This window comes from Trachurus japonicus, chromosome 8, assembly GCF_045865225.1.
Source record: "Trachurus japonicus isolate A0001 chromosome 8, Traja_1.0".
Taxonomy (NCBI): Eukaryota; Metazoa; Chordata; class Actinopteri; order Carangiformes; family Carangidae; genus Trachurus; species Trachurus japonicus.
In genome coordinates this window covers 23,089,398-23,342,673 of record NC_140914.1, presented here as the reverse complement: position 1 = coordinate 23,342,673, position 253,276 = coordinate 23,089,398, and the positions used below count along the sequence as shown (strand labels likewise).

Sequence of the window (253,276 nt, the reverse complement as noted above, 5' to 3'; positions counted from 1 at the left end):
TCACTCACTCTCACACAAACACACACGCACACACACACACACCACCAGGACCACCTGACAGGACATGTAAACACTGAAAACAACACACACACACACACAGTACTGAGGGTGTCTCTCACACTCTTCACATCGGCGCACATTGCCCACCCCTCAGCCCTCATTCCACACAACACAGGAAGTGAGAGGGTGACCCATTTCTACCAGAGCTTTTATTTTGTGTTTGGTCTCTGCACAGATGTCACAACGGAAATATACTGCATATGTAGAGTAGCTAAATTAGCAACGTTTATCACTGACCTCATTGATTCACATGAATGCAGAATGAACAGTCATTTAATAAACATCTTTCTGCGTCTGTTATACAATGTCAAGTGCAGATGTTATGGTGGAGTACGTATGATTCTGAAACAACGATTTGATATCTTGCATGAAGCTCAAACAAATGACAATGACTCACAAAAATATCAGCGGCAAACCAGCTGCCTTTCTTTTAACAGTAACTCAGTATAGATACAATCAATGAATTTTACAGTAATGCTTCATCATAGAGTTGGTCAGTCTCACACCCTTAAACATCAGCTGATGGCGTGAGCGATAACAAACAACATATACATAGGCTACTATACTGTCTTCTCTAGGGCTGACTCTCAAACACTGTTGCAAGTTCTCCAGAGTCTCTAGATCTACCTGCAGAAATGAAGACTTTTAGTAGTATGAAGAACTCTAACATACTTCTTTTTTAAGATAGAAGTTAATAAAATAAAATGAAATAAAAAGCAAACCAAAACTAGATTTTTGTGTGTTTTTAAAGACGGTATCATTAATAACTGACAGTAGCAAGGGTTAGGTTAAGTGATATCCACTTTCATGCTTTGCTTTGCAATGTTATTATGTATTTGAACACTGATGCCAAACAGCTCACTGAAACTAAAGAATGAGTATTGAGTAACTAAAAATGCTTGTAAGGAGTCCCACACTACTACACTGATGCAATAATGAGACACTACATTGTACACCACTCTACACAGAGTGTCTATAAACAGCAAACTGAACTGGTTGATTCTCACTCGCCTCTACTGATTTAGCTTGACACTTTTTCAATGTTTTTATTATACAGTAGGTTGTTCGTTGAGTGTAATGTGTCAGACTGTTCATTGATGTTCTTCATGTATAGCTAGTCTAATCTCTTTGTGACACATCCCACATTGTTCTTACCAAACAAAATGAAAGTAATTCTGACTTTCAGCAATAACTTCAAAATGTAACAGGAACTTAAATGGTTGGGTCTATTGTTAGTGATGGTGCTGAACTCTAAAGTAACGATAATGAGGTTTGTCAGATTGTTTTTTGTTTTGTTTTAAATGAATGCTGTCTAAGCAGCACTTTCTATCAAGCTACATTATCTGATTAGGATGATATGAAATTATAAACATAATATAAAAAATCAGCATTTGTATAGAAATAATCAAAGGATTACATTTAACGTGAAATGTTTTGTGCATTGAAAAACATTATCTGACTCTTTGCTTTCCCCCTTTTTAGCCTCTTTCAGCTCATTGTTTTGGTTTTCTAGCTTTACTTTACTGTTTTGGTTCACGCTCACTGCTCTCATCAATGTTGTTTCCTGCTGCAGTTATTCAGTGAAAATAAAAAAAACTCTGCTAAACCCACTGTATAATATGTGGTCAACACCACACACAGTAAAGAAAAAGGTTAGCAATTAGCTTGTGAACATAGTGGAGACTTTAGCAGCTAAATTGCCAGACACTTCCCTGGGGGGTTAGTGAGACCAAAACAGAGCTAAAAAGGGGTAGTGAATCTTAGACTTACGCTCAACAGGTGAGTAGAAACACAGCTCCACCTGTTATAGCTCACAAGTTATAGCAACTTTATAAAGGTATCAACTTGTTCTGCTGCCCCCAAGTGACTAAAATGAATAAATGCAGGCTTAAAGTAGAAACACGATATATAGAATTTGTAAAAATGCAATGACTCCTCTGAGTCAAACCTGCACACATACACACCAAATGATGAAAACGCAGATTAATTTCCCTCATATATGCTGCATGGTTTCAGATGGATTTATTGCTGAATGTGGTCTGTAGCTCTTTGAGGGTGAGATAGCCTGTTTTACAGGTCTCGACGGGCATTGACGAAGACCTGCACATGGAACCAGCCACAGGCCATGCTGCATAGCTTTCACCAGCAGCTTCCTCAGGTTCATCATCCACCTCTTGGATATCGGAGCATATCTGAATTAGACTGGGAGGGGCTGGAGCAGAGGTAGGAGGGCACACCCAGGAGGAAAGATGCAGAGGGAGGATAAGAAAAGGTGAGCTCTGGTGATCATCTGAAGTCTCTTCCACACCCGTGTCCATTTCATCTCTCTTCTCCTCTGCATCTTCCTGCCCGATACCGAAGCCAGAGTCTGGGCTCCGAGGCTCCCTCTTCAAGCTCTCGTAGGCTCGAGAGGCGATGAGGGAAGGACAGAGGGAGAGGCTGAGGTTGTGGTTGTTATGCAGATTGTGGAAATCATCCTGATAGGAGAAGTAGGCGGGACCGGGGTCAGGTCCAGCTAAGCTGCTGGAGGCGTCAGACATGAAATAGCCCATGTTGGAGAAGCAGGATGAGGAGGAGGAATTATCAACAACCCCACTAGTGTCTGAGCCAGCAGAGGGGAAGCTCCTAAAATTAAGGAGAGCACTGGTGGAGCTGGTGGAGGGAGAAGTGGAAGGGACAACATCCCAGCTTTCACACACCTCCACCGGGGAGATGTGGTCATGCGGCTGAGCTGTGAAGAATGATTCAGAAGCCGACAAAGGATTCAGCCATTTCTAGGAGAAAAAGAAAATGACAGTTAGTTAGTACTGGGTCTTGATGATGTGAGAGTTTTTGTGCTAGTTTGTTCTCTCAGCAATGCATCAAAAACAAGCAACAGACGAACCAAGAAACACGTTCTTTTGTGGTATGAAAATTCAATTGTCAAATCTGGGACAAATTGTGGCTGCAGTTCTTCTTTTTCCTGGTAATCGGTGGTAAACAGAAAGTGAGGTTATTTCTGCCAGAGCTGCAAACTGAAAATAGTTAAGAGTGTCATTCAGTGGCTGATGGGCCCCTAAGAGCCTCCTTTTATATTCAGCCTTGGAGAGAGTGAAGTGAGCAGGATCCTGCTTGGTAATTGACGGAGACATGCAGGTGAACTATGCTTATTGGAAAATTAAAGCAGTAGTCTTTTTTTAAGCGTTCTCAAAATTGAAGCAGCAGAAAATGAAATATCCTAACATTTACAGTCTAGAATGAGCCAAGCTCCAAAGCTCCGTCCCTTGTACATTAAATGACACTCATTCCTTTTGTAACACAACATTTTTAATAGAAGTTTGTACTCTAACAACATCATCAGGTTAATAGTTTCACTCAAACTTTGACCAGAGCCACAGAAGAGTTTTCATAACATCAAGCACATGTTCATGATTGTAATAATGACCACGGCTATTTTAACCTAAAGAGTGATGATGTTTCCCTGACCTTAACAAAGTACAGAATTTAAACTTAACCCAACCAACCAAACCCAACCCAACCCAACCCAACCATGACCACACCCTTCTCACATCATAAAACACATCTATTTTTCAGTATAATTGAAAGGCACAGACAATGATAGGAGGGGTCACATCAGAAAAATGCTTGCATGATGCACTAATGTGTTGTCTTTTACTTTGAGACTGGAGATCCTCATCTGTCTGGCTGTACAACTTCAGAACAGCTTCTGCTCTCCAAGGACATTGATTGGTTACATTCACTGCGGCTGCTACTCACTGATTTCCAGTCATGTACAGAGCAACAGAACCCATAAAAACTGTATTTGAAGTTAACATTTCACCACACCTGAATGTTGAAAACCACGTGAATACTGCATACTTGTGATACCTGTGTGTATAAATAGTTCACAAAATTTTGTGGTAACAGCTGCAGTTTCTAAACCATGTGTCAAAATGTTCTATGTGGTAAGATAAACTGTAGAGGCAAAAAGCCTAATGTTTTTCTGCTTACCTTTAGGTTTCCTCCATGGACAGAGTGGAGGGTGGGGAAGTATTTGGAAGGGTTTGGTAATGGCTTCACCGCGGGTCGCCTGGAACAGCAGGAGAGAGCCATTATGTTGGGGACATTGCATGCAAATACAAAAGACACGCACAAACCCCACAGTTTGCTCACCACTTGCACAGGCAACTCATGTAAAGGACCAGAATCATGACAAAGAGAACCACGCTCAGCATCACCGCCCGCATCACCGGCGATGTGTGATCTGGAGACCACTCTGAAACAGAAATGACATCTCAATGTGTAAAATTCAGGTATTTCCCCTCACCAGAATCTTTATAGAAGCAACCCCACGTGTTACTTTTCCTGCCTGTGTTTGGCAACGATGTTAAAACCAAACTGCGCGACTAAATTTTCTACCAAGTCCAGGATCATTTTGGAAACAAGAACAGAGCAAGCGTCTAATTTCAGAATAGGTTAAATGGGTTTGTTTTCTCCTGGTTACCTTCATCCTGGGAGGCTGCTTCCTGCCAAGATGCCGTCGGACTCCAGTCGCTCCAGACGCCCAAGCAGAGCTTGCTTGGCCTGACTCTCACCCTGACCTGGTTGTGCCCCTTCCGCCTCTTATCAGTTATTCTATGGTGCTGTTCTTGTTCAAACAAAGTTGTGACTTCCTGTGCATAGATTAAAATTTGATTTAAAATTAGTATTGATCTTCACAGCTGTTGTATTGTTGTAGCACAATGTTAAACTTATGAAGAGATGCTGTTAGCAAAACATTACTGTATTAATATTTGTTACTTTTAAAATGAATTAAAGAAGAAAAATGTGAAACTGCAAAATGAATTAGTAAAAGTATAATATAATGTATATTGTGAGGACATGATGAAGTGAAGAGAAAAAAAGCCTGAGTGGCTGTATGGATGGCAGTGTCAGCTGATTGGTCCGGACTAAGATACAACTACTGAAGGTGATGAATATTACTGGCTATGTTGATCCCCTGGGGCTTCATCTAGCAGTATAGTCAACATTTTTTATTTGTTTTTATAAAGTAGCTGCATAGCCACTAACCTCCCATGTCTGTTCCTTTAGTTTGATCTGTAATTCGAAATCAAAGTTCTCGATATACTTAGAGAGAGGCCGGCCTGGACTCCAGGATATCCAGGTCTCATTCGCAGTGCTGCTGGCATTGGGACGGTCTGGAGGATTCATTTTTACTGTACACACACATGCACACGCAAACATATCCACATGGACACATACATGTGGAGACAAAAAGTGCAAAATTATTTTCAAAAAAACCCTTTTCTTACCAGATTTCTGACTGACTATTCAGTCAAATAACAAGTAACAGCTTCTCACCGTGATTACATGGTTTATATTCTGTCAAGACCTCCAACACGCTGTCGTTACACATCACACTGACGGGCAATTCTTCAAAAAAGTCAAATTCCTGGGGGGGTAGGACAGATTACACATATATAGATGCACATAAATACACTGATGTATTGAGTTTTTCATTTATATAAAATATGTATACAGCACTAATAATTTAACTTATATGCGTAAAACACATGCATGAAATTGTAAGTGAAATTGTAAGTGAAATTGTGTAAGAAACTGGATCATTTTGGCATAGATGTTTAACACATACAAATATGAATATTATGTTGTTATGTAAGTAAAGTAAATCAAATTTCTTTTTTCATATGTGTGTGGTTTTAATAAGCCTGTATAAATATACATTATGCTCACAACATGATTTGGATATTTGGATATTAATGTATTTAATATTAAGGTATGTTATAAAAATTCTTCATTTATCCAGGGGATGTATACAGTATATGTGATAATAATATATGTCTTTGGTCAGATATTCACCCACATTACTCTTGATATAGGGACACAGTATGTCATATAAAACATTTATGTACGGCACATCAAAGAGTGATTTGAAAGGATTAAAGAAGATGACATGCTCACATGCCCTTTTGAGTGAAATCAGGTATATCGGTGGTGACTTACAGTATTTTCGAAGACCAAGCTGCAGCCTGGAGGAGAAGCCCCCTGTTGTTTCAGCTTGCAGCTTCGGCTGGTTAAAAAAAGACCAGAACAAGCATGTTTATTATCTTCTTCATGGAAAATTAAGCAAATGTGTGTTAGACCAGCAAGAACAAATAGAACATCTGTGAGAACTTACTGGATTGGTTTGAAATCCCCTCCTACGAAGATCTCCTTGATACCCTGGACCCAACAGTCCACACCAGGAGCCACTGTGGTGCTGTTCCACGTGCAGCTGACGGTGCTGATGAAGTCATTCACACAGGACAGTCCTGAAGGTCCAGAGACACAACAACACACAGACAGACAGAATGATAAGGACAGACTCATTAACAAGGTCATTGGACATTCAGTCGAACTCATGATCTCTGTACACAGTTGAGTAGCTTTCACCTGGTTGAAGTATTTATTAGACAAAAAACAAACATACCCTGTGACCCCATCTGAGGGCGGGCTGCGTGGGCCAAAAATAAAACCAGTATGAATGAGGTCCACTGCTTCTTCATGGCCATGGGCACAATATGACTGTGGACAGAGAGGATCATTACACATGTATCAGATATGAGGTACATTTACATAAAAAAAATGTTCACACACGCAACTGAATTAAATTAAAGAAAATTGCTGTTTTTTATGATAACTTGACGGACAATCATTTATGTTTCTACCTCCATATAATGCTTTTTATTTTCAGAAAACTTCTTCAGAAAAAGTTTTTAACTGTTTTCTGAAACTGTATGATCATCAGCATAGAGCAGAACACTTCTGAGAGTGAGAAAACAATACTAGATCCACAGTGAGCAAATTAGTCATCTCGACAAGGCAGCAGTTATAAGTGAAACTCGACTGAAAACACAGGCACCTGTGCTGCTGCACGACAGAGAATAGACTGTTTTACTGTCGCAGCTTCCTGTTGGCCATAGACCATACTTATCTTATCTTATGTGGTCATACATGTCTGCCAATAAAATGGAACCGATATATGAAATATACCAGGCTATAGATTATGATTATTCCTGATTGTATGAAGCAAAGTAGAGAAAATTTCCTATTAAATCACACATTTTGTGCCCAGTTTGAGTCATCAGTCATTGTTTTTTTTCCGCCTGAACTGAGTGGGACTATCAGTGACTTCATGAAAGGCGCATATGTGTCATTCTAACTGCGTAATAATAATTCACAGTGGAAAGAAAGACACTTGTTCCTAAGAACAGCAGTTGATAAGAAAACTTACATAACACCTGACAAGTAAACAATGACGCAAGATGGACATTCATACATTCCATACAACCCAAAAATACTGCAACCATATAAAAATAATAATAAACTATAAACTATTCTTAGTTTATTTTTTAACAAGATTGAAAATAAAATAAAAATATACGGTACCTCATCAGTCTAGGTCAGTAAAGACAGCAGGAGGTCCCTGAGAGGAAACACATTGTCGTCTCCTCTTCTGGTCAGACGAGTTTAGATTTCCTTTTCTTCTGTCTCTTTCTGTCCCCCCTTCTTTCTACTCGCACATCACTATCTCACTCCCTTAAGCAATCTTCTCTCTCTCTCTCTCTCTCTCTCTCTCTCTCTCTCTCTCTCTTACTGTCACTCAACTCATCCCTCCTTCTCCTCATTCTCACCCTGCTTTCTTCTTTTAAATGCCCAGTGACATTTTCCACTTGTAACCACAGCCCATGTCTGGGGCTTGACAGGAAGCCTGTTGAAGCTGTGAGTGGCTGTATGAGAGAGAGAGAGAGAGAGACAGAGAGAGATGGACCGGGGTGGGGAGGAGGGGGGACTGAGCGGGGGCTTCTCAGCACAGCGCCTCCCTCCTGCTCACCACCACCACCGACAGCAGCAGCAGCAGCTATACCTGGACCCTGTCACGGCTTTAAACGTAATAATTGTACTGAAAACAAGAAATACAAAGCAACACCACATCCTGTTTCAATCACAACGTAAAGTGGGTTGTATAAAGGGAAACTTGTGAGTTGTTCTATGAAGTGGTTTATATCAATGAAACTCTGCTTAAACTGCAGATTCGAAGAGGATTAAAGAGGCTAAAGCGACCAGATTTAGAACCATGGGCTTATTTAAGATGCAAACAATCACACAAGAAAAAAGTTGTACAGCGTCGAAACCACCGCTGTTACAGCCGCAACCGCTGCAGAGTAGACACTACTGTATGTATACTACCCAGTGCTTTTATAGAGGAAAGACAGCTGAAAGTTTAGCAGCCGTCTGTTCCTCGCTAAAAAGGTCATTGAACATTTGATTCCTTTAGACACAGGCCTCAGAAGATTTCCTCTCATTGTCAGAGAGATTGTCCGTCCCTTAATAAGCAACTAAAAACTCATCTGTTCAGCCATTTAGGTGTCGAACAAGTGTTATTCACCAGTTTCATTCATTTGATTCTGTGGTTTTTATTTGTGAAAAGCGTTAGATACATAATCATAGTAAGCTTGTTAGACCTCAAATTTAAGACAGAGCCAGAGTAAAATTCCTAATATATAAGGGATTATTTGAATATTATTATGGAGATGTTTTTTTATACACTTTGTTTAATACATTTCTTTTCAACTTTTCCAAGCTAGTGGAAGTTTGTCCAAATTCAGTGGTTGAGATCTATTTAGTATTTATATTTTATATAAGGTATATAATATTCACAAATTAATATACTGAGCTTGCAATCTGAGCTGAGTTGAGAAAAAATAGTTGCGAATGTTGCAATATTTTCCAGGTCAGGGGGAGGGTCTGAGCCAAATATTAATACGGTTAAAAAGTAGATCACAACCCGTCCTGCCCACACCAGTAGTTTTTATACTGTCTCTATTGTGCTTTGTCCATGATGGTGGTGGTGGATTCTGTGGAGATTTTAATCAATTAAAATATTCCATGCAGAAGACATGTCAAACAAAATATGGCAAGTGCCGTTGATAAACATTGAACAGGGGTGAAACAGAACAAGTTTCTTCCTTGTTAAATTCAAACCTTTCTAGTTCAAGTGTAGTGTGTGAGTGCACTTAGTGTAGCAGAGTAACTTAAATTGATTATATCAGCACAAGTTTTACAATTTCTGTCATATCTGAGTATCGATCTCTATCTTAAAGTTCAATGAAAGGCTATTGTGTAACATGCATTCATGCTGCACATGCAGGTCTACAAACCACAAAGCATTCACGCATACAACGATTGTTGCAACACAATATGTTTGAACTCAGCAGTCGGCGTGTGCCTGCTTTAGGTGCTTGAGTGGGTTCAGGCCTGCAGTAGGCCAGAGGGTGATCTGCCCACCCCCCCTCCTCACTACCCCACCTCCAGTTCCGGCCGTGCGTGAGGTGTCAGCATCACCTAACTGGAGAGACGACGGCAGGGGAGGGCTGAAGTGTGCAGAGGAGGTGTGGGAGTAAGAAGAGCTCTCAGCACTTGTCAAAAGGTCAAAGTCCGCTGTGCCTGAGGCGGGAAGCTGCAACAAGACCATAGTGGTGCCTGTGCTCGACGGCAACAAGAAAACAGTCTCCATCAACAGACCGCAAAAACAAAGGGGGGTGTTCAGTTGGGTAGAGGTGAGAACAATAACAAGGGAGGGTACACTCATAGTGCAAAACCTGTCGCTCTATAAAAAAAACATGATGTAACATTCACATTTTTTTTACAGTAAATAAACTACAATATTTCTGCTAAACGAGCTCTACATCTGCTCTCTACTTAACACTGTTTATTGACACTGAATGTGTTAAAATATGTATAATTCCTGTAAGTATGGGCCAGAGCTGACTAAGCTCAGTATGCTGTCATGCACAAGGCTGCATAGTAATCTGCTTCACTATGATTCATGCACAGTCCCAACACAAGATCTTCCACTGTTGTGTGAAGACACAGAGGAAACAAAACTGTGTGCAGTCGGCCTTGCAGCTCCATGATGCTGCACAGCGCTGCTGGTAATAGCTTATTTTAATAACATGTTCAACATCTTCGATTTCCATGTCAGTCTGATGAACATTTGGTAACTGAAAGTGAAGAGTGTGCTATATGTAAAGATTAAAGAGTATGTCAGCTGTAAGTGTAGATCAGCTGGGATTACATGGCCCTGTCAGTTTAAATGCAACTTGAAACAGATGTTGTCTCCACGTCTTCTCCCCGTGTAGTGAAGGGCAGATCAGATCACTACTACAGATACACAGTATATGGGTCTGACTTGACAGGAGAAGATGCAGCTTGTGACAAAAGGCAAGTTTCAGTGGTTTCTGTTGAAACCACCTCCATTCTGTTGCCTTTACACATCACATAGTGACAAATAACCTCTCCGGCTGTTGCTAGCATTCAGCGGTTTAGGTCCTTTAAGTTTTAGTTTGAGGGATCTTCAGTGAGTTACATTTCAGACGGTGCTCATCATCTTCAGGTCAGAAAAGAGGCATCTCTTAAAGTTATGTGAATAAAGTATACTGATTATTTTTTGTCTTTACAAGTTTGAAAACATATTCATGAGCACATACAACAGATTGTCACGGCTGCACAGTAGCACCCATATGATTACAGCTTGGTTAAGCCTTAACCAAAGGGATATCACAGATACATTTTGTCTAACCAATGACCTTTCTAGTGGTATTTCATCATCAGCATAATCACTCTCTCATTTGTTATTGTCAAAAAGCGAGCATAACAACGTGTAGCTATGTTACGGTAGCAGATCACACTTTGTTTTTCTGTGTCTAAAGTAACCAAATGTGTGAATCACATGGGTGCTGCATGTGTTGTGGTCTCGGGGTAGGAAGCAGGACCTCATTTTGCGGTGCCCTTTTTTTCCATTTCCGTCAGTGTCTTGCTGCGCTTCTGGTACATGGCCTTTTTCTCTGTCCACTGGACTAAATGATGCAAATGGTGAAATAGAAAAGAAAAGAACAGAGCTGAGTGACGTAAGAAACTCATATGAAGATTGAGAAACAGGAAAAACGAAAGCACCTTTACCCATTTCATCTGTCTTGTGGCCAAACCAGAAATGGGGGGGTGTGGACCAGGCGGTCACAGGGTGGCTGACGTAGGAGTCCTGGGTGACAGATCTCCATGGGACAGGGCCACCTGAAGATGGAAGAGGGTTCAGGAGGCTGGATTTAAGGGAGGATAGAGATGTAAGTAGATGACCGGGGGTTGCTAGGTGTGCAGTAGTGTGTCATGGGGGTTGGGTTTGGGCAGACCTACTGCATACAGATGATGTGAATAATACTTATGAATAAAGATTCATATTTTGAATGACAAATGTTTACATCCTGTCAAACTGACTCGGGCAAGATCAACATATACCCACTATGTCACCTGCATGCCCCACAGACACATAATATGCCAATGCTGTATGATGTCACCGCAGCGCACAACAACACCTGCCTGAAATAAGGTATAAGAGTAAATACATAGTAAATAGCCTATGTATTTACTGTCATACTGTATATGGATCAAATATTGTGAATGTCTGAGCTGAAGTAAGGTATTCCAAGGTATTTATTTTCAGTTCTGATAATATACTGTAAAATACACAAGGACTTTTAAGGACCTATAGATGAAATAACAGTTTCAGGAAAGTTGCCTTTAATGTTTTTTTGGTGTTATTTTATAGATATTAAAGTACATTTTGAAATTAAAGCAATGCTGTTGGACATTATAAGCAACATATATGGATTAATATGGGCATATTTTTTAGTTCTAGTATTGGGCTGGTTTTTGGGCAGTTTTTATACCTGGCTGGGTGGGTTTTGTACCCTGTAACCCTGTAAAAGACTAAGGCAGGATCACAGCCGCACATTGACCTGAATGCAAACAGCAACATAGTGAAATAGCGAAAGCTAACGTGCTAACACACAGTAGGCCCATTTTAGTTTAGTTACCGTAAACTACTGGTTATATCAGACCATATTAGGCTGAATGAATGAATGAATATTTTTTTATTTCCTGTCGCCCATCCCATATGGGATTACAAGAAACATTTACTAAGGACATCAAAAAACTAGACAGTCCGTCCTGTTGGCACATACACAAACAACTTAAGACTGCTACCAACATTCATCATAGCTCTTCTTCTCACTGCCCATGCCTTTTCAAGATACGAAGAAAATGCAAATATATCAAACTGAAAAAGATGCTTTAGCTTCTCAACGTCATCCAACCACATCAATTCATTTTTTGGGTCTATCTTACTAAACAGTCTTTGTCTGACAGAGTCATAGAACGGACAGTATAACACAAAAGTGTAGTTACAAGCCCCCTCAGTGTATTTTACAGTGAGCGTTCCTTAGTTAGAGGAAGATTGAGTTGATTCTTTCCTCAGAGGTCTCATAGTCTCACATTAAGTGCCAGTCACATAGTGAGTGTGAGAAACACACTGAGCAGTGTGTAGTTGTGCACAACATTCACACACATCTGAATTATTCAGCAGGATGAGACAGGCTGTGTTTTCAGCTCAGGATTCCCCTGATTCACTGTACTGTCGTGTCCATGTGACCGCTGCTTATTGTCACTGTCATTTCAGTGGTTTATGGTCACTTTCTGTCCTCACCCTCAGTGGCTGCACCTGTGAGCAGTACGGTCCCAACTCTACATCATACACTTACTTAAACAAGGCTGTGGTACACTGACGACTGAAGAAAACTTTTTATTTCCTATAAAAAGACAAGGCTCAGGACTCTCCCTGCACCAACTGCCACCTGCATTGCTGTTAAACCGGCCTGCCCTCCCTTCCCATGAACCAGTCGGCCATCCAGTCCTCCCATTAAGCTGGCCTGCTCTGCCTGCCTCCCTTGCCTACCAGAAACTTCCTCATTCAGCTGTTGTTAACATTTCCATGTTTCCCACATTTTCTGTTATAAACTGTTTTCTTGTCTGTAACAACATCTATTGCACATCTGCCCGTCCTGGGTGAGGGATCCCTCCTCTGTTGCTCACCCTGAGGTTCCTCTGATTTTTCCCTGTTAAAAAAGGGTTTTCTATGGAGTTTTTCCTCAATCGACGTGAGGGTCTAAGGGCAGAGGATGTTGTTATGATGGGATATAAAGCCCTTTGAGACAAGCTGTTTGTAAAAACGGGCTATACAAATAAAATTGCCTCGCCTTGCAGTAAGTTGGGAGTGATACATTGAAAAGTGATGCACACACCTGGAAATATGTTGGTACGGAGACAATATCCCAGGCTGTGATAGCTGTGGAGACATGAGGAGGCTGATCCCAGATCAGCATAGCGAGGCAGGGACAGAGGTGGCACCAGAGGGCGTTCCACTGCCCGCACCTAAAACACAGCTCTGTTCAGAGGAAATCATAACCACGTAGAAAACAGAGAAATAGATGCATGTCTCACCAGCGTCTTTGTCAGCTCCGCGTCTGTTCGACCAACTGAGGTCATAACGAGCTATTAAACCACAGTGGAGACCAAGCAGAACAAAGGGTGTTAAAGGTGTTAAATTTCAAAAGAATTTTGCAAGAGACACCTGAGAGCACGACATCGGGTTTCACCACTGGACACACAGTCACAAAAAAAAAGAAAGAAAGAAAAGAAAGAAAGAAAAAAAAGGTGATATTTTAAAAATACTTAGGCAACATCCTGATACACAACAAAGTGTTGAGTGCACAGTATACACCCACTTGTTGTGCTGTGTTATTTAATCCTTCACTCTTATTGCTTCGACAAAAAGGAAAGTTTGAAAAGACGTTTAGAAATTGGTTTCACAGCTCTTAAGCAACCACTGATGATCTCACTTTATACCATCTGCAAATAAAACAGTGTGCATCATAAAAAGAAAGTACAACAAAGTACTCAGAGGTCACTTAATTAGGTACACCTGTTCAACTGCTGATTGATGCAAATATCTAATGGACCAATCACATGGTAGCAACTCATGTTAAAACTGAGCATCAGAGTGGGTAAGAAATGTGATTTAAATGCCTTTGAACGCAGCATGGCTGTTGGTGCCAGTCAGCTGGCAGCTGGATGCTCCGTCCTACCGTTTCAGAAACTGTTGATCTGTGGGGATTTTTTACACAAGCATCTCTTATGTTTACAGAGGATGGTTTGAAAAATAGAAAATGGGCAGCAACAGTAACTTAAACAACTACTACCTGTAGTCTGCAGTATAATCTCTGAACGCACAACACATGGAACCTGGAAGCAGGTGAAGACCACACACGATGCCAACTCCCGTCAGCTAATAACAGGAAACCGAGGCTATAATTTCCAGAGGCCCACAATCACACTTATACACACAAACACATCTTGATACGTTGTGTATATATTGTCAATAAAACCTACTTTACAGCCAAAATAGAAAAAGAAAGAAAGAAAAAAAAAGCAGAACAACAAATATTTTTCAGGTCTTTTATTCAACTTTATTTCACAATTTTATGCCATTTATTGTGTTTTCTGTTATAATACCACACACAAATGTCAACTGGCTAAAACAATATAAAACATAACTTCCACAATTTTTCATTATTTATATTATGTACATGCTCTCATTTACTTAGAGGCAAAAAAATCTCAGGCCTTCGCTTACTCTCAAGTGCACTTTCATCTGCCTTCCTTGCTGGTTGAGAGGCCATTCCAATGAGGATCATTCAGCTTCTGTTGGACTCGTAGGTTTAACTGTTTTTTCTTTTTTTTTTTCTTTTTACAGGAGTTCATATGAATTTTATATGAAATGGGGGATAAATGACTAAATGAATTGAGCCAAAACAAACACACAGCAACAGTTATTATTACTTTACCTATGCAACTTCTCCTCTATCTCTCAGTTGGGAAGCAGGTGACACCGGCTGATGTTTAATGTGACTCAAGTTCGTCACTGTGACCGACAAACTGTTTCATTCCCAGTTGGATTCATATAAAGGATCTTAATATTTGGTTTATCTTTGTGTCTCTGCAGTAAAGCATGAATGATGTCGGAACAAAGCCCTGACTCTACCTGCCCCGTTTCTTATCTGTGATGTGGACACTGGACAGCACCACTTCCTACTCTTCCTCTAATTGCTGCAGCTGAGCTTGTAAGTGCCAGGATCGTCTTTTTTTGTTCGTATTGTGTTGATATCTTTTCTTCTTTTTTGGGGGGGGAAACTCTGATGTGACGGTTATGTGATAGGAATGAAAGAGGGGATTGTGAGCACAAGGAAAGGAGTGACTTCCATTGTGCTTCTGATTTGTCCCAGTTTATGTCCGTATTAATGAAACACTATCTACAATATTTCTGGGGTCTGATAAAAACTGGAAGGTTATGACTAGGCAAACACTGTTCCTCTGCCACAACCCACCAACATTACACAGAGAGTGGTTTTGACGTGAAGTCTTATTTCTACAGCGCTGTCCTTACATTAGCATGATTTTACAGAATTAATGGAGGCATGAGTGAGCTCAGCAGCACTCATGACAAAAGTGGAGATATGGATTATACAAGAGTTACAAAGAGCAAAGGTCATGTTGACAGCAGAAATCTAGGATCATCAGCTATGCATCAAAATGCATAAATATTTCTGGTAGACAGTAGAATTATGATGTTTTGTTGTTTAAAAAAAAGAAATAAAGAAATAAAGAAAAGAAAAGTAAAGTAAAGAAAAACAGGCTCACTTGTCATCTGTGTAATAGTATAATACTTAAAACTGGATTCTTATTGGAGTGGTCCTTCAGGTGCCGCCTGCCTCCCGTTTGTAAGCTCCGTCAGTTCAGGCTGCTCTGGCAGGTTAAAGGCCAGCACTCCTCTCTATGTGGGGGCAAACTTCTTGGCCTGTGCCCTTACCCGCTTCTCATAGTCCATCCTGTTCTGACTGAAAGACAACAAGCAGAGAGAAAGGACATTTTAAACCCTCTTAACATCACTTAAAATTTTCCTTTTGGGGTTCAGTTTTACAGATTCCACCTCAATGAATTAAAGCAGAAGTAAGCGATATTTTTGTGTTAATATAAGTCTTAAATAGTTATATCTTCCAACAGCAATCACTTACATAGAGTGTTTGGACCGAAACACGGGTCTGTCAGTCACTCTGCTCTGCTCTGAGCCGAGGAGAAAACTTTTCTCGTATCCTACAATTTTTATCCAATGAGGAGAGAGAACGGCATGAAGGGCTGTGTGTGCAGCCAAGGGATGCCGTGAATGTGGTGACATAGGGACGAGGACTGTTATGGTGCGTTCAAGGCAGCCCGTAACTCGTGTTTTTCCGACCTGTGAAGTCGTACCAGTTCGATCTGGTACGAGTTCACGGGTCGGAAGTTACGAGTGGCCGTTATAGTGACTTTCACAGGTAAAACAGGTCGGAAAAACACAAGTGGGTTGCCTGGAACGCTACAAAGTCGTAAGTTGTGACTTGAAGCTGTAATTTACGGTTTCAAAAGCCTGCCTGGAACGCAGCATTAGCCAAAACGACCGAATCGCTTACTTCTGCTTTAAGTAGTGAAAGAACTGCAAACAATTCTTTTTTTTCTTGTGACTTCACTTCTGGTTTCTAAAGGCCTGAGATCTTTCAGAAGAGGAGAGCGTCTCTTTCCAAACATTTCAACTGACTCCTAAATCCCTTAAAAGTATCCGACTTTACTTTCTTCCAAAAAAATACACAGCAGGAGCACACTACAAATGAAAGATGCAAACTGAGTGGACATTTCGGATGCAGTTGTTGTGGAATGATATTTGTTAATTTAAAAAAACAAACAATTCATTCAGGCTTCAGCTGCAGGCAGGTCATTGGAGACACACTCACCAGTAAATTGTGTAAGCCTCTGCTTGTGCTGGGTCTTGGATGTTGGGCTCATTCAGCAGCTCCTGGATACCCAACAGGATCTGAAAGTCAATCATCATCCAGTCAGTGTGATAGTTTATCAGGTTGACTCATATTGGCTTTGCATCCATTCCTTGACACAACTCAATATTTGTCATCAGTTGTTGGTCTGTATAGTGAGAGGTTTGTACTCGCAAAACAAACAACCACAACCACATGTGAACTTATGATAAATGAGTAAATCAATTACATCCACTGCTGATGACAGTGACTGTGAGTGTGTTTGAACCTGTTTGATGGTGATGGCTGGCCTCCAGTCTTTGTCCTCCTCCAGGATGGACAGACACACAGTGCCTGATGGGTAGACATTTGGGTGGAATATGGGTGGCTCAAACTTGCCTGAGTGGCAACAATAGAGAAGAAAGTCAGAATTTTAAAGTGTGAAGAAAACTGAAACAGTAATATTGAAGTTTTCAGATGCAAAGTACAACATAGTCATTGTAGGAAACCACAATTACACAACTGTTGTTGTTAGGTGGAAGTGTAAGAGTTTTGCTTGCATGGACAACTTAAAAAAAAGAACCCAAACTTTTCCATAAGCACAAGCAGCAAATGCAGTAAATTAAAGAATATATGGCAATAACCACTTTTTTTTTTTTTTTTTTTTTTACCATTACACAAACATTCTGTCATTTTGTATTCAAGATTCACTGTATGTTGGTGACTCAACCTGGTTTAATGATCTTGTTACCAAAACTCATATTTCCTGCGTTTTTCCTCTTTTATTTTGAATAGACAGCTGCATGTAAATCTTTGCCCTTTGGTGTAAAATGAAACTATGTACTAACTGCACAACCATACTCACATTTGGGTGGTGAGGAAGGGTAGTCATCTTTGAACAGCATTCTGAGTTTGTAGAGTCCTCCCTCCCACAAAGTCTGATAAAAGGGTTAAAAGAAATAAAGACATAGGTGAATTCATCTTTTAGTTTGGTGCCACAGCACAACAAAAATTAGGACGTTATGTAACAGTTATCACACTGAAACTGAAATGCACCTTTTTGTTTTAGAAAGAAAAAGTTCTAACACCTCAGTAAAAAAAAGAAAAAAGAAACACACACGCACGAGTATTAACAATGTTCGTATACTATTTTTCTTCCAGACCTTGTTTCCAAAACCTGAACTTGTGTATCTGCCAATACAGAGACTGATCTCATATAAGCTTTACAAAAACGCATCTGTTTTACACAAACATCCCTAATATGATTGCTTTCATTGTTGTGCAGCATGGCTCAGGTTAAACGTTTGGAAAAATGAAGATGAAAACAAAGTCAGTCTTTTATTATCTAATCTGACTGTCAACTCAGAAAAAATAAAACTTTGAATAAATTAATTAGATATATTTCTGAACTACAGTAGTTATGCCAACACTGGTGTCACTGCTTGAAACTAAGTTGTGTTTTTAGTGATGGTGCTTGCTGATAACAACCACGTAAAAAATAACTGTTCCAGTATTTGTGACAGTATCAGAGGATTTTTGGCACTAGTCTAAAACTCTATTATTGTTAAGTCTATATTAACACATCATTACTTGCTAGTAGATGAATATTTTGTATTCATCTGAATTAACTATAGATGTCAAACATATGTAAAGGAATAAAAAAGTAAGATTTGCTTCTCTAATAGGATGTATTTGAAAATTGCACTAAATTACAGTTCTTGAGAAAATGCACTCACGTTTCCAGCACTGGGTCTGATCATTTTTATAAATGCACAAGACAGGTATTAAAGAATGAGCTGTAGTGCGTAACACGCAAAGTTACTTATAAACTGATAACACATTGTCCTGTAATAGGTGATAAGGTCAGCAACGCTTTAAGATTGAGTATTATCATTTATATGTCAAACATGAGACATGAATTTATCTACTATTGCTAACTTTTAATATGTGAGCGACTTTAGGCCAGAAGTTAACCTACTCCTTTCTTTCCTGGAATGGCACACTCCCAGTTCATCAGATTCATGGTCCCATCAGGATTTTTGGTCGGCACAGCAACAAAACCCTGCGAGGTTTAACATGAAACACAAAACATGAGTGAAAGATGTCTGTCGCACTTCACTGAGTTATTCTCCATTTTGTATCAGACTCTACAATTGGCAACAATAAATCTATGAACTCTCGTAAACGGGGGACATAATGTTGACACAGCGTGATAATCATCCCGCAGCTGCTGCTTACAAATGGGTGGTCTTTCCTCCAGGCTTTGCGCTCCTGGGACAGTCTGCTAAGAGCGATGCCAGACATTGTTGCTCATCAACGCCTCCCTGTGGAAAAACAACCAAAAACAAATTAATTATTCAATTCAGCCTGTCAACAATCTAATGACGCGGTCACGACTGATTCTACTGAAAATATACAACACATGGTAACAATTTTATTCTCTCAACACTTATATTGATTGATGTTTTTTAGTTCCCACTGGAGTCCAGGTGAAAGGATATGGTTAATTTAGCTTCTACAATACACTGCTCAGGACGCAACACAGAAACATAGCAAACCGCCCACTGGCAGAAACTCACTAACACTAGCTCCAGTGTCAAACAATAATCTTTTTAGCGGGACTTACCTCTTATTTTATTTGGCTAAAAAGCAGAATCACGTCGGTCTGAGGACTAGCTTGTTCGCTTCGCTAGCGCTAACGTTACGGCCGACAAAACACACCCTTCGACGTTCAAAGACAAAACCACAGGACCAGTTAGGGCGTAAATGACCAAACCGAGTGAAGCCTCTACTTTATCAACATTCCCCAAACACGTTTGTCGAAATATATTTGTGCTACTTTTCAAGATTTACCACAGTTGTGTAAAACAATGTGACTCGTTTCGTTTCGGCAGCTAGCCTATCACAGAAAAGGACCCCAATTTGTTTATTTCGTTAGGACCTTCAGGCAGTTGACGGGACATCCGAGTGACATACGTCAGAGGCGGGCGGCCATCTTGGTTGTGGCATTTGTGCTGCGAAGCTCAGGGCCAGTCGGGTGATGGAATCACTTTTGATTCATGTCCTCTAAAAAAAAACTGTAAATATGCAAGTGTGCTAACTAAAGTCAATTTTAAAATAGGACCAGAATTAGGCCACGTTTTAAAGTCAGATAAAGTCTGCCTAAACAGCTGTCATAAACTGAAAATAAATGGGCCTACAGCTGTTGTATCTTAAACACCTCGCTGCACATGTATGTAGGCCTATCCACAGCCTTAGTAGTCTATCTCCACCATTCACTGCTTTTGCAGTGCAATATTTACTTTGTTAATCAATATACTGGAACAAAACTACATTGGGTGATTGTTCTGATTATTAATGTTTTATATGATCACAATATGATGAGCTGGTGCTATCTGTAGGTGAGGTCAGAGGCCTAATAGACACTAATGAAATGTTGTCAATAACAGAATGGGGGGTTTGATTGAAATGTGAAGCTGTGCAGACCACTGCGCATACAGCTGACACAATCCAGCTCCAAAATAAATGTTCAAAATGAGTTGTTCGTTCTGTTCTGCCCAGTTTGCATTCCCAACATGGACCATAGATAAAACAAGTAATAACTCATTATATTTGACAGTTTTAAGATGGCAGTGTCATTACTGCTCCTGGAGAATGACGTAAGTGCACCATTTCCAATGCGATCTTCAAGCCACACTCAAAATGGGAGCCCTGTTAAGGAATTTATAAATTCCTCATCACATCAGTGGCCATATAAACACAGCACATAGAAGGTCTTCATTTTGTGTTGTATTAACATGACGTAACAAAAGCTTAAATATAGGCCTATTAACAATTTTCTTTGGAGATCGGGCATCTTGCCAGACACCTCGAATCCAGAAGGAACAGGACTGAACTGGTTTTGATTTCCTCCACGTCAGCAATCCTTTTTTTTCTTTTCTTTTTTTCTTTTCAATACAGGGTGTGTAGTCTCTGTGAAGAAACTATTATTTGCTTATTCTTTAAAATTTACTTGTACTTTTTTTTTCTTACATTTTTGTTACATGTAACTTTGCAGGATTAAAGAATTATATGAAGGGATAATACAGTCACAAATCATGTAGACTTTCAAATAATCAGCATGAGCCTGAATCTTACAGGCTGTAGGAGAAACGTAGCTGATCAATATTTTTTCCATCTATAGAATTTTGCCTTGCTATTCACAGCTATTTTAAGAAAGTTAAATATTTACTTTTCTGGTTACTTAGTACGGAGTTTTCCCCTCAATGTGTGGTCAGTTTTAAAAAAGGAAACAGTTTGAAGGTCAACCTGTTGCATAAGAAAACAAGAACCTCAAACATCCATTTATTGTAACGTTTATAAAAGAATACAGTATATCCACATGTTATTCTCCTATAAGCAAAGTGCTTTAGAATCAGACTCCTGACACATTTCTAGTGAGATAATCAAAAACTGTGCAACAAGTGTCAAATTTTCAGCAAACAAATTAAACCTGTTATTTTAAGACAGTTTCTTAAACATCTTCACTCTAATGAAAATTAGAATAATTTGCATAATGGCGGGAGGTTTACATTAAAGGTTTCTGACAGCTGGTGAAACTTGCATCTGTTATGTTAGTAACTACAAGCTCACAGTAGCTACACAGCCTTCTATAGGGTTAAGTGCCTCCTCAGTATTTGTAGATTACATTGTAACAATCTTGCTCTGCCACACTGATTGGCAGCAAACACACAGCTTTCCCATGTAAATTAAACTTCACATTCTTGTTTCCAGTAGTCCACTGTCTCCCCTCTTTTGCCTTGTTCACACCTTCTTTCCCTCTCCCTCTGAGATGATGTGCTCTGGAGATGCCCTTTTAAACCATTCTGACCAGGAGCCGTCATAAACGCACACCTCAGAGTGGCCGAGCAGGTGAGCAGCCAGGACAACATGACATGCTGTGACGCCGGACCCACATGTGGTCCACAGCGGCTGCTCCAGGTTCACTCCTGCCTCTGTGAACAGCTTGGACAGGCCCTCGAGTGGCAGCTCCTTCCCAGAGGCGTCCATGAAAGTAGTGAAAGGCATGCTGATTGCACCGGGGAAATGGCCCGGCAGTGTATCTGGGTGGAGGAGAAATATCATAAAATATCAATAAGTCTGACAGAAACTTTTCTGTTTTTAAGTCAGTGCACAAACTTTTTTCTTGCAGAGCTTACAGCCACATTGGCCCTCAGCAGGGGGATTGTGTGTATCCTATGCATCATGAAATTCAGCTGAGAGCTCAGAGGGAAATTGTTGACTGAATATATGGGCAGGCATATGAACTGGCTACTTTTACATGGTAAACCAGTAAGTTATTTATTGTGTCAGATTGTGATCATAGATAGACCATAAAATCTCAACATCATCATATTATAACTTTCTTTCATGAAGTAGCCTGTTTGTAGTAGGCCTAGGCCTAGTGAAATGAATAGGCTATTTCCTACAGTAGGCCTTCCTTCATTTGCTAAAACAATAAAATAAAATGTTGCAACAGCCAAATTTTCTAAAGTTTCACTATGTTTTGCTGAGGAAAAGTAGCCTATAGACTTTAGATGATCAAAACTGTGGCTCTGTTCAGGCTGTTCCTCATCACCTTCTCTGGGCTCCGGTTCAGTCCCCCTGAACCTGCCCGCAGACCTGGCGTCCACCACCTGGACCTGCCCGGTTCTGATGTTGTCCAGCACGTCTTCATAGCTCTTCACCCACGACTGGTTCGGAGCCACCTTGAAGTCTCTGCGCTCCGGTTTGCGGTGCTCTGCCGTCAGCTGGTGGCCGTCCGCCTGCCAGTTCTTCATGCCGCCGTCCAGCACCGACACCAGGCTGTGTCCGAACAGCCGGAACATCCACCACAGCCGCGGCGCGCTGTACGAGCCGAAGTCGCTGGTGTCGTAGACGACGACGTGCGTGTCGTTGCCGATGCCCAGGTCTCCTACATACTGGGAGAAGTGGCTGGGAGTCGGCAGCATGTGATCCAGACCTGAGCTGTGGTCAGAGCACTCGTCTATGTCAAAGAACGAGGAGCCCGGGATGTGCTTCTGCACGAACTCGGCTCTCGGGTCTCGTTTGGTTTTCGGTAGATACCATGACGTGTCGAGGACGCGCAGCTTGGGTCCGACGAGGTTGTTTCTGATGGCCTCTGCCAGCCACTGTCCGGACACCAAAGCCCGAGTCTGCGCCGCCATGACAAGGAAGGCACTGAAGTACCAGCTCCCACCGCTAGAGTGAAACTGTGTACTGCAGGACAACCTTCACCTGCTCAGCTACAGAGCACCAAACTGACACTAGAGATCATGCACTTAGCCTACTGGTTTTTATCATTATTTATTAAGAAACCATTCATAACATTTCCAAAAAAAAAAAAAAAAAAAAAACTATTACACAGAATTTAAATTTCACATCAAAAGTGTTTTATTTAGCTCCCAGGGTGTTGTATAATAGCCTACACAATCTGGATTAAACCAAACCACATCTCTAAGAAGTGTAGGCTACATCCCCAAGGCAAAATACATTTTGTTCTTGGGGTCTCAAAGGCGGGAGGAAATTACTCACATTATACAATTTCTCTCAAGAAAAAACATGATGGAAAGCTCCTCATTACAAAATATAAAAAAATCCTTATATTCTATGTAGCCTACATAAGGATCATCTAAGCATTGGTTCCCAATCAGGGGGGCACCACTATCTCAGGGCGGTCCACTGAGCTTTGTCTGTTCTGAGGATGTGAGGTTATCAATCCCATTAACACACTCACATACATAATCAAAATTATGTATACACAATAGGACCAAAAACTTTCAACTGCTGTATCACGATGCATCTGTATAGGCAGGGGTTGAGGATGGGGCTTGTCTTGGACACAAGCGAAAAAGTTGGGAACCAGTGCCACTAATCTAAAGGTTCTGATTTGTAGATCTATGCTCACTCTTGAGGTTTAAGTATCTCTCATTAAGGTTCAGATATAGAATCGATGATCTGATCAGTCAATCAGTCTCTTAAAGTAAATGTTTTACGGGTTATACCTCAGAGATAATGTGCTCTGGTGGAGCCTTGGTGAACCACTCATACCAGGACCCATCATACACCGACGCCCCAGGGGCCCCACACAGATGGGCAGCCAGAACCATGTGACAGGCCGTCACACCGGAGCCACAGGTGCCACAGATGGGCTTACTCAAGTCCACCTGTGACTTCTCAAAGAACTTCTTCAGCTCCTCTGTCGACAGCATCATGCCCTCATCATCCAGGAAGCTGCAGAACGGCATGCATTTGGAGCCAGGGATGTGGCCTGGCTGGATACCTACAGGACACAAATTGTTACAAATTGTTCAACTTCTCTGGATAGTGGATACATTTGTAGAACAGTGTAGTATGAATTAGTAGTATGTTAATATAAATGTTAAAGACTTGTAGACATTATGGGAGGCGTTTGAAGCCAACCCCTGTCTTCTCACTGATCTGACAACTTTCCATGCTCCAATGATTTAGTAACATTAGACACATAATCTGATGACAGACTCTAGTCACTGGGACTGTCAATCAAATCTGGTCAAACCACACCACCACAACATTTCAAATGATTGTTGTCATCATTAGGAGAAACAGCCTTTGTCAAGTCTGGACTTGAGTTTTTTTTTTTAAATTTATATTAGACAACATTTTGGCACAGTGCATTATCAAGTCTGGATTTGAAATTTTTTCTGTTTTTCCTAAGTTGCCTGCTCCATCCGTTACTCTCCTCATACGTCTGCTCCGACTCAAATATGAGATTCACTCATTATCAGTTGAAATGAATCTATCTTGCTTTTTAAACCAGAATTATTTGTGTGGTCTCTCCTTGTTGTCAGTTTTGAGCTGGTTCATGACACTACACAAAGTTTTAGAAAAACAAATTTTCAAGGGCTTTAAATCAAGCTGCCATCATATCTAGTTTCCTGTCTGGATATTATTAAACTATCAAATCAATTACTTTTGTCCGATCACCTGTGTAAACACATGTATGATGAAATTTAGTAGCTAAATATTATATTTGAGTCTGTTGGATAATTTGTCCGGCAGAAATGCTCTTGTCTCAATACCAGCAGACAGTCAACAGCCTGATCCAAACCTTTCCTGAAAACTTACTGGAGCTCAACATCTCATAAACCAAGGAGCTGCAGCTGTGGGGGCAGAGAGAAAACTCCATCACCTCCGTTCCACCCACTCAGCATCTAAGGTCAGCTGGTGGAGCAGGTTCAGTCTTTTAAATACCTAAAACACCTGACTGTCCTTAAAAGAACACGCTGTCGCTGTGGACAAAGAAAGCACAGCAGCGCCTCCACCTGCTGAGAAAACTCAGGACTTTCCATGTCATCAAGGACATTTTAACTCTGGTCCACAAATAACTGGTCAAATCTATTCTCACATTCAACATTTCCTCCTGGTATAACCACCTTACCACCAAGCATAAACCAAACCTCTCCCGCATAATTAATCAGGCCAGTGGACCTCTATCTGACCTGTACAGCTGCTCAGTGACCAGGAAAACCACACTGATCACTGAGGAGTCGGACCCCTACCACCAACTCTACCACTCCTTTCAGTTGCTGCCATCTGGCCCTTTGCAGTTTTTCCACAGTTGTTAAAACACGTCTTTTGAATCCTCCTGTCCTTTTCTCAGAATTGTAAACACAAAACTCTTTCTCACACTATACATTCACAAAACCTCAGATTCTTTTTGCAAACCCAAACTATCGCCTCAAAATAGTTTTACCTGTGCTCAAAACCGAACAATGTTCAGATCTTGTTCTAATCAGTCAAAATAGAAACACTGCTGAGCAGTCATTACACACTACACCAAAAAATGGAAAACACAGTGTGTTCAGGGCATGTAGCTCAGGGAGAAATGTTTGCTGATCACATTATAATATAGTACATGCATTTAGCATCCCCAAAAGTAAAGAAAAAAAAGATTTCTCAACTCTGTGGATTTAGCATTTACTCTGCATTCATCAAACATAAACTATAAAAACAGGTACTGTGGGGAACAAATGAAAGTCTACAGCCTCTAATGCACTGTAAAGGGTAGAAAAATCTAAAGACCGCACACATTCAATCGTGCAGTCATTGCTTCATCTCATCTTTGGGCTGGGTCAGGCCACAACACTTCATCAACATCATGCTACATTATGTCCTCCTATTTACTCTTCACGTAGTGTAATGGCATTGTTTTGATGGACCATCTCAACTACAATGGCCTCCTGCTGGGGTGTGAATAGGTGTCTCATTGTCATGCCATAAGAACTTGGTCTATGGCTATGACAGTAGCCTGAACATCATCAGAAATGACCACTCTTTGTCTTCTTGCACACTGAACTGGCTTATTGGTTTTTTACATCATGAGAAACAAGTGTGATCAATTTTGAGTCATTGTGTTTGACGGATGACCGATGTGTTTTATTTGTGTTTATGTTTTGCCACTTTAATGTAGTATGAGTCACAAGTCCATCACTGTGACAACTGTGTTTTATTGCATGAGAATGTGTTTTAGAGTTTTGCAAAAAGCATGAGATCTGCAAATAGTGTTTAGGTGAAGATAGTTTTTGCTTTTGTCAAAAGTTTGTTCGATTCAGTGAACATAGATGCATCATTTTTTTTTTTTCATTTGTTGCCGTTTCTGACCGTCTCCCCTTTGTATGTTTTACGTAATGTGCTCTTTGAACCTTGTCAGAGGATAATTTCTTTCACCATTTGGCACAGACAATAATATTTTTCTATCTTTCTATATACTATAAAACAACTTAGTTGATGTACTACATTTGGTGGAGGGGTGGGGGGTGGTCAAGGGAAGGATCTATTACATATAGAACAGATCTAGATCATTTGATTTTTCTCTGAGGTCTCTGTATTTTATTCGATACATGGGGCTTTGCAGAGGTCTGCACCCTCTCTCCCTAGCTTTAGTTGTCCTGTGTCTAGGGTTAGGTTGTTGTTATGACGTTTTTTTGGTGCACAGCAGAGTGCACTAATGACTCATGCACTGATCTGCTGGTCGTATTGCTGCTAGTAGTATTAAAAAATGTCATGTGCACAACCTTTGTTTGTCATTTGTGCACACTGGCACAGCTAAACTGCAGCCTTGTAATATAAAGCAAGCAAGCAGTGCGACTAAGTAAATCAATTAAAAACAAAAACACTAAAGCAATAAGTAGCGTAGGAGTATATTTGACTGGCTATGAATCAAGATGTACCCTCTCTTGGTTCTGGGTCTTTTCCACGGAACCTCTCATAGGGCCGCACATCCACCACCTGGAAACCCTGAGTTGTAATGTTACCGGTCACGTCCTCAAATGACTTGACCCAGGAGTGGTTGGCGGTGGCTGTGAAGTGGGCGGGGTCAGGCTGAGTGAAAGTCCCCGTGACTGGGTGACCCCCTCTGACCCAGTTCCTGAACCCCCCGTCCAGCACCGACACCTCGGGGTGTCCGAACAACCGGAACATCCACCAGACCCTGGTGCAGGAAAACGCCCCCAAGTCACTGGCGTCGTACACAACCACATGGCTGTCGTTCCCGACCCCCAGGCGCCCAACATAGTCTGCAAAAAACTGCTCGGACGGCAGCATGTGGTCAAACTTGGACGTCTTGTCCGAGCACTCGTCTATGTCGAAGAAAGACGCTCCTGGGATGTGGGACCGCGCGAACTCCTTCTTTCCGTCCCGCTCCATCATCGGTAGGTACCAGGACGTGTCCAGGACCCGCAGCCGCGGCCCCACGAGGTTCCGTTTGACCATGTCAGCGAGCCACCGAGCAGAGACCAGAGTTTGAACCCCCATGTTTACACCTGCGGTACACAGACTGGCACTGCCCACAATTTATGCTTCCACGCAAACTTCAGATCCGGGATTTAAGGGGAAAGTTGAGGGAAATTTAAAAATAGCTGAGCGCTGTTTATTGCACTTCTTAATGTTATGTTGGATTTTTAACATTACAAAGTAAGACTTCAAAGCTGTTAGAGTCTTTAGAACACAATTTCTGATTAAATCAGTTAAATCAGTAAATTTAATTAAATTGAAACCTTAAGAGGACCAAAGTAGCCTATTACACATCACTTATTTAACCTTGACACTAAACAAAGCTGCACTTGTTATATTGAGCAAAATCTCATTTCTGAATTTTTTTGACTAATTGATTCAAAAGACATCAACAAACAGCAACACTCTGCAGAAATGGACACCTGCTATCCTGGAAAATAAGCAAGATAATATAAGAATAACTTTATTCACCCCAGGTAAATTCATGTGTCAGGTAACTCGTCTATTAGAAGAATTAAAAGTATTTAAAAGCCTGGTGGCCGTAGGTATGAAGGATCTTCTGTATCTCTCTGTCTAACAGAGACAGGCAAAATATTATAAAATCAGTTACAGGTGATTGTTCACTCTTCACTCTTTATCCTTTGTTTGTCCTTCTCCAGCTGCCTTCAGTCAATCTCCAAACACCCTGTCACCACCAAATACACAAACAAACAGCAAGACACAGTAAGAATGCAGCCAAAGAATAAAATTATACATTGGGGCCCTGTTTGTATACATTGTATGCAGTTTACATACACTGACCACACAATTAACAATTGTAAATTGTGGCTGCTCCACCTCTCCCATTTCTCTCTTGTATTGTGTTGGATTTTGGACATTTAAGCTGGAGATTCTTGTTGGTATTACAGGAGCTCAATGCCTGTAGCTCCTTCGTTTGTCTTAGCACCACCAAGTGGTGTGATAGCACAGCTGTTCTCGTGGCTGAGAATAATAACATTTCAAATTTATCAAATCTTATGGTCATGTAGAATAGACAGATTCTGTATATGAAATATTGGGTTAAACAACAAAAAAAGACATGCAGACACACAAAACTAATAGCCTATAGTTTATAGTTCATGTTAAAACAAGCCAAATAATTAAAATGCAAGTTTTTTCTGACATCCTTCCCATAAGACACACATCTTTACTACTAGTTGTATGCTGCCGCGGTCTGGGAAGATACCTATTAAGATTCAGGTTTCCTGACATGGTAAAATGAGCTGCTGTGTGTGCTCCATGATCTGATATAATCATCCTGAAGCTAATTAGAGAATATCTGTAAAACCAACCTCAAATGTATACAGTGGATTAACCTGAACAAGACATATTGTTTTGCCTGACTTTTATATGGTTGCTGGCTGCTATTTGGTACCTCTAATATCTGTAAATTAAGGCATTGATGCTGGAATACTTTTTTATTTCTTCTGGGAATTTTAGGCCTTCATTATACAGTGACAGTGGAGACGACAGGAAATGCGAGGCGGACAGAGTAGGGGGATGACATGAGCAAATAGTCCAGCCAGCCGGGAGGCAACACGTGGACTTGCTGCTTAGGGCTCATGCGGTATTTATCAGACTAACCATTTAGACGTCACCCCCTGCATACTTAGAAATACTTTAGAACTACAGCAGACCAAGTTCATTCATTTCCGGGCATCACAAGAGGATTGGTACTTTTTGTATTGTAATAGTTATAGACACTGTCTGTCAGTGGTAGAAGAACTGTTCTGATCCTTTAACAAGAAACACCAACTGTAACAATGCTCCAGTGCAAATGACAGCCTTGGTTTCTTCTTATATCCATCATAGTAATTTATTTACCAAAGAAAACTTGTGTTTTAGTATTTCAAACAATATATCAAAACTTTTGCTGCCAGGTTGGCCATCCAGCCTTTGATTAGTTACTAGTTACACCTCAGATTTTTTCTTGTCACTCAGTTCTGCTCCATCATACAGAAGAGGATCCACATACAGTATTAGGATCAAGCTGCTGGATGAGTCAGAATCATATTGTCACAGCTGCTATTAAAGTTAACACATCCTGATCAGGATTTATTGTTGTCCTGATCATTGAGAACTTGTACATTTTTTACACATGATTCCCTGCTCAAAATGTGTTGATAACAATACATACAAAAAGTTAGGGAAAGTAATTTGAAACACATGGCATACTCTAGACTGTGGAGTGGATATGTAAGGTTTGCAAAACACGTGAGCAAACATGGAAGAAACAGTCAGAGAGAGAGAGAGAGAGAGATATACTGTGATTTGGAGAGTGACAGAGGGGAGGCAAGGAACTCAATTGCTTAATTGGAGTCACTGCTTCTGCATTATAGACAAACCCTTGGTTTTGTGGTCCAACCAGATTTTCTTTCCACTGACGACTGTCCTTCTATCCTACCAACTGGCCAGTTCTTAGAGAAATTTCCAGACTGAGGTAAGTTGATTTTTTTTTATATCTATAAAAACAAACCAGTATAAGTTGTAGAAAATTACAAAAAGGCCATCTTGTATGACCTTTATTGCTTTTATGCTGTTTTTAAGGTGATTGCTTATCTGAGGAATGTGGTTAGAAACAAGGTTTTATATTATAAAGGCACACAAAAGTGCCTTCATAGTTACTAATGATACTTTGTTTTAAACTATTTGATTGATTTTCTTTTACAAAAGATAAATTATGTGGAGAAATTACATTAAAACTAAGATAGAAGAAGAAATCACACTGAAACTTGAGCTGTGGTAAAATGCATCGTAGTCTATAGTTTCACCTGAAAAACAATCCCTTGTTATGTGAATCCATAGCGCTCGCTGTGTACAGGTTATATAATAGTCACAATGACAACTGAAGACAGCAGTTCTGAGTTTCCCAGTGTTTTCAAAAATATTTTCCAAATGTTCTCAATGGTCTGAGCAGCACAGAAATCCCAGACAACAGACATGAATCCCCTTCATGTCTCTTGTGTTAGAATAATGGCCAACATATCAGACACAAATAAAGTATACAAGTATGAGCAAATATAACCAAAAGAATCTGCATACTGAGACCACAGAGTTTAAATGGGATAATAGGCTTATACTTAAAGTTTAAAGTATAGCTATGCCAAATAGGAGAAAATGTTCCAATTTCTGACTATTTTTGAACTATGGGTGTTTTGTTTATTAGCTTGGTTTTTAACAGGTTGATACTATGGTATACCTAAGTATAGTTTGATGTTCATAGCAATTGATCATTTGATTCTTACAGAAAAAAGTCCTGTAGTGTTACATTGAAAATGATTATATTATGTGATGGCAGAATCTGTCATACTGTGTCTGTAATTGAGATATTGGTATCATAAGACCAGTATCCTCACAGAAACCAAATAGACAACATGCTCAGATGGAATCCAGACAGCCAGCGTTGTGTGGATGGCTTAAAACTGATGCAGCCAATCAGGAGAAATCTAATTTTGAAACAGTCATACAGAGAGGGATGCATTTCCATGACAACCATCAAGAAAAAATGTCAAACTGTGGAGGAGTGGCAAAACCAGACTAAGTGCTTCCACGTGTGAGCAGATGGGTTTAGTTATCAGCCATTACTCGGGTCCAGGGGGTTATTGTCTCACACAGACGTAAAATTTGGATGCATTCCGTTCATGGTCACCACATTGATAAACAAAGAGACCTGTGTTGGTCTCAGCAGTCCCTTCACCATGATTCAAATAATTAACTTACTGGCTCCACTAATGTAAGAAAGGTTGGACATCATGTGAAGGACATGTAAGCAGTATACAATATTGCATTGTATCAGTTTTTGTGTGTGTACAGTAGGCTATGTTTGTCTGGAACAAGACTCAGTCTAGACCTATTAGGCTAGCAACTCTGTCAGGTGGACACACAGGAGCTATGGGCTGAAGTAGGCTATTGAAACCTCATGGTGGGGCCTTACAATTCACCCTGAGATGAGCAGTAATACATGAACCAAAGTTCACTGAAATTCATGTAATACTGTGGTTGCAGTAGATGAGTGATGATCACGATCATTAGGCCTCACACGTTAATCCCACTCCTGGTAGACTTGCTGATAGATGATATGAAGTCAAATGGAGCCATATAGTAGCACATAAACTATAGGTCAAAAAGTGAGGGTTAAATCAATTAAGAGAATATTTTCTGTACTTACTGTATCTGTTCTGTTCAGCTATTGCTACAAAAATGTCAAATTATTGTATTCTATTTAGCAGTTGTGAGGATTTCTGGTTATTGTTGGTTTAACTGATCAGTAATGTAATATGTTTTGTTATTTCTTAAGTGTCATACGGTATATGGTGAGGCTATGTTCTTCAAATGCTTCAGTATCTATTGATCTAAATCAGTATGTAGTTCCCTGGAATCACCACTAATTTGCCTTCTTTTTCTTTTTCTCTATCAAGCCTCCTCCATACCAACATGACGCTTCGCGACTACCCTGTTCCGGAGTTGGATGTTACCTTGCAAGAAGTGAGCCGTGTCCTGCAACTCACTTTAAGTCCTGATCATTACCCTGAGTTCAAAGGTGTGCTGGAACAGCAGAGGGAGCTCCTTCAGGAAGCCCAACAGAAATTAGCAGCCAGTGCTGCAGGCCAGGAGAACTGGGTGACAGAGCAGTTCAAGAGAGGTCTGCTGTTGTGTGATGACCCTCTTCTCACTGCCACAGCGCTCCCTGTAGTTCTTCTTCCATCCAAAGCACAGACATGTACCCAGCTGGGGAGAGCAGCCGCTCTACTCTGGGCTGCAGCAAAGCTGTACAGTGAGCCCTTCTTACTAGAGGGCGATGTGCCAATGGAGCGCACGCAGCAGTCTGAGGTATTTGCTGCCAGCCGGATTCCTGGCAAGAGTCAAGATCAAATTAAGGTAAGTACTTGTAGGACACATTTTGATAATACTTTCTTTCAATGGTCTTTTTATTATTGACAAAGCATGTATAAGACACTGCACAGGAAGATCATTTTTGATTTTTTGTCCAACATCCATCCCTGTCACAACATAACCCCTGGTCCAAACAACCAAACATAGACATACTCCTACAGCCACTGAGAAAAAAAATTAATAGACAGAATAAAAATCGCAAAAATGTCCAAACAACCAAACATAGACATACTCCTACAGCCACTGAGAAAAAAAAATTAATAGACAGAATAAAAATCGCAAAAATGATTTACAACCATACTTAAGAAAGGAGAAAAGAAAGAAAAAACAAAACAAAGAGGAGTGAAATAGGGGGGAAAGGGGGAATGGAAGGGGGGGCTACTAATTATTGTCGAAGGTTTCTCATAGAATACCAAGAAGGGGCGCATATCTTGTAGAATTTTTTCTCTGATCCCCGAATAGTGTGTCTAATTGTTACAACTTCTCTAGCCAATGTGAGAATATTTTGATAATGTTTTCAGGTAGTAGATCCAAATATGCCAAGTATTTTGAGCTATTCTTAACCTTTAGCTTTGTCTTTTCCAGGTCTACCCAGACAGCCTCCATGCTATCATCACCTGTGTTGGAGGAGTGTTCCCTGTTGACATATTGTGGCATCCCAGCACTGGTGGGCCAGTTTCTGCTCGACCGTTCATTGACATCTACAACCAGCTGGCACAGGTGATGGGCCAACCGAAGGCAGGAAAACAGAATGATCCCTCTGTCATCTGTAGCCTCTCGGCTCTGCAGCGTAAAACCTGGGCTGCCATCAGGGAAGAGATCCTGGAGCAAGGCGGGGAAGCAGCAGCATCACTGGGGCTGATGGAGAACTCTGTGCTAACACTCTGTCTGGAGGACTTGAATGCACCTTCTGATCTGGCTGACATCCTCAATGCAGTGAGGCTGGGAGGAGGAGGAGACAATCCATGTCTGAGATACTATGACAAGGTACTGAAAGGTTTTTAAAATACATACACACACACATTATAATATGATTCAGTTATACTCCCAGAACAAAGCTTTCTTTACTGTAATTATACTTATACTTAGTATTACTTACTATATCTATTTTTCTACTTTAGTAATGGAATATTTTGCTTTGGATATGGACACAAATTGTAAAGAATTTATAAAGGCTCAGTTTTCACTTAGGAGTACTATTTGAGGTGGCCAGTGTTTACATCCACTGAATTTATTTTTCTATTTTTCAAAAGGTGGTGAACCTGGTGGTGTTCAAGGATGGCACAGCTGGGATGGTGTTTGAGCACAGCGCTGTGGATGGAATGGTGGCTGGGCTTGTGACCGAGCGTGTGTACAATCTATCTGAAACTGTCGACTTAAACCTAGTCTGTGCTAAACCAGAAAATGTGAATGGGTTTGTCACAGGAAACAATGTTAATTCTGTTTGTCCAACTTCCCTGCCATTCCCCTTGCAGGGAGTAAAAAACCCCAAACCAAGCTCTGACTTAAAAACAACTCATCCAGTTCTCTTTTTTGATATGTCCTCCTATCCTGATGTCTTTTCCACTCTCAGAGGGCAGAGAGGCCTGTATGATGCCTGGATCAACTTCTCTTTGCAGCTATCCCTGAGACAAACTCTTGGGGAATCTGCTGCCAGTCATATCCTTGTCACACCTACCCATATGCGCCACTACAAACATGGCCGCTGTGATCCTACATACTCACTCACCATGCATTCTCGCAAGTTAGTAAGTGCCTTGGCATCTTGTGTTGGCCCAGATAACACAATCCAATACACGACTGACCTCCTGCGCTTGTTCCACATTGCGTTTGTGGAGCATAAGAGCCTAATCAAAAACACCAAAAGTGGTCAAGGTGTTGGTCCCCATCTAGCTGCCCTGCGTCGATCTTTGCCATCTGATAATCCTCTGAGAAAGTTTCTGGACCCCTTTGGGTGTCCATCTGTGTACCTCACTGGTACAGATCTGATGGAGGGTGTAGAGTGTGGAGTAGGGAATGTTTATGCCCAAGATCAGCTGGCTGTAACCTACCTCGGAAAAAAAGACAAGGTTCGCATAGTGCTTAATGGGAAAGGGAGCTTTGCTCTGACACTGAAAAAGCTCCAAGAAAACCTGAGGATAAACTTGAAGTTAGTGATGCTACTAGCTGTTAGATATGCCATTGCAAACCAGATGGGAGCCCTTGAGTGTCTACTCCAACAGGGTCAAACTGAGAAAATGAATGGACCAACATACCATTCAAACAATGCCAAAAGCAAGGTTGACTCCACTTCAGGCAATAGTCCCGACTACACTCTGTTGATCCATGGTGGAGCTGGGGAAGAGATGATGTTGAACCCCTATGTGATTGGGGTTATTGAGTTCTCCCTACAGACTGCACTAACCCTTGGATGCCAGGTGCTTCAACAAGGTGGCAGAAGTCTGGATGCAGTTCAGAGGTCAGTCGAAGCTCTGGAGGACTGCTTCCTTTTCAATGCCGGTAAAGGCTCAGTGCTAAACAAAGATGGCAAAAATGAATTGGAAGCAACCATTGTAGATGGCAGTACATCAAAGTCAGGATCTGTGGCTTGTGTACAAAGTGTTAAGAACCCAATAAAAGCAGCCAGATGTGTCATGGAGAAAAGCTCACATTCACTCATTGTGGGAGATGGAGCTGAGGAGTTTCTACAAGGGCTGGAGGAGAAGGAGAAGCCTGTTGGGTCGGAGTATTTCTACACTGATACACGCCACAGAGAGTTAACTGCAAAGCTCAGTAGTGGAAATACCTCAAAAAACAATCACCCTCAAACAGTTGGAGCTGTGGCCTTGGATCACTGGCATGAGTTGGCTGCTGCATCCTCCACAGGTGGGGTAGTAGGAAAGCTGAAAGGGCGAGTTGGGGATACAGCAGTAGTGGGGGCAGGAATATATGCTGATGACAAAGTAGCTATTACCTGCTCTGGAGATGGAGATGTATTTCTGAGGCACACAGTTGCCCAGAAAATAGCCAGTCTTCACCATCACAAAGGCTATAGTCTTAGGCAGGCATGTAGAGAAGTAATGACTGAAAATCTCAATGGGATCTGCGCAGGTATCATCGCTGTGGACACTAAAGGGGATGCCATCATCGAAACAAATGCCGGTGTTATGTTTGTGGCATCAATGATAAGTGGGATTTCACGAGTGGAAGTCCTGAGGCCTCTGAAAAGCTTCACTAATGTTATCTGGGAAACAGATGAGCTAGTTGCTTACCTGAATCCCAACCCTTGGACCCCTGGGTCAACCATTCTGACAAGAAAAACTCTGAGTGGGGCAAGAAGTATCTTCCACTTGGCCACACCTGATTTTGTGGCGATGCTACAAGGAGCAAGAGATGTGTCCAGCTTACTATGTGAGAGACTGGGAGTGCAGCGCTGTGCCATGGTTTTCAATCCAACCTCTAATCATCCTGCACAAATCAGACTGCTCCCACTTCATGGTGTTGAGCCAAAATGGCAACCCCATCTTGCTGGTGAAGAGGAGTTTCAGGCCTATGATCCTGGCTACTGCACCTCAAAAAGTGGCCCACGCTGGGATGATGAAGGACTCACCCAGGTTCAAGCCAAGATTAGAAGTGGACTGCCAACACCAAATGCACCCTCTTGCTTTGACTTTTTTGGGGACCCATCTAATGATAACCTGTTCAGCCGTATTGTACGTGGAGAGCAGCAACAGTGGAGAGTGTGGGAAGACAGTGAGCACGTGGCCTTCCTCACACCATACCCAAACACTCCTGGACTGACAGTTGTGGTGCCACGCAAACCCCTGTCCAGTGACATCTTCAAACTGGATGATGCTGACTACAAAGCACTGATCTTAGCCACTCAAAAGGTTGCCCGACTACTAGAACAGGGGATGAGAGCTCGAGGTGTTGCACTGATCTTTGAAGGATTTGAGATCGACTATGCTCATGCCAAGCTGATCCCCTTGTTACCTTCACCAGATGGTGCCAAGCCTGCTGAGCAGCAACCAGAATGCTTTGAGAGCTACCCTGGATATGTGTCATCACTTGATGGCCCAGTGGCTGACGCTGAGACCCTCAAAGCAGTCCACTCAAAAATTTCCAACTGCGGACCTCCTCATTCATGGGAAGACCCCAAATCCCACTCAACACTTGCCATCAAGAGCCAGTGGTATCGCAACATGTTCCAGATTCAAAACACTCTTTTCCACAGCACAGTGGAGTATTTTCACAATACCTGCCAGTACTCCTACGCACTGACCCCTCTCACCACAGACACCATCTCCTCACCAATGGGCTTGGGATCTGACTCAGAACCAGTGTCTGTTAATCTGCTGGGTCAGGACATCTACTTGGCCGACTCAATGCAGTTTGTTCTCGAATACTTCCTTCGCTTCCAGGAGAACCTGCCAGGGACCTACTACATATCTCCCAGTTTTAGAGGGGAAGATCCTGATGCCACACACTTGAACCAGTTCTACCATGTGGAGTGTGAACTGCTAGGTGACATGGACAAAGCCATTTCCACAGCAGAGGGATACGTGGCTCATCTGACCAAGTCCATGTTGAAGAAACACTCAGATATAATTCTCAACACTGCTGGGACCCTCTCACATGTCACAGCCATGCTGAGCAAGCTGGATGGAAAAACTCCACTACCAAGAGTCCCTCTAGACCAGGCCATCCCCATGATGCCCTCTCCTGACTGTGTAGAGTGGGTCCAAGATGGTCAGCCCCAGTTTGGCAGAAAGCTAACACGCAAGGGAGAGCGGGTCTTGATAGAGAAATATGGTGGTGCTGTGTGGCTGACTGAGATGGACCATCTGGGAGTTCCCTTCTACCAGGCATATGTTGAGGGCACAGGGCAGTGCAAAGCCAAAGCTGCTGATCTTCTGCTGGGGCTGGGTGAGACTGTGGGTCTTGGTGAACGTCATTCCACTACTCAGATGGTACAGGAGGCCCTGAGACACCATGCAGTGCCTGAGCAGTCCTATAAATGGTACATTAGCATGCGCCAAGTGAAACCACTCCTCACCAGTGGATGGGGCATGGGGACGGAGCGCTACTTGTGTTGGCTACTTCAGCACGATGACATTAGAGACATACATATCATACCTAGGATGAAAGGAATGAAATACATGCCCTGATCATAAGTTTGTCTTGGATTTTCAGGCCATTTGATGCAATATACTTGTAATAACGGGGCCAAAGAGAAGAATAAAATACGGAGTTTTCCCATAAAAATCCCTCAATAATCCAGATCCTTGGTTACTTCAAAATGTTCCTGCTGTGCCCATGGACAGAGGAAATTTCCTATAGCCACCAGTCCCAGCAGTCCCACCTGACCTACGTTCTCCAGAAAGTAAAATTAGGTTTGCAAGAAATGTAATGTAAATGGGGGTGCATTATTGCAGAAAAAATGAGAGAAGCATATCAATGTAGAAATGGTTAAAACTAAGCTAACACAAAGTATATAATTAGTTATTATTAAAATGTCACACTACAAGTTGGTTTCCTTTGTTGAATGTTGCAAGTAAAAACACAGTTGATGTATAAATTGCATTGTATATTCAGTCAGTATTCATTTGTTGGTGTAAGTCTAGAAAAAATGACACAGCGTAAATTGTCTGAAATACGGACGGGATACAAATAAAAGGAAAAACCAACACAAAGTGCCTTAGTGAGGTGTGGGGCAACCATGATCTGTGGGATTGAACGTCACTCTTCCAAAAATATATTCCCTTATGTGATGATTTGATGATGATGATGAGGATGATGGTGGAGAGCGCACTCTTACACATCAGTCCGCAATCTCAAACAGGTGTTCAGTTGGGTTGTGATGTGCTTGACTGTGAAGGCCACAATATATGATTCACATCATTTTCATTCTCCATTCAGATTTCTCATGAATGAGGGTATTGTCATCTGGTTTTACTAATTTGTCTTTAATTTAATTTTCCTTTTAAGTTGTCAGCTGTCTTTAAGTTTTTCAGTCCCTATAAGAACAACATAAATGCACACATTTGTCAAAGTCTTAATTCCTTGCCATAAATGTTTGTGTGCCTTAAATCAATTATACAAGCAAATTCATTATATTGCTCTTTAATGTGATGGTTTTTTTGGTCTTATTTCTATCACAGTGTCTTTTTATGTAAAAGTGTTTTTTGTTGCTTGACATATGGATCATGTACCCATGTTGTTTTTCATTGAGTGAAAATGTTTTTTAAGTCTTTTAAAAAATATATAACAAACCAAATAAATGTAAGACATGTAAGAGTCTCTGATTGTGTCATTGGTAGGCTACAAGGCTATCAGAGGACTCTGGGCACTGGTACAAATGTCACAAGGGTGTGAGTAAATATGCTAACTTTAGATAATTTCAGTGTGAGATGTATCAGCTTTGTAATATGACAGCAAAGTGATTGGCTCAATGTCAATAACTCAGTTTGTCATACTGTTACACCTAAAAGCAATGAGCTGAACTCTGTATTCATCTTATAGAATAACTACATTTTTGAGAGCAAATTGATATGATAAATATTCCGTGGTGCAATAGAATATATGATATATTTTTAAGACTGTACATAATTTGCATATGAATATATTGTACTCGGCAAAATTTTAACAGTGATTAGAGCACATACTCATAAACACATGGAAATGCACAGAACAGCTTTCTGGTGAACTGATCCAATAATCAATGTGTCAATGTAGCTAAGTGATAGGAAGGTTATGAAGAAACATTGAACATTATTTATATGTCACCAAACTGGTCAGTGAACTACAGAAATTGGCTCACGAACACACAACACACAAACACACATGCACAAAATAAGAAGCTCTGAGGATGTCACTTGTTTACAATTAAGGTAACTCACAAACTCCTCTTCTCCATTCAGCTCTTTCATCAGGTTGGATCCTTTTTAAAAAAAAAAAAAGAAGTACAGTATATCAAACACTGTTGAGAAATTAAAACATTTATCAAATTAATTGCTTTGTGATTTATTTATCCAAATTAACCTCATATATTGGCCATAAGAGGTGAACTATGCTGTTGTTGTGCCTCACAAGTCTTTCATGTAGGCTAAGTTTGACTCACTATGTTTCCCTCCGAAAAAGCAGGGCTGTCCATCTTCTTCTTCTCTGTAACATCCTTCGAGATTGTCCATATTCATTTTTGAGGCCTTATTATTATAATTATAGCTACTCTGTTGGCACTACAGCTGACCAACTGATGAAATGACAACCACAACACTCCAAATTAGGCCTACTTTATTCACTAACATGAATCACTATTCATACTTTGATTGGTAATTTGTTAACACCACGCACAGTTGAATTGATTTAACAGTTATTATGGCATTACTTACATTACTACCACAGAGGACATTTTTGTTCTGAGGTAACTTTAAGCATAAACCACATGACACTGTAATGATAACACAATCTAGAAAGAGATTGAACTGAGTTTACATTCCAGTTCAATTAAGCGAGCAGTTGGACCTTTTATATAGCCTACAGTCTATGAGTTGGACACATGGTAGAAAAAAAATTATAGGCCTAATGCATAAAATTGCACCTTTAGATTTTTTTTTTTTTTTTTTTACATGATTGTATCTTGATTTATTCATAGCAATGACAAGGATCAACCCAAACATGAAAATAAACGTAATTTCTGAGTGCAACATTAATATAAAACAGGAATTATTATTACATGTATCACTTTTTTTTTCTCTTTTCCCCCAAATGTAACAACATAAACGACAACCCGGATGTAGTATTTGAGTAGTACACTGATTCCGGTGTTACAGTCGAGTCTGACCCCGGCTTGTGCACACCCCTGCCTCTGTCTGAAGACTAAACTCCTTGGTTTAATTTCTGAAACGTAGGTTTCTTCGTGTTTCTCTGTTGTGTGTACTTGTGTTTTTGCTTACACCTTTATATTCCACTGTTTTATGAGTGCGTTTAGTCAGTGAGGTTGGCTGAAGGTAAGGTCAGCGCTGCCGAGCCTAACAGCTAGATGGTTAGCATGTTAAGCTAACAAGCTAGTCATGAGATGTGTGACTTTGCGTTGAGCCAGCCATTTTCTATAGACAGGGGGACCTCGGCAGCTCACTGTGTTGTTATCTTCTCCTCTGTGGCAGCAGTGGCCACGAAGCAGTCGTTGGGAGTTAGACAAACATTGACCTAATGTGCATAAGTGGTCAAATTTGCATGGATGCTAACGTTAGCTAACGGTACAGTTACTGCGAGCTGAGACTGTTTGTAAATGTCAGTACCAGCCTTATCTGGCAAAGGGTTGTTTTCAGTGTTTTCCACAAAACAGAGGGGAAGTAGTTATGGAACATAAAACTTGTGATATTGCTCATCATAAATGAAATGGGGGGGGGTAGAGTGAACTTATTGCATGATGAAATGGTCCTGGCTGAATGAATGAATGAATCCAGGCTTCTTACCAAAAGTGACAGGCAGGTAGCTTTCCTGTCTCTTGTTAATAGCTCCTCAAAGTACTGCTCACTCTTTCAACTGTTACTGTAAAGGGATAGTTCAACATTTTGGCAAATTCGCCTATTGCCATAATCCCAATAGTCATAGGGATAGGTTCAGTACCTCAATTATCGATGCATGTTGTTTTGAGATCTGCGGGGCAGAGACGCGAGCTGCTCAGCGAACACAATGGAGGTGAACGGTACAGGTCCTCTGTCCTTCAAAACTCATCAAATACACAATCCAACAACTCCAAAACACTCTTGAAGATGTGACTTGCGCATTCACCACACTATGAAATAATCATGTATAATTATGTAACAATATGACACATGAAGCAAACAGGAACTGCTTGTGCTTTTTTTTTTTTTTTTTTAAAGTATATTTTTCGGCTTTTTGCCTTTATTTGATAGCGATGACAGTAGAGATAGACAGGAAATGGGGAGGCAGAGAGAGGGGGAATGACACGCAGGAAAGGTCTGCCCGATGCGGGATTCGAACCGGGGACGCCTGCGGCGAGGACTGTAGCCTCTACATGGGGCGGCCGCTCTACCCACTGCGCCACGCACCGCCCCTGCTTGTGCTTTTGAAATCACTCCGCCCAGCAGCCGTGTCTGGAATGTAGTTCGGCTGCATTTGCCTCAAAAAACAACTCTGTCTCTTAATGTTACATTATTATTTCATAGCTTGGTGAATGTGCATGTCACATCTTCTCGACGAGAGCGCTTTGGAGTTGTTGGATTGTGTATTTGATGAGTTTTGAGGGACAGGGGACCTGTACCATTCACCTCCATTGTGTTCACTGAGCAGCTCGCCTCTCTGCCCCGTGGATCTCAAAACAACATACACTGATAATTAAAGGTAATGGCAATAGGTGAATTTGCCACAATGTTGAACTATCCCTTTAACCATTCAAGTCTGACCTGTTACATTTATGGAAGACCAGATAAGATTTTTGTCCACACCATTACACTAGTATTCAACACACAGCTTCTGCTCTCCTTTGTCCAGGTGCCAGGGTGTCCCCCCTCTCCATGTGTGGTCCCTAATGGGCGGCTGGTCTCGCAGTGCTGTGCTGGAGCTGTACCGGGCGCTGCTCCGTGCAGGCCGTCACCTTCAGTACACTGACCGCAATTACTATCGTCGTGCCGTGGCTCGTGAGTTTCGCCGCTGCCAAGCCCTGACTGTACCAGCAGACAAGGAGGACGCGCTGAAGAGGGGCCAGTTCTTCCTCAACAGTCGGCTGGGTGGGCTTATGTAGGGGGAAGGGGCTCACAGGTTATCTGGAGGAGGGTTAAAGGTTGTTTGGAGGTGAATCTCCCAGGTGAGTTTACAGGAGGAATGTGCTCTGTATGTCAGTAGTAGCACTTTTTAGATCTGAGACATTCTTTGTGTGTCATGGGGGATGATCCCACCTATTTAACATCTTTAGGTTCTTAGTAATCAGTCAATGCTGATTGAAAGATGCTGTCCAAACTATCTGTGTTGCTATACAGTTACTTAAGTGTCTGGTTACCCAATGTTTGAGGGTAGCCTTTTAGTAAAAAATGGAACAAAAACAATACCTATTTTGTGTCTATCATCTTTCTACCTGTCTCCTTCTCTCTGATTATCTCTCCTTACCTCCGTTTCAGTGGCAGGATGGCGGGGGTGAATGGAGACCGCAAAGGGAAGAAAGATGACAATGGGCTTGGCACAGCCATCGACTTCATGCTTTCCAATGCCAAGCTGGTGTTAGGCGTGGGAGGAGCAGCCATGCTTGGCATCGCCACACTAGCTGTCAAAAGAGTAAGTCAGCAGTCATTAATCTCTTGATTGTTTTCCTAATGCTCTTAGAAAAGCATCCGTACCAAATGGCACACAACTTGTTTGTTATGCAGATGTATGACCGTGCCATAAGTGCGCCTACCAGCCCCACCAAGATGGAGCAGACAGGAAAGAGGAGCTGGGAGGAGCCGGCCTGGATGGGTTCGTCTCCACGGGTACTGAACCATGACATGAAGTCCACAGTCAGCAGGTCGCTCCAGTCTCTGCCCACCTCCGCTCATGCTTTTGAACCAGGTGAGGGGGGGGAAACTTTCAAAGTCATCTTTGAAAGTTTTTTTTCTGTGATTGATTAAAACATTGAGTTACCGGTTTTGTGCCTGAGACTCTCCAACCAGCTAAGTTTTTTTTTTTTTTTAAATCAGCCTACAGCCTACTTGGAGGATTCTTGCTGTTCCTTTACAGTGGGTCTTGTCTCTCTGTAGCACTGTAGTTAGTCACCCAGCCTTTCTCTGAGTTTGACAGTGATGTAGTTGATACTTGATGTTTCCATATCTCTCATTAACTTAATTTATTCTTTGTAGACATAGTTTTTTTGTTTGGTTGTTTGTTTTTAGCTTTTATTCAACTTTATTAAGCTTTATATTTAGAGTGCACACCCATGCTTCCCCAGCGCACCCTCTGCACCTTTACCCACTGCCTCACCTTTAAATTCATTATTTGAAATGGTGGATGGTCACAAAATTCTGCATTAATACATCTTTTAACGCTCTTTTACCTCCAATCTTTTCAGACTGTCTGCGGAGGGCCATGGGTCGAGCTGCTGTGGGAGGGAGCGGCACCACTCAATCTGACCTGATGAGGGCCCGGATGCGTTTGTCCCTGCAGGAACATCTGTGGGAGTTCTACCAGAATAATGTGAACATCCCCACTGAGGAGCAGGCGGTGGCCAGGAGGGCAGCGCTGGACATCTGTGCGGAGCTCAGAGTGTTTCTTCATGCCAAACTGCCTGACATGCCGCTGAGGGAGATGTACCTGAGTGGCAGTTTGTACGATGACCTGCAGGTAAGTTCACATGTTCAGTCCTGCTTGAAGTACTATAATTTTAGTTTTTTTTTTAAAGGGATAGTTCAACATTTTGGCAAATTGGCCCATTGCCATAATCGCTATAGTCATAGCAGTAGGTTCGTTACCTTTATTTGTCGGTGTAAGCTATTTTTAGAATGGCGGAGCTGCTCAGAGCTACGCTATGGAGGCTAAAGGAATTTCTTGGTTTCCCTCATCAAACTCATCAAATACAAAATCCCAAAACTCCAAAACGCTTTCGTGGACAAGTTGTGACCTGCACAATCACCACGCTATCAGATAATAATGGAACGTTACGAAACGGAGCCGTTTTTGAGGTAAATACAGGGTAAATACAGAGTCTGCTTGCTGAAAAACTGTCCCTGAACGCAACGCGCATCAGCGGTTTTGCATGAATTTACCTCTAAAACAGCTCCGTCTCGTAACGTTCCATTATTATCTCATAGCGTGGTGATTGTGCAGCTCACAACTTGTCCACGATAGCGTTTTTGAGTTGTTGGGTTGTATATTTGATGAGTTTGATGAGGGAAACCAAGAAATTCCCTTAGCCTCCATAGCATAGCCCTGAGCAGCCTGCCGCTCTGCTCCACCGTTCTAAAAATAGCTTACACCGACAATTAAAGGTAACGAACCTACTGCTATGACTAGAGCGATTATGGCAATGGGCCAATTTGCCAAAATGTTGAGCATGTTTGATATTTTTTTCCCCCTCTCGTAGGTGGTTACAGCAGACCATGCCCAGCTCATGGTGCCTCTCATCTTGGAGAAGAACCTGTGGTCATCCATCCCAGGGGAGGACACCATCATGAATGTCCCAGGTTTCTGGCTCGTCCGCAGGGAGAACTTGGAATATTTCCCAAGGAACAGCAGCTATTGGGACCGCTGCATGGTCGGAGGTTACCTCTCCCCTAAAACAGTCCTTGAGGTCTTTGACAAGCTCGTGGCTGGCTCCATCAACTGGCCGGCCATAGGGAGCGTCCTCGACTATGTCATCCGTCCTGTCGTTCCCTCAGAAACGCTGACCCTGGAGGTGCAATACGAGACAGACAGGAAACTGTATGTGGACTTCCTACCATTACTTGTGATGGAGGACGGGACCTCGCTCATCGCTAAACCACATCGACTTGCCGCAGAGCGCCACGAAAACCTGTGGCGGCAGAGCTTCCGTGTGGCCGAGACGGCGCGACTCAGGGCTCTGGATCAGGAGGACGGAGGCTGCCGATGCGCCTGCCTAAAGGTGGCGAAAGCAGTCTGCAAGCTCAACCCTGCCCTTAACCGGCTCAACGCCAGCCAGCTCACCAACGCCATCTTATTGCTGAGTGAAAAGGAAGGCGACTGGACCCAGGAAGCGCTGGCCGACCGCTTCCTCCAGCTGCTACGAGCACTAGTGGGACACCTAGAGGCCGGGAGGCTGCCGTGTGCCCTCAGCCCGAAAGTCAACTTATTCTGTGAGCTGACGGAACAGGAAGTGGACGAGCTCGGCTACACCCTCTACTGTGCCCTCTCAGATCCTGAGGGGCTGCTGAGAACTGCAATGGCACCGCCTCCCCATCCCTGAGAACCACGCTGCCACAAAGCAGCGTGGCAGCGACATGTCAACCACAGTTTTTGTGGGCAACGGTGCCCTCTCACCAAAATGAGGCCCCTGGGGGAAAAAAAACCCATCTGCATGGATTCATCCTCTCCTAAAAAAAAAAAAAAAGATCTCTTGATTTTTCATTGCCTCTTCATGAATATCTGTGAGAAAGTGTGATGCACACAGTAGCAGTTATTTAGTGTCAGACCAGTTTCATAAAAACTGGATGTGGTATTATCATCAATATCTCAATGTCAGATGAAAGTGAAGGTTCATTGGCGTTCATGGTTCTCATAGACATGGTGTTAATGAAGCTAAGAGCAGACATGCTGAAGGGACCGAGCTGTGGATTGATTGATCCGTATGAAAATGGAGAATGCCATATTTGAGCTTTTTTTTTTTTAACTGGTTGGAGAGTTTTAGGAACAAATGTCTGATGCAGTGAACGTTACCATGGTTGCATCTTCGACTGTTTAAAGATGGGTCCATGCCACTGTGTCGAGGGATAGAATGTATTGTTGATTGTGTGTATGACAACCCGAAAGCTAATAAATTATTGATCAGTCATGACTCAGCATTCTTGAGACAAGCTAACTTCATGTCCTCTTTGCTGATATATAAGAAAAAAAACTTCATTAACACAGTGGCCACATTCAAGATGTCTGCTTTACATGTTTCCATTGGTATGAGAAAGCAAACATTAGGCTGTGTGTGGAATGTCTGCAGCTTGCATGTGTTTGCTACCTAAACAACATATCAAATGGGTGAATATAGACTGACCTGTGCTTTGATGACTATTCCTAATCTTTCACACAATTCAACAATGTAACTGATAGAAAATCTAATGTGCATCCTAGGATGGAATATACTAACATTAATGGAAATATGCCTGATTTGTTGGTGATTTTATGAAATCTGAACCAAAATACAACACCATAATTTTCTATCATACAGTGATTTCTGATGTGAAGAGATACTTCCATGTGACTGTCTAACAGAGCCACTTGTTTGTTGCTTTTGACTGTTGGCTTCTTCTCCAGTCTCACATTTGTTTTGTGGGTGCACAGGTCTTATACGCTTTATCAACTCATCATTATTTTGTCTGACCTCCATCACAGGTTATTTTGCACTGTCAAACAGCTCTGAAGCGAATGCGCAACAATGTTGTGCGCAGGTGTTCAAGTTTGACACTCTAAGCGCTGTAGTCTACTGGTTTTTTGCTTTAATTCAAATTGCAGTTCAGATCCTCTTTGGTCTTGCCTTGGTTGGGTCCAGATCTTTGTAGCAAGGGGGGGTAAAATTGGTTGGACATTTTTAGATTTCAGTAATTTCAGAGACGACAACATACTGCTGTGAACGTTGTTGGAACAAACCTGCAGGAGATTCTGTGCATTTTTATCATTTGGGGAATTAGTCTCAGTATTAACTTCAGCTCCTGTCTTGGTTTCAGTTAAAGCACGGAGCCTGTTACCTCTGTAGTACTGTGTTTGTGTTTATGTGCATACCTGTGCACGTTTTAGGTCCACATTAAACCCTGATTAACTTGTAGGTAACCGATCTGGCCCGGTCTGTTTTGAGTAGGTAGCCATACGTGGATTAGTGATACATGGAGGCTGCGTCACTCAGCACTACGAAACACAGCACAGATCAGCTGTGGTTATGTGACCTGTGGTGATAATCACTACCACCGGGGCTGTATATTCATAGATTACAGGTGCTAATCTCAGTAGAATATGATCTGATCAGGGGGATCTGCTCCCCGATCCTCAGTTATATAACAGCAGCTTCGATAGCCAAGGTTTCTGATAGGGTAGCTTGGTACTCAGTGGAGCTTCATCAATTTAAGCTGCCGTTCTACTCATGTCAGCTCATGGGTGGAGCAACTATAATAGCTGCCAGACTGTCAAGTGGAGTTTATAGCATATTCTCTCTAAATTAGTACTTTAAATACATTGTCCAAAATAATCACATGGCTGCTTTTTGTTCTCACTTTTAGCCTTAGAATGAAAAAAAAAGTGCAGTGATACGGAGCGAGTGTCCTCGACCCCCCTCCTAGTTTGTATACTGTACAAAGTGGATGGGGTTAGGGTTGTTTATACTTCTGTTGTGCATTCAGTTAAAATAATCATCCAGATAATAATGGAGAATATTACAGGTGAATATTTTTGTATTTATTGTACATTTGTAACCAAAAAGAGCCGAATATTTATTTGCATTGACTCAGTATCACTTGTGCTTCATGAAGTGCTTTGTTCTGGATGTACAGACATAAAGTGAATCCACAGTAGTAGTATCTTCTTTGTGTGCATATTAAGCGTCTTCCTTTCGCAGGCCTAGTTGATGCTACAAATTACTACTGTGCTAATGTGAGGGGAGTCACTGTGCCACATTTGTAATGTTATTGTAAAACAAGACCCAAAGTAGATCACTACCTCTACCTTGTGGAGTGCATACTAGCCATATGCTGTGTTGCATGCTGTGTATTTTTTTCCCCCCAGCTTTTCTTGTTTTTGTTTTTTTCAGTTCAGCTCTGGAGTTGAACAGTGCAGCACTTTGTATACTTCATTAAATGTTATAAATTACATTTTGTATGTATGGTCATCTCCTTTTTCGTAACCTCAAAGAAGAGTGCATTTTATATACTGGCTGCTTAAAATAAAAAATAAATAAAATAAAAGCCACAAGTATAATTAAACATTTAGTCATTAAGTTTTATTCAATGAGATTTGGTAATAAAATTCACATGTGCATTAAAACAAACATCCTGAGACATGTTCAGTGAACAAAAGCAGCTCCAGAGGTCTAGTATTACAACTGGAAACTGGAAATGTGGAGTATTTGCTATGAGTAAAAAAACAAAAAACAAACAAAAACATTGTTTCATCAAAGCAAAAACTAAACATCAAAATGCATAAATCTGATTGAATCCTACATTTGGTTAAAGCTCAAATCAAAAGCAGCTTCATAGACGAGTGCAAGGAATAGAAGCGGCCCCTTCGTTCAGTGGCAGAACACGTCCGCTAAATGGAGAAAGTGCTAATTTCTGTATGATTCATACTTCGTTAGAAACCAGTTTCTCATGTAAACCTCATTATTCCAAGCAGATGTGAGATGTGTGGTAAGCCAGGCCTTTCAGTGGTGTACAACAACCATTACAAAATTAAGACTGTGTGACCTTTAAGGTCAGATTACAACCAGAAACAGGGAGTGAAACTGGTCTCATACAGTGTTCTGTCACTACTTGGCCGGGGCAAACCCCACACGATCAGCATTCCTGTCAAACACAGTGTAGTACTTCCCAATGAATACATCTCCCAGGATCCACAGGGGCCCTGCTGGAGGTGGGATATCCATGGCCATGAAGCCTGACAGGCAGATCGATACCCCCATCTGAGACTCCTGCAATTAATAACAAAGATTCTCATTCACTACAAAAGCATAATCCCACGTTTACAGAGGTTTCATATTATTTAACAATTCACAATTTAATACATGGTTGTCAGTACCTACACACAAAAATTAAACCCATCAATATAACAGAAGAAAATGCCACTGTCACTGGGGGCTGATGCCATTGTCCTTTGGGTTTCTAATTACAAGCATCATCATCCGAGCTATATGAAATAAGACAGAGACTGACACAATTATAGCCAAAAGAAAGTGAAATTCAATTTGGTGAAATGTAAACAAAAAAAAAACCTTTAATTAAGAGAGATTGGAATGAATTTTTTATATGCACATCTTCATTAGAGTGCGAGTATGTTTAGGTTTTGGTCTGATGATAGAATTATTATGAGCAAGAATCACCGTGTACGGGGTTGACTGAAAGTAGACTATAGATCCCTTGTTCATCATAATGAAGGGACATGTCTCATGACTGATTCATTTCACCATGACTCTGTGTTTTTTTTTGTGTTTTTGGTCGACAGTGGAGGGTTTGGGTACACGACTGATGCACCTTGTGCATTTAATAACCTTTGAAGGTCTACTCTGCTTTATTTTGCTGGTCTAAATAACTGGCAGTGACACGCTTGAAGTGAATTTCCTCTGGCATTAGTGACTCTACCTTCATGATATAATCCTCTCCAGTCAGGTTGAACATCTTCCCTCCGATGTTGAAGGAGATGACAGGCAGAGATGGAATCTTCTTACAGTCAATGAAGTACTATGAAGGAGACAAGAGTGTTCAAATAATCCCTCAAAACTAAAAAGAAAAAAAAAAAAAAAAAAAAGAGTGTTGTATCTTTCAACTATACCTCTCCCATCAGCAGGGGCAGAGCTCCAATGGCTTTCTGCAGCGCTCTGACTTCCTCTCGAGGACCTACAATTAAAGACGTTCCCGTGTCAACAATGGCTTGGCAACCGGCTTTGCAAAGAGTCAGCTGGTTGCCAACTGCAACTCTGCAGGGAAGCGAGAGAGAAGTGACATCAGTTCAGTTTCCATGAGGCCTGTTGACACATCACAACTGCACCTGCTATAATTACAGCCTTTAAGGCGAGAAACACGACACATTCACGGTAAATATCCAACAGCTTTTTTATATGAACTCCCTATACATGGGCAACTGCACACCTACCAGATACCAAGAGACATGTGTCCATGAACAGAAACTACACACATAACACTTAGCCTACGCATTTCCTAGTTCTCTGTTACTGTAAAGCCACACAACATCGTTTCTTACCCATCCATCTTAATCTGCCAGTAAGCCTTGCGTGTGACGTTAACATAGTGCAGGTCTCCAGTGTAATACTGTGGGTCTGTGCCACCCAGCATCAGCTCCCCCCCGACAGCAGCTGCTGGGTCTCTGAGGGACAGAGTGGAAAGAAGCGTCACTAATTGTGTTTACATAAAACACCAAAATGTGTAAACTCCAAAGTTGCTGGATGAACAAGTGGCAGTTGGTGGCAAGTGTTGTAGTGACAGACAAAGCCACAAAGTCAACAGTTACACCAATATGGAGGACGGTCAACGCAGAGCTAGCTGAGCAGAATTAAATTAGTCTTGTTTCTCCATCCTTCTGTCAGAAACCAACCTGCTTATGTAGAAAGAGAAGATATTCTCGGGCAGCAGCTTGGCAGCCATGGCTGTGTCAAACACCGGGAGCACATGAGCTACAGATATGGAGGGGTAGCCCATGCCCAAGACCCCATCGAATCGTGCAACTGCAAATGTGATACCAGGCTGCTTCACCGCTTCACCAAACTGCTGACCAGGAACGGACAGACCTGCAATCTACAAGGAGGGGGAGAAAAAAAGACACAAAAAAAAGACGTCAACGCCACTGAAATAAAGAGTCTTCTAATGACATGATAGGAATGGTGTGACCACCAACACGGAGGAATTCAGCTAAGCCAAGAGCTTTGTGTGGGAGTGTTTCTCAAACTCACAGAGACAGTGTCCCCACTGATGAAGCCAGACAGGCTTCCTCTGCCATACTGGATGGAGAATTTGGTGCCATTCTGAACGTATGTGCTCGACTTCTTTGAGTTGTAACGATGATGAAGCCCTAATGAGAGATATGACAATCAATCAACATGAACATAATACGTTTGGAAAGACCTGTTCGGGGGGTGCTGGTGCAGGTGTGGGTGGGTGGGCCTGTCCCCATGCCTGGGCAGTTGGCTAGTTAGCCTTTGAAATGTCTGTGTCGAACAATTTTCATCTACCTTGAGACAACAAGAACCTGACTTCTGTCTTTGACAATGTTTGACCTTAAAATGCAATTACAGTCAAAATCTGGGCAACAGCAGGACACAAAGACATAAAATTGTCCCTCTGTCCTGTGAGCTTCGGCCCTACTTACAATGTACTGTTGTTACACTGATGCAGGAGTGATGACATTTATAGTTGAGTTACTTAGTAGAGTGCAGTCAGTGAGATTTACTGAAGTTCATGTCAGTGAGAACAGACATTAAATCTGTACTAAAAGAAAGTGCTGATAAATGTTGTGCGTATGGTGTGAGGTGCAAAATCTGAGCTATTTAGTCACAAGACAGTGATTTTCCAGCAGTGTGCAGAGTTGTATTTGTGCTAAACGAGCCATTCAATCAAAAAGCAAACTCACAGCAGGCCACGTCGAGGAAGGAGCAGTGAATGGAGGGGACCCACAGGTTGGAGGAGCCGGTGTCAAACAGCACAGTGAAGTCCTGCGGAGGTGTGCCGATGCTGATCACGCCATAGTACTGAGCCTGAGCAGACAAATGTGAAACAGAAGAAAAAAAAACGACAACACAAAGAATGAGTGATAAAGTTTGGGACTGTTTTCACAGCAGACTGAAACTTCAGCAGGAATGCACAGGTGATACTAAAAAAAAAATTGTCAGGTACAGTTAGGTGTTCAGCTGTGTAAACAGCAAGCTGTGCAGAGCTGTGGCAATATAAACAATCTGATACAGTAGCATCCAAAATGCATCTGCTATAGATGATGATTTCACACACAAGTTTGAGAGGGAACATTTCCCGTGTGAAACTCTTACTGAAACTTAAAAACAACAATGTTCCTCTGAACTCCACAACAAAACTTGACCTTTAGGATTAAAATGTGGTGAAATCAAGTCTGTCCGTTTCTGTGTTGACCATTTTAACCAAAAAAAGAACTGAAACTTATGATAGCATGAATCACTAAGTTTAATATTTACTCAACTTCTCCTTTGTCAGGCTGGGAATTCTGCTCAAATATTGAACTTTTGATAATTAACCCCTCTAGTGACTCCATTTAGTCAATATCAACTTCAGTGAGTTTCTACTGGCATGATGGGAAGAGAGGAGAACCACTATAATGTTCATGTTCATGTGTTTAGCTGTGCCTACATCCATGAAGTTGGTCAGCCTCTCCACAGGCAGTGACGGAGCGGGGGAGCTGTCCGGTGCCCCGGAGCTCTTGGCGAAAGCCCGCAGCTCCTCCAGGGACATCCCATTGTCGCTCATGAGGCGGCGCAGGCTCCTGGTTTTATGGAGGGGAACTCTGCAGAGAGACACGGTGATTTAATTAACTGTCACATGCACAATGCACGCGGAAATGCTGCTTCTTATTACACAACACTCACTCGCTCCTTCTCTCTACATGTTTATGTGGAAACAGTGCAAATTTGCGCCAGGTGTAAACGTGCACCTGTGTCGCACATTAATTGAAATCACATGAGGTCATTATGTGACGGTAGCCTATATACTGGAGAAATGAGGAAGTTTAAACAACCCCAGAAGCGCGCGCGCTCACTTTCACATACATGAAGTGATGCTTGCACACTGACTGACATGTAACTGGTAGCTGTCCAAAACATCAGCTGACAAACTGTGTTTACCTGATTATGGCGACGCTTTGTGTTATCAGCAGCGCCCCGATGATGGAAAGTATCTTCAACTGTGTCATGTCTGTTCCGAAAAAAGAGGTGGTGGCTGTGCACCAACTTTTGAGTTGTTTCCGTTATTAAGAGGCGCTCACACGCAGACCAGAGACCACTGGCTCAACTGACGCAGAACGCAAAGCAAAATTACTTCGACTATTTCCGTGTTCACTCGTTTATCTCCGCCGAGCGGCTCGGTGGTTGGAGGACAGTGATCAGGGAGGCGTTGTCATTGGTGGAGGAGGATGTCCATCATCCCACATTACAAACCTGTGGAAAGGGTTCGTAAAGGGTCACGAGTTGTAATGTGACTGTGGAATGAATGATAGAGCACATACCAGCACTCTGTGTAAATGTTAGCAAGGTCCAGTGTGATGTAGACACTACACAGACTGATGAACAACTTCACACACAGAAAACTATAAACCACGGCGATGACTAATTCTATTGGGCCCAATTTTATGGCAAAACTTAAACCATGAATGTAGTGGGGTAGTGCATAACTATAACAGCTACTGGACAGACTTTAAGGAAGTTACAGCAAATCCTTCTTTCTCACTTTTGAGATAATAAAATGTATATTTTGGTAAACTGTAAGCCTGGTGTATAATGTAATTCATGACCCACAAGGGAAGTGTTCTCAACTCAAGTGACATTTATAGATAACTGGTCAAACTGCTGGGGAAGTTAAGCTGGCTGTGACACATGAGGGATCTACTGTCAGCAGGGACAGGCCCAGGGTGTAAAATGATGTTTTGTTTGACTAATACTAGTCAGTATCTCTTCTTCTTCCTCTTTTTAAGAGGCAATCTGAAGTCCCCCAACTTAATGACAGTGCAATACTAGTGTAGCCTAAATGGTTAGAATGACCCATCAACAGGTCTCTGACCCTAAGTCTGGCATAGATTTATATGGTGGCTCATAAATTCTGTACAAATTACAACATAACAACATAACAACAGTTTGTCTAGGGGACACTGTGAGTTATTAACCTGGTTGGGACATCCATCCATCTGTCTGTCTGTACGAATACAGTTGCTGCTGACAGAACATTTTTCTTTCTTTTTGTTCATTAAAGCTGATATAGGCTAGTTGGTAGCTATATTATAGTATAGGTAAATAAATGATGAGTCATCCAAGGTGCCATTCAAAGCCAAACCTGTGACAAAGCATGACAGTTGGGAACAATATCACAAAGACAGCACTCACATAGCCTGTTGAACAAGTTTCCTCCTCCTCTCACAGAAAATAAAACTCTTGGTGTGCACACAAAAAGTCGGCATGCACACACACAAAATAGGTGATTTTGGGTTGTTGAGAATAGGAAAAGCTGAAAACGAAATCATGAAACTTATGTGTCAAGATGTGTTCTGAATGAGGTTAGAGTTGGTTTAGCCTTGAGGTTGTTATTTGACATCAGTGGATAAGGCCGGAGTAAGTCTAGGTCCCAAGTCAAAACACTATATTCTCCTTAACTAAACAAGTTTGTTTGTGTGTGTGTGTGTGTGTGTGTGTGTGTGTGTGTGTGTGTGCACGTGTGTATGTGCCTTCTTTCCATTTTTACTTTTACGTAAGCTTGAATCCAGCTATGACACTTCTTCTAACTGTTGTGATACGTCAAGAAAACCAACACACCCCTTTCGTCTTTGTTGTGCTGGATGACAGAGAGAGACTGAGAGCAAACGACGTATGGGAGGAGACGGCATCTGTGGCATCCATAACCTGACTTAAGCTCAGGTATGTGAACGCAATGGAGAGATAATGAGATGTTCGTTTCTGGCACTGGATCCACAGCCACAGACAAGACAGACTGGAGGAACAGAGAGGACTGAGAGCGACGGCTTCTATACTGGAGTATGATGGTAAGAATCTCTTTCATATTTTACAAGCTAAGAGTTGGGGCTCAACAAGGAAAAACTTGCACCGTTTCTGCTTCTGTCTAACACTTTGTGTTTGCTCTACTCTGCTTCTGCTGTCTTCCATCAGTCATCAGTCACATTCAGAGATTCACTAACATGCTAGTGTGGCACTTCACATGTTTTGTTTTTTAAGTATTTTGGGGGGCTGTTTTCCTAATTGATAGTATAGTCCCGAGAGACAGGAAATGGGGAGGCAGAGAGAGGGGGAATGACATCCAGCAAAGGGCCAACAAAGGGCCAACAAAGTTGGGATTCGATCCAGGGCAGCAGGGACTATAGCCTCTGCATATGGGGCACCTGATTTACCCACTGAGCTAAACAGCGTCCCATGGTGCTTCACATTCCATTGGATATACAGTACAGCTTACATTTGTGAGTTACACGGTCATATTACCACTTTAGATTTTTTGCCTGAGCTGTTGAATGTTATAAAAAGCCTTACATAATTAGAGAACCAACACCCAATAACAGGACACACCTTTGATGTGGCTAACACAGCAGCACATGGCACTTGATGAACAGCATGTCAGTTTATAAACATTGTTTTGTCTGGATCAACAGAATTAATAAACTGGAACAAGGTCAAGGTCATCTCACTTTGGACAGTTTGACTTGCTGCAGTAGGAAAAGTGCAGGTGTTACCCCTACAACACCAGCAAGCCTCTTAGGTCTTCAGATCAGGGCTTACTGACTGTCCCCCGCTCTAGCTTGAAGACAAAATGGTGATCGTGCCTTTGAGGTAGTGGCTGCAACTCTGTGGAACTCTCTCCCTCTATGTCTTCGGTCTGCAGGCTCTCTAGAAGTCTTTAAACAAAATCTCTATTCAGGCTCGCATTCATCTCTGCTGCCTCTGTTCTGTAGGGTCTTTTTCTCTGTGGCTCATGACCAACTGTGTTTTTTGTATGATGAGGTTGTTGACTGTTGTTAACACTGTCATCATTGCGTGGGAACTGTTGTTGTTTATTTGTTCATCATTTTTTATTTAGTGTTGTATACATTGCTCTTTGAATTGTAATTTTGTGAAGCACTTTGTGAATTTTATTTCTGTGAAAGGTGCTATACAAATAAATGTATTATTATTGTTCAGATATTCACATGAGTCCCAGGAGTGGAAGCCATCATTCATTTTTATTATGGTGCCTCTGTGCATAACATTATATGCTAAAATAGATGCTGTGACCTTAAACTTGTCAAACATTCACAAAGTGAGAACACATGGCTTCCTGTTGAGAGGCTCTGTGCTTGTTGGTCCTTTTCTTAAACACAAGCAATCATTTGAAAAATTCTGTACCAAAATCTGTACCACTTCAGTCCGTGTTTTGAAGCCTGTGTCAAAATCTAGCGTAATGACGGCCGATCTGTGCATGATGCAGCAGCTGAACAACATCTTGAAAAGAAAATTATGGGTATGTGTGGTTGTCATTATTTTGTCTGTTGAGGGCTTTGAGCTGTATGAGAACAGAAATAGAAACAATTTCTTGGCAGATGTCCACCACTGATGTTAGACATCGTTACAGTAAGTGTTGATTTGACAGATAACAAGAGCATTTCTGATAACTTGCCCTTGTGTCGTCATGGATAAGGACAAGGGCAACACAATCAGAGTCACTTGGAGAAAATTAAACATGAAGAGTTGTCAATCAGACAGCTTTTTATCATTATAGTTGTAATATCAGGTGGTAAAATTTTCACTTTTAAACCCCATAGCTGCCCAGCTCCTCCGAGACAATCTACCTCCCACAGCCAACCTATGAAGACCCAGATACAGTGAAGGTAAAAAACAAATAACACATTCCTGTTGCTTTCTATCCATAAGGGCAACAATCTGTGTAATCAGAGTGACGCTAAAAAGAAGAAATAAACAGATAACTCAAACATCGTTTCCTTGTCAGCCTGCTGCAGATGGAAGCCAGTCACTGGTTCGAGTCAAGCCTGTACCTCATCCCAGATCCAAAAAAACACTACGAGTCCAGCCCATCATTGCCAGCACTGGTGACCCTGAAGACAAAACAAGCAATACAACCAATGCAGTAGTGAGTTCTGCAGTTTTGACACTTGCTTTACGGGGTGAATTCATGATAGCACATATTGATTTGCCTTCATTTGTGTGTCCATTTGTCATCAGAGCTCTCCACACAGTGAATTCCCTGCAGAGAGGCCTCGTCCTGTCCGCCCCCCTCCTATTCCACCAAAACACGTGACCCACAGTAAACCCACGGCATCTGTCACAGGAAACTGTCATTATATCAATTCAGACATACAGTCAACTGTGAAGGTATATCGTATTTGAAAAACAAAATAAGAGCGTAATTTACTCTTGACAAGGCTGTCACATGTTTGGTTGATAGTGCATTCAATTGCCAGGTGCTATGTCCAAAGTCTTGTAAGACTATTAATCACTTGTAAGGTCTTGATCTAAGGACAATTAATGTGTTGAAAGACTTTATTCTGAAGATCATAGGCTACAGCAGGAAAAGTACAGCTAGGGTCCTCTGCACACTCACAACACTTTATGGATTGGGACACCTGCAAAGCACCATGTTATGATCTACACAAGTTTTACTTTCTCTGGAAATCACCACAAAGATTCAGCAGAAAGTGACTGCCTCATGCCAAGAAAAAGTCACATTTTTTCTTTTCTTCCTTTTGTGTGCTAAGCTAAGATAAGCTAAGCTAAGATAAGCTAAACGTTACACATACTCATATTGATCTTCTCATGGCCAAACACTTTTTTCTTTTTTTTTCAAATTAGCAAATAAGCTAAACACTTTTGACAGCATATTTATTGAATATCATTATTAATTATTTATTTATTATTTATTGAAATTAAAGCTGTACTAATTGTTGTGGTACCTGGAGAAACTATAACTTCTTTATCTTTTTCCTTCTGCCAGACATCAGCTGCCAGTACGGTGACTGTACAAAATTCCTCTCGCCCCCGTCCTCAGCGCCCTCCTCCTCCCTCCATCTATTATGACAGACTACAGTCTGCAACTGAGACCAAACCTAAAGTATGTCAGCATTTATAAGATTTTGTTGACATACATTCTGAAAGTGACTGACATGCACTGTCTGATGACTGTTTTTCTCTGACGTGTTTTCTCTTATACAGAGCGGCTCCGAGGAGCCTCTACTATCAACAATCAGCTCTGTGAGACAGACTGCAAAATTACCACCTTCCTGTGAAGAAGAGGCAACACTTTATGAGACTTATGAAATGGTAAATTAAGTCTTATAGTTACTGATACTGTTTTCTGTAAGTTGGGAAAAATATTTGAATTATTTTATTATGTGGTTGGTAGGCTAAGACCTTTAGTTATCATTAGTCTAATGCACAGCATGAGAGCTAAGAAAACAATGTTTACAAAATGTTTGACGTACATTCAGTGTTTTGGTTGTACTTGAGTGCATATGAATGTGTTTGATTTTCAGGTGACGAACAGCACAGACAGACCTGCAGTTCCACCTCGCCTCCCACTGTCCTCCCTCCCTCGCTCTTCCTCGGGGTGTGACACCTTGTCTCCACAGGTATAGCTGACGGTTACATGTCATGAAATGTCTAGGTGTCTATCAACACTACAACAAAGAAAAACATGCATCTCCATGCTGTCATGGAGATGCAAATACTAAAGAATGCAGCTTTTGTCCTGCATTTAACACTGTTCAGTCAGCATGACTTGCAGATTTCTGGCCCAAACACTTTGGAAACCCCCTACTGCAAGTTTCTTCCTATTCAACCTTTTAACAGCTGTAACAGACAAAAAGACAGACAGTTTACAGACAAAGCAAAATATCAGTCAGAAATTCAAATTCCTTCATCAATGTCCTACTCATTTGTCACAAAGTTGTGTTCAAGGAAAGGAGGAAAATGTATTTTCTTTGTCTATGACAGTCCAGACCACCACCTCCTAAGTTCAACCCACCACCACCTCCAACACCAACATCAGGGACACCATCAGAGTCTTCGTACACTAATACAGAGCAACGTTCCTACCTGTACATTCTGCCAAACGAGGAAGACAACATGGTGAGCAAAGTGACACACACTTTAATTAAATACTCAGTAGATGGATGGATGGATGGATGGATGGATGGATGGATGGATGGATTAACGCTAGAGTATGTTTTAGTTTAGTTATGAACCATACATGTATCTCTATTAACCATACATTTATTTCTATTAAACACCACCACCAGGCACCAACGACGTCATTGCCTCGGTCGGGACAACGCTTCCAGAGTAGCTGCTTCTCTTCATGCTATCAGACCAAAAACGACCCAGATGTAAGACACCTGTCTTCTGCTTTGATTTAGTGTGGTTCAAAATTTGGAGAGGATTATTTTTTCACTCTTGCTATATCAGTTGATTTCAATTCACATTTTAATTTTAGATATATTGTGAACCTAGACACAGTGAATGAGAAACAGACACTCACATGACTATCCCTGTAAAGTGTTTTTGACAAGAAAATGACCCGTTCTTTTCAGGGCCTCTATGAAATGTTGAGATGGTTGACAAGAGTGTCAAGTAAGTTCAAATTTTGTCTTCTAGATAAACATTTTTTTACTTAACTTAACATTGATTATACCATTTTCAGTGGAAAAGAGCATCCTCAAGTGTTGAGTTTGTTTATCTTTTGTGCAATCCCCCAAACAGAACCTGATTACATGACTCCATCACCATATGGCCTCAGTATAGAAGAGGAAATCAGGTATGGAAACTATCATATGAATCATCTTTACTAATCTGTCTTATATCCTTTTAGAGGAAATAGTGCATGCTAGTTTGCTAGTTAGATGTACAGTACATACACCACCTGCCCTGAGCTGTCTCTCTGTGCTATAACTTAAACTTTGACAATGGCAGTTAATGAACTAAATTACTACAGAATTCATATTAAACATGAGTACATGAGCCGGATAAAGAAGCAGATGTTCATTAAGCCTTCCCTGTCACTGTCCCTATGCAGAACATTTAATCAGAGAGCCACTGATGTGAGCAAGGCCCTTCGCCTATTCAACGTTCTCATGATGAAGCGCCATGAAAACCTGAGCAGCGTCATCACAGAGCTCAGGTCCATCTCCAACAACCTGGACAAGATGCAGAAGCAGAAAAAAAACATGGGCATTGCTGGAGGCACCACAGGCGCAGTGGGAGGCGTGACTGCAGTGGTGGGCATTGCCTTGGCTCCTTTGACCATGGGTGCCTCACTGATCGCCACAGCTGTTGGAGCTGGCATGGTGGCATCGGCTGGGGGTCTGGGCGCTCACAGTGTAGCGAAGGCCAAGAAGAAGACTGTGAACAGGATGGCAGTTGAAAAACTCGCATACGACTATAAGACATGTGTTGCTGACCTGGAACACTGTCTGGATTTCATCCTCTCTGGGATGAATGAGCTGCGACGACATGACATTGCCAGGTTACAGAGGGCAGGTGCCCAGCTTGATGCGGTTAAGATGGCTCATCTGTCACAGTCTGTGTTTAGCAACTTGAATAGTAAAAGGATGGCCTCAGCTTCACACACAAGTATGTCATCAGAGAGACTGCTTCAGGCGTTTATCAAGGAACTGGATCTGTATTTTACAGAGGCAGATGGTCAGAAGTTGAAGAAGTCCAACAAGAGCAAGTTTTCTGGTCGAGCTCGTCTTCTGGCTACAAATCTGGAGGAGGAACTAGAACACCTGAATCACATGTGGGAAATGTTCAGTTAAACCGGAGAGCTCACCACCACCAGTCTGTATGTGTGTGTGGTGATGTGCATATTTGTATATGTGATATTTTTTTGTATATTTTCATTGGTGGAATTGATTTCCTTATTTATTTTAATAAACAATAGTCCTTGTAATTTAACCTTGTGTGGTTTATGAAACCCAGCATTTAAAAATAGTTCAAGGTTGTAGTGTTTTAATTAGTTCAAGACGACAATAATAAATAAAACCGAAATATTTAAGTAAAGTGAAAAAAATCTCGAATTTATTGTCTATATTGATTTGCTTTGCAAAGTTTAGTTCCTAAGACAGGATGTGACAGACAAACACTGGCGGAGTGATAATGTGGGCACCGCGGAAGGATACAAGTAGTCCTCGCTTTAACTCTATATGAGCACCGCGCCACACCATGCGCCATTTTCCTTCCTGAGGAACAACAAACGAAGAAGTAGCATTGTCGGAGATTGTAATATTTGCCGAAATGGCAGTGTAAAGTGTGCAGCGACCCAGCAGCAGCCAACAAAACAGTGCATCCAACCAGTGCACTGAGTTACTTCTACTTAAGCAAAAATGTCGTAAGTATTTGTTTTTATTTTCTCCGTCGGTCGATGACAGCTGTCAGGTCGAGGGTGTGCGCGCTCCTCGGCGCAAAAAAACACCATTATTTCTGTTAAGAATAGATACATTCGTCATTTGTAGTTAATTAAAGATTGTATATCGAATATAATCGTTAAATTGTATAACATGAACGTGGATGACGCAACACGCGACACTACCATGTAATGTCACATTTTTAAACTGACGTTAATTTGTGTCTTTACATTGTGTCGGTGTTAATCATCCAGGCCGATTTGGTACATGTGAGTGAAACCCGGTCAGATTAAATCGACTGGCTGTGAACGACAACGTGGCAGTCAGAAAATGGTTCTTTTCCTCTATTTGTCAAAATGGCGGAACGAGAACAAAAGTGTGTCTGTTGTTGGGGGAGGGAGAGAGAAAGGGAGGGAGGTGGACTCCCTGACCCTGTCTAGAGTCAGGCTGACGTCAGAGTCATAAGACTGGTAACGGGAAGGAAACACGTGACGTGCAGCAGGTGCACTGCAGGGATGGGGGCAGTGTTGTGCACAAATTAGAGCATTTTGTCCTGTGTGATCATGATTATTGTGTTCAGGCTCAACTGTCCTCTTGTGCACACACTGACGAGCTTGATTTGTGAATAAAAAAATGTTTTGGTTGCCCCTAACTGTAATGTCACACACAACATATCTTAACATTGTCCCCTTTTCCTCAGGTCCTTTTTGGAAACCCTCACCACTGCTGCATTCGACAGCATAAAAGAAGTCGACGCTCTCCTAGCTTCGTCACGTACTCCGTTTGTGACCAACAACAGCCACTATGACCACGATGATGACAAACTCACAGTTTGGCCTGGAAGACATGGAGGCCCTTCTCTGGGGGCCTTCCTCTCCCATGGCTGACGCCATGGACTCCCTGCTCTTTCACCCTGACCAAGAAGAACATCAGGAAGGAGGAGGAACCTCCCAGGAGGGGGACACTTCACCTGCGTCACCCCTCACCTCCTCATCACTGTCTTCTTCCTCCTCTCCTCCGCCCTTCTACTCTCCTCCTCCCTCGCCACCAGCTGTCCTCCTCCATGGGGACAAAGCTGGGACTGAGTCTGACCTGCTCTGCCTCCCCTGGGTGGGCCACCCCGATCAGCTGAGATGTAGCGAGATTGTCTCAGGTGACAGGAAAGGTAACGATTGTATTCTGCTCCCCTGCTCTTTGATAACATACCTGAAATACTCGAAGAGCTCCATCTTGTGACCAGACCTGAATAAATGATAAAGTGTTTCCTTTTTCTCCTGCAGAGGAAACGTTTGGTGACCTGGACTGGATGGCTGAGAGGATGGATCTGAGTGAGTTTGATCTGGAGTCTCTGATTGGCTCATGCAGTCCTCCTGAAGAGTCCCCCAGCTCTACAGAAGATCTCCTGGCCTCCCTAGATTGCCCCATGGAGCTCGACTCCCTCCCACTGCCCACTCTTTCAGACCCTGAAGTTCTTCCCTCTGCTCCTCTTCAGAGTTCACCTCCCTCTCCCCTTCCCACCGTCTGTGAGGAAGTTTCAGTCATCACAGTGGATGACTGCGAGTCAGACATTGATAGGCAGGAGGCCCCTTCCCCTCCCCCATGTGTCCCAGAGCCACAACAGGAGCTCGAAATCAAATCCGAGCCCTCTTCTCCCGACCCGTCCTCTCCATTGGTCGATTCTCCTTCCTCCCCAGTCTACACCCTGGACCTGGGCAGTGAGGTGGATGTCTCAGAGAGCGAGGTGAAGCCAGTGTTGGCTACCGTGGTCCCTCAGATCCCGAGGCTCGTCCTCTCCCTTTCGCCGACCCGCATTGTCCTCGTGCTGGCTCCCAAAAACGAAGTGGGGATCACTACCACCACCGTGGCCACCACATCAGAGGTGGCTCACTCCTCCACTACACAAAGACCCACTAGACACAGACCGTACCCTGAGCCCAAATACAAAGCTAGCCCCCCCTCTCCCAGTGCCGCCAATATCAAGGTCAAGTCAGGCCAGGGTGCAGGTGGTGAAGAAAGAATAGCTTTGAAGGCACCAAGGGACAAGAAACGGAAGAAGATGGAGCAGAATAAAACGGCTGCCACGCGCTACAGGCAGAAGAAGAGGGCTGAGCAGGAGTCGCTCTCTGAGGAGTACTCGCTGCTGGAGAGGAAGAATATGGAGCTGAAGGAGAAGTCCGAGTCCATGGCCAGGGAGATCGAGTACCTCAAGGAGCTGATGGAGGAGGTCCGCCAGACCAGGACAAAGAAAGGCCTCAGTGCTGACCCCTAGTGGCTGAGAGAGAGAACCAGAAAGATTAGGTGTGAGTTAGGAAGAGGGCACTGCAGATTTTTATTTTTAGTGTCAACATGTATCAGTATGAGTTCTGTCCACACAGCATGTCTTGGGTGTAAAATCCAATAAACGTGTTTTTCAGAATATCTTGAGCTATCTATCACTGGTATTAAATATAGAGTAGTTATATCAGGTTTAGAGTAGTTCTTTGGGAATAAGTATTTTCCATCCAGTATCTCAACTTGTGTGAAGTTTGTTATATTTTACTATATCATTATCTGGACCTCAACTTGTCAGTAAGTCTTTTTAAACTTTTAAACTGTGTATATTAGAGTATAACCCGACCACTTGTATTATCATTCTCTTAATAAAGAGTCTTAAACCAAGTGCATTAATGTGGTGTTGTCATTGGGGGGGCTATGGGTGGGAGGAAAAACTCTCTGGGGGAGTAATGTGTAAGTTTATTTTTTACACACAAACTTATAGTTAAATATATATTGTGAGTATCATTTGTATACCCATCTGAAGTAAAACAAAAACATAGAAAGTGGGCATTTAAATGAGCCGATATTCCAATGTGAATTCACTTACCTAATGAACTTAAATAGTGATGACAAAAAGTAAGTTTAATAAGCACGGGTTTGGGTACATTACTAGGTAACCGGTAACTTGCAAACATGATGAAGGATTTGGGTTTATGTCGCTGAAGAGACATTTTCTAACACTGCACAGTGTAGCGGTACAGCACCACTCTTGTGTAAACCTTCCTGCAGCTCTTTCACAATCATGTCTGCTTTGTTTTGATTTTGAAGCCATCATTTTGTTGACTTCCGCAGTTTCCCTCGGCTGCTGTTTGCTCATTTCAGACCTTGGGGAATTTCCAGCTGGAGATGAGATGAGATATCTTTTACATAGCTTCCCCGTGCTGATGGTTCATTCCGACGTCCACAGTCAGTCACTAGAGGAGCCTGTGCTTGTTGAACGTCATTAGAGTTTGATGAGTCAGACCATTAATTAAATCTGGAGCTGCCATCAGCTGACAGTTTGTAACTACAACTCTTGACCTTAATGAAGTAGAAAGGTACAAGACGTTTTCAATTAGTGTTAATTTTTCTATTTTGAAAAAGAAAATCTTATTTTTTGAAAGTAAAGTTTCAAGGCCAGACTTTTGAACACAGCTGTACATGTACAGTCAACTCCAGCTTTGCAAGTTGATGAGCTTTTTTCGAGACTCTTTTCAGTCTGTTCAGAATATAACCTTGTCCCGGACACAAAGAGTCTTTGTCCCTGGTCTGATAATACTTCACAATGAGCCTGTAGATGTGCATCTGAGTGGAGCCTCTTTCAAACAAATAAACAGGGAGGAGGATAATGGAGGCCGCCTGACCAGCAGCGTGCTGCAGACACATGGCTATTCAGTCAACTGACAGTCATGTGAAGTTAAAATTGCCATTTCTACATATTAGGTGCAATGTTTGGGGACAGAAACAGTATTTCTTGTTTTTGTGTGTTTTCTTCCTCTGCTGTTCACTCAGGTGTGTGTATGTGTACTTATGGGAATACATACTGCATGTATTTGTCATGTTGTGTGTGAGAATGGGAGAGATGAATGAGGAGGGAAAGAGAGAGTGCTGAGTGGTGCTGACCTCGGCACAGCTTTGATAATATCTCCAAGAAAGAAGTACATTCAGCCTGTGACTGGACCTTTTGGTATGCACACTGTAATTGGTCCAGGCTTGCATCCAGATAGCTTAAGGACAATCTATACATGGAGGGATGCTAAAGTCCAGATGGTGCAGAGAAAAAACATTTCCTCCAGAAAACAATTGGCTAACTCTCTGTGGATGCCGCCTGTGAAAATGCCTTCCTTTTTCAAAAGAAATGTTTGATTTAAAGGTGGCTAGACCTGTGTGATTTTACCATGAACACTTTAAGAAGCGTAGCAAATAAAATGTCTGTCATTGGGGAAAGACATGAACAAAGCTAAGGTTGTGTGGAGGGGTGTAACCCTCCATACACTGCCATCTAGGTGCTGTATGTGGGAACAAAGAGGCAGATCCAAGAGTCATATTCATAACAGATCTAATCTTCTTTCCCACATTTAGACAGTTTTATGTAAACAGGAAAGTTAAGTATGACTTGCCACTTGATTTATCTGCCAGGATTAGTGAAGCCCTGCAAAAGCCAACCTGCGTTTCTTGTGTTTTGAAAAGGTCAAAGATCATAAGCAGGTAGATTTAAAAGGTACAAAAATAAGACTGTGCGTTTCTTTAATTGATCTCACTCAAAGTCAAGAGACTTAAATAGCATATGAGTCATAATATGTCAAAACACTTTTTATTACTTTGTTTCAAAAGTTTTCTTTTTATGTGTGATCTGCGCTTGCAGACGATTCTGCTTGCTACACTGCCACCTAGTGACAACACTTCACAGTTACTACCTCAGGATAGTCTACACAGCACATCTTCACAGTGATGGTGTTTGTCCTTATACTGTAGGATCACACTACAGGACAAAACAAAACACATGGCTCTTTGAAAAATAATGACAGGAGAGCCAGAAGTACACAACAATATATCCACATCTTTTATTGTTGTCGAGGGATGAACAAAATACTGATGATGCGATCACCACGTACGAAGGACCACACAGGAAGTGATGTTACTTTGGCTACAGTAAAGTGGTACACAGTGCAAAATGCTTTGCTAAAAGCCTACAATGTAACATGGTGTACAGTGGAAATTTACACTGCTTATACAATATATTCACAGGTGGAGTGGGACTTACTCCGGATGAATATCTGAAACATCTTCATATCAAATTGTAAAGTCATGCTTGTCACACTAAGTGCTGCGGTAGCCTACATCACTAGATGAAGCACAGAGTCAGTAAAGCAAAGAGGAAGCAGTGTTGGGGGTTCGTTTATAGGCTACATCTTTTGTATAAAATCTGATTTTACAGCATGGCAGTGGTAACGGTCACATATTATACAGTACAGACCACAAGTGTTTGGACAGTTACACGGTTTGATGGACTTCGGGTTCTGTGCCTCGGCACGTTCAATTTCAACACTGAAGTGAAACCTACTCAGATAAAAGCAAACGATCATTGTATTCAATATTGTCATTTCAAACTGAGTGTGCAGAAGCTCAGAGCCCGAAGAAGGAAAAGCTGTACAACTGTCCAAATACTCACAGTCTGGACTGCATGCTTTCATTTGAACCTTTCAGAGTGTGAATTCTCTTTTTTCCACTTTTTTTCTTTTATTTTTTGCAGTTGTAAAGGTAGAGGGTTGTGATGTTGTACCAGAAATTCACATAGATCTGCTCAAGCAAGAGTCAGAGCAATAAGAAGTGAGGTTGCCTTCAACTCCATAGGCACTCATTTATCTGCATGCGGTGTCTTAACATGCCTCTGAGAGCTGAAGAGATATAATATATATATATATATATTCTATTTTTTTTTTCAAAATATGACTTTAAATGAGAGGAACAAACGTCTCAATGATGTAGAAAAACGTAGTAAAAGCCCTCTGTGAGCTCACATGGTTCATGAGGTTATGTTGTTTCTGTAGCATGCGAAAGCTTGATGTAGCCTATAGGATACTGCCCTGCCGCAGGGCTGTACTCCCACTCTCACGCTTTGATGCTGAGGCACGTAGCTGAATCTACCTTGTCAATAAATGCACCGGATGCACGACCACAGACAGCGAAGCAGAGCCAGCCCAAGCTGCTCCATAGGGATCTGAGACTGCACGGTTTGATCACAGCCTTCAACTGTTTTTACAGACTCTCTTGAGCATGAATGCTACAAGCAAAGGTGGGCTAAAAATATATATTTACTGCTTTAGATGGGTTCAATTCTTTTTTTTTTCTTTTCTTTTTAGCTCAAGAGAACCAAAGTAACCAAATGCAACCAAAGCGCTACGACTACTGACTCTTTTCTAGTTCCAGCAAACTAAAGCAAAAATACTGGCAGAAAAGCTTCAGTTTGAATTAATATGTGACCCACGTCAGCATTAATCAGCATTTCTGTAAATGAGCCAGATTTTGCCCTGGAGGAATCAATTCGACCCTGACTCCTTGAGCTTAAAACGATCAAATGTTAATGAAAAAAATGTTAATCTCGCTGTAATGAGAGATCAGGAAGTTACCACGTTTCATATATGAAGGTTCACTTTTATGTTACTGAAGTTCACAAACATGTCAAGACTCTCCCAGTGTTTGTGTTTGACACTGGGGCACAGATATTCCTTTATACAGTATCGTCTCTGTCCATTTGGCACGTGATGCAGAAAGGGACTACTGCACTGTAAAGTCCATTTGAAGAGATATTCTCCTTAGTCATCCAGTAACCAAGAGAGGCTGACTGCTACAGACATGAACCCTACCCAGAAATCTGCCTGCTCATGGTATATATAATCTTTTATCAGTGCAGTTTGAACATAGAGTAATTCTTTACTCTGCAGTGCTGAAACAGGGTCCTTTAGCAGCAGTTGAAGCAAAAGCAGAGTATTTCTCCTCCTCTTGTGTTTGTGGATTCTGAACTTTTCGTCCCACAGACGCGTCATTTCACTGCACTGACGGTCCAGATCAGAGCTTTGCCTGGCGAAACCGGGAGTTTCGTCTTTTCTGTATCTGACAAAGAGCCGCTCACGACGAGACTCCTGTTTTCCCTAAAACTCCTCAGAGTCGGACAGGGACATTTAGATGAGGTTTAAGTGACATGAGGTGATGTTTGGGCCTGTTGAGGACTCAGAGCGCGGATAAAAAGGTGGACCACTTTCCTCGTGGGGCGACTGTATCACTGCAGCTGGCATCCTCGACAGTCATCCTCAGGCTCCGTGTTGTCAGAGGAGTAAGAGCTCTCCTCGCTCACTGTCAAAGGTAACACAGTTATGTAAGACACGTGTATCATTAGCATATTTCAGGCTTAGACACACAAACATCAACATGCTATGTGTTCGTTCAGGTGTGTTTCAACTGTAATACAAGACAAAAAAATCATGGTAACCCTTTAATTTACAGACCGCTTATTATGTGATAATGTCAGGAAATAGCCAAGAAATAACAATTAATTGTGTCATAATGTCTAGAAATAGCCTTGTTCAATTTCAAAGTAATGTTGAGAAATATAGCCAAGAAATAACGATTGATTGTGTAGAAATAGCCCAGAAATATCAGTCAATCGCAAGGACTTGGTGGAGAAAAATTCTGGCCTTTCCCAAAAAAGCATGCTCTTTTGCCTGTATGGAAAGCATGACATTACTATGAAATTGACTGTTATTTCTAGGCTATTTCTTGTCATTATCACGTAATTAGTGGCTGGCCTGTAAATTAAAGGGTTACCAAAATCATTTATTAAAATTAAACTGTGTGACTTACACCACTCGGTCTGTATGGGGAGGAAGGCCTTATCTCCGTTCTCCCTGATCATCTCCTCTATCTTATCCAGCAGCACTGACACGCTCCTGTCCTTTCCGGGAACCTTACTGTCCATCACGTGGTAATAGTTCCCACAGTATTCCAGCAGTCTCTGCAGCTCGCGCCCGCCTCGGAGGATGTGTTCTTCGATGGGCGTGCGGCCCAGCCAGTCACCACAGCTGAAGAGAACCATGGTGTGCAGGCACGCGCCGTCGCCAAACAGAGTCTCTATGTGAGCCAGGAGCGTCCGCCTCTTCCTGGCCGTGAGGGACGAGACGACGGGGAGGACCAGGAGCAGGGTGTGGGGTCCGGGGCGCAGGAGGGCGGCTCCGCGCTGGGACTCCTGGCGGATGCGTTTCGGGGTTCTCCTCACCGAGAACCAGTCCCACCCCGGGGTGTCGACGATAGTGACCCGGCGGCCGGAAACGAGCGCCTGCCTCCTGAGGCACAGCTCCGTCTCCTGGCCTGACTCGAAGTACCGCCGGCCCAGGATGGTGTTCCCCACCGAGCTCTTCCCGACGCCCTTCCAGCCCAACAACAACAACCTCAACTCTAATCAGACACAGATGGAGAAGACAACAAAGAGGCTGTTAGCAATGATTGGAAAAACAATATTGATTGCCCAGTTATGAGTAAGCTATTTCCTGGAACACCAATTTTGCACAATCATCTCTCCTCTGCATCACATGACTCACTCATGAAACACAAACACACACACACACACACACACACACACACAGATTTCTCTCTCTCACTCACACACACCTCTGGGAGGTCCTCCAATCATCTGCTCCCTCTGTCTAGCGTGCTCCTCCATCCTCATCCTCTCTTCCTCCAGAGCTCTCCGGGCCTGCTCTTCCTCCAGCAGAATCAGCTCATTCACCTCAAAGTACCATCCTGCAAAACAGCCAGATTTATCACTCATTGAACAGTTTTCAGTCAGTTCTATGACACAGCTGGTGCATTCATTAATAATGCATATAATTGATAGTCTGCATGTGTTATCATTTAGTGCAGGGGTGTCCAACTCATTTTAGTTCAGGGGCCACATACAACGCAATTTGATCTCAAGTGGGCCGGACCAGTAAAACAACAGTATAATAACTTATTAAAAACCAACACTCTAAATGTGTTCCTTTGTTTTAGTACATTATTAAGATGTTTACATTTAATAAACTATCCTTTTACAAAACATTATGAACAACCTGAAATTTCTTGAGAAAAATACATGCAATTTTAACAATATTATGCCTCTTCTGTCTTCTATACAGTTTTCCACAGTTGGCAACTTCATGCCGCGGTGAATCACAGCACAGCAAGCAGATGTACTGCTTCATGCGAAGGACTGACCTTGGTTGTCAGTGATCATTTCCTCCACCTTTTCCATCAGCTCCGGTACTTGTGTGTTATCCTCCGTCTCCTTCCGAGTGTTATCAAAGGCGTGGTACCTGCAGGTAGAAAAAAAAAAGCCACATTTTCTTGATATAATATCATGGCGTAACGCAAACCTGCATTACGAAGTGGGAGAGTGGAGGTTGAAAGACTCTGGTAGACGGGGGCTCTAATGAAAGACACTGCCAAAGTAGGATCCAGTCTTTTTGTAGCTCGTACCAAACCCCAGGATGACTTTAACTCTGCTGCTTTGATTCTATTCTCCATAGATGTGCAATATTAAACCTCAGGAGTATTCCTTCAATGCATGTAAAAAAGAATGGTTTAGAAAAGGAAGTCTGCAGAACTTATCTTGCAAAATCGACATGTATAAAAAGTAATGATCTTTGCAGCATCTCACTTTGTTCCACTCAGTCAAAGAGAGGTTTGTGTGTGATAGTGTGACGGCTAAAGTAGCCGCAAGGCAACAGACTCAAGCAGAGGTGAGGAGCAGATTTAGAGGTCTTTTGAATTTCCAACTCCACACCCCACTCCCTTTTTTTAATGTTCATTTTCATAATAATTACATTGCTTTATCAGTCTCTGTGCAGCTCCCACTGAAGCTACTACAGGTTTTATCTCTAACTTTTATCACATTAATACCATAATACTCTCCAGCATGCTTGCACTGCACCCCCGAACGCATCTAGATGTCACCCAGAGGAGCTGAATGTGTGAAAACTACTGTCTGAATCAGCGGGGGCTGAACATTAAACACTTTACTGGGCCAGCTCATAAAGTTAAGTCCAGTTGAGCCCATGTGTGAACAGAGCAGCGCCCTGTCACACTGACCCAGTGGGTGTGTTAATGATGTTTCTATCCTGACTCCCGCACACTGCATCCCAGCACCACCACTAAAAGCAAATGGAGCGTCTCCAGTGTGAGAGAAAGCGACAGTGATTGTGTGTGCTTCCTGTGTGAAACCGGCTCGTATGAGAAAAACAGCTTTTGCTGCGGAAAACTGATGATAATCTTCCTTTCTTTCAGCTGCCTTGCTGAACTGCTGCAGCAGCACATTTACTAACTATCTGTGATCGCTGTGGTTGCTCCGTATCAATACAGGCCCGACACAGACAGCAGTGCAGGGACTTGATGTCCCCTTGCTCAGTCAGAGCAGAGCAGACTGTGAAATCAAACAAGAACAGAGAGAGGGAGAAAAACTGACATCATACCTGCTTCCACATCTCTCCACCAGCCACTGCAGGGCCTCTCCAGTGTTTGCTATGTGTTCCTCGATGAAGACTCCTTTGGGCAGCTTTTCCACCGCGGTGAAGACCACCATGGAGTACCTCCACGTCCCACCGCCCAGGGCCCCCAGCTGCTCCTCTGCAGCCCTCCTGTGGGTGTCGGTGAACGGCTGGGTGACCGACACCACCAGCAGTATGGCGTGGGGCCCCGGGGGACAGAGGATGGCTCCCATGCACGGCCCCTCGCTGTCCAGGCTCGGAGGGGGCCGCGTGGGGTTGTCCGACTCGGCTCCGGCGTTGTCGTCGTTGTCGGCCTCGGGCTCCTCCTCCTCCGGGTCAGCGGGGATGACCCACGGAGGGGTGTCCACCACCGTGACGCGCCGGCCGTAGATCTCCGTCTGGCCCACGTTGCTGTGAGTGGTCTCCGTCCCGGCATCGAAGGCCTCGTCCCCGAGGATGGTGTTGGCGGTGGAGGTCTTACCGGACTGGGGGCCTCCGAGGATCAGCAGTCTGCGCTCAGGGGGGTGGCGGCCCCGGGGGTCACCTGTTGAAACACAGACAGAAGAGACTGAAGTTCCAGTGCTGACCTGAAGCAGCTGGGCCTCAGAGGAAATGATCTTTATCCTTGACTCTGTTTTAATCCTCTGCTTCATTCTGTCTCCATCATGCTTTTTTTTTGGAAGACGAGGGCACATCTGCATTCTTTCCACAGCAATATACATCCTGCTCTTGCATTCTCCCTCCCTCCTCCTTAGATTCCCCCAATGTCCTCCTCTTATCTGAGCTCCTTGCTACCTTACACCTCTCCTCTTTTATTACCTCTTCTTTCATCCGTGTCCTCATCCTCTTCTCTCCCCCTAAACCCACCTCCCAGCACGCCTCCTCTTTGTTTTCTTCTGTCCTTAGCCTTTGGAAGAATTAGGTCAGAGAGGAGGGACCTTGGACTCCATCCAGAGAGAACAGCATGTTGGAGAGACTATGATTTTACTTTGAGGAAAAGTTACAAGAAGATTAGACGAAATGTTGACAAAGAGGCGTTGAATGAGGAAGAGAAAAAGAAAGAGAAAAAGAAAGGATGTTGTTATGGTAAACGCCACGGAGAAGCAGAAGGGGGTTTATTGATTGACTCACTGCTGCTGACACTTTTCCATGTGAGCTGCTAAACACAGGAAGTTATGTCAAGCAACAGTTTCCCACTACTCTGGGTGTACGAACATGACAAGGCTGTTAAGAGTCGACCCTGGATGCTGTGAGCGAGTGATGGTGGTGGTGATGATGAGGAAGGATGATGATGGTGGTGGTGGGGGACCAGCGGCGAGGTGTGCTGCAAAGAAATGAAAACCCCACTTACCAGTGTCAGAGGCAGAGGACACAGCAGCCATCTTGTGTGTAGAACCTCTGGCTTCCTCCTCCTCTGCCCCCCTCCTCCTTCTCCTTCTCGCCTCCACGGTGGATTCCTCTTCTTGCCTCTTCACAAAGCGACGGATCCTGAGTGGCGTGCGAAAGGGTGGCAGCTCAAATGCTTCTTGTCTCTCTCTTTCACTCTAACCCTCATTCTACTGCGGTGTAACTCACTCTATCCTCTGCTCCCTCCGTCTGCCACTGCCTCCCGTCCTCTTCTCATACCCCCTCTGCCATTCAACCTCTCCCCCTCTTTTTTTTCTTTTTTTTCTCTTCTACTCAATCTATTATCTTCCACACCCCCCCCCAACCTACTATAGCTCTTTTCCGTCCTTTTCTCTGCTGTTTCTTCTCTCCCCTTCTCTTCGTCCTCCAGCCAGCGCTCCTTCTTTTGTCTTATTTATCTGTCTCTGAGCAGAGGGGAAAGATTGTGCAATGCAGGAGACTGGAAGCCAAATCCACCCCTGCTGCAGCAGCTCCAGGAAGATGTCTCGTCATTTTTCTTTTTCTTTTTTTTTTTTTGAGGCAAAACAGAGGAAGCTGTTCCTCCCACTTGCTTGTATCACACAGCAGCAGCAGCAGCAGCAACAGCAGCAGCAACAGCAGCAGTGTGGCACTGTATGCAGACTGCAGTCAGGGCAGATAGAAAGATAGATAGGCACAGAGAGAGAGAGAGAGAGAGAGAGAGAGAGCGCACTCTGTTCTCACAGCTGGATGTATTCCCCAGATGCTGCATAAAGCACAAACACAAAACTATTTATATGAAGCCCGCAGACACATGGATATTGTGAGGCAGTGGGGGCCTGTATACCGCTTGAATAAATTAAAATATTGATATAAGACGTGCAGCCACTGCTTACATAATACATACAAGCTCCTATAAATAGCAGATGAGTGCGAGTCTTTATCTGGTTGAACTGACTTCAAAGCACTGTCACCGTAGTGTGAATTAAGTCTGAAGCATGTCATCATGTGTGGCAGAGAAATTACATAAATCCCTCTGAATGTCTGAGCTCATCCTTGGCTCCTGAACAGGTTAATTATGTTCGCTGTATGGTGAGATGCATTCACGGACCCAGGGGAAATCACGTAAAACAGAAGGTTAAAAAACAAACACACCAAAAAACATTTGCAGTGTGTATTACGAACACGTGAATACCAACAGTGATGCGTTCACTGACATGTTGTTAACGTAATTCGGTGGTATTTAGCAGTTCATACTTCATACACTTCAGCGTCGCGGGTATTTTGAATAAAAAAGACTGAAACGCTACTAAACATGTGACATTCAGACCTGGTGCCGTAAGCCGAGTGAAGGTGTCGTAAAACCGCGTCGTCCATGTGATGCGACCAAGCAGAAGTCGGCGCGGCAGCTTGACAAGCTAGCGTGTATGCGTGTGTGTGCGTGTGTGTGTGTGTCTGTGGGAGTAAGTGCAGGACAGACCTGTAAGTTTTAGCGGACACCACCACCGGCTCTTGCAAACATGGAGGCAGCAGACGAGTTCATGAAGTACCGGTCCCCGCTGGTGTCCAGATACGCCAGTAAGGAAATGGCCTACAACTTCAGTGACAGGAAGAAATTCACAACCTGGAGAAAGCTGTGGATCTACCTGGCTAAGGCTGAGAAGGTTTGACACACTTGTAGCCTCCGTAATCTTTTTGTCTGTCACTGGTCGTTTCTTTAAATTTTGCATTCACACACACACACACACACACTCTCGCTTTTCTGCCAGGGTTTTTAAGTCTTATGAAATAAAGTTTGCGACCTTCAGAGCACTATCAAGTTCCCTGCTCTAAATTTAGTTGTAAGGAGCCCAGCAGCACTTCAGAGCTCAGCTGTCTGCATGGCTGCAGGTCCTGAAGCTCACACGGTCATCTCTGCTTCTTGCACAATAAACAGTAATAAGGCTGTATGCTGTTTTAACATTTCATTACATTTAAATGAATTATTTGACACTATGAAAACTTTTTTTTATTATTATTATTATTATTATATATTTATACATACATCAAGTGAATCAGTCCTGAACCTCCTTTACAAAATAATAAGGTCTGTGATATCCATAGGTTTTCCCTAATGACATTTGCAAACTTGTGTTGTAATTTTCAAATGCATGATGTCTCTAGCAGGGTTGACCCCCCCCCCCCCCCCCCCCTTTTTTTTTGTTAACCCTTTCTGACTAATATCTTTGACTAAAATATGGTGGTAAATTGTGGAAGAAAAAAAAACATAAGTTTTGGTTTAATTCTTTGTCATCCAAAACTACAGTCTGAGCATTATGTTTATGATATCATATTAAATGGAGAATGCATCATTTTTTCGCTCTCAGGAAAGTGGAGCTGGGCATTATTTGGCATATAAGAATGAACACCCTCAAAAGGGTTATTTTCTCTTGATCAGCTAATCCATTTCATTAAAGGGTATTCTGTCTTGCATATAGACTGTTACTGCTCCTCTTCCCATTGATAACCTGTTCTACAACAAACACAGTGAGAGTGATTTACGCTATGATAACATACTAACAAAGGACACTGTGTGTTGGTCAAACTCCATCTTTAATTTCTGACTTCTGTAGCCATTTGGTGTTTGGGAAAGTCTGGGTTCAGTTTCTGGATGTGTCAGAAATACAGCAATCTGCTCGACATTTAATTTCCAAACTAAACTGCTACTTGACCCTTCATGTCCCCCAGCCCATGGTCCACCACAGAGGGTCAAGGTTTAATGAAGCAAAAGTTAAAAGTGCTAACTGTTTCTGCAGCTCTTATAATTCCCATGTGTGATTCTACATTTGTCATATTAGACGCTGGTGAGGTGAGGTGAGGTGGTGGTGTGTCTTATGACAGACCGTCTCTCACATGCATCACCTTATATGACCTGTTAAACACACATGCACACATGCTCATCGGAGCTGATCAGAGTCCATCTCTTCTACTTGTAGTGAACTTTGAGGTGGTCTTCAGGGGGGGATCAGCTTTGCTACAGTTTTCCCGTGGCTGCTGCTGCTGCTGTGTGGTTTGTGTTTGAAAATAGCATACAGAAAATGTCACAGTAACAGGAGATCGCCCCCTGAGAGGTCTTTTGGTGCTTTAGCCTCTAAACTAATCCTATTTTTCTTTCTGTTAGATTTCTAAGTCACCATTTACCTGATATTGGCTGTCAGTTGACCTTTTAGGGGTCTTCAAACTGTGTTGTAACATGCAGGATATTTTCAGGGGTCAGGGACCAATTTCTTAATCAACCCATGTTCTGTCGTCTCATCACATGATGGCTCTTTCCCATCAGAGAAAACTCAAATCTAATCAGGATACTGAGTGTCTGCTCACGCGGACAGCACATGCCCATCAATACTGTGGACAAGACAGAGGAGATTTTCTCCAACCATTAAAGTGAATTAAAAGTAACGCAGCCAAGGAACATGAATAAATATAGCTGAATCTGCTCAAATGTACTTTCTCTACACAGAAAAACAACTTTACAAGACTAGAAATGCTCATATACCCACTCTTACTTTTGATTTACCGGTTGTTTTACGAGAAATACTGTATCAGTTTTCATCAACACATGTAGTTGAATGATCTTAGTAGATGCTCAATCATGGTTTTTCATTTCAATGTGATTACATAATGGTTCCTGTATGTCCTGATTTGAAATTGTTGAACCAATAAATGAAGTTGTAACTTCATAAAATCCCATATTGACGGTCTTCGTTTATCTCTGTCTCCGTCTTCATCATTCCCCTCAGGCTTTGGGTTTGCCCATCTCAGATGCTCAGATCCAGGAGATGGAGAGCCATGCCGACAACATCGACTTCGCCATGGCGGCGGAAGAGGAGCGAAAGCTCAGGCACGATGTCATGGCTCACGTCCACACCTTCGCACACTGCTGCCCCACCGCCGCTCCCATCATCCACCTTGGAGCCACCTCCTGTTACGTCGGAGACAATACTGTAACTATGATGAATATTATACACACAGCTGTAATCTGAACTATTAATGACATGAATTGTAATTGTGATCCAGTATTTTGTCACCAACTTATCTTATATGTGAGGAAGTTGTCAGTTGTGCGACAACAACTCGGTTTCCCCCTAGAAAACAGGATACAATGTGATTGTGTGTTTTGCCTTCAAAAGTTTTCCTGTCCTTTAAGTCGTTGTGTTTTTCTGCCGCAGGATCTGATTATGTTGCGTGATGGATTTGACATCCTCTTGCCTAAGGTGAGGCTCAGCTGTTTGCCAGAAAACATGCACGGCCATCCAGTGGTGCATCTGTGAAATTAGTGGTACTAGGGGCAGAGTAACTCAGTGTCTGTATGCCTCAGCTGTTTAGTAACAAGTCAGCAGTGTAGAAATAATCACCTCATTTTTCCTTTTCCAATGTTTTGTCACTAAACAACACGAAGCGCAGACATGCGTAACGTGTGAGGGTTGTATGGGCGTGAGGAATAATGGTGTGAGGTGCATTAATTCAAGTCTTTGCTTTGATTTTTCCACAGTTGGCCAGAGTCATCGACAGACTGGCGAACTTTGCAGAGAAATACGCCGACCTCCCCACGCTCGGCTTCACGCACTACCAGTGAGTCTGAGTACAGCTACGCTTCTGGTGTTTCCTCGGGTTACTCTGGCCTCCATCTCTGAGGCCTGGTTTCTCTAACTCATCTGTGCCTGTGGCTTGTTTTTCTCTACAGACCTGCCCAGTTGACCACAGTCGGGAAGCGCGCTTGTCTGTGGCTGCAGGACTTGGCCATGGACATGCGGAACCTGCAGAGAGCCCGTGATGATGTACGTTTCAGGGGTGTCAAGGGGACCACCGGGACCCAGGCCAGCTTCCTGCAGCTCTTTCAGGGGGACCATGACAAGGTATAAATCAGCATCATTTGGATCGGAAATCAAATCATTCATTGATGTATCTCCCTCTGATCCACTTCAGTGGACTGATGATTGTGTTTCATGCACCAGGTGGAAGAGCTTGACAGGATGGTGACTGAGATGGCTGGCTTCAAAAAGTATGTGTTCCACTAAAACAAAACGCCTCCTGCTGAGTCACATCCCTTATAAATATAAAAATATAAATTCACAATACACACACAGGGGGGCTGCACAAATTATCCAAACATGGCCAAGTGCAATAACCATATCACAGGGGCTAAAAGTGAACATTGTTTACAAAGAGATGCCCTGGCCAAACAAAAATCACATCATCAATTTTGTATTTTTTAAAGTAAAAATGAACCAAAAAGGACCACTCCTGGGGCATCGTGTAGCTCAGTGGGTAGAGAAGGCGTCCCATATACAGAGGATATCGGAGTCCTTGCCGCAGCGGCCCTGGTTCGAATCCACCGGTGGCCCTTTGCTGCATGTCGTTCCAGGATAATAGAGAGACAGGAAATGGGGACACAGAGAGCTGTGTCCCCATTTCCTGTCTCTCTATTATCCTGTCAATTAAAGACCTGAAAAGCCTCCCCCCCCCCAAAAAAAAAAGACCACTCATACTGAAATCACAATTACATATTGCTACATCTGCTCATAAAATCACAATATGATGTTTTTTGCTTCACATACAGCCCCAATATACAGTATATATTGGGATAATTAACCTAAATGTGTTGTGAAGTAGCAGATTATTGAAAATTGCTTTGTTATCATCCCTCATCATTTTGTTCCCATCCTCCCCAGAGCCTACCTGGTGACTGGTCAGACGTACAGCCGTAAGGTGGACATAGACTGTGTGTCAAGTCTGGCCAGTATGGGAGCCACTATTCACAAGGTGAGAGCGCAGGAGCTGGAAACCTGTAGACAATGTCTCCATCTAGTGGTGTTTTAGTGGAGGTTGGGTCACCTGTACAGCCCTGCTGATAATGCTGCTCCTCTCAGCTGACTCATCACAGTAGCACTGAACATTTATGTTAATCTGCTGTAGATCTGTACAGACATCCGCCTGCTCGCCAACCTGAAGGAGATCGAGGAGCCTTTTGAGAAAGAGCAGATCGGTATGTTCCCTCATTAGTTAACCTCACATACAGTAACAAGAAAATTATGAATGGATGCATCATTCAGTTGCTGTTCATCCGCCGACACAAACTACGTCTTGCCGACAAACAGACATAAACAGATGTCAGGCTGAGGCTCCCTTGTCTCTCTAGGTTCTAGTGCCATGCCCTACAAGAGGAACCCCATGCGTGCAGAGCGTTGCTGCAGCTTGGCGCGACACCTGGTGGCGCTGATGGCCGACCCGCTGCAGACGGCCTCGGTGCAGTGGTTGGAGAGGACACTGGATGACAGCGCTAACAGGTTAGCAACCCCAAGCACCACGTACAGTATGAATTTGCCATCAGACCATAAATACTGGACACTGAAGTGCTGAAGTGAACACTATATTGATGTTTTTTATCCAAATGAGTGCCCAAATGGAGCTCAGCTGGTTGTATGTGTTCGCTAAAGCAGTAGTTCTCAAACTTTTTTACATCAAGGACCCCTAAATTGACACAAATTAGACCACGGACCGGCATTGGACAAAGTCAGTATAGTCAATATACATTCAAATTACTGCCAATGGTATGAATATTTGGAAAAAAATCAAGAAATTTCTGGAATAAAATGTAATATTTCTTTTAAAAGAAATTTGGCAAAATTTTGAAAAAAGTTGGGGACCCCCTCGAACCCTCTGTAGGACCCCTGGGGGTCCCCGGACCCCACTTTGAGAACCATTGCGCTAAGCTACCTCTTGTCATTGGAAGATCAACATTTCCAGGTAGTGGCTCTGACAGAGGCTTCTCTCTTCTGCTTCCTGTCCTCCTCTTCATACTGAACCCGTTGCAGGAGGATCTCCCTGCCCGAGTCCTTCCTGACAGCGGACATCATCCTCAGCACGCTGCAGAACGTCACGGAGGGGCTGGTGGTCTACCCCAAAGTCATTGAGAGACACATCCGCCATGAGCTTCCCTTCATGGCCACAGAGAACATCATCATGGCCATGGTGAAGGCTGGAGGAAACAGACAGGTAGGAGAAGGGGCTAGACTTCAGCGAGGGACACTGTGAGCAAGCCAGCACTGATATAATCACAAATCAAGATCTGGGGCCGTCTTAGAATTATTCCTAAGAACACTGCTAAGAGTTGATTTATCTCAGTGAATAGTTAAATGGTCAATGGGAATGTATATTCAACCATATTTTGACAATAATCTACAAAATAATACGAAATATATACATTGGGAATGAATCAAACATAAATGTTTCCTAATCTTTCAAATTAATTAATTCAGATTTACATTGTTGCATGTTTCCAGTAGTGAGAAAGTGAAGTATTGCAAAGCAAATTCTGCCGTGAAAGCTCTGCTGCGTGAGGTTATTGGTGAGGTGACGTCCCTTATTAAATCCGTGACAAGGATGATACCTGCTGATAAATACGGCCCCAGAGCATTATTTATTCTGCTACAAAGGTGATTTATGAATAGATATTACCGTTGGTGACCACAAACAATCCTTGACTTGATTAATGAAGAGATAATGGGCCTGATCTTACACTCAGCACAAAACAGCTCAAAGCCTAATACAAGTGTCTTTTTCCATCCAAAACCCATGTTTGCACAATTGATCCACAAAATCTGTCCTCACATCAGGGCTACAATATTTCACTGTTATTTAAGGTGTTTTTGTTAAGATGGTACTGTAATATGCGCAAACGCAGACTGGCACACAGAACGCACACACATGAATGATCAGGATTAAATACAAGAAAATAAACACCCAATGATGACACACTGTTATATATGTATACTTCATCACTGTTTCTACAGTTGCAATAAACCAGGCATTAAAGCATAAATCAGCTGCCAGTGTATTCACACCAGTTTCTGCAGAGGCCTCCATCTTTCTGCTGCGTCTCCCCTTCAGGACTGCCACGAGAAGATCCGTGTTCTGTCCCAGGAGGCAGCAGCCGTGGTCAAACAGGAGGGTGGTGATAACGACCTTCTGGCCAGAGTCCAGAAAGACCCCTACTTCGCCCCCATCCTGGGGCAGCTGGATGCTCTGCTGGAACCCAAGACCTTTATTGGCCGTGCTCCACAGCAGGTGCGATGTGAACAGTCCCTCATTTGTTGTTGTAGATAAGCCCCTCAGCCATTATAAGTTTGGTTACTTTTGGGATTGAGTATCGTACACATATAAACATACACACGTCAGTTTGTCCTCCTCTGGGTGTTAAATCTGCAGAATAATGTGTGATATCCTCTCTTCTTTCTCTTCTGTCGGCCTTTGCAGGTGGCTAGGTTCCTGTCAGAGGAGGTGCGCCCCCTGCTGGAGCCATACAAGGCTAAGATGGACGTCAAGATCGAGCTTGAGCTCTAACACAGACACTGACACACACTGGCACACAAACCAAGAGAAAGAGACTTCATCATGCCATGGTGAATGTTACAGCGTACCTCAATAAATAATGGTTACATTAATATCTCTTTGTCATACTTTTCATTTCTACAAGAATTCAAATGATGAGATGATTAATGACATTGTGCTAATTAATGCTCTTGGCATCTTTATCTACAGGAGCCAAAGCTCCTACGTGCCTCTTGAGCTTTTACAGCATGCGTTGTATAAAAATGCTAATTAAACACCTGAGTGAATTATTAATCCACCACTTTATTACTGCACATTTGTGATTAATTATGTAATCACTCACATACATTAAGTGCTGAGTTTCATTAAAGTTACTGTTATTTCAGTTAACAGAAAGGAGGTGTTAGACAGTTGAGGACAGGAAACCAACTTGTACGAGAGGTTATAAATCAACCCCCCACCCTCAGGCCCAAAGTCCAGTCCTTTGCCTTTGAGCATTGTCCTTGCAAACTTCTGACACAAAGTCAACTTATCGCCACGTGTGTGCGTGTGTACAGCGTCGGGACAAAGTGCAGGACTGTCCCAGCTCACATTATGCACTAGTGTCACTACGATAATGGTGAGGAAGGAGTGGGCTAAGTTCCTCAAGTTATAATAGCAACAAACCACTTATCAGCACAGAGTACAGGTATGTCACGCATTGGTTCCTCTGAACTTGTGATGCAGCTGTATACTAAAGATTTTACATTTACAGTGTTAAATTTGAGCTTTTATTTTATTTAACATTTCCCTCCATATGAACCAAGTAGCAGCTGTTCTGCAACATGTGGCTGTGGGCTTTACTACCCGTCTGTCTGGCTCTCTTTGGCACTGCAGGAATCTGGGCGGTGTGAGTATTCACTGAGATTTATGCTTTATAAATCATCTTGTTGCAACCGAACTTAGGAAATGTACTGAAGTCACTACTGTTTTGAAAGCTCAGCGTATTAGGACACAACAAACACAGCGATAAAATGTGTAGTAAGCTTCGGTAGCTGGCTCTGGTTCGTAAAACCACAAAAAAGAGTGCAGGAATGACACTACAAGGTATAAGAGGTTAGATTACAGCCTGGCAGATTACATGTACAAAATGTTGAAATTTTCCTATTGACTTTTAAGGACACAGAGATGACACACACTTTGAGTTATTTTAACTGTCAGCAGCATTTGTATTACATAATTTTATCATTAACCCTATGGCATGGTGTTGGCAACAAACCATGTTTTGGTGCTCACAAAAGGTGTGGTAGATGTCACTTTTTAACATATTAAAATTTGAATAAAAATAAAAAATGTTTCAAATGTACATGTGAAGAAGCATATGGGTGGTTGACGAATAACACAATTCTGACTGTCCGGGTGTCACATACTGATAAAAAATTATATTTTTTAAGAATATATATGTAAATGTTGTTCCTCTGACAAGATATAGTACAATAATACCAAAGTTGTTGGTGGTGTATTAAGATTTCTACTCAGAATTTTGATCCAAACATCAAAAATGTCATACGGTGTGACTGTCCGGCATATGTGTGACCTTAATAATAAGAGCATATTTCCAAATAAATTATAAATATTTGATAGTTGTACAATGCATATAAAATAATGAGGTGTTTTTAAAGCCCACAGAAAGATTTGATGTCTGTGCATAATGTCCAAACAAGTTTTGACCAAATACATTTTGTCCGCAAAATGGGCGTCATACGGTGTGACACTATTTTGTATATTTTGAATGGGCAATAATTTGGACATCTTAATGATAAAGAGGACCACACTCAACCAGGAAGTTACAGTAACATCTCTGGAGTGGTATGCCAGGTCAAGAGGTGAGTTCTGCCTTTTAGATTTTTATTTAAAAAGCAATATATCTGACATCATCAATAGTGGTCAATGTTTTGTGTCTTATGGTGTGACATTATTTGCATGAAAAATAATTATTTTTCACAAATATTACTTATTAATGCTTGTATTGCTGCCATGTGGTGAATAACATGATAACTATAGGCTAGCTGTTTTTAGTTGGCTAATATATCAACTTAACTGAGCAGAATGTCATGTGGTGTGACACTTTGTCATAACGGTGTGACGGTTTTTCTAAGTCACACCATATGACATATCTGTCACACCATATGACATTCACTTTATTTTGCATTAATATTAATATAAATAAATATACAAAACACACAAATTTAAGAAGTTTGATGTTAGATTTTTTTATCTATACAAATAATATTTCACATTCCAATTTTATATTTCATGTAACCATATTTTACCATTTGCCATGCTGTGCATATTAACAGATCCTATTTAAAAATAAATTTAAGGAGACTGGTGAAATGACATGTGGAAAGGATCGTCTCTGTCAGGAGTCGAAGTGGCAAACAGGGCTTCAGTCGTATGCCAACATGGGACATATTGTCTAACAACTTGACCACTGAGCACCCCCGACTGGGAAATAATGTTAAATGTTTGATGTTTTTTTCAAAACTGTGTTGATAATTTTTTGTCCTAATGTAGAAATGTTAACATTTAATCATAAAATATTCACATTAACTCATAAGTAGATTTTAAATGCTAATTCATGCTGAGTACACAATGTAATGTAATGTGTCTATATTGGACCATGGTTTTGTGGATGATGTTATTGTTCTAAGACTTTAGTTCTGCAATTGGAATTCCCGTGTAACCTGTGCCCAAAATCAGTTTTTTATTACAAGATATGTCCTCAATTGTTTTTGTTTGAATGTCAAATACATAAAATACACTTTTTTGCATTTTTGGTGCAGTTTGTCATGTGGTGTGACACTCATGTCATGTGGTGTGACGCTCACAATTGTGACAAGAAAACAGCTTTGTTAGTGATAAATTGTGAAAATATCCATAGACCACAAGGAAAATAGAACTACCAAGAGTCTCAAGCATTATGTTAGAGTTATTACAAGGTTTAACAGAATTATTCTAAAATATCTTGAAAGATTGAGGAGCGATGTCATCCTTTGTATGATAATTTTGAAAAATAATCCAAAGTATAATACATTTTCAGAAGGAAATGTTTAATATCAAATCAGTCATGATTAAAATGTATGATGCAGTCAGTTAGAAAAGAAAAAAGTACCCCATTTTCATTTTATATAACATAGCTTTCATGTCACACCGTATGACAATTTAAGGCACTGATACAGCAAATTGATGAAAAAATGCTAATTTTGATGCAAAATCTTCAAGAACACATGTATATGTGTAGAGTCAAGACGACACAAAAAAGTAATTTTCAGGGATAATATTTTAAGTTTTAAAAAAAATCTTTTTTTCGGCTTATATGTCAACCACCCATATGTAATTGAGTAAGGACACTATTTATTTTATACCACAATTGTGATTTTGTCGTTTGCTGACTCAGGGCAACATTGTGCAGTTGGACCACTTATGTTTGGACTATAACATGCAAATGGTTGAGATGTGGTGGGATGCTGGTAGCTATCAGATACCAGGTACCAGCTGCCAGCTGGTAACCAGCTATCTATGTTGTAATTCTTTCTCATTGTGAGGAGAGACAGGACTCGTGAGCTTGTTTATGTTCTACTGTGACACCAGATGGATCTTTTACTGACCCTTTTTAAAGTATACAACAGTATAAAAGTACATACAGTGGAGCATTCAAAGCTATACACTCCCACAGAGCCCAATGTTCCCCAATAATTATGTATAGCACATTGATAATAAATGTTTTTAGATTAGTATTGGGCTCTATGGACAGCTGCACTACTTCCTGAACTTAAGACTGCTCTTTTATTTCCTGTCTTACATTATTGGACAAACTGATTAATCCAGGTGTGTCCGAGTAGTCACAATGGTCAGAGCGAGAGCGAGCATGGCTTTCTTTGTTGGCCTGGGCTACTTCTGGATACAGCTGTTTCTAACCTATAGGGCTCAGCCATCTCAGGACCGATGCTGGGTGGGGCCTATACGAGCAACCTGCTGCATCCTCTGTACCATCCTGGTCATCATTAGTATCCTTCCTTCTGTATGTATCTAAATTTCAAATATTATTTTAGCAATTTCAACATATTTATTACTTTGAATAAAAGTTAACCATCTCAACTTCCTTTTTTAACCTGTTTGTAGGTTCTTCAAATAATAGAGATAAAGATGTGGCTACGGTATCGATTTTTGAAATAGCACGTATTTGCAACCACGGCCAAAACCAGATCCAGACACTAGACAGAGAGGCGCAAGAAGCTAAAAATACAGTTTTAGAACATGCCACACCTCAAGTTACTGTATATGCAAGCACAGTGAATAACTAAAGTTTTACTACATTTTAATTTTGGATTTGCTATGTGCATTACTTTAGTTTTCTGCTCCTTGACCACTCTCCCCTCCTTCAGTGGCCGTTCTGGCCAGAACAGGCTATCCCTCTGGGGCTGCTCTCTGTGAATGGGCCTTGGTCATGTTGTTCTTCTGCCTGTTTGGCCTTTTTGCAGCTGAGTTCAGACACGTCGACTGCCACCACCTCACTGTTCAGGCACAAGTTTTGAAGACTGACTGCAGCCCTGCCTCAGTTATAGAGAACAGTTATGTTGCAAATGCACTCAGCTGAACACACACATTAGGAATCTAGCTTTATAGCCTACATGCATGTATAAAGCTAGATTCCTAATATACATCACTGTATATAGTCCTACTGCTTTAGTGTCTTTCAATCAACAGGGTAGCTTCTAATATTTATTATATTTATGTATTTGCCTTTTTCATTTTATATTTAACCTGTCTATTAGCCTGCCTTTAAATGATAATCTATTGTTTTATCATAATTCATAAAAAATAATAACTGGACAGCTCTGACCTTCAAAAACTTCAAAGCTCTAGCAGTAATTTTATACTAACACATGGTGGCACCATTTAACTATTATTCATTCTGCATCGTTCATTCACCGCAGGAACTCTATTTGAATACTTCCCCTCAAATATATATTCCTGCTCCAATCTCATGTATAATGCATGTATTGTCATCTACTCTGATATTTTTTTCCCAAGTAAAATCCCCGTAACATTTTCTCATGCATGGTATTTTTATCCTCTGTATTATATAATTCTCTTTTTGTCTCCCACTGTAAAATGATCTCATGATTAGTGCCTAGACAGTGAATACCAGGAAAAGACTGGTCTCTCTCACCCTCTCTCTCCACCTGTCAGCTGGGTAATCCAACAGAGGAAGAGGAACAGAAAAGGAGGATGGAGGGGTGAGGGAAATGCTGGGTTAGCAAGGGGAAGAAAAAAAACCCTATGACGTAATGCATAAGAACTGTTGTCTCCTTTTAGATACATTTTAATAGCTTTTATTTAGAAGCTGTTAACAAAAATCAGTGTTTGAAGATTTTACCCAGAATTTATATTACTCCAGTTCATCTGAAGATTTAAACTTATGATGAGCTCTCACTATAGACCAGGGGTCTCAAACTCAAATGAGCTGGGGGCCACTGCTGGCACTGTCATCTCAGTGGAGGGCCACTAAAGTTTTCAAGACGAATATTAAAAAAAGTCACAAATATTTCTGAAAACGGGGTCTATTTTCAAATATTGTACAATAATTAGGGCTGTCAAACGATTAAAATTTGTAATCCTTTAATTTCCTGAGTTAATCACATAGTATTTTTCTTTTTTGCTTGAAATACCAGCAAGATGAATGGAAAGCAAGAAACATCCAGATCTGGACGTTTCTTATGCTTTCCATGCTTTCCAAATACCATTTTCATGGTATTTGGTATTATCAGCTGTCAGAGAGAGAGCAGCCGTTTGGTGACAAGAAGAACAAGTTCTCTAGTGTAGGAACATGAGGAGAAAAATGCAAGTTTTCTGCATCATAAGACCCCCCCCCCCCCTCCCACACGCACACACACACCACCCCCCTCCACCCCTCCCTCCCTCCCTCACCAGGCTGAATGAACGGGAGATTGGGGGGGGGGGGGGGACTCGCTAGTCGAAGTGGCAGCGCTACGTCGCGCACAACCACAACAACGGCAACAACAGCAACAGCAACATGTTGCAGTGGATTATCACTGTTTGTGTATGAGACACTGGGACCACGGAGCAGAGCGACTCCTCACAGTGCAAATGCACGACCGTCGGTGTGACGTGCAGAGCAGCAGGACGACTCCTCAGTCCACGAGTTACATATCTCAGACCGGATCATGTGAATCCAGCTGCAGAAATATCCGGGGGACGGGAGTGTCGCGCTAACTGTAGTAACTCACACACACAGACATGCACACACTGCCTACCTGTGGTCACGTCTGGAGAAGGCAGCTTCTCTGTTTCCCCCAACTACGAGCGGCCCGAGGTTAGCGCATTAATTGCGCATAAAAAAAATAGGGCCGTTAAAAGCATTTTGCATTAAGGCATTAACTTTGACAGCCTTTCCTACTTTTCACGTCAAGACGCGGGCCAGATGTAGGGGGGCCGCGGGCCGGATGTGGCCCCCGGGCCGGGAGTTTGAGACCCCTGCTATAGACCCTTCTTCTATCATAACCACTTACCTGCATGCTGCAGATGCCCTCCACAGAGTACTGACCAATGGGGGCGCTGTGGAGCAACGCCGGTCAATGATCATTTCACTGATGGGAAAATGCAGCTCTGGCACAGTGCCAGCATGTTTTTGGAAGATGCCTCTAGTTTAGACAGAGGTTCTACATTCAGCACAATTTGTCAGGGCTATTTGAGATGGACAAAACAATGGAGCTCTATAGCAATGCGGACAGTGGGAGAGGTCCTTCTCTTGGCTCCGGCACTCAAACTGTCTCCCTCATCCAAGATCTCTGTTTATTTTAACATACTGTCTTGGGGCCTGTTGGCACCGTTTCACGTCGCACTTTGTGATCAGATTTTCACTTTTGTTTGTATCTTTCACCGATGTCATTCAAAAAAAAAATTACTGGGGGCATGTTAGGGAAGCTTGAGATGGGAATACTGGGCCCCCAGTGTCCTGCAATGTCCCGACAGCATTCTTTCACATACTCCATGCTGTGTGATCACCAGAGGGGGGCTTTGACGAGCGGGCTCAGGGATCAGACGGACAGCTCGGAATTCTATGGGAATTTCTCAAGTGCTGCTACTTATCCGTGTTTCTGCTGCAGACATGCAGATTTTCTACCCACACTTGTGGTGGTTAAACAATGCTGTCTCAGGTCTCTAATAAACTTGTTTACTGCAGTTGACTGGCAATACGATCTTCAGGTCACTCTAACTTGACAAAATAACTTTTCGATTATTTAAAAACCAGAAAACTTGGTTTGTTTCATCTCGCAAACAAACCCTTCACCTCAGGTGGTGTGGATATTTTAAATCAGTTTCGTACAAGACAAACTGCACTTTGAAACTTTTGATACTTCTTTTTTTTTTTGCTGAAATGACAAAATGTTTTGAATTATTCAGCAACTCGTACAGAGGAATTCAGAGGGAGAGCTTTGGCGCCAAAATACCCTTAACCCTGCTGTTTTCATTAGTGAGTATAAAAGGCTTCTGATAAAGTAGTAAAACTCATAAAATCACCAGGAGCGACATGCGAAGACTGGGAGGCCCTTGATTTAAATGTCAGAAAAAGGTCTGGATCCTCTATTGTAGTGTAAGAGAACATGGTTTATGTGACACCCGCCTTGTTGCTTTTGACTTTGATTCAAGAAGGAGGTAATAGCAGGCATGCTTTCGCGGCCCGCGCTGTAATCTCTCCTAACACCTGCTCGTGCTCTCGTCTCTCTTATCCCCTCAACAGCTCTTGAGCAGAAACAATAGCAAAGCCTTCCTATCATGCAGCGGAGCAGTCGCCTCCAAGTCCACTATCAGACATCGAGAGTGGTCGCCTTCAGCCACTCGGCTTCTCTGTAACAGTGCGACCTGTCAGCTCTTATCATTGCAGAACCAAATCCTGCGCATTCCATGTCGAAAGGCCACTTTATCTGCAAGACAATTTGCCAAACTTGAAGGCTTAGGGAGGACGGGCAGTTAAGTGTCGGGGAGAACGGTTGGCGAGTGCCACCACTGGGGTGGTGCCAGGGGGGGAGAATGATGGACTCAGAAAGAGGGATGGGATTGTCCATAAGAGTTAGAGAGCTTGATCCTAAAGACAGTAAAGATGGACTGAGTGATATACAGACAGAACAGAGAGAAAAAGAAGAGTGGGCACCAGCAGCCGTGATCTCACCCTCCTCTCCTCTCCTCTCCTCTCCTTTGGCACTGGCCTCCAGAAAGCTGCCCTTTTGCTGAAAAATGCCAAGCACACCGCATTCCACCAGCCACACAAAGGCCCTCCCTCGTCTCAGCTGCACAGGCACAATCAGACAAGGGATAATTATATAATTAGGCTGGCTGGTGCAGACAGGGACCCTCAGATGGTGTGTTGGTGTGTCATATTTATGTTATCAGACAATGAAGAGAGTCTGCCCTTATCAGAGGAGGCAGCAGAGTGTGTGGGGGGCTCCAGCTGTGGCATTTAGGAACAGATTGTCATGATAGAGAATAACGGGTCGATAGAATGACCTTCAGCCTGTGAGCCAGCTGAGATCAGGGCATGTATTGTGGACGAACTTCGGTGTATAAGTGTACGTGTGTGTGTGATGGGCTCCTGTGATATGTGTCGCGGAGGTGGGGATTTTTGGGGGGGCTCCCACCACCAGCTGATGTATGACAGGAGGTGGAAAGCACACATTCAATCAAAGAGATTAACCATTAGCAAAGACTTCTCCACAGACAGCAAAGACATGGAGATGGATATACTTTTACTACTATTAAAGTCATCTGCTGCACCCTGGGTCACTTTGAGCAATACAAATACAAGTAACTTCACCAATGCTCGTTCATGCACTTACTGTACCACTGTCTGAGCTCAAGCAAGGCAATTTGTTCCAAATTTGCTCTTTCCAGTGTATTAATACTGGATATTTACTGTTATTAGTTAAGTATAAAAAGTGTTGCAGATTGTTTTTTCATACCACTGAACTGAAAATAAAATCCAGTTGCCTTCAAATTTAGCACAGTAATAAATACAATGACCAGGATAATTGAGAACCTGACATATATAATTTCAGCCATTTATTATTTATATCTATTTTAGATAACAGCTTTAACTAGCTTTTTCTTAATGTATGTTTTAATTTTAGTTAGTTAATAATTCATCCATCCACTAACCATCACTTTTTTTTGGGCTAAACAGCTACTTCACCAGCTAATTTTCACAGCTTTTTCAGGATTTATCTATTACTTTTAGTTCTTTCAAACATTTAACATAGCTATACTAGCTAACCTCTATCATTTATCATGGTAGCCTACTTTTTAAAGCTAACAATGTAAAATAGCACATTTCAACTGCACCATTCCATCCACCCATCCATCCATCCATCCATCCATCCATCCATCAATTATTGTTCATTTCAGCTGTTTAACCATTATATAGCTAACCTCAACCTCACCTTGGAAGCTAGGTATTTTAGTAAATGTCATCTGTAAATTTGCTTTATGTTTAGCTAATTATCTGACTTTTTTTTTTTTAGTTAATTAGTAGCTCCAGTCATTTGAATACTTACAGTATGTTTGAACAATCTATACTTTACATTGATCTACTGTACTTTGAGGTAGCTGTTTGCAAGCTTTGAACACAGGGTGGTTTGCAGGTGTTACTGGCTCAAATTCTGTAGATGTTCACATGTACAGTATATCACACAGAACAGTTTTTATTTTTATTTTTTTTAACTTAGTTGTGCTACTCTTCAATCTTTCCAAGAACCCCTCGGCTACTGAACTGGGGATTCACTCCACTAAATGACTGCTACAATCTAGTCACACAGATAAGACCACCTCTGCCCTCTTGTCAGGGCAGGATCCACGCTCCCAGACGAGAATCGAGCCAGTGTCCCTCAGCTGGCCACCACCCAACAATCTCCCCTCGCACCGTGGCCTTGGCTTTGGGTGTGTCTGCACTCGCACGGGACAGCACAGAATAGACTATTGTTGATCGCACAAGACAGAGAGCCAGAGAGCCAGGGGAAGAAGGAGGGGTGGTGGTGGGGGACTTGACTGGAGATGGTGGTGGTGGTGCTGGTGGGGGGTACATTAGCTTTTAACAAGCGAGCGAAAAAGCACATGGACAATGAAGCATGGCTCACCTCCCACATGCATGCATGTGCACTGATGCAAAATGGTTTTTATGCACACACACATGCAGACTCCTAAGTCTTCCTTCCTTTGTTTCCAGACACATATTTGCGTTGACATCAACATGCAGTACAAGATACTCAAACACCAGGCATTTGTTACATCCAGAAGTTTATATTGCCATTGAAAACTTTGTATCAAGCTTGCTTGTAGATAGCTTTTGACATAGTACGAGTCATCAAACAAACATCAGAGATGCATCTCGACATTTTGATAATAAAGCTTATTTGCTTTCTTGCCAACAAGTAGATGAGAAGATGAGCGCTGCTGTCATGTTCATATGATAAATATGAAGCTGGTGCCAGTTAACTTTGCTCAGCATAAACACTGGCAGCTTTGCAGTGACAAGACTGCTGTGCCTGGCCAAGGAATAGTCCTGGATTACTGCCAGAATGCTGAACAACCAAATAGCCTACCCTTAATGTTTCCGCCCACAACACATATTGATTAGGGAATCATCTTCCCAGCAGTTATTTTAATGGACAGCACTAGAAATATACTTGCATAGTGGTTTAGTGATGTGCTCAAAAGCTTTCTAAAATGAATTCACCAATATCTAACAAAATGTTGTGGTCTAGAATGTGCATTGTGAAGAATCCATAGATTTTTTCCATTAAATGATTGTAATCCTTATACCACACGTAACCTAATCACCAGATGAGATTCCACTGAATAACCCAACTAATGGCGTGACACCAAATGAGTTAATATCTCATTATCACTGATATAAAATGCAGCAACAGGTTGTATCTTGTCATCTTCATGTTTTTGGACACATAGTTTCTCAAATAGCTGCCATCATTTTGAATGGTTGTTAATGATTCTTATTGTGTAGCTGTGTAGCTATTGAACCCTATTGGACCTCTGGTGCACAAGGGGAAGGAGGAAATTTAGAGCTTGTTTGAGTCAAAATTTTCGCTCAACCTGCCTTATTGACTTGAGCATTATTTACTGACTTCTCCTCTACCTTTGGACAAACCCAAGAGGTTAAAGCAAAACTTCACATTTACGAGTCACTCACCCTAAACAAAACACACTTTAAGTTTTGATCAACTTTGTTTTTGTGACTTTCAAGAACACCGTTGCATATTTAAACCTCAAACTCCCTTGCATACCTTTCCCTACCACATTTGTTCCTACCATTTTCAAAGCACATAATCGATTTTTATATTGATTTTTAGCTTCTGGGCAACCTTCCATTTTCTGGAAGATAGAAACTCAATCTGAGATGGTGTGCCCGAGCAATTTGAAGTTAATGAGCTAAAACGTGCAAAACAAGTATGTGGTCCTTTATATTCTTTATTTTCTTTCTCTCTTTGCTATGCACCTGCATGAATACATAGATGCTTGCAACACAGAGATGTACTCTGAAGTGAGAGAGCAGATGAGAAACGGTAAAGAATTTCTTTGTCTCTTATAACCACAGGTGACTGTTTGCCGTTAACACCAGCAAACAGTCATTAGCACTTATGTGGCTCCAATTGTCTGTCTGGTCGAGATTACTGCTTTTGACTACATGGCAAAAAATAGATCCTCATATGGTAGAAAGTATCACCGTCATAGCAACAAAAACAACCCTCCCCAATTACAGATTCTCATCCAGCCTGGAGAAGATATTCACATGTAACCCACTGCGGCAGAACTATATTTGGGCTTTAGAAGTTTTGGAGACGTGAGAAACTACTGTCTTAGTAGAAATGGCTTCTATTACTAAGGTTCTCTGTTTTTAATCATGCTGTTTTTAGATGTTGGCAACAATTTCTTTTAGCTTTGTTTGTCCCCAGAGGTTTGCATGGCTTTGGAGCTTTAGTGAACATTTTCCAGACTTATAAAAAAAAAAGTAATTGGGCAGAGGTCAGGTTTATTGGCATTGGACCATGAATTCAAAATAAAATAAAACTTTTTCTCTCTTCGTGGTATGTCTCGTCGGTTTGACTGGTGACAATAAAATATCATTCACAGAATATATTATTTTTTGTTCAATGTTCACATTTTATACAGCATTAATGGTGACCAGTGTTGTATAAAATGACTAAACCGATACATTAGTCACTTTATATGACAGTGACATGAGCCACCCTCTGAGGTCACATGCTGATGCTCCAAATGACCAGTTGCCCACCCGCCGTATTTTAACAAAGTTGGTCTCGGACACAACTTCATTGGTCACTTTAAACTGTAACAAAATCAATAAATCAGCTCTGAGGTCAGGGAGGGGCTTGAGAAAACTCCCAATTGTCTGAATTCCCTCTCTCCTTGCTAACCTTTTGCATGATGTGAGGCGAGCTTGCCAGGTCCATTCTCTCCTCTCTAATGTCTTGACCTTTCTGTCTTGTTGGATGATCTCAGAGCGAGAACGAGAGAGAGAGAGAGAGAGAGAGAGAGGGAGAGGGGTACAGCTGGTGTGCCACGACACAAAATACATGCAGGGATTATGTAAGGCCTGTGACATTTTGTTGTGGCCTGTGACCTGCTCCGCTCCTTTACAGCTTTGAGGATCAGTCAGACGTTGGCTCAGACGGACCCTCGAGGTCGGCGCCACTCGTGGGCTGAATTGATGTCTTGATGCTGCGGCAGTAGAGTTACAGTCGAGAGGTTCGTCATGGGCTCGTTCGGTGTGATGTTACACCACAAAGATGTCATTATCAGTGCCTCACAATACTCACAATGGCAAATTAGCATCGCTCCTCATCACTCAGAACTGTGTTTCGCTCATTGTTGCTTCCCTTCATGTATGAGCTTCACTGTGCAGAGTGATGAATGTGCGGATACTTGAATTGGACCCCAATCGTGGTCCAATATGTGACTTTCTCATGACTTCAAACCCCTAATACACTCGCATCAAGAATAAACTATTCAGTGAAGAAGGAAACATCTTGTGTCCAGTGGTTAAACCTTTGCAAGGAAACATATTTGGATATGCGTATTATCAATTTAGACTTTACTAACATAGTTATTTGTAAAATGAGAACTGATCAAACATTGTATTTTGAGGACTGACAGATTTCACCCTACAACATGTAGGGGGGATGTGACTGTATGTATCCCTGTAACTTATGATCTATAATGAGAACTTCACTTTATGCTACAGAGGAATAATTTCAGGATAAGTCATTGTGTGCATTTACATGTGCATCAGTATCCTGGTTTTGACCCTCATCCTGTTTTTGATTATATTCAGGATACATGAGACATGAAAATCCTGGGATTCATATCCCTGTATACATGATCATAACAGTATCCAGGTTTCTGATTCCTCACCATCTCAGTCACTATGAGAGATGTTTCACACACCTGGATAAGGTGTACATGCAACAGTATTCTGGTTTCTATCAGACAAATTAAGGCGGAATATCCACGTTTCTCAAACCTGGGAAAAATTTGTCTACAAACACATGAAAAACATAACTAACTAACATGGCTAACATAACTATGAAAATGGGGAAAACAAAATTGGCATCACCACCAACAATTAATTGTTATTGAATCGGTCATTATTCTGTCCATATAGTGTAAGTTATTGTAAAATAATAATGCAGTTTTACTATTAAGAAATAGTGTATTCCTGTCATACTTTAACATTTCAGTAAAAAGTCTAAATAAAAACTTAAGCTGTGCTTGTATGCGGTACTCTCAATGTATTTTGTCTAAGAGTACATTCCCTATCATAGTTGGACATGAGCAGATGTCCACTGAACTGGCAGCTCACCAGAGATCTCTGATGAACCTGAAGTCCAATCCAAGGCTGGGCCAGGCCATGGGAAACTTGACGTCAAAGAAGTTCACCCTCCAAAATAAGTAACCTTTTTTCCCCTCTCCTCTCCGGTCTGCCCTGCATTTTCATATTTCACTGGTATTTCCGGATGGCTCCCACATTTGCAAAATAAAGGCCATCAGAGTAATCATTATAATGTTGAACAATAATAACTGGGGGAACTGAATGAAAGCCTGGAGAGGCTTGTTGACCTTTCAGAGCTAAACTGGTCCTGGCTTCTGTCTGTGCACTGCTGAGCCCATTGTGTTCCCAGACCTTATCATTGTGTTGCAGTTTCCTCTCCCCCGCTGCGTGTGTGCACATGTGCATGTGTTAGAGTGAGTGTATGATTTGATGCATGTGCGCGTGTCTTGCCCTTGTGTTTATACTATATTTGTGTGTGTGTCTTTTAGTGAACCGGCAAACTACAAAGGTAGAGAGACTTGAAGAGTGTTACATGTCGTTTCACACTGAACAGACCTCTCTCTCCAGGATACACACATACACAAACATATACCCAGTGTAGCTGATTTCACACAGTTGGATCAAACGTTTACCTCTTCTTCATGCTTAAGCTCTTTCGTTTATGATCACATGATAACGCCATATTGTGATGTCATTTAACAAGATGTAACCACTACTTGATGTCACACTAGGTACACCTTAAGTGTATTTTTCATGGCCTCCATATTCCTTGTCTGCATTTTCCTATCTCAGAGAAGAGAAAAGTGTAAGCAAGATGTTATTTCATTCAATCATGAATATGGTCTTTCTCAGATATGTCAACATAGTGTCACAGCAACAGTCACACAGAAAACAGATGACACAGAATGGGAGGAATTCTCTTCCCTTGGCATCACATCTCAGTCAGTGCTCTTTCTAAATCCCACAGAAAAAAAAAGACTTTTAACAGTGAGGCTCATTCATAAAAGTTAATAGCTGCTGATGGCTGCATTATCAAAGTTTTACCACAGCTCAGAGCGAGCGTCAATGAGTGACGGATTCTGCTTTCATGCGTAGCACTCGGCACATCCGTGTGTATACACTCTTCTACATACATACAGAGAAAGAGAAGGACTGAAAGAGATAAAAACAAAAAAAAATGCTTAAAAGAAAGAAGCACTGCCTCCACCTGTTGCAGACCCCCACCCTCCTCCCCCTCCCCGACCTTCTCCACTGACTGGTGTAGGAGCGAGACATCCTATGATGTCACGGTCGGCTCTGTTCTCCCAGACAATACACCCACACCTCCGGGGCTTCCCCTGCCCCGGCAACAGGGGGAGCTGTTGTGTCCTGGTGGTATGTGTGCTATGACTCATCGCCTCCTTTCTCCCACGCAGAACACACACGCAGTCGTTCACACACACACATACTTAAAAGACATACACAGCAGCTGTCAGCCTGAGCTCCATAGTGACACACACATACACACACACAGTGCATCATTGGGTATACAGTGCAGTGGCTGGGCAAAAAGGGACAGGGGCCGCATGTAGGATGTGGGGGAGGACCGATGGAGATGTTGCCAGGGGCAACTGATATCCCAACACAGCTCTGACCCCGGTAACGCCTGTGGCTTATTGAATCAATGCTAGTATTGATACACAATGGAGAGAGTGAGACAACAGAGGGGGGAAATGCGAGAAGGACAGAGAAGGACAGTGTGTATGTGTTTGTTTAGTTGCTAAGTTTGTGAGTTTGTTTAATGCTCATCATGCAGCTGCTGAGAGTTTGACATCTGGATATGTATGTGGTGACGTGTGCACACAGTATGTGTGTTTCCCATACAAATGCATTCTCTAACCTTGTCTGAATGTGTGTGTGAGTGGATTGGATTGTACTGGACATATGTGCCAGTAGCCTACTGTAAACTAAATGAAACACTCTAATCAGGATTAATGTATTTTGCCTGTGAAGATTCTCAGTCATCGAGGTCGTCAAGTTCAGTCGCCTCTGATTCAACTTTTCTTCATAACAACGCTAGATAACAACACAGTAGTTTATTTTCAAGACACATATGGAGGAAAAAAACTTGTAAAAACATCACTGATAACACATTTTATCACATTATAGTTATTATAAACATGATGGCTGACTGGCACCACATTTAGCAGACAATGAGACATCCATTTGGAGTCATGCAAAACCAAAACAACAAGCTGAAAGATGCTAAAATACTACATAGTGCTGATGAAAATTGCTTAGGCTACTACTTCTCAACCCATCTCACTTTACATATTGTTAATGTTGTTCTTTCTGAACAGTAAAAGTATTGATAATAATCCTTACAAATCACACTTTTTAAAAAAAATATAGCACTGGAAGCATAAATACAAAGCCAGGTTTTTTCTTGCATTTCTTACAGTGAAATGGTGGTAAAACTTCACTTTAAAATACTGTATGCTATAAAGCCAAGTGTAAATAACTGTGCAGTTTCTGAACAATCATAACCTCTAGTTTGGATACGTATTTCATAACTACATTAATTATCTTTGCAAACCCAAACCTCCATCCACATGAATAGTTTATAGCTATACTATGTAGTGTATTGTATGGTATAGTTCATACCTTTTTGGTAACGCTTCCTTTTACAGTACGGTAATTACCAGGCAATTACCAGGTAATAAGATGTATTTACTAGGTAATAACCAGGTAATTAAATGCAATTACATTGTAATTACCAAGTACTTACTAGGTAATTACAAGGTAATTACCCAGTATTTACAGATATTTTTCCTGACTACTACCAGGCATTTACCCAATAATTTCCTGGTAGATACACAGTAATTGTATATTGTAGATTTTAAACCCGGTAGTTAAAAAATATTTACCTGATATTTATCTGGTAAATACCAACAAGTTACCTGGTATTTACCCAATAATTACCAGGTAGATATCCTGCAATTGCATATTGTAGACTATAAACCCACTGAATGTGTCTATATGTGACTTTGTTAGGGTGATAATAACTTAGATATTTACCTGGTAATTACCAGGTATTTACCCAAATCATCACATGTTTACCTGGTAACTACCACTTATTTACGTGGTAGTTACCTGATATTTATTTACTAGAAATATACGGAAAACTACCAGGTATTTATCCAGGAATTATAGATTATGTATTACCAGTCAACCTGTGTAGTGACAGTGAGGGTATAACTTGCAACTATTTACCAAGTAATTACTTTCTAATTACCCAGTAGTTACACTTTACATTATCAGGTAAAACCTTGTGAATTACCCTGTAAGGAAGGTGGAACTGTACTGTAAAAGGAAGCGTGGTTTGTTTCAATGATATTACCATGTACTTTCCTGGTAACTGTAGATTATAATCCTCTGCCCCCCATCAGGGTGTGTAATTTTGAACATGGTACCTGGCAAAAACTCCCATATCTACCTGATAATTAACAGGTAAATATCAGAGTTTTACAGAGTCGTTACCATGTAAGAAAAGTGTAATTGTAGCCTACTGTAAAAGGAAGCGTGGTTTGTTTCAATGATATTACCATGTACTTTCCTGGTAACTGTAGATTATAATCCTGTGTAGTTTTGAACATGGTAGGTACCTGGCAAAAACTCCCATATCTCCCTGATAATTATCAGGTAAATATCAGGGTGATATCGGAGTTTTACAGAGTAGTTACCATGTAAGAAAGGTGGAACTGTACTGTAAAAGGAAGCATGGTTTGTTTCAATGATATTACCATGTACTTTCCTGGTAAATGTAGATTATAATCCTCTACCACCCATCAGGGTGTTTTGAACATGGTAGCTACCTGGTAAAAACTCCAAGGTTGGGTTAAATATTTCGACCCAACAGATTGGGGTGAGATTTGGACGACACATTAATCACTCTCCAGCTTCAGAAAACAGTGTTTGGTAAGTAAACTTATAATTATTAGCCTACAGGTTTGGTAGTTTAATGTGGTAGCCAATTAGTGTTACTTTAAAAACTTCACCTCACTCTGCGGCCAGGCATTGTTTCCTCGTGTTGCTTGCTTGCTAACTTGCTAGCTAGCTAGTTATTTTCACCTGATAAGATAGTTTCCAGCACAGCAGCAGCAGCATCAATTGTCAGGGCCGTGAAGGAAAGGAAATGACGGTAGCCTCCAGTCTTGTGTTTTAATTGACAGGAGGACCGTTGTGGTGAGTTGGGAAGTGGGTGTTAACAGCGGATGCTAACTGCTAGCGCTAGTCGAAGTTAGCATCGAGCTAGCTCACCTTTCCTTTGCGATGCTGCTGCTGCTAAGAGGAAGAGACTTGCTACCAGCACTGGCTAACATCCAGGGCATCTGGTGGTGCTAGTAGCCCTCCTACTCTGCTTCTGCTGCACATAGCTGTCTATCAAAGTCTATGAGTGTAGGGTGAGTGTAGTTTTCTGTTAGCCGTGTGTGTGTATGTGCGCTCGAACTGTTTTGCTTTTATTTGTCGTTAGTGGAGGGAGGAGGAGGGCCCACCGTCTATTTGTCGTTAGTGGAGGGGGGGGGGGGGGCGTAACGGACGTCACCATAGTGACTAGCAGCAGAGACGTTTTGCTAGCAGTGCTTGTTGGTGCTAGGTTGGAGTATTTGGGTTTGCTATTTTGAGATTATGGTGGTCTTTCTTTTCTCTGCCCACTACAGAACCCAGTATAACTGGTGAGAAGTGCTGGCAAATGACATTGTGGCCTCCTCTCATGGACACTCAAGGCATGGTGATGAGTATATGTTTGTGTGTTGCCCTGTCTAAAATGCATATTTGATTTCGACTTCTGGCTAAAAATCAAGGAATCCCTCATCCCAGAATTCATATAGGGCCCTGATTAAAAATTAATGGAATAAATAGATATTTTCGAAAACATTATTGTAAAAAATATAGTTCATGATTTGTTTCTACCACATGGGCATCAACAGGATGGGTATTTGAAGGGTTAAATGCAGAGATGCATAGTTTGTTGGCTGTGCACATACAGTATGGGCTACTGTAACTAAGTTACCCAGTGTACAGATTTTATATCTACCTGAGATGGCTGTTACATGTGCCTAAAGAAATGTGCTATGGGCTAAGACTCCAGATACAGTGTCTGGTACAGCATTACCTGTAGAGATGAACCTAACCTGTTGTACAAACTAATTTTTGAATCTTGTTTTTTCTTTTTCTTTATTCTTCAGCCTGGAACAAACATGGTGCAGTACCTGGCGACCACAAGCAGTAGCACAGAATACCTGTATGTCCTCATGCTAGGGAGAAGCATCACTGGGATAGCCTTGGAGCACCCATCTCTGTTGGGTGGGGTGGGGTGTGGATAGGTTATAGTTTTTACGGATATAATTTGCCAAAATGTGTAGACTGGACATGTGAAGGAGGCAAAAAGCTCTGCACTTTGTGTTTTTCTTTTCATTTTCTTTTTTAATATGCAAGTTATTGTATGTTTAGCACATAAAGGGATAGGCCAGCATTTTTTTTTCCGTGTCTTGCCTCACTCCCGAGTCCATGACCAGCAGATAGACACCATCCTTTTGACTTTGCGTGCAGTAACAAGGCAGAGCCCCTATCGTCGGTAATTAGCTTTGCTTAAACGCTGTAAGTGTATGGGTAGTGTTAGTCTGCCTCCTACCTGAGCCGAAATCAGCAGTCAGAAGCTGATTTCATTTTAGCTCTAAACTCTGTAAATATATCACTTTATCAACATTTCAAACATTTTTAGGTGAGAAAGTAGACGTTTAGATCAGCAGTGTGTCGTTAATTTGTCAAAATACCAGCTGTGGTTTACAATTTTGTTAGGACAAATTCGGCGCTACTCAAGCTGCGGTGTGACCAACCAAACACCGGTTGCTCTTTACATACAGAAAACCATGACGATATAATTTGTGCTTTTGTTTTGAAATAGGAAGCTAACCTACCCTCGATGTAGCTCGCTTGAACCAAAATAACCGTCTCTGCTTGAACCCTCCGTTTTGACCGATCTCGTCTTGTTAACGGCATTTGACCGCTCAAGATGTCTTACCAGAGAGTTTTGTCAGCTCTGAGACGAAGATCGGCCCGCCGGTTTCCGTTTAGAGTTGCTGAAGAGTTTCTCTGATGACTTTAGGTGGAGGCAGGCTAACACTACCCATACACTTCCAGTGTTTGAGCTAAGCTAATTAGCGACTTTAGGTGGAGGCAGGCTAACACTACCTATATACTTCCAACGTTTGAGCTAAGCTAATTAGCGGTGCGCCAGCTCTGCCCGTATCTCCCTTGTTACTGCACGCACAGTTAAAAGGATGGTGTCTATCTGCCTGTCATGGACTCGGGAGTGAGACAAGACACACAAAAAAAATGTTTGCGTATACCTTTAAGAGTATTGAAGTTACTCTCTTCAAGTTCACTGTTTTGCAGATTAAGAGGATTAAAGTTAGTCTCTTTGACAGTTCACATGTTTTTGCGTATTTGTCACAGAGTGTAACAAAATGCATTGTATCTTTATGTAAAGGAAAGTACATGGTAATATCATTGAAACAAACCATGCTTCCTTTTACAGTACAGTTCCACCTTTCTTACAGGGTAACTACTCTGTAAAACTCCGATATCACCCTGATATTTACCTGATAATTATCAGGGAGATATGGGAGTTTTTGCCAGGTACCATGTTCAAAACTCCACAAGATTATAATTTACAGTTACCAGGAAAGTACATGGTAATATCATTGAAACAAACCATGCTTCCTTTTACAGTACAATTACACTTTTCTTACATGGTAACTACTCTGTAAAACTCTGATATTTACCTGTTAATTATCAGGTAGATATGGGAGTTTTTGCCAGGTACCATGTTCAAAATTACACACCCTGATGGGGGGCAGAGGATTATAATCTACAGTTACCAGGAAAGTACATGGTAATATCATTGAAACAAACCATGCTTCCTTTTACAGTACAATTCCACCTTTTTTACAGGGTAACTACTCTGTAAAACTCCGATATCACCCTGATATTTACCTGATAATTATCAGGGAGATATGGGAGTTTTTGCCAGGTACCATGTTCAAAACTCCACAAGATTATAATTTACAGTTACCAGGAAAGTACATGGTAATATCATTGAAACAAACCATGCTTCCTTTTACAGTACAATTACACTTTTCTTACATGGTAACTACTCTGTAAAGCTCTGATATTTACCTGTTAATTATCAGGTAGATATGGGAGTTTTTGCCAGGTACCATGTTCAAAATTACACACCCTGATGGGGGGCAGAGGATTATAATCTACAGTTACCAGGAAAGTACATGGTAATATCATTGAAACAAACCATGCTTCCTTTTACAGTACAATTCCACCTTTTTTACAGGGTAACTACTCTGTAAAACTCCGATATCACCCTGATATTTACCTGATAATTAACAGGGAGATATGGGAGTTTTTGCCAGACTATGTTCAAAACTACACAGGATTATAATCTACAGTTACCAGGAAAGTACATGGTAATATCATTGAAACAAACCACGCTTCCTTTTACAGTACAATTCCACCTTTCTTACATGGTAACTACTCTGTAAAACTCTGATATCACCCTGATATTTACCTGATAATTATCAGGGAGATATGGGAGTTTTTGCCAGACTATGTTCAAAACTACACAGGATTATAATCTACAGTTACCAGGAAAGTACATGGTAATATCATTGAAACAAACCTTTACAGTACAGTTCCACCTTTCTTACAGGGTAACGACTCTGTAAAACTCTGATATTTACCTGTTAATTATCAGGTAGATATGGGAGTTTTTGCCAGGTACCATGTCCAAAACTACACTCCCTGATGGGGGGCAGAGGATTATAATCTACAGTTACCAGGAAAGTACATGGTAATATCATTGAAACAAACCACGCTTCCTTTTACAGTACAGTTCCACCTTCCTTACAGGGTAATTCACAAGGTTTTACCTGATAATGTAAAGTGTAACTACTGTGTAATTAGAAAGTAATTACTTGGTAAATAGTTGCAAGTTCACTGTCACTACACAGGTTGACTGGTAATACATAATCTATAATTCCTGGATAAATACCTGGTAGTTTTCCGTATATTTCTAGTAAATACTAGGTAACTAGTTGATATTTACCAGGTAAATATCAGGTAACTACCACGTAAATAAGTGGTAGTTACCAGGTAAACATGTGATGATTTGGGGTAAATACCTGGTAATAAGTTATTATCACCCTAACAAAGTCATATACACATTCAGTGGGTTTATAGTCTACAATATGCAATTGCAGGATATCTACCTGGTAATTATTGGGTAAATACCAGGTAACTTGTTGGTATTTACCAGATAAATATCAGGTAAATATTTTTTAACTACCGGGTTTAAAATCTACAATATACAATTACTGTGTATCTACCAGGAAATTATTGGGTAAATGCCTGGTAGTAGTCAGAAAAAATATCTGTAAATACTGGGTAATTACAAGGTAATTACCTAGTAAGTACTTGTAATTACAATGTAATTGCATTTAATTACCTGGTTATTACCTAGTAAATACATCTTATTACCTGGTAATTGCCTGGTAATTACCGTACTGTAAAAGGAAGCGTTACCCTTTTGGACCCCGCTGTACTGTTCACTCTTGTATCCACTTGTTGATAATAATAGAACAGAGGGAGCCATTTTATTGTGTCCTGTCTGTTAATACAGTTATACGTCCATATGTCCTCACATCCTGACATTGGTTGAGGATAAAGCTGCTTCATGCAGTTGGATACTGCCAAGATCTATAGCTGATCTGGTGATGTTGGGGCTGATAAGGGAGAACCTACAACAAACTACCTCTGGCCATCAAAGCTATCCTTCTATTGTTCCCCCACGCACAGGAAGCAAGGTTTGTTGTGTTATTGTTGGATGAGGGAGAAAAAGTGAAGTAGTTGTGTGTGTGTGTGTATGTGTAAGTGTGTGAGTGTGCACGCTAGTATGACGTCCTGTGTGTGTGTGTGTGATTCAAAATCTTATGTGTGTTTTTTGTGCAACTTTGTATTATTGTTTATGTTTAACATGCGAACAGTTAGTCACAGGTGTGTAGCATATTGATCCGTGCATGTGTGTTGCAGGCAGAGGAAACCATCAGTATACCGTACCTGAGTCAGAACGGAAGAGGAGCTTAAGCGGCCCTCTGCTCAGCGGAACACGGGGCCGTGCAGGAAAACACCTGGGAGCTCGGGGAGAACAAACAAACGCAGAGGAGGGAAGAGGAAGACGAGGGAGAGGAGAGGCAGGATGAGGAGGGGGAATTAAACAGAGAGAGAGAGTTAGAGTGAGAGAGGTAGAGCAGCTGCTGTTGTAGCCATGTGGAGTCCAGGAAGAGGGCAGGGGAAGACAGCTCCGGTTTATACGTACGTCAGTGCAGCATCAGTATAATGGAGCTGCCAGAGAATAAGAATAATAAAGGACTCTGTGGTTCAGATGAATACAACTTCAGAGTTTTTTCAGATGGAATTGATATCAGATTATCTGTTCCCACATGTTTTCAGTCTTTGTGCTAAGATAAGCGAACTAAACTACAAAAGATGATTGGGTTTTTTTTTTCATATCTTATCATTTTGAGATACCTATTACAGTGTACACTGTAGTCTTGAAGCAGTACCAATCTTACTCCCAGTCAGTGCTCCAAGGTCAAATCTACAACAGTGTTTCCATATGACTCTGCATACTGTATGAGGTGTTCAGGTACAGTACTGTACTGTAAGTCAGGCCTGTTTTCGAGCATTTGGAATGCCACACATTATCACAGTAGACTTGAAGTATAGGGTTAACCCTAACCCTAACCCTCAATATAAACTGTATATTGTGAGCATCCATGCAGCCTGAATAGACGACTGGACTGATTCAAATAGCACGTCAGGTCAGTCAGATGCGTGCGATAGGACGACTGAAAAACGCAGCTGAAATGTTTTCAGTGTAGGCATGCCATTGTGCCCTGTAAGTCATTCGCCTGATTGTGGGAGAGACCTTAACCAAATGTTGAAATGCAATGGGCTGACAGCTGTTATCTTCTGTTCAGACAACAACAACAACAAACAAGCAGACTGTGACAAAGTAATTCAGGCCCCTTGCAAACCGGCCCCTTCCAAAGAAACAAGGCCTGGCACACAATTGTATTCAATTGTAGTCCAGACATCACATCCTTGACACAGTTCCCTGGCTGCCATGCAGCTTAAATGGGCCACTCCAAAGTTTCTTCCCACTCTGTCTCTGCACATGGCATTGTTTCCAGACACAATTTTCATTGTATCTGGAGTAGGAGGGGTTGGAAATCACTGCTACAGCAGACGCCTAGCGGTTTTGTACTCCACGACCCTCACTGGCAGCAGAGAGTCAGTTGCAGGTCTTCTTGCCTGCATGTCCCCCTTCCTCTCCACCCCTCCCTCCGCAGTCTTCTGGGAGGTAAAGCCTGGATTTCCCCGTTTCCACTCTCCCTACCTCTTTAACAACTAACACCTCTCACCCTCTCATTTAGAACCACTCCTCTCATTTCCTCTCCTCCCCTTTTAAACCATTATGTCCTTTTATTTAACAAGCTTTCTCCTCCCCTTTATCTCCGTACCTACCTGGAACCTGATCATGGTCCTGTACCAGGGCCATCATATACTGGATGTTTTTTTTCCAGTTTTGTGCCCAGCTTTGTTTTATGGTTGCGATTTTTGTCACATTTTCATACATGTGTGTGTCTGTGCATATACAATGCATACATAAAGATCCTGACATTGTTTGCTCTTTTCTGTCTCTTCTCTCATCTTACCATCTCCAAATCCATCAGATGAGTAATTATCACTATCATGTAATAAGCAGGTATGGCAGAGATATTTAAGACATTTTCGGATGAAGTTTTGTATTTGCTCAGTGTTCCCCCTGCACCAGGTCTGTGCTGCCTGGACCTGTCTGATTGTTCACCTTGATTACAGGGTCCTCCCCTCAGCCAACATATTAAAACTTCCTAAGTGTGTGTGAGATAGGGTGCAGAGTTTATGGAACAGATTCATTGATGGCCCTAGTGTTTTATCAGCATGAGTGTGCGACTGTGCGTGTGTCTCTGTGCATGTGCAGTATGCGAGTGCGTACTTGTATACAGTATGTGCATGTTTGCATATATTGTACATGCGGTTGTGAACGCAGGTGTGCTCTGTATTAAAGCCTTCCAAGAATCAGTGAGGAGGACTTGACATCTGTGTAATTTATGGCACTCTAAGGATTTTCAACTCTTGGTGAGCAGCTGCATGGCAAAGCAACAAAGAGAAGCGCTACCAAATTACAAAGGTGTCAAGCCTGGGTGGGTCACATGAATTATCTTGACCTTATATTTTATGTCTTTTTCAGTGGATCTTTAGAGTCTCTATTTTCTGCTTAATAGGCCTAATGCATAGCCATATATTACACTGAAGTGCTTATACTGTATAAGATAGTAGGGTACTGCTGACTAAGCCTGTATGTAGACTTAAAGCAGCTGCTTAAACCCCTGCAGAGTTGTTGTTCTGTAGTGCTGTGCAATTATTTAATGCCTGCTATTGCAATGAGGGCATAAATATATATAGTTTATAAAAAATAATAATAAAAATAAATAAAAACATATCTAATGTTTGTTGTAATGTCTGTTTATTTCAGACAGTAATGCTGATGTGTTAAAAAATATATAAAAATATTAAGGCAGACCTGAGAGCTTAACACAGTACAAATAAAGAAAGCACATGCAAATGGACAAAACACACAGCTTCAGAAAACACCCTCACCCTGTATGATGCCGTTGAGGACTCATAGCACACACACACACAACTCAACAATTTCAAATTTGTCAGCTCGGTGCGTCACAGTACAGTGTCATTCTTTTGTACCAGGATGTGAACATGTGTTAACTTACTGGCAGCCAAGACAAGGAGGAAAGTGAGTAAAAATCTACATTGAGAGGCTCTGTGGAGTAAGCACAGGATCAATTGATAAAGTCACACTACACACATGCAGCACACACACACACACACACACACACACGTTTCTGAGAGGAATACCAGATGACGGACAATGACACACTTACCACAACATCATCAGGAAGCAACCTTGTAAACAGGAACGACTGGGAGGCGGCTCAGCCTTTTTGCTGCAGAAGAGAAACAGAGTTCACGGAGGCATTTTTAGATTGACCGTTACAAATACACCTGTAATCCCGTCCCCTGTCCACCCTCTCTGATTCTACTTCCCTTTCTATTTTTGATGTGATGAATCTTTCCTCCCCTACAAGTTTGACTCTTACTCTATTGTTAACACTGCCTTTGCTGTCCCGACTGTCTGCACACTAATATTGTGAAGTCCTTTCAAATGCGCCTGTTGAATGTAAACCAAATTGCCCTCCAAGGGACAAATCAATAAAGTGAAGTGAAGTGAAGCAGACATGTTAATGTATAATACCAAATTCATCCTGAATAATTTGTATTCTTTGTTGTTGAAACAAATTAGACAGCTACTACACAACCTACAAAGAGCAAACTCAAATTAGATAAGGTAGGATAATAAAGATATGGATAGGTAGGGTCCCTACTCAATTCGGACTGATCCGATTGAATTGTGCCATGAGAAAATATATGACCTCTATTCAAAACATTGTGTTTCATGCCTAACCCAAAAATCCGTAACCAGAAAGACTACAGGTTGCGTAGGTGACGTCACACACCACATGCCGCCCTTTCCCATGTCAGCTACTCCACTGCCTGTTAGTCCGTAGAGCGGTCTTCACACAAAATAAATTCTTCCGTTGCCGTTTTACAACAAACTGCTGATTTTTTGGCATGAAATGTGATGTTTTAAATAGGTAAAATAAAATAAAATTTTGACTCCCATTCACCTACATGGAGATTTTTTTCCTAATTTTCCCATGCAAGCTTCTCTTTCACTCCCGATTTCCAATATTAAAGGGACAACGAGGAGTTTGTATTTGGTTATAAAAAAAGTCTCATTTTAATGTGGATGAATCTATGTTACCCACAATTGTTAATGGGTCCATTTTCGATAAATATATCATTTTGTCTTTATCGTTATTTTGTTATTATTAGTGGTGGAAATGCTGAGCGACGCTGCCCGGTGGGTCATGATAACAACGCCGCCGAATCGCCATTTATGGTCGAAACTACGATGGTATCTGATCGTCTTCGAACCTCTGACTTTCATTCTTGATGAATGAAAACATTCTTGGCAAGACGTGCGTCTTGTGCCGGTCCAAGAATTTCACCGTGCGCGGAGGCTCATGGGAAATGTAGTGTGAAAACACTTCGCTTTCCAAAACTCCTTGTTGTCCCTTTAATAGAAATAAAACAATAAAACTAATTCAACTAATTTTAAACAAGAATAGCTTATATCATATTGTTAGGCCTATAGGCTATAGCTAGTATTAGCATTAAAACACTAATCTTACAAGGCAAGAGCAAAAATCACAAGTCCAGCCTGAAACACAACTTCTCTATACTCACAAAGAGCTCTCCAGTGGTGGAAAGCAGAATATTGAAGATAGCATGCTAACCAGTTAACCTCAACCCATCTTATCACTTCCTGATCTTCCCCACTCATTGTAGCCCCAATTTTGTTTTGCAGACATCCTCCATCCTCCTCAGACAGCATATTGTCACCTCTTAAAGGCAACTATTGGCCAAAGGTTTTGTCAAGTAGCAATCACCGCCACTTATTCCTGGTACGAAATCACAGTCAGTGGCAGAGAAAACTAAGAAATCATTTTGGAATAGGCTGTGATTACTCCTGAGTTAAAGGAGAATTCCGGTCATTTTTACCCCTAAATCGTTGTCCTGATGGTCACCCAGTGTTGGTGGGAGCAAAAAACGTGACTAAAATTGATGCAGGCAGACCGGACTTACACCATGGCTAGACGGCGGGAAAGCAACAACGCTAACCTATGGGGGCAATTCTTTCAACCACAACAAACACTCAAAAAACAATCAAATATCTATGGTACATGACTCGAATCCTTCCATTATAGTTTAGTACAGTAGAGAGCAGGGAAGTCCCTTGTGAGCCAGGATAGGGAGGGGAGGCTGGCAGAGGAATGCTGCTGTACACAGCCTCTTGGAGCTGAACAAAACCAGGCATTCCTCATGGAGGTGTTTATACTCTGCAGTGTGGTGTGGCCCATCCTCACTGCATCTGTTACTGTCTTCATAATGCCATCGTCAGCAGCGTGCTCTTCCAACAGAAATAAAACAAAAGTTACAAAAGGAATGTTGACACATGGTTTGGTTTGGCTCCCCTTTGGCACACCTTGAAGAAATAATAACGTTTCACTGTTACTTTTCATAATTAACGATCTGTTTTTTTTCTATATCCATTTTGTTAAATATAAACCTGTTAGTGGAGAACAGCGATTTGAAACAGGTTTTTTTATGTGCTGTGGTCATCCCACAATCATTATTATTATTAATCATTATTAATATGAGTAGTTTTAATCAATCAATGCAATGTTTTCTGCAATGAATCTTTTCCTTACTTTGCTCCAGCTTGAAATAGCAGAACAAGTTTGAGCTATTTTCTTTGAACAGTCCAGCCAGAAAACATGTCCTGACTAATGCTAATACTTTGGTTCATCTTTGACATCCAATAAAAGTCAGTGATGTGTCTAACAGACCAGGCTACATGTTAATACTTTATGAGGTAGACTAGGAGACAGACTGCATTAGTTTTATGGCCTACCCTAACATTTTGCACGTCTATACTATATTGGAAAGAATGAGTTAAAAAAGGAAAGAAAGAAGAGTTTTACCACTGAGGACATGATGGTCCAAAGTTATGCCGCAAAACTGCTGACATACCTGCTGATGAACTAGCAGGCACTGATGATACAGGCTGACGTTAGAGTTGAGGATGTGACCTGGAAGAGCCCATGTCAGCTGTGAGAACTATATGCCAGTAGATTAGCAGCAGCAGCAGGGCTACAAACATCAGAGTGACTGCTGTTGGCTCCGGTCCAGAGGCTCTCAGAGCCTTTGGAGAGGGAAACTGACTGACTCTGTAGTTCCTCCTTAACATAATGCCTTCTATCACACATGTATCCTAATATCTTTCTGCCCTTAGTTTGCTACTTTATTTACTTTTTTCTCTTGGAGTGCGAGTCTATTCTGCTGCTTTGCACATCTCAGTGTCTGTCTGTCTGTCTGTCTGTCTGTCTGTCTGTCTGTCTGTCTGTCTGTCTGTCTGTCTGTCTGTCTGTCTGTCTGTCTGTCGGCCTTTTCTATATCTTCCCCGCTCTCAGTCCTTGTTTCAATAGAGTGCATTCCAGCAATTCTTCGCTGTCAGTCTCTCTCTCATTCAGACTCATTCGTTAGCTGCTGTTGACGGATCCTTGCTGAGACATGAAGACTTTGAGCTGCTACAACTCCGTCAAACTGGCCACAACCACACACAGCTCATTCCTGTTGGATCGATGGTATAAAACACCTGCAAGCATGATATTATGATACATGTATAATCTGACTTATAGAGAACTTTATGCCACTCTGTGCACAGAGAACATTCAGGGTAGTGTTTGCCGTTTTTTTGTTCTCATGCTTTTGTTGAACATGAATAACAACCACTGATTTCTGCACCTGAATTTTACCCATTTTGTTTTTGTTTCATCCGATTCAGCCACATTCCTACCTCTGGGACTGGGAAACCTGAGAGCAGGGGTGAGCGGTCATACTCAAGGCTTGAGGGGCCAACTAATGGCTTCCCATTAGTCCATTTGGTCTACACGATCCTCTATTATCTCTGAGACACGCGCTGGAGAGAGTCTATCCCCACGACTAATCGAGGGTCAATTGTCTCTCCCCTTGACACTGATGCATGTGACAGCAGTCAAATGTGCACCTCTACACACACACACACACATACATAAGCAGGCTACCGTGCACACGTGGTCCTTTGTACAACACAAATACAGTAGATTCATGTTTTTTATCTAGAAAAGCTGACCGCAGCGGGAGGACCCAACTATGCGATTACTGCGTCAAATTAACCACTGACACTTTTCAGCCAACTTCGGAAAAATGCATGAAATCAAATGGCATCATTGTTCAGATCGAGGATTAGTTCACGGTGCTGTGACCTTCTCCGGATCTTCTGAAAAGCTCTTCAATATTTGAGCGAGTGCTGTCATTTCTCATTCAGTTGTTAAGCATAGAGGGCTCTCTGTGCTCCATTCATGGATGAACATGGTTGTCAGCTTGGGACACTGAGCATGTGTGTGTGCGTGTGTGTGTCTGTGCGTGTGTGAGCCAATATGTGAGGGGGTGCGATTCCGTTGAACACAAAAGTGTGCTTTAACATGTGTCAGCGCTCTTCATGTGCAGTTTCACTGAGTTCATGTTTGCATGTAAGACTTTAATTTTCCTCAGATGAAGACACTTAAATACACCTGTGAGTTTAGGTAGGTACAGATGCATATACAATAGTTTTATGAATGTTTTGTATCAAGTTGTCATCTGTGATGGATGGCCACCTCTCAGAGGGGTTGTGGTGAGACGTTACAGTCACAGGTGTGTGTGTGTGTACGTGTGTGAGAGAGAAAGTCCGCTAACGTGTGGTATGAATACAGGTCTCTGTGGGAAAATCCCTACCTCTAGTCAAGAACCTGCTCCTCCCTCCTCATCCTCCTCTTCCTTCTCCTCCTCCTCCTTTTTCCCGTTCTGCTTAGAAACCAAAGGTTTGAGAGCCACAACCTGAGCATAAAATGAAATATGTTTTGACGTGTACAGACATAAAATTATAACTGATGGGAAGAACTCACAAATGCTTGTTTGTAACTGTGTTTTACACCAAAATGATGCCACCCAAAAGTTACATTCAGCATGGTTTAGAGATTACACAATCTGTAACTAATCAGGCTGACATTTTACTGCTCATGAGAAAAAAAACTGTTGAAAACCATTAAATTAAATATGAGAAGTATTTCCGCTCAAGTACAAAAAAACATTATTTGTCATCTGTGGGACATTGTATTGAAAAAGATTTGCAACATAAGTGAAATTTTACATCCACAGTGTAGTATAGTATAAAGTACAGTGTAAGTAAGGACATAATCAGTCATTCCAGTTCGCATCACCACTGTTTCCCTTGCTTTGCATTGCACCGGTATCCTAAGTCACATGTGTTATCCCATAGTGCAAATGGCCTTGGCCAAACGTGCGAAAATGAAACGCAGTGTAAATATAGCTCCGTAGCTCATGCTGTTTCCTCCATTGACTCTTGTTAGAAAAACAATGGTATCCTATTATTCACTGGGCCATGATTGAACTGGAAGAAAAGACTTCACCAACCGAAGGGACATTCTTCACAGCTGCAGTACAGTGCTGTCTGAGAAACTACGAGGATCTCATAGATTGCCTTCAATCAGAAAAATTGTTTTCTTTAAATCAGTTTTGTTCTTCACCTTACTTCACCTTTCGAACACTTTTTTTTCCCAGGATAAAAAACTTTCTTGCTCTTTTCCCTTGTCATGTCATATTTTAAGTTCACCAGGTTGGCTGGCTGACTATTTTTGGGCCTGGTTCGGGTGAGTTTGCACATGCAGAGTCACCGTGGGGCATTGTTCAAAAATGTTCCCTAAACACAAGTGACCGTCAAAGGTCAGGAGTCTGAGAATAACCCCTGTGATATTTAGAAACACCTTTCATTTCCTGATAGTCTGGCTAGCCGTGATACTGAGGTAACAAGAGGAGTCAGTTGGCATGGCAACTATCCTTGTGACCTCTCCAGGAATGGTAGCTACATAAAGGACAGTTATGCAATTGGCAGAATTTGCTTGAAGCATCTTTTGATTTACATAAACGCAATGAACGAAAACAGTGGGTGCAAGTTTATTCAACATTTTAAACTTTTAAAACTTAAAGCAGATATCATCGGCACGGCCGTTTCGGCTAATGCTGTGTTCAAGGCAGGCTTTTGAAACCGTAAGTTACAGTTTCAAGTCACAACTACGACTTGGTAGCGTTCCAGGTAACCCGTAGCTCGTGTTTTTACCGTCCTGTTGTCTGTGAAAGTTCCCTATAACGGCCACTCGTAACTTCCGACCCGTGAACTCGTACCAGATCGAACTGGTATGACTTCACAGGAAGGAAAAACACAAAGTACGAGTTTCCTTGAACGCACCATGAGTTAGCAGCCCCCGCCCTTGTCAGGCATCAATTGGTCCTCGTGCTACGTCACCACATTCACGCGCATCCCTTGGCTGCACACACAGCCCTTCATGCCGTTCTCTCCCCTCATTGGATAACACTTGTATCCCACAAGGAAAATTTTCTCCTCCGGTTACAGCAGAGCAGAGTGACGGAGAGACTCGTGTTTAGGCTGAAATACTTCATGTAAGTGATTGCTGACGGAAAATAGGACTATTTAGGACTTATATTAACAAAAACATTCCACTGATATCTGCTTTAAGTCTTCATAACTCATTGAGTGACATTTCTTACATTTCTTAAATGTTATTGCAAATGTGAATTAGAATTTGTTCACAGACTATAACAACAACTTGTTCAAACTAAAATAAGTATAAAATGGAAGAGTTGTGCACAAACAATGGAAGATGTGTTAACATCCTTTACTGCACAAATGGAAATGTTGGTGGCTCAAGTGATGGCTCAAGTGAAATATTAATTGTGTAGAAATTGGCCCATATAATACATTTTACCACTAGGTTGTGAATACTGATGCACAATTTGTGTTTGAACTTTAAAGTTTTCCACTGCTATCTTATGCACATAACGTTGGAGTAATTTCATTCTCAAATTCCTTTTTTATTACTATTATAAAGATGAATTGTAATTTTCACAGTGATATGTTTTGAAGAGATTGATCAATAACGTTTTGAGAAGATGTCCAGTACACCTCATCTATCAAGAATCAATCATTTCATGAGAAGAAGTAAAAAAAGAAAAATCTTATCCCAACTTTATGGGCAACAGTGAATAAGTTTTTGTCTTAATTCAAAGTAAGAGCAATTTTCCCTCTGAAACACTGTAAAGTGGCATAACAAAGAGATATTATAGTACCATGAAGCCTAAAGTTAAAGTTACTAGGTACAATACCCCACTGCTCATAAACACTGTCACTAAGTTAACGTTTTACACACTTCTGTGTGTGTTGGAAAATGTCAAACCAGATCAACAAAATTAAAATCGTCAAAAAAAAAAAAAACCCTGGACTTGGCCCAGCCTCAGGAATATCTGCATAAATGATTCAGGACAGAGGAAATATTGCTCAGAGCGGCAGCTGCGAGGCGGTTGTTTGTGGACTAATGTACGCAGATTATCACCCATTCCTCAGGCAGGGGGCGGGAGAGAGATACTGCCGAGCAGACCAACAGCACACTATTGGAAATCTGCTCTTCCCCTCACCACCACCATCACCACCACCATCACCACTGCCGCTGCGTAATCAGGCAGGTCCAGGGCTGAGGCGCACCGAGCCACACAGCGCTCTGCTTATTGATAAGACTCCTTGGAAGAAGAGGACCGCAAACCACCGTCCTGATCTGCGACATTATGTCACACGCTCAGCCCGTGAACTGGACTTTGGGGACGCATCACGGTTAAAGAGACACTTAGCAGCTGGGAAAAGTCAAGTCAAGTGGAATTTAAGTTTATTATACACTAAAGAAAACGGGACACCCTTGGAATAATTCAAACTTTACTTACTTGCCGAGTCTCCTGGATAGTTTTGTGAAGTTTGGACCTTTGCTGCTTAGAAATGTCGTAAAGTCTTTTGTTCATTTAATTTGCCGTTATCATTTTTTGCGCTTTTCGCCGTACACGCACACTTTTATGCGCAAGGTGAAGTGAACAGAGAGGACTGAGCATCACGCAGAAGGAAAAGTTGCAGCTTTCGTGTTTTTAACACGGTGGGTGACGCTGAGCGCTTTCCTCCCTCTTCTCCTTCTCCCTCCTCTCCTTCGGATATCTCAGCTGGAGACCCCACAGTGCGGACACGCCGTCTACGCGCGCGCAGTCCCGCAGGACGAGCCGCTGTCCCCCCGCGCGCAGTGCTGAGGAGAGAGGGACTCTCGCGCGCCTCCATAAATGCCCGGTCCGTCGAAGAGGCTCGAGGCTGGGCAGCAAGATGAGCTCGTGGGTACAGCTGCTGCTCGTGTTGCTGGCGGCATGTCTGCGGTTTGGCGTAGCCGAGGTGAGTTAGCATCAATCACAGTATGGTCAACTTTTACACTCACTTTGGCTTCTTAAACAATTATAGCTTACATTATATCCCGCTAATAGGTCAAGCCCCAATTAAGTTTTATTGATAATTATACACGAGCACTGTAGCATAAAATAGACATAATTGTAGATAGGCCATTCACTATAAAGGGAAAGAGTTTTGATATTCAATATCCTGTCGTTTTACTCTAGCAACTATTCCCTGAGAATTCCATCAAAAATAATATATTTGGTTTCATATGTTAATTTAAAACGTCTGTTGTATTTATTTATTTTTTATAGTTTAACTGCAAATAGGCTAACATCATCCAGAGCATAGCCACTATAGCAGGGGTCTCAAACTCAAATGAGCTGGGGGCCACTGCTGGCACTGTCATCTCAGTGGAGGGCCACTAAAGTTTTCAAGACGAATATTAAAAAAAGTCACAAATATTTCTGAAAACGGGGTCTATTTTCAAATATTGTACAATAATTAGGGCTGTCAAACGATTAAAATTTGTAATCCTTTAATTTCCTGAGTTAATCACATAGTATTTTTCTTTTTTGCTTGAAATACCAGCAAGATGAATGGAAAGCAAGAAACATCCAGATCTGGACGTTTCTTATGCTTTCCATGCTTTCCAAATACCATTTTCATGGTATTTGGTATTATCAGCTGTCAGAGAGAGAGCAGCCGTTTGGTGACAAGAAGAACAAGTTCTCTAGTGTAGGAACATGAGGAGAAAAATGCAAGTTTTCTGCATCATAAGACCCCCCCCCCCCTCCCACACGCACACACACACCACCCCCCTCCACCCCTCCCTCCCTCCCACCAGGCTGAATGAACGGGAGATTGGGGGGGGGGGGGGACTCGCTAGTCGAAGTGGCAGCGCTACGTCGCGCACAACCACAACAACGGCAACAACAGCAACAGCAACATGTTGCAGTGGATTATCACTGTTTGTGTATGAGACACTGGGACCACGGAGCAGAGCGACTCCTCACAGTGCAAATGCACGACCGTCGGTGTGACGTGCAGAGCAGCAGGACGACTCCTCAGTCCACGAGTTACATATCTCAGACCGGATCATGTGAATCCAGCTGCAGAAATATCCGGGGGACGGGAGTGTCGCGCTAACTGTAGTAACTCACACACACAGACATGCACACACTGCCTACCTGTGGTCACGTCTGGAGAAGGCAGCTTCTCTGTTTCCCCCAACTACGAGCGGCCCGAGGTTAGCGCATTAATTGCGCATAAAAAAAATAGGGCCGTTAAAAGCATTTTGCATTAAGGCATTAACTTTGACAGCCTTTCCTACTTTTCACGTCAAGACGCGGGCCAGATGTAGGGGGGCCGCGGGCCGGATGTGGCCCCCGGGCCGGGAGTTTGAGACCCCTGCACTATAGACTTTGTGTTCCTAACAATCTCAACAAAAAATACAGAGGCCTACATGAGCATGATTTTTTTTTTTTTTTTTTTTACATAAATAACATTGGAATTGGTGCACCTGCTTCAATCTAGTCTCATAATAAAAGCCAGTCTTCCCCTCATTGAGTCTGAGAGGGGTGGTGAGATCCTCACAGAAAATAACTGTTATTCCTCCCATTAACTGGTGTTATGAATGGATGCCCAGAGGCAGACACATGCAGAGGTCTTCCTCTGTGGGTGATGAGGCAGGAAACAGAAGCTGCCATGAAAGGCTCCTCTGCAGCTGGATGCTCCACGTGGTTAAGCGATGCATTCATGGATGCTCTTCCAGATGTTGAGTGAGGCCATTTAAATCAGTCATTGAGCACCATCACACTGCAACATCATGCCATGGAGGCCCCGTGTTTGTTACAGTTGATGAGCAAGTGACACTGATGCCCAGGGTGAACTGGATCTGAGGGACAAAACAACATGACACATTGTGTTGTTGTGTGAAACGTTCATCATGCGTCAACACGATGTGAATCAAGTGTCTTGTTGATTTTGTGGGTGAAATTTTACTTTATTCTTTTAGCTGTATTACAGCCGTGGGGCATTGTGGGGCAGTTGTGTTTCCCTCTCTCCTATCCAGGTCCTACATTTAGGCTTTTGAGATCTGTCACGTGGATGTTATCTTGAGGACGATGTCCTTAGTCCTTGCTGCTGCACCCCCCAACTAACACCTCATGCACTACTTCCACATCACAGATCTGTCTGAATAAGCGTCTCTTAGAAATGTTTTTAGGGTGAACAGGCAGTAGTGAAATATAAATGCGGATAGATGCACAAAGTCAGACTGTCTGCTTGCCAAAAGTCTTGTCTAGGTCAAGTGATGCTTGATGATAAGTGATGTGAATTTGAAATTACTTGAGTCTTGGCCTCTTTTTTTGACAAGGTCAAAAACACAGATGAAATCTGAATGGAGGCAGAAAGAAAGATAAAATCAGATTCAATGTGTGTCTGAACCCACTTCTATAAACGTCATATCCTTTTTTCGCTGATATGAAGTCCATAGAAGTAGGTTGCAGAGTCATGCCCAGTGAAATGATTTAATCTTTCTTTCTGCCTCCATTCAGATTGAATCTCTGTTTCTGACCCTGGCAATTCATCCCCACAATGAAACAGCAGTGTCAACGGCTTGTAAAACTAAATGGAGTTTAAACACACACAGTTAACAGGGCAGTTGTGGGGAAGTGGACATTTAACAAGTCAAAAAAGAGGGCACAACCCTTTTAAGGAGATGGGGTGTGATTTGTCCTAAGGACCGAGGGCTGCACACGTTGGAAACTATTAGCCATCAATGAATCAAAACACAGAACTTATGTAGGTTGGTTATGTAGGTTATGTAGTATTAATATCATCTCCCTACATTATAAAAACCAGTGTTACTCGAGGTTTTCTCCCTCCTTTCACTCCCAAAACCAACTGAACGGTATAGAATGTAGGCTACTGTATGTAGTCTACCATCACCATGACGACTTCACTTAAAGGTAGATTTTGTAAAACATAGCTATGATGGATGACTTTAAATTCCTGTCGTCAGCCTGTCTTTTCATTTTATGGCCTCTGTAGACCACATGTAACAGAAAACTCAAATTGACAGGGCACGTGTTTCAGAGGGAGAGTTTTACACAGGCTTTGAGGTATACAAGCAGGAATTCCCCCATGTCTAATTATAAAGTTATAGTCAGGGAGTCTGTAGGTTCAATCATTTCCCTTATAAATTGAACGTTATCATGAGAGAATGGGTTTAAATCACATCTCGTCTTGAGTGTGAATGATAATTTAAAAGACTGCTCAAATCTGAAGTGCTACCTATAATGAATGTATACATTCAGTCATAGACCACCAAAGATCCCACACAAACTTCTAATTATCTTTAATTGTACCCGGCGCCTTTCTAACTCAAACCTTAATTATGACAAAGGAATTAATTAGAGTCACATTTATTCACACATTTCAGCATTACGCACGTGTAGAAATAGTTTTCAGAGACTACATGTGAAGTCTCACTCATGTGCTGTGGCTACCACCACCACCACTGCTGCTGCTGCTGCTGCGCCGACAGCAAACTCGACCCTCTAATTATCTACGATTAGATGTTCCCTCTCCTCCCCTGCCCACTGCAGCCGATGCCTGTACCTGGCATTCCTCAACATGTCCAATAGGCCTGCAGGGGATGGAGGCTTGCTTCAGGTGATAAGTCCTGGATTATGTCAAAATTTGGGGTTTTGGAACATGTAAAATGGCAAAGAGAATACCATAAGGTTGTTATCGTAGGAAGCTGTTCCGTTATGCCGTACAGTTTTTAAGAAGTGGTACAGCAGAAAGCCTCGTGTGTTGCCGTAGATAAACACATGGCCAACATCATAGTAACATCATAATAGCTAATCCAACAGCTGTTGTTGTCTCTGTTTCATCATCAGAGGCACATTAAGTCCAACTGCTCCAGATGCAGGTGAAAGATGAGACAGACTTTGCTCAGACTCGCAGCACATGGAAATGTTAGCAGTAGACGCATTCGCTTCACCTTTTATTTTTCTCATGTTGTGGTTAGTTAATCAGCTCTTTTCAAAACCACAGGGACACTCCTGTAGCCTCTTGACAGGAAGTACGGCATTACACTTTCCAGATTTGAAAAGATCCCACCTTTGATAAATTTGTGTGAAAATAATTACCTTCTCAATAGAGACATTTTATTTTATGTGGTCTTTTTCTTACTGGATATTAACTTAACATTTTTAGCTTTTGGAACGTGGTTCTAGAAAACATGCAATTTCAGGACATCTCCTTGGTCTTTTGTAAAAAGTGATAGACAGTTTTCATTATTTTCAGCCCGATTGAAACACAATGATCAACAATCATCAGTCAGTCAGTGCATAATAGTCAGTTCCAGTCTTACTTTCTAGTGTTGATCTCAGTTACAGGACATATCTTTTTATTTTATTATCCCGGCACCTTAAACGTATCAAAGTGCATGTCCCCTCATAGCTACACACTGAACATTAACCAATGTGAGTTTATGTATTCTGTCTGTGCGGTTTGAATCTGTTTACATCTGTTTTGTTTATCAAAACCAACGTGTTTATTTAATATTTCCTGCTTAGACACAAATCGTCATGACAGCAGGCACCACGGCGAACAAAGGCACACATCCTATAATTAACATCAGACACAATTAGCCACGCAGGCAGGTTTGCCCCGTCGACAGAGAGAGAGGAAATAATCATGATGACTCCTCAGGGGCATCGGCGGTCCTGCAGTGGAGATGTGAGTGTAATACAGCAGGCATTTCCCTGCTGGATACTTTGACTGTATGGAAGGCCAACCAACAATGGGGGAAAGTCAGTGGCATACAGTATGGGCAGGGTGAGAAGAATACATGTTCATGCATGGATGGCTACTTCCTTTGGCTAAAACCTGCTTCCCGCCATGATTCATTATATTCTTCAGATCCTGAATGGAGCTGTAAATGGGACTGGACTTTCAATATTAGAATAATGTGTGTTTAAAATGGCCAGGCCAGATCGCTTCCCTTTGAGGTCATCTTCATCGCTTCGTCTCACAGTGAGGCGGCAAAGCAAATGAAGCACATCCACCGCATTTTAACCAATGTGAGGAAGTGTGCCGACCCACGTCTGATCCTCGTCTATTTCAACCCGTCTTTTATTCATCTATTATTCCTCTTTTTTCTCCTCCTTTTTTTTCAGATGCACCTCTCTTTCTCTTCTCCTCTCTGTATCACTCCTTCCCCCACTTCCTGACTCCTTCCTGGCTCCTTTGACCCCTAAATGTTAGCAGATGAGAGGACACAACGCCAATAGTCATTCACCCCGCTCTTAGTGACCATTGTGTGTCTGCTTTGGTTAATACCCCCCAGCTCTCCTGCCCATTAATGACTGGGGGGGTTAAACCCACAGTCTGTCCATACAAGGACAATGTAGAGCTGCTGCTTGGTTTTTGTTGCGGTGGTATGGAAATATTTAGTTAAATGTTGATTGTTGAAGTTATAGTTGTTGTTAATATCAACAAATTCCATAATCGAAAACTGAATTGACTCTTGACTGTGGAGCCGGAGCCTGATGTTTGTCTCGACACCATAAAACCTCACTGTCCTCCAAAAACTATGAATAATTAATTCCCTGATTTTAATCGACCAGTTAGAAAGAGCAGGTTTTGATATTGATTTAATTATTTCGACATATTTTTGTGGCGCATCAGAAAAAGTTCAGGTCCAGGTCCCAAAAAATGTTTATAAGCAGCACTAGTGACACTGGTGGATTGCAAGAAATATAAAAACTGTATAAAAAAAGTAGCCTCAATATACATTTTACAGGTACATGTATGAAGCGAGCTATAAATTTGTAATGACTCTGTGTTAGAACAACCAGCAAGGAGAACATTAAGAGTACATGCACATGGGGTGGTGTGTAGCTCAGTTGGTAGAGCACACGCCCCATGTATTGAGGCTACAGTCCTCACTGCAGGCGGCCCTGGCTCGAATCCCGCGTCGAGCGGCCCTATCCTGCGTGTCATTCCCCCTCCTCTTCCTCCCATTTCCTGTCTCTCTCTCAACTGTCCTGTCCATTAAAGGTGAAAAAGCCCCAAAAATATACTTAAAAAAAAAAAAGAGTACATACACATGCTGACTAAATATTGTCAGGCTACGTTTCAAATGATAATCTATGTGTGAGGCAAATGATGCAGTGAGGTGAATGTTTGCCCCGTGAACCATGTCTGTTCGTGACCGGTCGGCTACTACTCCAATCATCCACTGAAACTCCTCTCATGGACCACCGGTAATGTCTGGTCGACTATTAGGGGTCGGCTCTTGACGAGTTCCTGTTTTGTTTACTTTTCAATCACCTATTGTGCCCCAGTCATGCAACTACACATACTGAAACTCTTGTGACATGGTTGCGGAGAAGTGCGGTAGTGTTATTCCATTTCCTCAGAGGAACTGTTTGGAAAACTCTGTAATGCCTGTTGCAGGATGCAGAAGGGTGGGAAATTCTCAAATAGCTATTCTTATAGTCTTGTCCGCGGCTGAAAAAATGTCTAAATTCTTATGTGTCATCTTCTTTTCCTCTTTTCCCATCGTCACGCTCTAAGACTGTCATGAGTAATGTGTTTATGATATCTTGTGTGTTTCAGGGGGACCCTCTGCCTGCAGCCCTGGTGGAGCTGGTTAGAAACAGCCCCATCTCCTCCATAGAGGACCTTCAGCTGCTGCTGCTCTCTGACTCCGTAGGTAAAGATCAAAGCGCTCTACTATTATTTTTATGTACACTAACTAACTGCAGTAACTATTGGGGTGTTATTATGGATTATTATGGATCCTCATGAAGTTGTACTCTTTTCATACTTAAACCTCAAAATTAAACCAGTTTTGGGTCTAAACCAAATTGAACAGGTTTTTGGTGTTTCTTCCCCTAACACTATTGTGATCTTAAATTTTCTTCATTTGTCACACATTTATTTGAAATGAATAATGTTTTGATTGCATTGTCTATTAACTGGAAACTGAAAAAGGGAATAAAAGGAAGTGATTTGCATCAATATAAAACAAATTGTTACTTCTTAAACAGCAGTGTAGTGTACACATACAGCACATATTGTTCCCAGTCAACAAGACAAATTTCATGAACATGTGTTCTCTTAAATGAAGACTTAGTCATTTGTAATTTCAGATCCTACTTAATTGGGAAAAATGTAGACAGGATTACACCGAATAATGCTTATAAAATGCATGTGGCCAATGCAAAATCAAACTGAAAATGAACGTCAATTAGTGGTTACTTTTCCACTCTAATTGCGACTTGTAAACATGATCAGATCAAAGTCGAAATTACAACAATACTTACTTTAACTAGCTCTGAGTCTCTGTTTCGCTCTCTTTGCATGTGTATACTCACATGCACACTCACATCAGTCACATGTGACATTAACTACCCCCACACCCTCTTTGTTTCTCCCTCCTTCTCTTTCTGTCCTCACACACCCACATGTAAGGACTCGGGCTCATGTTTTATCTGCACACATGCAGAGGGCGCCAGAATCCTTTAGAATAAAATATTACACCACGTGCCAAAAACGGACTGTGCATAAATCAGCTGCTGTGTTTAGTCAAATGCTGTGTTTGTTTATTGTTTTGTCTCAGATGAGGAGGACGGGACTTCTGCAGCCAATGGAGGTCACAGACTACCAAGGAGCCTTGGTGAGCCGAGCCCCCCTCCTTCCTTTTGTTCCTCTACAGTGTTGCTCAGAACACTGCTTTTTTGTTACACTCACAATGTAAATTTATTATGTAGACATCGCGTTTTTCTCCTCTCACGAGGCTTCTTTAGATCTTTAAAAAAAAGGCTGTCTCATGGCATGGCTGATAGGACATACATCAGTTTGCGAGGACATATGTGCGCCTTTAACTCCAAAATAGCTTAATATAATGTTGTAGTGCTGGCATGGAGAATTCCTGATTTTCCTCATGAATGGTATAGTACTCCATCCTCATTAGTGTAGGACAGCGGGTGAGCTCAGTCAGCCGTCTTTAGAGTTGATTTATGTGACAAGTATGGCTTTAGTGACACGGTGAAATCCTCCCCATTAACCTTTTTTGAGGATATTGTGATAAAGCAGATGTCTAAATCAGTAGACATCAATCTATAACAGTCTGGATGACTTTGTTGGATTCCCTCTGGTATGAAGAACCACTAATTGTCCCACATTAATCCTGGTGTAAAGTATGCCCACTATCTTGTATGTGTAAGTCAACCCCAGTGCGACTTACTGACCAGTGAACATTTCTGCCCTACAAAGGCAAAGTGCAGTATCTGTAAAAATGCCAAACTGAGAAAAACAGGTTTTTGTGTTTTTCATTGTCAGGTTTAAGCCTATAATTGATTAGATAAAGGTGGGCTGAATTAAATGTATTTTGTAGTTTGTCTTTCTGACCAATTCTGACCATTTTATGGGCTATTTTGTGACCAATTTTGACAGTTTTATGGCAGATACTGCACTTTTGCCTTGGTTTTGGTGCAGATACTGCACTTTGCCTTGGTTTCACAGTGGACGGACAGCAAAATAAAAAGCCCAATAATTCTGGAAATTTTAGCAGTACCAATATCAGATTCTACCAGATTGAAGAGAATATGCCACACTTTTGGTTCAATTGAAAAAATTGAAAAAAATGCAGATACTGCACTTTGCCTTTGTAGGGCAGATTTGTGAAACAGTGGAATAAAATTTCCTCATGTTTCCGACCAGACTCATTTCAGATGCAAGAGTTTTATTTTATAATCTTCCTTCCTGTTTCTCCGTCACAACAGCTAGAAACAGGCTGCACTGGACGCTCTGGCCACTCTTGTATATAACAATAAAATGAGCTTCAGTGCTGAGAACTCACACATGATCAAAGAATCTCATAAATAAACATTTAGTGTCAGTCTTGATGAATGAGCAAGCTACAACTGGGGAGGGTTTAGATTTATTAAGGAGCCCTGAGTGCATTTTAATTGTTGTCTTTTCCTCATCAGTTTACCAAACACATTCTCAAAGGCAAGGTGGCTCTTAATGGTCAAATACAGTAAAAGGCACTTTAACATCGCAGTGTGTTTTGAATACTAACATTCATGGTAACACTAACACCAGTACTGTACCAGTCATGCTCACACTCAGCCATGTCGTCCCTCAGACGCCCAGCCGGCGCAGCAGGCTCTGTGTAAAGTACGCACCGACGTGGTTGAGATCACCAGGGCGATGCTGGACCGTAGCAATGCTAACTTCATGTTATGGCCACCTTGCGTCGAGGTGCAGCGCTGCTCTGGCTGCTGCAACACCAACAGTCTGCAGTGTGCCCCCGTTGTCACGCACACCAGATACTTACAGGTAAAACAAATGCATACACAGAAATATACAGACAGAATATGAATCACGGCACACACATTTACTGTGGACGAAACAAAAAACAGAGCCTGCAATGTGTTTTTGTCACAACTTTTTCCCCCTGTGACTTCCTCCTTATCCAGGTCATGAAGATTGAATATGTAAATAAAAGACCCACTTATGCTAAAGCGGTGGTGTCGGTGGTGGATCACGTGGAGTGTCGATGTCAGCCCGCACCACGTCCCCCGGTGTCCAAGAAAAAGTCGTCTCGCAGACAACACGGCCACCTGCATCGAAACCAGACCCTCAGCCAAGAGCACGGACAGGTCAGTGACAACACTACTGTGGATGTTCTCTGTTGTTTGGGTGATGTTACAACCACATTAGATTCTCATCTTAGATGTGCAAAAATATTAGATAAGATAAAACTTTATTTTGTTTAACAAAATTTAACAGTCAAGATCATATTTAATTATAAAGCTACAGCGGAACGGTTGTTTATTTAAACCAAATATGGGTACAGATGTATACGTTTTTGCCTGACCAAATGTAATCGTTTATTATAAATTTATCTGGCAACAAAATGTCTAAATGCGCCTCACTGCTTCCCCAACATTGATGTTTCACAATAAAACAAATCAAGGACGTTTCCTGGGGGATAGTTTTTTCTGTCACACCTGCCAGAAGTTATATAGTTATATATATATAGTTATATGGTTCTCAATATTTTATTTTTCTTAAATGTGGTCATAACAGAGTGAGTTTATTTTAGTAATGGTGTGAATTTTTAAAATCAGATAGTAAATACACAGAAATATCAGGCTGTAAACTATGCCTGTCACACATAACCTGTGGAAATGTTCACTCATCAGCAATGACTGTGTGGACAAAACTGAAGAAAAGCATGCTCAGCTAAACTGAATTCAGTTATGTTGAATTTTATTATCACCAAAGGTCAAGATGCACTCCAAGGACGAGCTCCATCAGTGGGATGAGCTGAAACAGAACCAGAGAGCCCGCCTGGAGGATCTCCTGGAGCAGCACTGGGGCCCCAGAGGAGACACCTTCACTCAGCCAGGTGAAGGCTACAGTCTGGCCGGGGAGGACGCGTCTCGGTCTGGAGAGGCCGTTCACTTCGCCCCACACTGGGCACAGAACTCCAGCAGCTTCCTTGGGACTGAGGACCAGTCTGAGAATCCAGACAATATGGAGGGTAAGGATGGGAGGATCTCAGATGGTAACAAGACTGTTTCCTCAGAGGCTGATGTTGGTGTTGGGGAAAAGAACAAGGTGGCAGAAGGTGGGAATGGGTTTCTGCTCAACATTACTGAAGGGAAAGTTGATGAGGGAAATGGGGGAAAGGACAAAGCTACACCAACGCACAGCCCGCCATTGCAAGAAGACAAATCTAAATTAACAAAGAGTCACACAAGTGACGTCTCCAAACCTGCTACCCAGAGTCCTCAAGCCAAATTCAGTCCTACTGGGGACACCATTAATGAGAGAGTTGGGAGCAGGGTCCGACCGACCAAAGAGCCAAATCCGGACCCCCGAGAGCTGTCGAGACGGAGAGAGAACGAGACTCCAGACGAAGAGAGGATATTACAAATTCAAGAGGCGAAACTGGAGGAGGAGAGAAAGGAGCTTCTACTCCTCCACAAGAGGTTGGATCAGGAGAAGGAGATTCTGAGGCAGCAGCAGCTGAAACGAGAAGAGGAGGAGAGGCAGAAAGAAAGAGGGACAGACGGTCGACATCACCCACATGGTAGACATCACCATCTGCAAACAACAACACAGAAACCAGGTAATTACATGTATTTAAGACTCTGTAGTGATCAAAGCACAGATATGAAAACCAGTCAGACTGAAATGTTAATGGCTTTGCCTGTTTTTATAGTTTTCTTTCTGTTTAATTTGACCTGTTAAATGTTCTCCTGCAGAGACAACAACATCTACGACTACCACACATCCGCCCTCCGCTCCAGCAGGCCCCAGACCTCCAGCTCGTCCGAACCAATCAAAGAGAAGGATGAGGAAGAATCGCAAACGGATCAGCAAGGCAGCTATGAGAGCAATGCTAATGTAGAACTAAAACAAACCCAGGTGAGGTCACATACTGTATCTGTTAGACAAAAAATAAAACTGTGGAAACTACATGTGAAATTCAAACTATGCTTTTCTTTATTTTTCAGGGACACAACGTGAACTTGGTGTATTTTGTGGATAATCCAGAGGTGAAGCAGAGTGACTCCCTTCATATAAATATTTATTCATTCATTCAGTAACCTGCTCATCCTGTGAGATCTCCTCAGTAACACTACTAATAACTGTCTGGTGAACCTGTAATTACACCTGGATGGAGGAAGATGGGGGTGAGAAGAAAATGGAATATAAATAAAAGGTGGACCTTTTTTTTTAAAAGAGAATACTTCCCCACAACGACAGTTGCTGGTATGAAGTAACAAGTGGCATCTGAAGACTGAAAAATTGTGTGCAAGCACATTACATCTGGAGGACTGAAACTGCATCGCTGTAGAACTGTGGATAATAGTGCAATTTCAAAACTCGATGTGGAACCATGTTTTGATATCAACAGAGAGAAACTGCACTTACATATTGACAAAACCGAGTCCATACAGGGTTTAAATGATTTAAGTTTGTTGCTGAAAGACTCGATTTTGTGATAATGAGTCAGACTGGACTATGGAGTGCGTTTGGTGGAAAGATGGACAGAACTCTTCTGTGTCATGAAAGAATCTGTTGTATTGTAATTGGATATTTTAAGAGACAATCAGCGGTGGCAACTAATGCAGACTAAAATGACCAGTATTTCCATGTGTGATTAAACATTTTGAGGGCAAAGTGTAGACTATGTTGGGAAGATAAAGCTGTGTCAATATACCGTACAAAGGCCTGATATCATGTATTAGCTCATTAAAACAGTGATGGTCTCTCTCTAACCATATTTAATATTTAACACATTGCAAACACTGGAATTACGCAGATGTGATCCGAGAACAAAAACAGGACATGTTGTGTTAGTGGGGGTTCCTCGTTCCACGATCTCACACGATGAAAACAAAGAGGCGCTCGCTGAAAATGAGGCGATGGTGTCACACCTGTGAACTGACTGTGTGCTATGTTTCTTATTTATTTATCTCTACCATTACTGTGGATTAACTCTCCATGGAAATACTGCAAACAAGTTGTCGAGATACGTATACAATATTGTCTCTGTCATGATGACTGGGTGGTGCAATCAGGAAACAAAGTGAACAAGTTAAAGAAAGGAAAATATCAAAATCTTCTGTGACCTCCCAGTATCATGCAGTGGTGTAACTTCTGTGTCTCAAAAAAGTGTGTGCATGTGTGTTTGTTTTGTATGCCGTAAGTGTGTGGTGTAGTGTGTGTATAGGCTGTTAGTGCTCACACCTACACTTCTGTCATGCATCTCAGTACTCATGTAGCTGCATATATCTGTTTCTCTCTGTCTCTTTCTCTCGTTGATAGAGAAACATCTTTCCTCCATTCAATACAATCACATTTCTTTTCAACTCTGGGCAAAGAAGACAACCATCTACGTCATGTTTTCTACAACATCCCCTGTAGTTGTTGTGTAAATCTACAATGCATTTTATTGTGAATCATCATTTGCAGGAAACTCAGTGGGTCAAAAAGTGAACAACAGCTACCTGTAGTCACTTCTAAGGAAACGTAGATATTGTTTTTGTGAATTTCCTCTAGAAACATATGGAACCACACTGGTGATGCTCTTTGGTTTTCAGTAATCCATAATCAACCAGACATCTTAAGTTATTGAAAAAAACGTGGCTTTTATGTCTTTCGTGTCAACTTACAACTGTTACTGATTTTGTCTGTTTTATTATGAAATATGATGGAAAAAAAGGAATGTTTGTGATAACGTTGCCACCTAATGCTATTTTCATATGAGTATAAGAAGCTAATGTGCTTAAATCTACCCGTATTTGTGTTTTTATTCCAATTTTCTTCTAAAGGTCCATCTGTGGAGATTCTTCCAATAGGCAGATGTTCTGTTATGAAACGTGCAGCTGTCACTGCAGCGACTCCAGCTGCTCAACAGGCGATGAGCAACAGACAAATGATGCAAAAACTGATTTTAAAGGCTAAAGGCTAATTCATGCATCCATGTGTCCGGGTGGGTCCATGTGATGCAAATTTTATTTTCTGCGCGGGTGCATGTGGACCCTGTGCATTAGTCTGTTCTTGTGTTTCAGTGTGAGTCTCATTGTGTCTTTCTCTACTTTTAATGTTTACAAGCCAGTACAACAAAGCAGCTGATCTTGTGGTCATGAGGTTGCCATCAATAGAAGTGTCATGATAATGCAGAAAGGATGATGCAAAGCTGATGTTTACCACATTTAGTGCCTCAGTTCTGCATGTTAGTATAGCCTACATTTGCCAGACTAAAAACTGCGGCAGAGACTAATAATAATGCAGTTAGTTTAGTAAAAAACAAAAAACAAAAACAGTATTGTACAAATTTAATTTATGACTTTTTCTTTTCTTTTTCTTTTTCTTTTTCTTTACCATTGACAAAAATTTGTGACAATTGTTTGTTCATGCTGGGATGGATATGATCGTGTCTAACACATTTCAGGGTAATCCATCCAGTGGTTGTTAAAACATTTTACCAAAAGTCAAAAATGTCCCTTTATGGCACTAGAGTAAGAGTTAGGCTGTCACTAAGGAGATTAATTCATGGCACTCTCTTTTTTTCATGGCGGTCCATCCAATACTTGATATACTTAATAGGCCTACTTGATATTTCAGTGTGGTGGCTCAACCATTTGACAAAACAACATTGTCATTCAAAGAGCCATGTACAAGGCCTCCAGTTCACATGATGGCTCACATGAGGGTTCAAGGCTGTGTCCCAGATGATCCTTTTCATCTCAGATACTTAGAATTTAGCTGTTCTTATTTCCTTATGTACAGTACAGCATCTTATAACAAGAAAGCAGTTGGTTTTTAAACACCAAGCACAACAGAAGTTGAAAGGATAGTGTCACTTTTTGATGATGTCATGAACTATCTGACTTTCTGACCCCAGGTAGATTTGTGTACTGAGCCTGTTTGTTATGTTGTGCTCACACAGTGGGCTCCGGAGACATGATATTGATTCCTTGGATTCACTGCCTCGTATTGAGTGTTTCTCCTTGTGATGTGCAGTGAGGTTTGTTCAATCTGACAATAGAGACAGAAAAAAATAGCAGGGGGGGTGGGAGGGGGTGATGTACTGTAGGTGAACTCTGGCACACACTCTCCTGATGGTTTGTTTTTCACATTTACCCACTTGACTCTTGGCTGCAAAAACTTCCCAACTCAGCAGTCAGCTATAGCGATGTCTGTCAAGAAGCTGTCCGCTTTCCTGTCTAAATGGAATAATTCACTGGCTTTGGAGCACAGTGTTTGCTAATAAGCATCTTTAGAGGAGGCAGGTGTGACTGTCTTAATGCATTTTGGGCAAAAGAGACATGTTGTTTTGCCAATAGCTAGGTTTGATCTCATTTTAATGTCTCTTGTCTAGCATCTGTGATTTACCCTTAGTCTCCCTACATTCAAACTCCTTAAACCTAATGTGTATTCAGGTATTCATGCATTACTTCCCGTTGCCCCGCTGTCAGTCTCACACAGACGTACTACTTCTAAACAGCAGACCATCTCCAAATTCAGCATCAAGGTGGGATGCCTGTTTTTCTGTGGGTGTCCGGGCTGCTCCCCACCCCCCACGGACTTCAAACAAGAGCAGGGAAGAGATGTGCCGGGAGGCTTGTTGACTGTGACAAACACACACAGGCATGCTCGCGCTCATTCAAACACACACAGGGGTCAACCACCATGACAGAGTGGGAGTGTCTTTCAGGGACCAGGAACTGTGACTAAAGACACATAGCTGACTAACTGACCTTAAAGGCCCGTCAGTCAGTCATTTAGCCAGTGTTACGTAACCAGCTAACAACCTGGAACAATATAATGACCCATCTCAAACAGCATCTGATGAACAAAGTTTTTTTTTATTTTTTTTATTTTTTTAAGTGATTCAACTATTGGTCCCAATCAAAGCCAATCAATCATCTGTGCTGGTGTTTGGTGGTGATATATTCCTCAGGTCGTCGACCTGAGATGAAGGAGCTGTGCAGACTGCAGGCACTAAATATTGAATTTAGTAATAATAATACAACTTGTTCAAACCCTAAAAACTCAATATTAAGGACAGTGATTAGCTTAAACTGTGTAATACAAACCTTTGTTATGTTTGCATATTTCTCTTTCCAAAACATGAATTGTAGGTAAGTTGGATCTTGCAAATTGCCCAAAGCTATGAGTTTAAATGTTGTGGCGAATGTGTTAATGTGACAAACTGATGGCTTATACAAGGTTTACCATGGTTTTTGTGCAATGCATGCTGGGACAAACTGAAAGTGGGATCACAGCTCAGGCATCTGGTAGCTTCATTAGTTGTGTGTGTGTGTGTTAGTTCATTTAACATAATGTGCGGCCAGGACAGGAAGTGCTTTTTTGCTGTTGGGAATAGCCACAATTTAACACAGTTAAAAGTTGGATTAATGAACACAGGCAATAACCTCCATAAAAATATGGGGGTAATGCCACATGGCACACACTGTCAGATGATCTCATAGTGTTACACTCAGGTGTTCAACCAGAATGAGCCAGAAATAGCTGTGTAAACTATGAAAAAACAGAGAAAGAGGAGTTCGAACCCAGGTCACACACAGCTGGTCAATCACAGTGTGAAGTGGGTGCGAATGTTGGATTGCAGATTTCACAAAGTAACAAAAATTACTGGATGCGGCCGGCCCAGTTTCAACAGTGGAGGTGTGAGGGGCTGAGGTTTTTAGACTTCTGTGTCGGACACTGATTTCTTTAGTTATGTTTTACTGTGGGGACTAGTCTTTTGGGGAGGAACACATGTCCTTGTGGGGACATGGTGTTTTCTCCACCTTTCCACTACTCATCAAGTCATCATTAACCTTAGGGGTTAAGATTTGGTTTATGGCTATAGGTGGGGTCAAGACTGCAGCAAGCATGAAGCGGGTTTGGTAAAGGTTAGGGTAAGTGTCAAGAGAATTAATGAATGCATTGTCCTCCTAAGTGATATGAGTGTGTGTGTGTGTGTGTCCGTCTGTGTGTTTGTGTGTGTGAAACCAGGCATTTAGACATGTGGTGGACCTCTGGGAATGTGCATCGATGCAGAACAGGAGCCGCTTCAGTTTCAGTTTTCTAAGTTTTGGTTTTTAATCTAATCTCAATTTGATCATCCACACATACATTACTAAGCTCCCCAGGTCTTCCTCATCGACAAAAAACCCCAAAAGCCTATAGAATCAAAGAAAAAATGTGAATTGGGTAATTAGTCACAGCTTCTTTAAACAGGCATTCAAATTTTTAAGGAAGAAAACATCCAATAGAGAATGAATAAAGTCACATGTGGTCATTTAAATTAGTGTGCAGGTATTTTCCACCTTTGTCTTCCCTACTTTTACCATTATTGATCTCACAGGGATTAGTGATGCTGAATATGATCAGAGCAGCGTCCCTCTCTAACTTCAAAAATCTTTTGAAGACTCGTCTCTTTGAAGAGCAAAGAGATGATGATTCTCCCTCAGCAACCCAATGTGACGGTACTACACACTTTTGGTGCACTAGAGTAGACTATTTTTTTAATAGATGTAGTTCTACTATGGTCTCCTACTGCACTGAAGCTTTAGTGATGTCCCTCAGTGGTGACAAACTTTGTATAAAAGCGTCTGTCCAGTGAGTATAGGAAAATATAGTAGGTTAATTTAACAGAAATACAAAACAACAGGGTGTCATTACACTGCTCTGCTCTGACAAAAAGCATCTAATTATCAAACTGTCTTAGAAGGTAAGTCTCTGCCACGACTGTCTGAGTTTCAGTTTGGCCTGGATTCCCTGATGTGCAGTGGTTAGGAAACAGGAGGCCTTTGAACAGGAGGTTACACAAGCATCCGTGTGGCGCCACGCACCCCCTACACCTTCCAGCGCTTTTATTTTCCTGTTTTTATGTACGACAAAGGACAGGGACATGCTGTACACAGATGACCACACAGCCACCTCCTCATCAAGCACACACACAGACCAACACTGGTGTTCAATACACAACGTGAACTTTCGCTGCTCCTCTTTTTTTTTTTTTTTTTTCCACTAATGAGGATCAATATGAATCTGTCACTCACTGATGGTGGGACTGAGGAATGTGACTGTGAAGCAGAACGACTGAAAAAGCCAGCATTGCTAGAAAAACACATCAAAACACCTTCCCCTCCCCTTCCACAATGTTGGTCAAGGCCAAAGAGACAGGAGTGCGAGCGTTTTCACGGGCATCGTGACTCAATCGGTGTGTGTCACGCCGCTCCTCAGCCTCATCAGACAGGAAGCTGTACCTAGCGATGGGCTGAAAACACAGGAAGTCGATATCAGCATGCCTGGAATTCCAGCATTGTGTTCTCCGACAAGAAAGACTTCTGAGTCCCTCAAGCACAACACTGTCATGATATAAATGTTTTACAGTAAAGTACTGCGGCCTCGAATGTGCTTCCACAGCATATACTGTGAGTAGCCACAACCTCACACCTGCCTCCAGAAACTCACAGACCCTGAAAACGGTGAACAACCCTGCCAGGCTGGACAGATGTGCAGATAAACAGAGCAATAAATTAGATAATGATGCAAATGTGTGTTTGTAACCACTGAATACACAGCTCTGTATAGACACAGAGTGATATTCACCCTCTGATTTTGAGTGCAGCTGCCAAATTGCCATATAGAGATGTGTTACCTGAATGTTTTTGCACCTGTTCACAGATGCAGACACACACTAGTGATGCATCCAGGGTAACAAATGGGTGAAAAACTATAGGCTACGAAACACTCAGACACCCAGAATCTGTGCCTGTGGATTAAAAAGAAAAAAGAAAAAAGTGGGTTTGTATTTTCGATTTGCCAATGTTATCTGTGAGTAGAATATGTCAATAGTGTATGAGTTGTATTTTCGATTTTATGCATCAGAAAAAGAGAAGATTTTCTGAGTAATTTTCTTTTTGACATAAGGAGATTTCAAAATCCCGTGAGAAGCTCCCACAAGTAACATTTAACTGCTTTTTTTTTTTTTTTTTTCAAGTGAATGCAATAGCCTACGCTTCCGTAAAAAGAGATCTGCTAAGTGTGACAAAATACCACAAAGGCAAATACTTGAAAAAAAAAAAAAGTTACTTTATTGTATTTGGCCAAAAATCATTTCATGAAAAGGACAAATATGCCATAGTTGCGTTAACTAACTACCATACCTTTTTACATCTTACTTTTTTTTATTGCTTTACCAACACAAAGCAAATCCAAATTGCAGTTACAGTTTGGAAACTGTAGGTGCAGTCTGTTTTTCATTGGTGCCCAGATTGCTGCTGTCATACTCTGTTACATAGAAACAAACATACACAAAAACAAAATTACTAGGCTATATTAAGAGAAAGCTAGCACAGCTAGCCTTAGAAACAAATTGTTATTTGTCGTCTGAATTGAGATTTTAGTTTTTCAGTTGGTAAAATATTCATTCATTAATAAACAGTTGGTATAATATAGGTTTACTAGCTACATAATTTGAAAACATTAGATCATGTAAGTAGCCTATATCACTCAAAAGGTATACCGTAGATTTTTTTTAATTAATAAAAGTGTAAATACATTTCAATATAAACCAGCAATAGACATTATTTGTAGTTAGCTACTATCATCATATAAAAGAAATCATATAAAAAAGTTTATTTTTTCACACTAGAAGATTGTTGACAGGGCAGAGTATCTACATGTAAATAATATTTGGACATTTTTCAGCTTTAAAGCAATCATAAAGCCTTTATAACCTTCGTATCGTATAACTGTTTATTTCTGTTCCCAGCTGCCTCTGTGCTAACCAGTGTCATTAATGTTTGTATGTATGAGGAAAAAGTGTGTAAGCCATTCAGAAAACATATTTACATAAAATGAATTAATCACACTACCACATATTGCAAATCTAAATTATTTAACTGAGCTTTCTGTCTCACTTAGTAATATCAATTTGTGACATCAGTTGGGTCTAAATATCACATAGTTAAGACTTATCTTGAAGGTTCTTTTTACATATTTTCGCTACTTTGTCTTAATACATTTATTTCAAATATCTCTGCAGGCCTCAGTGGTTAGCAGTGCAGTATAAGCACATCACAATAGATGTACAAACAGACAGTATATATAGCCTAGTTACAAGATGCCAACTGACAAACATTTGTGCAAACATGCATATTGTACAACACTGCAGTGGGGAGGACACGTCAGCAAACGGACAAACTTTTCTCATGAAAAGCAGTTTACATAATTCCGGTTCTTATCTCAGCTGTGACAGAGACACGGAATTTGAGGAAGTAATAAAAAATAAAACATTTCAACAGAGTTGTGGTTTAGATTCTGCATGAAACACAGAAACTGTAGCGAGACGGTTGAATGACACACATTGTGAGCTTCATGAAGATAACTTAATTGCAGGGCTGTTGTAATGCATCATATATATCCAGACTTAAGAATCCTCTGTATAAGAAAGTTACTTAATTCATGGCTAAGATAGGGAACAAAGTTAGTTTTTTGTGACATACAGACAGTATTTTGCACTCACAGGTTCGGCTCACTACTGCCCTCTATCGGTCGGACGCCCAACATGATCTCAGGTCAGATAAGAATAAAACATGCAAAAACAGTTAATCTTCATACACATGATACTGTAGCATAGGTACTGTGGATAAAATTGAAAGCTTATGGTGAGAGAATAAATCAGTGCTTGATTAACTGTTTTATCTGCTGACAAAGCCTGATAAGTCCTGCTGGATGTGCTTGACCCTGCATCATGCAGATTGCTTTGCTGCTCTCATTAGGGCGGCGGGAGGTGGCAGTAGCCTGAGGGGTGTATGGTGGCATTTCCGTGTGCCCAGGCGATGAAAGGTCCAGAGGTGTAAGGCGGAGGCTGGTCGCTGCTTGTGGCCACGCTGACGTCCGTCTTATCTGACCCCAGCGTGGTGGTATCTGGACTCTGTTGGTTCTGGTCAGTGCTCTCATCCCTCTGTGTGTTTGTGTTGGCACCGCTGCAAGACACAAGGTCCTGAGTGGACCTGCAGACGGTGCGGTTGGGTAGACACACGTAACCTTCTCCGAAAAGAGCAAAGTTTACAGGAGAAGGAGAGTCATCCGAGTGGCTTTTTTCTTCTTCCCTTTTCTCTTCGTGTTTGACTTCCTTTGAATTTTCACTGGGTTTTGATGTCTGTTAAAGAGACACAGTGATGTTCAGTATGAAATTGAATAGCTGGATATGAACCAATATTAATTATTAACATCAACCTTTCTGTCATTTGCTAATCTATTAACTGCTATAGAGAATATAATCTGTCAAGCAGCACCTCATAGATCACTCTCATGTTCGTTAATACTCAAGTGTCAAAACAACATATTGTGGTTTTATGGAGATCATCAGCCAAACTATTTCTTGGCCTGGAGTAGCGACTGCCTAACAATGCACCATAATCCCCATCAAACCACAATGTTTTGTTTTGATGTGTACGTTTCCTATTTCTGAATAAGCACTTTGCATTTATGTGTATACTGGAATGTATTTCAACAGATATAAAAACACCAAAACGGTTTAAAAAAAAATACTGAACACAGATTTTCATTTTTAGTGCTAATATTTAAGAAACTCTCTGCACCTACAGACTTGGTTGTAGCTGTAAATGGCTGACCTGACAGAAGATGTATGGTCCGCTGAAACTCAAGGAGGACATGCTGTTAACCTGATCAGTGGGGGCGAGCAAGTTTTCACTGCTCTCAATGCTCTCGTTCGACTCCAGACGCTTTCTGTCCATGTCTGTGGCGAGCCACTGTGAGCTGCAGGGAGATAGAGACATACAGGGTATCGTCAGTAATTCAGCCTCTCACACAGGTCAGTTATTACCACTGTACATGTCGTATTCTCTGTCGGGGATGGGAAAGTGTGTGGGAAACGTGTTACCATGAAGATATTGTGTCGTAGTTGTTCTCTTTGTAGATGGACGAGTCCTCACTCTGCAGGAAGGTCTGATTGGTGGAGGACTGCAACACGAGAAAATACACATCACAGGGACGCTCACACCACAAAGACAAAGTTAAAACAGTTTCATTAAATTCAAGTCTCACCTTGATCTCAGACAGGATTTTACTTTTGCCAGGAGAGGGGATTGAGTCCACCCACACGACTACACTCCTGTTTGTCCAAAATACAATACAGAGAGTTTTAATTAAGCATGACAAATGAACACACAAGACTTTCATTACGCATACTTGTATTATGTTAGTACCCTACTGTATGGATGAGAGTTGGTGAAGTACCTTCGACAAGCTGGAATGGAGTAGTAGAGTGCGAAGAAGACTACGACCACAATCAGACTGATGACAACATATATGAAGGTGGCGAGGGGAAAGGGGGCTGTCAGAGAGCAGAGAACAGAGTAAGTGATAATGGTGATACTGATGAAGATCGTTCAAAAGCTAATTATGTTTACTTCTGAATTTAGTGATCTACAGAAAGAAACAAATCAATAAACCAATAAAAAACAGGTGACATGAAATGCACATCTCAGAGTCTGTGCACATGTGGTACCTCCATGTGAAGTCCACTCCACAGGGTCGGTCCATTTAGACGGGATCCCCTCGTATGTGGTACCATGTCCAGGGACGACCAGGGACCTGACTTTGACCCAGTACTGCTGGGATGGAGCCAGAGACGCAGCCGGGAAGTCCAAGGAGGAGGACCCCTCTGTGATGTTTATCGGGTTGGAACATCCCTGATAATTAAATGTAACTTAATATAAAGTCCATTAAATAGTCAGTTCTGTCTGTCGGCATAGCTCTATTAACAAAGTGATACCTGAATAATAATAAACACTAACACAAACTAAGTCAAAAAATTCCTTACCTCTTCCCCTGTCTTGTAGTGGCAGACCTGATAATAAAGTGTCGGAAATTGTGATTTGATCGGTTCAGTCCATTCAACGACCCACTTTTGGTCTTCCTCCTTCACTGTTACTTTGGTAGGTGGGTTGGGTTGGACTGTGGGCCAAGACAAACAACAGTTTGTAGAATAAATCAAATTAAGATTCCTCCAAGAGGTTGTTAGAGTCACAAAATAGCTACATGAAATTTATGTTACCAAGGTCTTACTGAGTAATAAAATACTAATATACCAGAATAAAAACAAACCCTCTTATCTTTTTGTACGGAAGAAAACAGGCAGAAATGCAGTAGTGCCATTAAAACACTAGGTGGGGACACACATCACATCTCTGCTGTTTACACAGCTCCCAGCTTTGGGTGGTTTTGGCAGGACAGTTTATCTCTACTGCTATATGGTACTCAGAGCAACAACCCCCCCGCCCCCAAACTCTCACACACCCGGCCCCACTGGTCCCCTCTTGTAATGTTGTGCCCTCTGTTTGGTGTCCACTCACTGTGTTTGCATGCCTTAAAAATCTTGGTTTTGTATGTTGGTCGGAGCTTCAGCTGCACGTGTGCTGGATCTGTGACTGTCAGTGAGCAGCTGTACATCAGCACTGTCCCTTTGGAGTCAAATCTGACTGTGGCGTTCGTGCAGCAGCTCCCAAACCTGGAGGCAGCGATAAAGAGGATGAGGAGGAGAGGAATGGTCAGATAGAGGAGTGAATGACAAATGGATGGGTGCCTCGTGCAGCCGCAATCAGGTGGGGTTGTCAGCGTCGCACTCGACTTACTCCGCAGCCGGGCTCTGTTGACAGTCCAGCTGGTAGGTAATGAACTGAGCCAGCTCTCTGCTCACCTCCCAGCTACACACCACCTCCGTCTCTCCATCCAGCACACAATGCAAACTGGGAAACTGCCCAGTGTCTAGGGGCAGAGAGAGAGAGCGTGAGAGAGAGAAAGAGACAGCTATCAACAACAGCTGCAATGCTCCAGACTTTTTCGAGGCTTCCATAAAAAATGCAGAGAGAGAGAAGATTAGAAATGTGAGGGAGGGAGATAAGGAGCGGGGTTTGTATCAGAAGCAAACTACTTGTGCATAATGATCCAGTACATTAAATATGCAAGCTAAATGGTTTTTCAGAAATGTCAAAGTTGAAGCCAATTTCAGCATGCACGGGAAATGATCCACAATTTTGTTAAATGATTACATGGAGGTTTATAATTTAGTTAGTGATGCTCATTTCTTCTCTTTGACTCACTGTGGAATTCAGTCTTCCAGGACACCACAGGACTCCAGTTGCTCCACTGGCCCACGCTGGCCCGGGCCCGCACCTTGGCTTCATACCTTCGGCCCGGAAGCAACAATTGCCTCTCTAGTTTCATACTGGTGTTTGTGACACCCACAGTCTGCAGGGAGAATGAAAACAGATGTGTGTGAATCCTGGGTCACAAAACATTTCATTCAAGGTCAAAGAAAAACTGCTCTGCTCCCAGTGTGTGTGGGTGTGTGATATCACAGAGCACAGTGGATTAGCAACAAGCTAAAAGTCAGGAATACACAAATCCCTTTTAGCCAGCGTTAGCATGCTGCTAAACTGGGATGGAGAACATGGAAAACATAACATCTGTTGAACCAGCAAACTTCAAAAATTTTTACATTGTTTGTTTGCTCTGGCGTCACTGATAATGAACAGTAGCCTACGATATGAATCAACAAAAGTAGCTAATTCTGGCTGTTTATCTGTAATTATAAGGGCTAATCAGGACTACGCTGATTCAGATTCAGATTCACATTCAGAAAACCTTTATTGTCCCCTGCACATAGGAGTGGAAGTTTTTCTTAAACGTGTGCATACGTGCGCATAAAAGAAACATAAAAACACAGTTTAGCATAACATAAAACAAACAACAAATAGATACAGAATGTACAGAATGATGTTTTAATGTAATCTGAGAAAGTAGCCTAGGCTACAGCATAATTTCAATCTTCATTTTAGCCTCACCAGGCCTCACACTTGGTATGAGTAGGCCTATACAAATTTGAATAAGAATGGGCCCCATGGGTTCAGAGCTTTCACTGGTTTTCCTGTCAGAGGAACTACAGTAGGTCTATATCAGATGTGATTTATGCACCAGTAACTGCTTTGGTTACCACTGCTAAATATAATGTGATTCAACAAGCTGTTTAAATGTCAGTTGGTTTTCGTAAAACTACAAGTGCACATAGTTCTCACGTAGACCCATGTCAGCATATTTTTGATTTTGGAGAACTACTAGCCTACGTACACTGCCTCTATACGGTGATGTGTGCTAATGTGTCAATTGTTCATGAAAAACCTTACGATCCAGTTGTCCTGTGTGTCTGCTTTGTAGCTGAGCTGGTACGTGAGGTTTCTGTTCAGGGAGGAGGAGGCGGGGTAGGGACTGGACCAGCTGAGGAATTGGCCTCCATCTCCAACATCATGTCTGGACAGGCCCACTGGTGGGCGCGCTCTCACTGTACAACACAAACAACACAAACAACAACAACCCTGACATCATGAGCAATGGATTATTATTACCTTTTGATATATTTTTATTGTCATTATTTAAGCATTTCTGTTCCAACTGACAAATGTCATGTAAACTCACACTGCTGACAAAGGTCCAGAGGTTGTTGTGGGGCAGATGAGCAGTTTGTCACGGTGTTGTTTGGGCTGAAGAAGGTGATGTGGTTCAAGGAAAGGGAAAATGAAGTAATGTTACATCTGCTTTGGACTATCCTGTACTCTCCTTCGATATGTGAACTTTCTTGCTTGCACTCCACCCTGCAAGGACATTGACACAGAGCTGAAGCACATATGCAAAACTCTGTTTCCAACATCACAGTCTTAGAATTAAACACTTGTGTCCCCACTGATTTTCCCTTTAATTTTATTTATTTGAGTTTACTTTATTCTTCGTGATCGTGATGACTTCATGATCCAAAGTTCCTTATTCGTGTGTTGCATGTTTCTATCTTCCTTCCATTCACAGCGGACGTGGGTCTTGTAGTCGTTATGGCACTGTAAAGACTCCAGTAATGGAGAATCTGGGTAGAGAGGGAGAAATGTCATTTGTAGATGACTGGTCAATGATTGTGTGAAAGTGCCACTGCTGATACTGTGCTGAACGTCATGCTATGTCTTTATAGTAAAAATAAAAGTGCAGAGGTGTTAGATTTACATGTGCCTAAAGTGAATCACTCGCTTTTGGTGCATGCAAACTGTATATTTATTTTTTACTGTAAATTATTTATTTAGGCTACTACTTTAGTTTCAGGCAATTCAATAATCAAAAACCTAGAAGATATTCTTGTCTACTTGAACTTGTTTAAAATGTCTTTGAACATGACAGGAGTTTATCAGGTTGCTGCAGTGAAATTATGAAACGGTTGAAACATGTTATTCTAAGAAAATCAATACGATGGAAAACGTGGAATTTCAGGGTTAAAAAAAATACACATCTCAAAGAAGTTATCTCATTTCAGATGATGCATGAATCAATGAGACCTGAGCCTGTTGCCTGCTGGTAAACATGACAAGATGGATCATTGTTTTCCTCACACCATTCTACAGTATCTGTAACTTAATTGTTTGTTGTCCAACACAAGCCACAGTAAGGACCCTGGATCTGATCTGATCTGACATGTAGTAGCTGAGAACACCAGAGTCTTTTCAAGGCTTTGATTCATACCAGGTAAACACTGCAGAGACTTACCGTTCAGTGAGCTGCCGCTTTCATCGAGGTTGCAGGTTCCTGGGTCAGAGAGAAGAACCAGAGGAGGCAGCGCTGACCAGAGCACCAGGCAGGAGAGCAGCATCGTTCCAGAGGGCTGTGAGTCTAGTTGGTCTTTCTCAGAGGTTGGATCTCAGAGACACACTAAACTGTGTATATTCATGTTATCAACAAGTCTGTAGAGGAGAGATCACGTACAGAGAATGTAATAGAGAGAGAGAGAGAGAGAGGGGGGGGGGGGGGGGGGGTAGTTCATTTACTAGAAATAATGAAGAAATGAGTCATGACCAGCAGTCACTTCTGCTTTGAGTGTTGGCTTGTTGTGGGATGTCACCACACATCCGCTTGTTTCTTATCTTTCTCTCTCACATGTCATTAGCTCAGATAAAACATACACACACACACACACACACACACACACACTGGAGTGAAGATACTGATCAGTGGTTTTACATCTGCTTAGATATACTAAAAATGTATATCTTTAAAATTGCAGCTTATTAAGGTTTTTTTTTTTCACCGACTTCCAACGAAGAGGTTGTTTGTCCGTTTATATCAGCAGCATTACGCAAAACAAAACTGAACCAATACTGTATGCACCGAATTTGGATTTGCACCTGGATCAGGGAAGAACTTGTTGCATTTTGGGACACATCTGGATCATTTACTATGAATTCTCCTCATGTTTGGCGGTGGCCTTGGCAGAGGACAGTGATCTCTGAGTGCTCTTTAGTTAAAATGGTTGTCAGTGTGTGAGAGACACGACTGTCCTCAAACCATCCAACAGGCTGAGTATGCTGTAGATATACAGTAAGAAACACTATGGAGTAGAGTGGGAAAAAGCATCAGCCTAGGGGATTCAACCTTGAGTGGCCCACTAACACCCATCCAGAGCCTCGCCATCACATCCAACCTGTGTCATACGTCATAAGACTCAGACTGTCCTCTATAATTTTGAAGCTGTAGATCAGTGGATTAGTATTCCTCATGAAATAAGCAAAACATTTTATCCAGCTAAATGAAGGCTTCCCTCTGTCTGTTGTCTGCAGAGTCACTCGTTTTGATTTTTCTGGAATAGCTGTGATAAAGCTGACGTTTGCAGCTTGAAGGGAGACGTTAGGGTTGTGACAGTCTCACTGGAGTAAATTGTACACCCTCCCTCATTTGTGTTGTTGGGCTGATCCCAACAACCACATTTCTCTCTCTCTTTCTCTGTTGGTAGTATTGCTTGTGAGTCTGTGTGTGTCACCTTTGAAAAATGTGGTCTCTGAGATACTTCCTACTGTAGCAGTTGCCGTCACACTTTGACACTTTGTCAATTGTCTGTTCCCACGATATCATCACAACCATGCCCAAGTTAAAAAGAAGTTTGAAGTTGGGTATCAACCAACCCATGAGTAGCCACTGACTAGCCTATGGCTTACTGTATGATGTAGTAAGAGCACTGAGTCATGGCTGAGATGTCAACATGTTAAAGGGCGTTGTGCCTGGTGTGACCTTATCACAAAAAGCTGTTTAGTTACTCTTTTTCACATTGATCTACTGGCCTTACAAAGAACTACTAAAACCTGCATGATGAAAATACAAACGTTAAGAACAACACAAATCCCACACGATACTGTATTTGACTGATGCCCAACAACCAGCCTGGCTCACCGGGATTCCTGTGCATCCAGATTAGCCTATGTTTAACCAGTCTATGTGTTTAACGAACCCACAAGTACGAAAAAGTTAAAGCCCCTATAAAGAACTTTCATTTTTGTGTACTGACTGTACTGACAGTAATATGTGCATTTTCAGTGAAAAAAAACAAACAAACAAAAAAAACGTTGTCCCAACTGTATTAATTATGTGCCATCTCCGGTCTGAGTACCGTAGACCGTTTCGTCTGTGGACTGACCCGACCACCTCCTGGTTTCACTATTTAGAAATAGCTTATCTTCACACTGATTGGCTCATTTCTGTTGCAGGTCATACAGAGACATCAACAGAAATGAGAGACTTTTGCATATCCAGTTAAAAGTTCCTTGTAGGGGCTTTAATGCAAAAACTTTAATGGGCCACAAAATTATTTCAAAATGAAATATTTTGTCTTGCAATAATGTGATCATTTTTTTCATATTATGACAATCTGCACCCGAAAATACACTTAAAATAGTTACAATTGGCTTTAAGTATTTTCAAAGCTAATCTTTCTTTTTCTTTTTTTGAAAGTGATAAATCATAATTACAGTCTGAAATCATTTGTGTGGTATGAATAAGTATAAGTATAAGTTCTGCAATAACTTCTAATTTCTATAGCACTATGGTATAAAGAGATCATATTAAGGAAATGTAAGATGTGTAATTATTATGAAAAGAATATATATGATTTAATTATAGATCATATATAGGCACAACTGCCAAACTTGGTTTTTGTAAAATACTTTTGACAGTTCAAATGAAGTGAGAAACATCCTATTTAAGTGTGTAAGTGACACAACGTCATTTCATAAAAAAGAACAGTAAGACAATGGGGGGTTTTAGGGATCAGTCAGGCATAACACACGTTTTTAGCTACTGTTTACAGTAGCAGGTTTGGGGAAAACCCACCTGGAGGATGTGGGAATTCAACATCAAACCTGAAACCAAATAACCTTCTAAACCTGTTATTGTCTGTGGTGCAGCAGGTCGCACAGCACAGCACCGCACAGTACACAGCAGGTTTGACAGTGGTGCTGACATGAAACCGCCAGCCACATTAAATCAATGACAAAATGGAGATTAAACCAGACATAAACACAGACACTGAAAAAATAAATTGCACATACGGGCAAATGGCTCAAATCTGTATGAGACATCTGAGAAGTCATGGATAAATCCTTTCATTGTAAAAGTATATGTCTGTACAAGAGCACGAAATCCAAATTGGCGTGTGGAGTATTTCTCTGTTAAGCAGGTCTTGTCTGATTGAGAAAATTCACTGTAACTCAAGTCATGTGTGAGTCATCTGATTGAGTAGTATATCACATCCACAATCACCCACTCAACACATTTCATCATCATCTCTGAGGAAAACCTTACTCTGGTGGCGCTGAGGGTCAAAACACAACATTGCGGAACACACACACAGAACGTCATTTCACAAAACCAATGTTTCTGCTGTGATCTGTGAAATGTGGTTGTGTTCTGTTTCCCTTGAGGCCCCAACAGCCAATCCTGCTCTATAATAACAAATTAAAGCTGAAAACATACAGTAGATACCAATCTGTGAACTCAATCGTATTGTGATCTTTAAACATACACATACACCGTGGAACAAGATTGATTTAGAGAGAATAAATGTCAACAATATCACTCAACCTGTGTGTGAAGCCATCCACAACAACACAGTGTAGATCTCCCACTTACCTGCCACAGATAATGAAGACGGCTTTTTCCTCTCTCAGTCCGTCCGTCTCTCACCATCGCTTTCTTCTTGTCAACCAGCTCCTCATGAACAGTGTCGAGAAGTCTGTGGGAGTTTCCTCTGTAATGAGCTCAGTTTCCCCCTTCTGTCCACACTGACACAGTGTCATCTTTGCTTTATTGCGTGATCAGCTGATTTTTTTTTTTTTTCCTTTGCAGGATCCAAAATGTTGTAGTTTTGGAAACACATATTGGGACATGAAGCAGATAAAAAGAAGGTAAAAAGGCAAAAAAAAAAACATGAATTTGAGTCTGAAAACAGTGCCCCAGAAAAGCAGTTCTATTTCTGGGAACATAACATTTTAATTATTTGGCATGGAAAGTGAAAAAAGGAAATAACAAAGACTTTCTAGAGAGTTGTACAGTGAATGTGAAACGTAGAGTTTCCCTAAAACCGTTTTCACGGACTTGACTTTATGCTATGCTTTTTTACTTTCCTTTAACTTTTCCTGTTTAAATGCAATAAATCAAACCAACTTTCCTTCCTGGGCTCACTGAGGATGCATCTTTTGGTTTCACCACACAGCCTACTCTAGATCTGCCAGCTACACACAGGTATCAGTGGTTAATCAACCGCATGTTTGGAGATAAAAGTACAGTTGCACGTTTCCTTTGTCTAGCTGCGCGGCTGCGCCACATGCATCTGAAACCCCAACTTCGATATTACAGACGGATGTGATCATTCTTACTCACCTCCATATATTATTGTTCATAGCCACGTTCCCCTAAATGGTCTCACTTAAACTGATACTTCTGACACTTTTTCCTACATGCGACTTTGATCGCCCCACAGAAGTGCCTTACCTGTCTGCTCTTCAAAGTTCTTCATTCACTGTGAAGTTACAAGCTGCTACTTTCCACTTCTGCTGAGGGGGCACAGTTTCACAACTCTTTGACAGTAAAAGTAAAAATAGATTACAGGTCAGATTAGGTTAGATGAGATGAGATGAGATCAGATGAGATTAGATTAGATTAGATGTTGAAGGTGAAATATCTGTTATTGATATACAGGGTGAAGGTAAATATGTATGACTGATCCAGGTGATGGAAACAAAACTTTTCAAAAAATTTAATGAGGGGATGTTATCATTTGTAATCCACTGCCTTCAATGTATTTTACAGTTATCCAGTTTATCATTTTTTATATAGGCAGTGTCTGACACATCTGTCTAAGATGTATTGTTATAAATTACAGTTAGCTCTACTTCTGGACTCATTATAATATAATATTGATATTATGTATAATTGTACACTAAAAAAAATGTATTTAGCGTAATGTTCACTTTCACTTTTTCACTTTTCTTTAAGTTTTGCTGAAAACGATTCTATAATTTTACTGACGTTTACTGAGATTTTAAAAGCCAATGTAGATCATTTTGAAAATCTGCAGTTAAATGTTGAAACATTTGATTTGAGTTGATTACATTTTAACAAAAACTGCAACTTTATTTAAGTGTTGATAAATTATGTTTAATCTGAAGAAAAGGGAGAGTGGGTGAATGTGCCTGTTCTCTGGTTTCTTACTCTGACTGTGCAGGTACACAGCTTTGACTGTTCTGCTCTCCTGTTCAGAGAAAGCATGAACTTATGAGACACTGAGGTTTGACAGATAAGATGCATAAATTTAGATATATGACATTTTGCTCTTTTTCAGTGTCACAAGTGTTGCTGGTCAACTTTTAAAATGGCATTAAGTAAAACAAAATCTATATTTAAGCCCAAGTGTTACATTTACATTAAACTGTGACCTGACAAGACCCCAAGAAAGAAGCACAACTGACTCTGACTTGAATCTCACTGACACAGGATTTTCAGATCTCCTTTTGCAGGGGCTATAATGGTTTTATTTGAAGTGAGTGTGTTCTCTAAGGTTCGGTTTTCTGCTTGAGGACTTGTGGCCTTTTTCCAGTCCTCAACCTGCGCTGGCACATGGAATATCAGCAGCAACACAAGCACACACACACACACAGACAGACAGACACACACATCAAATTCATACTACAGCGACTATAAGAGCCATATTTATATTGCTTACAATAGTAAAACAAAGTTTTTGCTTAAAGTTATATTTTGAGTTACTGCCTCTGAAGATTCTCTTTGTGTCAAGCTTATTACCAAGAAGACTGCATAATAGTAGTGGTAATGAGGAGTGCTGGTTGGAAGAAAGATTTCCGCTACAGCTACACTTTCAATATGATTTTGTATTCCCCTGCTTTCTGACAGAAGCAGCAGTTAACTTGTCTGGAGTCATGAGTCACATCACGGTCAGACAGTGGTCTCAGCTTGATGCTTTCGAGTCATGAGAAAGACAATGAAAAACAAAAAAACCCCTTACAGTAATCTATCTGACAAAGGGGAGGAGGAGGAGGAGGAGGAGAGAGACAGAGGAAAAAATGAAAAGGACATTTTAAGGCCATGTAGCAACTTGCATGCAATGCAACAGATGTTTACGACTGGGGGGAAGAAGAAAAAAAAATTGAAAGGTCAAGGACACTTGTTGATGTGATCTGCTCATGACTGATTCCTATAAAAGGCCAGTTCGTGTCAAGTCAGTTCCATTACTGACAGAAGTTGTGTTTCACACCACCAGATGACCCTCTGACTTCCTGCTCAAATAGAATTTTACCACCCTAGTCTAAACAAAACTGACTGTGAAAGCAGATAGCCTATTATGGACCTCTGATCGCTGTGTGGTTTCAAAGATACATTGTCGCCTGTCTGACAATTCACACTGTTAGGACACATTAAACCCAAGCAACACTCAAAAACAATGCATTTACTGAAAAAAACAACCTTAGACTCTTTGATGCTAAATGCATGAGGGGCCCAGTACAATGAGGAGATGCGTGTTTCTTGCAACAGTCTTGACAGTTTGTTGTTTTGTTTTTTAATTGCAATACAAACCCCAAACACATATTCAACTGCTGCTACTAAACTGTCAGTGTTAACACTTCAAATGTGGGTTAGGCCCCAGTCCTGACAAGTTGGGAAGACGAGAATAGCCCCTGTCTCTAGAGACTTAAAGAAGAAGAAAAACTCCCTTTGATTCTCAGAAACAATAAGGAACTCGCCTGTGAAGTTGCTGATATCTACATACTGAGGTTTTTATGTGTCAAGGGCATGGTCAAAGCAGCAGGCATGAGCTCATGGGTTAATGTCTTATTTTATTGAAGGAAGTGGTAACATAAGTAACTTAAATGTAAAAAAAAAAAATGTGTAGAGAGAGAGAACTTGAGCTAATAAACATCATAAAGGTGCAGTGACTAAGATGAGTCACATGAAAATGTGGTTCATGTGTGACAGACACAGAGGTCACTCCTCTGCCTGATACAGTAGATTTAAGTTGGTTTATACTCTGCACAACTTCTCATCATTCAGCTCTTCAGCCGTCTGCATCTCTGAGACTGTATCATAATCATACAACATATAATGTAACAGTACAGTTATACATTACATTATTAATGTCGCTGGTCTTTTTTCCAAGCAGCTGAGCAATGCCATTACAACCTCAATTCTGCCACCTAGTGTTCATATTCTGAAACTGCTATTTGTTGTTCTTGGTTCATAATATGGGATGTGAAACCCTTCCTATAAATATACATTTTTTGAAGAAGTTGTTGATGGAGACATTTGTGTCAGGACTATTTCCCTGTTCTTTTTCAAAAGAAAGTTATCTTCTCATTATGCAAGACCATCCAGGGGTTCACATCTGTATGAATGGCTGTATGTTTGCATTTAAATTGAACACAGTGCATCAACTACCCACATCACAAACTCACACACAAAAGACTTTTCAACTATTCTTATTGACTTCATTTCTTTTGTTTATATGTATATTTTGAATTCCAGACACCTTTACTCTACCAGCTTGTGGCAGCTTGTAAACCATACTATAAATTGGCAACAAATTGCTGCTCATGTAGATGCTGTCTCTCAATAATAATGATGATATGTAATTTTGACAAATCCAAAATCAAATTAGCAGAATATGGAAGGACGTCAGTTGCTGTGTTTACATGCACAGTAAAAGTGGACGTGGTTTACTGCACTGTACATGGCTGAGTGAGAAAAGGCAGGAAACATTTATTTCCTTTTCTCCACTAACAGCTATACCACACATCCTGTTCAGCACTGCAGGCAAAGCTACGTCGCACAGTTTGTCTTTTACAACATGCTGGAGAAATCCAATGCTTGAGGTAATGTTTGTGCACGGCTCCTAAATTTCCTTTGTTAAAAGGCATGTTGCTCTGCTCCTGCCCAGGGTTGTGAGTCCCACTGATAAGAATGATGCAATCTGATATAGATCATATAAATCTGATTTCACAAGGACAAGCAAACCTTTTTGCATATTCACAAATTTGAGGGGAATGACGTGTATTTGATTTACATGTGTTCAGAGAGTTTGAGTTCCACAGTGAAAATGGGCCAAGAAAAGAGACTGTGTCCTGCATCTGAAAGCTTGGTGGCCCAGAGAGCTAAATGCACTGAAACTTATAAGACGACACATGCAAACAGGCAAAATGCAAACAAGTAACAAACAGGTGAAAATGATCTCTTTGATATCACATGCTGCAAATACTCAATACAATACAATGGAGGGCACATTTCATGGCTGTAATATGATACACACACTATGAGAACTAGTTCAATGCTTTTGATTTCAAAAGGCAGCATGTGTGTCCCAGCCTGGTTCATCACTCTTTAATGTCATTTAGAAACACTGTTTGCAGCAGCCTGTTTGTATATAGTCTACACTGTTTGCAGTTGCATTGAGCTCAGAAATCACTGTTAAAGGGGATTTATTTTTTCTCAGTTTAATGAAAGCTTCTCAACAGGAAGAAATAAACTGCTCAGATAAAACAATAAGATTCTAATTACTCTGGAGAAAAAAAAAAAGACAAAATGCTGCCAAATCAGCGCTAATGGCATTTATACACAGCATGATCCAAATGATTGGACCAATCTGCTGTTGTTGACTAATAGTGCTGCTTTCACCAGTGAACGGCCATCAGCCTGCTGCTGGTGTAAAATGAAATACTCTTTGAGGCTAATGAGAATGTAATGTAAATTAATGAGATCAATAGTGAATGTGTGTGAGAGACAGAGACAGACAGGGGAGGGGGGGGTTCTACAGCAAGAGAAAGGCAGAGTCAATTACTGGACTCTTTATTGAGAGAGGCATTCTTGTCCAATGAGAATACATTATAGTAATTATAAAGTAGTTGTGGTTTAATCTGGCCGGAGTGGTGTGTGCTGATAAACAGCTTGAGGAGACATGTCTGTCTCTCTTTATCCTGTCTCATTCATTTTGTGCCTACTATTTCAGGAGTAACTCAGGAGGCAGGCACGCAGGCACGCACACACACACGCACACACACACTTGATGTTATTGCCGTCACAGCAGAGCAACATTCCATTACTGCCTGTTTCCCAATATCACTTGAGAACAATAAGATCGAAACTGAAAGTAGAAAATCACATTGAAATTTATGCTCTTGTCAGCGGTGGCGAATGCAGGCACTGAAAAAGCACTCATTTAACATTGCATTTAACACCGTGGGAGCAATGACAGTGAAGTCACTTCCCCTTATTTTGCTCAGTTTCTCCTCCAGGTAACAATAAAGAAAAGTTGAAATGTTCAAACAAAGATTTTTAGAGGGATAAATCATTTCTATGGTGATACTTCAGCGAACGTGCAGTGCACTCACTTCCTCTTTCATTGCCAGTGATGGGGTGTGTGTGTGTGTATGCAGGACTGGCAGCCAGAGTCTGGTCTGGGATGTTGAAGCTGCAGCTCTGGAGTCGATAGAAACGCAGCAGCTTGTAAGGCGAAATCCCTCAAAGCTGGAGCTGCGCCCGTATCTCTTTCTTTCCTTCTCTCTCTCTCTGTCTCCCTCTCTCTCACTCTGTCCATTTATTTTACAAACACAAAATCCATGCACACTCACATTAACAATACACACATACGTATTCAAGAGGCACACAGGGGTGAATCCCATGGTGCAGCACATTAATGTGTGGAAAACAACACATTACAGACAAGCCTTAGGGCAGTTTAGATTTTTTTTTCCCAGCCCCATATGGCTGATTTTTTTTTAAATGAAAAAGGATTGCCACTGTCAGTAATGTCTTTAAACAGCTGAGTAATGCCTTTTTTTTCAAGAGGGAGACAAGAGGACCCAGGATTAAGCTCTGCATTGGCAGGCACTCTGCATTACGTCCTTGAGCAAATGAATCCTCACCTTGACAAAAATAATTTCCTCGTCAGCTCCAGAGTACTGCAGCTGACCCAAACCTCTGACACTGAATGCAAAAATAGATTTTGAACTACATCACATCTGTATTATCTCAGGCCCTTGCATGGCCCTCAGGTCCTACATGGATGAATAGGACTTGAACTGTAATTTGAGATCAGTGCCTCCTTTTTCAAAACCATGTCCAGAGGGTATTATACCATACTGAGATTTTCAGTGCACTCCAACAAGGGGTTCATTTACCTGCAGAGGCAAACAGCCACAGACAGGGTAACACATATGTGCAAAAAGAAGATGCACACAATTCAGCAGCTTACTGGATATTTTTCTTTGAATAAAAAAATCACATATAGATTACTGAATGGACACACGGAGCTTCTGTTTGCCTCTGCCCACTGACTGTTAATGTTTCATCTCACAAGACATAGAGACAACTACGAATGGACACAATGACTACAAAGAGGTAGAAAATGACCATGAAATGATACAAAATGACCTCAAAGAGACATATGATGACTTTAAGTAGACACAAGACAATACAAATACATGAAAGGTGACCCTTAAGAGACACAAGGTGACCTCCTACAGACACAATGACTGCTAGAAGATCAAAGAAGACCTAAAAAAGACACAAGATGTCTACTTAAAGAAACAGGATGACCTCAAAGAGACACAAGACAATCACTAGAAGACACAAGATGACTATAAGGAGGCACAAAACGACCTCAAGGAGACACTGAGAGACAGGACATATAAAACCTCCTTGTCCATAGAGTTTCTTCTAGGCAAACTAGCAGCAACAAATATGAGACTTCAACTCTGACAAGAAATTTGATCTTCCTAATGGAGTTCTAGCATATTTCAAAACAGGGAGAGGACAGAGCAGGAGGTAAATTACCAAAGGGTTCACAGAGGTAAGATTGCTCCCACTGGGAGGGTGGCACACATCGGTCATCTCCGGAGCAGCGAGCTATGAGCCGCTGAGAAAAGCGGTATTTCTCAACGGACAGATCAGACTCACAGGGTCAGTTAGGTACAAACTCTGATGGGAAAGAAAAAAGCATCCGTGACATTGCTGCGCATGCAAATTGAGAACATCCTGGAGCTGCTTCTGACATAACAGTTCTTGCTGCGTGTTTGGTCGCCGTGTTTTTGTGTATTTGTTGCATTTCTTTAGTTGGAGCATATTTCCCTTAATGTTTGCGTGTTGTCCTTAGGAGCCGTTTGAAATGATGCGATTAAGGGATGCGAAATGATTTCAAACACAAAATAAGCTACAAAGACACAAAAAGACACACGAAATGAGCACAGAAGGACGCAAACGAGCACAAAGAGAAGCACTATGCTGACAAAAGATGTAGCCATCAGTTTGAGTCTCTCTAGTCTGAGGTGGGGTGTGGGGGGGCTTTAACGTGTGTGTGCCCTCGCTTCATGGCTGTAATGTGTTTTTAGGTATTCAGTGGTACTGTACATGTCACAACTGACCCATTAACCCACCGATACCTTCTCAAAGAACAGGACAGACCAGTGGATTTTCACAATATCATCATCCTCCATTCAACCTCATCTTTTCTTCCCCCGCTCCCTCTTTCATCGCTGAGTGCATCTAGCCAGAGGTCAATCTGCCCCTCTTCCCCCACTTTCCACATGACCTTTTCTTGCCTTTTCTTAGGGATAGGCTACCATCTTCACTGATTCCATTTCCTGCTCTTTCTCCCTCTTCCTCTCTTCTTCCACCACCTCCTCTTTAACTTATTGCTCCAAAGTTAATTGCAGTATCTGTTCTGGGACATGCCAACACAGGATTTAGATTACAGTGTGTTTTAATGGATGGAAGAACATTTTCACCAGTCTGAAACTGATTGTTTCCACGGACGACCAGCGCAAGACAGCTGGACATTTGTGCTCTTTGTTCTGTAATCTGATGGATTCGCTTATTTTTTCAACAAATCAAAGCCCCCCACCCCCCGAGCAGCACACATGTTTTTCTGTTTGATATAATGTTCTCTACCCCTTTGCTTTTCCTCACCTCTCATCAGCCTCACCCTTTTACCCCACCTTATCTCCCCAAAGCACCTCTTCCTTCTCTCCTCTGTCTCTGCGTCCTTCTCTTTCCTTCCTCCATCCTCTCTCCAACTTTCCTCTCCTTCCATTCCCTGCAATCCCTCCTCCTCCTCCTCCTCTCAAACATCACACAATCCCCTCCTATCCCAATCCAGCGCACCCTCTCTCTCTCTCTCTCCCTCCCTTTATCTCTCCCTCCCTCTCTCTTTCTCCCCTTCATCTCACCTCCAGCCAGCCTGAGCACCCTCCTCCTCCTCCTCTTGGATCGCACAGCCCGCCTGCTTTCGTCCACTTTCTCTTTCTCACTCTGTCTTCATACCTCTCATTCTCTCTGCTCTCTCCTGTCTTTCATCTCTCTTTCTGTCTCTTTCTCTCTGTCTGCCCTTCACTTCTCTTCAGCCTCCAGAAGCTCGCTGGCTCCCCGCTCTTCCTTCAACCAGTGAGGTTTCAGAAGCACTTGGGACGAAGACTCAGTCACCGGGGGTAAGTGTGTCTATGTGTGTGTCTGTGTCTCAGTGTGTGCTGCTGATGGTCATTCATACCTGCATCAGCTGCAGCCTTAGGTGGCAGACGGGATGATTGGTGGAGAGAAGGGAACGCGGAAAGATGTAGTGGAGAATCCAGCTGCTGTGAATGGGAAAGTGACAGGAGAGTGAAAAAGATGTAAAGAGGTGGATGATTCGGCTGCTGCTAATGATGACAGCAATGGTGTCTGGGGAAAAGTGAAAGAAAAGCATAGTAAAAGAAAAGGCTATTAGTAACATGCAGCAGTCACATTCGACTGCAGCATCAAAAGAGACACAAAAAGAGTGAGAGAGAGTTCATGAACATGGGAAGAGACGCAAGTAAAGAAAACAAACTATGATATGAAAAATGAACGGCCAACAGAGAGGGAGAGTAATATTTCAAGTGAAGGAGGAAATAAAATGAGAATGGGATGCTGATGCTTCCCCTGCTGTAGCAGCTGCATGCCTACAAATGCAGCGGCGCCTGCCTCCTCCTCTCCCGTAAAAAAATCCCATTCACAAACAGGACCTGAAAACAGGGGATGGTGATTGGCTCCCCGAGCGCTGTGTGTCTGTGGTGCTTCATTGTGTGTGTGTGTGTGTGTGTGTGTGGGGGGATATGTGTGTGAAAGAAAAAGAGGGGGAGACGGAGCGGGAGGAGAGGTGGAGGAGGAGGAGGGGGGTGCCGTGATGCTGAGGCTTCAGAGTAGAGACTTGAATGAAACTGCAGGGTGTGCGTTTGTACATTAATAATCCATACTACACAGTAATGCAGAGATAGTGAGAGATGTGTAGAGACACACACATATCAGTGCATTTTCATTTTTGTACTGGTTCAACATAATGCCACAATGTCAGGCAGATTTGGGCGTGACTGGGGTGTGAGTGGTGATTTTGCACCAGACTTAAACTCCCCTCCCACCCCCATCTCTAACTCTTTCCCCCTCATTGCGTCATTCTCAGTGCTGTTCCAGATTGTCATCCCTCTCCCCACTGGCGCCACTGGCACAATCTCACTGCCACCAGCAATCCTCCTAGATTAACAGCTGTCCAAACAGCAATGTGCTCCTGCCTCGCCAGTGCTGGCCCAATGCTGCATCGGACTTGAAGGGCAGGGAGGTGATGAAGAGAGGAGAGAGATGCAGGTGTAGAAGGAAGGAGGTGGAGGAGAGGGGAACTTAAGATTCAAGTTGAGGGCCCACCTGGTAAATAAGTTAAAATGTGATAAAAATTTGTTAGATAGTTGGTGAACTGTAATTTTGGTAGATAAGCTGACAGACAAATGACAGATTTCCCTTTGGGGATTAATAAAGTATTTTGAATTTGTATAATTCATTCCACATATTAGATGCTATGGCAGCAAATGCATAGTCATCCTTGGTTACGAATATGAAATAAGTCTTGGAAGCTTTGTCTGCCATCCCGAGTCTGCTTCTTTGTACTTACTGTAGTAGGTCAAATATAAAGCTTATTGATTTACTGCATTATAGTCATCAACAGAAATTTGAACTGTATTCTGAAAGCAATTCAGTGATGGAATAGAATTCGAATGATATTCGTTCATCTTGTAATACAAATAACAGTGATCTAGCCAGGTTAATCACATTATGTTTCTGGTTTGGTGAAAAGGGGTGGATAGAAAATCATAATTGTGTATCATGTGCAAATGCATGAAACAGATACCATGGGGAAGCATGTAAATTGAGAAATAGTATGGGCTCAAGATTGAACCCTGTGGTACACCACAAACAAGTTTTGTACAAAGAGAAATATATTTAAAGAGTTCCAAGAGGAAATTGTCTGTCATAAAGAATTTATCTCAACAAGCAGGATAAGTCATATTCATTTCACTCATAATCATTTACACACCCCTTGTGTTACCCCCTTAAAACGGTTAAACCCACACATCATTCGTACCCATTAACTCTTCCTCATTAGACATAAAAGTCCAGCGTGATGCACAGTAGCACATCTCCTGACTTCATGGGAATTCAGCGATTTAATGAGCGTGGAGCTCTGTGGAGTGTGAAATACCCAGGTGTGATGTAATGATCCTAGGGGAGACGACCTCACAATGTGGCTGTGGGAGTTAGTGTGTAACGTGTATGTGTGTGTGTTAGAGAGAGAATGGTTCTATGTGTGAATCAGAGGAAGGAGCAGGAGGAGGGACAGGAAGGTGGAAGAGCAGTTTGATACATGTGTGACAGGCACAACAGAGAGAGAAATAAGACCACGGGTAGTTTTTATGTGTGTGTGTGTGTGTGTGTGTGTGTGTGTGTGTGTGTGTGTGGAGCTGTTTAGGCCGTGCAGTATTGATGCAGGTGTGTTTATGGAAGCGTAGAGAACCAATAAAGGAGGGATGTAGGACCTGTGTCAGAGGGACTAGGACAGGTGAGCTAGGAAAGGCAGTTGAGCACCATGGGATTTCATTGAGTGTGTGTGTGTGTATTGAAAATGCATGGTTATTTAAAGGTCTAATTAAGTGCAGGCGCTCTAAGTGCTGCTAAATTCTGGGTTGAGGTGGCTCTTGTGGCCTGTCGAAATGAAAGAAGTAAGTGTGTGTGTGCACTTCTCTCTTATTCCTTATTCGGACACAGTCCTCCACATTAATACATACTATGCTGTGTTAGGTTCAGGTGCAGCATGCTAAGGACATCTGCTAACCTGAGTGGACGTCATTATGACAACTGTCATCACAACACTATGAGAAATCCACTGTTTGGAAAAGCTGCCTCCAACTCTGGCAAAAAGAGCTTCATACATTGATAGAGTGAGAGCAGACTCAATGATGCAGCAATTTACACTGTAGAGTCAAGCAGGACTCTGTCCGGATTTTCCCCGAGGAACATATGTAGTGTGTTCTCCCTCAGTGTTTTATGTCAGGTTCATAGACTGATGCTTACACCACCACCTAGTGGCTTCTGATCTTGACCCACGTGGGGTGAAAGATCCAAAATAGGTTTGCTTTGAAGACTGTAATAAATAAACACCTGAGTCCTAAACACTTTGGGCATAAAGATGTCTGCCCTGATTCACAACAACTTACAAATGGGTATACCATACCCACCTTGGTTTAGCATATTGATTAGTAATTATCAAACTTTAATCTATAAACCACATTTCTGAACAATTTAATTTTGAACTGGTCAATGAAAACCATTCAAGATGTGACCTTTTGCCCCTTGACAAATCTATCAAGCTGCTGGTCGCACTAAAGTCACATGACCAGTACAATCAGAGGGATCACCCTCTGTGGACAATGAACAATCTGTTTTCTGGCTGTGCAGATATGGACCAAAGTGGTTGAGTAACAGAACAACTGCTGCAAGTATGGTTAAAATGCATGATGGAGCAGAAAATACACACAAACACAGTGACCAAATGTATTCAAAATGTAGTCAAACTGCACACAGACACTGATTCATTCATTATCTGTCACTAATCCAGCTGCAGTGTACAGACCTGTGTTGAGACTTATTGTGAAACTAAACACAGTCCAATGGTGGTGGAGGTAACGATTGAGCATAAATGGATGCATTTGTGTCTGTGTATGTACAGTACTAAATGTTTGTGTGCATCACTGTGTATTGTTGAGACTCCTGTCCATTCTCCAACATTGCCAGTTGCCCTCTGGTTTTCTGTTTTCTCTGCTCTACTGTTCATTGCTGAGTGTGAGTGAGTAGGATGGAAACTGGCCAGTGGGTGGACTGGACAGGGAAATGTCATTTTACTGGGAGAGATAGAGGAGTGGTTAACTTGTTCGTGTGGGTTTGTGATCATAGTTTCATAGGAAATGGAACTGGATTTCCTTGGTATTCAACATCACCATTGTATATTTTTCACTTTCTGTCCATCCCCTAATTTCCCTCTTTTTACTGTTATTATAATCTGCCATCAGCACTAACCCTCTTCTCCTCATTCTTCACAACCCTCCACCACCTGTGAGCTGATACGTGACTGTAAGATAAGTTTTGACTGCCGAGCATAATGGTCACCTCGTCACTGCGGTTGCTCGGTCACTTAAGCGGTTGTCTGGGTAATTACAACACCGTTCCTCGCCACGGAACAGAGGTCACCCAGAGAGAATTACTGTAGCATTTGCACTGATTTTGTCATGAAAAGCACAATTAACCCAGTGTTCACGGCCCCTGATAAACGCCCTTAATTAAAACACGGATTTTGATATAGGAGGATGAAAAAGAGAGGAATTACATTTTTTGCTGAGTGCAGAATTATGGAAAGAAGGAAAATCGTAAAAACTGACGACTACAAATGCAGTATACTTAATGGTGCTATTGCTTATCGTGCTGCAAGCGAAGTCGTCTGTTAGCACACACAGTTAGAGATGGACTATAGCACCGCAGGTCACTGAACCTTGTCCAGCAGATGCACTCTGATACAAACAGGCTGTAACAGTTGCCTACAAAACAAACTGTGCACTGATGCAGGACAGGTCGCAGATGACATAGACGTCTCCCCTCCCCCAACCGCCCAGTCACATTTACGCAACACACACACACAAAAACACACTCACAATGCCCATGATATCATAATGGCCCAAACAGGAGGCTGTGATGGGCAGACAGGTTCCCTAGAGTTGGCGCTGGTGAGTCTTCATTGCCAAGGTCAAGGACAGATGTTGTACAACGCGGCTAACATCTGGAGAGCGCTTGATGGTTTCACTGATTAGGATGATCAGTTAAAAAACGTGTCTGACATTGGCAGATTAAAGGGTTATTATCATTTTGTGTGCGAGTGTGAGTCTATACGCCTGCAGGACACCGGTGCGACATTGTGTGCAGATGTAAGCGTGTGCACGTAGTATATGTGATTGCCTGGATGCGTGTGGTTGGCGGGAGCCGAGCCACCTGTTACCATGGAATTATGAGCGCGAAGTGAACAGGATCTATTGAAGCATCAGATGTTGTGGTTTGGCTAATTCTGGAATAAATGATGGCATTGTAGCGGCGAGCGGCGCTCGGCCAGACAGAGCTCAGCTGCACTCCGTGAGGTCATGTGAAGGTGCTGCACACTATCACAGGAAATGAAAAGGTCTCAGGTGTTACTCTGCCCTTTCACGGCTAAATTGCAATACCTGCATTACTTTACATGCCTTCGGTTTATGGATGGTCTTCTTCTCCTCCTCCATCACTGTAGCTTATCTCCACTCATGCAGCGTACGGGATGTGAAGCGGTTACAAAAACACACAAACCCCAACAGATTGATGGCTAAAGACTTACTCACCGCTCCTCAAATGTTCTGAAAGCAAAGCACCTTCTGGGAGAACTGAGGTCCAGAGGTTGTTTGAGCTATTTGAAGACTTGGACGTGTTTCTATCCACAGCGGTGTCAAAGGTGTGAGTATTTTTACCAAGGTCAAAAAGTCGATACTAACTTTAGACTGTCACAGAGGTCAGCTCAGTGCAACAGGAGTCAGCCCACTTCCAATTAGAAAACTCACAACCTCTTAAATGAGATCATTAACGAACCCGTGGTCAGATGGGAGACAGGGTGAGCAAAAATGGATTGAGACTTTACTTATTTTAGAGCTTGGACTTTTTTCTTTAGAAAAGAAGAATTAAATAGGATGATGTGACCTATTTTGTCAAAACCACTTAAAGCCTCTATCACTGGGGAACAAAGTCAGGGTACATACATGGATCTGTGCAGTTTCTTCAGCAGTGAACAGGCTCAACCTTAAGATTACTTAGTCAACAAATGTCATTTTGCAACATCAGTGCAGTTATAGTATGCAGACTTGGACAAATTCTGCTTGTCTTATACTGTCATTTTTATTCAGCTCAATAAGATTTAATTGCAACATTGCATTTACAAAATAACCCCTGCCCTCATTGTTTAGAGCTAATATATATTGTTTCATTTTCAAAGAGAAAATACATATTTGTCATTTTGTGGAAATATGATTAATCAATCATCTGATGAGAATGATACCACGCTCATGTCTAGAGCTACAGTAAACAGATGGCAGATTAACATAATGACTGGAAACAAGGGGAAACAGCCATATCTGCCTAAAGCTTTAGAGAATCTAAAGCTCAGTAATCAACATATTTAACCTCTACAAAGATTAAAACTGTGACGATGCGGTCCTGTGGGGGGTTACGCTTTTCACTAGAAGCAGTGCCTTTTTGGATTTGCAAAGAAATTTCACAAAGTTGTGAAAGTAGGATTATTCAAAGTGAGTGAGAACTTGTTGGCTCCCAGTGGAACAGAGGAGAGTGAGCGGGGGGAGGAAAAGCTGCTGTAAAGGCCCAGTGCAGAGCACAGACATCTTAAAACAGCTCAAGCTAATGTGGAGCAACGAAGTGTCAGTGGTCGGACAGAAAGACATTATCAACCCACGAGGAGACTGGCAGTTCATCTCAGTAGCGGAGATTAGGTACAACGAGCTGTGGCTTTGGCCTTGCAAAATAACATTTGTTGTGAAAAATATCCGTCAATTCTTCTTGAATGACACAACTCAGGCTTCATCCTGCCCCTCAGGACCAAAGACCAGGGTGGCCACTTATCACTTCTTTACTGTAGTCCACTCTGGTCTGTCCTTCATCTCCAATCCACTGACTCTACATTTAATTTAATCCGCAATTCTTATGCCATCAGCCAGTCTCTCTTTCCCCACCTCCATCTCTGCATTATCACCCGTTTTGCTTATAAAGCTGAAGAGTATCTGGGCCTGTACATTTTGACATTAACCCATGCAAGGTCTGGTCAGGGTGTGTATGCTAATATCTGCTTAGAAGCTCAACCAAAACCTTAGCTAATGTTTGAACAATATAAAATCCCCTCTCTGACCTGAACACCAAATGTAATGGAAAGCAATGGAAAGATAAAACCTGCTCCTGTGGGTTAAAGATATTATTTGAATGAGATAATAGTAATTAGCTTAGGTACTGTACAGTAGTTTTCTTTGTTTCTTGTCAGTGATGTTCTCTGTTATTCTCACATAGCTACCCGATGCAAAATGAAATTAATGCATAAAAGTCTTTACTTCAGTTCTGTGATTTTGATTCAGAAACATGAGTTCAATGGATGCCCCAGCATGCAGCAGTGTACTCAACTTTACTGTACATTTACAGGCGTCTTCAGATTTTTTTGTCTACATTTTTGTATATAAGTGTGTCTCAATAGAAGTTTGTACTGTATGACTATATATATATATAATATATCTCCATTCATTTCCCCCTGCAGCTATAACTCAGCTACACTGTCTCTATCTTTTGTGATTTTATGAATGACTGCACATATATTTCCATTATATTCCATCCTCACCTCCCCCTACACCCCACCCGCCTCGTCTCCCACCCATTTTCCATCCTGCTGCCTTTCTCTCGCTTTGTGAGGAGGCCGGAGGCAAAGTCCTGAGCACTTGAATATGGACTGAGGCTCAGAATGAACACGAGAGACTGAGAGGGGGGAAATGTGTGTGTGTGTGTGTGTGTGTGTGCCCTGCTTGGAGGGTGTCTTTGAGTTTGAGCAGTCGAGGGTGCGCTGCTAACGTTGTAACCGCTGGGGTTTTCTGCTGCAAGGTCAATGGAGAGCTAACTCCCCCTCGTCTCACTCTTTCTCGCAGCACTGCAGGAGCTGCTGTCAGTGACAAGAGGGTATCAGCTGCTGCTGCTGACCAGGCATCGCTGCCAGGGTTGGGGACGCGGGGCAGCGAAACACATACTGGCACAAATCGGCATCCGTGTGCACACTCATGCGTGTGGGACAGCGTTTGCTCACTCACACGGATACACATTCCCATGCATACACACACAGCATGCCACCAGCGCTCGGAGACGCGTAGAGATGAACACTTCACTTGCGATGTGTGGATAGCCATCCCGCTTTGTCTCCTACTCTACTAAACGCATCATTATCCAACTGTGAGGAGACACTGTGACTCTATATTTAGACCATCCTAAACAACTACCAGCAAACTAGAGCACAGGGCAGGCAAGTCATGTGTCAGTATACAAACCACTAGTGTAATGATGCACAAAATGAGATGGATGAATAATACTCCACAAGATGAATGCCTAATTACAAGTAGTAGCAGAGGTGAGAATAATTACCATCATATAAAGTGAATGACGGTAGTGCGGCCTCTTATATGAGTGTGTCTTGCAGTGTTGATTCAAGGTCAAACTCCTCTTGTTAAAAGAAGCAACTCTGCAGATAACGTCGGCGAATACCCTCAAACACCCAGCTTTATGTCAAATGAATTTAAGCAGTCTTCAAACTGTGACTTTAACAGCCCCGCCTCTCCTCTCTGCCTCTTTTCTCTACCGTCTCCTCCTCACATCACAGACATGGTCCAGAATACAAATTGTGTTTTGCTTTCTTTATTTGGGTAGCCCATAATGCTGTAGGGCAGAGGAGAATGGGAGACTGGAGTGAATATGTCCCACCAAAAGAAAAGAGAAGCAACAATGAGGTGGCGAGGCTTCTTTACAGACAAAAAAAAAGGCGAGGGGGGATAAAGAAAGCTAGAAAACAAAGACGCTGAGAGGGAGAGAATATGTAGAGAAGAATGGAAAATACATTAGCAGACAGAGAGAAAAGATAAAAAGACAAAGGGGATAATGCAGATGGAAGAGATTGTATTTGAGCTGTTGTTCCATAATGGATTTGATAACATTGATACAACCAAGTGTGACACAAAGTACTCTCTTCTCAGAAAAGCCCATAAGCTGCACAGTAGGCCTGCTGCAGAGGAGGGTGGGGGGTGTTGATTTGCAGTGAGATCGACACCATAAGTAAATCTTTCTTATTGCTCTAAGCCTTTTGATTCAATGTTCACATCAAAAATATTGATCAACTCATCTCTGACTTTTACCTCTATGATAATCAGGTGATTCTCTGAAGGCCATAAAGAACCACGAGAGAGATATTCAAACTTATGAATGAAAGCAGTTGAGTAACATCAGTATGCACAGAGAGTAGGCTACAGCAGTGAAGAGGCAAAAAACGTAGGGATAATTTGAATTTTAGGAAAGGTAATAAAGCTTCTATATGGACTTAATATTGTTCTTCTATCTTTCGTTTTAAAGTTTGCCCGACCTGGCATTTATTTTACCTCTGACATGCATTGTGTTAGGAAATAGCTGCCTGCCACACTCAGGTGTAGAGACGCCTGATTTGTTACACTGGACCTATACTTGATGCGATGGGTCAACAGGAGGTGAGAGGAGCTGAAATACCTGCAGCGTAGGTTTGATTTATAGTTTTATTTGACCGGTTGACTCCAGTATTTTCAGTGGTTAGCAGTATTTCACACCTACTGTAGCCTAACACATAACTATAAATCAAACTTCATATTTCACAATTCAAAAGAAATGTTTAGAGTACTGCAGTGATTTAGTACTGCACTTCAAGTCATGAGTGACAGATTAGAAACAAGGATGGCCAAAACCAAAGCAGCAAAAAGCACCATATTGTGATGATGCAACTCTCATTAGACTCTCCCTGCATGCCTCCTAAATGCCTATGTTTTTCAAATCCAACTCTAGTTTGTAACACAGTTTTTCTCTTATGAAGTGCAAATCTTCAGCTCAAGATGAGGTAACACTGATGATATCATCTGGGTTATTATGAAAACCGCGGAGAGCGCTTTCCAAATCGCTCCTTTGATATTCTCTAAATGAAAAGTCACTGATTTGATTCATCGCTGAGCCGCTGAATCTCAACGACAAGCTGGAGGAAATAATACGAGAGGTAAAGCCTCCATCAAAGTAAATATGAAACTCAAACTGAGCTAAGTATATGTACTGTGAGTAAACCTGACACCTGCTCCTGTTAGTCCCCTGCCTCATTGAGACACTATGGTACAAAGAGCAGAGAGAAGCCGCCTCAAGTGCCTTTGAGCAGGACACGCTGTTCCTGCCTGGCACGGGCGAGAGCGGGGATATACCGATTTGGCAGAGATGAAGTAATCCATTATTCTTAACTAGGCAAGGTTGTCCTGTGCCTCTTACAGACAGTATACCGTGAGCCAGATCCCAGAGTACATCAACCCTCATCAATGGAAACAGGCCAGTCAGTCACTCACCTGACAAGATCTCTCCGTTTGATGGAAAGGTAAACACTGCCAACGCTTTTCAGGCTGTGCGGTGCAGCAAGACAGCATGACAACATTACAGGAAACAAAGCAGAACAAGGAGAAGGGGACAGACAGAGGGAGGGGAGGATCAGCACCAAAAGGCCAGAGGGGGTTGTTTTTGAGAATGTAAAGGCCCACGCTTAATATTTTTTTGCTGCTGTGTGTGTGTACACTGCTGCCCCGAAGAGGTGTGTGTCTGTCTTAGGAACAAAGGAGATGACTACTCTCATGACGCTCTCTAACCCCATTTACTCAGGACTCAAAACATTTTCCTGTTGCCGTGCCCTGAGTGCCCCGTCAGCTACCACACACACAAATACTGGGCGGAACAATCGGCGCCTGTCTCTTTTGATTTAGTGTTTTCCCTAAACAAAACCCAGCCAAACTGGACTCCATCGCTTTAAAGCAGCTGAGAAAAAAAAAGGCCCTTACATCACACTGCTGTGAGCCAGCCGGGCATGACGAAGACTGCAGTATTTTCGGCTGGGGAGACACACACGCACACATTGGCCCCGCTGCACTTTAAAGACACTGTAATCAGCCAAATAAGCCTGTCTAACATGGCATCTTCATCAGTAAATAACGGTGACAAATGATAAGTAAGTAAAGGCATGAATGATTTCTAAGTGCAGGTGCAGATGAAAGCTGAAGTTAAACTATGATCTTTTGTTTTCCAATTGCATGAATCCATCATTGTCAGTGTATTGCATTTATATGCATCTCGCTCTCCCTCTCTCTACATAAAAATATATACACAAGCATACAGTATACACCAGGTTTGTGGTGCTGCTTCATCTGTGATATATGACAGTAATTCGACTTGTCCTGTGCTTGCGTGCTGTGCATGTACAATACGTGTCTATTTTCACATTCATGTGAATGAAAGTACATGCAGCCCTGCTTCACTGGATTTGTGCACATGTGCAGTACCTGCTCTGACAGGGTGCATAAATGCATGAGCGTACAGGTGGGTTGTTTTTTATTTAAGTGTGTGTGTGTGTGCCTTCAGGCTTTCTGTCTTATAATGCTGCAGAATAAAACAAGAGAACAAGACAGTTAAAAAGGATGAGGCAGCGCAGTAAAGAGACAAAGGAGCGAAGATCGCTGTGAGTGACATGCAGCCTGCTGGATGGTGGCACCAATCACAGAGAGCACACAAAAGCATACATTGCGCTGTCAAAGTCAAGGTCATGTGTATCGTTTGAGTTAGGTACAAGCTTTCACATTGTGTTTTCAACAATCCACTTCACATAAGACTGTGACAAAAGGCAATGTTGATGATCATACACAGCCTGGAATTGTGTTATGAGCGTGTGGCATGTGTGGGCCTGTGCAGCACGGACAGTGAGTGGGTTTCCTTCCAGTAGAACAGTAGCTGTGGATGTAGTTTTCACCGATATGTCGCTCCTGAGATATAACAACCATAATATAACTATGGTCTATACAACCAGCCTCCCAGCCAGTGCATGCTGGAATAAGCCCCCTCTGCCCTGCAGTGGGGGCATAAAAAAGAATGAAACTCTAAAGGAAAAAAGTGTGATTTACCTCCTTCAGGATTTGCAGAATCACTTTCATCAGTTCCAGAGAGTGCAGCACACCACTCACACCTCCTCTACTCCAACAAGCAGGTGAGGAAAAAAACAACCTCCAGACATATGTGTGCAGACCAGTTGAGAACACACCTGCAGAGGATGAAGAGTAAACTGTTGATGATGAGAGAGAAAGAAAGAGAGAAAGAAAGAAAGAAAGAAAGAAAGAAAGAAAGAAAGAAAGAAAGAAAGAAAGAAAGAAAGAAAGAAAGAAAGAAAGAAAGAAAGAAAGAAAGAAAGAAAGAAAGAAAGAAAGAAAGAAAGAAAGAAAGAAAGAAATTGATGTAAATCCCACAAAGCTTTTTCCTGCACTTAGCATTCATTGAATGTATTCCTGTTGGTGGATTGTCAGTGACATTATTTATAGTGTCAAAGTGTCTCAGTTTCTGTGAAGTAGTGTATCCCCATTATTATTCTGCAGGAAATAGTCAACCTTGCTTGCAGCTTGGCACAGTACATCCTGGGCCCAATCTATTTTCTGCTCAGTGGAGCAACAGAGAAGAAGAGGACAGCTCTGTGTTGTTTTTATCCAAACACGGTTTCATTATGCCGCTGTTGATGCCCACTGTAGGCACACACTGACATGGAGCCATCCTGTGCAACTACTGTAGCTCAGCACAATGTTCTCAGGAACAGTAAATGATTCTTTACAGTGACACTGGCACACTTAAAATAATGACTGTGATAAGTGCATTGTTTTTACGTCTCTCCTCGGCATTTTAAAACCTTTTATCTGCTAAGCCTGATTGTAATTATTAACAATGGGTCCATTTCCATTGACTGATTAATGTAGAAACTGCACTAATCTGTCACTCAAGTCACACAAATATCAATTCAAAATGCAATTAATTCAGAAATGTTCCTCGGCAGTGGCAAATGTCTTACTGATTTCTACCATGAAAGATTGCCTCCATTCAGGGCCTCCCATTCAGACACAATAATTCTTCTGTCTTTCCCAACAAGTTATAATAGCCATTTTTACACCTCATTGGGCCCAGAGGCAAAATTATGATAGCACAGTTTTGGAAACTATTGATGCTGTCTGTTTAATTGGCTAGATGAATTAATCCATTTGGAATGAGACGCAGAGAGGGAAGAGGGAAGGAGGGGAGAATAATGGCTTGGCAGCCAACCCGGTGGATGGGGAGATGCCATGGAATGCACATTTGTCACACTAAGCCAAAAAATTGCAAAAAAAAACATTGGATCATGCTTGTTTGTGTGTGCATGTGTGTGTGTGTACACATATGTGAAATATAACTCTACATATTTGTGTTTCTCTGTGCACAGTGTGTTTTCTACAAACCCATTTATTAGCAGCAGAGCGGCACCGCCATTATCTGAATCAGGTGTTGTAGCAGCGGCTGACTGGCAAAACATGACAGATAGTTTTCCTGGGAAAAGAAAAAAGAGAAAAGAGCTAATGCTGGGAACAAAGAGGGTGGTGCAGTGATGGAGCCATTGGCCGCTTGCTGTGTGCGCGCATGTGTGTGTGTGAGCCACATCCCGGTCCTCCTGTGGTCATCATTCAATGCACCACACCTGGAGTATAAAAGCCTGTCTGCTGTGGCCAAATGATCCTGCCAGAGGGGTTGGACAGACACAGGAATGGAGAAAGAGAGATAAAAGGGAGGAGCGGGAATCATGGATTTAGGGGTGATGCAAAATGTGCCAGGAGGAGGAGATTGATATAACCACATACTGTAAATGTGTGTAGGTAAAAGAAAATAAACACACAAAATGAATGGAGGGAGCTGGATAGAGATAGAGAGTGAGAGAGAGGGAGACTTAAGGAAGGACAGCCAAATGAGAGGGAGAGGATGGAGAGGCTGAGAGATAGATGACGGTGTTAATGTAGGTTGCAGGGGCGCATTGTCTCCGCAGCTTCAGGATGATGGAGAGGAGGTACACTGTCAAATGAGGGATATGAAATTCAAAAAGGAAGTAGAGAGACAAAGAAAAAACCCAGACTGGAGGAGAGGATGAGGCTAAACTGGAATTGAAATATGACAAAAAACAGACAATAGAAAGAACATGTAGGAGAGGCTCATTGTGTGTGCCTGTTGTTTTACTTACTGTATTGTGCAAAACAGTTTCCCTCTGCTGCCCAGTCTGGCTTCAGTCCTGATGCATGATATCAAAGCACTGCTCTGGAGGTACTTTAACGTCACCGTGCTATTAAATTGATAAAAGTTAGAGCCAAGGACACCCCCCGCCCCACCCACCTCCCTCCTTCATCCCTCAAACCTCACCCCCCCATCACAAACCCAGTCAACCCAAAAACCATCTCAGATTGTGTAACTGGCAGACACAAACCGTCGCAGTGTAATCACTCTGTTATATGGAGGCCACAAAGAGACTATATAAGCGGAAAGTTCCTCTTCAGGTTGATTCCCTCACTTTGACTGTGAAATGGAAATAAATGATATTTGATTCATATAATGGAAGATTTTTTTTGTATTTATTCATAACTTTTTTTAAATGTAAAATATTTGACATAGTTATGCATTTTTTTTCTCATCTGACAAAATTTGTTTGAAGATCAGGCCAAAGAATCACAGAAAAAAAACAACAACCTGCAGCCTCTTTCCTTGCTCATCATTCGACTGTACAACAGCTTGCTGCTACGAAGCGTTCATCTACTTGTGATGCAAAGCGACACCTGCTCATTGAGGCACAGCATCTGATCACGTCCCGTCTCACCTGAATAGAGAATGTGGTGCGATGATGAAATGAGAGAAAACCATCATACATCAACCATGGCGAGACTGACAGCTGCCAGCACCCAGCTGAGAGAGAGAGAGATGTTTCTCCACGGAAAGAAAGAAAGAAAGAAAGAAAGAAAGAAAGAAAGAAAGAAAGAAAGAAAGAAAGAAAGAAAGAAAGAAAGAAAGAAAGAAAGAAAGAAAGAAAGAAAGAAAGAAAGAAAGGAGATGTTGTCCACAATTGAAAAGAACAAGTGAGAAAAAGAGGGCAAATACAAGGTGATTAAAAAAGCAGGGGGGAGGACAGAACCTTCGCTCCCAAAATCTCGAATCCCTTTGGAAATCCTCTTGAAGACAACTAATTGGTTGTGAGTAGCAAATTTTCCACCTGTATCAACGTCAGCTTGCTTTGGTGAGGAGAAGTTTTCTGTCTGTGGAGTAACTTTAATAACTTGACGTGTGAATTTCCTCTCTCTGACCTGAATGAGAAGGAGTGCAGGCTTTACAGGATTTAAAAAAAAAGAAGAGCAAGAGAGATAATGTCAGGGAGCCGTGAACAGTTTGCCCTCTCATCGCCCCGTCATCAGAGCAGCTGAATCACTGTCATCGGTGAAGGAGGGGACCTCGGTCCTACTACTCATTCTCCTTCGCCCCACCTTCCCACTTCACTCTCTGCTCTCCGTCTCATCTACGCCGTCCCCTCCCCCTCCCCTCCAGCAACACATGCCTCTCCTAATTACTCCCCCTGTCCGTCTCCTTGTCTCCCCTTGCCTGTCCTACCTCCCTCCTCCCATCTTCACCTGCCTCATCTGTCACCTCTGATTCCATGTCCTGAGCTTCTATTGGCAGGCGCAAGCTGAGAACTACTACAGCACAAATCCTCTGAGTGTGCGTGCGTGTCCGTACAGGTGTGTGTGACGTGATTTGAGAAAAGAAAAAGAGGGAAAAGTGTGTGTGTGTGTTCTTGTACTTACTACATTGTGAGGACCGGAAAGAGCTTTTAACCAACAGAGTGAGGACATTTTTGGGAAGTGAGGACATTTTGGCCGGTCCTCACTTTTTCCAAGGGCTGTTTGAGGATTAAGACTTGGGTTAAGACTTTAGGTTATAATTAGGTTAAGAGTAATGGTTAAAGCAGAAGTAAGTGATATATTTGTGTTAATATAAGTCTTAAATAGTTATATCTTCCGACAGCAATCACTTACATAGAGTGTTTGGACCGAAACACGGGTCTGTCAGTCACTCTGCTCTGCTCTGAGCCGAGGAGAAAACATTTATCGTATCCTACAGTTTTTATCCAATGAGGAGAGAGAACGGCATGCATGCGGTCGGAAGTTACGAGTGGCCGTTATAGTGACTTTCACCGGTAAAACAGGTCGGAAAAACACGAGTGGGTTGCCTGAAACGCTACAAAGTCGTAAGTTGTGACTTGAAGCTGTAATTTACGATTTCAAAAGCCTGCCTGGAATGCAGCATTAGCGAAAACGACCGGACCACTTACTTCTGCTTTAAGGTTAGGCATTTGTTTTGGATGGTTAAGGTTAGGGTAAGGGGCTAGGGAATACATTATGTCAATGAGTGTCCTCACAAAGATAGCATTACAAGGATGTGTGTGTGTGTGTGTGACCTGAACTCCTGGCATCTTCCATTGATGTTGCCAAGCACTGAGGGAAAATGGGCAACCCAAACTGCTGTTGAATCAATGATGAACCAAACCCCAGTGAGGGGACGAGAGGATCAGAGGCGATCGCTCTTAGTCAAACACACCTCCCTCTGTCTCTCTCAGTCATTCACACCCTTTGTTTCCTGCCCTCCTTCTCTCTCTCACTTATCGTCTTATCAGATCTGCCGTCCCTTAATCTGTTTTTGTTCTGCAAGATGACAGAAGTGAAGAATCTCCGGAGTACTGTACATCAGGAAATATTGTATATCCTGCAGCTCTGTGTACTGAATACACACACACATACACATACACACAGTACATAGACACATAAAGCTTTGTGAACGTACTCATAACACGTCTTGAGTTTTGATGCAGACCACTGAGCACTGACTCCCTTGGGTGCAGCAGCTACCCTTCAGGTGGTAACAAAAAAGGTCAAAGTACTGATCATTATTCATCCTCCCAAGCTCTGTGAGTTAGCGATCACAGTCTTTCTTTCATCCTTTCTCTCTTACCCACGCATGCACACACACACACACACACATCCACTCTCTCTATCAAGGCTGACAGTTGTGGAAAGGACTGAGTAGTGAAGCTACACAGCTCCTATACTGATTGAAAAATGTTCACTCCTACATCATTGTTGTACTTTAGGCTATACAATAATGGGTTCCAATAGTGATTATGTTCACTGTTCAGCCTACACATTAAAGTGTGCACACAGTCTACTGTTGAACCAGAGCACTAACAAATCCCACTGAGGCACATGATCATATACAGTACATGCATGCATACATGCCTACACAAACACTTTTCTGAACCCCTGCGCTGCATACATGTATGATATGAATTATGTAACGCCTCCCCGAGGCTGATGGAAGCCACTGAGTCAAAGCACAAGACAAGACTGTGAGGTCAGAACTGTAAAAGTCACTTAATTGCCACTCTGCGGTTATTATATTATAGGCTTTACTGTATGCGCATTGTGTGTGATTGCAATGTATCAGGTAGCAGGTCAGAGAAGTTAATGTAGAGGAATAATAACTCATGAGTCATGAACTCTATGTGATAAGAAGTTGATGTGGATGCACTGGCAATGAGGAGTGTGTGAGTGTGGACTGGGCCAAAGGGAGAGCCATGGGCTGACACAGTCACATTTGGAGGATGCCGTTTGATCCAAAGCAAGCTATGCATGAAAGCAGGAGGGGAAAAAATGAAGATCAAATTGAATCCTGAGGCTGTTAGACGCTCCTTTTTTTCCACAGCTTTGACAAAACAGTTTCTTTAAACAACTCTTCTCTTCTCTTCTCTTCTCTTCTCTTCTCTTCTCTTCTCTTCTCTTCTCTTCTCTTCTCCATAATAACTGTATCAATTCGGAAGTTAATGTCCATTGGCCATTAGCTGTGTCACACTGATAACATCAACACCAAAAAATGTGTATACCTTGAAACATTGTTCACATCATAATTTCCAACTAATAGTCTTAAATTTGTGACTGTGGTGTCCTATCAAGACATTTCATGAGTTCCTGCTGAGGAACAGTGAGAGGAAGTCTCTTCGAAAGATATTTACTGTAGAAGAGACTTCACTGTTTCACTGTTTCCATGAATGATGCACAGTTTGTTTACGTACAGTAAAGTGCTTGGCGACACCTCACCCAAACTGCACAATTATAAAAACTACACTTCGCAATATATCTGCCTTCTATAAAATCCACCTCAGCTAGCTGTGGCTGAACTCATTTTAATCCAAGAATTAAAATGAAACCATTTTCTCTTTTTGCAGGGCATCATATTAAACATGCTGTGGCATTTTCTCATTACAATTAGATAAGAAAGACTTGGCTTTTCTGGGCTGCAGAGTGGGGGTGGGGAGGGATCACTTAATTTAGCCACCTTTACTGTCAGAGCTGCTGGATGCAATGACAGTCAACATCTCAAAGTGCAGGTTAAATGAACGTGCTTTTAGTTTTAATCAGTTCATGGTGTGGCTGTAGCCGGTGTGCACTAAATGAGTCTAACGAGTCACGCCGTCGTGGGACATTAGCAAAGAGTGGATCGATGCACATGGGATGCTGGTGCATTAACTTGACTTAATTATTGTCTCTCGAGTGTTAAACCCAACCTCCTCCCTTCCTGCTACACATGGATACACACCATAAATGGTATATTTCCAGTTCATTAGATACTGTACACTACAATTGCTAAAATGCAGGCTAATACAATTTATTAATGTTGAGAGGTTTTGCTCTCTATAATCATTCAGTAAGATGTAGTTTTGGCGTCTATTGAACTGTTTAAGTTGTCTTTATAATTTTGTCCACCCAATACAAACAAAGGTTGGCGACTGTGTGAGCTGGCTTACATGGGTTAGACTTTAAAAGTCAGCTGTTTTTTTGTTTTGTTTTTTGTTTAATTTACTTGATATTTTGAGTTAACATGCTAACTACCAAGACTGTGCTTTTGAAAAGCGGTGAAAAGCAGCTTTTCGCTCAGCCAGACAATAGCTTATGCAGTCTTGTAAGCTAAATAAAATGAGTTGAAAGTTATTGCATTGTAACTGTACACTTTACAGCAGCAGTCTCTTAATTTTGCATCAGCTGAATTCATAGATGTTGAACTACATAAAACACAACGTGTCAAAGTACTTTCACAAGTGCACACACATTAGGGACATAGATAAATGAGCTCAGAATTGCACTGAGGCCACACACACACACACACACACACGCGCTATTCTCATTTAATGTACACTAATGCCTCCAATTTAACGTTTCATTGATTAATGGATATAATGATAATGGTCCCTCCTTCCTGCCTTGCAGACTGGCTGAGGGTTGTCCAGAAGATTCCTTCACCCGAGCGAGTCCTTGACTGAAATTAGATTTCAGCTGCAATGCGGCTGGCTTTCAGTGCACAGCCAACTGTTAGCTGGTTAGCATAGTGTGTGTTAATGGACCATTCACTTAGGACTGACTCTTGCACTTATACTGTCCATAAAGAGCAAATAAAGTCGGACATCTGCAGAATGAGAGTGCAGCACAGGTGCAGGTTTCTTCCTGAACGCCGGCCCTGATATCATTCTAATGTTTATATAATGTGAAGGATTTAGTGGTATAGTGACACCAGTTTGCCCTTGGATTAAAAAAGGAACACATGAACGTCAGGCCGTCTGTGTTGGTTATTATCATAACGTGCAGATGTGGCCATGTGGCACTGATGTAATTCAAGCTTGAGAGGATTTAAGGGTGGAGTAATCCTCAAATATTTTTTCTTTTTTATTGCCTGACACTAGTGATTTGTTGGAATTCGATAGACTTTACTGCGCAAACGCCACACGTACCATAGCAAACACATTTCCCTGTTCACATTGAACTTCAAGGTCAAACACCTCTTTGATCGTTTTCACAACATGTGTGCATATAGGCCTACATGTACAGGATATTTGCATGCTTACATGTATGAACTGGCAAACTTGTGTAGGTGTTTTTGCAACTGAGAGTAGGAGGAAGGTTATGTGTAACGTAGATGCCTTCATATGTGTGAGAAGAGATTTTCCTATTTATTTCTCCCCCTCATCTGCAATTGTCTTCATTGCAAATGCTGTAAATCTCCACACTGAACAGAGTGGACTATCCTCCTGCTTGTAGAAGGGATTTCCATTCCAGTTACTCAAACTTTTCAGACTATCAGATTATTGTTCCTCACAACAAATAGTTTCATGGGATGTATCAGACATAGGGTAAATATTAAAGTCCCAGTCTGTCATTTAATTGCTGTTTTTCCTTCCTGTCACACTGTCATGATTCCCGTTGTGTTTGTAGCTAATATGATATACATTTGAAGACAGAAAATTTAGACCCAACCACAATGGGAATCCATCTAATCTAACAATCATATATTCATTTAACTATAAAGTCAAAGTCTAACAAAGGTTTTTTTTTCCACATGGTCCCTCATGAAATCCCTTTCATTCTACCAGTTTTCCAATATTATCTTTTACAGGCATTTTTCGACGCACAGGCATTACCATATCGAACATAATTTAGTCATTCCACTCCGGTGTGAATGATTAACAATCTATTTTTCCTTAAAAGTTGTTCGTTACATTCCAGCTCACTGTCTCTGACTTTTCATGTTGATGATCAAGGAGCCCATCAGATCTTCTATTTTTTTCCACTGAAAATTGTCTAAATGTCCTCAAATGTAGTTAAAAAGTTTTGTCTTTTTTTTCTTGTCCCTCTCTCTCTATATATATATATGAACACACACCCATTCTCATATCTCAGTACTCGAGCTCATTTTGCTTCTGAAGTCACTCTCAGCTCTTCCCAGACACCTGTTGCCAGGGTTCACACCACTCTGTCGGCCAAGACCGGCACCAGATACTGTGTGAATCACACAATCGCCCCACATCTCTCTTCTAGACCCTGCGCTTCACACTGTAGCTCTGTTCAGCATTCCTAGTGTGTGTATGTTTTTGTCTGTGTGAACTGTGTGTTTGTACATCTATTATTTTTATATACGTATGTCCTGGGCGTTGTTGCTTATGTAATGATTGTTATGTATATAGTGGATAATACACACATGAAAGAGCAGTTGGCTTAGCACACCCTACAGAATATAATTAAGATGATGTTTTCCACACACCCAACAGCAATTATTACAGTAGGTGACAAGAGAACAGTGTAATAAATTAATCTTGACCACACTTATCAGACTTAACATAGTCACATCTGAGTTGCATCTGCCACGTTCTAATTCAGCTAGTGAGGATGGCAAAATAAAGTTTTAGGCAAAAAATCAACTCTTACAGTAAGATCCCCTGAGCTCTAAAGACACAGACGGACAGTAATGATCTAGACTGAGTTTTTAATGAGTCCACTTTAGCATGTGGCTTCTAGTGTCAAAGAGCGGCTAGCAGCACTGCATTACACTGCCTGTGCATGACGGCGTGAGCAGCTAGAATCAGCAGCATTAATCCAGTGCTCCACATGTGTCTTAACAGGACGCCTTCAGGCACAGTTTTGAGTTCTAGGTCAGCCTAGTTTTGGAAGGCGTCAGAACTCAATTCACAATTACTGTGGTTTGAGCGTAAAATTCAGGAAAACTGACTTGGACAGTTGCATGTATGTGTGGTGTGATTATAACAATGAGCCTGACTAATTAAAATAGGAACTTACCTGTTCTGTCAGACGAGAATGAGACATACAACTGCAAAAAAACAAAACCCAGATGTGAACAGGCCATTAGTTGTTTTTCAATGAGCTTGATGTCACTGACAAATCATACATCTAAATCTTATACATGAATTTGACAGTATGACAGTGTATTAAACTGCACTTTTTCCACCATGTTCCAACTCCATGTTTGAAGATCATATAATAAAAAAGGCAAAATGTGTAAAAAAAATTAAAAAAAAATAAATAAATAAAATAAAATAAGGCTTTAAAATTATAGCTCAGCACAGGTGGAGAAACTTCCAAACTACCAACACAGTCATGATGACAGTGGAGACATATTGATGATAGAGATAAAGATGAAAGTGATAAAGTCACCTCTGAGGACAACAAGCCAGACGCCTCATGCCAAGGAGGGTTCAAACATCAACCTGATAGATTATCCATCAGTTCAGACCAACAGAGAGATGGACCGATAGATGAATGACAGACCGACGTCAGTACATCTTCCTCCCTAAACCACATCCAACAAATCCTCTTTTCCTATAGGCAACGTTTGAACTCATCCATTTGCCCTCCATGATCTTATCTTCTGTCTGTCAGGGCATCTCTGTGTGTTTTTACACCAGTCCATCACTCTTTCCGCCTTCTAATTTTCTCAGTATCTTTGCATCTGTGCTGCTCAACATCTGTAGACCCTACAGCGATGAGTGTTCCTTTGCATCAAATGTACTTGATCTGTGAAGCTTCATATCTTTACAGGATCTGATTATATAGAGTAAGAGGAGGAAGATGTGTTTAGATGTCCTGGTACTTACACAGAAAGGAAGTGATTTAGCATGTGGCTCTTGCTGCACAAGCGTCCAGCAAATATACACACATGGACACACACACACACACATTCACAAAAACAGACAGCAGATGAGATTGGATTGGATTTCCTATTAACAGGAATGAATCCTCTCCCATCTCATTCTCATTTTGCTGTCAAAAGATGACCCCCCCCACACACACACACACACACACACACACACACACCCCTTGCCTGTCTATCTATCTATATGCCACCTTTTCCATTTTTCTTTTATTCTCATCTGTCTTTTTTTCATCCATCTTGGTCTTTTCTTGTTTCCGTCACCATTCTCAGTCTAGTCATTTTTTCCACTCTGCACCTTTTCAATGTAAGAGAGACAAATGGGGGGAAAAACTGCTGATAGACAGTAATATAGTAGTTCACATGGAGACAAAGATGAAGCCATAGAACAGCTCTATTGTCTTTTATATCTCCTTCACAAATACTACAGTACTTGTGTGTGCATGTCATGATAATTCTTCCATGGATTTTATGTTCCTTGTTATGTCTGAAACAATGCATAGAGTTGATAGCATAATAAAAGATGTTGCCTCACATCAATACTGGTATACTAAAGCATTCCCAATGACATTATTTGCGTAAATGAGCCACATCAAAATGTTTCTGAACAGTTTTTGCTTCAAAAGCACTTGTTCCTGTGATATGCACTTACACTGAAGTCAATACTTAAGCTTTTATTCCATGCAATGGTTTTTCTATCATGTCTTCCTCCTTCTGTCATGTCTTTGTCTCCCAAGCTCGTCATTTCGTTAGTCTTAGCCCCGTGCTGTTCCAAACCAAATTAATTGAGCAGATTGACTTTATCTGGATAAAGCTAAACCTTGTGAAAAAAGGAGCTGATGCTGGCAATCTGTTCTTACTGCATAATTTGAACAGATGTGAGGACAAAGCTTTCCCACTGTGTGTGGAGCAACTGAGGTCAAACACCTGTGACAAAGACATGTGACCTCAGTTCCCATTTTAATGCAATGTAGGCATTTAGCTGATCTTCTTACTCAATAACTTAGGAAGCAAGTAAACAGGATGTAAAACGTGGGATTCTACTTTATATTTAAGCCGTTTAAAAATAACAAATGTCCTAAGTTGAACCAATGTGTGCGTGGGAATACTTTGCATAATGTTTTTTTTCCTTAAAACAGGAGATCTCCTAAATTTGACTAATCCTAGTCCAAAATCATTTCCAAAACAAAAAAGCCTGTCTACAAACAGTGCTGTATGAATGCGTGTGTGTGTGTGTGTGTGTGTGTGTGTGTGTGTGTGTGTGTGTGTGTGTGTGTGTGTGTGAAAAGGTGAATGCGACAAAAACAGTGTAAAGTGCTTTGAGTGGTCAAGCGCTACATACAGTAAGTGCAAGTTCATTTACCATTTAGTCCATTTAGTTTAGTGTGTCATCTGCTTAGCATGCTAGCAGCTTGTCATAGCTACGAGAATACAATCTACAAAGATGATATCAGGTGACAACAGCACAGAAGGATGATTTGTGAGATGTGATGTCAAAGCCAAACGATGTGCTGCCCAGGGGTAGGAAAAGGTTTGAGTTCCTCATGTGGAACAGGATAAAGGACACAGTCTCCATGAAACTTGATCGCCCAGATTATTATTATTAAGCACAGAGGAGATGAATATACTGCAATCAAGTGTCAAAATGTTTTTTTTTTTTATTTCTAGTAAATTTGTGCCCAGATTTCAGTAACCAAATCAAAATATGGAGAAAAAACAACCAATGGCTAAAAAAGAAAAAACATTTTATATTTCGGTTTCTCTTTGCTACTTTGAAACAGATTGACACTGTGTCAGCATTATATAGACTTACCTGGGCTCAAGTTCAAAGGCATCTCTCTCTGTCTCTCTCTGTCTCCTGCCTTCTCTTATTATAATCCTTCTTTATTTCCTTTCCCCTCCCTTGAATACATCCTCCGTCTTATCGATCGTCACGAGAAATTCCCTTTGTTCTATAGGAAGAATAGAGTAATGAACCTGTAGCCTCATTTCGATTCAAAGCCTATGCTGGAAAAAGAGAGATCACCCATTTGTATCTCAAAGGAAGATAATGACAATTTTGAGCTGACATGTTTGTTCTTCACCACAAATTATCTGTCTCACAAACTCAAGTGAGACACTCTCACAGGAGAGTCTCAGAGCGAGCGGTGCTTATTTGTGTGGTTAACCATAGATCTAGTGATGGGTTGCTTGAGTCCTGATGGAAAAACAACTCACATTTACTCTGTAAATGAACTAGTGAGGTAGGTTGTGAATTTCCCCTTTAATATCCCAGTTGGGACAATGAACTAACTCTCAAAGCCATTTGAGGCCATTTACAAAAAATCAATTTTAATTGTGAGTCCCATCAGTAATCACACAAGCCAAAAGGTTTTTTGTTTTTTTTTCAATGACAATGATATTCAAATAATGAGATAATATGAAGCAGTGGGACAACCATGACTGAGATTCTGATGCTTCTTGAATTTTATGTTGGTTATTAAACATGCTCTGTTACCATTGCTAAGGGAGAAGAAGGAAACCAAAGTCTTAAAAGATTTTCCTTGTGTCTCTGGTGGATCCGTTTGATGTTTTTTCTTGTCATGCAATTTTTTCTCTGCTTTATTTTCAGTCATTTTGCTTTCTCACCCCCACCCTCTACTGGTGTTCATGACCCATCAACCATCAGCACTCTCTAGTGTGATCCATATTTGACATCTGGCTCTCTAGCACTTTACTTTGGTCTCATCCCTCTGCTTTGTTCTGTCGACAGTCTCTTCTTTCATTCCTCTTAATTTCTGCTCTTTCATCACGCACCTCTGTATCTTCCTCCCAGCAGTGCTTTCCACTACTCCATCACCTGCTTCTCTCAATCCCTCCTTCCTCCTGCTGAGCCCCTTGTCACGCCTGCAAGAGACAAGGCACATCATGGGATCGAGACGACCCACTCTGTAGCCCTTTAGCTTCTCTGAGGGGGGTGAGAGAAGGTGATAAATTTAGAGTTTAGAAGTGCGTTGGCAAATAGATAGTAGGAGGGAGAGAAACACAAGGTTGCATCAAAATGCGATAAGGATACTTGAGGGAGAGATGAAAGAGAAATGGCACGGGATGGTTAAAACGATTAAGGACTTTGAGGAGAAGCTCTTTGAATTGGACAGGGAGTGATGTCCCAGTATCAGTTATCCAAGGGGAATACAAAGCAGAGCACAGAAAGAGACATAGAGAAAGTTTCAGATTTATATAAGTTCAAATAGCTACTGTATATGAACAAAAAAACAGGACGTATGATTGTTTCAGTCAGCTTTTTCACAGTTGATCTTCCAGCTCTATGATTTATGCACAGGCAGCCACAACTATTTGGCTACAGTTAGAACAAGATTATCACTTGGATTAAAAGGCACAAACAGTGACTATTAGAATAAGATCATTGAGCCACCATGATCTCCTTGTGGCTGTGACATTCATCAGTGTGAGACACCCATATGGCAGGTAGCAGGAGTAAATATTTAGTGACTAAAAGCTAAAATCTCTATGTTGTAATTCATTTTGGAGGTGCAACCAATTTTAATTTGTTAATCTGTGAATCCCTTCTTACTAATTCTTAAAATGTTACTTAATTTGCATCAAGTGCAAGTCAGATGGGTTGTAGGCAGAATCTAATAATAACACTGAGCAACTTTATTCAGCATTGTGTTTTTTCTAAATACTCACTCTATCAGGTTTTGAAGTTTGTACATGGTACTAAAGGAATACATTAACAGTGCTTGAAAAATATTTTTAAAAAGTAATCAAAATTTATATTATGTAATATTAGAAATCTGTAACATACTTTCATAAGGAACTGTTGGTTACATATTGTGTCATATTTCCCCAGTTGAATGTGTTTAACATGCAGCAGCGGTGGGGCATGTTTGGTTTGCATTAGCAGTGAGATAATGCAGCGCTAACATGGTGTTAGGAGAGTCAACAGTAAAGCACTGAAGCTGTTATCACTGAGATATAAGCAGTAAATCTGAGGTAGTTAAATGCATCATGTCCTGTGCATAAGGTGGTCATTTGACTGCAGCACACGTATGGAGTACCCCACTACTGTAAATGCATTGGATGACTATTTCGGAAAATCTTTTAACCAAATTGAAACCTTTTTAGGCTATACAGTAAAATACCTGTCTTATAATTGTTCTGATGGGGACAGTCAGTAGAATGTAGAAGCTTCAACAAAGCATTTCATATCGCAAAGATAATAAATCTTTCCCACTTTCCAAATGACTCTGTCTGAAAAAACATCCAACATCAATGAAAGGTCCATCATAAAACTGACAGCTGGCTCATAAATACATTTCCTTGACAGTAACTGAGATATTAACACCTGTTGTTTTACAGCAGAGAACACCAAACCCTATTTTAATGTCTCACACACTGTCCCCCTCACCCGCACAAGCACACATCCCTCCCTATAGAACTTGTTTATGGTTTTCACGTACAGACAGTAGCCTTTAAATCTTACATTAGCCTCTAGCAACCACTGCTTCCTAAAGGTCAGTATGAGAGGGTCCTCAGTAATACCACTGGTGGAAACAGCTGATGTATACTGTGATCTATAATCACTTCACATCTATAAGTGAGTCTGTAAAGGGATTCCTATGTTTGGGCGTGATGCACTGTCCCAGAAGGATGTATAGCCTGCCAGTGTTTTACTGTTGGGGTCAGCAATGAAGAGCAATAGGGGCCCATTGCAGGCTCTTTCTTCTTTTAATTCTAGTCTTAGGGCAAAATGATCCAAATGGAAGTTACTGTGGAGAGTATGAATAGGTGTCTATCCTCAAATAGCAGTAGCCAACATAACCTAAAGAAAGCATTGGTCTTATTTGCTTATTGTTTGTGTTTTTAGATGTTTATTGGGCAAGCTAGATGGGTTACTGTATATATATATGTATATGTATGTATATATGTATATATGGCTAGCTTACATTGAAGTAGTGACTCCACATTCTTTTAAGGCAAAGGATCACATTATTACCTAACAAGGTTACATAACCATTTGCGGTTACATTGAAAAGAAAAAGAAAGTTGTAATAATTTGCCAATGGGAAAGTATATGGACCAGACCTTGGGGCAACGACTCAAACATATATTGAGCCAGAAGTTTAATTTCACTATACCTGAGACCAGGAGGCCATCATACTGTACCTTCACTCAGCAGCTTTGTCCGTGTCTGACAGACAAGCCTTTTCTCTTAATAAGTGAAATCATACTGTATTACAGTAAGTTACAAACATTTCTTAGCTAGACTGCCAAACTCTTATAACTTGATGAGGATGTTGGCTTTCTGTTGGGAAATGCAGCCACAGCCTCAGTCCTTTAGCACACTATGATGGCCAGCATTTAGCCATACAGTTCATATTCAAAACCCTTTCCCTCATCTAGAAACATTTAAAGGTCTGATTACATTTTCAACCAACCCCTGGGCTAACATTAGCTTAATTAGCTAGATAGCCACAGCTACTTATAAGCGACAGTTGTCATTTAATCTGTGAAAATCTGCAGTCTCTGAGTACCAAAAGGTAAGTCTGCTTTCACTGAGATAACCATCATTCATTTCAAACAGCCTAAGTGATGATTGAAGCCTGACAGGTGTAGCAACAGAAACTAAGACAGGTGGTTAATGCGGTTTTCATTTTGCTTATAGAATCAACCGAAAGTGGCTTTACATTACAAACATGTATCGAGGTTTCAGATTAGTGAAAGTGCACCAGTGGTAAAGACGGAGGAGCTCAACACCGTATAATTTGTCATGGATGATGTAGGATAGAGGAATAGTAGATGAGAATTAAAGGTGGAAATTAAAAGTTTAAGAGACAAGAGAGAGAGGGGCAAAGAGAAAGAAGAGGGAAGAGATTGGATCAGAGGAGAAATTAGAGGACACAACAAGGCCCCATGGGTGGAAGGTGTGAGAAAATAAGTTGGAGAAATCAAATGCCTAGAAGGGGGAAGGATGGAGGATTAGAGGAGGGGAGGGGCGAGAAAGGGAGAGCATAAGAAAAGAAGTCATGACTGGAATGAGAGGTGGAGATTTATGATTATTAATAGTAGTGTTTGATTAGCATGAGTGTAGTCAGGAAAACGATATGGACAGAGCTAACATCACTGGCCCCATGCTGAACTGGGCTCCCATTTTTATCCTAAAATAGTTGGAGTGGCTACGTATAAAACAGAAAGGGCAGAGCTTCTGATCTTTCACTGGACGTCCCTTTTGCACCTGGCCCCTGTCCCACCTCAGCCAGTAACCAGGTAAGAAGACAAAGAAAGCTTTTCAGGGTTGTAAAACACTGTCTTTTTGTTTTACAGTGTGGGGTTTTAACATAAAAATGGCCCATTATTGGATAGTGAACAGCTGATATTGACACCAGTAGTTGTAGCCTATACTGATGTGATGTATCGATGAAATAGGGGGAAGTTTAATTCACCTTCTTTTACAAGCTCCTCTACAGAGAGAGATTAGATTTAGATAGAGAAGACAGTACATCAACAAGGTAATTACTTTCTGATAGCCATGCTTTGCTGCCAAAAGAGGAGACACAGGCGTAATTTTGTTGAAGTGCTTACTTGTGATATCTTTCAAGGTCAAATTTTAATTACACCTAATTGAATACAGTCTCACGTCCATGCTGCAGGGTAACTTCAACCATCAAAATGCTGATGTAGTAAAAGATATGAGGCTCCTTTTGAAAATGCACTAATAGTGTGGTTATAGACACCATGCACCATGAATATTTATAGACAGAATGATGCTGCCTCAATTAATTAATAAGGAGGGTGCGTGATATTTTGTTTGTGTGTGACAGTAAAATATGTTTGTGTTATAACTCTCTTAACGCTGGTGCTTTCAGTGAAAGATTAAATGGAATTTACATCTGTAATTTGTTTGGTAATACTTTATGCAAATATGTTGTGTGTCTGAATGCTCAATGTTGCTACATCTCAGATGCGAGCTATTTTAGAAAGTTATTGAAGATACCAAATGGGAGTGTGTAACCATGACAGGGCGTCAAGCACATTTAAAAAAAAAGAAAGAATGACTGTAATATTTGTTAACATCTAGCCTACTGGATGGATTGCTTTGACATTTTCTACAGACATTCATGTTTACCAGAGGATGAATCCTGACTTTGGTTTGGTTTCCTCACAGGAGTCTGACTTTTTTTTTCTTTTAAATGTCTTAGCTTTTGGATGATTTAGGATTTAGAAAAGATGTCCACCATGAGTGTCATTATCAAAATTTTGTCTAATATAATACTGGAGCCTACTTTGTTTTTAGAGCTCTAATAATTATACAATTACCAAAGGCTGATCCTCTCAACATCATTCTTTGAGCATTGTCATTGTGAACACGTTAGCATGCCTTGAGCTTAGTGCCAATTAACAAATGTAAACATTTTAAAGCAACACTATGTAGGATTTGCGGTAGCTACTTGTAGCCTACTCTGGTTGAGAAGAGCAACTGTCTGCTACTGTGTCTTTCCCAGAGAAGCACAGTAGCCTATGTGAATTTGTTGCCGTCACCGGCATCATTACCAGTACCGTTGCCGTCACCGAGCCGTGCTGAGCAAAGCACCAGAGGCTCGAGGGAGGTTGGTCGGCCGTGCAGCCCAGCACAGGGCGGGTGAGAGGAGCAGGGAGCTCACCATGGTGTTCCTACCCGCGCAGGGAAGTTACATTGTGAAATGTCAGCCGACGCAACACCGCTCAGGCTGCAGTGATGGCACCATTTATCCTATTAACCATTATTCTACCACTTCAGTGAGTTTAGAAATATTATTTTAAGGTCGAAAAACTACATAGTGTTGCTTTAAATATGATGATGGTAAAACAAATTCCACCAACATTAGCATAGGCTATAGGACATTTATTGTAGCTCCAAGAAGCCTGTCTTGTTTTTGCACATTCCACAACAAATTAGTTACACTACACTTAAGAAAAACAAGTGATTAAAATAATCTTGTGAAAGAGAAGTGCTGGGAAAAGCAAGTGAAAATATAAATGTGGAATAGCCTACATTTGCTGACTCAGTCACACAGACATTATTCTGAACAGCTATGGACACACACCCGCAGGGCTATTGTTGCCAAGCTGCAACTGTGTGGTTAAGCTATGCTGTGCTGTACCTGTACCAGAGGATTAGACAGTGGACAGTGGTGATAACAGCCGCACGATCCCCAGGCCTCAGCACTGCTTTTATCGAATTTTGTCCGAACATGTGAATTTTGTTTTTGTTTTTGAATCATTGTAATTTCCTCTCCCTGTCAGCAGCTCTATAAAATCAGCAGACTGTGTAATGCACAATGAAAAGCGATAGCTCTGGCTACATTACCATCAAACTTATTAGAAGATCAACTGTGCAGGTCGGTGGCAGATCTGATAGAAAGCTTTTAAGACAGAGGAAAATCTCAAATCTCGAAAATGGCCTGTGAAAGTGGTTTGTCTTCAGATTTACTACAGTTAGAGCAGCTAGATCACATATTTTCATATTATGTGACAAATGAATACATCAAATGTCAGACTGTTACTGCTCCACTATGTTTTTTTAATATTAACCATTCAAATCCACTCATGATACAGAGAGTAAATCTACCATTTCATTGGGAAAAACAACAACGTGAAATATCTCTAAAGTCTATAGCAATAATGTATTCATGGCAGCAGCGCAATCAGTACCCAGAGTCACAGAAGAATAACCTTTCATGACAGCAGATATCCCAATACTGCTTCACAAGTCAGTTTAAACTTCAAACAGCATCAACTGTTTATTATACTTGATGGCTCATTGCAGCATAAAGGGGGAGAACTCAACACACAATGCCATCAAAGCCTGTTTCTGTCAAGGACAAGGGTTCACTGTGGTATCTCTTAACTATCACTCACTCCGTCTGTATGTCAACACACATTCTTCCCACCGTTTCACAGATTCACCAACAGACATAGTACGCACGGTGGTCAAAAAGAGCACAAGCTGCTCGGGTTTCTTGAAATGCAAGTACATTCTTCTTTAAGCCCTCCACCTCTTCACCCAGTCTGCCTGGCATCCTTTGTAACATATATAAACACTTGGATACGCACACGCATATTCACACACTCATGCAGCTGTTACAGTAGACGGAGGAGTTGGCAGTTCTGCACTGTGCTTAGGTTTCCTGCACCATGACTGACCATCAGTGTCTGGGGACTTCCCATGAAGGAAACCCCAGTTTCACAAAGGTCGGCCTCGTGCAGGACGACCATTGACAACCCCCAAAACCCTTGAAGGTCTTTGTTTTCATCAGCTTTACAATAATCCTTGTTTCAGTCACTATGCCAGTCTTCACCATATCTTAAATTGAAAAAATAACTAACAGATAAAAACACCCGGTAACAAGATCACAGATTGGCAATTCCATATTGAAGAATTCAGAGTTTATATCTGGCTTTGTTGCCTGTTTTGTTGCCTCAGCACTCTGCCTCAGTCATGAAAAAGTGGCTTTCTTGTGAATTTAAACAGTGGGTAAATCCACACCTCAGGGACATTCTTTCAAGAGTGTAGAAATCAGTGCAGGGAAGAGTAAGAAGAAAAAAAAAACAAGGACACTGAGGGCGAAACACTTGATCCAGCAAAGATAGTGGTTATAGGCGATGGCTACAACTGAGCAGGAAGTGCAATGCAGCAGCAATGCAGTGCAGCAGATAACCTTGGTGGAGTCTGACTGATGCTTATATCACACTTACTGAAAGTCTGATGGAAAATTTACAAAGAAAAAAAAATGGCCTGCAAAAATACTGACGCCTTGAAAGTTAAAGAACCTTATTGGTTATAATTAGACCGAGCCATTTTACAGCCTGGCCGTACCAAATAATGTTTAAGTGTTTAATCATGTGGATCTGTAAAATACTGACTGCAGGGAGTGTTTTCAAAAGATATACACTGTATATCTACTGGATCAATGGAAGAAACCCCCGAGGGCTGAAGACTAATAAGAAAATACAATCAAAACTCTAAAGCTTTACTCCAGAGAATTACCAGCACGGCCGTATTATCCACTGATCAAACAGGGATTGATTTTCTTGATATTACGTTGATATATTAAAACTTACTTGGAGATCCCTCTAAGTTATTAAATTATCAGCTGAACAGTCGAACCACAATGTCCTATGAATTTCACATTATGTAGCTCGGGTACTAGAGGGGGCTCAAAGCTGAATTGCTCTGATGTACGTACATGTGTGTGTGGAAACGTGCTCCTGTTCTGCCAAATAGATAGAAAATATCCCACAGCTCTTTTTCTGTCTAGAACTGTAAGCTTGGCAAGAAATTGGAGTGTACGACCTCCGTCTCTGAAAGAACTCATTAAATAATCTAAATTCAAATGTAATGACTTGATCCTCCTGCCATGAATCAGCTCACCACAGGTCCTGCAGGTGAGCTCATGACTAGTGCCAGTGCAAGTTTTACATATCCTTTGTCAGAAAACACACAGATTTAAAGGATTAGTTCAACAATTTAGGAAATTTGACTTCACTTCTGTGCTGAGAAAATATGACATGACAGCATATGTCATGTTTACACATTAGTATCAGTCTCCTTATCTAAAGGAAACAAAAAACTACTTCTAACAGGAGAATATGTGGCTTAAGTGAAGCTCTGTGACTTTCCGCCCTGTATGCATTCAAGCATTTAACACAGAGGAAACAAAGCAACTCAGATGGCTCATTGAGATCCAAAGCCTGCAGAGACTGATGTCGGATCAGCACAAAAACGTTACTGGTCGTTATATGCGTGCCTCTAAATAAATCAATGTGGCTTACTTCATACAGTTCCACTGGCGGCAAGCTGACTGAGATACCTCTGTGAATCAATCTTATCCTCCTCATTTCACGGTGAATTGTTTCTTTTCCCCTCAGACACCTCGGTGATAAAAGGTCAGAGAGGGAGGTTGTGCTTTTCTAATGGTAAAAGATTGCCTGTGTGGTCACACAAGTAAAGCAGCGTTCAGTATCGATCTGTGTGTGCAGCAGTATGTTAGTGAAGTAGATAAAGCCCAGCTCATACATCAACTGTGAGCTGTGGTTAACACCGTGTCTCTCTGAAGAGTTTATTCATATATAACACTTTCTATAGATTCTGGTTAGTATGAATTGTGTACTATCAAGCATATGCCACTGTATCACATTAGGTCACAGTGAGTGAATATTGAATATGATATTAATAGATAATACCGTCGAATGCAGCCAATTAAAACAAAGTGTGGCAGGTTATGAGGCAGATGATGTTAGCAGCTACACCGCTTCGAGGCATGATGCAGCAGAGTGGTGAAGCGTGAGCGATGTGTGCGGGTGGAGATGTACGGGCAGCTCAGACTGTATTTCCAACAGTGAGAAGGACAGAGCGATGATATTGGCCAGCTCAGCGTTTTTGTGCAGCACACAGGGAACAACAGCGATGATGATGATGATGATGATGATGATGATGATGGTCCAGAGAGGACGGTGATGCAGTGTCATTACTTTGACCTTTCTGCTAAATGTTTCACAAATCTCCGCTTTGCATCGACATCACACTCCAGGTTAAAAGATTTTTAATCTGTGGAGCGGTGCCTCAGTGGCTCACCTGGTAGAACGCATACCAATTAGCCTCTGCATACCGTCACTGCAGCAGCCCGTGGTTCAAAACCCAGCTCAAAACTATGGTTGCATGTCATCCCCTCTTTTCTCACTGTTCATCCAAATACTCTAAATATGCCAATAATTATATAGTGTTTTACACAGAAAAACGTAGGTGAGTGTGTGTGTGTTTATATATAGTACAATATGTAAGTGTGTAACTGATCCTTGACTGATTATTTAGAGGTTTCCTTCAGAGTATCACAGTGACCACACTGGTATTGAGAACACTTTGTTCCACGCTAAAATATCTTGACAACTATTTGATGCACCGCTATGAAATTTGATGCACATTCACAGCCCTCAGTGAATTACAGTCACTTTCCCTCACTGATCTCCATGCAATCCGGGTTTAATCATAAACTGATCTGTAACTGATCTACACCTTAAGCTTTTTTGAATAGGAAGCAACAACCCACAGCCCAGTGAGTGGTGTGTGTGTGCGTTTAGTTTCGAGGCAAGGTTTCTGTGTGTCAGCCTACTTGAAATAATGTCAGTCCCAAGCAAATCCCTATTAAGGTTTGCCAGACCACAATGAGTAGTTGGGGAAATCAGAGCACCGCATCCTCTAATCCACATGTCACTCATTCCTTCTCTCCACCACGGCTCTCCCTCCGCTCCGTGTGTGTGTTTGTTTAGCTGTGTGGTCAGCATTGTATACATGCTATATAATGTGTGTTTGAAATAGCAACAGTGGTGAGGAGGGCGTCAGTCAAAGTCAGGAGAAGGTGACAACCTCATACGCAGCGATCGGGTTCAGTCGCGCACTCAGGAGGTAAAAAGCCAGCGCGCTGTTAAGTGCCGCGCTCACCTTTCATAGTGTGAGGTACAAGAAGATTTTCTGTCTGGACTGGGCTGACAAACTGAATTCTCCTGTGGTATTTCAGACACAGCAGAACGCTCACACGGCCTGTTAAAGCCCTGCTGACTTGGCCTGTGGCCCCCGAGCCCTGCCATCATCTGTAACGGCTCAGTGATATCATGCAGATCAAATGGAAAACACCGACATGGACACCACACTGGCTGTTGTCTCAATCTGTCCCCAGTGCACTCAAATATTTTCTGTAGTTTTAATAAACCTGACACCATGTCCCATAAAACCTACAAAAGATCTTTTATTTCCTGCTTCTCTCAGTATAGTCTCTCACTTTTTCCACCTCCCTCCCCTCTCTCGCTTTGTCACTCCTTGACTGTCACTAATTCATTTTGTCATTCACCACCTCCTTCTCACATGTCCTGGTTTCCTGCTCCATTTCTAGAGTGTCACCAGTGCAATACGAGAATGTCTCTGAGTTGTTGCTCTGCTCTCCAGCGACCTTGTTTTTAACCTTGTCCCCTCTCTGTCCTTCTCCTCCTTCTTTGTGTCCTTATCTCTTTTCTCCAACAGCCAAGATGGCAATGAGCAGCATCCTCAGCGCTGATGAAATCAAGAAAGCTCTCGATGCATTTGCAGGTAAAAAAAACAAAAAAAAAACAACCTTCCATAGATAAATCAGAGATCTATACATTACCCATGAGCCTTTGTTGTTGTTGGGAACAAAGCACTACAACAAGTCCTGCAGACATAACCATGGAGGCCATACTGACCTCTCATGTGACCTATGGGAGCATTGTAACAGCTGCCATGGTTACAATGATAAACACACCATTATGGTTACAATGACGAACTCAGAGTCATGGTTGTGAAATTATCATGACCTTGTATTGACTCTTGCCCCATAGCAACATCACCTGACCGTCTCTACAGCCACCTTACCCTAAAATGTGGTTCTTCATGGTTCAAACCTTTATTCATAGGCGACTCCACAACTGTAACTTCCTCTCTCCTGACATCAGAGCGACGCAAGTCTAAAGTATTGTTACAGAGAAACATGATCACATCTCCTCATTTCACTGTTAAAGTCCAATGAGACTTTGTCATATTTCTGACTTTGTGATGAGGCTTTTAAATCATCTCTGGTATCTCCTTTTCTTAAATTGTGTTGTATACAGTGTTATGTTCCTATAGAAAAGCATACTAGCCTTACTGTGAGACTGCTATATAAATAAAGTTGATTGGTGTTATTGTTACTAAATTCATCCAAAATCGAACAAATTTAAAAGTGAATTGATTTAAACCTCAGGCTGTCTCATGTTTTTTTCCAACTCCATAATCCTTGGCTTCCAGCAGCACATCATGTAACAGAATTTTAAAGTGTGTTTTGAGGTTTCTTGCCAAAATGCAATGGGAGTTTTTATGTACACACGTTTTCACTCTTGACTTTAAGAACCAGATATTTTATTCATTAGTGATTAAAGAGTTTCATGTCGATAAAGAGCTTCACCTATGAATCAAGTGGTGCTACTTCGGGGTAAATTAATGGGATTGTATAAGGGAGACAAGATACAGGATTAAAGACATGGACAGGCAAAAACTGGTACTAATAACTACTTTCTATAATCCCCTTTACACATACATACCTCTTGTTAGTGCACTTGCATAGGGTAGACAGACAGCAGAGGTAGTTAGACTCAGTGACCTAGAACTGATGGGTCCTCTGGCAAACACATGTTCTCGATCTATAACTGTAACACTCTTTTATTACGAAGCAGCGTTCTTACAATTAATTTCTTTGCCTTTGGGCCTCATCACCCTAATCAACACAGGACCAGAAACTTTCAGCCAATTAGGATGACTTCTAGAGTACTTTCATGCCTCGACTGACTTGTGTTAATGAGAATGAATGATTTCCATATGTGGGATTTCAAACCCATTATCTCTGTATGTGTAATAGAAATATGTGTCTTTAAACAAATGAGCATTTTTGGAAACATTTTGAAGTTTCAAAGTGTTTGCAGACTCTGAAATTCTTTGTGTTCTTGCGTTGTGTGTGCAGTTGCTGACTCCTTTGACCATAAGAAGTTTTTTGAGATGGTGGGACTGAAGGCCAAGTCCTCTGATGATGTGAAGAAGGTCTTCACGGTGCTGGACGCCGACAACAGCGGCTTCATAGAGGAGGAGGAGCTCAAGTGAGACAAACATACAAACAGTCAAACACAGCACAGCAGCAACAAATGATCTCACTGCATTGCTACGTTAGCAGACATTAGCATTGTGTGACGCAGGTCCCCTCTGCTTCTCTGTCTCCAAACAGATTCGTCCTAAAGGGTTTTGCCAAGGATGGCAGGGACCTGACAGACAAAGAAACCAAAGCATTTTTACAAGCAGCCGACAAGGATGGAGACGGCAAGATTGGAGTCGATGGTAAACACCAACATCAAATTCCATTAGTGGGCGTGTCACAAGGTCACGCAAAGAGACACACAGCAGCACAGAGGAGAGAGAGAGAGAGAGAGAGAGAGAGAGAGAGACAGAGAGAGTGAACGCTGGCTCTAAATCAATGTCATTACATCCAGGAGATCTTCCATTGTTGATTTTGATCACTACACCAAAAGAGGCTGAAATTAATTCTTTGCCATCTCAGTTTGGGATAATTGACCTCACTGTTCAGCTGATTGTTCTCTGTCCACATTCATAACCACAAAATCAATCAAATTTCATTCTGAATATGTTTGAGTCTGTCTTGTCTTGTAGAGAGACAGACAGGAAGGTGACACACTGACTTGGCCAATGAAGGGACTGTATGCAAATAACTGTTGTGGGGAGTGGTGTGGTCTGACTGTAAAAACACAACATTCATTCATTCATTCACATTCAGGGTTACTGACAAAACCCCTGGAGTGGAAATACCAATAGCCAAAATTAGGGTAAACATAATAAATGTCCTGTTTACAGCAGCTGCTCTCTGGTTTAGAACCATAAGCTACTAAATGAACAGTTATTACCGCTGTCACTGAATAGCTGAATAACGGTGCACGGACAGCAGCTCTGTGGCTGCACACACACTTCAGTGTGTCTCTTCATTTATTAGCAGGTTGGTTTGTGCCAAATGTGCATTAAATCATAGGTTAAAGCAGAAGTAAGCGGAATGTTTATAAGTCTTAAATAGTTATATCTTCCGAGGGCAATCACTTACATAGAGTGTTTGGTCCGAAACACGGGTCTGTCAGTCACTCTGCTCTGCTGTAAGCCGAGGAGAAAACTTTCCTTGTATCCTACAACCTTTATCCAATGAGGAGAGAGAACGGCATAAAGGGGCGGTCCTCTCTGTGTGTGCAGCCAAGGGATGCGCGTGAATGTGGTGACGTAGGGACGAGGGCGGGGACTGCTAACTCCATCGGCTGACAAGAAGTTAGCCAAAACGACCGGATTGCTTACTTCTGCTTTAAGTGAAATAATTATGGTTTTTGAGACAGACTGCATAAGGAAAAAGAAAACTTTATTGTTCAGGGAGTACACAACACCCTGTTTTAATAACGCTAGAAAGACAAGCAATAAAATATATGAAGATTTAATTACAGTGAAGCTTTCCTCGTCCCAAGCCCCCAACTTTACTTATACTTAACTACTGAGTTTTGTAACTGAAGAGGAGACTAACTTTTACTGTGGTGGATTTTTAAATGTAGCCTACGGAAAATAACTCATATGTTCTGAAATATTTGTGTTTTCATCTTCTCTTGCAGAATTTGCCACCCTGGTGAAAGAATAAAGAGTCACCCAGTGTGACTGACTAGCGCTCCCAGATCCTCTTTAGTCACCGCCACATCCCGACACCCGCTAAGCCACCTTTTTGTCCCTCCCCAGCACCCACACTTCACCATCCGACCCTGATGCCCAGCCCACTAGACTGCAGCTGATTTCCTGCTACACGCACTCCTGTGTGCGACCCCCTCACACCCACACACCCTCAAACACCCCCACAAGCTGTATTCACCCTATTTATTTTATCCTTTTTATACAAACTGTTCTTGTTTCTGTTTATGTATAGAAATAAAACTTGCCTGCAGGAATAAAACTAAACATTTTAAGGCTTAAAAGTAGATATTTACAGAAAACAGAGATTTTAAGAGAAAGACCCTCATTTCCTTATCTCTTTGTTTTTCTTTCCCGACACTTTTCCCTCACCTTCATTCTTCCCTTTCCCCCTTTTTTCCCCCCATTCTTGCCTTCTCTCTGTCAGTTTCGCCTCAGGCATCGTTCCCTTCCTGCATTTGCTCCCCTCTTTCCCCCTCCTACACCATCACCCCTTCCACGCATCTATCTATTCAAATCTATCCATCCATCCCTTTCTCCTCTGGTAATGAGCTGTTGTAAAACATACCAAAAGAAGAAAGAGGTCAAGCTGTGAAAGAATAAAATAAAATGAAGAAAACAAAGCCTCGAGAACACGACTCCTGTGTTAATTCCTCCCTTTGATGTGATTCTCTTATCTGACTCCACACTTTCAAGTCGGGCTCCCCCCTTTCTTCTTCCTTCCTTCCTTTTTCTATTTCGCTGTCACTTCTACTCTTATCAAGCACAACAACTGAGGCATATCTCCAGAGCGGCCTAATAATGTATGAAGCGGTCTACTTTAAAAGGTTTTTGTCTTTTAAGAAGGTCAAAATTATTCATTAGGACTGGCTGTCATCAAAGCTGTAATGGGGGAAAATAAGCTGCATAAAAACAAACTGTGCGGTCACAGATCACTGAGGAGCCTCTTTTTGCCAGCATTTGCTTCAGTCCACATTACATTATGAGTCTAACTGCACTGGAGGAGAAAAGGGAAGAAGGAGGCCATGCTATTCCCCTTGCCAAAGAGTCTTTATTCATATAGCGCCGTGCTAGTTTATCAGAACCATGCTGTCAAGCCATTAGCAGAATTGGATTCACACTGAGGTTCAATTTGGGTTAAATATCCCCAGTGGAGGACCCAAACAGGCAACCAGGGAATCCTGGTCTTCTTTAGTAGGCCATTTTACTGCCTGAGCAAATAAACACAGATCTGAGGCCTGGAGACTCTCACTTAGGCGACAAGAACACAACTGTTGAGTTTGGGTGTAGCTCAGAAAAGCAAACAGCTCGTCCCCACAGATTGTTAAGGTCAGAGTGTTTCATAAGTAAGACAAACAGCTACTGGGGGGTGGGGGTTTATGAGTGTCATGTGGATCAAGTTTCTCCTTTACACATGTGGCAGCATGAACACTGTCACTGAAAAGCAGTGAAGAGTGACACATCAGTGACACAAACACTTTAATTATTACCACTTTAATTATGTAATAACTCACATTTTTATGTTTGTTAGTGACTATTATATACATTATTGAACACAATTATCATTTGTAAAATAAAGCCACCTGCTTATACCTCTGCAGCATTAACACTGGTTAAAGTAATTATATGATTCTATAAAGATGGTATTACATAATCCATGAATGCATTGCATTTTTCATTACATCTCTGCCTCGGACATATCATCCTATTTTTATAAGACATTACACTGGCTGCCAGAGGTTACATTACCATTTTCTGGAAGTCATTTTCCAAAGTACATTTGTAATGCAATTAATATTTAGCAATCATCTTAATTCACATGAAGACTTTGTAGGAATAAATGGTAGACCCAATACAAGAGCAATACAAAATATAAAACATAGAAAAGATCATTACAGCAGTTTCCATACTGTGCATGGCATAAAGCATCTGTCCCTGAGCGACACATCAACAAGTTCCCTAACGTCTACTGTTCATGTCAGAGACTCTCATCACTTACTGGCCAATTTGTAATATTCACATGTCATCCCTTCAGCTGGTCGTACTCAGAGGAGGATTGATAATCCAAGAGTAGGTAAGATCAATACACATAGTAGTTAAGGTTACATTACATCTAAATGACAAGTAATCAATGTCACTATTTTACAAATCAGAGAACCCGTTATATGAGAAGCCGTTTTCTGTAGACGTTGGCTGTTGGTTTAAAGAACAAACTGATCTGAAATACCTAAAACTATATAACTCAAAAGTATTCAATGTATTCAATCTTATTTATCTCAAGTGCAGGTGTACTCTGAGGTGAACAGAAATATGGCAAAAGGTGAAAGTATTTATTAACAAAACAACCTTCATTTCAGGTCCACTTACTTAGCTTTTGACCGTACACGCAGCCAAAGTTCAAGAATGAACAGTTGAGCCTGGTGAAAGCTGTTGTCAACGATACACACGTGGGGCCGATCTGTCATCAGTGGATGTGGGCTTCAGCTTAACCGTCGCAAATGGGTTCGTACCCCTTCAGAGGACAGAGAGGAGACGAGAGAGGGACAGAGTGGAGGAAACCAATATCAGAAAATGCTCTGGCCCACAGTGATCGAGCCCAACAGCAGAGGTGATAAGAAATGAGCACTGCGTTTCAAACTACACAAGTATCATCTGGCAAACTGTTCATCTGTAGAGAAAGTGGAGTCATGGTTCCCAAATGGCCATAACTGAGATGGTTTCAGTTCTAAAATGCACTTCAAACTCTAATGGAAAGAAACCAATTCTGTGCCATTTAGATCACTGCCCTCATCTGTTGTTCTCTGATTTAATGGGTTATTGATATACTTCCAAAAAATATATAATTAGTTTCTGTGGTAGAGAACATGAGTGGCCTCTTTTTTAACTTCTAATAATGCTTTAAAAGCAGAGCTGCGGTTACATTATTCCTACCTTGGGAAGAGCAGTGGTGGTGAATCATGTGGTTGTGATTTCTGTAGAAGAAGGAGAGAAAGGTGCAGATGAGTGAAGGCCGCTCCGATCCACTAAATGTGGACTCATGCACTAATGGAGACTCAACAAGCTCCAGCTCTTGACCCCTCACCACTTTACTTTCAGTCAGTTCTCCCACAGCTTGATCAGTGATGTGCTGAGCAAAGCTGCTACACACACACACACACACACACACACACACACACACACACACACACACACACACACACAGTACCCCACTGCACATCACAGTGTTCAGTTAACACAGGCTGCAAAATCACTATTTAATCAATAGAAATGAACAATGGAGAAACGGCAATCACACAGAGGCATCAGAAAAATACATCTATATAACCATGGAAAAAGTGTTGTACAAAATAGTGTGAACATTCTACAGCACCACAGCATCTCATCAGATGTCTAGTTTTGTTGGATTAAAAATCCAGATAATGTAAATATTACATTTATTTAATTGATCATTACAACTCTATTATTGCAGTTTTAAGTTTTTACATTTATATCCTTGAGAGCAGGTTTCATTACAAACTAGAGATGGGCAAACTGAAAACATGACACAAGTGCAGAGAAATATATTACATAACAGACCTACAAACTCTGGAGTAGTGAAAAAGGTGACAACATACAAAACTAAAACCCTCTTCATTCACTTCTACTACCCTGGTTGACATAAAAAAAAAAGGTGACTGTAGCCAAAAGGTGACCAGTTTGCAGGTGTGATATCAATGTTTATGTTAACACTTCCTGTCAAAATCTCTTTGCATGTTCCTCACAGAAACAGAACCTCTGTTCAACGCTCTGTGTGGTTTAATAGCACCAAAGAGAGAAGGTTTGTCACACAGCAGCAGCAGCATCCTGAAGTCACCACAAAACACAGCATTCAAAGAAAATCGTGCACACGCACACGCATGCACATGACCTCCATGCTCATCCACCATCAGCAGCTGGAGCTTCCTCCTTGCATCCACCAGAAAGATGGATGTGGTGTCATAGAGAGCAGCAGCTCTCCACAGTGCCCCTGGTGGACAAACGGGCAAATACCACCAAACAGTAAACACACCGTTCCTCAGCAGATCTCTACAACGTTTCTCCATCTTCACTGCACAAAACACTAAGTAAATCTGCAACATCACCCCCACAGTAACCTAATGATCATGAAGCAACTGATGGATAAAATAGGACAGTTAGATGTAACAAATAGCATTTGTAATGGTTAATGCGTCATTAGGAATGTGATATTAGTCAAATAGTTTAAAATGTGTTTATTAACAGCTTATTTAACGCTCACTACTTGATACTTATGAATTAAATACCTTGTTAATGATTTATTAGGGCCGCGGACAATCGCACCGGGCACTGGTCCCAACAGCTATGAAATAGCTGCAGGGACCAGTGCCTGGGCGAAGCCCGGGCACTACTGTTATTGTGTGGATTTTTTCTTATTAGTGTGACTGCTGAAGCAGTCACACTATTGTTCTTCTGTTTGGCCATTTTCTTCCGCCTTTTTACGGTCTTCTTCTAGTCCTTCATACTTTGTGCTATTTCAACAATTCATATATCAAAACGTGCAGCTTTTTTTGAACTTTATCGGCATTACTTTTCTCTTTTTAACTATTTATACTTTTTCAAATATTTAACTTTTTCACAAAAAATCTCACATTCATCAAAGTCTCAACCTCTCTTCTTCACAACTCCACTGTAGTGTAGGGGTTAGGGTGGATGTTTGCCAACCCTAAGGTCACTGGTTCGAATCCAAGGGAAGAACTCTTGTTATGTTATGTTGAATTCTGCTCTCCTCCCCCGCCTTCAATTGGTTACAGGTGTTTGTTATCTCCTTGATTACTCGTACCAGTTTGCAGCACATCATCACATTACAATGAATGACAACAGTTTTGAAAGCAGTGTGCTCTCTGTAGCCGAGTGGCAGAGTAAAGGTTTAGTGATCATATGGTCATGGGTTCGATTCCTGCCTCAGTCTTTTCACTTCATTGCTTGACTTTTGATTCCAATTATTCAGCTGTCATTGGACAGTCTTTGATTCCTCATAGTATAAAGCTCATTGTAACTCAGGTTCTCTGTGGCCATATGGTTAGTGCTCAGCCTGAAATTCACAGACATTTTCATTCTAAGTCATTCAAGCTTGACTCTCAAGCTTTCTTGATGTTGACAGTGTGCAGATCATTAACAGACAACAGTCTCTGCAACTGTGTGTGCACTGTGGCCTAGAGGCAGAGTGGAAGTCTAATGACCATGAGGATGTGGGTTCGATTCTGACCTTGGTCAAACATTTGTATGGTGATCACAGCTTGCACTATTTGCTAATTCTGCAACAGCGTTCAGTTGCTGTCAGCAGTCACACCATTTCCATTCTTGGAAATGCTTTTTCTAGTTATTATTAGTGTGACTGCTGAAGCAGTCACACTATTGTTCTTCTGTTTGGCCATTTTCTTCCGCCTTTTTACGGTCTTCTTCTAGTCCTTCATACTTTGTGCTATTTCAACAATTCATATATCAAAACGTGCAGCTTTTTTTGAACTTTATCGGCATTACTTTTCTCTTTTTAACTATTTATACTTTTTAAAATATTTAACTTTTTCTGATTTTTTTCAGCTTTATAATGTGTGTGTGTTGCGTCTAACGAGCAGAGCCAGAGTGGTGCCAGAGTGGATAGAGGCAAAAAAACATTCTAGAGTTTTTCTGGCTAAACTGTCAGCATGGCCACAAATTAAACTCTAGACAAATTATTTTCTCCAGTTTTGTAGCCACACTTGTCTTCTGGCTAAAATTCTGGTCAAAAATGCAAAGAGACTTAGATAATAATTTAAAATATTTTTTAAATGCAGCCAGGGAGCTCTCTGCTCTCATTCAGCTCAATGCATTTTTTTCACAACAGCAGGAGAAGGAGCTCAACTTTGTAACTTGCCGTTAAGTGCTTTTTAATTCATTTTAATTCACCAAAAAATAGTCACAGGTCACAAAAAAGTCCTCTTCTTACTTGTTGTGGCTAATTTATACTAATTTCTTTTTATTTTAAGCATCATTGAAAAATCTCACATTCATCAAAGTCTCAACCTCTCCTTTCCACAACTCCACTGTAGTGTAGGGGTTAGGGTGGCTGCTTGCCAACCCCAAGGTCACTGGTTTGAATCCAAGGGAAGAACTCTTGTTATGTTATGTTGAATTCTGCTCTCCTCCCCCGCCTTCAATTGGTTACAGGTGTTTGTTATCTCCTTGATTACTCGTACCAGTTTGCAGCACATCATCACATTACAATGAATGACAACAGTCTTGAAAGCAGTGTGCTCTCTGTAGCCGAGTGGCAGAGTAAAGGCTTAGTGATCATATGGTCATGGGTTCGATTCCTGCCTCAGTTATTTCACATCATTGCTTGACTTTTGATTCCAATTATTCAGCTGTCATTGGACAGTCTTTGATTCCTCATAGTATAAAGCTCATTGTAACTCAGGTTATCTGTGGCCATATGGTTAGTGTGTTAGGTGTTGTGCTATTTCAACAATTCATATATCAAAACGTGCAGCTTTTTTTGAACTTTATCGGCATTACTTTTCTCTTTTTAACTATACTTTTTCAAATATTTAACTTTTTCTGCAAATTAAACTCTAGACAAATTATTTTCTCCAGTTTTGTAGCCACACTTGTCTTCTGGCTAAAATTCTGGTCAAAAATGCAAAGAGACTTAGATAATAATTTAAAATATTTTTTAAATGCAGCCAGGGAGCTCTCTGCTCTCATTCAGCCCAATGCTGAGAGTTCAGTCTTTGCAACAGTGTGTACACTGTGGCCTAGAGGCAAAGTCAAAGTCTTCTGACCATGAGATTGTGGGTTCAATTCCTACCTTGGTCAACCATTTGTATGGTCATCACTGCTTGCACTATTTTCACAAAAGTGTCCTCTACTTACTTGTTGTGGTTAAAGCAGATATCAGTGGAATGTTTTTGTTAATATAAGTCCTAAATAGTCCTATTTTCCGTCAGCAATCACTTACATGAAGTATTTCAGCCTAAACACGAGTCTCTCCGTCACTCTGCTCTGCTGTAACCCGAGGAGAAAATTTTCCTTGTGGGATACAAGTGTTATCCAATGAGGGGAGAGAACGTCATGAAGGGCTGTGTGTGCAGCCAAGGGATGCGCGTGAATGTGGTGACGTAGCACGAGGACCAATTGATGCCTGACAAGGGCGGGGGCTGCTAACTCATGGTGCGTTCAAGGAAACTCGTACTTTGTGTTTTTCCTTCCTGTGAAGTCATACCAGTTCGATCTGGTACGAGTTCACGGGTCGGAAGTTACGAGTGGCCGTTATAGGGAACTTTCACAGACAACAGGACGGTAAAAACACGAGCTACGGGTTACCTGGAACGCTACCAAGTCGTAGTTGTGACTTGAAGCTGTAACTTACGGTTTCAAAAGCCTGCCTTGAACACAGCATTAGCCGAAACGGCCGTGCCACTGATATCTGCTTTAATTTCTGCACTTTCCTTACTTTTTTTTTAAAGCAGAAGCCAGTGATCCTCTTATCAAAGGTTTTCTTTGCCCCTCACATACTGTCTCTGTCTGTAGCTTGGTCTGGAGACCTGAAGGTTACTGGTTCAAATCTTGCCTCAACAACAACTATAGTGAATTATTTTCCCAGTCGTCCTCTGTTGACTTCTGATAACTTGCTTCATGTTGAAACTGCTGCTCTCAGCCTGAAATTCACATAAATTTTCATTCTAAGTCATTCAAGCTTGACTCTCAAGCTTTCTTGATGTTGACAGTGTGCAGATCATTAACAGACAACAGTCTCCGCAACTGCGTGTGCACTGTGGCCTAGAGGCAGAGTGGAAGTCTAATGACCATGAGGTTGTGGGTTCGATTCTGACCTTGGTCAAACATTTGTATGGTGATCACTGCTTGCACTATTTGCTAATTCTGCAACAGCGTTCAACTGCTTACAGCAGTCACACCATTTCCATTCTTGGAAATGCTTTTTCTAGTTAGTGTGAAGCAGTCACACTATTGTTCTTCTGTTTGGCCATTTTCTTCCGCCTTTTTACGGTCTTCTTCTAGTCCTTCATACTTTGTGCTATTTCAACAATTCATATATCAAAACGTGCAGCTTTTTTTGAACTTTATCGGCATTACTTTTCTCTTTTTAACTATTTATACTTTTTCAAATATTTAACTTTTTCACAAAAAATCTCACATTCATCAAAGTCTCAACCTCTCTTCTTCACAACTCCACTGTAGTGTAGGGGTTAGGGTGGATGTTTGCCAACCCTAAGGTCACTGGTTCGAATCCAAGGGAAGAACTCTTGTTATGTTATGTTGAATTCTGCTCTCCTCCCCCGCCTTCAATTGGTTACAGGTGTTTGTTATCTCCTTGATTACTCATACCAGTTTGCAGCACATCATCACATTACAATGAATGACAACAGTTTTGAAAGCAGTGTGCTCTCTGTAGCCGAGTGGCAGAGTAAAGGTTTAGTGATCATATGGTCATGGGTTCGATTCCTGCCTCAGTCTTTTCACTTCATTGCTTGACTTTTGATTCCAATTATTCAGCTGTCATTGGACAGTCTTTGATTCCTCATAGTATAAAGCTCATTGTAACTCAGGTTCTCTGTGGCCATATGGTTAGTGCTCAGCCTGAAATTCACAGACATTTTCATTCTAAGTCATTCAAGCTTGACTCTCAAGCTTTCTTGATGTTGACAGTGTGCAGATCATTAACAGACAACAGTCTCTGCAACTGCGTGTGCACTGTGGCCTAGAGGCAGAGTGGAAGTCTAATGACCATGAGGATGTGGGTTCGATTCTGACCTTGGTCAAACATTTGTATGGTGATCACAGCTTGCACTATTTGCTAATTCTGCAACAGCGTTCAGTTGCTGTCAGCAGTCACACCATTTCCATTCTTGGAAATGCTTTTTCTAGTTATTATTCTCCTTCATCTTCCGGACATATTATATATCAAATCGTGCGTCTTGATCGGGATCGGTGTGCTTTTACTTTTCTCAACAGTTTACGACTTTTTCGTGACGTAGTCGCGAAAAACTGCGCAAAAATTTTGCATGTAAGTCAATGGGACGGGCGGAAAAAAAAGACCGAAAAAGACCAATCATTGGAGTTTAACAAACGTCTACTGCTCAGGCATACTTTCACCTAGAGACTCCATTTAAACTTTAAACAGTAGACACAAGTCTTGTGTATTGTCGTATTACTCCACGTTTTGATAGGTCATATAGTTTTTGATCAATCCCTGATCAATGACCATGATCATTTTTGGAGAAATTATGAGTTTATAATGGGTGTGTATTGCATGGAATGTTCGTGTCAGAGTGCGTGACATCATCGGTTAGAGTGGGAGAGAGTGAAGAAACATTCTGTATTTTTTATGGATAAACTGTCAGCACGGCCACAATTTACACTCTACAGACATAATTTTTTCAGAATTTGTAAGACAAACTTGTTATCTCTCATGTCATGTGCTCAAAATATCAGAGAGACTTACAGAATTGACAGAATCAGCCTCTGAGTGCGGCCACGTCTGTCTCTGCTCCTCATTGAGTCCAATACAAATATTTTCTGAGAGGAGCAGAACGGCCTGATGTTTTAAAACTGCCAGCGTCGCCAAAATATTTACTGTAGAAACACCAAATTGTACCGAAATTTTCATTAAGTCCTTAGAGCAACGTTGATCTGTGTTTTGTTCTGATAGGAGTTACCGTTTTGTCATGCTAAGCCTAAATGTGAGACCGGTTTAGAGGCAGAAAATGGCTCTTTTTCTCCACGTTTCTGTCTGTCTCAGCCTGCGGGGGCCCCTATCGCCGTGGTAACCTCTTTGATCCTCAGGCCAGAGCTCGTTAAAGGTTGACTATGTAGAATTACAAGAAAAACAACAGAAAAAGAATTCCAGCAGTCGATTGCCAGACCGTTGCTAGGTAAAACGGGCCGTTGCTAGGGACTCCGCTCTGATCAGAGGACAGCAGAGGAGGAGGACTAAGCAGGATATTTACCTTATGTTTCATTTTTACCGTCATTAACAGCAGAATAAATGACTTGTAGCTTGTTACAGGGACAGTGGAGGCTCTCTGCCTTCCACACGCTGCTGCTCAGAGCCTCAGAGCCTCCGCTGTCACTGCTCTCCTCAAGTTGGAAAAAAAGAAAAAAAAAAAGGAGCTCCGTGGCACCGAAAGTCCGCGACGATAAACGTGTTTATGACAGATAAGACTACACAAATACACCCATCCTAACAAGTATATGATAATCCATTGATCCACCGATTGATTATTAAAAAGGCTTGGTTGGAAACAAACGCATATCCGACCGGGAGGAGGCAGGAAAACAGCGGAGAACTGAGCCACGTGTCGGCTACAGGCAGGTACGAATGTAAACAGAACGTTGACAGAAAGTCATTGTCGAGCCCGTCAAAAATATTAAAAATAATAATTCAGACTAAAAAAATTTTTTTATGGAAAAGCAATACTTTCATTCTGTACCCCTCTAAAGGCCCCATGGATGTATTATTTTTGAAAAAATATAGCTTTTAATAAATATTCTACATATTCAACCTTTAACTTCATAAACAATCCACCTGGCGCTCGTTTAAATGTTTATAAACACAGACACAGCTAAATCAGACTGACACAGGATGCAGCTACTAACTAACTATGTGTCAAGTCAGTCACACACACACACAGACTCTAGAGCCAGCTTCATGTGATTACAGTCTCACACACACACACACACACACACACACACACACAAACACACACACACCTTCATGTGATTAAAACACAGTTAACGTGCAACAGAATTTAAACTTAAACCATGATTTAATCTGGTTTTAAAGTTAAACCTTGTTGGTGTCACACACACACACACACACACACACACACACACACACACACACACACACACACACACACACACACACACACACACACACACACACACAGGTAACCTAATGTGGTTACAGCTCCTCCATATCAGTGCTTATAGAAAGATGATCATGTGTCTGTCTGATCAGCTCTGTCTTGCGCTTAAGATTGTGGGTTTGATTCCCATGTTGACAGAGATGGCAAAATCGGCAGTAGCCCCGCGGCCCATTCAAAATTTCCCGAGAGGAAATTTTCTAGTTATCATTTATACCTGTAGTCTGTCTTTATATATTAAAGAAACTTATAAGTGTTTAAATCAAATATTATAATCAGATAGAGTGTAAGAACACCAGCCAAAGATTTTTCACAAGCTGCTGAATTCTTATAAAAATCTTTTCACTAATCTGTGAAGCTCCAGTATCTTATTATCAACCTCATAACAATGTAAAATGCCTTTGAAGAGACTGCAGAAGACCTGTAGAAACAATGTGACAGAGATTAGAGTCACGTCCGAGTGTGAAGAGAGGACGTCCAAGAAAGTTTGACACATGTTTTGATAGAGCGGGAGAGAATTGATTGATATAAGGAACGATGATCAACGATCAGACTGACTGATTGTTGTACCTTGTTTTCCGAGTTGGAATGAGCCTGGATCTCAGAGTGTTTATTTGAGGGCAGAGCTGATGATGATGATGATGATGATGATGGTGGTGGAGGTGGAGGAGGAGGGGGCCCGGCTCCGCTCTGACTCCTGCTGTCCACTAGGCTGTACAGGCTGTTAAAGCTGCTGTTGCTTCGGAGGGAGGCATCACTGAAACTACACACAGATTCATTTTGTTTTTATTCTTTTGTTTTCTTCATTTGACACCTAAGCTCTCTTTCTTCCTGAACTTAATGCTCAACAGATATATAATAAAAATAAGAATTAGTGCATGTTTTTCTTTCTTTTTCACTGTCTCTTCCTTTCACTTTTAGACATTCAGTTGTGTCCACAGTGACAGTGAGCAAAGTTTGAGTTGAAAATCTCTTACTGGTTTTCCTCAAAGCAATGGGTCACCTAAATTTCTTAAATAGTTCACGTTATTATTCAAGGCCCGAGTCTCATGTTGACCCTCTTTAAAACAATAGGGACAGCCTGGAGCAGCTGCAAAATACACTCTGTGTTCACTCTGACGGGAAAATACAGAGCCGCTAGTTAAATCTTCAGTTTATCTTTCCATTCTTTCTTAATGGATGTACATAAAACTGAATGGATGCATGAAATTAGTTATATAATCCTGCAGATGATGAGTATACCTAACTTGCATTCTAATGGAAACATGTGAGTTACTGAGATACAATCACATATTTCTATAATGGACTACTGAAATACAGTCCCACTTGTTGAATTGGTTTTACTGGATGTTACCTTGATCTGTTTGACTTTAGAGTATCATCCAAAAGTTCCACATATGAAGCTGGAAACCACCCCTGACTGGAGACGACAGAGGCACAGATGAGAAGATGAAGTTAGTGGATTAGTTGTGAGCCTAAAAGATCAATACTACGGCTATCAAACGATTAAAAAATCGATTCATCGCAATACTATTCTGTTATTAATAATACTAATATTATTTGTACTTTGGTGGGGAGATAAAAGAAATATATGTGTGGTGTTAGAAATAAAGAAATGACAAACTAGTCTGAGAAATATCTTTCTCTTACTTTATAAATACAGGTAAGTAATGAAAAAGCTTCTTCAGTGAGCATTTTGTCATAGCTGAATACTACTGTAGCTGAACACTTCAGTGTGAACCATGCTTTTGGAAGAACATTTGATGTGAACACATCTCTTCACAGGATGCGGGTGGGATGACGCCACATTCAAGACAACTCCTGGACAAACCCTGTCCCATACTGAGTGTTATTTAATCCTCAATATGGGACGATTCAGTATTTCAAGGGTTTCTTTTTTCTTTTTTAATTTCTTTAAAGACATGACATTATTATTACAGTGCAGGAGAGGAATAAAAACGATGCATTTGATGTTATTACTTAAGCGATCAAGATGGACGGCTGGACAGCTAGACGCCACCCAAATTCACACAATTAATCTCTCACCGTGAGCTGCCGTCCGCCCGGCCGTACAGCCAGCCGTTCCTGGGCTGCTGGACCAGCGGAGTGATGGTCTCTCCCTTGGAGAAGGGAAGCAAGGTGGGGCTGGAGGCAGCAGGTTGGTGGGCAACCAGGGCCCTCAAAGATCTGCCTCCACCGCCACCTCCTGCTGAGTCAGCTGAAAAGCGATAAAGACTTCCCTGGGGAGACGGGGCTGGAGAGATGAGAAATGAAACTTAAAGTGAATGTGGTGAGAAGAGTTACAGCACAAGTTCCTGCAGCTGATAAACTCACTTCAACTCAATTAAATGGCTGAGACAGATCTCTGGTGAAATGATTAATTAAAATCTAAAACTGGACAGGACATATTTCTTTATTCATTGTGGTTATGTTTATGACTCAGAGGGTTAGCAGACATATGAATATCTTACTGGCATGATTATTTTGCTCAGATGGCAAAGGATGCAGTTCACTGAGTTGTACCAAACAAGGTGGCATTGATGATTAGCTGGGTCACTGTCACTGTGGTGCCACAGACAACAAGCCTGCTGCTGCATGCAATGCTTCAGCTGAATGCGGGCAGTATTTATTATCCTGTAGATTGTTTATTTTCTGTTTTCGTTACATAGTTACTGTATCTATTTTTACTCCAGATAAGCAAGTCTAATAATTAGACAGACTTTCAGCAGAGGGAAGTAGGAACGAGGCGGAGGGAAAGTACATGATGTGAAGAATACGAAGAGGGAGAGGAAGATGGACGAGAGCGAGAGAGGGAGGGAGAGCGAAAGAGAGATAAAAGGCTTAAAAAGAGATAAAGCAGCTGGAGGAGTGAAGGCTAAATTACTGATATATGGACAGAGGTAGTGTGGCCTGCAAATGATTTACAGGCTAAAATGAAAAAAATAGAGAAGGATGAAGGTCCTAAATGTGAGAAATTGTGAAGAGGAAATCACAGTATCTTTATAATATTGCTCTTAGGTGTTTTTGAGACAGTTTCTTGTATCAGTAAAGTGATATACTCATAAAACCTGTTGAAATCAACCACTCACCCCTTGATGGTACTTTCCCAAGAGACATCTCCTCTCTGATCTGTCTGAACTCCTCCCTCTTTGACCCCATCTATAAAACCAACAATCAACAAAACAGGTCTAGTCGGTGATAAGCGTGGTTGTAATTTTTATGTTCAGGATATACAGCTGTCAGAGATAATGTTATCAGAATAACATTGTGTGAAACGCCAGCTGTAATGTTTCTCCATTACTGAAAAAATCGCCCAGTGTGACTTGACTGGAGTCGCTCAATTTGAGAGATACATATCTTTGTTGACAAGTGTTAAATAAAATGAACACGATTCCTCTGATGCCTGTGAGGTACAGTACATGTGAGGCTACACTGTAAAAATGTGAAGGCATATACACTTTTTCTGCACGGTTCTTTGAGTTGATCTTATCCAAGTAACACGTGTTTTTACATTTTGAAATTCTCAATGAATATAATCAAAACTACTCGGAATCTGCCTGCTCCTGAGCTTTTTGTTTCTTAATTTCATTAATTGCACTTTTTATTTCTAATTTTACTATTAATTTCATCATGCTTTGATCCTCAGGTAAATTCAACTCACAACTTCTGAAAGTAATCAATAACACTGTGTTCATTGGGATGTTGCTGACCAATCATGTGACAGGAAATATGGTCACAGTACGGACACATGTGGATGTCAGTACTGTGTCAACCATGTGGATATAAAATGTCATATCTCATTTTATCAATATAGACATTAAAGTTGAATTGTGTTACAATTCTTGCGTTCTGGCCAAGAAATGTTACAAGTCACAGTGACCTTAACCTTTGACCTTAGGTCGCCAAATTCTAAGCAGTTCATCTTCATCAGTTCATCAAGTGGACATTTGTGCCACATTTGAGAAAGGTGGTTCAAAACTTTACTGAGATATTGCATTCACAGGACTACAGTATATTTTGTGATTTGTAATTGTCCAAAGCTCAAGGTGGGACTAAGATATTGGGGTATTGGGGTGGACAGATGTACATTCAGATTGACAGACAACTCAAAAACCTGATGCCTCAGACCCCGGCTGTCACTGGTGTCAGTTTTACTTATGAGACTTTACAGTGTTCAACATAAACAAATGTGGTTTCCATGTTATCAACAACTAAAGAGCACAGATTTTTTTTCATGTGTATAAATGATTAACAGCTAAAAAATACAAGCTGCATTTTCTTTTACAGTGCACCACTAGCAGGTCATTAGCTTAGCCTGGCAATGATATACAGTAATGTGTAGAATTGTATATGTTATTGTATAATGAATAATATGTCATGTGTGAATGTAGCAGCACAACTCAGATATCTGCCTGAACTGGCTCACAGGCTTCACACTGCCATAGATGAGGATAAATCCCACATCCAACCAAAACAAACACAGGATCCATGTTAATCCTCTGATTGTTATTACAGCAGGACGTGGGATCTGCTGGGTTCGTCACCTTCCAACGAGGAACAGACTGAGACTGACAGGGTTTATCTCAGGGGCGTCTTTGTTGTTTACTTGAATAGTAATTGCAGCGTTTCATACAACGAACCGTGTTAGTTTTTGTTTGTATATTATCCTTTATGTTCCACCCACTGCTTTGAGACTGAGGTTTGTCTGAATTCAGACGTAACCACACCTCAGCAGGTGTATTTTCAGATGAGGCAACCAAAGTTATCTGAACAAAAGAAATCATCACGGCTTTATCAAAATCCCATATTCTCTTCACTAGAATCTGTGTCTCTCCACCTCAGCTACAGGTTCAATCCTCAGAGAGCTTCACTGTCACTGATCTGTGCCTCATGATAAAATGAGATCCATACTGGCAGTTTGATATTCTACACTGCTCCACCAGAGGGCACCATGGTAACAAAAATATCATTGCAGTAATTCACAGTCACCCTTTATGTTTCCACTTTCCAGTGTGTATAATAGAGACATTACACAAAATAGACACAGTTTTACATCATTGTATCTGGCTCACATTCTGTTTTCACCAAACAGCAACAGCATTACATCTCACACTGGTAGGGCACTCCTCAGGTAGTGAATAATTCAACAGTTGATTTCTATAAACTCCCAAGCACCAAACTCACAGTGTTGTCCAGAGAGGAGGGAGGTCTGGCCTCATGTTGTCTGGTAAGATTCAACTCATCTGTCCAGGTATCAGCTCTCTGCTGCAGAGATCCGCCATTCTGCAGCACAACACACACAAGCACAAACCGATGTGTAAAAACTTATATAATTGGTACTGTAAGTGACTGTTAGTTGCTCATGTTAACAATAATATTACAAATTTAGCAAAAAAATAACTGAACTGTTTATACAAACTTATGTTCAGTCAGTGTTGCAGCATAAAGATGAGATGTACTGTAAATCACATCACAAATGATTCAAGCCGCCTGCTTCTTTTATTGTGAACATTGTTGCGATTTCAAGCTGACTCAGTTGTGAGCTACTACATCACAAATCTGATCTGGTCAGACAGGATGCAGCAGCACAATTAAACCTCTAAGAGGATTTAGTAATACAGAAGGCCAAATCAGCAAATATTAAAAGGAAAAAGAAAGATCAGAGAAAAAAATATTAATAATGATAATAATAATCATTATCATTGGTGTGACTTCTCAAAAAAGAAAAAAAACACACTAAAAGTTATTTAAAAATGTTGTTATAGTCTAATTTCGACTTACAGTAATATGTCACAATCTTGACATACTGTAGCAAATCAGAAGTTGTTCTTAATGTTTCTATCAGGCACAGGAAGAAAACTCACACAAACTCCACATAGAAAGGCCCCAGGTCTGGGATTTGGGCCAAGAACCCTTGCTGTGAGGTGACAGTGCTAACTGCTGCACTACTCAAGTGTGAAATCTAGACTTTTTTGTCAGCACCATGCACTGGCACGGTCCTGAAGGTTTTAACTTTGATCACATGTAAGATGAAACGTTTTTGGCGCAAGGCCATATTTGCTTCATGGGTTTCTATTTGCCAGCTACAGTGTGAGTACAGAGGTTGAAACAAACACACACTTCACTGGAAGTGTTAGGTCAACTGCTGAATCACTGGCACAGTTTCAAAGGGCTTCAAGACGGCCTCATTGTGGAAAAAAAAAAAAACAGCCAGGTTTCAAAGTCCCCATGAGTGAAGAAACAGGTCACTGAGCAGTCATAAATATATATTTCTCTGTGGGCTTTGTTAGCTTGACTGCAGCGCTGCCCAGAAATTGCCCATCACAGTAAAATGTTTAATTGGGCAGTGAATTATTTCGAATCTTCCTCTGACATTCATTATAAAGCATTGCATGATAAAATTGACCCGTTCTGCACCTGCAGTCAATAAGCCAACACGAGCCATAAAATATTGAATTCACAAATGCTATTCAAAGCAAGCTGTATACCTTATTCATGAGGCGGGAGATGGACTGAGCCAGCCCACAGTGTTTCTCAGCCAGGAAACGATATCTCCTCTCCTCCTCCTCCAGAGCCTCTCCATGGCTATCCCTGAGGAACTGCACATACTCGCTGCTGTCCTGAGGAAACATCATTGACAACACACGTGTGTGTATATGTCACTATATACATGTCCCCTGTACACTGATATATCTAAAAAGGTGCTTTTTCACTCCAAGGTGCAGAGGCATAACATGAAACACACACAGACCTGGTTTCCTCCTCTCCTCCCATATCTGTCCAGAGCTGCGGCTTGGTTGTGCACGGTCATCTCATAGTGATTCCTGCTGCTCTGTATGACAGAGAAGTCATGTCACGTCTGTGTCTACCATATTAGGTCAAGATGTCTGTGAGTTAAGTGTGCTGTATTGCCGTATTAATTAATTTGATAACTCTCTCCAGGGCCACACAATCTATTCATAGGTCCATAACTATTCCCACGATGCCCTGCAGTTACTATTTTAATTTTCATCCCTGGACATCATTATGAGATAATAAGCGCTGGTCATTGTGATGGAGCCCGTTTTGTCCTTGGACGTCACTCACTGATAAGAATTCTTTGTCCAGTCGAATGTTGCTTTCCATCTGCTGAAGAACCTCCGAACTGAACCAGCGGAACTGGGACGGCAAACACACAAAAATGACACACACAATGAACAACAAAGAGTGAGAGCGCACTCAAAAGCAGATAAGTGTGGATGTCACTCACTACTCCATCCAGCTCCAAGGTGAGTCTTCTTTGGCTCTCGGAGATCTGAATCAGGACATCTCCTTTTAGAAGAGAGTGTTACATAAAGATTACACATTAAACACTACAGTACAATGCCATAAAATCACATTTTGCTATATAATTAGCTATCTACATGTATTGTTTTCTGTGTGTTCTTGCTAATACATGATAGAAAATATGTGGCTTTATTTAGGACACACACACAGTCACATTTACACACATCCAAGGAGACAAACATTAAAACATCTGCTTCTGTTTGTGTTTATTTGCCCCAAACAGCCAATATACAGACTTCAGCTTAAACTGGATAGCAACAGACACAGACTGTGGCTCTGTGTGTGTGTGTGTGTATGTGTGTGTGTGTTCACCACAAACTCTCTTCTCTCATTACCCACAGCCTTGTTTTTCCTTTCATCTCTATGTGCACTTATGAAGCTGACTCACAAAAGCCAAAAGCTCCAGGATAAGCACAGATTTTTTAAAACTTCTTCACTTCTACTGACGCAGCAGCACTGCCTCTAAAAGTCGCTTCACGTTCTGTCTGAGCTCACAGTTACACTCCACACTTTCCAACATAAATGTTCTGTCCACTGCACAATAAAAAAAGACTTCAAGCTCTGTTCAGAGACGTAACTGCTGCAGGATGGTGAGTGTGTTCACATGTCGTATTCTGGTCTGCTTTGTATTTGTTTTGTTTGTTTTTCTTTACTGTATGATTTTCAAACCAGCAGACATTTAAAATAGCTAACACAAGACATTCTTTCTGAAACATACTGTCAACTGTACTCTTTCCCTGACTTTCCCAACCTGTTGGAATAAAGACAAAAATGCCCCGAAAAAAAAAAAAACTTTTCTCATTTGACCTGGAGAAACTTTTTTTTTGCCTCTGTGCCTCTCTGAGTCAGCCTACTTTCCCCTCTTATTCATCTTCTTATTCTTTTTTAAAGCTTCAATACATTTTCAATAGTTTCTTGAGTCACTGCATCAATTTAAACAATTCCACGTTATAAAATGGTGACCGTCACATTGATGATTAAAGTACTTTTAATATACTTTGAAAGTACAAATGATACAAGATGGTTTTATACTTTGCTAATGGTAACACTCCTGAGTCATCTGTGCTCACTATTCTACCAACCAGTCTCCCAGAGTCAGTTTACCACCAATGAATACAGCCCTGTCCACATCCTTCTGTCTACTTTTACTTAGGAGGGGGGGTTGGTTCCAATAAAGGATATTGCTTAATAATGTACAGTAACAGGCTAACACATTAATTGCACTTTTACAAGATAACTCAAACGATAGTCAATGGATGAGTGTGAGGTTGTAAAAGAGAGTGGGAGTACATGAAAGGGCTGTTCGGTATCTTCAAAGTAAAGTTACTTATTAGCTTGACCAAGTTATTACACACGCACACACGCATCTTGCATCTTGCATTGTAAATGCTCACATCAAACTGTAAAGTGTGACACAGCAGTATTTGCACTGAAGGAGAAGAGACTCTGAATCCATTAGTGAATCTGTCCACTGATGGAAACGGCTCCGCTGGCTGCAGAGTGATTAGTTACAATGGTTTATTTACATGTTATGACATTTACTCCATTATAACTGTGCATTTGCTGCAGATAATTAGTTTTCTCCCGCTGATGCGTAAAATCACCAGTGTGCTGAGACATCACACGCCAAAGAGAAAAGAACTACTGCTGAGGCGGATGAAAGCATGACATCCATCACATCCCATGTAAACAATAACCCTGAAATCTCACAGTGAGAGCGGACTAATGATCGGGTTCGGACAAATATCTTCAACTCCAGCTGCTAAACCTGACATGACATCGTTTTAGAGAGGCTGGGTTAAATGAGTGGAGCAACAGCCTGCTGCCTGTCATCGTTTATTATTCATGCTCTCTGCTGGTATCTGATACACACTGCCAACATGGGCTTCAACTCGCATGAAAACACCCTCAAACATACACTGTGTTGCAGTTTAAATTTGACGCATGCATTTAGCTCTTATAAATAGAAATCTAATTAGAGAGCCCTGCCATGTTCTTGAACTCGACTTGACCCGAGTCAAATACAAATATTGGTTCAGTTGAAGTAGCAGGTCAAAGTCTTTTAGTCTTTATAGTCTCTAATTGTTGCGTATACTTAAGCAATATATCACGACAGGCCGTGGTATATGCTCATTATACCACGCAAGGGGCGTTGTTCGGCCCGACGCGAAGCGGATGCTCAATATACCACGGTTAACAACCAATCAGATCGCCGGGTTTTTACCTTTCCGTTTTATAATGTTTAATACCTTCATTCAGTAACTTCTCATGTTGGGCTCCACACACTTACACATCAAAGAGCATATTATTATTAACATGCACACTTACATTTAAGTAATAGTAGGAGTAAGGAAGTGCCACCTGAGGGTAAACTTTGGTCTTCATGATACAAAAGAGCACTGTTTAATTAGTTTAATAGATGGCTATAAAAACAAAAGGCTCACATCCTGGATGGTGGCAACAGAAATGAAGTATTTGTTAATCATTGTATTACAGCGGCGTGTCAAAGAGTGCACGTCACACATACCAATGGCACGAGAGGACACAGTGTGGAAAGCCGTCTCCCCGATCTTTGAAAGTGCACTGAAGTATGCCTCGCTTGTTGCAGCAAGAGCTGAAACACACACATACACACAAAGTAAGTGATTTTGAAATGCAATTGGCTCAATTTACTTGCCCAGGCGTTGAACTACAAGCAGGTAACAGTCATCTTTTTCTAGTTACTTAAATATGTTCACTTAAATAAACAGCAGCAGCATAACATCCCAGAGAACTCATACTGACCTTTTTATGTTGCATATACAAAGAAAACAGCTTAATTAAATATCATTTTACTAAAAAACAAAGGTAAAGCCAAACCAAACTATGGCTAAGATCATTCAAATAATAATATTTGTGACAAATGGATGTAATATATTGTTTTCAAGGTAATTATTAACAACTGGTGGATGGAGAGTTAAGGGTGGACTTCCTTATGTTGAACAGTGAATCACCAATTGACCTCCGTTAAATCTGGCCTTGCCTCAGTAACCTGAACGCAACATTAGATCCCTCAGTGGAGGTTTCCTGGATGAGTCGAGTCTGACGGGCGACAAATCAAAATCACTTCTAACCAATCAAGCACACACTCCCCGAGGCTGTGAGGCTGATGGATTCCAATCATAAAAACCGTAGCGATAGTGCTTTAATATCAGTAGATACGATGCAAATGAACGGCATTAACTGTCTGTGTGAAAATTATATCATGGCTTTGCTCTGAACCCACGGAGGGAGCTCACAGTCTCTGTGCAGGTGGCAACGACACACACCATATTCTGTGTTTTATGTCTGCAGGGATCATTTCACGCCACCGTGGCAACATGATGACTCAGCCATAGATGGTATACTGTAGCAATAGCACTCCAAACAAAATTCTCTGATATTATATCGTACGTAAGGGCATGTGAAACGGCAGCTGTAGCTGAGTCTAATTTGCATTTCAGCATTTTACAGGTCTTTCACGTTTAATGCATTGCACAGAGATTAAAGGTGATTATGGTGTGGATAATTACGACATAAAATACAGATGCCGCGACTTCACATTCAGGTCCAAATTAAAGGTTTAATCATGGCCCTGGAATGACCTCTTCCTTACAGGACTTCAAGGAGGCATAGCTAGACTTATGAATAAAAATACATTTAAAGCTGTTGATTAAGACTTCTTTCCATTTCCTAAATCCCTGCCTCTGCACAGGAAAATCAAACACAGTTGTAGCTAGTTGCCTGGTGTGTTGACAGTGTAGTCATAACAGCTTCTTCAGGGCCTGGTTACAGGCTCATAACCAGGGCTATAACTGCATCAAGATATTCCCAAAGCACATGGACTTTGGAACTGGGTCTAGTAAAATAGATACCCAAAACCCATCCCATATTCTGTGTAATGGCATTACCATCTGTTTAGTTTACAGTACTTATAAAGATAAGTGTGTGACTGTCACATACTAATAACCCTGAAGGTGGGGTTCCCTCTTTCTTTATGTATTTCTTACCCCTAAAAGCTTGGACATAGCTGTTTCCCAGTGAAACCAGCTTCTGGAGGCTTGGGCTGAAGTCATCCAACAAATTCTGTTTGGGAAACACACACACACAATTTTGTAAGACAGAAATGCAAAGAAACACAAAATCAATACGATTCACCAAGAAGCACATTCTGTAAAGAAAAGAACTCCTTGAATTTGAAAGTTGCTTTGCAAATAAATAAATAAATGAAAGAAGAAAGTTTAACTGAGCTTTTATCTTCAGTAACTAAGAAAAGTTTCCATGTTCTCTAGACTGTTCCCAGTTTTTTTCGGAGACTGTCCAGTTTCTTGACAAGAAAACACAGCCCAGGAGAAACCAGTGTTGGAAGAACTTGTAAAACTACTCTGTGGTTCGTTATTTCACCCATCTGCCTCACTGCTAAGTTGTTGTCTAATTAGAGCCATTGGTTCACACAAACACACACACACACATCTGTTACAGTATCTGTTACTTACCGAGTAAATCCCCAGGGTGGAGTGGTATAGCTGATTACTATCAATCCTTGACATGTTTCTACCCAGAGCAGCACAACAGTCAATGACGCGTTTTAGAGGGTCTGCAGGTCTTGAACCATCCAGAGAAAACACCTCAGCCTCAGAGAGGAAAGAAAGGGAGCTAATCGTATCGGACTAGACGTGCAGTTGACGAACGGAGGCAGCTCAGTGTGGTGGTAATCGACACCACTGTGGCCTGAGAAAGACTGGAGTAAATAATTAAACATGGCTCAACCATAAAACACACTGACATATGCTGTAAACCCTGCCTGTCTGGGCATGTGTGCCTGAGTGCGTGCGTGTTTCCAATAGTGTATGTTTTATTCAAGCCCACAACAAGATCTGTTTTACCCTGATGTATATAGATATATAAATATGCACACACATGATATACTGTGCAGTGCATTCAGAGACAATCTCTGCAGGACTCCACCTATCTGTGCTTTTCACCACAGTGGTCAGACTGAAGCCTCAAGTTCTTGAAGGACTCTCAGACTGTGAGAAACAAGATTTTCTGCTCTAATGAAACCAAGATGAACTGTTTGGCCTCCAGTGTCTTAGAACTGCTTCTCTTGCTGGAAAGTTTCTTCCATCTCTCCACTCAAGATCTCATTTTGGTCACCTCTGTTATTAATCCCCCTCTCCCCCCGAATGCACAGTCCTATTGCACTTACGGGAACTTTCTGTGCAGCATGGTTTTGCAGTCTTCCCAACATCTGTGTCTCAACGGCATCCTCATCTCTGAGCTCTGCAGGCAGCTCCTTCCACTCCGTTGCCTGGTTTTCAGCTGTGAGACCTTGGCTGTGTCTGAAATAACTCACTGCTCCCTATATGGTCCAATTTACAGTGAGTTCTCCAAGTCTGTAATTCTGTTCAAATGTATAGTGATGGTTAATACTGACTACAGTATATAGTGGACTCATAGTGTCCCACAATACACCATGAGGGGTAGTGTATGCCTAATGCCAACTCACAAAGCAATATAGAGTGTACCAGCATGCATTGCACTCACCAAAAGTGTTCTTCATGATGCCACTGAGCTCAGTGTGTTTTTCAAAAACACACCTGAGCTAAATTACAAGTGGCACATCAAAGGTCTGAATACTTTCTGTTTGTCCATGTGATATTTCAAAGTATTATTTTTCACACATTTGCAAAGAGTTCACAGCAATTTTTTTTTTCATTTTGTCATTGAGGAGGTTTGAGTGGAGAAAAACTATTTTTCATTTTAGTACAAGGTTGCAATGTAACATGGGAAAAATAAGATACTTACCCAATGAATAGTACACATTGCTTAACAATAGTAGGTCAATAGGACACCTGCCACTACAGCAGCCACCTTCACAATCTGGCTCAGATTATTCTTTGTCCGTCATGCTCAGGTTAACATAGTGAATATATTTTCACTATCGGGTGAAGTGTAACATTTCACTTCCTGGGTTTGTGTTGAGAGGTTACACCTCCACCATTAAACAGACACGTGTAGTATAGTAACTAAATCGTATTAAATTGGAAACAGACTTAATTAAATAAAACTCATACAGACAGATATGTAAAGTATGGTTTCCCCTAATTCCATTCTATTTTGTACACACATCATCTACTGCATGTCTGTCAGAGTTTCTCCTCTGCTGCTGAGGTTTCTCACTTTTTTCTTTCTAAGCAGAAGTTTGGGCAGTTTTTTTAACCTAAGGACAGAGGGTGATGGTTGTACAGACAGTAAAGCCATTTGAGGGAGCTTCATGATTCATTATAATGGGCTATATAAATTAAATTCACATGAATGAATATATAAATGTCACAAAGTGCACTTGTAAAACGAGCAGATTCAGAAAGCCATGATTTACTTAATCCCAATCCTTTAATACGGTAATGTCATTAATATTCCTCATTTTTGATTGGTTAAAGCAACGTTTTTGAAAATATTCTAAAAATCCTTTAATCCTTCTACTTTAATCACTTCAGATGTCAAAATCCTACTTGCACTAACTGTAACGAAACACATTCTAGACAGAAACTGAACTTCAACAGAAAATTAAGTTAAAGCAGAAGTAAGCGGAATATTTGTGTTAATATAAGTCTTAAATAGTTATATCTTCCGGCAGCAATCACCTACATAGAGTGTTTGGTCAGAAACACGGGTCTGTCAGTCACTCTGGTCTGCTGTAAGCCGAGGAGAAAACTTATTGTATACTTCCTTGTATCCTACAAGCTTTATCCAATGAGGAGAGAGAACGGCATGAAGGGCTGTGTGTGCAGCCAAGGGATGCGCGTGAATGTGGTGACTTAGGGACGAGGACCAATAGATCCATGACGAGGGCGGGGGCTGCTAACTCCATCGGCCGACAAGAAGCCAGCCAAAACGACCGGATCGCTTACTTCTGCTTTAATGTTGATCATGAAGTTAACGTGAGCCTCTAAACCACAAAAAAACATTGATTAGATGTAAGTCAATAGAGATAATACTGTTACTTCTTTCACTGATGACAGAAGAAATGAGCAAGCACACAGAAAGACAGGCACAGAGTTGCTCTGCCATGTTTGTTCAAACCCACAGATGAACGGGGAAAGATTATTGATTTTTTCCCTCACTTTAGTCATCATATTTTGGCTCAAAGCCCAATACCAGACCCTCCTGTTGCCTTGCTGAAATACACCCAACTGCACACTGCACTATCTGTGATGGATGTATTATTATCAGGCTGGAGCCTTTTTCTTTTCTCTGACACATCAGTCAGTGAACTCCACATGCACTCCTGGCAGAGAAGAGCAGGTGCCACATGGACAGTGATATGTTTCTTTTATGTGGTCAGCATGAATGTACTCTATATTTTTATAGAGTATATTTTATTTCTGTATTTTTATATGGCTTCATAGGTTACAAGAAGAAAGAGAGAGAGAGAGAGAGAGAGAGAGAGAGAGAGAGAGAGAGAGAGAGAGAGAGAGAGAGGAAGGTGGGGGTGGGGTAAGAGGGTGAGCATTGTACACTAGATGGCACCATAAACCAACTGGAGACATGACTGGAATTTTAAACAGCTTTGTAGCACACACTTGCCTTGTTTCCTCTTCTTCTTATTTTTAATCTCTTCTTTTTTCCTGATTTGTGTAATTTTAACTTTGGTCCAGGCATTTTTGGGTTAACCTACTTACACCAAAGGCTGAACATCCTGATAACACTCCTTAGCAAGGGTGAAGGAGATATTCAGATCATCTACCTGAGCAAAAAGTAACAGTAGTACGATATCAAAATATAGCATTACAAGTACATACAAGTCTTCACTTGTAAAAGTACAAATGTAAATGAGGCAGTTTTGGATTGCAGTGCAGGGAGCATAACACAGAATTACATAAGTGCTTCATTAGTCTGCAGCACTGTCAACCATCAGTAGGTCTCTGATGTACTGCACATTCTCCTGTCACACTGGACCATAGCCTGTAAACAGCTATTATGTCTACAAAACAATGACAGTGAAAAGCTTTGATGATTGCATAAACAACATTGTCCATTTTCATTCAGCTTCATACAGAAAAAAAGGTTTTCTATGCCTCAGTTCAATACTACAAACCAGTTTAGGTCCCTGCAAAGAGCTAGCGTGTGTATTTGTGTGTGTGTTTGAGGAAACCCTTTTCCACTTTCAAGTTCTGTGACCAAATCCCTGGCACAGATTATCCTGTAGAAAATCTGCACTAGCAAAATGATGAAAAAAAAAATTCCACCAAAGGGAAACTTGAAAAGCTCAAACGTCACCGCAGTCGACAAGATAAAAGGTCAGAGGTGACTCGGAGTGATAAATCGACTGGCTTGGCGTTAGAGTATCCAGCAGAGGCTTTTATAGACATAATAGAGCAGCAGTATATTTTGATCATTCACTGGGCAGCAGAGTCCTGAATGCACTGGCCTTTTTTATGCACTTGTATCAAAGGTCTATGGACTGAAAAAGAACCATGCTGCAGTCATTTAATTCCTATAAGCAGAAGAAAACATACACTCTTTCATGTAGCCTACACAGTGTTGGTGTTTACACCATTATAAAACACTGAGATCTTTTTTTCAAATAACATGCATCACTACAACCAGCATTAGGACCATAAATGTGGCAAGTTGAGGAGAAATAACCACAATCATCTCACACTATTGCTGCCAAGCTATTTACAGCCCAAAACACCACTAGTGACATGCAGTGTAGAAGCTGAACACACACATGGAGCTCAGGCATCATTGTAACTTATACATGAGGAGGTTGTTTAGCGTCTATACTTTCCCCAGGATGTTGTCCCTGTCTCTTCAGGAGTACTCAGCCCATACTTACTTTACTATTCAGTGGTGTTCCTGTGAACACTGAGAGCTTGAGCTATTTTCTGCTGCAGACCTGTTGGCTGTCTCACGCCTGCTCCCTCACCCATCTTGATTTAGAGCTTTCAGCGACTGCGACTTAAAGAAGTCTTAGTTTAAATCCCCCATGTTGCTCGTGTGAGAACGATGCTGGTCGCACACTATTAAACACATGCGATACCTCCCTCACACACTGAAGACCAGAAAGGTGATGATAATACTAGGGGCCCAGTGCCCAGTAGGGCCCACAAAAAACCCCAGTAGTCCAATCTTTGTATGACTGATTTATTCTGCATAAGACCCTGACTAATACTCATAGTAATGCTGCATTAGCATCAAAACAAAGTAGGCTAAATAAAAAATGATAATACATACGTAGTCTAAGAAAAAAAAAAAGTGGAAAAGTCAGGGGGGAGGGGCCCACTTTAGTATTCTTTAAGGGGGCCCAGAATTCCTAGCAACGGCCCTGCTGAAGACATTTGTCACATCTTTGTTTGTATGTGGCCTTGTAGTGGGTGCCCGCTGTGGTTGTGGGGGTCCAATTTGTTGGAGGGTTCAGGGTTAAGACTTGGTTTTATAAGGTTGCATATTCGGTTTTAATAGTGATTGGTATTAAGGTGCATCATGATGAGTTTCTATAAGAATCGTAAGGCAAGGGTGTACACATGTGTGTCATTTCGTCGCACTAGGTCTCTCTTGTGCACACTGATGAATTAATTTTTTGTATAACAACAATAATAAACTATTTATATAGCACTGTTATTGTCAATGTTACAAAGTGCTTTTCAATGAGAAATAAAACCTGCTTGAGTGCTGAGGAAGTAAAAACAATCAAATAAATTAGATCAAATAAACAGGAGGAAAACATTTCCAAAAGCTAGTTTTAATTACATGTGTGTGTGTGTGTGTGTGTGTGTGTGTGTGTGTGTGTGTGTGTGTGTGTGTGTGTGTGTGTGTGTGTGTGTGTGTGTGTATCAAACTGAGATTAACGTGCATTTTTACTGCTAAGCAGGGTTTAATAAAGCTCACTAATAGCATCGGCTCTGTACCATGCTCTGCAACACACACGGACGCGCACACACACCAGGGTAATCACTCTGTCGTCTATGCTGCTGTGGAGCCGGTCCACTGGGAGCCTTGAGGCTGACTTATGGCCATCCACACATCACATCACAGGCCGCTTGTAATGTGTTGCTGAGCTCGAAAATATTAAGCCAAAGGGAGGAAAGAACTAATTTTCTGCTGTAGTGTAGTTTGTTATTCATGGGGGGTGGGAATATCCAATGCAGAGCTGCATCTTCAGTCAAGAAAAAAAAAAAGGAGTAGTCACTAGTGTATGGTATAAGCTACAGCCATGCATGCCCCATCAACACATACTGCAACATATAGCCTAAAACCTGACATGCTCTTGTCCACAATAACACACCATAATAATCGTAATCATTACAGTACATCTGAGGAAAAGTTTGCTCTAGGCAACAGAAGAAGAATAAAATAAAATAAAAAGTGAGTTATCAGCCTGAATGGAGCAGCCCTGTCCTCACGACTAACTCCTTCTCTCTCTCTCTTTCTCTGTCACCCCTGCTTCTCTCTCTCTCCCTCTCCCTCTCTCTTTCTCTCTCTCTCTCATTCTGCTTCAGTAACAGGCTGGCTTTTGCCTGAATAGGGAAGACATGCGCGCTGAACAGGGGGAGGATGTGTAACGCGGGCTGCCTGTTTCTGATGGTTTGTGTTGACTCCATGATCACTAAATTATGGCGCGGATCTCTCGTTTTCTAATCGTCTGTTCTTGCGGAGAGGAGGAAAAGTGAGGAGGGATTTCTTTTTTCACTAGATTTAGAAGCAGGAAGACCGTTTCATACTTTTCCGCTGTTTTTGGAGCTTTGAGTTTCTTCCAGAACAGGAGTGTTATTTATTTATTTATTTTTGTTACAATTATTAGCCTATTAGGTTTTTCTAATAATCGATCGCCCCAGCCGCCACCCTGAAGTTCATTGTTATTATCTTGGCCGCCGGGATGGTGGCCTTCATCGGAGCGGTTATCTGCATCATCGCGGCCGTCCACACCGGATCCTCCAAGGCTGCCGCGGCACAACAGCAACCTGCAGCCGACAACCACTCGCTGTATCCGGACCTGGCCGCGCAGACCCCCGCTGCCGGGGGCTCGGTGGCCAGGGCCGGGTCTCTGGGCGCTCTCCATGGTTCTGAAACACCCGACTCAGAGGCGCCTACTTTCAACATCGGGCTCGGAGGGCTGGACGGGGTCACTGGACTCACCGGACATGACCCGACGGTCAGCCGACTCATCTGCACGCCGATCCCCGCCGGGGAGTGCAACCCGAAAAACTTTCAGCAACAAGCGGACGACCCGTCGCTGTACGCGGGAGAAGACTGGGGCTACCTGCGCACCACCGCGGAGGAGCTCCGGCAGACCGTCCTGCAGCAAAAAGACCAGATACTCAACGACCAGCGGACCATCAGGGAGCTGACGGGGAAACTCTCGGACTGTGAGAAGGGGCTGGACGGCAGGGGCGGAAGCGCTGCGGGGCTGTGGGGGGGCAAAGGTGCGGAGGAGGAGGAGAGGGGGCACCCGGAGCGGATCATGGTGCGGGACAGCCCGGGGTCCGCATCGGACAGTGTGCACCTGCTCACCGTCAGGGCTGTGGATGAACTGGAGCAGGCTATCACTCAGCTCAAAGACCGCATAGAGAAACTGGAGGTAGGTAGAGTGTGAGAAACCCCTCTTGCTCATAGATCATCCTGTGAATCCAACTAAAACAATACTTGACAAGAGGCGTAATTGGTCCCAGGGAGCCGCCTTTGGTCCCACATGATGGGATACTGGGGGGGGGGGCATAAATGAAGGATCTCTTCATTCTGAAATTCTCCAGCTACTGCAATAAGTAATTATCAGAACTGACATCTATGACTATATTTGTCTCTTCTTCACTCTATAGTTCCTTTTAGGCTGTCTGGGCATGCATGAGTGCTTTCTGAAAGCAAGGGTCTTCAATGTTGCATGAGAACAAGCGAGATGTCCAAAAGGCTTGGGTGTGAGACTGGATGTTGGCAGTCAGATGTCTGGTAAATAACATCAACAAGGGAAGCTATTCACTAATTAGTATTCAAAAACAGCACAAGTGGAGTTTGAGTGAAAGAAACTATACAAAGGAATGACACTACATTTTTCAACATTTCCAAATTTTGTATAGCAAATTATGTCACCTGTTCATGCTTTTAGTGAGGCATGGGTAGTCTGCTGTGGCTGCTCATCTAGCATGCCAAGACAACAGATTGAAATGTAAAATTAAAAGAGAGGTGAAGAGGCAGGTAAACAAGGGGGGAGGAGGGAGAGGAGAGATGATGATAAAGATAAGGGGAGGGGGAGGAAAAGGGGTAGCAGCAGCAGGAGGAGGAGGAGGAGGAGGAGGAGGAGGAGGAGGAGGGAAGATAGCAGAGTAACATGAATCGTGCTCTTATCTGTCCAGAATCGAATGATGTATAACCTAATTTTTTGGCTAAAGAAACACCATCCATAATTTATGAGGTGCCTATATTTGTTGAAAGCTCAGACTGAACGTGCTTCTCCGCAGCACAGCACTCCTCACTCAGTGGTAGTTTTTTTATGTAGGACATGTCTGTTCGGGTCATTTTCTTTGTTCCATATCGCTACTGTCAGATGAAAAGCTCCATAATGCATGACTGTAATCTCCATGTTTGACACTTTTCAGGAACAAAAGGAACTCCTCTGCACACTGTGTCCCCCCGATGGAGTAAAATGTGAATGGATTTCACAGTCTTAGGGTGATATTTTAAACTATAGTGTGTTTTTCCTCACCCCCACTGTGCTCCTCATGTCATCCAAGTCAAGTTTCTTTGCACAGGAGATACAGTACTTGGCCTACTTCAGTAACACAGTGTGGTGTGTTTACATCAGATGCTGTGAATATATAAGAGGTGCACTCATCTGGGAATGCTAGTCAGGTCAATTAACTGTGTTAAGTTCTTCAAGTCACCGAGCTTTCTTTTGATACCCGCAGTAATCATTTCATACCAGCAACCAAATGCCCACAGATTTTTCTACAAGCCTATACAAACACAACCCGTCTCCTCTCGTCAGGAGTCAGGACAGAAAGGATTAAACAACAGGCAACACCACTCATTAGAATCTAATCAAACACCAGCTTCAGCACATCCCTGTCTGTTTTCTGCTTGTTCGGAAGCAGCAGTAACATCCAGTCACACAGCTGGATCAGAGACGTGGTTGCAGCTGTGTACACTCTCTGGATACTCAGTTCTCTCCTGCAACACCAGTAGTGTTGTTGTGCACTACAACCAGGGGCTCAGTGCTGATCAGCTTTCATGCTGATCCATTCCAGTATTGTGATCCACCACACTGGGCTTTACTCTTTGTACTGGCTGTTTTGATATTTGAACCCAGGAGCAATATCTTATAGCATGGGCTATGTGGGTTACTGTCGTCTATATTATTATCATTATATATTCGACTGATAAAGTGAAAGACGATCTTTTCATGTAATTAGGTGTAATATGAGCATAAACTGACCTCAGCATTTTATGATATCATATGAGCTGCATCAATTACCATCTCTAAGAATACTTCCAGTATTTACATAAAAATACAAACGCACAAATGTGTCGACTTACAAACTGTGAGGATGGTTAGTTAATAAAGGGGATAAGGGACTTTGTGGTTCCCAGGAGATGAATGCAAGACTTTTACCATCCCCCCGACTTTTCCTGTAACACCAGCAGCTCAATGTTTTTCACTTATCCTGCGATATATTTCATGATCTACCTGATGATTTGGCAGAAAATTTTATGCAGCACCATTAATGCTCCCCAAAGGCTGACTTCCACTGACTTTGATGATGCAGCTACTTTTCCTTTAACACCAACACGAGGTTGACAGTTGTGTTTTTGAGGGAAATGTCATGAAGTGAAACATGATTTCATATCACTAGAAATATCCCAGAAAATCCTAAATTCATACCCAAAATTCAAGATTACATTTCCACAATGACACTTCATGAAAGTACAAACATGTCGAGTAAGTGCGAGGTGGAGGCACGTTGCATTTAACGACAGATTTATCGCACTTGAACCATCCTACATTTGTTCATGTATTTATGCAAGAGATGGTGTTGCAATAAAAAACTTTATAAGCTTCCTATTCAGAAATGTTTTGACATCTGCACATGTAAATACCTGCCTCGGGGCCTAACCCCAGGCTTGATACCAGAACTGTCAAACATTTCTGAGTCTAGATCACCTGTCATGGCAAGGCCCTCTAAGGTGTTTATGGTTTTAAAGACGCCCCTTGAGCATATGCATGACTTAAGCAGACGCATCACAGAGAAGTGCACAAGATGAACACATGTGTTATTTTTGGGTTCAGTTTCACAACTGTTACGGCGAATAAGTAAAGGAGACGACATTGTGGTCAACATTACTGGCTACAACTGGAGCAGAGTGGTCACAGCAGACTTGAGATGTGAATTATAAATGTGACTGTATGCCTTAGAGAAGAGGATGTAGGGATAGAGTGACTGAAGAGAATGAACATCCATCATGCATCTAATATGAGACAAAGGTCCTGACCTCTGACCTCTGCGTGTCATCATTACAGTGTCACATTTTCACAACATACTCATCACTGTTGTACTGTAAGACACAACTGTTTGTATTATCCTACAGACCACACCAGGGGTAGTGATGGTACAGTGCACACACTCCACTGTATGGCTTTTATGTACTCTTCAGTATTTCAAGTGTGTGCACGTATTTACTGTATTATTCCCCTTGTGGTCTCCGCTGTGTATTTCTACTGTGGGCTGTAATACATAATGCTTGCTCTGTATTTCCCACATCCCTTCCCTTGTGGTTTAGGGTTTTTTTTTTCCCGGTGAAACATTATACAGTGGAGCAAAGCAATTTGTTGTTGACTAAAATAGTTCAGTCTCTTGGCAGCCTTTCTGACTTTCAATTATTTGTTGTGTTATGTTTAATTGAAAAAAAAAAAAAAATCCCCATGGACATAATCTGACTCATAGCCAAATGTCATCCATTTAACTTTTGGACAGGGATTCAAATGTGAAATTTTAAATCACAGGTAATTTTAAATAGCTGTAATCAATATTTCTATGGTAATAACAAATCAAATGACAATGTGAAAACACTATAACAATATGAAAGAGGTCAGTGATGAACCTACAGAGAACTAGCGCATGAATCTGCAGCCGCTCTCAGTTTATAATGGCTTTAAAGTAAGTTTCATCTTACTGTCTATAGCTTTCCCTCATGGTTCCCTCTCTCTGCTCCATTTTTGGCTCTAGCAAGCAGCTGTTTTGACTGAAAAAGCTCTAAAAACCAGATGGACACTACCTGCTCAGCAGCAAACTTCAGACAGACAGCAGACAGAAAGTTGCAGACCAGCTGCTGAACATACTGTAGTACTGTATTCAGCTAAACAGTCAAATATTTTCCCTCTGGGATTTGGAGACCAAAAAGCTGAGAGAAGCTAAGAGAAACTCAGGGATCACCAGGTGACCAGACACATGGTCCTACTGTAAATGAATGCTACGTATGCTCAACAACAGCTGGATGTGTGAATAAAGTGTTTGCCAGCAGGTTTCACACATCGACTTTGAAGGTCCCATTACGGAAATGTAACCCTCACCCAAAAATAGACATGAAATTACTTGCTGCGGGTTAACCAAGTTACTAAGTAGTACAATTATCTTGAGATCCCTGCACAATGTTAAATGTTGACGGCCACAGAATCAGTTCTAAGTAATGCTGTAAAAGCTGTATAATGGATTTAAAAAACATCATGTTTGTCCATTCAGTGTGAAGTTAGCAGTTACTAATTTATCTTATCAGACTGGAAACAGGTGGTTATCTGTCCAAACCAGCTAACAGTCCAATTCATGAAAGCATCTGATGTAACTGTTACAGAGTATATTACTGTAGCAAGAAGTTCGACCTTCTGCTATCCAAACCAATGATCAAACAGCGGGCCTTTTCTAACCCTTGAAGAAATTCAGCATATTGTGAAAAACGCTAATTCATTTCCTTACGTCACTCTACATTAAATATAAAGCTACTGTCAGCGGCAGCCTGACTTAAAGGGGTAGTCATATATAGACAATATATTATTTGCAGTAGATGCAGTAGTGTGCTCTTGGTTAGACCAGCAGAGAATTGTGATGCTCTGCACATGACTACTGCAGTCCTGTGTACAAACATAACTATGGGGTGCACTGTATTAAGATTATTTGTGATTAACTCAGCTGACCTGATGAAACATTATAAAACAGATTTGAATGGGAAGTGTGGACTGTTACACACTGTTCTGCCACTCTCCTGGTGACCACCTAACAGCTGCATTGGATGTACAGCAGGCAATGTACTGCCTATATGTGACTACCTAACACAACCCAATGTCAAGAACTCAATGCTGTTCCTTTAATACAAGAACTGAAAAGGAGAAACAGGTAGCCTAGCCTTTTCCAAATCCACCTACCCGCCTCTGAAATCAATGTACTATATTTATGTAGCCTGTACAAAAAACAAATACTAGAAATATAAACGTTTCCAGGGGATTATGCGTGGGACCAAGCAACCTCACTGTGACTGTGCCCAACTAAGAAACAGCCCTGCACACAGCCTCCAATAAAACTACAAATCATCATGTCTCAAAATGGTGAAATATTCCTTGAAGTAAAAACATTACACCGTGAAACCTTATTAAAATCAGCCCCTAGATGTTTCCCCGGGCATAATGAAATGTTTCAGAGAAATCAATTATTGATTAGGTGTAAGAATTTTGTCTCACATGGGCATGCAGCTGACACGTAATGATAATGAACTGGAGATAAACACCACAGCAGGCAGAGAGATACTTAACAGATTTTCCTCAGACTGCAAAAACCAACTCTCTGAGCCAGTTGTCATCCCTTGTCTCCCTCCTCTGCAGTCAGACATTGGCCCGTTTCCTCACAACCAGACGGATGGTGGCAGCTCAGGAGTGGCGGAGGAAGGCGAGGTGTCTGTCGGCCCAGAAAGGCTGGCTGATCCTGGGCACAGAGCTGGTGCTGACGGGCCCTGGAGGATGGAAGACTTGGAGGGGGAGCTGGAGAGGAAGGTGGAGCTGCTGGAGAAAGAGAGAAAAGCCCTGAGGCTGGAAACTGAGAAACACAGACAGGAAATCGACCAGAGCCTCAGTAAACTACAGCACCGAATTTCAGGGCTCGAGGAAGGTGAGGTTTTAAAAGAAAGAAAAAGAAAAAGAAAAAGAAAAAGAAAAAGAAAAAATGTGTATGTGGTGGCACAACTTAATGTGTGACTTAAAATATAAACAGTAGATGTATGAAATCCTGATAAAAACACCACGTGACTGTGATTAATCACATGCATTGAATCAAGTCTAATGATGACAAATAATCTGTCATAAAAATGACCTCAGAGGTTTAATTTTTACATTACTCTTAATCACATAAAGCCATGGGGCTTCTTTATGATGAATTAATTATGTTTAACTTATGTAACAGAAAGAAAGATCAGAAAGATTAAATTCATGCCCTGCTTAAAAGAAACACATCAGATGTTTTTTATATGAAGGAAGCGCAGAGAAATGAGAAAAGCAGGAAGTCCATTTGATCTTTTTTTCAAACTGTAAATTACATAACTGATTTCCCTTTACACCCAAGTCTCGCTTTCTTCTCTGTCTCTTTTCCCAGGTGTCCCCGGGCATTCTTTCCCAGAGGGCTACAGGCTGTCTTTCCCAACAAGGACAAACTACATGTACGCTGTTGTCAAACACTCCATCCCAAAGCTGCGAGCCTTCACCCTGTGCCTGTGGCTGCGGCCCGCTGAGGGAGGCATCGGTACGCCTCTGTCCTACGCTGTTCCCGAGCAGCCGAATGAACTGGTGCTGCTCCAAGGCCTGCACACCCCCATCGAGCTGCTCATCAATGACAAGGTGCTGTATCAGTCTAATGTCAAGAGACCAAGCACATACTGTATATCTGTCCTGACGATCGATTTTTCCCAAAGGGATTAATTTCGCTATAGGGGTCATATATCAAATTGTTTATGGTTTAAATTCCTAAAATGTATCGGCTCTGCACAAACCTTTCAGGTTTTCGTTCTGCAAGACTTCATTTTAAATTCTAGTCGCAAATGGAGCATGCAATAGAAAAATTGTTTTTCATAACCTGCATTGCCGTTGGAAGTACAGTCATAAATTTTAATTTGAAATTACTGAATATTGGAAATTGTTATGCAATATATCAAACAACACATTGTTTCTATCAATATTTATCCCAGACATAAATGGCATTCAGTTAGTGTATTGTTGGTGAGCATAAATGTGAAACAACAGTTTCTCAATCCATTCAAATATATTAGGAGTCTGCACAATGCAAAAAAACATCACATTGTGATTACACATATAGAAACTGCAATATGCCATTTCAATACAGTTGGAATGGTCAACTTGCTTTTCATTTTCATGAAAAACATAAAATTGATAATATGATTTTTGTTGGGTCTTGTACCGAGACCAAAGTGTATGTCTTGAGAATATGATATGTTGCTGGTCAACTCATCTTTGTAGCAATAAAACACTTACGGTGCCAACTATGCACATTTTTGTTGTGACACATTTTACCTTTGTGAGGAAAACTAGGAATGAAAATGTTAAGCCACACAGTGAATCCATCTGATCACAAATGCACCTTAGCTTCTACACCAGTAACTCTTCATAAAGTTCATCTGCAGGACTGATTGAGATGGAAACAGAATGGGGGAACTGACTTTGACCAGTATAAATATCTATATTTTGGATCAATTATAATGACCATAGCACTTCCCCAGGAGTGCTGCTTTCTACGAGACTCATCCACATTTTTTAACTTTGCCAATTGTAATGTATATAGAATACATTATAGGCTTGGTTACATGTTTTAATGACTATTACTGAGGAAGAAGTGCACTCCATTAGCATACAAATAAGTGCAACAAATCAAATGAAACAGCCAATTTAGCAGACAAGCTAAATAGCCTCATTCATGTGTTCAAATGAGGTATCACCTTGACAGCATTGCAGGGCTGTGTTGTGCAGTGCAGTGGCTTTAGGTATAATTCAATGAAGTCATTATGGTAATAGATGCCTGGAGGAAAAGCTACGTGTCCTTGGAGGTTGCAGAATGTCTTTGGGAGTGTGGAAATACTATACAACAACCAACTTCTGAAAAGAAAAGAAGCCGGGTAGATGTCAAAAATATCTCCATAGCTGCTCGACAATCATGCAAATGTATTTCCCACTAGCTGTTGCATTTGAATGGGACAGTGGCAACCACAAAAATGCAAACATCTATTTTATCGGAGCAATATTTTATCTCATTCTTAGGTGGCCCAGTTACCTCTGAACCTCTCCAGAGGCAGCTGGCAGCACATCTGTGTGAGCTGGAGCCAGAAGGGAGGAGCCTGGCAGGCCTACCAGGGGGGAAAGCTGAGGGGCGAGGGCCACTCACTGGCTGCCGGACATCACATCAGACCTGGAGGAGTGCTCATGCTGGGGCAGGAACAGGTGAATGCATGATGAAGTGAGCGAAAGACCGGATGGAAGAATTACATTTTTGACTGATTAGAGGCTGCTAAAGCAGGTTAACTCCAGTGGAAATCCAATTCGCGGTGCCCTCCAGACTTGTGCTGACGACAGCACTGCAAGCAAATGTTAGTTTACTGCCAACAGCTGTGGCTCTATTCACTTACTGGCTCCTCCGTGCTCTAAGAATATATAGTTAATAAAAGCAGAAAAGACTTTGAGGAAGTGGACGCAGACAAAGTAAATCTACACATAGTTCAGACTGAGCACAATGCAAGCTTAGCCACAGTGAGTTAGAGAGTGAAATGTGTGTGTGCTTAGTTTTGTGAAACAAGTGGGCATCAGCAACAAGAGTAACAGCCTCTGGGACCCCAGAGCTGAAACAACCTCTCCCATCAGGCTTCTTTATGTTCAGAGTCCTGCGGTCATACTGGTCAGTTTTTGTCACATCTCCTTAATCTTCCCAGAGGCAAGTCCACAGTTGTGTTGGAGGTGGCAGCCGGCTGTGTATGGAGGTGTTTTTGCCCTTCAATCACTGTGCTGCCACCGGTCCGCAGGCTCTGTTATCCATCTAACAACACTTGTTTCTCTCCAGGATTCCCTCGGCGGAGGATTCGATTCATCCCAGGCCTTGGTTGGAGAGCTGTCCCAGGTGGGACTTTGGGACCGGGTAATGTCGTCTAGCCAGGTAGCCAGCTTGGCTCGCTGCGGCAGAGTAACCCAGGGCTGCGTGGTCCCGTGGACGGAGAGCGGAATTGAGGTTTACGGTGGAGCCTCCAAGCACCCAGGGGAGCCATGTAGTAAACACAGCAGGAGCTCTCAGTGACTGACAAGTGGAAAAGGCTTTGAGGAAAGAGGAGGTGAAGGAAAGGCAGGAGTGAGGGTGGAAGTTGTAGCCATTTGATGAGGGTAGGATCACTTCTGCCCAGCGTTAGCACTCCTATTGACTCTGTGGCAGGGACCGACAGGTATGTAAAAAGTGGAAAATGGATGGTTTATAATTATATTACACAGTAGAGGCTTTGCAGTCACATCACCAATTCTAGTAATCACACCTTAAACCATCATGGAGGTGTAAAGGAGAAATGTGCATTACAAAAAATGGGATCCCTCATAAATAAAGCTGCTGTCTAGGTCACGATTTAACCTACATGTACTTAATGCATTAAAGGACATTCTGCTAAAGTAGATTTGCGTCCAGATTTGGGATACTTTAAATTTTGTTGGTCCTACCTCCCATGTTCTATGCTTTGTTAGCAAACTAGCTACAGTAGCAGTCTAATTAGCAAAAGTATCGATGTAGTCTATGTAAGAGTCTACATAGAAAACCGTTAAACCTTTTGCTAGATAAACCAATTAGTTAGCAATTACACAGTGAAGCTTAGCAGACCATAACATGTATGATTAGCTAGCTAAGAAGCTGATATTATTATTAACACTTACAGGAATAATTTTGAGAAACACACCAATTGACTCAATTGTAGAGTTAAATGAGAAGGGGACTGTCACTCTCGTGTCTGTAGTATAAAGATACTGTACCAGCCTGGAGTAAAGACTGGTAGAGAGGGAAACACCGGCCCTGGTTCTGTACAACAATGACGAGATCCACCAAACTGCTTACCGGTATCTAAAGCTCACTATATTGAATATGTTCTAATAATAAGTGATTAAAAGTCTCAGTGTACCATTTTATGTAGAATTTGTGCCAAACTGTTTCTTGGCTTGGACAAGCTACCTGACAACAAATACGCCAGGACGCTTCTGGTCCCGGGCCAAGAAATGGCCTGGTGCATAAGCCTTTAAAGCAGCAAATTGATTTTTGTTACTCTTCGGTTTTTGTATGGATTGGACAAACAAGGTATGACACTAATTTGTGAGGTTTTGAGGCATTTATGAGCAGTATTTTTTTTTTTCTTTTGTTGGATAGATCTAAACTGGCCTACTGATTCCTGTCTTTACCCTACGTTAAGTTCCCACAGATGCTGGTGATAGCATCACTTGTCCCCATGTAACTCTTGACAAGAAAGTAAATACCTTTTTAAAAAGAATAATAAATGCTTAAGTTGACATTTAACAGTGAAAACTGGGCAGAAAGTGACCATTTATTTTGTTTAGACAGTCAGGTTGTAATAAATGTCTCCAGCTGTTGTCACCAGAGGACTGTTTTACCTCTACTAGAAGTTGTGCTGCCAGCTGAAACTCCTCCTTGAGTGTAGCGGGGTCAGACAGGAGTTAATTAAGCCTACGACAGCTTTAGAGTTGGGAGTCAAGGTAAGGTGATGAAAACTGTTGAAGAAAGTGGAGGGAATATTAAGTAGAAAATGATGAAAGAGAACAGAAAGAGGGAGGACATGGGAGAAGATAGATGGACCAGGTCCTTGTTAGGAGTGATGCTACATTATTTTCATCTTTGCATGATGTATTCATATACTTGTAATTGTCTTGCCACTGCGATATGTTTCTCACAATTTCCACGAAGAGAGGAGAGTGCCTCTGTGGTTGTCTTTGTGTTTATCCATGAAGGCCTGAAGGAGGGTTTCTTTGTTCCCTCAATGAGTCAGCTGAACACATGTAAAACAAGACATCCTATTCTCTAGGGAAAGCACCATCAATAAGAGAGTATTACTCGTTTTCTTTTTCTTTTTTTTTTGGTGCATCTTCACACTTCTTGTCAAGCTTTTGCCCCATTTATGTCACTCTCTACACATTTAGAAAATCAAGGTCATACTATGATGAGGTCTTATCAAGGAAACTTGTGGCTTAATCGTGTGGTACTGTACACTTTCTTGCTTGACTGCGACCTTCAAACCCACATGAAAATGCAGAAAATTGCACTCATGGTAAATTTTAACATTCTTAAATATCGACTGTTTTCTCTTTGCAATTTTATACATGCAACCACTCAGTAATGTGATGAATTAACAACCTGCAACCTCCAGCTCTTCCAGCCTTCCTACATTCCATGCATGAACTGTATGTTTGTAACACGTCTTGTTGCATCCGGTATGTTTCTGAAAATCCATCTCTGATCATGTTTGTACTCCGAGAACCTTCGGACGACTGATCTCAACTGTTGTATGAGACGTGATGTTAAATACAGATTGTCCATTTCCGGGGAAAAAATACAAAAAAAAAGAGAAAAGAAAAGAAAAACATTGGAAAAACATTGGCTACTCCCTCACGTAAAAATGATCCTTTGTGGAAAGTGCCTGTCAGGGTGTTTGCGCCCAAGTAAACAATTCATCAAATGTATTATGCTGATGGAAAATTCACACTGCGAGATATTTTGAACTAATTAAGCATGAGTTCCTCTGTGAATTCCCCGTGAATTTTTAAGATATTAAGGGGTTTGACAAAGCATTTGAAAACACGGAGGCAGGACTAGATACTTCTGTGCAGAGCCGCCAAACCGATGCTAAATCAGGTCAAAATCATCTTGCCGTGCCTAACAGTGTGTTTGATGATGCCTCTCAGTCTGCCGTCTTATTATTAATCTTATGCCTGGTGTCTGTTCGGCTCATGTCGGAGCATTAATGGGGCTTTTTGATAGTGGTGTGGCATTATTATGTTTATGACTATTGAAATAGCAAATGAAGCTTTTTAAATCTATCTGCAATGTTTGTCTTTTTTTAAAACGCCAACTTTGTTTCTTTTTTTCACTGTATGCATTGGTACCAGTCTTTTTTCATGTCGCTGTTTGTATAAATACTGTATGTCCGTGTCTTGTATGGTGTTGTATTGTTCTGAATGTGTCGTGTATAAACCTCAAATCTTTATTAAAGTCCTAATTTTCAGACGTAAAGATTGTGATGCCTTGTCATAATATCTTTCAGGCAGAAGCTTCAGAAAGAAACTGCAGTGAATCAAGTCTATAAGAGCCCCTGTCAGCTGCTCTTTTATTCACAAACACTTGCACACACATACACACACACACTTGTCACTGAAGTGCAGCAGTAACAAAACCTGCTGTGAGAGAAAATCCTCCTGCAGTAAAGAGTGCTCTCCACACTTGACAAGAAAAATTGTGATTTCTCGGTGACCAACAAAGCATCTCTCAGTTCTCAAACTCCTCTGTGCATTCTCCTTCTGCACAAATTAAAGGAGAAGGTTCAAGGAGAAGAGAATGAAACGTTCTCCCAGGTGCAGCAGGTGCATATATTAGTTATGAGTTATGAGTAAGATGAGGACTTGGAAGATAAAGTGAGTCACCTACTGTGATAATATAAAACACATAGTAGCCTATTTGTGCAGCATAATTTATATATAGTTTATCTGATGTTTAAGTCTTTAATGGACTCCACACTGTACTTCCCACTGTGTACAGTAGCTACAATGAAAGTCATGAAACTCAAACAATATTCTCCAAATGCACTACAGTTAAGTCTTTACTGTCGGCACATTGGGTGTTCTTATTGTGCTTGTCTTTTGGTTGCAGGTGTGAAGCTCTGCTAAGCTAACTGCGACTAACTACTGGTCAATATCTAAAATCTATGGGGCGGTGTTTAGCTCAGTTGGTAGAGCAGCCGCCCCATGTGTTGAGGCTACAGTCCTCACTGCAGGAGGCCCCGGTTCCCGCGTCGAACGGCCCCATCCTGCGTGTCATTCCCCCCCTCTCTGCCTCCCATTTCCTGTCTCTTTCTCAACTGTCCTGTAAATTAAAGCCCCAAAAGAATATACTTTAAAAAAAAAAAATCTAAAATATACAATTTTAATAAATATAAATATTTATTAAAAGTCACAATTTCAGTTTGTGGTTTAATTCCCACATCAACTCTCAGCGCTGAGGGCTTCAGGTCGGTTTTGTTACATTCAATGTAATGCCTAACTGTGCGGCAAAATATTTTGAGCCACTTTGGTTGCTCTTCACATGACTGACATCAAAGTTTCGATCGAGCTGGTCATTTGAAGGAGCCACAGGACACCTCTATTCTGACTGGTTGCCGCCGAACCGCGTCATAGCTAATTAACATAAAGTCAACCGACACAAAACTTCTCGTCTAGTGATGCTTTGGAAGCTTTGGAAGCTTTGGAAGTGCGGCTGACGGCAGTTGACACTTTGGAAGCTTTGGACGCAGGGCTCTCATTGAAAATGAATGACTTATGACATTTTGAAGCTTTGGAAGCTTTTGGTGTGAACGCATAGTTAGACAGTTTATCTACCTTGTACTGTCAGTTCACACAGAGAGCAGCTAAAACCTCAAAGCAACTAGAGGGCATTCATCTTACATGTGAGCCTGTGTCTCTTGGTGATGAGCAGTGACATGACAGACACATAAGTCAGTATAAACTTTTTTTCTGATCACAATGGAAGAGAAACTGATTATTGTAGTAGCAGGTTTTCACATCTCTTTTACAACATATCCCTGTTTGCTTACAGTGTGACCGTGAAAATAATAATTATAACAAATCATGGACAAAGGTGAGTTGGTGAATTAAAGTTGGTAATATATTTTTGACAAAATCCATGTGAACCAGTACCTTAGCATGCAAAACAATGCTGAGATCCCCGTTTCCTTTACAGAATCTTTTAAATTCAGCTTGAACCAACTTGCACACCGTCTACTTCATCCACAACATTTATGTTAGTGGACCCACAAGCTTCTACAACATCCTTGTCAGGACAGACAGGGCAAACGTTTGTGTTCTTGCCGTTTTAAGGTCTGAACGTACGGTTAGTGTGTAATGTGTGTGTGTGTGAAGTGTTTGTCTGCATTAAAATAGACACATTTAATTCTCACGCTGCATTCGTTCTCCCACCTCTCTGTCATCCTCTATTCTCACCCTCCTGTCATCTTCTCACCCCCCTCCTACCCCGGTGGCAGACGCTGCCACTGACTGCAGCTTGTCGACTGTCACCTGCTTTTCACTGCAACTCTGCGTTTCTCATGATTTCCCATTTCTCTACGAGCCAAGACACACGCCACATGTCTCCTGACAACGACGACCAAAAAAAAAACAAAGAAGAGATGGGGCATACATGCAGCACGAGGCTCAGCGTTTTCAAGGTTGCTGTCACAAAGCTGTCATTTTTACAGATATGTTGGGGAATAGTGGGCAAAAACTGAAGGGAGCAACCATGCAAGAGATTTGTCTAAACAAATGGCTATGAATAGGGATTTAAAAACAAAGTCTTGAGTCTTGATTTTCTCTTGGGCTCTTGTTGCACACTACGGTGATGATATGACAAGCCATCCAGTGATCGCAAGGGAAAGGCAACAAATACCACAGCTACTCCGCGGCACTATCTGCACGGCAATATCTGTAATCTCTAATTAGCACGAGTCAATCTGTTAAACTCCTCCAGTGGCTAAGACTCGACTGAGCGCCGTTAGTTCACGCAATCCTCGCTTTTAGTAACGGACTTACAACATAAGTCCATCAGGGGCTCTGCTGCTCGTGCCAGACAGTCACAGTCAGCTGTCTGGTGTCACACAACTTAGATCTAAACCGAGTCCGAGTGCTGCTAACCTCATTACTGTGTGGGTGCAGCCTGCTGTGTGTGAGAAACCCAGCTTACTCAGACTGAGGAGGACCCAGAGTTAACCCCTTCAACGCTTATGCCTGCCGCTAATAAAGAGACGGTTTGGGTTTTTTTATGTAGGGGTATTGTGTGGTATTCATCTACGTGCCTTAGATTCATTTCAGAATGCTCCCAGTTACGAGGACAAGCCAGGAGCAGAGAGATGTGTTGCTGTCCACAGGTTAATCGGCAAAGACTTGTTTTAAAGGTGTTCAGAAAAGAAAAATTTGATCCCACTGTGGGTCTTAAAATTAGTGTAATCATTCATCTATCAGACGATGTAGCCCAAACTTTGTGCAAAATTCTATTTTTGAGTAAATCCGGGGTGAAAGGTTGTTGTTTTTTTGTCACATTGGATAATGCAGGCGTGCGAATTATGCGCCATGTTGCTCACAATTCATCAGCCAATGATATCAGGATCCGTCATCCGTCAATCAAATGGCTACTGTCGTTGCGATATAAACGTCTGAGAAAAAACGGGAACCACTAACCACCACCACCGACACAAAACTCTCCTTCGCCTCTCCTCCACCAGATCCCTGCGGTCCATCACTTAGCATAGCTAGCTAAGTTAGCAAGCTATAACGTAGCTAGGCTACTAGCTAACAGTTAGCTACGTTAGTTACACACACTCGCACACACACACACGCCGAGCTGGACAACATCCAATCAAATTCCTTTGAAACACTAGTGTGTCCCGCCCCAAACATTGAATATCCCGCCCGTTCGATAACGCCCAAATTCAAATCAAATTCATTTTCCTTACTCGTGTAAACTCGTGCGGAAATTCGTGGAAGAAGGCGGGACAAACAGGACAAATGGCCGTTTCTGAACACCTTTAAGATACTGACAGAAAAATACTAACATCAGTTAAGTGTGCTGTTTCTACTTTTCATTTTCACCACTTTATCATGTCAACTATATTTTTCTAACTGCTAAAGAGGAACTACGCAAGATTTTTACTTTAATTAAACAACAAGTAATTGTGATGGTTAAATGACTTTTTACGGGGAGAATGGCTCTCTGCCTTCCAAGTAGGCAGCCTCTTGGTCGAAAACCAACCTTGTAAGATCAGCACCTCCGACTTGGTGTCCCAGATCTTGTCACGCGAGAAACATAGACTGCTTTATGGCACTATGACACAAACGCGCCCAGTAATCTGTAATCTCTTGTTAACGTTACCACCTCAGTAGACATCGTTCTGTCTGTGTACAGTTGCACTTGTGTGTGTAAATACAGTATTTTAATGGTTCAGAAACTCTAGTTGCAAAGGAAAGAGCCAGATAAAGGTGAGAAGATGTTCCAAACATAGCGTACACTGAGCTGAGATTAGCTCTCCTTCTGCAGGCAAGTGGATGAAACACATTTTTGGAGGATGGTACCTCACACAACCCAACCTCAAATAACCCGAACCATCACTTTTATATCCACAGAGGCAGTTTCAAAGTTGGGAAAAAATATTCTCCACGCAGCAAAATATAAAATTTTTCTGGGCCTCTGTCATGTTTTTCATTGGGTTAAATATTGATTAAAAGAAACTAGAATTATCAAGATGTCTTGTGCACCATTAAAAAAAAATAAAGATCTGATATATTTGGAAGCTTAAGGGTGATGTGCAGAATTTTAAATAATATTTGAGCACATTTAAAAGCAATGGATCTGCCACTGGGGCTGTGGAGACAGAACAATCCGAGGACCCGTCAACTATGATGGGTCCACACAGTAGCCTGTTGTTTGACAGACAGATTTGACGCATGTTATGCAATAGTTAAAAAGGGTTATCGGCCATTTAGTACTTTTGCAACGTGTCTCACACCTGCTGTGGTGTACTTGCTTTAACTAAATTGCCTGTCACAGCCAGTTTCTAACAGCTTTTGGCAGGCTGTCGGGTGTTCGTTTCTTTCTTGGCGCACGCCGCATTTCTCAGAGGAAACAAATGGAGGAGACGTAGGAGGAGACACGAATTCAATGTGTGATTCTTACACATCAATTTAAATCTCCTCCTCTCAGTTTTTTTTCCCCCCGCTCTGTTTCAGCACCTCACACAAAGGCATCAAACTGACAAATAAAAGTTTAGAGCGCTGTGGCAGACTGCAGATCTGTGTGAAGAGGAAATCAGGTGCAGGACACTGACAGGGACGGATGTTATGGCTGCGGCAGGGATTGAACCTGTGACCCTGGCTCTTTGTAAAAACCTCTACGGCCACCAGGCTGACCATATTTAGCCTTCCACAGTCAGTAGATCATATTCCCTGATGGATTACCCCTCCGTACATAATCCATAATGTTCTATCCAGGAATGGACACATTGTAATCCCATAATCCATGGAGTGGACGGACAAAACAGACTAGTTGCGTACTCTCAGGTCTCCAATACAGTACGAACCAAGTCATGATTAAGATGATGCATTAGTGCATTTCATTATGTAACTGCATGTGCTACTCGGGTTGCCCTTGACTGTACACGTGTGATGAAGCTTCCCTCACAGTGAATCAAGAGGATGAATGTGTTGGCACTTTTCTTGAGATGTTTTTTTTTTTTTCTGATTCAAAACTATACAAATGAAATTATTCAGCCTTGAGGCAGTGTTTTCCTCTCCTTGACAAATAAGCAGCTCCTGAGGAAGTCTGCTGATCACAAAAGCACTGCTCGGCTGGGAATTTGGCTTGAGGAGAGAAACTATTCATTTACAACCCTAGGCAAGTATTGATTAAAGTTTCCCATTGGAAATGTCGGATTTCAATTTAAAAAGCGAAAATGCTCCGCCAGACACTGCCAGAGACTGAAACTACCAAAACGCACAAAGAAATAAAATAAAATAAAATTACACACAGAAACTAGAATGGTAATTACTTGAAAGGTTAATGTCATGAAAATGGTTAGAACAATGACTAAAAAATGACTGTAATAACAGAATTCACACTAAACAGAAGTGTTTTGACCTTACGCGGTCACAACGACAACTACTTTCTATCAAAGTCTTTAAATCCACCTACTCATCACTTTCCCTTTTGAACCAGAATAGGTAATCCACCTACTCAGCCTCCACATGGCTGTGTACCAGAATCGTTTCTCTTCTCACACACACACACACACACAAACGCACACACACACACACACACACAAACGCACACATACGGTCCAAAAATCCCCACAGAGGATCCATCTGGACAGGAAGAAGCTTTGCTCTTCCTCCATCTTTGTCACCCACTTTGCATCTCATATATCCCTCTCTCACTTCCTCTCTCACTTACCCCCCCTCCCCACCCCCCGTTTCGTTTCGTTAATGCAGTCCTCCTTCATATGAAAACGTAGGCGGACTTGCGTAACTCCATAGGAAAAGTATGGTTGTTGTTACGCAGCCAAAGTTGCTGGCTTTGCTTTCTCTGTTAAAAATACATATGCCCTCATGTTGGTGTGTGTGAGCTGCTCTGAATATAACTGTGCCTCAAGTGGCTCATTTTGATTATTTGGATTTTGTTTCATCTCTTACTAAATTTAATCCAGAAATCACCCTGGTTTGTTTCCGGAGACGACTGATGTCATACGCCTGTAAAAAGAAGCGGTCTTCATCCGGTTGGTTGAATAAGCCACGTTAACTCAGTCTGTATTTCTGTAGCAATCGCCGACTCATGCTACATACAACTTCAACGCTACCTAGTCAAATATCTACTTCACATGTGTTATGTTTCATATGCAGCTAGTTTTGGGCCTTCTTGGTTCCATAGCAGAGGATTGATGAGGTCTTTCCATAAAGACGTGATCCCCCCCTGACATTTCCCTCCATATCTCTCTCTCTCTCTCTCTCTCTCTCTCTCTCTCTCTCTCTCGCTCTTATTCTCCATCTCTCGTTGTCTAATTACATCTAGGGAACATCCTCGTTCTCAACCTTTTCTCTCTCACTCCTTCCGATTCCACCGAGATGGGGTGAGGAGATGCATGATAATTTTTGAGGCGTGAGATTCAGTTCAGAGAGGGCTTTGTGCTCCGGTGCCATGATTGCTGGAGTGAGTGAGTGTGTGTATGTGTGACAGTCCATTTTGTGATTTCATTTATTCATAAAATGCATCCTGAATGATTTATTCTGTGGGCATTGTTCTTTTGAAATGTTCACTTAAGCTTGTGCACTTGGATTTTGGACTTAAATTGACAGAAGTTCACTTCTCCATTCAATAAAATTTTAAGTATTTGGTGTGTTGTGTTGTGGGCGGCTAAATGGTACAAGCTTTTTCTTCAGTGTTTGGACTTAACAAATGCTGCAATTCCATCATCAGCAACACCAACTTTAGATTCATTACATCTTTGATCATGAGCTACACCGATTCTTCTGTTACAGCAGACTGCAGAAAAGGACGGGAGAAAAAACGTGTGGCGTGGAGACAAATGAGTGTCAGAAGAAAAGAAGAGAGGGGGAGTGAGAGGATGAGTGGAGTGTGAGAATGAAGGAGGGTGAGAAATGCAGAGTGACAACACGACAGTCCAAAGTCCCCAGTTTCACTCCTACAAAGAGCACGGAGAGACAAACTGGGAATTCAGACGCGTGACAGCAAACTACTTTTAATTATTCGCCCGTCTTCATCTCAGCCATGCCAGGTTTTACACGACACATATCATGCTCTGCCACGTGAAGTCTATCTTATTACCTTAACCGAGATATAAATGTGTCGTGCACTCAGCGGCGCTCCACTCTTCTTTTTGCACATGAAGGCATCTGTGTGTGTGTCTGAATAGACCTGTTTAAAAATGGATTCGTCTTTGTGTTTTGTCCTCCAAATATTATCTGAGCGAGCGCACACGCGTGTCCTCTGAGGGCCATTCATGCCATCTGCTGGAAATCAATTTTCACCCTCTCTCTTTCACACATACACTTGTCTTACATTAGCTGTGAGGACACTCACTGATAGAATGCAGCCCTTTAGCCTAAAATGTTAGTCCAAGTTAAGTTATATGAGGACCGGCCCAAATGTCCTCCCAGTGGTCATCAACAAAATTTAGTGCACAAAAAACACCAACACACACATCCAATTTGCAGTTTAAGCTTTTTGCTGACAGCCTCATCTTGAGAAATTTAAAATTCTCTCTCTCTCTCTCTCTCTCTCCACCCCTGTGTCCTCTCTTCTGCTCATTATGTGGAAATTGCAGTGGGTCTGCCTTCATGACTAATGGATCCTCCAAATCCACAGTGCAATCACTCCAAATAAAACTCATCAATTAGGAATCACGAGCGTGTATTAGCAGCACGACACTGGTGCAGCTCTCTGAGTCATGAGCCATACGTCACCCTCTGTGTCACGCTCTGCAGTTCTTTAACACTGTATCCGTGCACACACACACACACACACACACACGTTTCTCAGGTTTATTTTGTCCCTGTGAAGCCTCTTTGAAATTTCAAAGATGTGTGTTTGAAGGCTTGGACTTCACTTCCAAGGTGAAACAATCATAGCTGACCACAGCTGAGCGCTATATACCCTCACACTGACTGTGCCACACAGCTATCCATTCTGAGGGCAGACATACAGTATTGCTTCATCAGAGACCATCTGAGACTCTGTGTGTAAGCTGTGATGACCTCTGACCTCTCCCACGTCTCTGTAGTAATAACTCTGCCTCTTACCTCAGGCTCTGCTCACAAACAGACCTGGACTGTGCTTCCATTTTGACATGAACCAGAGCAGCCAAATGAAACAGATGAACCACAGCTGTAATGGGACTAATGTAATACTGCAGGTCCCGTTAAGCATTGCAGAGTTAGCATGAGGACAGACTGACTACATTTAAAAGCACCTGAAAAGATGCAACAGTGCAGATCTGGCACTGAGGTTCATTTACATTTGATGTTGTGTTGTTTGTTGGTTCTGGTTACATAACCTGCTTCCTTTTGGTTTCATATTACAGAAACATTTCTCTTCCCCTCTGGGAAAGAAGAAGAATCCCCAGTGGCAGCTTGAGCTAAAACAATTCAATTTGATGGTTTTAATAAGTAGTTATTGAATCAGTAACTACATAAAACAGTAAGACTAAAAAAAATTTAAAAAAATTAAGAGAAAAAAAGAATTGATTTCAGATGAGGCAGCAACAATGAAATTAGTAGAATATAAACATGATTAAAATGATGTAAGACAACAGCAGGAGAACAAAAACATTGAGTACAAAACCAAAAAACATGAAAACAATTCACTTTTAAAAGTGGAGAATCAATAACATAAAGACCCAGACAACATAATAAAAGCCTTCGCAGAATATAAACTTCCACAAGCAGTTTAATATCTGACAGTGCTGCCAGCTGCCGAGCAAGTTTCCCCGCTATTTATTTTGGTTTTATTTGGTTTATGAAAGACAGTCAGTGTTACAAAGTGGTGTATTATTATATTTATTAGACAGGAAAGATTAAATATACTATCAAGGTGCATTGTAGGAGGTGAGATTCTGTTTGTTTTGTTTTGTTTTTCATCTCAGCTGCCTCAGTTCTGACCTCTCCTTCTTTAATCTGTTAATGAGTCACCTGTTGATTCTCCACTCAGGAGAGAGAGACGGCAACTTCATGGATTTTCTGATGTTCTGATGTTCATTCACAGGACATCGTACTCAGACAGAGCCCACAGCATGAAGAAAAGATTATTTTAGCAAAACGACTAGCTAACTAGCTTTTTTACCATGACCACCTTAGCTATGTACTTGATGAAAGCATTTCACTACGCTGTTTATACAGAGGACAATACGAATTTGCCACATTTAACAACCTACGTCTGCTCATCTCTCACAAATAAAGAAATGTGAAAATATTCACCTGAACAGGAGCAGATCATAACCCTACTGCGGCTCACAGCAAACGTAGCCACAGCTAACACAGATATACCAAGGGGGCAGTTGTCGGTCTGAGAAGTGAAGCTCACTTCCGCGTTCAAAAAACTGCAATCCCCTCGGCTGTCGCTGGGGGCTGGTGTCAGAAAGCAGCATTCTCCATAGACCCCCATGTTAAAATAGCCGACTTTACATCCTCAATAAACATGATCAAAGCCTGGTGTCAGCATGTTTTTTGGTCTCTACCGATAGTTTCTACCCCCGCACACACTCTGAGGGGGGTGATTCTTTTTTTAACTCTACCGTTTTACTATTATTAGGTTAATAGGTTCGCCAATTAGGGCGCGGAAACGTTGAGTGACAGGTCCGGAGACAGCTGCTTCGAGGTCAGTGGGCGGGTTCTCGGCCGGCCAATCCAACATGGCGCTGTTCAGGCCGCCATATTTGAGGCACAAAAACGACTCCCCAAAACCAATGGGTGACGTCACGGATGCTACGTCCATGTTTTTTAGAGTCTATGAGATATACACACTAAAGAAGTTCTCTACAGTAGGCTGATTTGGGCTAACAAACTTCTCTATTTGGCAAGTGAAATTACACATATTTCATTTACGAGTGATTTCATGATGTTTTTGTTGCTCTTCCTTTCTTCCTTCATTCATCCATTCCTTCCTTTATGACTTCCCCACATGCACATTCATACACAACACAGATCCACACAGTTAGTTACAGCTGATGACAGATTGTCCCATGTGGAGAGATGCAGGATTAGATTATCCCACAAGCTGTCACCTTGAAAATGGATGAGAGGGAAGGATGAGAGAGAGAGAGAGAGAGAGAGAGAGAGAGAGAGAGAGAGAGAGAGAGAGAGCACAAGAGGTTGTGGTGAAGAAATGTTGATGGAGAGAAAGATTAGAATGACTCCATTGGGAATACAAGAAATCTGAATTGCGGAGGATTTTATTTGATTTCCCAATAGTATACGTGTTGTTTTTGTTGGTTATACTGTGTGTGTTTGTGTGTGTGTGTGTGTGTGTGTGTGTGTGTGTGTGTGTGTGTGTGTGTGTGTGTGTGTGTGTGTGTGTGTGTGTGCGTGTGTGTGTCTAAAAGGGAGTAAACGTGCCTCTCCAAATAAACTTTGTGTATCACACTCATCGTCGCTCCAACTCTAGTTGGTATTCCACATGAGTTTCCTCCTTGTAGTCTCAGACTCCTTCAATATCCATCTTACCTCTCCTCCCCCTCCATCTCTCCCTCTCTTTTCTTCCTCTCTCTTTCTCTGCTCTTTATGCTGTTGTCATTTCCTTCTGTTTTCCATTTACATTTGTTCCTGTAATCATTTGTACCTATTGCTCTCACCTGCTTCACTCCATCACTCTTGTCTCTCCCTCTCTCTCTCCCTCTTTGGTCTCCCACGTCTTTCAATCCCAGCCTGCCTCCCTCCCCTCCCCTCTCCTCCCTCTCTCTCTCCCCGGATGAAATATTCATGCCCATACATACTGGGAGTGTAGCAGCAGCAGCAGCAGCCGAAGCCACAGGAGTCAATGCTTTCAAAGACTTCAAGGCCTCTGAGCTTACACAGAGAGAAAGACAGAGAAAGAGAGGGAGAGAGAGAGAAAGAAAGAAGTGGTGGGGGTGGAAGAGAGAGAGAGAGAGAGGAGGTGAAACGAGAGAGGAGCAGGTGAGAGAGAGGAAGAGAGAGATAAGCTGTGACAACCGAGAGAGGAAGAGAAGGAGCTGGAGGATGAGTGAAAGACCAAGGAGCCTCTCCATTACATCAAACACCAGGCAATACATGATGAAACGCTCTTTTTGCATTTCACACCAGTGCACACACACACACACACACACACACACACACACACACCTGCAAACAGATACTGTGGGTTAAACACAAAGAGAAAGAAAACCACAGAGAGATACAGCGCCTCCAGCACTTCAAACATCGGCCGACACATGATTAAACACTTCACTCTTTGTATTCCACGCTCACACACACCTAAAAAAAAAAAAAAAAAAAAAAATCTCCTGCACTCCTGGGTACTCATAAGGCCACTTAAGCAGTTTTTTTTTTTTACACTCAGGCATACACACATAAACAGCTGCTACATGTAGACACACATTCTCCACACAAGTCAAAACTCTCTGCTACACGCACACAAAGTCTTTCATCATATGCGAGCATCAGCACAAGCGCACAAACACACACATTAGTTTTCAGAGGCTTTCATCGGTCAACACTGCACATGATCCAAAAGGCCCTTTGCTGCTCACTCGCTCTCTAATGTGCCAGATGTGATCTGAAATTCACTTTGTCTTATTATCCTGAGTTCGCACAACAAGAGTTGCCGTCCGCCTGGCTGCTGGATACACATACACATACACATACACACACACACACACACACACAAACACATAGACACACGCTCCAATTAGGTGCCAAATTCTGGGTTGTTTCCAAGCAACCTACATTAAGCTGCAACTGCTGTGAGGGAAACGGGGCTTCAAAGCTTTGAAGGATGTTTTCACTGTTTGAATGGGAGTGTTTGAATGTGTTTTATGTGCATATGAATGCTAGACAAAGGCAATAAAGAGGAACTATGAAAAAAAAAAGAAAAGAAGAAAAAAGTGAGAGCGACACAAATTTGAAATATGTTGTCACACTGGATCTCCTGACATGCTGTAATAAGATCAGCAGCAGCACTGATAGAGCAGATACAGTGGATCAGAGGATTGATTGTCCCTTCACTGACCAAAGCAGCTTAGAACAAAACACAATCTTTCCTTCTGGTGCCTGTTATTAAGCAGCTGACTCTGAAGTCATCTCTGATGAGGAACAAGAGGGATTGATCACATTACGTAACACTAAAGTACAGTTAGTGTACAGTGCTGTTCTCTGCGTCTTGCACTGTGAGCTCTCATTATGCAAGAGTGAAAGAGTCCATCCCAAGGTCTGCTTTACAATCCAAAGGGGCTGTCAGGGTCTACACTCTAACTACCAGCCTCTATTATCTTTTGCAAGGCATGGTAATTGTTTTTTTGTTTTTAATTTTTTTTAAAGAGCCTACATCTAATCGTTTGTACTGTGATACTTTGTGTTTTCTTTAAAGCCCCAGTATGTAACTTATTTGGCTTTTTATTAGCAAAAATCAAATATTGCTTTCATAAATATGTATTTCACTGAAGTCGAATCACACTCGCAAATGAAAGCTTTCTCGTACCTTAGAATGAGTTGTTACAAACACATAAGTAGGCGACGCACCGAGCCGAGGCTGCCATGTTGCATCGCCATTTTTTACGTCGAGTGGCAGCGTGACCGTAGGTAACCACGGAAACTCACCGGAGCTGTCGGCTCGGGGAGAAAGTTTTCCAGGTAGCGCCTGTTAAAACTGTCACCACTGTGTAGTGTGAGGAAGGACGGAGGCACTGATGTTGCATTCAGGTGCAGTCAGGCAGACGGCCGTCGGCAAACCAACCGGATGTCATTTTACTCGACGAGAGAAAGACAGTAAAACGTGGGTCAGGTAAACAATACGACATCACCATGACAACATATTGTCACGCCTGTATTGTTTTGCCTCGTGCTGGCGGACCACTTGTTTACATAGAGGCTTGTTTATCCTGTTACATGCAGCGTCTGTTGTCTGTCTGACTTCTGCCCGATTTCACGTGAATGCAACATCAAGAATACGTTCAGATATGCAACCGCACCGCTATGGGGGTAATCCTACATATTATACCTTTAAGGATGGGTCTGGTGATATTCTTGGTTTTTCTTACAGTCAAAAAATATAGCCCCATAAGAAAGACTAACTCCAAAAATGAATTGATTCTACCGACAGGTGGGATCAAGTAACATCTCAGACAGCCTTCAATTTTTCATATGTTGTCCAATGTGCATCCACCTTTCATAAATCTGACTATTTTCACACAGAAGCTGGATTTGACACAGAGCAGAGAAATAGGAGAGGAGATCTTTCAAGGAAAAACCTCAAAGATCGACCACCTTATGTCTGCAGAGGGTACACATCACCCGACCATGTGCTGCAGGCTGGATTTAAATCACTGACCAAGGCAGGCAATGTTTAAATCAACCCATCTCCCTAACAGGAACATATCCTGTTTATAGCTTATTTTGACATCATAGTATATGCACCATCCAGCTGCCTTGAATAATCGCATATTAATAATTATACATATTAATCCATGGCTGAAAATAGTTCCAGACAAATGCACTATTTACAGCTACTTTTTTGGGTCATGCTTGATAAAAACTGCAGTGCCCAGCTGTATAGAAGAAACTATTTAGCCTTTATTAAAAATTAAAGTGTATAACTGTGAGCTGTTTTTAAAGATTTATGTTTTTCAGAAGGAATCAGTGGGCTTGCGATTGATTTCCACAGACAGAGTGGGGAAGTCAGAAAGTATTAAACAGGCAGGCTAACACATTGGTTTTCATGATACGTTCATGAGATTTTCATGAGCTTTTTCGACATTACGAGAAATATAGAACATCACCAGAAACTTACTGGTTTCATACAATGGTTAGATGATTTTTCTTTTCTTTTTTTTTTCGCACAGCTCAGTTTAAATGTTGCATCACATTCAAACAATGTGTGAGAGTTAGAGAGAAAGAGTAAAAGTCACAGCTGTGAATATACTGCATAATGATGAGGCTGGAGAAAAGAGGGGAAACGTTCTACGTGCTTCACTCAGAGCTACTGGGCTGTGACCGTACCATGTGTTTGTACCGGTATGTTTCCAGCCAGCCTGGTATGGGTTGGTCTGGACTGTGTGTTGATCTACTACTACAGCATCTGAATTATGGATTACCATGAAATTCAAATGTTTTCTATTGCTCTCAGACACTCAGTCCTACTGATTCTTTCATGTAGCGCCACCAGCAGCTTCACATTTGCTGTTGTCAGTGTAATATCCCAAAAACTATTGGAGAGATTGTCACAGTCACGTAGTTGCCACAGGATGAATTGTTATTACTTTGGTTGAGTCATATTGATTAATATGTCCGCATTAAAATGTGCAAAATACAACAAGATCTTGTTATATTGTGAAACTCCTGTGCCCATGCAACACTGTTCTCTGAAAGCTGACATTTTATGCAGTTTTAAGCCACTTCTGAGTTCCATTTTCAACCATGCATCTCAAATGAATGTAGGATTTTCAGTCAGAGTGAAATTGTGTTTCTAATGGTTTTACTATGTGTTTGTTCTGGAGAGAAGATAACATCCTCCAGCCTTGTTCAATCACACAACAGGTCACCAAAACAAAAAAATGTCAGACACTTTTACAGAATGTGTGGGATTGATCAAATTTAGAATATCTGTAATGCCTGCCAAAGTGATAGGCATCAGACAAGTTCGCATACACATCATCTGTTTTGGTGGAAAAAGACATAATCGCAGCATAGCTAGATTACACTATTGGGGAGTATATTTGCAAGAATGAGGCAATACCATATGTATCAGGGGCAACAATACGATATATTGTGACACTAGACAGATGATGTATTGCCATTTATTTCCTCTTTTAACTGTGCTAAGTTAACTAACGCCTGAGCATGCAATGAGCCACAGACCTGTGCCCTTGCAAGATTTCATTGTTCTGTTGGAGCAGAGGAGTCAATGGCTGAATGACTGCTGCCAACCATGAGTCGGAGTAGGGCTATCACAATCATTTGGCAATACATCTGAATTTCTTCATTGCTATTTTATATTTTTGTGTATTTGTACATTCATTTGTACATTCATGCGCTGATAATTAAACGAATAAATCAGGTTACTCAGCAGTTACTCAGTATTCTTCCTCAAGTAAATATCTGGATGGCTACTTTTTACTTTTACTTGAGTAATATTATTATAAAGTAACAATACTCCTACTTTAGTAAAATTTCTGGTGGAAGCTAGCGTTCACCGCTAGCACCCGCTTTTCCTGACTGCTGCTGCTGCTGTCAGGGGCAGGAGGCTGCACAGTTGAGCCCGAGAGGAGGGGCCCAAAGCACCTTGAGATAAACAGTTAGTGGCGTCATTAAACCGTAGCAGAAGGGGGCGCAACAAGATGATTAAAAGAGGACCAGTCAAAGCGCAAACGGTGGAAAATGAAGAGGAAAAAGTGATGACATTTCTGTTGGTTTCATCCAGCTGTTTTTACACAAATTAATGGAAACGATTTGAACAATTGCGCTAAAATAACTGCAGTCAGCTCAAATGTTTGCGTTGAGGCAATTATGTAATAACTGTCACAGACTTAAGTCAGAGTTTTAAATGCAACACAAAAATGAACCACCGCCGTGAATGTTTGCAAGCGAATTGTTAATAAAAAAAATATCAATACAGTATTGAGAAACGGAATATCACAATATTTCAGTGTATCGATATTTTCTTACACCCCTACCAGTTACATTCATAGACAATTCAAGTTAATTACAAGGACATTACCATTACCATCAAGATGAATCGTTAGATTAAATTGGTATTTTGTGTCTATGCTCTCACACTGTGATCTCATTTGTGACATTTACCAGTTGTTTACATGTAATGAAACACTCTCACACAACCTGCACATAAAACCACAGCTTATTGCTGCAGGTTTGAAAAACATCAGTCTCTTCTGGGACCTGCTGCAACATACATAATATATTCTCTCTGTGAGAAAACTTAGCTAATTAACAGGAACATATAGTTGGCTAATTAGCAGTGTGTGGGGGAATGATTTTTTTCAACCCTCAGAGGACAGAAAACACTGAAAGTCATTGAAGGATTTTAAGTAGCAAGAAATATAATGGATGGTTTAGATAAAGACTGAGGAGAAAGAAAAGAAGAGGGGACAGTTTCAAAAGAAAGACAAAAAGAGAGACTGTGTTAAAGAGAGAATATTTGATTTGATATGGACTCCTTCAGAATATCAATTCATTTCTCTGTGTGTTTCTCTCTTTGCCCCTTAATGTGCTGCCACTCTCAAACTGTTTATGACGGAGGATTCAGCTCACTCCATTTGACATCTCATTCATTTTCATTGAGTGTTAACCAGACCCTTGTGCTCAATAGAAAAAAAAGAGAACCTCCATAAATTCACAAAATTAACAAAAACTACATCAAATGTGTCCACTCTAAGGTCAAAACCACAGGCAGATATTATCTGCTCATTAAAATAAGATAAAGTGCAGACACGATGGAGGGAATACATGAAGAGAAAAAAGAAGGGGCTAAAAAATAAGAGTTGACAACATCTGCGTAGGAACAGCTCGATACTGGGTGTAATACACACGTTTGCTGTATTACCAAGAGTAAGGTGAGATGATTAACACCAGCCTTTAGCTACTGCGAGCATTTTGCTAGCTTAGCATTAAGACTGACGACAGATACCAGCATTTTTTACTTCCACCAATCAACATGTATAGGCTATATTACAGCTGCGCAATTAATCAAAAATTAATCAAAACCCCCTTTAAATTCTCTCCCTATACTAATACACCATCCCCAAGCCAACAAAACGAGCAGCTTGTACCCAGAAAAAAAAAGATAATCTAGGGTTTCCACTATGTCTTCCGTTTAGCGGTGGGCGACGACACTGTAATAGGTCATTAATCATCGAGGCAAAAAGTTCAATTAATCATGATTTAGATTTTTGCCATAATCACCCAGCACTATCATATATTGTGTTTGGTTTTATCTGAACAAAAAACAAAGACACACTTGTATAATAACCTGTGAGCACAATGCTGGTGGCAAATATTGTTAACTCTGAACACAGTCAGAGTTCAGTATTTCTCAAAATATCAAACTGTTAAAGTAAAAAGTGATGTGGTAGGCTACAGTATTTGTTAATAGTTAATTTCTTTCAGCGGTATACTGACATATCACACCTTTGTCCGCCCTTTGAATAGGACGGCTATTTAACCCACCCTGCATTGATCCAGGTGGACTGAAAGGTCATTTGGCAGCACAGTATATTGTGATTCCCTTCCTATTAACTGTGGGTCACAGACACTGACACAGGTCACCGCAACCGCAACATGCCCGTCCTCTCACTCTTCTCTGTTTGGATTGCAGTGACTGCATGATAACAAGCAAACACAAATGTAATCTTCCAGGGTAGGAAGAGAATTAAAAAAGAGGTAGAAATGCCACCAAACTCTGAGAGTCTGCCTCGTGAACAGAGGGAGGGAAGAAAGAGAGAGAGAGAAGAAAAAAGGTCTTGAAGGGAAAGAGATGTAAGTAATTCCTGCAGCCTGCTGCTCCACACAGGGAATTTGGGAGCAGTAAGTTGTTCAATAATGTATTGATTTTCTTAGCGAGCTTTTCTTTCTTTTGGGATTTGATGTAAATGATTAGCTGGCCGTTTGTTGCTTAACTAACTAGTGCAGTGCTGTGCCCATGTCTTTGTCTGTCCACCTGCTGTCTAACAGTCAAAAACAATCAGTGTTTAGCATATTCTCACCATGGATTTTGACTGTGGGTATTAAGCACTGCAGAGGATCACCCGCAGGGCAACTCTTTGTCCTCAGGAAAGCTGCAGATGGGCTTGGCTGTCACATATTCTGTGATTTACTGACGAAGGAGCGGTACAGTAATATACTAAGATGCACTTCTCAGTTGTGTTTAAATAGAGGAAGCCAAATCAGGTGTTAAAGTAAGTGAGATGTTTGTGAATGCTGTCATCCTGTTTGACTGTTATACTACAGCCAAGGGTAAAGGACAAAATTAACCCTATATTGAGAAGTCAGTGTAGGCTGTCTATTTGCTGAAGGCAGCTATTGATTTGGCCAATAATCTCATAACTGACAGATTCCTCAAAACTCTCTGAGGCGAGCTGCATGCACACCACACAAGGCTGTTCTTTGATGATCCAGATGACTCACACACTACCTCAGTAGCTGAATGTGTTACTCACAATCAAACCTTGGTAACTCAATCACTACATAACTAACTATGCTGATCATTAGCAATACTCAGTTGGCCACTAAATCCGATTGACTGATGATTAACACCATCTTCTATCATGACATGATTCAAGATGGGACCAATGAATGCACAATGATAATGCACAATCATCCAGGTCTGCCTTTGAACTACAGCAGCAAAACGAGTAAAAAAAAAAGAGAAGAAAAATGGACAAATTATCAGGCGTACCAGCCAGGAAGTGCTATTCATAAATCTCACCAAAGGTGCAATGGCCACACGGCCAATTGTTTCACATCATACAACTCATCAGCACAGTAGTAATAAGTTAAATGCACCAACAAAGTGCAGGAGAAGACTTTTAGCCAACATGGATGTAAACATTTGAGTGTACAACTTGCAAAGTCTTGGAGGCCACTCGCTCCACCACACCACTCAAATCACCTCCAGTTATTATAGTGCAGACTATTTCCTGGAAACACAAAGGCCACAGCCTGTGATCCCAAACTAAAGTGCAATGTCATAACCTGTGGATATATTCTGTTACGGTATACAGGATTTACACATGATGATTAAGCCAGTACTCTTGATGGCCAACAGCAGCAACATCAACATTTACCCTCAGTCTGTAGCTGATCAAATTGACTCATATTGCCTATTGCCTCACTACATCCACCAACTCAGTTGATTCAGACAGTTTCCCACTGCTCTGGACAATTGGACGAGAGAGAAAAAGAAAACACAATACAGCCATAATGGACAAATTTGAGATGCCATGCCACAATGCAGGAGCTATGTGTTTACAAAACAAACCAATGCTCTTCTGTGAGAGAAAGTGTGGACATGGCCTAATATTGTCGATTTGGCCTTGCATCAGGTAAATTTGATTAGTGTAATAAATAAATAAATAAATAAACATGGCCCTTGGTCACTTCCGCTGCATGGTGGAGAGGTTACTCGTAGCTAAAAGTATCTCACGGTTGAAATAGCAACATAGCAGCCTACCTGCCACCAGGGACTCTCCCATCCGCATCGGTGTGGGCCTCAGGTGGGGCTGAGGGCGGGGCAGCCCCGGGGCCGTGGCTCTCCTCCTCTCTGCTGCCTGCTAACGACGCCAACGTTGT

At 41.6% G+C, this 253,276-nt stretch overlaps 19 protein-coding genes across 21 annotated transcripts in view; 11 read left to right on the top strand and 8 right to left on the bottom strand.

Moving 5' to 3' along the window:
• Positions 1 to 1,657: 1,657 nt before the first annotated feature.
• il2rb (interleukin 2 receptor, beta) lies at positions 1,658 to 7,723 on the bottom strand. The gene is made up of 10 exons (XM_085784768.1): positions 7,489 to 7,723; positions 6,530 to 6,624; positions 6,239 to 6,371; positions 6,064 to 6,130; positions 5,401 to 5,491; positions 5,110 to 5,255; positions 4,544 to 4,712; positions 4,213 to 4,315; positions 4,051 to 4,129; positions 1,658 to 2,834 (listed from the first exon to the last, which is right to left on the bottom strand). The coding sequence occupies exons 1-10, from the start codon at positions 7,491 to 7,493 to the stop codon at positions 2,073 to 2,075; spliced, it is 1,650 nt and encodes a 549-aa protein (XP_085640894.1). The 5' UTR covers positions 7,494 to 7,723; the 3' UTR covers positions 1,658 to 2,072.
• Positions 7,724 to 15,640: 7,917 nt separating this feature from the next.
• LOC146983267 (SUMO-conjugating enzyme UBC9-like) lies at positions 15,641 to 19,760 on the bottom strand. The gene is made up of 7 exons (XM_085784767.1): positions 19,459 to 19,760; positions 19,071 to 19,156; positions 18,811 to 18,894; positions 17,698 to 17,770; positions 17,122 to 17,231; positions 16,815 to 16,894; positions 15,641 to 15,887 (listed from the first exon to the last, which is right to left on the bottom strand). The coding sequence occupies exons 2-7, from the start codon at positions 19,134 to 19,136 to the stop codon at positions 15,824 to 15,826; spliced, it is 477 nt and encodes a 158-aa protein (XP_085640893.1). The 5' UTR covers positions 19,137 to 19,156; positions 19,459 to 19,760; the 3' UTR covers positions 15,641 to 15,823.
• A 1,413-nt stretch (positions 19,761 to 21,173) lies between these two features.
• Positions 21,174 to 23,045, bottom strand: LOC146983266 (3-mercaptopyruvate sulfurtransferase-like). Its single transcript, XM_085784765.1, has 2 exons — positions 22,450 to 23,045; positions 21,174 to 21,934 (listed from the first exon to the last, which is right to left on the bottom strand). The coding sequence occupies exons 1-2, from the start codon at positions 23,036 to 23,038 to the stop codon at positions 21,636 to 21,638; spliced, it is 888 nt and encodes a 295-aa protein (XP_085640891.1). The 5' UTR covers positions 23,039 to 23,045; the 3' UTR covers positions 21,174 to 21,635.
• Positions 23,046 to 23,231: 186 nt separating this feature from the next.
• Positions 23,232 to 27,698, bottom strand: LOC146983265 (3-mercaptopyruvate sulfurtransferase-like). The gene is made up of 2 exons (XM_085784766.1): positions 27,083 to 27,698; positions 23,232 to 24,153 (listed from the first exon to the last, which is right to left on the bottom strand). The coding sequence occupies exons 1-2, from the start codon at positions 27,663 to 27,665 to the stop codon at positions 23,870 to 23,872; spliced, it is 867 nt and encodes a 288-aa protein (XP_085640892.1). The 5' UTR covers positions 27,666 to 27,698; the 3' UTR covers positions 23,232 to 23,869.
• A 2,224-nt stretch (positions 27,699 to 29,922) lies between these two features.
• Positions 29,923 to 37,961, top strand: LOC146983264 (uncharacterized). The gene is made up of 4 exons (XM_085784764.1): positions 29,923 to 30,123; positions 32,102 to 32,561; positions 33,162 to 33,563; positions 33,830 to 37,961. The coding sequence occupies exons 2-4, from the start codon at positions 32,118 to 32,120 to the stop codon at positions 37,721 to 37,723; spliced, it is 4,740 nt and encodes a 1,579-aa protein (XP_085640890.1). The 5' UTR covers positions 29,923 to 30,123; positions 32,102 to 32,117; the 3' UTR covers positions 37,724 to 37,961.
• A 4,150-nt stretch (positions 37,962 to 42,111) lies between these two features.
• Positions 42,112 to 42,324, top strand: LOC146983263 (mitochondrial ribosome and complex I assembly factor AltMIEF1-like). The gene has a single exon (XM_085784763.1). It carries the CDS (start codon positions 42,112 to 42,114, stop codon positions 42,322 to 42,324), a length of 213 nt encoding a protein of 70 aa, XP_085640889.1.
• A 380-nt stretch (positions 42,325 to 42,704) lies between these two features.
• mief1 (mitochondrial elongation factor 1) lies at positions 42,705 to 48,078 on the top strand. The gene is made up of 4 exons (XM_085784761.1): positions 42,705 to 42,851; positions 42,944 to 43,124; positions 43,621 to 43,892; positions 44,632 to 48,078. The coding sequence occupies exons 1-4, from the start codon at positions 42,705 to 42,707 to the stop codon at positions 45,469 to 45,471; spliced, it is 1,440 nt and encodes a 479-aa protein (XP_085640887.1). The 3' UTR covers positions 45,472 to 48,078.
• A 101-nt stretch (positions 48,079 to 48,179) lies between these two features.
• Positions 48,180 to 52,985, bottom strand: napsa (napsin A aspartic peptidase). Its single transcript, XM_085784762.1, has 9 exons — positions 52,795 to 52,985; positions 52,304 to 52,457; positions 51,558 to 51,681; positions 50,881 to 50,999; positions 50,526 to 50,725; positions 50,175 to 50,297; positions 49,746 to 49,890; positions 49,556 to 49,654; positions 48,180 to 48,888 (listed from the first exon to the last, which is right to left on the bottom strand). Exons 1-9 carry the CDS (start codon positions 52,860 to 52,862, stop codon positions 48,727 to 48,729), a joined length of 1,194 nt encoding a protein of 397 aa, XP_085640888.1. The 5' UTR covers positions 52,863 to 52,985; the 3' UTR covers positions 48,180 to 48,726.
• A 3,116-nt stretch (positions 52,986 to 56,101) lies between these two features.
• LOC146983260 (uncharacterized) lies at positions 56,102 to 60,480 on the top strand. Its single transcript, XM_085785609.1, has 10 exons — positions 56,102 to 56,161; positions 56,463 to 56,528; positions 56,648 to 56,788; positions 56,881 to 57,030; positions 58,188 to 58,283; positions 58,648 to 58,782; positions 58,953 to 59,039; positions 59,244 to 59,283; positions 59,413 to 59,467; positions 59,726 to 60,480. Exons 1-10 carry the CDS (start codon positions 56,102 to 56,104, stop codon positions 60,465 to 60,467), a joined length of 1,572 nt encoding a protein of 523 aa, XP_085641735.1. The 3' UTR covers positions 60,468 to 60,480.
• A 397-nt stretch (positions 60,481 to 60,877) lies between these two features.
• On the top strand, positions 60,878 to 63,333 carry atf4b (activating transcription factor 4b). Its single transcript, XM_085784760.1, has 3 exons — positions 60,878 to 61,039; positions 61,756 to 62,220; positions 62,336 to 63,333. The coding sequence occupies exons 2-3, from the start codon at positions 61,860 to 61,862 to the stop codon at positions 63,322 to 63,324; spliced, it is 1,350 nt and encodes a 449-aa protein (XP_085640886.1). The 5' UTR covers positions 60,878 to 61,039; positions 61,756 to 61,859; the 3' UTR covers positions 63,325 to 63,333.
• Positions 63,334 to 66,793: 3,460 nt separating this feature from the next.
• LOC146983258 (GTPase IMAP family member 8) lies at positions 66,794 to 73,391 on the bottom strand. Its single transcript, XM_085784757.1, has 6 exons — positions 72,720 to 73,391; positions 71,354 to 71,912; positions 70,101 to 70,198; positions 69,516 to 69,647; positions 68,712 to 69,302; positions 66,794 to 68,204 (listed from the first exon to the last, which is right to left on the bottom strand). The coding sequence occupies exons 1-6, from the start codon at positions 72,748 to 72,750 to the stop codon at positions 68,131 to 68,133; spliced, it is 1,485 nt and encodes a 494-aa protein (XP_085640883.1). The 5' UTR covers positions 72,751 to 73,391; the 3' UTR covers positions 66,794 to 68,130.
• A 708-nt stretch (positions 73,392 to 74,099) lies between these two features.
• adsl (adenylosuccinate lyase) lies at positions 74,100 to 81,218 on the top strand. Its single transcript, XM_085784758.1, has 12 exons — positions 74,100 to 74,397; positions 76,513 to 76,716; positions 76,942 to 76,986; positions 77,265 to 77,344; positions 77,457 to 77,628; positions 77,728 to 77,774; positions 78,445 to 78,535; positions 78,689 to 78,758; positions 78,912 to 79,059; positions 79,588 to 79,768; positions 80,663 to 80,839; positions 81,029 to 81,218. The coding sequence occupies exons 1-12, from the start codon at positions 74,254 to 74,256 to the stop codon at positions 81,113 to 81,115; spliced, it is 1,446 nt and encodes a 481-aa protein (XP_085640884.1). The 5' UTR covers positions 74,100 to 74,253; the 3' UTR covers positions 81,116 to 81,218.
• Positions 81,219 to 81,912: 694 nt separating this feature from the next.
• Positions 81,913 to 86,200, top strand: tmem150b (transmembrane protein 150B). The gene is made up of 3 exons (XM_085785608.1): positions 81,913 to 81,992; positions 85,001 to 85,152; positions 85,531 to 86,200. The coding sequence occupies exons 1-3, from the start codon at positions 81,928 to 81,930 to the stop codon at positions 85,740 to 85,742; spliced, it is 429 nt and encodes a 142-aa protein (XP_085641734.1). The 5' UTR covers positions 81,913 to 81,927; the 3' UTR covers positions 85,743 to 86,200.
• Positions 86,201 to 114,334: 28,134 nt separating this feature from the next.
• pdgfbb (platelet derived growth factor subunit Bb) lies at positions 114,335 to 128,599 on the top strand. The gene is made up of 8 exons (XM_085784756.1): positions 114,335 to 115,260; positions 121,894 to 121,990; positions 122,900 to 122,956; positions 124,430 to 124,623; positions 124,764 to 124,946; positions 125,575 to 126,424; positions 126,561 to 126,723; positions 126,813 to 128,599. The coding sequence occupies exons 1-7, from the start codon at positions 115,195 to 115,197 to the stop codon at positions 126,704 to 126,706; spliced, it is 1,593 nt and encodes a 530-aa protein (XP_085640882.1). The 5' UTR covers positions 114,335 to 115,194; the 3' UTR covers positions 126,707 to 126,723; positions 126,813 to 128,599.
• Positions 128,600 to 134,611: 6,012 nt separating this feature from the next.
• csf2rb (colony stimulating factor 2 receptor subunit beta) lies at positions 134,612 to 145,048 on the bottom strand. Its single transcript, XM_085785607.1, has 15 exons — positions 144,844 to 145,048; positions 141,436 to 141,629; positions 140,629 to 140,767; positions 140,329 to 140,504; positions 140,040 to 140,194; positions 138,957 to 139,104; positions 138,489 to 138,621; positions 138,210 to 138,364; positions 137,678 to 137,811; positions 137,363 to 137,546; positions 137,092 to 137,188; positions 136,900 to 136,966; positions 136,736 to 136,815; positions 136,467 to 136,611; positions 134,612 to 135,991 (listed from the first exon to the last, which is right to left on the bottom strand). Exons 2-15 carry the CDS (start codon positions 141,536 to 141,538, stop codon positions 135,605 to 135,607), a joined length of 2,103 nt encoding a protein of 700 aa, XP_085641733.1. The 5' UTR covers positions 141,539 to 141,629; positions 144,844 to 145,048; the 3' UTR covers positions 134,612 to 135,604.
• Positions 145,049 to 153,432: 8,384 nt separating this feature from the next.
• Positions 153,433 to 192,775, top strand: pvalb6 (parvalbumin 6). 2 transcript variants are annotated; one of them, XM_085784754.1, is made up of 5 exons: positions 153,433 to 153,701; positions 188,897 to 188,962; positions 190,386 to 190,518; positions 190,644 to 190,753; positions 192,073 to 192,775. In XM_085784754.1, exons 2-5 carry the CDS (start codon positions 188,902 to 188,904, stop codon positions 192,096 to 192,098), a joined length of 330 nt encoding a protein of 109 aa, XP_085640880.1. In that variant the 5' UTR covers positions 153,433 to 153,701; positions 188,897 to 188,901; the 3' UTR covers positions 192,099 to 192,775. The 2 variants fall into 2 exon arrangements, with proteins under 2 accessions (XP_085640880.1, XP_085640881.1); XM_085784755.1 differs by lacking the exon at positions 153,433 to 153,701 and adding an exon at positions 181,924 to 182,109.
• An 851-nt stretch (positions 192,776 to 193,626) lies between these two features.
• On the bottom strand, positions 193,627 to 215,115 carry baiap2l2a (BAR/IMD domain containing adaptor protein 2 like 2a). 2 transcript variants are annotated; one of them, XM_085784752.1, is made up of 14 exons: positions 214,905 to 215,115; positions 214,419 to 214,494; positions 212,918 to 213,004; positions 210,314 to 210,375; positions 210,151 to 210,222; positions 209,816 to 209,896; positions 209,553 to 209,684; positions 208,249 to 208,347; positions 206,154 to 206,223; positions 205,111 to 205,318; positions 204,419 to 204,484; positions 203,635 to 203,827; positions 195,074 to 195,114; positions 193,627 to 194,654 (listed from the first exon to the last, which is right to left on the bottom strand). In XM_085784752.1, exons 1-14 carry the CDS (start codon positions 214,956 to 214,958, stop codon positions 194,576 to 194,578), a joined length of 1,320 nt encoding a protein of 439 aa, XP_085640878.1. In that variant the 5' UTR covers positions 214,959 to 215,115; the 3' UTR covers positions 193,627 to 194,575. The 2 variants fall into 2 exon arrangements, with proteins under 2 accessions (XP_085640878.1, XP_085640879.1); XM_085784753.1 differs by having other exon boundaries at positions 203,635 to 203,821.
• A 5,821-nt stretch (positions 215,116 to 220,936) lies between these two features.
• nptxra (neuronal pentraxin receptor a) lies at positions 220,937 to 233,073 on the top strand. Its single transcript, XM_085784751.1, has 5 exons — positions 220,937 to 221,995; positions 227,276 to 227,558; positions 228,039 to 228,280; positions 229,712 to 229,891; positions 230,505 to 233,073. The coding sequence occupies exons 1-5, from the start codon at positions 221,294 to 221,296 to the stop codon at positions 230,733 to 230,735; spliced, it is 1,638 nt and encodes a 545-aa protein (XP_085640877.1). The 5' UTR covers positions 220,937 to 221,293; the 3' UTR covers positions 230,736 to 233,073.
• Positions 233,074 to 251,325: 18,252 nt separating this feature from the next.
• Positions 251,326 to 253,276, top strand: part of LOC146983250 (extracellular serine/threonine protein kinase FAM20C-like) — a 9,826-nt gene continuing 7,875 nt past the window's right edge. The window contains exon 1 of the mRNA XM_085784750.1: positions 251,326 to 251,464. The gene's annotated coding sequence lies outside the window, so the exon portion shown is untranslated. The remainder of the gene's footprint in view (positions 251,465 to 253,276) is intronic.

Bases quoted from the DNA above. Each gene is read 5' to 3' on its own strand.
- atf4b (XM_085784760.1), top strand. From the start codon at position 61,860: ATGACCACGATGATGACAAACTCACAGTTTGGCCTGGAAGACATGGAG. The intron at 62,221-62,335 runs GTAACGATTGTA...TTTCTCCTGCAG, and splicing joins TGTCTCAGGTGACAGGAAAG to AGGAAACGTTTGGTGACCTG.
- pdgfbb (XM_085784756.1), top strand. From the start codon at position 115,195: ATGAGCTCGTGGGTACAGCTGCTGCTCGTGTTGCTGGCGGCATGTCTG. The intron at 124,624-124,763 runs GTAAAACAAATG...CTCCTTATCCAG, and splicing joins CGCACACCAGATACTTACAG to GTCATGAAGATTGAATATGT. The intron at 126,425-126,560 runs GTAATTACATGT...GTTCTCCTGCAG, and splicing joins AACAACAACACAGAAACCAG to AGACAACAACATCTACGACT.
- nptxra (XM_085784751.1), top strand. From the start codon at position 221,294: ATGGTGGCCTTCATCGGAGCGGTTATCTGCATCATCGCGGCCGTCCAC. The intron at 221,996-227,275 runs GTAGGTAGAGTG...CCTCCTCTGCAG, and splicing joins ACCGCATAGAGAAACTGGAG to TCAGACATTGGCCCGTTTCC. The intron at 228,281-229,711 runs GTGCTGTATCAG...TCTCATTCTTAG, and splicing joins AGCTGCTCATCAATGACAAG to GTGGCCCAGTTACCTCTGAA.
- tmem150b (XM_085785608.1), top strand. From the start codon at position 81,928: ATGTGGCTGTGGGCTTTACTACCCGTCTGTCTGGCTCTCTTTGGCACT. The intron at 81,993-85,000 runs GTGAGTATTCAC...CACAATGGTCAG, and splicing joins ACTGCAGGAATCTGGGCGGT to AGCGAGAGCGAGCATGGCTT. The intron at 85,153-85,530 runs GTATCCTTCCTT...CCCCTCCTTCAG, and splicing joins TACCATCCTGGTCATCATTA to TGGCCGTTCTGGCCAGAACA.
- LOC146983267 (XM_085784767.1), bottom strand. From the start codon at position 19,136: ATGTCTGGCATCGCTCTTAGCAGACTGTCCCAGGAGCGCAAAGCCTGG. The intron at 18,895-19,070 runs GTAAGCAGCAGC...TAAACCTCGCAG, and splicing joins GGAGGAAAGACCACCCATTT to GGTTTTGTTGCTGTGCCGAC. The intron at 16,895-17,121 runs GTTCAAACACAC...ATTGACTTTCAG, and splicing joins CAGCCATCACCATCAAACAG to ATCCTGTTGGGTATCCAGGA.
- adsl (XM_085784758.1), top strand. From the start codon at position 74,254: ATGGAGGCAGCAGACGAGTTCATGAAGTACCGGTCCCCGCTGGTGTCC. The intron at 78,759-78,911 runs GTATGTTCCCTC...TTGTCTCTCTAG, and splicing joins TTTTGAGAAAGAGCAGATCG to GTTCTAGTGCCATGCCCTAC. The intron at 80,840-81,028 runs GTGCGATGTGAA...CGGCCTTTGCAG, and splicing joins TTGGCCGTGCTCCACAGCAG to GTGGCTAGGTTCCTGTCAGA.
- napsa (XM_085784762.1), bottom strand. From the start codon at position 52,862: ATGACACAGTTGAAGATACTTTCCATCATCGGGGCGCTGCTGATAACA. The intron at 52,458-52,794 runs GTAAACACAGTT...GTCTCTCTGCAG, and splicing joins CAAAGCGTCGCCATAATCAG to AGTTCCCCTCCATAAAACCA. The intron at 48,889-49,555 runs GTAGAGTCACTA...TATTAATTGCAG, and splicing joins GAGAGGATTATATCATGAAG to GAGTCTCAGATGGGGGTATC.
- LOC146983264 (XM_085784764.1), top strand. From the start codon at position 32,118: ATGACGCTTCGCGACTACCCTGTTCCGGAGTTGGATGTTACCTTGCAA. The intron at 32,562-33,161 runs GTAAGTACTTGT...TGTCTTTTCCAG, and splicing joins AGAGTCAAGATCAAATTAAG to GTCTACCCAGACAGCCTCCA. The intron at 33,564-33,829 runs GTACTGAAAGGT...ATTTTTCAAAAG, and splicing joins GTCTGAGATACTATGACAAG to GTGGTGAACCTGGTGGTGTT.
- LOC146983263 (XM_085784763.1), top strand. From the start codon at position 42,112: ATGGGCGGCTGGTCTCGCAGTGCTGTGCTGGAGCTGTACCGGGCGCTG.
- LOC146983265 (XM_085784766.1), bottom strand. From the start codon at position 27,665: ATGGGGGTTCAAACTCTGGTCTCTGCTCGGTGGCTCGCTGACATGGTC. The intron at 24,154-27,082 runs GTACATCTTGAT...TGTGTCCTGTAG, and splicing joins AGACCCAGAACCAAGAGAGG to GTATCCAGCCAGGCCACATC.
- baiap2l2a (XM_085784752.1), bottom strand. From the start codon at position 214,958: ATGTCAAGGATTGATAGTAATCAGCTATACCACTCCACCCTGGGGATT. The intron at 213,005-214,418 runs GTAAGAAATACA...TGTGTGTTTCAG, and splicing joins CTATGTCCAAGCTTTTAGGG to CTCTTGCTGCAACAAGCGAG. The intron at 209,897-210,150 runs GTGAGTGACGTC...TCTGTCATACAG, and splicing joins TGGACAAAGAATTCTTATCA to AGCAGCAGGAATCACTATGA.
- mief1 (XM_085784761.1), top strand. From the start codon at position 42,705: ATGGCGGGGGTGAATGGAGACCGCAAAGGGAAGAAAGATGACAATGGG. The intron at 42,852-42,943 runs GTAAGTCAGCAG...TTTGTTATGCAG, and splicing joins CCACACTAGCTGTCAAAAGA to ATGTATGACCGTGCCATAAG. The intron at 43,893-44,631 runs GTAAGTTCACAT...CCCCTCTCGTAG, and splicing joins GTTTGTACGATGACCTGCAG to GTGGTTACAGCAGACCATGC.
- csf2rb (XM_085785607.1), bottom strand. From the start codon at position 141,538: ATGCTGCTCTCCTGCCTGGTGCTCTGGTCAGCGCTGCCTCCTCTGGTT. The intron at 139,105-140,039 runs GTAAGGTTTTTC...TTCTCCCTGCAG, and splicing joins ACACACAGGACAACTGGATC to ACTGTGGGTGTCACAAACAC. The intron at 135,992-136,466 runs GTCAGCCATTTA...TCTCTTTAACAG, and splicing joins GACCATACATCTTCTGTCAG to ACATCAAAACCCAGTGAAAA.
- pvalb6 (XM_085784754.1), top strand. From the start codon at position 188,902: ATGGCAATGAGCAGCATCCTCAGCGCTGATGAAATCAAGAAAGCTCTC. The intron at 188,963-190,385 runs GTAAAAAAAACA...TTGTGTGTGCAG, and splicing joins AGCTCTCGATGCATTTGCAG to TTGCTGACTCCTTTGACCAT. The intron at 190,754-192,072 runs GTAAACACCAAC...CTTCTCTTGCAG, and splicing joins CGGCAAGATTGGAGTCGATG to AATTTGCCACCCTGGTGAAA.
- LOC146983266 (XM_085784765.1), bottom strand. From the start codon at position 23,038: ATGGCGGCGCAGACTCGGGCTTTGGTGTCCGGACAGTGGCTGGCAGAG. The intron at 21,935-22,449 runs GTGATGAGGAAC...TCCTCCACCCAG, and splicing joins TGAACCGGAGCCCAGAGAAG to ATACACTGCCGGGCCATTTC.
- il2rb (XM_085784768.1), bottom strand. The intron at 5,492-6,063 runs GTAAGTCACCAC...CTACCCCCCCAG, and splicing joins GCTTGGTCTTCGAAAATACT to GAATTTGACTTTTTTGAAGA. The intron at 2,835-4,050 runs GTAAGCAGAAAA...TTTTTCTCCTAG, and splicing joins TCCATGGAGGAAACCTAAAG to AAATGGCTGAATCCTTTGTC.
- LOC146983258 (XM_085784757.1), bottom strand. From the start codon at position 72,750: ATGGCTGCTGTGTCCTCTGCCTCTGACACTG. The intron at 70,199-71,353 runs GTATGATGTCAG...TTCTACCTGCAG, and splicing joins GTGGAGAGATGTGGAAGCAG to GTACCACGCCTTTGATAACA. The intron at 69,303-69,515 runs GTGTGTGTGAGT...GTGTCTGATTAG, and splicing joins GATTGGAGGACCTCCCAGAG to AGTTGAGGTTGTTGTTGTTG.
- LOC146983260 (XM_085785609.1), top strand. From the start codon at position 56,102: ATGACGGCCGATCTGTGCATGATGCAGCAGCTGAACAACATCTTGAAA. The intron at 57,031-58,187 runs GTATATCGTATT...TTTGATTTTCAG, and splicing joins ACATACAGTCAACTGTGAAG to GTGACGAACAGCACAGACAG. The intron at 59,284-59,412 runs GTAAGTTCAAAT...TCCCCCAAACAG, and splicing joins ATGGTTGACAAGAGTGTCAA to AACCTGATTACATGACTCCA.